This window comes from Notamacropus eugenii, chromosome 2 (genome assembly GCF_028372415.1).
Source record: "Notamacropus eugenii isolate mMacEug1 chromosome 2, mMacEug1.pri_v2, whole genome shotgun sequence".
Taxonomy (NCBI): Eukaryota; Metazoa; Chordata; class Mammalia; order Diprotodontia; family Macropodidae; genus Notamacropus; species Notamacropus eugenii.
In genome coordinates this window covers 86445104-86693133 of record NC_092873.1, presented here as the reverse complement: position 1 = coordinate 86693133, position 248030 = coordinate 86445104, and the positions used below count along the sequence as shown (strand labels likewise).

Below are 248030 nucleotides of genomic sequence, written 5' to 3'. Positions count from 1 at the left end.
ACCAGTCTGAGATCCAGGGATACTGTAAGTGGAGAGGAAGGTATGGCACAATCAGAGGGAACATTTGCTCCCATATTCTCTGGGTATCTTCCCTCTGGAAATTGTATTAGGTTGTCTGGTTCTGCTAGGATGTCTCCACTGGATAGATGCAGACACCACATCTTTTCCAGAATTACTTCCACTATATTTCTGAACATTTCCATCTGTCTAGTCCCTCTCATTGATAAAGGCAGGAATGCCTTGACTGTGATTTCACTAGTCTGTTTCAGAGTTTCAAAATCAGTGTGTATCTGTAAACCACGAAAATAAAGCAAATCTGTAGACACATAGTATGCCTATTCTGTGACAAGCACTTTACTAGGAAATGAAAGTATAAGGATTACACACACACACACACACACACACACACACACACACACAAACACATTCACACACACACATATTTTCATAAAGAAAGAGACATCACAACTGTAGGAGATGAATAAAATCACTCTTCAGATAAGTGGCCTTCTCCTGCATTTGAACCCTAGGGAAGGCTCTGGTTTGGGCAGGAAGTTCTCCTCCCTGCCTGAATCAGCTCCTTCTCCCTCAGGTCTCTAAGCCCCACCTCCTCAGGACTCCCATAAATCCCTCAGTGTTAATGGGTTATGTGTGGCCCAGACCTGAGCAGAAGATTCCTTCATCCTCTTTGTGTCTGCAGTCATGCTGACCCCAATGAAGTGAAGGGCACTCCCCTAGGTAGGATTCATTTCCAGAGCAGCTAAGCTCATCCAGCCAGATAGGCCCTGATCTTTTTCCAAAATGAGCAGAGACTGTGGCTTCAAGGGCCACTCCAGAGCACAGCTGCCTGCACAATACATGGGCATCACTCACATCCCAAGAATCATCACAGGGGATCCCCCAGATACCATTGTAATAGACTTCAACTCTTCCAGAGCAGGGACTTCTTTCATTCAATAGACAAAGTAGTCCATTTTCTACAGGGAGAAATTGAGATTAATTGCTTATTTTTCTAGGGAAAGAGAAGGGTTTCCTTAGATTGCCCAAATTTCTTTCTTATCCAGATATAGGACAGGTGCCTTTCCCTGGTCAGACTGTGAATTATTGAATGTGAGGGACTGTGTCCGGTTTCCTGCAAAAAGCACACATTGCTTAAATGTGAAGCTGGAAGTTTTAAGTAGGGAAGGAATGAGTAAAGTAAATATGTACTCTGAGGAAAGGCACTGGATGAGAGAAGGAGATGGTCAGCATATGGGAGAGAAGACAGATTGTGAGGGAGCGACAAAGGGATTTCCCAGTTTAAGAAGACAAGTCTTGGCTCCACCAAGTCAAACAGAATTGTTTTCATAGGCAGTTCTATTGTTCCCCTCCATATGCAAAGGGTCGTAAAAAGTCTGTGACCTTCCATGAAGAAGAGCTCCTGAAAGAAGGTTGCAGTGCTTGTAACTGATAATACTTCCTCAGACTTTGCTCCCCCATCTGCTAGGTCTAGCATCTATGAACTCTTTGGGGTAGCTTCCTCCTATCATATTTTTGCCACCATCCTATGTCAAAATAGAAGGACAGGAGTTTTTTACTTGAAGTACATGAATTTGTTTTAAAAAAAATTGATAAATATTGCTTAGGGTGGGGAGAATTGAGAGAGGAATGGAGAAAATTTGGAACTAAATTTTTTAAAATAAATGTTAAAAATTGCCTTTACATATAATTAACAAAAATATCATTAAAAATAAAATATATTTATAACTATATTTCAATATATCTTTTTCTTATTTGTGTAAGAAGAGCCCCACCTGTAGCAAGGACCTATATATAGTGAGACTTGTGTGTGATGAGCCCACCTGTACACAAAGGACTGTCCTTCCCACGTGTGACATGGGGGTGTCACTGTGTGACTCAAATGGAGGAAGAATAGACGTCTCTAGCACTCTTCTCCCCTTCTTGTTTTACTTCAGGCATTTCAGCAGTGTCCAGCTCTTCCTGATCCCATTTAGGATTTTCTTAACAAACATACTGGAGTGGTTTTTTAATTTGCTTCTCCAGATCATTTTACAGCTGTAAAAACTGAAACAAACAGGATTAAGTGACTTGCCTTGAGACATGTAGCTTGTAATTGTCTGCAGTCAAATTTGAACTGAGGTCTTCCTGATTGTTGGCCCTGCACTCTAGCCACTGTACCACCTGGCTGCTTCTCTACCTAGTTTCTCCACCTTCCTTTTTCCAAGGAAGACTTAAATTCCCACCAGGAGGGAAAGTTCAAGTTTGTGGCCAGAAGCTGCTCTGCTCTCCTCAGAGAGAAGCTTCACCAGACTAGAATTATTTTTATCTGCTCCCTTAAATATTGTTAATCTAGAAGGACCATAATCAGGTGCAATTTAATTCCTCATTTTTCTGACATCAATTGGAGGAGGAGATCAGTTAAAAGCATTCTCTGAAGTGGTCCCAAGGGTATCCTGAAAGAGGTCATGGCCCAGAGAAAGTCAAAAATCTCTGCTCAGTAGGGACAGGTCTCTCTCCTGGACTACCTAAATAGGAATTCCTTCTTTCCTCAGCTCAACAGAAAAAAAGGTTGAGGTTGTCAAAGAGTAGGCACCTATTAAGTGCTAGTAGATTGATTTTCCTAAGTAACTGAGGAAAAAGAAAACATAAAAGCAGAAACTTCACTTTTGCACATCATTGGAAATGACTTCTCATGGTGATGCTAATGCAACACAACTGAAAGGAGTTTCGCTAATTCTAACCTGTTTCTAAATTTCTCTCCTGTTCCCTGGGACTTTCCTACTGAGGATACTGGAGTAGCAAGTGGTAATGAGAATTCAGTTAACTACACTGACTCCATCTTGTGACTCAATACTAGAGCTAACTCGATGCTCTTTCCATTCACTTATGGATCTAGTCCAATTTCTATCTTGTGAGAAAACTTGATACAATGGTGGGAATTGGGAGAAAACATTATTGCATATTTTGAACCTAGTCCTGCATGCCTGGGAACTGGACAACTTTTACCTGATACCTGATTAAGGACCTATGTGATAGTGACTACAAACCCAGTCAAATCCAAAGATTGATGCAAGGAATTTTCTCACAAGCAATCCCAGTACTATTCAATCAGGTATTGTTTCTATGTTCTTTTGATTGAATATAGACACTCATAGGGAGAGAGGGCACTGGGAAACTTCTTCTTCTGATTTCAGGGAACTACACATAATTTTTCTCCCCTTCCCAACTTGGAAAGCCTCCAATCTTCCTTCCAATTAGGAAGCATATAACCCAATTTTGTATCCTTATGAACTGTTTTCTTTAATTCATTGTTCTCATTTGGTTAATGGTTTTCAACACATAAAAATCTGCCTCCCCTGTATTCCTAGGAGCAAAGCTGAGAAAGGACACTGGTCCTGATTTGTTAAGCAATAACCTTGTATTGCTTAATAATTGATAGGTTTGGGAATGTCAACCTTTGTTTGCTCAGTCATTTCATCATTCATACACCTCACTATCTGTTCCCTCAAGTTTTCTCCCCAGTTTCTGGGTGACCAGCAACGATCCAAAAGATACCCTCTTTTCCTTGAAGAATCCTGCTCCTCTGACCTGTGACTTCATGTTTTACTCTGGACCCTGAAGTATTTGTATGTCTGATGAAAAGGTTTTACCCTAATTCAAATCCTACTACCTCAAACAAATAAACAGAGAATATAAAACTGTGTAATCTTTGGCTCAAGGATCTACTTGCATAAGAATTTCTTCAGTGGAAACTGATTCCATAATTGATTTGATAATTGATTTCATGGTCTTCGGGCACAGGATCTTCTTATCATTCCAACTAGGATTTCCCTTTTCCCCAGCTTTCACCAACTGAAATCCTCATGAAATCAATTTCCAACAATAAGGAGATCTTTGGCAAATGTCCTTTGAGACAAACATTGCAATTTTCAAAGAACAAAGTCCTGTAATTTTATTCTAAGATGCTTGCAACATGGTCCACCCAATGTAGAATAGTATCCCAGTGTCTATGATGTTTCTCTAATCTATACTTTGTTTGCAGGGTGATCTTGCTCTGGGGAAATATCTAGTGCTTTCTGTTTAAGTTTGTTCATTGTTAGTCCTTCCTACAAATGTCCAAAGCCAGTATATCCCTGTTCATTCTTAGTACTACATATTATCATGAATTTATACTTTCCTCTAAAGTAGTTGATGGGTACATCTTCCCTACCTGGGAATTCCCAAAGAAAAGTCACGAATGAACAACTATGTATATATATATATATATATATATATTACTATATATATGTATATATACATAGTAAGTATGAACAAATGTCATACAAAATTCCCAACAACATATTTAGGACTCTTCATACTTCTATCAGAGAAAAGATGCCATGGCTCTCTTGTGTATACTGAAAAGGGTCATTTGACTGTTGATGGGTGTAGATATTTCTATCCTTTTGCTTTCTGAACACATCAATGCTTTCACTGGTCCATTATCTAGAGATATACTTTGAGTCTGAATTAGAGGTTTCCCTTCACAAATCTGAGTAGACCACAGAGGCAACTTTTCCTGTAGTCCCCAGAAAAATCACTACACAATTCCAAAAATGAGACTCAATCCCTGTGCAACAAAAGATATCCCCTGTGATCTGGACACTTCCTTTGCCAAAACTTGCATCTTCTGGAGGTTTCATGGCAACCCCATAGTGGAGCTGATGGCAGAGAACGTTGGCATCTGCCGTGTCCCAGTGGGAGCCACAGAGAGTCCTCCAGGTCCCCAAAACTTGGATCTCCACACTTCCTTCACATTGAGAGCTTCTATCCATCAGATGAAAATCTGTGTACCCTGGGGAGAAGACAGGGCTTTAGAAAAGTCATTATGACATTCTAATTTCAGGATCAAGTACAATGTGTGAGCAAGAGAAAGACATTGTACAATTTTTACTTCAACAAATGCCTCCAATATCCATACTGTGACTGCATTTTCCCTGTGGATGTTGTACCGTGGGGCACAATGACAGAAGTGGTTCACTTCCATTACATTGGAATTCTTTATCCCAGATATGTCCATTTCTTCTTCAAAACTGAGCTCCTTTCATAATGGAGATGGTAGTCCCACACTTTAACTCAGCACAGATGACTTTGGCAGTACAATTCCAATCACAGACAATGCTCCATTTTCTTCCAAAACTGAGCTCTACCCTCCCATTCCAGGGACTATCACCTCCAACCACCTTGACAAATCCGAAAGAACTCCAATGATTGGCCCTGAGTGCCAAGATTTTTCTGATGAGGAAAGAAACACAATTAATTATGTGAGACCCTGTATGGCATATTCCCAAGGCAGAAAAAGCAAAGGAATTTTCCTTAACTTAGCACATGACAACTAATACCTTAAAAGTGTGTTGACTATGATTAAACTTGAAATAATTCCTGGCACTCTTTGTGAAAGCAAGTCTGACAGATGTAGGGAAATGCAACCCTACTACACTTTTTGGGAGGGGAGAGGCATATGGGAAAAGCAAAGGGAACGGATACCTCTCACTCAAGGGGAATTAGACTCATATAATATCTCGCCATTAAAGAAGTAACCATCTCCTCTACCCCAAGAACCTGGTTACTCTTGGTAGATTTTCCTTTCTTTTTTTAATATTTTAATATTTAATATAAATATGTTAATATTTAAATATTAAAGTAAATTTAATATCTTAATATAAAATTAATTTCAAATTTATATTTTAAAATATTTAATATTTTCATATTTTCATATTAGCATAATTAATTTTTATTAATATATTTGAGTTTTCAACATTCACTGCCACAAGATTTTGAATTCCAAATTTTCTACCTGTCTCTCCTCTCTTCCTATCCCAAGACAGCATGCATTCTGATTAACCCTTACTCCAATCTACCCTCCCTTCTCTCACCACCCATTTCTCTTATCTCTTTCCCCTTCTATTTTAGATTTCTATACCCTACTGCTTGTATATCTTATTCCCCACTTCCATGTAAAAACAATTTTTAACATTCATGCTTAAAACTTTGAGTTCCAGATTGTCTCCCTTCTTCTTTCTGCATCAACCCTGAATAAGAAGGCAAGCAATTCAATTAGGTTATACATGTATAGCCTTGAAAAACACTTCCACAATATTCATGTTGTGAAAGACAAACTATACTTCCCTCTACCCTATCCCACCCAACCCCATTTATTCTATTCTGTCCTTTGACACTGTCTCTCCTCAAAAGTATTTGCTTTTGATTATCCCCTCTGCCATTCTGCCCTCCTTTCTATCATCCCCACTTCTCTTCTCCCCTTCCCCTCTACTTTTCTGTAGAATAAGATAGATTTCCATACCCAAGTGATTATGTTATTCCCTCCTTAAGTCAAATCCTATGAGAGTAAAGTTCACTCCTTCCCTCTCATGTTCCCCCTCTTCCTTTCCAATGTAAAAGGTTTTTCATGAATCTTTAGTGTGAAATAATTTATCCCATTCCACCTCTCCCTTTCTCTTTCTCTCAGTACATTCCTCTCTTACCCCTTTACTTTATATTTGACATATCATATAGATAGATTGTGTATGTATGTATATATGTATGTATGTATGTATGCAAATATACATGTACATCTGCATATACATATATATGAGTGTATATATACATATATGTATGTATACATATGTGTATGTGTATATACATACACACACATATTCTCTAACTACCTTAATACTGGGAAAGATCGCATGAGTTACAAATATCATCTTTCCATGTAGGAATTTAAACAATTCTACTTTAATAAATGCCTTACAGTAACTCTTTTCTATTTAACTTTTCATGCTTCTCTTGGGTCTTGTATCTGAAAGTCAAATTTTCTACTCACCTCTGATCTTTTCATCAAGAATATTTGAAAGATTGAATATCCGTTTTTCCTCTGAAGGACTTACTCAGTTTTGCTGGGTAGATGATTCTTGATTTTAATCCTACCTCCTTTGAGCTACAGAATATCATGTTCCAAGACTTCTATACCCTTAGTATAGAAGTTCTTGAATCTTGTATTATCCCAATTGTGCTTCCACAATATTTGAATTGTTACTATCTGACTGCTTGTAATTCTTTCTCCTTGACATAGGAACTCAGGAATTTGGCTAAAATATTTCTAGGAGTTTTTCTTTTCAGATCTATTTCAGGAGGTGGTTGGTTAATTCTTTCGATATCTATTTTTCCTTCCAGTTCTAGGATATTGGAGTAGTATTCCTTGATAATTTCTTGAAATATGATGTCTAGGCACTTTTTTGATTGTGTCTTTCATGTAGTCTAATAATTTTTAAATTATTTCTCCAGGATCCATTTTCTAGGTCAATAGTTTTTACAACTATATATTTCACATGGTCTTTTATTTTTCCATTCTTTTGGTTTTGCTTTATAATTTCTTGATCTCTCATAGATTTGTTAGCTTACATTTTCTCAATTCTAATTTTGAAGGAATTATTTTTTTTCAATTAGCTTTTGGACCACTTTTTCATTTGGCTAGCTCTTCTATTTAAGGCATTCTTTTCCTCGTTGGCTTTTTGGACCTCTTTTGCTGTTTGAGTTAGTGTATGTTCTACAGTATTTTTTTCTTCACCATTTTTTGTGTCTCCTTTAGCAAGCTGTTGAGTCATTTTTCATGATTTTTGTGAATCACTCGTATTTCTCTTCCCAATTTTTCCCCTACATTGATAACTTGATTTTTTTGAGCTTTTCCATGGACTAAGATGAATTCATACTTTACTTGGAGGCTTTGGATGTAGGGCCTTTGAATTTATTGTCTACTTCTGGTTGTGTGTTTTGATCTTATTTGTCACCAAAGTAAGATTCTATAGTCGGAGATTTTTTTCCCACTGTTTCTTCATTTTTCCAGACAATTACTTGATTTTTTAAATCTTTGTTAAGTTAAGGTCCTGCTTCAAGTGTGGAAGGTGTACTGTTCCAAACTTCACAGCTTTTGCACAGCTTTTTTCAAAGATTCTTATAGGGACCTGGAAATTTTCAGGTCTTCCAAAATGGTATGATCTAAGGAAAGGTGCTTATTCCTCTCCTGGCTGATGTTTTCCTCTGTAAATTGTTGCAAATATTCTTTTCTGCTTGGAACTGTGAGGAAGATTTTCTCTCCAATGCTTCCACAAGCTCTGTTGCACCAGTGCTCCTCCTCACTCCAGGACTGCCACACTGCACTTCAACCCAGATCCAAGAGCAGGCAAAGCAAGAGAATCCTGCTTTAGTGCCAGGAAAGAGATCACTGCAACCCCTGCAATGATCAGCAACTCAATCATCCCACTCTCTGTGGGCTGAGAGCTCCAAATGCAGTTGCCTCTGCCACTGCCACTAACCTGGGGATGGGGTTGGGTCCACAATTTACTCCTCTTTCACCCAGGCACAACAGACCTTTCTTATTGACCTGTGTTTAGTGTTTGTGGGCTGAGAAGTCTGTAAACCACCACAGCTGCCAGTGATTCAGTCCCCTGAGGTCTGCTCCCAGTTTGCTAGAGCCTAGTCCACTATACTGCACTGTTTTCCCAGGACAGTGTAATAGATCTTTCCTATTGAATTTTCATGTTGTCTTGGACTGGAAATTTGGTTCACTCTGTCATTTTTGTGGGTTATGCTCCTCTAGAATTTGTTTAAAGTCATTTTTCAGGTATTTAGAAAGGTTTGGGGGAGAACTTGAGCAAGTCCCTGCATTTGATCCACCATGTTGGCTATGCCCTCCAGGTATTCCTTTCTTTTTAATTTTCTTGGGCTTTATTGATCTTTTCTCTTCTTTTTTTTAGATAAGAGAAGCTTAAGGGAGCCTTATTTCAGCGACCTTTTTGAGACCTTTATAAACTGTTTATGAGATGTGGATGGTTTTTTCTATAATTTTGTGCTCCATATTTCAAGTACAGTTTCCATATTTTTCGTGGTTAATTTCCAGATAATTCTAGAACGTTCAAAAACTAGGACTCAGGTGTTAAGAAATAAGTGTATTTAACATACACTCTTTTAATATTGTGCTAAGCAAAGGGGGTCCACCACCACAAAGGGCAGCTAGGTGGTACAGTGAATAGAGCACCAATGCAGGAGTCAGGAGGACCTGGGTTCAAATCTCATCTCAGACGCTCAACACTCACTAGCTCTGTGACTTTGGGCAAGTCACTGAACCCCAGTTGCCTCATCCTGGGTCATCTCCAGTCATCCTGATGAATATCTGGTCACTGGATTCAGATGACTCTGGAGGAGAAGTGAAGCTGGTGACTTGCACAGCCCTCCCTCACTCAAAAAAAAAAAAAAAACAAAGTCAAGCTCAAGTCATGTCATTACTTCTCTGATGGCATGGTCTTCTTTGGCAACAAAGGAAGAACATACCACCACAATAAGAAATCAGGGAGGAAGAAGAAAAATAACTTGTTTATTTGAAATACAAATACTAGCATAATGAAGTCCAATGTACACTTATAGATTTGTAAATTGTGGGTTCAGGCCAGTATTATTCTGTCATACATACATACACACATACACACACAAATATATATGTAGAGAGATAGAGACAGAGAAAGACAGACACAGAGACATAGACAGAAAGGTAGAGAGAGAGCAAAGACATAGGCAGAAAGAGACAAGGAGAGATAGGAAGAGAGACAGAAAGAGACAGAGATAAAGACAAAGAAACAAGGAGACAGAGACAGAGAGAGAGGGAGAGGATAAGAGACAAAGAGAGAGGCAAATGGGTGGGGGAAGGTATTGGTTACCAGAAAATCATCTTTAGAGAACATCAGAAAACCTATTATTTTAATAATCAAAAAATAATATGCTTGCAGGAGCCCCAATATCAATCTCTCTGGGTCACACAATTAGAATGTAGTTGATGCAGGTTAGTTGCCATAGGCACCTTCACCCAGAGGAATACTGGCAACATAGGGATAGAAATATAGGTGAATGAAGCAACAACTCCAAATGATCTCTCCCAACATCTGTAGTTAGCCTTATTGCTATTACTCACAATTGCTATATTCCCACTTACTAGATTTGTTTGATTTAGAATGGATCCTCTATCTCTCTTTGTCTGTCTTTATCTTTTAGTATAAAACTATACAACTGAGGAGGTAGAGTCAAGATGACAGAATAACAGGAATTCGAATAAAGAGTTCTCCCCAAAAAAGCTTCTCCAGGCAGATATAAAAATATACCAGACCAAATCCTGATAAAGAAAATCTAAGAAAAAGTGAGGATAAGACATTTTTTCTAGTTCATGTCAAGAGAGTGAGAAAGATGGAGAAAACTCCACATAGTAGTCTGGCCAGGAATTTGTAAGGCATGGGAACCTCCAGAAAAGGGAGAGATTATCTGCAACAGATGCTCTATTCAAGTAGATAGGAAAGGTTCTCAAACCCCCTCCATACTCTCTTTCACCAGAGGGTTCTGCAGGGCAATCCCACAGAGAGGACTCCCTCCCTTTGCACTGCACAAGATTCAATGAGATAGGGCCAAATGCAGCCCCTACCAGAGCAGCCAGAGCAAAGCCACAGCCCAGCTGTTGACAAACATTAGCACCTGCTAAGACCCATGAGTCATCACATATTGTCCCCTAGGATCCATTGTGCCACATCTCTACTCATCCACAGCATTGAGTCTCCTCTCCCCTGAGTTGGAGTTTGTCCTTGTCTGGAAAAAAACAATATCTCCTGTCAAATTCTCAGGTTGGAAGTGAGGAACATCTGAAAGCCCCAGGTATAGAGAGGAAGGAACTGAGATATTTATGCAGGATGTGGGATATGAGGAGTCAATTTCCTTCTTGTATTTGTCAAAGCTGTTTTCACGTTATCTCCTCCATTAGACTTTGAGCTCTTGGAAGGCAGGGACTGCTTTCTTGTCTTACTTGGTATCACCAGGGTGCAGTACAGTGTTGGGCACATAGTAGTTGCTTGAAAAATGATTATTGACTTTGTACAAATAAATTATGTACAAGATGAATTGGTCACTTTTGAAAATGGAGAACCAGAATGGTAGATTAAAGGCAAAGACTCACCCAACCTCTCCCAAATACCCCTCCAAACACCTTTAAATAGCACCTCAAAATTAATTCTGTAGCAACAAAATCAAGTCAAGACCTGGGTAAAAGAATATTACAGCCCAGGTTGTCAGGAAAGTCCTCTCACAAGTGAAAGAGGGGAATGCAATCCAGTGTATGCCACACCTATAAGTGAGGCCCTAGGCTCTTGTACAAGACACAAAGTAACAGGCCACACCTGGTACCAACCAGCAGCAGTCCTTGGGGCAACTGGATTTGTGGCAGTGTCTTCCAGAGCTCTCAGCCCACAGATGATAAATGTGTCAGAAAATGGGTGAGAAGGAAACTACAAGGGACATTTTCTTGGCACTGGGGGTAGGACCCTGAAAAATTGTCCATACTCAATTCCAGATCACAGTCTTTGGGCAAAGATGATTACATACACATTAGAGATCCCAGCCACAGGGAAATAGAACTTTAGCCAGAATTCTAGGGCACAAAACTAATTGGGGTGACTTGCAGATCAGAGTACAGGCTAGGAGAGCAGTGATGTTTTAGTGACCTCTTCACCATAGGGGCAGAGACCAACATTAACATAGAGTTAAACATCAAGACAGAAGCTGGAAAATGAGCTTATGAATTATATGAACTTGATGAACTGTAAAAAAGAAGCAGATCCAGAGTGGATTAAAAACCAGAATTCTACAATATGTTCTTTACACAAAGACTTGAAGCAGAGAGTTGAATGAAGAGTAAAGGTAAAAGGCTAGAGCAGAATCTGTTATGTCTCAGCTGAAGTCAAAAAACAAAGTACATGTATCAGTCATGATCTCAGACAAAGCAAAAGCAAAAATAGATCTAATTAAATGAAATAATCAATGAAACTGCATCTTACTAAAAGGGACCATAAACAGTGAAGTCATAGCACTACTAAACACATATACACCAAATGGTACAGCATCCAAATTCTTCAAGGAACAGTTAAATGAGTTACAGAAAAAAAAATAGACAAAACTATACTAATGAGGGACCTCGAGTTTCCCCTCTTAAAATTAGATAAATCTAACCAAAAAATAAACAGGAAAGAAGTTATGGAGTAGAAAGAGGTGTTAGAAAAGTTAGATGTGATATATCTTTGTGTCAACAGTACATGACACAGACAAAAAAAAAAGTAACCATTTATTAAGGTACAAATGCTGAAAACCAGAAATATTAAAAGAATCTTTGTCAAATCATAATGCAATAAAAATTATATTCAGTGAAGGGATGTGGGAACATAGATTGAAAATTAATTTGAAATTAAACAATCTAATCCTAAAGGATGATTGGGTCAAAGAAAAACCATAAAAACAGTAAATAATTCTACTAAAAAGAATGACAATGAGAAAACATACCAAAATTTAAGGAATGCAGACAAAACAGTACTTAAGGAAAATTTTATATCTCTAAAAGCTTATATCAGCAAAAGAGAGAAAGAAGAAATCAATAAAGTGAAGATGCAACAAAAAAAACTAAATAGAAAAAAATTAAAATGCACAGTTAAACACCAAGTTGTAAATCATGGAAATCAAAGGAGAGATGAAAGAAACTTACAATAATAAAAACATGAAACGAATAAAAAAAATCAAGAGCTGGTTTTATCGGGGTAGGAGGGAAATACAATAGATAAAACCACTGGTTAATTTCATTTTTAAAAGTAAAAAGAATACGAGATTACCAATATCAAAAATTAAAAGGTTGAATTCACAATTGATGGAGAGAAAGTTAAAGCAATTATTAGAAGATATTTGCCTAATTATATGACAATAAATCAGGCAATCTAAGTTAAATGGATGAATATTTGCAAAAATATAAATTCCACAGATTAACAAAATACCAAGTAGAATACTTAAATAACCCTATTTAGGAAAAAGAAATTGAACCAGCCACCAATGAAGTCGTTTTTAAAAATCCCCCAGATAAACAAGAAGCCTTTCCATTAAGATTAGGGTGAAACAAGGATATCCATTATCACCACAGTTTTTCAATATGGTACTGGAAACTATAGCTTTAGCAATAAGAGAAGAAAAAGAAATTGAAGGAATTAGAATAGGCAAAGAAAAAACAAAGTTATCACTCTCTGCAGGTGACATGATGATATATTTGGAGAATCCTAAAGAATTAAGTGAGAAAAACTTGAAATAATAAACAACTCTAGCAAAATTTCAGGATATAAAACAAACCCACACAAATCATGAGCATTCTTATATATTACTAATAAAGCCCAAAGCAAAAGATAGAGAAATTCCACTTAAAGTTACTGTAGGTATTATAAGATATTTGAGAGTCTACCTGACAAAACAAACCCAAGAACCATATGAACACAATTACATAATAGTATTTACACAAATAAAGTCAAATCTAAATAATTGGAAAATCAGTAGTTGCTCATGGGTAGGCCAAGCTAATATAAAAATGACAATTCTAGCTAAATGAATTTAATTATTCAGTGCCATACCAGTTAAACTACTAAAAACTTATTTTATAGAGCTAGAGAAATTAAAAAATTCATCTGGAAGAACAAAAGTTTCAGAATATCAAAGGAACTAATGGAAAGAAAGACTAGGGAACATGGCCTAGACATACCAGTCCTTAAAATATATTTTATGGCAGAATCATCAAAACTGCTTGGTACTGACTGAGAAATAGAGTTGTGGATCAGCGGAACAGGTTAGATACATAAATCACAATAGCTAATGACTTTAGTAGTCTACTATTTGATAAGCTCAAAGACCCCAGCTTCTGGAATAAGAGCTCACTATTTAATAATAATTGCTTGAAAAATTGGAAAATACTCTGGCAAAAACTAGGCATGGAGCAATATCTTATACTGCTATACCAAAATGAAGTCCAAATAGGTACATAATTTGCATATAAAAGCTGAAACTATAAGCAAACTGGGAGTGCAAGGAATAGGTTACCTGTCAGATTTATGGAGAACAGAAGAATTTATGACCAAATAAGTGATAGAGAACATTGTGAAATGCAAAATGGATCATTTTGATTACATTAAATTGAAAAATTTTTGCATAAACAAAGCTAATGCAACCAAGATTAGGAGGGAAGCCAAAACTGGAAAAAAAAATTTTACAACTAATGTCTGTGATAAAGGCCTCATTTCTCAAATATATAAAGAACTGAGACAAATTTATAAGAGTAAAAGTCATTACTCAACTGCTAAAGGGTCAAAGGATATGAACAGGCAGTTTTCAGAGGAAGAAATTAAAGCCATGAAAAAAATATCTATGTCACTATTGCCTACAGAAGTGCAAATCAAAAATCTCTTAGTACCACATCACAGCTATCAGATTGGCTAATATGACAAAACAGAAAAATGATGAACACTGAAGAAGATGTGGGAAAATTGGAACGCTAATGCATTATTGGGGGAGTTGTGAACTGATGCAACTATTTTGGAGAGTAATTCGGAACTGTGGCCCAAAACTTCTAAAAATATGTATAGTGGTTGACCCAGCAATACCACTTCTAGGGTTATATCCCACAGACATCCAAAAAAGGACCCACATTTAGAAAAATATTTAGAGCAGTTCTTTTGGTGGTGTGGAAGAATTAGAAATTGAGAGTATGCCCATCAAATTGTGAAAATGACTGAACAAGATTTGGTATATTAATGTCATGGAACACTATTGTGCTATAAGAAATGATGAGCAGGCATACATCAGAAAAACCTGGTAAGACATATATAAACTGATGCTAAATGAGGTGAGCAGAATCAGAAGAAAATTGTACTCAGTTACAGCCCCATTGTGCAGTGACTAACTTTGATAGACTTAGATCTTCTCAGAAATGCAATGATTTCAGACAGCTTCAAAAGGTTCATGATGGAAAATGCTATCCACATTCAAAGAAAGAACTATAGAGTCTGAATCCAGAATGCAGATCAAAGCGTACTATTTGTTCCCTCTCTTTTGTTTGTTTTGTTTCTTATGTTTCTTTTTTCTCATGGTTCAACCCATTGGTTCTCATTCTTCTTTACAACATGACTATAAAATATGTTTAATATGAATGTATATGTAGAACCTATATCAGACTGCATGCCATCTTGGGTGGGGGAAGGGAGAGGAGAAAGGAGGGAGGTGGAGAAAATTTAAAACTCAAAAGCTTGTGGAACTGAATATTGAAAACTAAAAATAAATTGATTAATTTTTTAAAACGCCCCAGGACAAGATGGATTCACAAGTGAATATTACTAAGCAAAAATTAATTCCAGTGCTGTGTAAACTATTTGGGAAAAAATGACAAAATGGAATGCTATCAAATGTCTATTATGATACAAATATGGTGCAGATACATAAACCAGGAAGACGGAACACAGAGAAAAAAAACTGTAGTGCAATATCCCAAGTGAATATTGATGAAAAATTTAAATCTGATATGAGCAAAGAGATTATAACAATATATCATAAAGATATTTATACACTATGAGCATGTGGGATTTATATCAGGAATTCAGGAGTGGTTTAATATTGGGGAAAACTTCAGTATAATTGACTATATAAATATAAATAAATAAATATAAACAGCAAAAGAAATAAAAATCACATGATTATCTCAATAGATACAGAAAAAGGCTTTAACAACTGTGGAGAGAGGAGAACATGGGCCAGGGCAGTACAAGATCAGAAGCCAACCAGCCTCTACATTTCATAAGGCTAATCTTCTATTAATAATTTTTATATGTGATGGTTTGGAAATGCAATTAATGTAATATAAAACTTACTGTTGGTGTTGTTCTTGTGCTTCTAAATTGTAGTAAACCTCTCTAATATTGTAAAAAATGTAGTGACCACTGTGAGCCAGAAATAGTATTAGACAAAGCACTTTTTAATCTGAATTTTGTTGAAACTAAAAGATGTTGAAAAAATTATATAAAATCAGTTATGTTACTTTATCAGCCTTACTAACCCTGTCTTATAATGTTTTATAACTGTCATTTAAAAAACCAGGTGTTTTCAACTTTCCCATAGTTAAAAAGAGGTTACAGCTAAAACAATTTGTCTATCATTTATCAAAGCTGTAAGACTGTTGACTAAGTCATTTGGGGTTACAGTTTTAATGTTATAACAAAAAATTGTTAATTGATTACTGGGTATGGAAAGGAGAGAATTGGGTGAAAACTTTATTTAGATTGGTCCTGCTCATTCAGAATAGTTCTCCTGTATGCTGGTAGGCAGAGGCACTAGCATCAGCCCCCTCCCTGTGGTCTATGCCAATTGCTCTTATTTTCTAAAATTGCCAAGGCCCCTGGAAACCATCCACATGGGCAAGATCATCAGCCATAGGAAAGGAACTTGTTTGGGTTATGTGGTTTCTAAAGGTCTAATATGACTTGCTCAGAAGTTGTAATAGATAGAAAGAATCTTTAACATCAGAACAAGTTTTAAATTCAAGAAGGAAAATTTTAAATGGAATCCCTTATGTGTGTGAGTCCTGGTAAATCTTTATTGCTAATTGCAACTCCATGAGAGTGAAAATAACTGTATCTGACTCTAAGCTATGATTAGTGAAACTTGCTGTATAAGGTAAAAGGAATTTGGGACCATAACTAACTTTGTTTTGAGTTTGAATTTGGGTGTAGTTGTTTGCATTAAATCAGTTTCTGAGAGAAATGCCACTAGCTACTCAGAGGGAAAATGATCCTGTACTGGTAACAGGTTGAAAGTTGTATCTGGAAAGCAAAGGCCAAGGAGACAATTCTAACCTCAATCTAGCATGGGATCCTCCTTGCTCAGTTTCCCCATTGTGTTCCTTTAAAAGGAAATATTTCTCACTTGACTATTCCTGCATGTTACTACATGATGGAAGAATTTCACTCTTATCTGAATTCAAACAGAGTCAGGGATGTTTTAACTTGTCCTATTTGGCATGTCACATGTCCCTGTCTTTTTATTGTATAGCAAATTTCTATGATCAGAGCAAGTATTCAGTAAACATGTGAGCCCTTTTGTGTAATCTTCCAGGGAAATCTAAAGTTATTTTTTATCTAGAATTACAACAGGTGCAGAAATTTATCCCCTTAAGATATTCTCATTGTTTAAAAGAATTTTCAAAAGCAGTAGTATTTTCCTGTGATCAGTCTCTTACTGTAATCAATGTGACATTCTATTCCAACACTTTTTTGACTAAAGTATTTTGTGATATTTAGGAATTCTGCAATAACCAAGAATTTAGTTTGTTCTAATACTTTCAGAATGTATGTTACTTTAATGATATTTTTATACCAACTAAATTTTAATAAATTTTAATTTTAAAGGTTTACTTTGCTTTAGGGTGAAAAGAGAACTATCAGTTTTAAAGTTTTCAACTAATTTTTTATGAAAGTTGTGACTCTCTTAGCATCAGGATAAATTTTAAACTGTTTTAAAAGGAAATATTTTTAGAAGAAATGTTTTTATAAAATCTCTCTTCTAAGTGCTACTAAATTTTCATTTGTAAGATAATGCATTGATAAATTAATGTAATAATCTATAAAGCAGAAGAGATCTTACTGTTTTGATTTGAATTTGTAGCCTAAACAAGAGATAAAATTAGTATTTGAACTTATCATATGTAAAAAACAAAACTTAATTTCTGAAATTTCTCATCCAGAGTGAATACAATCAGAGAAGGATGAACAAGTCTGTGAAACAAGGATGTATATCCATTCAGTTTCAAGGTCCAAATCAGAAGCCTCTTTTGTTTAAGGCAATACAGTTAAGCTGGTGAAGAGTAATACCTTGTGAGCTATCTTGTCTATGGTAGAAATATAAAGGGAAGTAAAGGAGTCTGAGTAATGAGTTCAAAAGATTTGAAAAAATAAATAAAAGCTTGATCAAAAATATAGAAAGTAGAAAAGAAGTTTTGGGACACGTGGGGATCGCCCAAGTCCCTCTTTTCCCTGGATAGTTACTAAGTATGTTGAAAGGGTGAAGGATGCTTGACAGTATTCTAATACTCAATACACTATTCTAATACTCAATACACTTCTAGTAATTTTCTTTCTACTGCTTTTTGGTCCTTGTTTATTTAATCTCTTTTCCAGATTTATGTCTTCTTGGTTCAGGACCCTGAACTTGCAGATGACAGCTCAGACTAGGTACCAACCACTATCCAAGAACATGACCCATCACCCTCTGGACCTGAAATCAGCCAAGTTCCCAACTCTGACTACAGACCCAACTCCTTGATTGGCAGGACCCTGTAATACAGGGTCAGGTCTATGTCTTCTCTCAGCATGAAGCAGTTTCAGAAACTGAGACCTTGATCCCTTACTCCAAAAGATTTGGGGTCTCATCTGTTTAAAGGGGGATTGATGGGGTGCTTGAGTGAAGGTGCTTTGACCCCAATTCTAATATTACATCTCTCTTTGAAAATCACATTTCTCCTAGGCACTAACCCTGGCAGTTTCTCCCCAACCCAAGGACACAACCTGCCCCAGCAACTGTTACCTCCCTTCCTGCTACAGTAGCCAGCTGCACCTATAGAATTTATTAGTCTGTATCAGCTGTGTACTGACTGAACTGGCTGTGCACTGGATCATAAAGACATTTACTACTCACTGACCAATCATGTGTATCCTAGACTTATACATATGCTCCCTTACATTCATCTTGTCTAACAAAACATTAATTAATTATTCAGTCCTAACCACTAGCTGAATTGGTGACCTTTCAGGCCTAAAATCACACCTCCATGTAGCCTCACCCCAGGCTATTTCCCAATGAACTCTGGGTAAAATACCTGTGCAGTAGATGCCAAAAGTACATGTTCTTTTAAGAACTAACTACTCCTTAACCACTCTCTAATTCCACCCTGAATCACTCACTTAGCATAACTGGTGCAGACTTTACTGTGGAATATCCCATATAAAATTTACCTGTACTGCTCTAAAGTTGCAGGTTCCCTAAGAACTCTTGCCTGTTGAAAAGCGTTACAAATCTTTACCTTGACCTCAACAGCTCTTAAGCATGTAATTTCTTTGCCACACAGGGAACTCCAGTCTTAGAGTTCCTGTTACCTCCCCCTTCCAGCCCTCATCATCTCTTGTCCCAATAAAGTAGGTTACACAATATGTGGGAAATATAAATTCTGGATTACCCTACCCTTTAACATTTTTTCAAACGTAGAACAGGGAAGAAGAACAGCAATCCTGGAGTCCACCCCCACTAAGGGATGCTTAACAATAAAAATTCATTACATATATTTCTTGTTTTATGCTTGCAAAGTGCTTCAAATATATTATTTCATAAGTCCTTAATTTAATTATGTCTTTTCATTTAATCTTATTAATCTGTTTTATCAATGACAAAATCAAAGAGGGAAAGTAACTTGTGCTGTTTCTGTCTCTTTGTCTCTATTTTTTATGTGAAGTTTGGATTCAAACAAAGGGCCCCACATGAGGACCAAGAATGTGGCCTCAAGGCATCAGTTTCCCTACCCCTACAATATCTCTTTCTAAAAGTTAATCAAGTCTGGATAACTAATTGATAACAGTTATTAACTATAGGGAAGTGCAAGCACACTGGAAGGAGTAGTGAGATATACTATTAGATAATTAGGTAACTTGTTATGTGCCTACTAACCCGACCCTCCCACCAGGCATCAGAGGACCCTGAAATCTTCAGAGGACAAGTAAGCATCTGTCCTTTGAGACCTGCCAGTGTGAGTACAATGTGCCCCAGAGCACGCGCTACAAGCGAAAATGTATAATTTTGTTTACTATAATTTATGCAAACCCAGAGACCATAGTAAAATAGCCATACCACCACTCATTTAAACAAAACCTTATAGTTACACGAGTAGTTGTTTGTCCTTAGTTTCAAAGACGACCAATGACATCCTGGGGCAATGTGTTGACTTGTGTGTAAATTGTATTTCAATAACAAAGACACCAAAGGTATCCACTGCACACTGGGCCATTTGTCCCGACTTTTGTCTTGCCATGGGCTTTGGAGGACTCTGGAAAAAAAGAGTGAGGCTGATGACCTTATGCAAGTCTACATCACTTCAATCCAGTCCAATTTTCCCTCCTCTAGTCTTCTCCCTGATGGGTTTGTAAGAAAAGCTTGCACAGGGGCAGGGACAAAGGAATCACTAGAGACAAAGTCAAGGCTGACAGAGAGGAGGGGGAGCAGGTAAAGAAGAAGAAGAATATATGAAAGAGTGGTGTAGCCCATTGGGAGGGTAGGGGCCAGATAGAAGGAGGAACAAGGTCTCTCCTCAATAATAACTATTCTGAACAACTAATAGATATACATAATGCATACACTAGCATACCCCAACCCCGAAGAAGGTCCTGTTTGACTACCTGCAGATGCAAGGTTCTAATCCCTTGCATACATTGTAATGAGTATTCTTCTGTATCATTGACAGAGCAGGAATTGCATCTATGAGCAAAGAACAGGTGTTTTAGATGGGCTTATTGAAAGAATAATATGGATGGATGGAACATATCTCACAAAGCAATTAACAAAGTATAATGTGGAAATTGAGGTAGAAGGAATAGGACAAGGGTTGGAAGGGGAAGGGAACAGGAGGAATTACGGGATGAGTTAACTTCATAGAAATATTTTTCAGTTTCAGTTATTACCAGTGAGACATTTAAAAAATTCAAGAGACAGGGGGAGGAGCCAAGATGGCGGAGTAGAAAGATTCACATACGCTAGCTCCAAACTCACAGGCCATAAATTACCTGTAAAAAAGAACTCCCAACAAATTCTGGAGCAGCAGAAGCCACAGAACAACGGAGTGGAGGAGATTTCTGTTTCAGAGAGCCCTGAAAAACTGAGCAGATCCAAGCAGGCTTCAGGGACAGAATCTCCAGTGGCCACACAGGTCCCTCCACCTACAGGCACCAAAGATCAGTAAGAGAGTCTTTTCAGCTGGCCAGGAAGGGAGCGGGGTGTCTCCATAACTCAGGACCCCTTGGGAGGCAGCAGCTGAGGCAGCAGCAGACAGGGGCTCCCGAAGCAGGCAGGAGCTTGGATCCATTGTTGAAGGTCTCTGCATAAACCCCCTGAGGGAACTGAGCCCCATGTGGCAGCCCTGCCCCCACCTGAGCACCCGAACTTAATCTCACACTGAATAGCAGCCCCGCCCCTGCCCAAAACGCTGAGGATGGGAATTAGCATTTGAATCTCAGACCCCAAGCCCTGGCTGGGAGGATCTCAAGGCAAAGTGGGTGTGAAGAGAATACTCAGAATTCAAGTCACTGGCTGGGAAAATGCCCAGAAAAGGGAAAAAAAATAAGACTATAGAAGGTTACTTTCTTGGTGAACAGATATTTCCTCCCTTCCTTTCTGATGAGGAAGAACAATGCTTACCATCAGGGAAAGACATAGAAATCAAGGCTTCTGTATCCCAGCCCACTCAATGGGCTCAGGCCATGGAAGAGCTCAAAAAGGATTTTGAAAATCAAGTTAGAGAGGTGGAGGAAAAACTGGGAAGAGAAATGAGAGATGCAAGTAAAGCATGAAAAGCAGGTCAACACCTTGCTAAAGGAGACCCAAAACAATGCTGAAGAAAATAACACCTTGAAAAATAGGCTAACTCATTTGGCAAAAGAGGTTCAAAAAGCCAAGGAGGAGAAGAATGCTTTTAAAAGCAGAATTAGCCAAATGGAAAAGGAGTTTCAAAAGCTCACTGAAGAAAATAGGTCTTTCAAAATTAGAATGGAACAGATGGAGGCTAATGACTTTATGAGAAACCAAGAAATCACAAAACAAAACCAAAAGAATGAAAAAATGGAAGATAATGTGAAATATCTCATTGGAAAAACAACTGACCTGGAAAATTGATCCAGGAGAGACAATTTAAAAATTATGGGCCTACTTGAGAGCCATGATCAAAAAAAAGAGCCTAGACATCATCTTTCATGAAATTATCAAGGAAAACTGCCCTGAGATTCTAGAACCAGAGGGCAAAATTAGTATTCAAGGAATCCACAGATCACCACCTGAAAGAGATCCAAAAACAGAAACTCCTAGGAACATTGTGGCCAAATTCCAGAGTTCCCAGGTCAAGGAGAAAATATTGCAAGCAGCTAGAAAGAAACAATTCAAGTATTGTGGAAATACAATCAGGATAACACAAGATATAGCAGCCTCTACATTAAGGGATAGAAGGGCATGGAATAGGATATTCCAGAAGTCAAAGGAACTAGGACTAAAACCAAGAATCACCTACGCAGCAAAACTGAGTATAATACTTCAGGGGGAAAAATGGTCTTTCAATGAAATAGAGGACTTTCAAGCATTCTTGATGAAAAGATCAGAGCTGAAAAGAAAATTTGACTTTCAAATACAAGAATGAAGAGAACCATGAAAAGGTAAATAGCAAAGAGAAGTCATAAGGGACTTACTAAAGTTGAACTGTTTACATTCCTACATGGAAAGACAATATTTGTAACTCTTGAAACTTTTCAGGATCTGGGTAGTGGGTGGGATTACACACACACACACACACACACACACACACACACACACACACACACACACATGCACACACACAGAGAGACAGAGTGAATTGAAGAGGATGGGATCATATCTTAAAAAAATGAAATTAAGCAGAGAGAGAAATATATTGGGAGGAGAAAGGGAGAAATGGAATGGGGTAAATTATCTCTCATAAAAGAGGCAAACAAAAGACTTTTTAGTGGAGGGAAAAAGAGGGGAGGTGAGAGAAAAACATGAAATTTACTCTCATTACATTCCACTAAAGGAAGGAATAAAATGCACACTCATTTTGGTATGAAAACCTATCTTACAATACAGGAACGTGGGGGATAAGGGGATAAGCAGGGTGGGGGGGATGAGGGAAAGGAGGGCTTTGGGAAGAGGGAGCAATTTGAGGTCATCACTCATGGGGAGGGACAGGATCAAAAGAGAAAAGAGAAGCAATGGGGGGCAGGATAGGATGGAGGGAAATTTAGTTAGTCTTATACAACATGATTATTATGGAAGTCATTTGCAAAACTGCACAGCTATGGCCTATATTGAATTGCTTGCCTTCCAAAGGGAAGAGGTGGAGAGGGAGGGATGAAGAGAAGTTGGAACTCAAAGTTTTAGGAACAACTGTCGAGTACTGTTCTTGCTACTAGGAAATAAGAAATACCGGTAAAGGGGTATAGAAAGTTATTTGGATCTACAGGACAAAAGAGAAGATGGGGACAAGGGCAGAGAGGGATGATAGAAGAGAGGGCACACTGGTGATAGGGGCAATTAGAATGCTCGGTATTTTGGGGTGGGGGGGGAGAAATGGGGAGAAAATTTGGAACCCAAAATTTTGTGAAAATGAATGTTAAAAGTTAAATAAATTAATTTAAAAAAGAAGAAGAAAAAATTCAAGAGACAAAGTCACTGGGTTCTTAATCGTTTTAATAATAATGTTAGCAAATTATCAAGAAAAGAGGTCAGTGACATTCTAAATTCCAAGACTGTTTATTGACTCCACTCAATGCTTAGATGTACTTGGAAGAGAGGATGGCCCTGAGGTGACTACTCTAATGAAGGATGGAAGATATGGCTTGGTTCGTGTAATTTACTTTGAAATCACCCCCAGGCTTGGGCAATTTAATGAAAGAATGTATTCCCAATAAAACCTAAGCAGAACATAATGAACAGAAAATCAACTAGTTAAGATAATTTAGGTGGGGTAAATTTTTGGCAGAGGTAAATAATGTCCTTCAGAAGACTGGGCTTCAAAGAAGGAAGTAGGAGGCAGGAAAAACCAGGATCTCTCTCATAGTTGGTTATTAACAATCATTTCTCTCACCAGCTAGGTGAGGGGTATAATGTTGAAGCAAAACCCTGACTTATGATGTGAATTGGGCCATGGATTACTCCCTGAATCAAGGGAGGCTCTTATAGGAGATAGTAGAAGAGATGGAAAAGAATTGGAATCTTGTATTCAGACTTCTGTCTAGCTGAGAGTGAACATAAGATCTCCATTTCTACAGGAGTAGAGGACTACACTAGCCTATATAGTCTGGTAATTCAACAGTGACATTGTTTCTTGGAAGAGGTGTGTTTTCTGTACTCCAGACAATATGTCTGCACTCTTTATGAAGCATCTTTGCTTACACAGACATTTTCTGAGCAGTTGAGAAGGCTGATCATTCTATTTGATGAAGGGAAGAAAGACAAATGAATTCATGCTGTAGGTTAAGGAATGAAAGAAAAGGTAGAAAACAGGACGTTAGAGCAAAAGATATAGGTAAAGGAAAGTTTAGTGATGAGGACATAGGAAAAGGATAAAAGAGGGAAATTTCAGAATTCAGGGTCCTAACGAAGTACTTTCGGTAAAGGTAAATATCTCACTCTGGTGGGTATGTTCAGGATAGTGGAGAGGTGTTCACCACATGTGAAGAGGAAACCCTCAACATTGTCCTCTCAGGATAGAGTGTTTGAGGGCAGGTGAGTTCTTAAACTATTTCAGGTATCACAGGAAACAGATTCTACTCCATTTCAATTCAATAAACAGTTATTAAGAGACTTTTTGCAGCTGACAGTCTTAAAGTGACATCTGAGGGACACCAATCTCAGCTTCATCATATCCCAAGTCCTCAGAGGACATTGGTGGGGCATCTTCTCCCATCCTGGAGTCAGGGGATCCCCCAAAGAACTCAGGAGACACACCTAGAAACAGAAAATTGGAACTGAATTTGGACTTATGTCTGAAGAAAAGCAAGAAACCTTCAGTAGTGTCACAGGAGGGTGAAAAGAATGCCACCTTCAAGACTTGGGTGAAGAGACTTTTCTCAGCCTTGATACACCATTGATAGAAAAGGGAGCAGGAGTGGCCAGGACTGAGACAGGGCTAAGGAAAGGCTTCTCTTTACATTGAGGATGTGTTGGGGTCAAAGGGAATGTCAGTTGTAGAACCCCAGGGCCTTATCATTTTGTTGTTTAGTCACATTACTGTGGGTACAATTTTCCCAGGTATATTTCTGAAAGATGTCAATATGGAGAATTTTCAAAAACATAATGTTTTTCTCATATGTATATGTATGTATATATATATACATGTTGATATATACATATATACACATATATAGAGAAACATATACCTATACATTTGAATGTATGTAATCACATATGTATTGCACATATGTGTATGCATACATTTTAATAGACAAGCATATCTGTATATAGACGTGTACGTTTGCACATGTGTATGGAAAGGTAGTGCCACCACTTCATCTTTCAAAATAAGTTCACCCATAGATGGAAATCTCACTTGTCAAATCAATAATTCTGTGGGAACCACTCACCTGTGTTTGATTCCCTGTGATCATCCCACTCATCTGTAGATGCCAGAGCATCCCCCTCATTCATTTGTGGGACAGGGAGAATTTCAGGCCCAAAAAATTCTTCAGCATCATCATACCCATCACCTGGGGAATCATCAGGCCAATTTGAGATATCTGAGGAAGAGATGACAGTTTTGTTTTCAACTCAATTTTTCTGTAAGTGTGGGGGTGTCCTTGTGCACTTGAAAATAAATGTGTAATTTTATTTTATTTAACATAGAAGGGAATGTCTGGAGGCATTCAAAGCTGAATTCAGCCGAAGAAGAAGACTATTTAGGGTTAGAGTGAGAGACCTGAACTTGCACTATGAATCACCCCCATATAGGATAATGAATTCAGTCCCCTTGTGTTATTTTTCTCTTCATTTCTTTTAGCATCAAAATTCTCCTCATTTAATTTCTATTACCTCACTGCTTATCACTGTTCCCACTTTCAGGGAGGAAATCATTTAGCCCAGAACCTTCAACCCTGTCATAATTCAATTCACATTGCTCTCTTAATAATGACCTTAAGACTGGATACATCAGAAAGAATAAGCTGATTCCCTGAATTATCTTCCAGATTCTGATGCCTCTGACAGTTATTCTGACCCTTAAAAGAAGCGCTATGCCCATTTCAGGGTCCAAGTCACCCATCAAATTGAAGCTGACTCCCTTCCTCCCTTTGTCTGAATCATTTCCCTTGTTTCAGTTCAAAGTTCTATATCCCAAACATGTTTGGAGCCAAATACTGTCGAGCTGCCTTTGAGAGTTGTATTTTAGCTGATGCCTCACAGGTCAGAAAATGCCTTGGGAAGCATCAATCCTTCCCTTTAAGGCATGCCCTCTCCTGTTACTTGGCTTTTCCTTTCATTTTTCCCTGTATAATATGGAAGACTGTTTCTCACATTACCAACACTAGACTCTGAGGAGAAGAACATGGCAGAAGTAAACAGGAAAAGGAAGCTCATTTTCCCCCTTCATCCCTCAGGTTGGGTCAATTGACAGATTTCGGGACAATGTGCCAATGTATTCTGACACCAAGGGAGCTGCGTTTAAACAGGGGGCATTGACAGTCTTTGATGACAAAGATGAAGTCATTCTGAAAGGATTAATCAAAGGGTTCTAGATGATACTAAGGTATCTCTCAAATGTGACAAATTTTTATGATGCCTTCCTAGAAGGTTCCATATTTGGCTGGTGAAGAACTTGATTGACAAGGCATTAATAATGTAAAACAACTTATGTTATAAAAATTGAAGCATATCATCAGTGATGTTGTTCTAACAAAAGGTTGCTGATCTTCATGCAGAATAGGGGAGAAATGTGGAGAAATGAAAGTTTGGTAGTGAGTGAGGGTCCTAGGGCTGTCCAGGGGGAGATGGAGATGGTAGCTCTGTTCATAAGGATCAATACAATTCATGTGGTTTGGGAAATTCCTAAGGGTGTGGAAGGAGATTTCATAAACAGCTTCATATTATTAACTTTTAGGGAAATTCAACAAATCGTACTTCAATTCTGTTCTTACCAAGAAACTCCAAGATTTAGGGAGAATGGTATAATGGTTTTAATTAATAGTAATATTAACGAGTTGGTTATCCTCTTAGAGAAATGAAATCATTACATCTTTCAACTTGAAAAAATAAAGACCTAATCTGAACTTGTAGCCACTATAATCAAGGGAACCCAGATTGACAAAAGGACATCAGAACAAAACAAACACAAAGCTCTGGGTATTTTCCCCCTAGAGATGAAGCTCAGAACTAAGAATGGGCTGGTGGACCTGCCTGCCCTTGTAGAAAATAGGAAATGAAAACAAAAATGTTATGGGGTGGAGGAGAGCCAGAGCAGGCAGTTATAGGCAGAGATTTAAGAAGATGCCTAGACCACAGATTCTAATACTGACCAAAGCATATAATTCATGTCCAGAGTGTCCAAGGGAGGAGGTTGGGCAGAAGATACACATACCTGGGCTGTCAAGAAGCTCCTTTTTGTCTCCTGTCAGGTAGTAATCAATCTCTTGGTAGACAGCTTCATGAGGAGAATACTGATATCTGGACAAAGCTGGGACAAACGGCAATGGATCAGAAACTTGGCCTGAGACTATCACCTGACATATATTTGTCTTAGGGGCCCTCCTCAATATACTTTCTGTTCACACTCAGGCCTCTCCCAAGTTCTAATATGGATGCCTGCTCTGCCCAGCCCCACACTGTATGACCTTGACTGGAATCTCATACCTAACACAAGTTCTGTGCTCACAGTTTAGTCTCTCCTGGGCCAATGAGAGTCACAGCTATTTGGGGCTGGAAAAGCAGAGCAAAATATGTGGGTCACATCCAGTGCTAAGATCCTTTATTTGCCCTTGCCCAAAACCCCTAACCCTATCATTGTCTCCCTTCATTCACCCACACCCTTGCCTATGTTATTCAGCGCCCCCAGGTTGCTCACCTTGTTGCTGGATTCTCCCTCTGTGCATCTGAATCCCTAGCAGGATGAAGACCAGGAATAGAAGGGCCCCTAAAATGAGGCAGACAATCCCAAGAAGAGAGGAGATGCCAGCGTTCAATGAGGCTTTAGCTTCTTTGGAGAAGAAAAATCATAAAGCTCTAGATTATGGAAGAAGTTGTGAAAGCCCCCAGGACAAGTCAGTGAGGTGAATATGGAGACAGGAGGGAAATCTGAGGCTCAACTTCAACCTGAAGATCCCCCAACTGGGGAACACTCAGCCCTGATTACCATATACAGGGGCCTGGGATAGGCCTGGATGCCTAGAAAAGGACAGTGAAGGAAGCATTTTTCCTTATGGGGACTGAGCTCCAGGTCTCCAAACTGAAAATTGGCAGGAGGTGATATATTCTTGAAGAACATTCTATGGACTCTCCCAAACCTCTCCTCAACTCCCAAACCACTCCTCAACCCCCAATCCACAAGCCTCTCAGCAGCCTCTCAGGGTTCTTGGATAGCAGATCTCCTCAGAGATGAAAGAATTCCACAGGTCAGTCTTGGGCCTGAGAAGGTTGCTGCTGTCATATGAAACCTGAGTTGGTAGAAGGCAGAGTGAGCGAGCAGTATACCTGTTGTGGTAGATGGCACTGTTGTGATCTCAGCTGGAAAAAAATAGAAAAAGCACATGAAGAATGGGGAGAGATCAAATTGGGCATGGACTCTGGATCCTGCTCTACATTTCCCTATAATGTAAACATCCTCCCTTAGTACTCTATAGAAACAGCTTAGGAAGGCTTCTAGATTTCATCAATCCCTTCATCCAGCTCAGGCTTAAGAAGAGACTTAGAGATTGTAGGGACTGGAGTAAAAGGACCTGTGCTGAAGTCAAATCCCAAGCCCAGATGCCAAAATTGGAAATTTGTGGAAGGACCACATATTCTCTAAGATACTTCTGTAGGACCCTCAACTTCACCCCAACCTCTAACTCACAAGTTTCTCAACAGATACTCTGACCTAAAAGAGTTAATTCTCCAAGACATGAAAGATTCCCAAAGGGAATCCATGTCTCATATAACCTTCCTCCTGTCGCATAGATTTCTCAAACTCAATGTGTCCAAAAAAATACAGATTATCTCATATTGTTTCTCCTTCTTATACACTTCCCCCCTTCTAAACTTTTCTATTACTACTGAAGACACTACTACACTCCCAATCTCTCAGACTCATGATTTTGGTGCTATCCTAACAAGCTCACTCTCACTTTCCTCAAAGATCAAATTCTTTGGATAATCTTGTCGTTTCTATCTCCACATAGTCTTTCTCTCAACTAATAGAGCCAACACTAATTCAGGTCCCCACCATCTCCAGGACTTTTACAAAGCCTTCTGATTGGTCAATATATCTTCTTGTCAATATATCTTTTATTCACCTGCTAAAGTGATTCATCTACAGCAGAGGTGGGAAAAGTGTTGTCTCAAGGCCACATTTGGCATTCTAGGTCCTCAAGTGCAGTCTTTTGTCTAAATCCAAACTTCATAGAACAAATCCTTAATCAAAGGATTTGTTCTGTAAACCCTGAATTCAGTCAAAAGATCATAAGCAAGGATCTAGAAGGCCACATGTGGCTTCAAGACCACAAGTCCCTCCTGCTGCTCAAGAGGGCTTTTTTGGCCACATGATTTTTCTTGTTGCTAAATCGATATTCAGTCATGTCTGACTCTCTCTGATGCCATTTGGGGTTTTCTTGGCAGAAATGCTGGAGTAGTTTGTTATGTCTATCTCTACTCATTTTGCAATTGAAGAACTGAGGCAAACAGTGTTAAGTAACTTGTCCAGGATCAGACAGCTAGTAAGCATCCCAGGCCAGATGCAAACTTCAAGAAGTTCACCTGCCTGCCCACATCATGCCCATGTTCAATAAAATGCTGTAGTTCTCTGTTACCTCCAGTACCTAATAGAACTCCTCTGTTCTCCACAACTTGGTTGCATTGCACCTTTCCACAATTCTTATACATGCCTCCTCTCCACACACTCTAAGCTATACAGATCCACTCCCTGATCCTCACACGTGATGCTCCATCTCTACACCTGAATATTGGTTTTCTGGCTCTCTTTACATGAAATGATCACCCTTCTTACCTTCACCTCTAGTTGTGCTTAGTTTCCTTCAAGACTCATCTCATATACTTCCGTCTAAAGGAAGCTGCTTTGAGACATGCCAGATGCTTAAGTTTTCCTTTCTAGGTTACCTTCATTCTACTCTACATGCAGCTTCGATGTATCTAGCTATTTATATGTTTTTTTTCCTCCATTATTTGTAAAGTTGCTTGAAAGTGTAAAATGATTTTACCTTTCTTTCTATTGCCAGGCCTGGCACATAGAAAGCATTCATTAATCAATCCCTGTGGATTGATTGGTCTTGAGCCACTCTGACATGGCCTAGAGCTGAGGGGCAGGGTGGCTGAACATCATACTTATATGAAAACAAAGAGGTATCAGGTGTAGCAATGGATAAAGCACTGGGCCTAGAAGATAAGGAGGATATGAGTTCAAATATAAGCTCAGACAATACCTGTGGGACACTGGACAAGTCACTTAATCCTTATTTGCCTCAGTTCCTCACCTGTAAAATGAGAATACACTGGAAAGGGAAACAGCAATCTATTCCAGTATCATTCCCAAGAAAACTCCATGGAAATAGTCCATGGAGTCATGAAGAGTCAGATAAGACTGAAAAACTTGATATCATTGTCCTTTTGACTGGAAGAAAAAAACAATTGGAGGTATGAGTACAGACCAAGCTGGCCATATTGACTTTGAATTCTGCCTGAGTCCTCTGTCATTTGAAGATCTGCTCAAGATATGCTATTCAAATAGCTCAGGAAGGTTCCTAAATTCTCTATCTACCTTCCCCTAGCATAAGCTTAGGGAGAGAACTGGAGGATAGAAGAGGGATTTTAAATTAAGGAGTCACAGGACATATGTTCAAAAATGTCCCAGCAAGTTACACTTGTTAGTCTGTTGACCTTATGACAGTCACATGATGCCACTGAACTTCTTTTTCCTCCTAAGCAAAGAAAAGAGATAAGAATGATGACCATAGATTTTACCTTCTAAATTCTATGACCCTAGAATCAGATTATATGCTCCCATGGTAACAGAGGACAGACCTGTGGAAGCTCCATTCAAATGCATACTCCAGCCCACATCCTCCAACTCAGTATCTGTCATCAAAGCTCCCAGCCCCATCTATTGTCCTTTAACTCACCTGAGCACTTGACACCAGCATCTTCCTTATGCTTACAGTCATTCTGCCCCCAGGGCCTTGTAGGGCAATCCCACAGAGAGGACTCTTTCCCTCTGCATTGCACCTCATCCAACCAGATGGTCGCATTTCCTGGACTAAATGCAGGCTGTTCCAGAACAGTCAGAGCAGAGCCACAGCCCAGCTGCTGACAAACCACATTAGCATCTGCTAGGTCCCATGAGTTATCACATACTGTCCCCCAGGAGCCATTGTGCCAGATCTCCACTCGTCCAGAGCACGGAGTTCCTCCTCCAATGAGTCGGAGTTTATCTTTGTCTGGAAAGGAAGCAGAAGCCCCTGTTAGACTACCAGTTTGTGAGGACCTTCTGAGAGTTCCAGGTATAAAGACAGAAGAACTGAGGTACCTGTGCAAGGACCAGAGGTTGGGCAGTCAAAGACCTTCCTTTCTGTCAAAAGAAGACATTGGAAAGGGGTTGCATTAATGATAATCTTAAAATATTTGGGGGGCACTAGGTTTTCCTGTTTCAAGGCAGAATTCACAAAGATCATTTAATTTATTCCAAAATACAAAATAGCACCATCTTCATCTTTATCACATTCAATGATTTGTTGAATTCGTAGTATGAGCTATCATCTAAGTAAAAATATGTATATCAATATAAAATACTAGGTGCATGCCTTTAGCAAATTCAGAGTATAATGAGAGGGATATGTGCATGAAGTGGAGACTATAAGGAAACAGATCAAAGTAGTCAGTGGGGAGAATGAAGAAGTCTGAAGCAAAGTGAGGCTGCTTGATGAAGCAGTGCTGGACAAAAGATGCAGAAAGAGTGAATAGCCAGGGGAATGAATTTTGATGTCCTTCTTTTTGTAATAGGACAGAAAGAAGAAAAATGGGTTATATTGCCAAGAAATTTTGAAGGCTATAGGATGGAAGGGAAATGAATTTCAGTCAGATCTCATCAAACTGCTTAGAGAAGTAGGTGTCCAAGTTGTCTGCTTTAAATGAGCAGTTGAAGGTTTGAGTAGAGTAAAAATCAAGGTGAACAAGTCAATAGCCGTTTTTTAACCAATTACTCTGTGCAAGGCAATGAACAAAGCCCTGGTGATACAAAGAAAGGCAAAAAAGCAGCCCCTGCCCTCAACAAGCTCAAAGTCTAATTAGGGGGAAAAACATGAAAACAGCTTTGAACAAACATGATATATACAGGAGAAATTGGAGAAAATCAAGAGAGACAGTGCTAGCACTTAAGGGATGTGGTAGGTACAACATTAATTGGGACCTGAATGAAGCTATTAAGTGGTACAGGGGATGGAGTGCTGGGTCTGAAATCAGGAAAATCTCATCGTTCTGAGGTCAAATATGGCCTCAGACACCTACCAGCTATGTGACCCTGAGCAAGTCACTGAGTCCTATTTGCCTTAGTTTCCTCATCTGTAAAATGAGCTGGAGAAAGAAATGGCAATGACACTTTGAAAAGAAAACTCCAAAGAGTTTCATGAAGAATTGGACAGGACTGAACTGACTGAACAACAACAAGAAATGAAGCCAGGGAAGGCAAGAGAAAGAGATGAGGAAGGAGAGAATTGTAGATGTGGGGAGAAACAGTGAAAATGCAGTCAGGACATACAGTATATAGTACAAAGAATAGCAGAGATTGATGTCACTGAATTGAAGAGTATATAGAGGAAAGTAAAGTGTTATATGACTACAAAGGTAGGAAGGGACCAAGATAGAAAAGGTTTAGAATGAGATGATGTGATATTGGGATTCCAGACTAACAGGGAGCCATGAAAGTCATTGTTTGGGAATGAAGAGGTGACCCAGTCAGACGTGCTTCAGGAATATGAATGTAACAACTAAAATATCCTTCACAAAGGTTTTACCCACCAAAGGGAGGGAAAATATAAGGTGATACTTAGCTGGAATTCGTGGATTCAGTGAGAAGAAGACATAGTGCCAAAAAGTATCTTGGTGATATGGCATGTGGAGGTAAGAAAAGGCAGCTCTTGAGGAATGACTTGAATTTTTTCAGTGAAATGTGAGAGAAGGATGAGAGGGAAGGAGAGAGATTTGAGGAGGAATCAAAAAGTTTGGAAAAGTCACTATGGAATGAAAAGCAGATCAGCTCCCTGCTAAAGGAGACCCAAAAAAATGTTGAAGAAATTAACACCTTGAAAACTAGCCTAACTCAATTGGCAAAAGAGGCTCAAAAAGCCAATGAGGAGAAGAATGCTTTCAAAAGCAGAATTAGCCAAATGGAAAAGGAGATTCAAAAGCTCACTGAAGAAAATAGTTCTTTCAAAACTAGAATGGCACAGATGGAGGCTAAGGACTTTGCGAGAAAGCATGATATCACAGAACAAAGAGAGAAGAATGGAAAAATGGAAGATAATGTGAAATATCTCATTGGAAAAACAACTGACCCGGAAAATAGATTCAGGAGAGACAATTTTAAAAAAAGTCACTATGGAGAGGGAGTTAGTTAATCAATTAAGGAGGCATTAAAGTATTCACATGCTACAGTGAGGACTTGTTAAGATTATGTAACATTGCAATGAACTCAGTCAGCATGATTTCATGATTTTCTCCAGTTTCATTCAGGTTTCCCTGAGTAGGAGCAAAGGCAGTGGTTAGTGAGAATAATAAACTAGGACTAAGACTTGGAAGGGCAAGTTTGGATAAAGAAAACGGGACAAGAGACTCATTAAAAGAGGGTAGACTGACCTATGAATCAGAAATCAAGGAACCACCAAGAAAGCAAGGAGGAGAGTATAGCCAGGACAGTGATAATGACCTTGGAAACAGCTGAGGAGTAAAAGTCATGGTGAAGATGAAGAGTAGACTTAGGAGGTTGCAAAGCAATGAGAGAGTTGTAATGACCATCAATTATGATCATAAAAAGGAATTTCAGAGTTCACAAATATGTAAGTGGAAGACTTGTAGGTGATAGCAAGATCAAGGGTATGACCACTTTTTGAGTCCCCAAGACACATGGAGGTATTTGAAAATGAAAAAGGTGAAGAACTGGGAGGTCAATGTGTTTGGAGGACTATTTAATGTCCTGCTATGAGTACAGGAATTGTGGTGGAAAGGAAAATTGACCCAGAACTTGTTCATATCAAGGTTTTAGTTAGCTAAAATAAAAAATATGAGGTCTTTGTCATATAACTCCTACCAACTGAAGTCACTTCCACTGTTTACTTGGATGGATTAAAATGAATTTTGGTCAAAATCTTGTACACAGATTGAATTCACTTGGACTAAAAAATAATCCCATTAAAAAGGAGTCAAACAGAAGAGACAGATGGTAGTTACCTTCACATGTGATAAGGGCTTCTTCTCCCTGCTGGCAAGAATTCTGGTCCCAAGATTGAGAAGGACAATGCCAGAGGAAGGATTCTTGACCTTGACAGTTGATTTCATCTATCCACCGGGGAAGCAAACTTTTGGGGGGGCTCAACTGCACTTCAATACGTCCCTTTGCACCACAACTCAGGTGTCTGCAAATGACTGATACAGTATTGTCGTCCATGGAGTTGGAGCAAACACTACCCCATGTTCCATTGTAGAAAATCTCTAGCCACCCAGAGCACTTATCATCCCCATTCACCAACCTGAGATCCAGGGATTCTGTAAGTGGAGGGGAAAGTAAGGTACAATCAGAGGAGACATCTGTACTCATATTCTCTAGGTCTCTTCCCCTTGTAAATTGTATTCAGTTCTCTGGCTTTCCTGGGAAGTCTCCACTGGATAGACACACACTTCACATCTTTTTCCAGAATTACTTATGCTGTAGTTCTAAACATTTCTCAATGTCTTGTCTCCCAAATTGATAAAGACAAGAATGCCTTGACTTTGATTTCACTACCCTTTTTCAAAGTTTCAAAATCAGTGCACCATCAAGCAAAACAAATCTACAGACACATAGTATACACCTATTCTGTAAAAAGCACTCTAATAGGACATGAAAGTATAAGGAACACACACACACACACACACACACATACACACATACACACACACACACATTTTCATAAAGAGGAGATCCACCTATACAATTGTAGGAAATGAATAAAATCACCCTTCAGATAAGAGGCCTTGCCCTGAAATTGAACTCTAGGGAGAGCTCTGCTTGGAACAGGAATTCAAATTAATTGCCCATGCTCTGGCAGAGTTGAGCTGTGTGTGGCCCAGACCTGAGCAGAGGACTCCTGCATCCTCTTTGTGTCTGCAGTCATGCTGACCCCAGTGGAGGGAAGGGCACTCCCCTAGGTGGGATTCATTTCCAGAGCAGCTAAGCTCATCCAACCAGATGGGCCCTGATCCTTGTCCAAAGTGAGCAGAGACCATGACTTTGAGGGCCACTCCACAGCCCAGCTGCCTGCACACCACATGAGCATCACTCAGGTCCCAAGAATCATCACAGATGGTCCCCCAGGTCCCATTGTAATAGACTTCAACTCTTCCAGAGCAGGGACCTCTTCCATTCATCACACGAACCTGTCCATTTTCTACAAGGAGAAATTCAAATTAATTGCCCATTTTCCCAAGAAAAGAAAACAGTTTATTCAAATTGTTCAATTTTCTTTCTTACCTGAAAATAGGACAGGTGCATTTTTCTGGTCAGAAAGTGAATTGTTGAATGTGAAGGACTGTGTCTGGTTTCCTGCAAAAAAGCACACACAGCTTAAATCTGGAGCTGGAAGTTTTAAGCTGGGAGGGGATAAGTGAAGCAAATATGTACCAAAGGTAATTATATGAGAGAGGGAGAAGGTTAGCACTTTGGAGAAAAGACAGGTTGTGAGGAAGGAACAAAGTGATATCCCAGTCTAAGAAGCCATGTTTTGGCTCTACCAAGTCAAATAAAATTGTTCTCTTTGACAGTTTTATTGTTCCACTCCCCCAGTTCAAACCATACCCTCCATATACAAAGGGCCCTAAAAAGTTTGTGACCTTCCATGAGGAGGAGCTTCTGAGAGAAAGGTTGCAACACTTGTCACTGATCATTCCTCATCAGGCTTTGATCACCTTCTTCTAGGTCTAACATCTATGAACTGTTTAGGGCAACTTCCCCTACCATATTTCTGCCACCATCATATGTCTAAAAAGAAGAGCAGGGAATAGAACCAAGATGGCAGAGTAGAGGGATGGGCCTCCTATAACTCTCCCCCCATAGCCCACAAAATGCCTGTAAAAATGACTTTAAACAAATTCTACAGCAGCAGAAGCCACAAAGTAATAGAGTGAAACAGATTTCCAGCCCAAGAGAGGCTAGAAAGCCAACAAGAAAGGTCTATCACACTAGACTCAGAGAAGAATGCAGCTCAGTCTTGGTCGCACTGAATAGCATGGACCAGATGGGAGCAGGCTTCAGCACATGGAATCACGGGTAGTAACTGTGGCTCCCAAATTTCTCAACCCACAAATGCCAATGATAGCTTGGGAAATCAGTAAGAAAGATCTTTCACCTGGGTAAGAGGGGAGCATGATCCAGTCCCAGCCCCAGCTTCAGGGGGGCAGTAGCTACTGCAATATTTTCCATGGAGGAATCAAGCATTGAGCTGAGTCTCAGTCCTGAGTGGTGGTCCTGAGGTGAAGAAGAGTGCTGGCGTGGTGAAGCTAGAGGCAGTTTTGGAGAGGGAACTTTTCTCACAGTTCCAGGACAGAAAAGAGTGCCTTTGATTGCTTACAGACCAGAGCACAGGACAGAAGAGGATTAAATTCCTCTCCCTTGACTGTGCAACCTTGGAAGAACTGAGAACTTACAGGTCCCTAGAGATATCTCAGTGAACAGCTTCACAAAACCTCTGAAGTCTAGGGTAGTGTACCTGCCACTTGACAAGGGACTCAAAAGTCAAGTAACTGGATGGAAAAATGCCCAAAAAGGGTAAAAAATAAGACTATAGAAGGTTATTTGCTTGGTGAAAAGTTAATTTCTCTCATCCTTTTAGATGAGGAAGAGCAAAGCATAGCATCAGAGGAAGACAATAAGGTAAAGGCTTCTGCATCCAAAGCCTCCAAAAAAATATGCAATGGTCTCACACAATGGAAGAACTCAAAAAGGATTTTGGAAATAAAGTAAGACAGGTGGATGAAAAATTTGGAAAAGAAATGTGAGCAATGCAAGAAAATCATGAAAAGTGAGTCAACAGCTTGCTAAAGGAGACCCCAAAAATGCTGAAGAAAATAGCACCATTAAAAATAGACTAACCCAAATGGTAAAAGTGGTCCAAAAAACCAAAGAGGAAAAAATTACTATAAAAAGCAGAATTGGCCAAATGGAAAATGAGGTTCAAAAGCTCACTGAAGAAAATAGTTCTTTAAAAATTAGAAGGGGGGGGGGGGGGCGGAGCCAAGATGGCGGAGTAGAAAGATGCACATACACACAGCTCTGAACCCACAACCCATAGAACGGCTACAGGGAAGTAACTCACGACGAATTCTGCACCCAGAGGCCACGGAATATTGGAGCGAGGGAGATTTCTGTTCTGGAGAGACCTGCAAACCTCTCGCGGGGGGTCCTTCACGCTGCAGACTGGGCGCCGGGACTGGGAGCTGAGTGCAGCCCTGCCGCGGCCGTGGCACCAAGAGTAAAAGATCCAAGCGGGCTTCAGGGACGGGATCTCCAGCGGCCACGCGGGTCCCTCCACCCACAGAGGGACCTGCAAACCTCTCACAAAAGGTCCATCGCGCTGCAGATGCGGAGCCCAGCCCAGACCTGCTGCGGCCGGGGCCGTGAAACCGAGAGATACAGATCCCAGCAGGCTTCAGGGATGGGATCTGCAGCAGCCGCACAAGTCCCTCCACCCACAGGTGACGGGGGTCGGTGAGAGAGTCTCTTTGGCAGGTCGGGAGGGAAGTGGGGTGCCCCCATAATTCAGGCCCCCCCGGGAGGTAGAAGCTGAGAGGCGGCTGCAGACCAGGGCTCCCCAAGCGGGCGGGAGCATGGATCCATTGTGGAAGGTCTGTGCATAAACTCCCTGAGGGAGGTGGCCCTGCCCCCACCTGACCACCTGAACTTAATCTCACACTGAATAGCAGCCCTGCCCACGCCAAAAGCCCTAAGGCTGGAAGCAGCATTTGAATCTCAGACCCCAAACGCTGGCTGGGAGGATCAGGAAGCGTGGTGGGTGTGAGGAGAATATTCAGAGGTCAAGTAACTGGCTGGGAAAATGCCCAGAAAAGGGAAAAGAAATAAGACTATAGAAGGCTACTTTCTTGGAGAACAGGCATTTCCTCCCTTCCTTTCTGATGAGGAAGAACAATGCTTACCATCAGGCAAAGACACAGAAATCAAGGCTTCTGTGTCCCAGCCCACCCAATGGGCTCAGGCCATGGAAGAGCTCAAAAAGAATTTTGAAAACCAAGTTAGAGAGGTGGAGGAAAAACTGGGAAGAGAAATGAGAGAGATGAAAGAAAAGCATGAAAAGCAGATCAGCTCCCTGCTAAAGGAGACCCAAAAAAATGTTGAAGAAATTAACACCTTGAAAACTAGCCTAACTCAATTGGCAAAAGAGGTTCAAAAAGCCAAAGAGGAGAAGAATGCTTTCAAAAGCAGAATTAGCCAAATGGAAAAGGAGATTCAAAAGCTCACTGAAGAAAATAGTTCTTTCAAAATTAATATGGCACAGATGGAGGCTAATGACTTTTATAGGAAACCAAGAAATCACAAAACAAAACCAAAAGAATGAAAAAATGGAAGATAATGTGAAATATCTCATTGGAAAAACAACTGACATGGAAAATAGATCCAGGAGAGACAATTTAAAAATTATGGGACTACCTGAAAGCCATGATCAAAAAAAGAGTCTAGACATCATCTTTCATGAAATTATCAAGGAAAACTGCCCTGAGATTCTAGAACCAGAGGGCAAAATAAATATTCAAGGAATCCACAGAACACCGCCTGAAAGAGATCCAAAAAGAGAAACTCCTAGGAACATTGTGGCCAAATATCAGAGTTCCCAGGTCAAGGAGAAAATATTGCAAGCAGCTAGAAAGAAACAATTCAAGTATTGTGGAAATACAATCAGGATAACACAAGATCTAGCAGCCTCTACATTAAGGGATAGAAGGGCATGGAATAGGATATTCCAGAAGTCAAAGGAACTAGGACTAAAACCAAGAATCACCTATCCAGCAAAACTGAGTATAATACTTCAGGGGAAAAATTGGTCTTTCAATGAAATGGAGGATTTTTCAAATATTCTTGATGAAAAGACCAGAGCTGAAAAGAAAATTTGACTTTCAAACACAAGAATGAAGAGAACCATGAAAAGGTGAATAGCAAAGAGAAGTCATAAGGGACTTACTAAAGCTGAACTGTTTATATTCCTACATGGAAAGACAATATTTGTAACTCTTGAAACATTTCAGTATCTGGGTACTGGGTGGAAGTACACACACACACATGCACAGACGCACACATACATAGAGACAGAGTGCACAGAGTGAATTGAAGAGGATGGGATCATATCTTAAAAAAAAATGAAATCAAGCAGTGAGAGAGAAATATATTGGGAGGAGAAAGGGAGAAATTGAATGGGGCAAATTATCTCTCATAAAAGAGGCAAGCAAAAGACTCATTAGTGGAGGGATAAGGAGGGGAGGTGAGAGAAAAACATGAAGCCTACTCTCATCACATTCCACTAAAGGAAAGAATAAAATGCACACTCATTTTGGTAGGAAAACCTATCTCACAATACAGGAAAGTGGGGGATAAGGGGACAAGCAGGGTTGGGGGGATGATAGAAGGGAGGGCATGGGGAGGAGAGGCAATTCGAGGTCGACACTCATGGGGAGGGATAGGATCAAAAGAGAATACAAGTAATGGGGGACAGGATAGGATGGAGGGAAATATAGTTAGTCCTATACAACACAACTATTATGGAAGTCATTTGCAAAACTACACAGATTTGGCCTATATTGAATTGCTTGCCTTCCAAAGGGAAGGGGTGGAGAGGGAGGGAGGTAAAGAAGTTGGAACTCAAAGTGTTAGGATCAACTGTCGAGTAATGTTCTTGCCACTAGGAAATAAAAAGTACAGGTAAAGGGGTATAGAAAGCTATCTGGCCCTACAGGACAAAAGAGAAGACGGAGACAAGGGCAGAGAGGGGTGATAGAAGAGAGAGCAGATTGGTCATAGGGGTAATTAGAATGCTTGGTGTTTGGGGGGGGAGGGGATAAAAGGGGAGAAAATTTGTAACCCAAAATTTTGTGAAAATGAATGTTAAAAGTTAAATAAATAAATTTAATTGATTAAAAAAATAAAAATTAGAATGGAACAGATGGAAGTAATGGCTTTATGAGAAACGAAGAAATTTTAAAACAAAATCAAAAGAATGAAAAAATAGAAGACAATGTGAAGTAACTCATTAGAAAAACAACTGACCTGGAAAATACATCCAGGAGAGAGAATTAAAAAATTGTTGGTCTACCTCAAAACCATGATCAAAAAAAGAATCTAGACGCCATCTTCCAAGAAATTATCAAAGAAAACCACCTTGATATTCTAGAACCAGAGAGTAAAACAGAAATTGAAAGAATTCACTGATCACCTCCTGAAATAGATCCCAGAAAGAAACTACTGGGAATATTGTAACCAAATTCCAGAGTTCTCAATTCCAGGAGAGAATATTATAAGCAGCCAGAAAGAAACAATTCAAGTATTGTGGAAATACAATCAGGATAACACAGGATTTAGCAGTTTCTACAATAAGGGATCGAAAGGCTTTAAATATGATATTCCAGAGGTCAAAGGAAATAGGATTAAAACCAAGAATCACTTACCCAGCAAAACTGAGTATAATAGTTCAGGGGAATGGAATTTCAATGAAATAGAGAATTTCTAAGCATTCTTGTTGAAAAGATCAGAACTGAATAGAAAATTTGACTCTAAAATACAAGAATCAAGAGAAACATGAAAAGGTAAACAGGAAAGAGAAGCCTTAAGGAACATATTAAAGGTGAATTATTTACATTCCTTCATGAAAAGATGTTATTTGTAACTCATGAGACCTTTTCCAGTATTAAGGTAGTTAGAGGGAATATGTATGTGTGTGTATGCATACATGTGTACATAGATAGATAGATAGATAGATAGATAGATAGATAGATAGATAGATAGATAGATAGATAGATATACATATATATGTACATATGAATATGTGTGTGTAGGTATTTATGGGCATGCATGGGTATATGTTATAAATATGTAGGTTTATATGTGTACATGAGTGTGTGTTTGTATGTATGTAAATATACATAGTCAGAGGGTACAGAGTGAGTTGAATATGAAGGGAGGATACCCAAAAATATAAAATTTACTATTGAGTGGAATGTACTAGGAGCAAGCTAAAGGGAGAGGCAGAATGTAGCAAATCATCTCACATAAAAGAGGAGAAAAAATAGTTTTTACAATGGAGGGAAAGAGGGGGTAAATGAAAGAAAATAAGTGAGCCTTACTTTCATCGGATTTGTCTTAAGGAGGGAATAACACACACCCAATTGGGTACAGAAATCTATTTTGCTCTGCAGGAAGGCAAGGTAGAAGGGGATAAAAGAGGGAAGATAATAGAAGGGGCAGCAAATTGGGGAAATGGTCATCAAAAGCAAACAATATTGTAGGAGGACAGGTCAAGGAAGAGAATGAAATCAATGGAGGGCACGATAGCATAGAGGGAAATTTGGTTAGTCCTTTGCAATATAACTACTACAGAAGTGTTTTCCATTGTCACACGTATATGACCTATATTGAATGCTTGTTTTCTCATTGAGGGTGGGTGGAGAGGGTGGAAAGAAGAGAATATGGAGCTGAAAACTTTAATAATAAATGTTAAAAATTATTTTAGTATGCAACTGGAAAATAAGATATTCATGCAATGGGGTATAGAAATCTATTTTGTCCTACAGGAAAAATAGAGGAGAAGGGGATGGAAGAAGACGGGGTAATAGAAGCGAGGACAGATGTGGTACATGCTGTCATGGGGTAGGGGGTAGAGAGAAATAGGGAGAAAATTTTGAATTCAAATTCTTGAGGAAGTGAATGTTGAGAACTGAAAAATAAATGTATATTTTAAAAAAGAGAAGAGCAAGAGCTTTTTTTTTTTTTTTTTACTTGAAATACAGGAATTTGTTTTAAAATATATTGGTAAACATTGCTTAGGGTAGGGAGAATTGAGGCAGGGAGAAAATGTGGACCTAAAATTTTTTTTTAAATACATGTAAAAATTGCCTTTACATGTAATTAGAAAAAATATTGTTTTTTTAAATAAATGAAATATATTGATAACTATATTTAAATATAATTTGTTTCTTATTTGTGAAAGGAAAGCCCCACCTGCAGCAAGGACTGATATGTAGAGATGCCTGTGTGTGTTGAGACAATATGTGAACAAAGTTCTGTCCCTCCCTTATGTGGCATAGAGGTGTCATTATGTGCCTCAAAGTAAGGAGGAATAGACATCTCTAGCCCTCTTCTCTGCCTCTTATAGTTCAGGCATTTCTATAGTGTCCAAATCTTCGTGCCCCCATTTAGAGTTTTCTTGACAAAGACGCTAGAGTACTTTTCCACTTCCTTCTCCAGAACATTTTACAGATAACGAAACTGAATCAAACAGGGTTAAGTGACATGCCTAGGGACATGCAGCTAGTAAATGTCTGAGGTTAAATTTGAGCTCAGGCATTCCTGACTCCTGGCCCTGAACTCTATTCACTGTATCACCTAGCTGACTCTCTACCTAACTTGTCTCGCAGCCCTTCCCCAAGTGAGACTCTAATTCCCACAAAGAGGGAAAGCAGGAGTTTGGGGCCAGAGGCTGCTCTGCTCTCCTCAGAGAGAAAGGGTACCAGGCTAGAATTATTTTTATCTGCTCCCTTAAACTTTTTTAGTCTAGAAGGACCACAATCTGGTTCAATCTAACTTCTCATTGTTCTGACATCAATTGGAGGGGAAGATCAAGTAAAAAGAAGTAGTCCCGAGGATACCCCAAAGGAAGTAAAGATAAAGACCTAGATAAAGTCAAGAGTCTCTGCTCTAGAAGGATAAGTATCTGTGTTGGACTAGCTAGATATGAATTTCTTCTTTCCACAGATCAACAGAGAAAAGGTTAAGGTTTTAAGATAGTAGGCACCTAATAAGTGCTAGTAGATTGATTTTCCTAATTAACTGAGAAAAAAGTAAACAAAAATAGACACCATTCACTTTTGCACATCACTAGAAATGACTTCTCAAGATGATAGTAATGTAGCACAGCACAACTAAAACAAGCATCACCTAATTCTAAACTATTTCTAAATTTCTCTCCTGCTCCCTGGGACTTTCTTACTGAGGACATTGGAATAGTAAGTGGTATTAGGAATTGAGTGAACTGACTCCATCTTGTGGCTCAGTTCTAGAGTTAGCTCATTTCTCTTTCTATTCACTTATAGGTCTAGTCCAATTTCTATCCCGTGAGAAAATGTTATGCAATAGTGAGAATGGGAAGAAAACATTATTGCATATTTTGAACCTAGTCCTGCATACCTGAAAAGTGGACCATCTCTACATGATGTCTAACAAAGGATAGAGGTGATGCTGACTAGAAACCCAATCAGATCCAAAGACTGATGGAAGGAATTTTCTCACAAGCAACCTATAAGTTTTATCTGAAAACTGGCCCAGTACTGTTCAATCAGGAATTGTTTCTATGTTCTTTTGGTTGAATACAGACATTGGCAGGGATAAGAGGCAGTTGGAAACCTCTTTTTGTGATTTCAGGGAACTATAAATATTTTTTCTCCCCTTTGCAACTTCAAAAGCCTCCAATCTTTCCTCCAATTAGAAATCAGATAACCTAATAATTGATGGGTGTAGATGCTTCTATCCTTTTCCTTCCTGCACACATCAATCCTTTCACTGGTCCATCATCTAAAGATATGCCTTGAGTCTGAATTAGGGGTTTTCCTTCACTAACCTGAGCAGACCACAGAGGCAACTTTTCCTGTGGAACATGGAGAAGTGCCCAGGATAGTCACAGAACAATTCCATAAATGAGACTCAGTCCCTGTGCAATAAAATGTGTCCCCTATGATCTGGACATTTCCTCTACCAAAATGTACTTCTTCTGGAGGCTTCATGGCAACTCCACAGTGGAGTTGACGGCAGAGAACGTTGGCATCTGCCAGGTCCCAGTGGGAGTCACAAAGAGTCTTCCAGGTCCCCAAAACTTGGATCTCCACTCTTCCTTCACATTGGGAGCTTCCATCCATCAGTTGAAAGTCTGTGTACCCTGGAGAGAAGAAGACAGGGCTTCAGAAAAGTCCTTGTGACTTTCTAATCTCAGGATCAAGTGCAATGTGGGAACAAGATAAAAGCATTATGTAAGATTTACTTGAACAAATGACTTCAACATCCATACTGTGACTGCATTTTCCCTGTGGGAGTGGTACTGTGGGGCACAATGACAGAAGTGGTTCATTTCCATTACACTGGAATTCTTTATCCCAGATGTATTCATTTCCTCTTCCAAAATGAGCTCTTTTCATGATGGAGGCTGCAGTCCCACATTCTAACTCAGCACAGATGACTTGGGCAGTAGAAAGAGTAAAATTCCAATCACACACAGTTTTCCATTTTGTTTCAGAATAAACTTCTACCCTTCCTTTACAGGGGCTATCCCCTCCAACCAACTTGACAAATCCTGGAAAGACAAGAAAGAACTCCAGTGATTGACCCTGTACACCAAGATTTCCCTGATAAGGAAAGAAACACAATTAACTATGTGACTCTGTCACAAGCAGAAGAAGCAAAAGAATTTTTCTTAACTGAACATATGACAGCTAATACTTTAAAAGCATGTTGACTATGATTAAACCTGAAATAAACCTGAAGGTGCTTAATTCCTGGAACTCTTTGGGAAAGCATGTCTGAGAGATGTAGCAAAATACAGTCCTGCTACTCTTTCAGGCAGGGGAGAGTCAGATGGAAACAGCAGAAGGAATGGATGTGTCTCACTCAGAGAGAATTAGACTCATATGATATCCCACCATTAGAGAAGTAACCATCTCTTCTACCCCAAGAACCTGGGTAGTCTTAGCAGATTTTTTTCTTTTTTTCTTTTGCTTTCCTTTATATTTTTATTAATTTGTTTATTTTTAGTTTTCAACCTTCATTTCCACAAAATTTTGAGTTCTAAATTTTCTCCCCATCTCTCCCCTACCCCCATCCCAAGATGGCATTCATTCCAATTACCCTTTCACCCAATCACCCCTCACTTCAATTATCTGCTTCTCCTTCTATTTTAGATTTTTATATCCTACTTCCTGTGTATTTTATTTCCCAGTTGCATGCAAAAACAATTTTTAGCATTCATTTGTAAAACCTTGAGTTCAAGATTCTCTCCCATCTTCCCTCCCCACCAACCCTCAATGAGAAGGCAAGAAATTCAACTATGTTACACATGTGTAGTCTTGAAAAACACTTCCATAATAGTAATGCTTTGAAAGATTAACTATATTTCACTCCACCCTATTCCACCCACCCCCTCTTATTCTATTCTCTCCTTTAGTCCTGTCCTTCCTTAAAAGTATTTGCTTTTGATTATCACCTCCCCCAATTTGCCATCACTACTGTCATTCCCCTTCTCTTCTCCTCTTCCCTCATACTTTTCTATAGGGTGAGGTAGATTTCCATACCCAATTGAGTATGTCATTCTCTCCTTAAGCTAAATCCAATGACAGCAACATTCACTCATTCCCTCTCACCTCCCCCCTCTTCCCTTCCAATGTAAAAGCTTTTTTTTGCTTCTTTTATGTGAGTTTATCCCATTCTACCTTTCTCTTTCTCTTTCTCTCAATATATTCCTCTCTCACCCCTTCATTTTATATTTTAGATATAATCCCTTCATATTCAACTCACCCAAGTACCTATGTCAATATGTGTATATGTATGCATGTATATACACATATACATATATGTATTTTCCCACCAACTGCCATAATACTAGGAAAGGTCTATTGAGTTACAAATATCATCTTTCCATGTGGAAATTTAAACAGTTTAATTTAATAAATCTCTTATTATTTCTCTTTCCTATTTAACTTTTCATGCTTCTATTGAGTCTTGTATTTGAAAGGCAAATTTTCTACTCAGCTCTGGTCTTCTCATCAAGAATGCTTTAAGATACTCTATTTAATTGAACGTCCATTTTTCCTCTGAATGATTTGTTCATTTTTGCTGGGTAGTTTATTCTTGGTTTTAATCCTACCTCCTTTGACCTACAGAATGTCATATTCCAAGTCCTCTGTTCCCTTAATATAGAAGCTGCTAAATCTTGTGTTATCCCAATTGTGTTTCCACAGTATTTGAATTCTTTCTATCTGGCTCCATGTAATATTTTCTCCTGGACCTCAGAACTCAGGAATTTGGCTATATTTGTAGGAGTTTTTCTTTCAGAAGCTCTTTCAAGAAGTGACGGGTGGATTCTTTCAGTATCTATTTTGTCCTCTGGTCTAGGATATCAGGGCAGTTTTCCTTGATAATTTCCTGAAAAATGATATCTAGGCTCTTTTTTAAATCATGTAGCCTAATAATTTCAGGCAGCCTAATAATTTTTAAATTATCTTTCCCGTATCCATTTTCTAGGTCAATTGTTATTCCAAAGAAATGTTTCATGTTGTCTTCTATTTTTTCATTCTTTTGGTTTTGTTTTATAATTTCCTGATTTCTCATTGATTTATTAGCTTCCATTTGCTCTATCTTGATTTTGAAGGAATTACTTCCTTCAGTTAGCTCTTGAACTTCCTTTTACATTAGTCTCTTTCTGCTTTTTAAGGCATTCTTCTCCTCATTGACTTTTTGGACCTCTTTTGCCATTTGGGTTAGTGTATGTTCTAAGGTATTATTTTCTTCTCTATTTTTTGCATCTCCATTAGCAAGCTGTTGACTCATTTTTCATGATATTTGTTCATCATTCTCATTTCTCTTCCCAATTTTTCCTCTACATGTCATTTAATTTTCAAACTACTTTTTGAGCTCTTCCATGGACTGAGACCAATTCATACATTTTGTGGAGGCTTAGGATGTAGAAGCTTTGACTTTTTTGTCTACTTCTGGTTGTATGTTTTGATCTTCTTTGTCACCAAAGTAAGATTCTATATTCAGAAGGTCTTTTTTTGGTTTGCTTATTTTCCTAGCTACATACTTGACCTTTCTAACTCTTTGTAAAGGTGGGACTCTGCTTCAAGTGTGGAGGGTGTACTGATCCAAATTTCCCAGCTCTTGTACGGCTGTTTTCAGAGATTCTTGTAGGGACCTATAAATTTTCAGTTCTTCCAAGATGGCATAATCTAAATAAAGATGTTTACTTCTCTCCTGGCCAGTGTTCTGGTCTCTGAGTTACCACAAATACTCTTTTTTGCCTTGCAAATGTGAGAAAATTTTCTCTCCAATGCTGCTACAAGCTCTGCTGCACCAGTGCTACTCTGTCATTTTGTGGGTTCTGCTCCTCTAAAATTTGTTTGAAGTCATTTTTACAAGTATTTGGAAGGGTTTGGGGGAGAGCTCAAGCAATTCCCTGCAATTACTCTGCCATCTTGGCTCTGCCCTCCAGGTATTCTTTTCTTTTTAATTTTCAGCAGTTTTATTCATCTTTTCTCTTCCTTTATTTCAGATAAGGCATGTTTAGAGGATCCTTATTTCAGTTACTTTGAGATCTTTATAAACTGTTTATGAAATGCCCAAGGTTGTTTCTGGAATTTTGCACTTCATATTTCAAGTACAATTTCCATGTTTTTCCATGGTTAATTTCCAGCTACTTCTAGAATATTTGAGAACTATAACTCAGGTGCAAAGAAATAAGTGTATTTAACAAACATTCCTATAACTTTGTGCTAAGCCATGGGGGCCCACCACCAAAATAAGAAATAAGGGAAGAAGAAGAAAAAACAACTTGTTCATTTGAAATACAAATGCCAATATGAAGAAGTTCAATGTACATATATAGATTGGTGAATTGCAGGGCCAGGCCAGTATTATTCTGGCACACGCACACACACACACACACACACACACACACACACACACACACACACACATAGTCATATACATAGAGAGAGAAAGACAGAGAGAAACAGAGACATAGACAGAAGGACAGAGACTGAGCAGAGACATAGACAGAAAGAAAGAGACAGAGAGAGATATAAACAGAGAACGACAAAGGCAGAGACACAGAAACATAGATAAAGACAGAGAAGTAAAAAGACAGAGACAGAGTAGGAGAGAATGAGAGACAAAGAAAAGGATGAGAGAGAGACAGATCAACAAGTGCCATTTCTGCTGACTTGGAAGGGAAGTGATCACTTCTGTCAACGAGACTGTTTAATGAATTGGTAGTCCTATGTACGAACCATTCTCCTCAGTGTGTGAGTCTGGAACAAGCCCAGAATACTAGACCTGGGGAAGCTCCATTTAGATACACACTCTAGCCCTATGTCCTCCAGCTTAATATCTGTTCGCAGAGCTCCCAACCCCATCTTGTGTCCTTTACACTCACCTGAGCACACAACACCAGCATCCTCGGTATGATAACAGTTACTCTTACCCCAGGGATCTGCACGGCAATCCCACAGAAAGGACTCCCTCCCTGTGCACTTCACTTCATCCAACCAGATGGTTCCACTTCCTGGGCCAAATACAGCCTTTTCCAGGGCAGCCAAAGCAGATCCACAGCCCAGCTGCCGACAAACCACATTAGCATCTGCTAGGTCCCAGGAGTCATCACATACTGTCCCCCAAGAGCCTTTATGCCAGATCTCCACTCGTCCAGAGCATCGGGTCTCTCCTCCACTGAGTCGGATTTTGTCTTTATCTGGAAAAAAAAAAAACAACAACACCAGCTGTTAAAGTCCCAGATAGAAGTGAAGAACCTCTGATTGCCCTGGGTACAGATAAGGAGGAACTGAGATACCTGTGCAGTGACTGGAGGTTGGGGAGTCAATTTTCTTCTTTCTATATCATGTTCATACAAAGCTGTTTTCATTTTGCCTACCCCATTAGACTTTGAGCTCTTTGAAAGCAGGTATGGCTTTCCTGAATTTCTTGGTGTCACCAGGGCTTAGTATAGTGCCTGACACAAAGTACTTGCTTTAAAAATGGTCACTGACTTTGTATAAACAAGCTATACGCAAGACAGATTGGACACCTTTGAAAAGGCATAGTCAATATGGTGGAGTAAGGCAAGGACTCACCCAACCTCTCCCAAACTCCAAACAACTTTAACTAGTGCCTCAAAATAAACTCTGGTGTGGTAAAGCCAACAAAATCCCTGGGCAAAAGAATATTCCAGCCCAAGACAATTTTGAAAGGTTGCCAGGAACGTTCTGTCTCAAGGGAAAGAGGGGAATGCAGTGCAATGCATGCCACACCTGCAAGTGAGGCCCCAAGCCCTTGCACAAGGGAGCAAGTAATAGGCCACACCCCACACTAGCCAGCAACAGACCTTGGGGACAACTGAATTTGTGGCACTGTCTTACAGAGCTCTCAACTCACAGACAATAAGGTGTCAGACAAGTGGTGAGAAAGAGACTACAAGGGATACTTTCCTGGCACTGGGTGCAGGACACAATTACTTTGTCCGTACTCAGTTCCAGGTCACAGTATTAGGGCAAGAAAAAGCACTTGAACATTAGAGAGCCCAGCCACAGGGGGCCAGGACTTTAGTCAGAATTCGGGGGCAGAAAACAGTAATTGTGGTAATGTGCAGTCCACAGTACAGGTTAGGAGAGCAGTGATGTTTCAAACAGTGTCCCCTCTACCATGGGAGCAGAGACCAACATTAACATAGAGTTAAACATAAGGAAATAAGCTGAAAAATTATCAAGCATCTATTTAAAAAGCGCATATAGCAGAGTGGATTAAAAACCAGAATTCTACAATATGTTGTTTACACAAAACAGACTTGAAGAAGAGAGTTGTATGCAGAGTAAAGGTATAAGGCTGGAGCAGAATCTGTTATGTTTTAGCTGAAGTTTAAAAAAAAGCAAGTGTAGCAATCAAGATCTCAGACAAAGCAAAAGCAAAAATAGATCTAATTAAATGAGATAATCAAGGAAATTGCTTCTTGTTAAAAGGTATCAGAGACAATAAATTCATATCATTACGAAACATATCTTCACCAAATGGCATAGCATCCAAATTCTTCAAGGAAAAGTTAAATGAATTACAAGAAGAAATAGACAATAAAACTATACTAATGGGGTACCTCAAGTTTCCCTCTCAGAATTATTTAAATCTAACCAAAAAAACAAGCAAGAAAGAAGTTAAGACATTGAAAGGGATGTTAGAAAAGTTAGATGTGATATACATTTTTCTCAGCAGTACATGATATCAACAGAAAAGAATGATCATGTATTAGGCCATAAAACATCAGAACCAAATGCTGAAAACCACATATATTAAATGCATTATTTTCAAATCATAATGCAATAAAATCATATTCAATAAAGAGACATGGGAACATGGATTGAAAATTAATTGGAAACTAAATAACATAATCCAAAATCATGATTAGACACAGTAAATAATTCCATTAAAGAGAATGACAATGAGACAATATATCAAAATTAAAGGGATGCAGACAAATCAGTACTTAGGGAACAATTTGTATCTCTAAAGGCTTACATCAACAAAACAGAGAAAGAACAAATCAATGAAGGGGACAAATAACCAAAAAAAACTGGAAAGGAAGTCAAATTAAAATCAACAATAAAATACTTAGTTGTAAATCTTGAAAACCAAAGGACAGCTGAATAACGCTGATGACAAAAAAACCATTGAACTATTAAAAAAAAAAACCTAGGAGTTGGTTTTATGGGGTTGGGGGAAGTGAAACAGATAAAATCTTTGGTTGATTGGACTTTAAAATTAAGAATAAAATTCAATTACCATTATCAAAAATTAAAAGGTTGAATTCACCTCCAAAGGAAAGTTATAACAGTCATTAGGAGCTATTTTTCCCAATTATATCACAATGAGTCAGGTGAATCTAGGTGAAACTGATGAATATGCAGAAAAATCCCACAGATTAACAGAAGATGAAGTAGAATACTTAAATTATCCTATTTAGGAAAAAAGAAATTGAACACGTTATCACTGAGAGCCTTTAAAAAAAATTCCCAGGATAAACAAGAAGTCTTTCCAAAAAGACTGGGGCAAAACAAGGATGTCTGTTATTACCATAGCTATTCAATATGGAACTGGAAACTATAGATTCAACAATAAGAAAAGAAAAAGAAATTGAAGAAATGAGAATAAGCAAAGAAGGAACAAAGCTATCACTCTCTGCAGATGATATGATGGTATATTTAGAGAATCCTAAAGAATTAAGTAAGAAACAATGTGAAATTATAAACAACTGTGTCAAAGTTTCAGGTTATAAAATAAACCCACATAAATCATTAGCATTCCTATATCTTACCAAGAAAGCCCAAAAGCAAGAGATAGAAAGAGAAATTCCATTGAAAGTTATAGTAGATATTATAAGATATTTGGGAGTCTACCTGCCAAAACAAGCCCAAGAATTATATGAACACAATTACAAAATACACTTTTCACACAAATAAAGTTAGATCTTAATAATTTGGAAAATATTGGTTGCTCATGGGTAGGCCAAACTAATATTACAAAAATGGCAATTCTCCCTAGATTAATTTACTTATTCAGTGCCACACCAATGAAACTACCAAAAAATATTTTAGAGACCTGGAAAAAAAATTTTTTTTAAATCATCTGGAACAACAAAAGGTCCAAAATATCACAGGAATTAATGAAAAGAAAGGCTAGAGAACATGGCCTAGTCATACCAGTCTTTAAATTATATCATAAAGCAGAACCATCAAAACTACTTGGTATTGGCTAAGAAATGAGGTGTTGGATCAGTGGAATAGATTAGGTACACAAAACACAGTAGTCAATGACTTCAGTGGTATCCTGTTTGGTAAACTCAAAGACCTCAGCTTCTGGGATAAGGGCTCACTATTTGAGAAAATCTGCTGGGAAAACTGGAAAATTGCAAGCAGAAACAATATCTTACATTGTCATACCAAAATAAAGTCCAAATGGGTACCCAATTTAGATACAAAGGCTGATACTGCAAGCAAACTGAGAGAGGGAGGAACAACTTACCTGTCAGATTTATGGAGAAAGGAAGAATTTATGACCAGACAAGTGATAGAGAACATTATGAAATGCAAAATGGCTTATTTTGAATACATTACATTCAAAAATTTTTACACAAACATGTTAATGTAAGCAAGATTAGAAGGAAAGCAGAAAATTGGGAAAGAATTTTACAATTAATGTCTCTGATAAAGGCCTCATTTCTTAAATACACAGATAATTGAGACAAATTTATAAGAATACAAGTCATTCCCCAATTGGCAAATGGTCAAAAGATATGAAGCAGTGGTTTTCAAAGGAAGAAATTAAAGCTATCTATAGTCATATGAAAAATGCTCTAAATCATTATTGACTATAGAAATATAAATCAAAACGACTCTTAGGTACCATATCACACCTATGAGAATGGCTAACATGACAAAACAGAAAAATGATCAATGTTGGAGAAGATGTGGGAAAATTGGAACACTAATGCATTGTCAGAGGAGATATAAAGTGATCCATCCACTTTGGAGAGCAATTGGAAACTACGCACAAAGGACTATAAAAAAGTGCATACCATTTGACCCAGCAATATCACTTCTAGGGCTATATACTAAAGAGATCAAAAAAAAAAAAAAAAAAAAGCAAAATTACCCATATGAACAAAAATATTTACAGCAGTTCTTTTTGTGGTGGCAAATAGTTGGAAATTGATGGGAGGTCTATCAAACTTGGGAAATGGCTGAACAAGTTGTGATATATTAATGTAGTGGGACACTGTTTTGCTATAAGAAATGATAAGCAAGCACTCTTCAGAAAAACCTGGTAAGACATATAAGAACTGATGCTGAGTGAGGTGAGCAGAATCAGAAGAACATTGTACACAGTTACAGCCTCATTGTGCAATGACTGTCTTTAATAGATTTAGCTCTTCTCAGCAATGCAGTGATTTAAGACAACTTCAAAAGGCTCATGACGGAAACTGTTATCTACATCCAAACAACTATGGAGGCTAAATGCAGAATGCAGATCAAAGTATACTATTTTTCTGTCTTGTTTTTGTTTGTTTTGTTTCTTTTTTCTCATAGTTCAACCCATTGGTTCTAGTTCTTCTTTACAACATGAAGAATGGAAAAATATATTTGATAGGAATGTACACCGTAGAGCCTGTATCAGACTGCATGCCATCTTGAGTAGGGGAAGAGGAAGGAGAGAGAGAAAATTCAAAACTCAAAAGTTTGTGGAACTGAATGTAGAAAACTAAAAATAAGTAAATTATTTTTTTAAATCCCCAGAACTAGACAGATTCATAAGCGAATACTACCAAGCAACTATTAATTCTAATGCTGTGTAAACTATTTGGGAAAAAAAGACAAAATGGAATGCCACCAAATCCCTTTTATGATACAAATATGGAGCAGATACATAAACCAGGAAGAGGGAAAACAGATAAAGAAAACTACAGAGAAATTTCTCTAGTGAATATTGATGAAAAATTTAAACAAGATATTAGCAGGGAGATTATAGCAATATATCATCATGATATTCATATAGTATGAGTATTTGGGATCTATACCAGGAATTTAGGAGTGGTTCAATATTGGGGAAAACTTCAGTATAATGGACTATATAAATAACAAAACAAATAAAAATCACATGATTATCTCACTAGATGCAGAAAAAATTTTGGCAAAATACAACACTCATTCCTATTAAAAACTCAGGAAAGCATTAGAATAAATAGAGCTTCCTTTAAAATGATAAGCAGTGTTTATCTAAAACCAACAGGGAGTATTATCTCTCATGGGGAGAAGTTAGAAGCCTACGCAGTGAGATCGAGAATGAATCAAGGATGCCCACTTTGAGCACTAGAAATGCAATCTATAGCAGTAAGCAAAGGAAAAGAAATTGGAGGAATTAGAAGAGTAAATGAGGAAATACAACTATTACTCCTTGCAGATGATAAGATGATACACTTGGAGAATCCCAAAGAATCAATTAAAAATGTTAGTTGAAATGATGAACAATTTCAGCAAAGTTGCAGGATATAAAATAAATCCAAATAAACCATCAGTATTTCTATATATTTATTACCAACAAAATCCAGCAGCAAAAGATACATAGAGAACTCACACTTAAAATAATGACAGATAATATAAAACTACTTGGGAGTCTACTTGACAAGACAACCCTAAGAACAATATGAATAGAATTACAAAACACATTTCCCACGAAGAAAGTCAAATATGACTGCAAAAATATGACTTACTCATGGGTATGATAAGCCAATATAATAAAATGAAAATCCTTCCTAAATTAATTTATTTATTCAGTACCATACCAAACAAATGGCCAAAAATATTTTTAGAGCTGCAAAAAGTGATAAAATTCATCTGGAAAAAAGGTCAAGAATATCAATAGAATTCACAAAAAAAAAAAAGGTGTGAAGGAAGGTGACCTGGACATGCCAGATCTCAAACTGTATTACAAAGTAGTAATCATCAAAATAACCTGATACTGGTTAATAAATAGTGTAGCTTGTCAATGCAATAAATTAAATACACAATACACAGTAGTAGGTGACCATGCTAATTCTTATTTGTTAAATAATAAGATCTAGACTTTTGAAACAAGAACTCACTATTTGACAAAAACTGCAGGAAAACTGAAAAGTGGTTTGGCAGAAACAAATTAGAGACCAACACCTACTCTTATAGGAAGATAAGGTCAAAAGGGATATATTATGGGGATGGAGGAGTAGGGAACTGAGACTCAGAGGGGGAGAGGGCCACGAAATATTTAACATTTCAGAGCAGGAAAAACTCCTTTGAGAAAATTCATCTGAGCCCCTTTCTTTGACAGGATAAAATAATGAAGTTGAATGTAGTAAAGTGACTTTCTGAAATTCACATCACTACTGGCAGAACAAAGGTCTCTTGACTATCACCACTCCTCTTGCCACTATAGCTAAGAGCTTATTTTACAGAAGGAATAGGCATGTAAGTTGTTCAATATCTTCTCTTGGGAAAGTTAGCATAAATGAAACCAGTGCAATCATTCTTAGTGAGCATCTACTATGAACAGGGCTTGATATTTCTGGAAATATAGAAAAGTGTGTGAAATTCTAAGCAGTTGGAGAAAGTTTCTACTCAATAATTTTGAGGAGATAAAATTAGGAGCTAATTAGAGGAGTCCTGAGCCTCTGACCATATCCCAGCTCCTCTTCCCTCTGACCATATTGGTGATTCTGGGAAGAATGAAGTGATATTACCCATTCTCAGATACATCCTCTATAAAATGGGAATGGAATTGACTAGTCCCTTAAGTTCAGGGAGGACTAATTCCAGGGAGAGAAGTTCAAAATCGTCTTTGAAGCAAAATGTTTGCAAAATACTTTGGTTAAGGGAAGAGTGTAAGCCCTTGTGTTTAAACTGAGCAGTGTAGATCTTAAAAGCACAATCTCTAGATTGGGGTTCAGACCTAGGCTGCAGGTGCAAAGTTATTTAAGTTGTATAGTAGCTTATATCTGTATTTCTTCTCTCCAGTCACAGAGACCACATAAAATTTTCAGGTCATTTCATAAACTAACAATGGTCTCCCAGCTAGTCAACCAAGGCCAATACAGTATAGTCTCAACAAAGTTTCTTTTGGCTAATGGGTTAAGTGACTAGATTAGGGCACCTCTCTGCTTACTTCATGTAGGAAGCCTTCCTTCCATATAATCAGACACTGAATTTGACAGATGGCAAGGATTTTAAATTTCCTTTCGTCATTTAGAGGGATGGAATGACACTGAGATGATGCCCCATAGCAGGCCAAAGCAAGTCAATGAGACGAAACTATGCAGTCATGGGTCTTCTATTGGTTTCTTGACCTTCTGCCACACTAGAAGTCACATGAAACCTCAGATCATTCCTGGGACTTTACTGGACCTTACAATCTAATTTTGGGAATAAATACCATCCTTCCTGATGAATAATCCCCCTCCAAACCTAATTAAGAAGGTCTCCCAAAATTCAAACATTGTAATTACTTTGAATTCCCCCAAACAGATGGTAAATATCATATTATGGTTTTTTGACTGATAAGTTTTCCCCCCAAGTCCAGCAGCCCAGTCCTGCTCAGTCCAACTCCTGGTATCGCAGATCCTGGGGAAGAAGGAAAGCAAAATCTTACCAGAGTTGGTCACAAGAAAACTGCAAAAAAGGAGCATCAGCGTCTGGGCAGTAGGAAGTCTCTCTAAGACCATGCTGACATCACCAGTCCTATAGCTGTCTTGAAAGCACCAAATCGTCTTGAAAGACCCCAGAGCACTGAAAGAGGGGTGTACAGCAATAGGAGAGGAGTATATAGATTCAGCTCCTGACCACACCACCTGTGCTGAGATCCAATAGAAACTCCCTTTACCATTTCAGACAGTATCAGAGACTTGATCTGCCACATCTGAAATTCAGAAACCAATTAAATTCTTACCCCTACATATCTCCTTATATGAGAGAAGAGGTTTTGTGCTGAAAATTCTGTCTATGAAGATTGGAATGAGCTGTGCATCTCAGAAGGGGGTGTAAAAGCTATATCCGTATGACTCTAACTTCTTTGTGAGTCCATCTCATTTTACAAGGAACAAAATATGAATCCAGTCTCAGTCAATGATGTAATCAGTCACTCAGTGCAGTTCATGGACTGGAACCAGGGACAGCTTTCATGTAACTGGGTTTATTTGAACTTATATTAAGTGAACCACTTCTCATTAGATGAAACCCAAGGCAAAATCTGAAAGAGAAAAAGAAGTTAACTTCAACATACAATTGGGACCCTTAGAAAGACATAATTTTGGAATTGGAGAAAATTAACTTGAGCTAGGACTAGAAATAAAGAATGTAGACTTTGGAAGGAAGCGAACAAAAGGACCCTAGACAAATAGCACATTGGACTCAAGGACATTACATGGGAATCTCAGGGAAACTATGATTCAATGGCACAAATGTGTATTCAATGACAAATACGTATAAGGTCCTGTGCTGTGATTACTCCTAAGCTGAACACTCACCTCTGTACTGGGTCTTACTGAGCCTCGTGTGACTTGCTACCTTACAGAAATCCTCACACCTTGTACTGCTTTTGTTCTCAGGAAGTCTGACTTAAGATAACAACTAAAAAGATAACTTTCTACGAGGTTTTGGACATCATCATCTAGGAGACAGCCACCTTAGGGTCTTGGGTAGTGACGGGAAGGCAGAAACAAGTCTATCTAAGGCTGCGCTGTGAAAATATTGATGGTTTGTCTAATGAAGTGAAGTATGGGTAAATGTGTGTATGTTTGTGTATGTCTGTGTGTGAGTATGTATGAAAAAAATGTGATTAGCTCTTATACAGACTATTCTGCCTTCTCTATTTCTTATGGGCACTAGTGCAGATTATACTCTAGGCCTAGAACTTCCTCCCTCATATTTCTGTTTCTTGAATTCCTTCTCTTTCTTCCAGTCCCACTTCAGGTGCCCCTTTCAGGAAACTTTATCTCATTTCAAGTTTTTTCTATCACCTTATCTTTAGGCAGGGGGAAGGGGTCCCATGGTGTCTGAGTTACAGAGTACAATAGGCTCAAGGTTGAGGGAAGGGAAGGGAAGAGAAGGGAAGAATGGCTTGTTTGGCCTTTCCCTAATTGATTGGGATCCCTTTGACTTTCAATTATTAGCCATCATAAAAGGAGCTATTATAGGGGGTTGAGTCAAGATGGCAAAGTAGAACAATGGACCTGTAGAACCTCTCCTCACATAGCCAATAAAATACCTGTAAAAAATGACTCTAAACAAATTCTAGAGCAGCAGAAGCCAGAAAAGGACAGAGTGAAATAGATTTCCAGCCTGAGGCAGCCTGGAAAACCAACAGTAAAAGTCTATCACACCTGGCGCAGAGCTAAGTGCAGCCCTCAGAGTACAGCCCAGCCTTGACTGTGCATCACGGCAGGGACAGGACTGGAGCAGGCCTCAGGGAGCACAATCCCTGGCAGCAACTGCGGTTCCCAGATTCCTCAACCCAAAAACACCAAAGACAGCTTCAAAGGTCAGAGAGAAAGCTCTTTCATCTGAGTAAGAAGGGAACTTGGTCTGACCTCAGCCATGGTGGTGGCAATGTCCATTTTAGAGCACTCAACTGAAGACCCTGGGGGAATCAAGCTGCTGATCTGAGTCTCAATTCTGACAGGAGGTCCTGGGGTGAGGAGAAATTGGTGGAGGCTCTGCAGAGAGAACTCTACTCGCAGATTCTAGGCATGAAACCTTGTGGTTGCTCCCAGACCAGAGCACAGATCAGGAGAGGAGGAAGCTCCTTTCCCTTGTTTGTGCCATCTTGGAGGAAGTGAGAACTTACAGGTCCCTTGAGTATACCTTACACTTGATAAAGGGCTCAAAAGTCAAGTAACTGGCTGGGAAAATGCCCAAAATAGGTGGGGAAATAAGGCTATAGCAGGTTACTTTCTTGGTGAAAAGATATTTTCTTACTTTTTTAATGAGGGAGAACAATGCATACCATCAGAGGAAGACATAAAAGTCAAGGCTTCTGCATCCAAAATATCCAAAATAAATATGCAACGGTCTCAGGCCATGGAAGAACTCAAAATGGATTTTGAAAATCAAGTAATAGATGTGGAGGAAAAATTGGGAAGAGAATTGAGAGTGATGAAAGAAAATCATGAAAAAGAGGCAACAGCTTGCTAATTGAGACCCAAAAAATCCTGAAGAAAACAACACCTTTACAAGTAGACTAACCCAAATGGCAAAAGAGGTCTGAAAGGGCAATGGGGAGAAGAATGATTTAAAAAGCAGAATTAGTCATATGGAAAAGGAGGTTCAAAAACTCACTGAAGAAAATGTTCTTTAAAAAAATGGAATAGAGCAGATGGAAGCTAATGACTTTATAAGAAACCAAAAAATTTCAAAACAAAACCAAAAGAATGAAAAGCTAGAAGACAGTGTGAAATATCTCATTGGACAAACAACTGACCTGGAAAATAGAGCCAGGAGAGAAAATTTTAAAATTATGGGACTACTTGAAAGCCATGCTCAAAAACAGAGCCTAGGTATCATCTTTAATGAAATTGTCAAGGAAAACTGCCCTGATATTCTAGAACCAGAGGATAAAATAAATATTGAAAGAATTCACTGATCACCTCCTGAAAGAGACTGGAAAAGAAAAATTCTGAGGAATATTGTAGCCAAATTCCAGAGTCCCCAAGTCAAGGAAGAATATTGCAAGCAGTCAGAAAGAAACAACATGAGTATTGTGGAAATACAATCAGGATAATGCAAGCTCTAGCAGTTTCTACAATAAGAGATCGAAGGACTTGAAATATGATATTCAAAAAGTCAAAGGAACTAGGATTAAATCAAAAAGAGCTGCTCTAAATAGTTTTGTACAAATAGGTTCTTTCCCCCTTTTTTGGATGTGTCTGGGATATAGACTTAGCAGTGATATCGCTGGATCAAAGGGCATGCAAAGTTTTTATGCTCCTTTGGATGTAGTTCCAAATTGCTCTCTGGAATGGTTAGATCACTTCACAATTCCACCAGCAGTGCTTTAGTGTCCCAGTTTTCACACATACTTTCCAATATCCAACTTTTTGTCATATGACTCACTCTGATAGGTATGAGATAGTACCTCAGACACTTTTTAATTTGCATCAGTATTTATTTATACTATTTTTCATATAACTGTAGATAACTTTGATTTCATCTGAAAACTACCTGTTCATATTCTTTGACCACTTATCAATTAAGGAATGAGTTATATTTTTATAAATTTGACCCAGTTCTATTTATATATGAGAAATAAGACCTTTCTCAAACATAATTGTTGCAATTTTTTCCAATTTTCTGCTTCGAATATAATTTTGGTTGCATTGGTTTTGTTTGTGCAAAAACTTTTTATTGTTATATAGTCAAAATTATCTACTTTATATGTTGTATTTCTCTATACATCTTCTTTAGTGGCATATTCTTCCCTTATCCATAAATCTGACAGTATTCCATGCTCTCTTAATTTGCTTATGGTGTCACTCTTTATGTGTAAACAATGTACCCATTTTGACCTTCTCTTGATATACAGTAGGAGAATTTGGTATATAATTAGTTTCTGCTACACTGGTTTTTTTTTTTTAATTTATTTATTTAACTTTCAACATTCATTTTCACAAAATCCAGGGTTCCAAACTTTCTCCCCATATGTCCCCTCCCCCCACTCCAAAACACCGAGCATTCTGATTGCCCCCATCACCAATCTGCCCTCTCCCCTATCATCCCTCCCTTCCCTCGTCCCCATCCTCTCCTCTGTCCTGTAGGGCCAGATAACTTTCTATACCCCCTTACCTGTATTTCCCATTTCCTAGTAGCAAGAACAGTACTAGACAGTTGTTCCTAAAACTTGGAGTTCCAACCTCTCCTTATCCCTCCCTCCCCATCCATTCCCTTTGTGAAGGCAAGCAATTCAATAGAGGCCATATCTGTGTAGTTTTGCAAATGACCTCCACAACAGTCATGTTGTGTAAGACCAACTATATTTCCCTCCATCCTATCCTGCCCTGCATTGCTTCTACTCTCTCTTTTGATCCTGTCCCTCCCCAAGAGTACTGACCTCAAATTACTTCCTCCTCCCACTGCCCTCCCCTCCGTCATCCCCCCCACCCTGCTTATCCCCCCCACCCTGCTTATCCCCTTCTCCCCCACTTTCCTGTATTGTAAGATAGGTTTTCACACCAAAATGAGTCCCCATAACTCAGGCCCCCTCAGGAGGCAGCAGTGGAGGGGGCAGCGGAGAGGGGCTCCCAAAGCAGGCAGGACCTCAGATCCATTGTTAAAGGTCTCCGCGTAAAGCCTCTGAGGGAACTGAGCCCGTGTGGCGGCCCTGCCCCCACCGGAGCACCTCTCACACTGAATAGCAGCCCCACCCCTGCTGAGGCCCTTAGGCTGGGAAGCAGCATTTGAATCTCAGACCCCAAGCACTAGCTGGGCGGATCTGGAGGTGAGGTGGGTGTGGAGAGGAAACTCAGAAGTCTGGGAAAATGCCCAGAAAAGGGGGAAAAAAATAACACCATAGAAGATTACTTTCTTGGTGAACAGATATCTCCTCCCATCCTTTTCCTTCACTTTCCTGCATTCCTTCTCATTTTTAGCCTTGTTTGTGAAAAACCTTTGAATGTAATATAATCAAAAGTGTCCATTTTACTTCTTAGAATTCTCTCTGTCTTGGTTGGTCATAAACTCTTCCTCTTATCCAAAGATCTGAAAAATAATTTTGACATGCTCTTCCAATTTGCTTATGTCATCAACCTTTATGTCTAAATCATGCAAGTCTGTTGACTTTCTCTTGGTTGATGGTGTAAAAAGCTAATTTCTGCCTAGTTTTTACCAAACTGCTTTCCATTTCCCCAACGATTTCTTGTCAAATATTGACTTCTTGCACCACAAGCTTGGGACATTGGTTTACCAAATACTAAATTACTATGATCATTTACTACTAAATGTTGCGTACCGTATCTATTTCACTGATCCACCATTCTGTTTCTTAGCCAATTAGATTGTTTTGTTGATTACCACTTTGTAATGTCTTTTCAAATCTGGTAACACTAGGCTGTCTTCTTTCACATTTTTTTCTTCATTTATTCCCTTCATATTCTTGATTATTTTTTCTAGCCCTATAAAATAATCCTTTAGTAGTATGATAGGGCACTGAATAAGTAAATTAATTTAGGTAGAGTTATCATTTCTATTTTATTAATTTAGCCTACCCATGAGCAATTAGTATTTCTCCAACTGTTTAGATCTTTCTTTATGGGAAAACTGTTTTGTAATTGTATCCATATACCCCCTGGATGTTTCTTGGCAGGTAGACTCCCAAGTATTTTCTATTGTCTACTTTTATTTTCAATGGAATTTCTCTTTCTATCTCTCCCAGTTGGGTTTTGTTTGTCATATATAAAATGCTGATAATTTTTGTGGATATATTTAGTATCCTGAAAATTTGCTAAGGTTGTTAATTGTTTCAAGTAGTTATTAGTGGATTCTCATGGCTTCTCTAAGCGTACAGTCATATGATCTGCAAAGATGATAGCTTTGGCTACTTTTATTCCTTCAGTTTGTTTTACTTGTCTTATTAGTATAGCGAGCATTTCTAATACAACGTTGAGTAATAGTGGCAATAATGGACGTTGAAGAGGATCTATTTTCGAAATCAATCTTTTTTAACAAAACATATTTCATATTCTACTTTTTCAAACTTTTGACATTGTTTCATTGTTTATTGATTTCTCATTCTTATTAAGTCTTCACTTGCTAATTCTAATTTTTCAGGAATTATTTTTATGAGTAAAGTTTTATACCTCGTTTTGCATTTGGTCAGTCATGGTTTTTAAGTAGTCATTTTCATCAGTGAAATTTTATACCTCTTTTTTTACCATTTGCAAAATTTTGTTTTATAACAAGTTCTCTTCTTCAATGAGGCTTTGCACATCTTTTCTCATTTGACCAATATTGTTTTAATATGTAGTTTTCTTCTGTATTTTTGTGTCTTTTACCAAGCTGCTGTCTTTTGATAATTATGTGTTATAGTTCTAATTTCTTTTCTTCTACCATCCTTATTTAATTTTTAAAAGAAAGGTATTCTCTTTTTTCATCTCCTTCTTAAACTCTTTTGGGAATTCTTATCAAATTTCTATCATCTGCATTTCCATTTGATTCTTTGCTTGTAGATCTTCTCATATCATTGTTTTCTGCTGAGTTCATATCTATATTCCCTGTCACCACAGTAGCTTTTTGTGGTCAGATTCTTTTTATTAAAGTTGGACTTTGCTCATCTGGTGAGCAGGGTAGTGTCCCAAGCTTCAAGTGGCTTTTTTATGCCAATGTTCTCACAGCAAACTTTGGGGTTTTTTTAATTTTTGTATTTCCAAGATAGTGTGATCCATGCAGAGACACTGTCAATGTTCTCCTGGTCCACACTCTAGTTCTTCTTCAGGAAGGACCTTTGCTCCTTTGCAACTATGAGCACTAGTGTTCCTCTGTGCTTTGGAACTACATCCCATAAGTGATTAGTAGGCAATGGGGTTGCCCAGTCCTGTGTCCAGTGTCAACACAGAGGTCTTCTATAATCTCCTTCTGACAAGTTATCCAATCATTTTGCCATTCCTGGTTGGCAAGAGAACTGAAAAGTTTTTCTGATGCTGCTACTGCTGCTGACAGCTTTCAAGACCCACAGCGGATGGTGCTATCATACTGCACTCTTTGCCAGTCTCACAGAGTTCTCATTCCAGTCTCCTGAGTTCTCTTGAACTGGAAAACTGTCTCACCCTGAACTTTTGTGGATTACGCTAGCATATAATTTGATTTGACATGTTATTTTAAAGTTCATTGGAATCAGGGTTGGGAGAGTTTGACTTGAATCCTCACTCTACACTGCTACTTCCTTCTGCTGACTTTTCAAACTCAGTTTGAAGGCATATAAGTTTTGAGAGCTTCCAAAGTGGTATGATGTGGGGAAAGATATGTTCACTACCCTCCTGATCTGTGCACTGCAAGTTCCTGGCCCTTTATGAATCAATTGCCTTGTGTGTGATTCAGTTTCAATAAATTACTGCTGGATCCAGTTGCTGTTAGCCAACTGGGGGGTTGTAGAAGTTCAGAGAGAAATTAACTTATTGGCTTCCCCTCATTTTGGTCTCCTGAAGTGGTTTATTTCACTTCAGGCTCACGTGTAGGAATAAAGATTAAAACTGAGTCCTCACTCTGTCCTTGGGCTCTGAACCACCCAGCTATGTTTAAGGAATTTGCTCCATGGCCCTTACACAGGAAGGGCCCCCATTCCCTTGCACACTGTCACTTCTCTCCTCCCTGCAACTGTGACCGAGAACTGGAAAATGGGCGACAGAGCTTCCAGATGCCCCCATTTCTGCTCACAGCACTAGTATAAAGGTCATTTGAGATCTCTTTTCCCAAGTGTTGTCTCCTTGCCAACCCTGGGTACTGGTCTCTTCCCTACTGATGATGCTGTCATTACAACTTGCTGCCACTTCCACAATACTACTGTGTGACACTTCTGATCAACCCAAACCCCAGGTTCCACAGAGCCTTTCATCTAACATCCTAATCTTCCTAGGACTGGAAAATAGCTCACCATGAACTACTCTTCGCTTCCTGATCAGAATTAGGTCTGGTCATTGTGGAGGAGATTGTGATGGAATCCACCAACTACTCTCTCTCACTCTGTCATCTTGATTTTACCACCACCACCAGAACCTCTTCCAGAATATGCTGTATTACTGAGTAGTTACTTGCCAAGTATCTGAAAATAGGGGAGAGTCCCAGTGAATAGAAAAGTGTTGTCAAGATACTTGAGGAGATAGCTTCTGGTGCACAGGAAAGGACATTGAATTTGGACTCAGAGGAACTCCATTAAGCTCCTTGGGAGAAGTCAGTATACCTCTGAGGGAGGGCCTTAATTTCCTCATCTGTAAAATGTGGGGGGTGCTGCCTAAATGTCTTTTAGGAATCAATCTAGTTCTAAATCTATAATATGATGGACCATAAGGGACCAAGACTCTTGGTTACTGCTGAAGGCACCACAGTCCTCTTAGTCACCTATGCTAACAACGTTGATATCATCATCAACTCTTCCCTTATTCACTCCACATGTTATCTGTTGCCACACTTTGTCAAGTGACCAAAATAAAGAAAATAAGTGAGATAAATTCTCAATGAATAGAGAGGTAATAAAATGTTATGTATAAATATGTATCACAAAGAACGATAATTTCAAGTAAAAGGATAAACATCTCTAAAAACACAAAAAAAAATGCTCCAAATTAACAAACTGTCTGTATACAAATGCCCAAAGTTTTGGGAACAAACAAGATAACTCAAAGGTGCTAATGAAAGGAGGTAAATTAGACCTCAGAGTTTGCATTAAGAAATGATGTGATTAGATGCGTCTAATGAATGAAATATGGTTCAGGATTGATAGACTTTTTGAAAAGTATAATTAATAATAACAATAATCACATCTATATAGTAGCAATTTATGTATAGTAAGTAACGTAAGATTTTAAAAATCCTTTACAAATATCTTCTTATTTTATTCTCATAACAACCCTGGGATATAGGTACCATTATTATTGACATTTCACTGAAGGAAAATTAAGGAAGAAAGAAGTTAAGTGACTTGTCCACGGTCACAAAGCTAGTAAGTGACTGAGCCTAATTTTGAACTCAGGGTTTCTAGATTTCAGTCCCAACACACTGTTTGTTGTGCTCTTTCTGTCATCTAAGTGAGCAAATTAGTGTGGAGGAGTAGGGATTGGCATTCTATATTAAGAAGGGTCAGAGAAAGGAATTACAATTCCAACTCTGTCACTCCCCTGTCTGAGAGGCTCCAATATATCTAGAACAAAATGCAGTCTCCTTTCTTTGACTTTTAAAGCCTTTCACAGTCCGGCTTCAGCTACCCTTTCAAGGCTTGAGGTTAGTCTATCCTTCAAGTCTGCCTTCCCACATCTTATTTCCCACATAATTCTCAGATAATAGAAAAATAATAGTAATGATAATAATAAATGTTTCTATAGAGCTTCAAATTTGGTAAATTGTTTTGCTTTTTATTTCCTTTGAATAGTAGATGTGTGCCAATGTAACATATATTTATGGCATATTACATAATAAATTATATTTTACATCAATATATTTTCGCATTGTTGTTTGGTCGTGTCTGACTCTTCATGACTACATTTAGGGTTTTCTTGGCAAAGATAGTAGAGCGGTTTGCCACAATCTTCTGCTCATTTTGCAAATGAGAAACTGAGGGAAACAGGGTTAAGTGAGCAGCCCAGGGTCACACAGCTAGTAAATGTCTGAGGCTAGATTTGAACTCAGAAAGATGAGTCTTCCTGACTTCAGACACTGCACTCTATCCACCTCACCACCTAGCTGCCCCATATTAATATATATCTACACATAGATGTAGATGCAAATACACACATATACGTATATATATGTATATATGGCAGGTATCATCTCTCTCTTAGCCCTTTTTATTCTATCTTTTCCTTTGTTGTTGCTGCTGTTCAGTCATGTCTGACTCTTCATGACCTCATGCACCATATCTCTCCAGGTTCTTCTATCCTCCACTATCTCCCAAATTCTGTCTAAATCATTGCTTCCACTTCACTATTTGTCCATCTCATCCTTTGCCATCCCCTTTTCCTTTTGCCTTCAAACTTTCCCAACATCAGAGTCTTTCTCGATGAGTTTTCTTCCTTTCCTATCCATAGATTATTTGTTGTCAGAGAAAATGAAACAGAATAAAAGTCAAACAGCTCCCCACTATTATGATATCAAAGAAAATAAAACAAATCCCTCTTTCCTGCTTCTAGGCCCTCCTCCCTCCCACCTAAACTCCACATCAGTCACAATTAGCCTGATTCCCTAGATCTCTGCCAAGATTTCAAGTAAGGTAGAGAATTCTGGAGCACTCAGCTTATCTATCCACAGACAGCTGAGTCATCTCAAAACTCACAAGCAGCTGTGACAGAGTAAGCAGGATGCTAAGACCTGTATAATTTGCTCTGATTAAAAACCACGCAAAAGAAGCTCTGTGAGCCTGTCAAGTGTAGAAGCTTTGAAGAATCACAGAATTTTGTAATTTGAAGAACTATAAAGATCTCTCATTCAGCTACCATACTACTAGACATGTAGTATCTGAAGTACTTTCCTCTCACTCATATGACCTTCAAATTAACTACTCAGGGATTCCAGTATTTAAAATAATAAATAGATAATAAGCCCCATGACTATGGTTGCTGTTTTGCCAAATCAATCAAGGAATGTAATCAGTTCAAAACACAAAAGCATTTAAAGAACAATGATAGTAATGAAAGTATCAAAGAATATTTCCTCCATAAACCTGGGCTTAGTCTTCCACAAATGCAAATCTACACATGGGAAGTGCGGCCATGCACAGATATTGCACATGAAGGGACACGTAGCCAGAGCAGATGTTTACCAAAGCCTCTATCTACAGAGCATCTATAACCAGGGCACAGGCATGGAAAAGCAGCTCCTGACCCTGTCACTGCAGGGCTTCTCAGTTCCTCTAATGCCATAATTACTATGCCCCTTCTCCCTGCTGGAGGTTGCTCTATAGTGGAACTGTACCACCTTAGGCCACTTCAGGGGATGTTCTAATGATTTTCCACCCTATTCACGGTAACATTAGCTAACTTTTTCATCCAGGACCATTCAAACTATCACTGAATGAGGCAGAAATCCTGTCCTTTCACGAACTTACAACAAACCACATTTGATGAAGAGGTGCCAATGTTCGGAGTTATTCGAAAGAAATGGGACGTTGGGTGGAAGGTGGAGGAAGGAAAGGCTACGTGAGGTGTTCATGTCATAGAAATATTAAAAATATAATCATAGACTGGGAAATCACATAGAATTCATGTAAAGGAATCAACAATGTAAACAGTAATATTGAATGACATGTATGTTCTAATAATAATCATATATATACATATATAATGAACACAAGGGAAGGAGGGAATTACCAGTTTCAGGGGATCAGGACAAGCATTCAAGATCACTCAGTTAATAAATATTAATTAAGTACATACTGGGTGCCAAACAATATGCTAGGTAATAAGTATAAAATACAAAGAATGAAGCAATTCCTACACATATAAGGAGCAATAACATTTCATTTCCATCCCAACTCATTTGTTCAGAAAGGGTCTGATCCAGGATGACCTTGAAAAGAATCAAAAGGTACTTTATTGGATCCTGGAGGTAAAAAAAGAGTGTATTAAACCTTGAAATTTATTGAGTAGGGTGGATGATGTAGACAGAAGTAATTCTAGAGGAAGGAGCTTTAGAGGAAGAGAAATTATATAAAAGAAGGTCACTTAAGAAGGCAGAGGACAGATTTCAGAGGGCTTCAAATGCCTGGAAATGAACCTATTTTACATGTTCAGACCTTAGTAAAAAAAATATTTTGGGCAGAGGGTGGATTAGAGAGGAGAAACTTGAACTGATGTTTAATATTAAGTTCATAATAAATCATTTACAATGTAAAAATCATTTTTCATTTAAATTATGAAGGTGGTATAGTTACAGGTAATATTAATGTCTGAGTGATAACCATCTGACTGAGTTTGAAAGTAGGATATGGAAAGTGGGGAGTCTGATGACTCAGATATTTGGGATATTTGAAGAGACAGCAACATATACAGTGAAGTTATCAAGCACAAGACAAGGTTAAAGGACAAAAAGACTGTGACCCAAGTACTAAACTGGGAAGCGGGGCGAGTAGTGAAAAAGCTAGTGCCAAGCTTCTTGACTTTGGGTGCAAGAGGAAGATGAAGGAAAGGATGGATAACATTTATTATCTACCTCTGATATGTCCGGTACAATGTTAAGTGCTTTACAAACATTATGTCAGGTGATCCTCACAATAGCTCCAGGAGGTATGTGGTTCTAAGGAAAGTTAGGTGGTACAGTATACACAGCAACAACCCTGGAGTCAGGAGAACCTGAGTTCACATCTGGCCTCAGACACCTGATACTTACTAAGTGTGTGACTCTGGGCAAGTCACTTAACCCTAATTACCTCAGCCAAAAAAAAAAAACAATCCCATGTTACAGTTGTAGAAGTTGAAACAGACATACTGAGTGACTTGGCCAGGATCACACAGCTAGTTAGCATCCAAATCTAGATTTAAACTCAGATCCTCCCAATTCTAGGCCCATTGTTCTACCTACTGTGCCACCTAGCTGCCTCTCGTTATCATTATTCATCATTACAGCATTAACCTCATTATATAAGTGACTTCACCACAGTCACACAGCTAGTGCATGTGAGTCATAGTTTAAAACCCAGGCACAAAGACTCAGGATTATCTAGCATCAAGGTTAATTGTCTAAGCCTACAAAGACAATGTAATGAGAACAGTAACACACAAGTGGCTGACAATGTGAATACAACAAACACAAAACTTCAGCACCCACCACCCCCACTACAAGAGACAGATTTGTCCTCAGATCAGCAAGTAAAGGAATCTTTAATATTTACTTAAGCTCTTGATGCATCCTCCAACATACATGATGCAAACGCAATCTTCTGGCAGGTGAAAACCCACAAGACTGATTCTAACCCTGATCAGTCAGGACAGTGTTAGCAGGAGGATATTTATACGGTGATAATCAGTGTGGTGCTATTTGTAATTAAATCCACACCTGCTAGTTATGTGTGTGGCTTGCAGGTGTGTAACTGCTGAAGGTTATCACAGACAGCTCAAATGCCCTGCAAGTGTGAGATTTTCTGCTCTATTTCCTTAGTAGCTGGGTCCCAGAAAAGAAAGGAAGATACACCAGCTACTCCAAAGCACTAGTTTTAGCGTTATCGTGTCTCTCTGTTGATATGATAAAGTTTCTTCATTCCCTCTCTCTAACCTTCAGGCAGAGTGGTGGGAATCTTCCCATTTACAGAAATCTGATTTCTTTTCAATAAAGTTTCCTAAATATGCTGTCACTTCTCACCTCTCCTGTCCCAATTCAATAGGTTATTTAGTATTTGTCTAATGTAAACTCTGGGGTTACCACCCTTTTAATATTATTTCAAACATAGAACAGAGAAGAACAGTAGGCTTGGGGCCCACCCAACTTAAGGAAGCCTAGTAATAAAAACTGGTTACATCTATTTAGTGCTTTAGCTTGTAAAGTGTTTCAAATACATTATTTTGTGAGTTCTTCATTTAGTTATTTCTTTGCATTTCATCTTACTAATCAATTTTATCAATGACAGTTCAAAGAGAGAAAGTAACTTGCCTTTTCGTTGTCTTTGTCTCTGTCTCCCTGTCCTTATTTGTTCTGTGAAGTTTGGATTCGCTCAAAGGATCACACTGGAGGACTTAGAGTGCTACATGTGGCCTTGAGGCTTCAGGTGTCCCACCCCTGCAAAATCACTTTCTAAAAGATAGTCATCTGGCTTAATACTTGATAACTACTATTAATCATTGGGGCAGTGATTCACTTGGAAGAGTTCACTTGGAAGGACTAGTGAGTTACAATATTAAACAGGTAGCATTCATTAACTTATTATTGTATGCCTGATGACCCTCTGCACAAGCCCTTCAGAGTCCCCTAATACCCTCAGAAGACAAGTAAGCATCTGCCCTCTGAGGCCTGTCAGTGTGAGTAGAATGGGCCCCAAGGTATGTGCTGTAAAAGAAAACAAATACTTTTGTTTACTATAATTTATACAAACCCAGAGTCCATACTAAAGTAACCGCAGCATTCCTCATTTAAACAAAACTTTGAAATTACATAACCTGTTGTTTGTTGTTAGTGTCAAAGATGACCAATGACATCCAGGGACAGTGTGCGAATTGTGTTTAAGGAACAAAGGCACCAGAGTCATCCACTGCATCCTGGGCCAGTTGTCCCGATGTTCATCTTGCCACTGGCCTTGGATGACTCTGGAAAATGAAATTGCGCAAGCGTGCCTCACTTCAATCCAGTCCAATTTCTCTTCCCATAGTCTTCTCCCTGATGGGTTTGTAAGAAAAGCTTGCCCAGGGGCAAGGACAAAGGAATGGCTACAGAGAAAGCCAAGGCTGACAGTGAGGAGGCCAGGTAAAGAGGAAGAAGAACATGGGAAAGAGTGGTGTAGCCCATTGGGAAGGGGGGGCCAGAAAGAAGGGTGAACAAGGCCTCTCCTCACCAGCACAATAATGACTATTCTCAACAGCTACTAGACATGCATAACGCACACAATAGGATACCTCAACCCGGAAGAAAGTCTTCTTTGGCTGCCTATAAGTGCAAGGTTCTAATCACTTCCCATACACTATAATGAGTATTCTTCTGCATCATCGGCAGAGCAGGATTTAACATCTGTGAGCAAAGAATAGGTGCTTCAGATGAGCTTATTGAAATAATAATATGTATGAATGGTCCATATCTCACAAAGCAATTAATGAAGTACAATGTGGAAATGGGTGGAGAAAGAATAGGCAGGCATTGGAAGGGTAACAGGAGGAGCTGTGGGATGAGTTAACTTCATAGAAATATTTTCAGTTTCACTTATAACAAGTGAGATATTTAAAAAATTCAAGAGAAATTGTTACTAGATAATTAATCATTTCATTAAGAATGCTAGGATATTGTCAAGGAAAGAGAGGTCAGTGACAGCCTTTAATGCCCAAGACCGTTTATTGACCCCATTCAGTGCTTATATGAACTTGGAAGAGGGAATGTTCCTGAGGTGACTATTCTAATGAGGGATGGAGGATATGACTTTGATCTTCTCAGTTATTCTGAAATCACCTCCAGGCTTAGGCAATTTAATAAAAGAATTTACTCACAGCCAAACCTACATAAAACATAATGAGCAGGAATTCAACTAGTTAAGGTGGCCTAGGTGATGTAAATTTTTGGCAGAGGTCAGGACTGTCCTTCAGAGACTGGGCTTCAAATAAGGAAATAGGACAGAGGAAAATGGATCTCCCCCATAGTTGGTTATTAATAAGCATTTCCCTCAACAGCTAGATCAAGGGCATAATGTTGAAGAAAAGCCCGAAGTTATGATATAAATTGGGCCATGGACTGATCCCTGAATCAAGGGAGGCTCTTCTGGGAGATAGCAGGAGAGATTGGAAAGAACTGGAATCTTGGATTCAAAGTCTTCTATCCAGCTGAGACGGAAAATGAGATCTGGAGATCTTCATTTCTACAGGAGAAGGTACACTAGCCTACATAGTCTGGTAATTCAACAGGGAAGGTGCTTCTCTGAAGAGGTGTGTTCTCTATAGTCCAGACAATATAGCTCCACATTTCATGAACCATGTTACCTACATAGACATATTCTGAGCAGTTGAGAAGACTGATCATTTTATTGATGAAGGAAAGCAAAACAAATGAAACCATACTGTGGGTAAAGGACTGAAAGAAAAGGTACACAAGATGAGATTAAGCCAAAGATACAGGACAATCAAAGTTTAACAGCGAGGATATGGGGAAAGAAGGATAAAAGAGGGAAATGTCAGAACTAAAGGTCCTAAAGGAGAAGCACTTTTGATAGAGGTAAATATCTCACCCTGGTGAGCAAGTTCACCACATGTGAAGAAGAAACACTCAACATTATCCACTCAGGATAGAGTACTTGAGGGCAGGTGAATTCTTAAACTATTTCAGGAAACTGATTCCACTCCAATTCAATTCAATAAACATTTATTAAGAGACTGCTTGCAGTTGATAGTCTTCAAGTGACATCTGAGGGACACCAATCTCAGCGTCATCATACCCCAAGTCTTCAGAGGATATTGGTGGGGCATCTTCTCCCATCCTGGAGTCAGAGAATCCCCCCGAAAACTCAGGAGATACACCTAGAAACAGGAAATTGGACGTGAATTTGTACTTACATCTAAAAGAAAGCAAGAGGCCTTTGGTGGTGTTACAGATGGGTGAAAAGAATGCCACCCTGGAGATCTCAGTGAAGAGTCTTTTCTCAGTCATGATGCACCATTGTCAGAAAAGGGAGCAGGAGTGACCAAGACTGAGAGAGGGCTAAAGAAAGACTTCTTTTTCCATTGAGTGTATATTGAGGTCAAAGAGAATGGGAGCCTGGAGGAGGCACTTGTAGAACCTCAGGATCTGCTCATTTTATTGTTTAGTCACACCACTGTGGGTACAATTGTCCCAGGTATATTTCTGATAAATGTCAATACAGAGAATTCTCAATATACTGACAAAATATTTTTGTTATATATAAACATATATGTACATATACATATATTCATAAATGGATACTTATGTATGTGTTATATACACATATAGAGAGAAAAACTTATCAATGTACTTGCATGTATGTATGCATATATATATTGCACATATGGGTATGCATACATTTTAATAGACAAGCATATGCATATAGAGACATATGTGTGTGTTTGTGTGTGTGTGTGTGTAGGTAGGTAGTGCTTCCCTTTTATCTTCCAAAATAAATTCACCCACAGATGGAAATCTCACTTGTCAAGTCAATCAGTCTGTTGGAAAATACTCACGTGTGTTTGATTCCTTCTGCTCATCCCATTCATCAGTAGTCCCCAGAGCACTGCCCTCATTCATCTGAGATACAGGGGGAATTTCAGGTCCAGATAATTCTTCAGCGTCATCATACCCATCACCAGGGGAATCAACAGGCCAGCTTGAGATATCTGAGGAAGAGATTTTTCTGTAAGTGTAGGGATGTCCTTGTGTCTGTGAAAATAAATGTGTATTCATATTTTTTAAGACAGAAGGGAGTCTGGAGGTGTTCAAAGCTAAATTCAGCTGAAGACAAAGACTAATTAGGGTTAAAGTTGGAGACCTGAATTTTCACTAAGAATCACCAAATTCAGAAAGGGGACAAACACTCCCTCATATAGGATAATGATTTTAGTAGCCTTAGTGTTATTTTTCTCTTTATTTCTTTTAGCTTCAAAATTCCCCTCATTTAATTTCTATTACCTCACTGCTTATCACTGGCCCCAGCTTCAAGGTGGAAATCACTTAACCTTCAACCCTGTCATAATTCATGTTGCTCTGCTAAGAGTGACCCTAAGACAGAACACAATAGAAAAAATAATCTGATTCACAGAAGTATGCTCCAGATTCTGTCGCCCCTTTGATCATGATTCTGACCATGAGATGAAGCCTTATGCCCCTGTCAGGGGTCTGGCACCTAGCAAACCACACCTGACTCCATTCCTGCCCTTCTCTGAATCATTTCCTTGGTCTCAGTCCAAACCTCTATCTCCCAAGCACATGTTTGCAGTCAGAGAATATTTAGCTGCCATTAAGAGTACTTGGGAAAAGCTTGACCTGGGGAGTTATGGAATGTCTGGGATGGGGGGGAGCTGAAGACAACAGAGTAGCATTTTGGCTGATGCCTCCCAGGTCAGAAAACACCTTGGAAAACACCAGTCCTTGCCTTTAAGGTCTGGCACTTCCTGTTTCTTGGAGAAACTGCAGGTTGGATTTTCCCTTCATTTTCCCTTGTATACCATGGAAGCTTGTCTCTCATACCACCCAGAATAGACCCTGAGGAGAAAAACATGGCAGATGTAAATAGTAAAAGGAAATGTATTTTGCCCCTCCATTCCTCAGGTTGGGTCTATCCACAGACTTCAGAACAATGCAACAAATTTTTCTGACAGCAATGAGGCTAACCTTAAACAGGGAGTTCTGACAGTCTTTGGTGACAAGGACAAAAAAGTCACCCTATGAGACGAGTAATCTAAGTGGTCTGGGTGAGAGTAAGGTATCTCTCAAATGTGACAGAAATTTTTTATGCCACCTTCGTAGAAGAGTCTATATTTGGCTGAAGAACTTGATTGACAAGACATTAATGATGTGAAACAAGCTATGTTCTAAAAATTGAGACGTCATTGGTGATGTTGTCCTAACAGAAGATTGCTGTTCTTTATGCAGAGTACGGGGAAGGTGTGGACAAATGAAAGTTTGGTAGTGAGTGAGGCTCCTGGGGCTGGCCAGGGGGAGGTGGAGATGGTGGCTCTGCTATTAAGGATCAGTACAATTCATGTGGATGGAAAATCCCTAAGGGTGTGGAAGGAGGTTTCATCAACATCTTCATATTATTAATTTTAGGGACATTCAACGAGTTTTGCTCCAATTCTGTTCTTAGCAAGAAACCCCCAGATTTAGAGGGAAGAGGATAATGGCTTCAATTTATAACAATGTTAATGAGTTGGTTATCCTCTTAGAGAAATAAAATCATTGTATCTTGGGAAGTGAAAAAATAAGGACCTAACTTGAACTTGCAGCCAGTATAATCAAGGGGACCAAGACTGATAAAAGAACATCAGAATAGAAAGAACATGGAGCTCTGGGTATTTTCCCCTTGGAGATGAAACTCAGAACTCAGAATGGGGCAGTTGGACCCGTCTGCCCATGTGGAAAATTGGAAATGGAAAGCAAAATGTTATGGCAAGGGGGAGAGCCTCAGCAGGCAGTTATAGGCAGAGATTCAGAAGATACCAAGACCACGGATTCTGATACTGACTAAAGCATATAGTTCATGTCGAGAGTGTCCAAGGGAGGAGGATGGGCAGAAGATACACATACCTGGGCTGCTGAAAAGATCCTTCTTGTCCACTGTCAGGTAGTAATCAATTTCTTGGTAGACAGCTTCATTAAGAGAATCCTCATATCTGGACAAGGCTGGGACAAATATGGCCATGGATCAGAAACTTGGCCTGAGACCATCACCTGATATGTATTTGTCTTAGGGGCCCTCCTCATTTCTACTTTCTGTTCACACTCAGGCCGCTCCTGAGTTCTAATATGGTTGCCTGCCCTTCCCAGCTGCAATCTGTATGACCTTGGCTGGAATACCATACCTAACATAAGCACTGTGCTCACAGCTCAGCCTCTCCTGGGCCCATGACAGTCAGATCTATTTGGGGCTTGAAAACCAGAGTAAAACACTTGGGTCATATCCAGTCCTGAAGTACTTTATTTGTTCTTGTCCGTTGTCTCCCTTCACCCACCCACACCCTTACCCACATTATTCAGTGCCCCTCAGGTTGCCCACCTTGTTGCTGAATTCTCCCTCTGTGCACCTGAATTCCTAGAAGGATGAGGACCAGAAAGAGAAGGGCCCCTAAAATGAGGCAGACGATCCCAAGCAGAGAGCCGATGCCAGAAATCAAAGGGGCAGAAACCGTCGTAGTGATTGGTCCTTTGAAGAAGAAGAATGATAAGGCTCTGGATTATGGATGAAGTTGTCAAACTCCCCAGGACAGTTCACTAAAGTGAGTATGTAGAGAGGAGGGACATCTGAAGCTCCCTCTCAACCTGAAGATCCTCCAACTGGGGAACCTCCCCCACAATTGCTCTGCAGAGAGACCTGGATAGGCCTGGATGCCCAAATATGCACAGTGAAGGAACCATCCTTCCTTAAGGGGAATGAACTCCAGTTCTCCAAACTGGACATTGGCAGGAGGTGATATACTCTTGAAAAACATTCTGTGGACCCTTCCAAACCCCTCTTCAATCCCCAGTCCACAAGCTTCTCAGAAGCCTCTCAGGAGTCTGGGACAGTAGATCTCCCCAAAGATAAAAGAATCCCAAAAGGTTAGCCTTGGGCCTGGGAAGGTTTCTGTTGTCAAATGAACCCTGAGTTGATAGAAGGGGGAGTGACAGAGCAGTGTGTCTTTTGTGGTAGATGCCAATGTTTTCCTCTCAGCTGGAAGAAATTACATGAAGAATGAGGAGAGATCAAGTTGGGCATGCTCTCTGGATCCTGTTCTAATCCCCCGATGATTGAAACATCCTCCCATAATGCACCATCTAAACAGCTTAGAAAGACTCCTAGGTCTCCTCAATCCCCTGCATCCAGCTCAAGTTTAAGAAAAGACTTAGAGACCATATGGATTGAAGTCAGAGGACCTGTGTTGAAGTCAAATCCCAAATGCAGATGCCAAAATTGGAAATTTATGGAAGGACCACATATTTTCTAAGATAGTTCTATACGTCCCCACAACCCCACCTCAACCTCTAGATTACAAGTGTCTCAACAGATGCTCTGATCTAAAAGATTTGATTCGCCAAGGCATGAAAGAGTCACATACAGAATGTGTCTCATATAACCTTCCTCCTGTGCCATTGAAATCTCAAACACAATGTGTCCAAAGAAACACAGATAATCTCATGTTATTTCTCTTTCTCATACACCTTCCTCCTTTCTAAACTTTCCTATTACTACTGAAGACACTACTACCCTCCCAAGCACTCAGACTCATGATTTTGGTGCTGTTCTTAAAACTCACTCTCATTTTCCTCAAAGATTAAATTAGTTGGATATTCTTCTCATTTGCATCTCCACAAATTCTTTCCCTCCACTGATACAGCCAACACTCTAGTAAAGGTCTCCACCATCTGCAGGACTGTTATAAAGCCTTCTAATTGTTCCTCATCATAGCAATATATTTTTTATTCACCTGCAAAAGTGATCATTTTAGAGCAGAGGTGGAAAGCCTGTGGCCTCAGGCCACATTTGGCCATCTAGGTCTTTAAGTGCACCTTCCTGTCTAAATACATACTTCACAGAACAAATCCCTTAATGAAAGAATTTGTTCTGTAAAACCTGAACTCAGTCAAAAGGCCATAAGTAAGGACCTAGAAAATGTGGCCTCAAGACCATAGGTGCACCCCGATGAACGAGAAAGCATTTTGGGTCACGTGACTTTTGTTGCTGCTGAATCAATTTTTAGTCATCTCTGATTCTCTGTGATGCCATTTGCGTTTCTCTTGGCAGAGATGCTGAAGTAGTTTGTCATTTCTATCTCTACTCATGTGAGAGTTGAAGAACTGAGGCAAACATTGTTAAAGTGACTTGTCCAGGGTCACATAGCTAGTAAACTTCCCAGAACAGATACAAACTTCAAGAAGAGGAGTCCTCCTGATTCCAGACCTGTGCTACCTGGTTGCCAACATCATGCACATGTTCAATAAAATCTTGTAATTCCCTGTTACCTTCAGAATCCAAAAGAACTCTGTTCTTCACAGGTCTTCACAACTGGGACTCATTGTGCCTTTCCACAATTCTTATACATTCCTCTTCTCCACATACTCTACTAGTTGACAATACATGTTCACTCCCTGTTCTTTATATGTGATATTCTATCTCTGCACCTGCATATTGACTTTCTGGCTCTCCTTACATGGAGTGCTCACCCTTCTCATCTCCATCTCTTGATGTGCTTAGTTTCCTTCAAGACTCACCTCACTTATTTCCTATTAAAGGAAGCTTCCTTGAGATGTGCCAGATGCTTAAGCTTTCCTTTCTAGGTTACCTTCATTCTACTCTATATGCACCTTCTAGAGATTTATAAGGTTTTTCCTCCTTTATTGTGTAAAGCTGCTTGAAGGAAGGAAATATTTTGGCTATTCTATTGCTAGGGCTTAGGACAGGGTATGGCATAGTGTAAGCACTCACTAATAAATCCTTGTGGATTGATTGGTTTTGACCTACTCTGATGTGGCCTAGAGCTGAGGGTCAGGGTGCCTGAAAATCATCCTTTGAGGATACCAAAGAGTTACCAGGTGGAGCAATGGATAGAGCCCTGGGCCTAGAAGAAAAGGAGGATATGAGTTCATAGACAGGCTCAGACAATAGCTGTGTTACCCTGGGAAAGTCACTTATCTTTCATTTGCCTCAATTCCTCGTCTGTAAAATGAGCACACACGGGAAAAGAAAATGGCAAAATACTCCAGTAACTTTCCCAAGAAAACCCCATGGAAATAGTTCATGGACTCATGAAGAACTGGACACAAATGAATGACCTGGTAACATCATACAGTACTTTTTACTGGAAGGAAAAAAAACAATTGGAAATTTGAGTAGAGATCAAACTGGGAATGTTGGCTCTGAATTCTGCCTGAGTTCTCTGTCATTTGAATATCTGATCAAGATATGCTACTCAAACAGGCAGGAAGGTACCCAAATTCTCTACCTATATTCCCCCAAAATGAGCTTAGGGAGAGAGTTGGAGGACAGAAGAGGGATTGTAAATTAAGGAGTCACATGACATATGTTCAAAATTTTCCAGCAAATTATATTTCCTAGCCTGTGTGACCTTATGGCAATCACATGACTCCCACTGAACACCTATTTCCTCCTAAGCAAAGCAAAGAGGTGAGAAGGATATCTATTAATTATACTTTCTGTTCTAAATTCTATGACCCCAGGATCAAGTTACAGCCTCCCCTGGTACCAGAGACAAAACTGTGGAAGTTCCTTCTAGATGCACATTCTAGTCCCGTGTCCTCCAGCTCAGTATCTGTTCTCAGAGCTCCCAGATCCAACCAATATCCTTCACACTCACCTGAGCACATGACACCAGCGTCCTCCTCATGCTTACAGTCATTCTGCCCCCAGGGACTTGCAGGGCAATCCCACAGAGAGGACTCTATCCCTTTGCATTGCACGTCATCCAACCAGATGCTCCCACTTCCTGGACTAAATGAAGGCCATTCCAGGCCAGCCAGAGCAGAGCCACAGCCCAGCTGCTGACAAACCACATTAACATCTGCTAGGTCCCATGAGTCATCACATACTGTCCCCCAGGAGCCATTGTGCCAGATCTCCACTCGTCCAGAGCATGGGGTCTCTCCTCCAATGAGTCGGAGTTTGTCTTTGTCTGGAAAGGAAGCAGAATCCCCTGTTACACTTCCAATTTGGAAGTGAGGAGCATCTGAGAGTCCCAGGTACATAGAGAGAGAAAGTGAAATACCTGTGCAGGGACCAGAGGTTGGACAGTCAATGACCTTCCTTGCTGCAGAGAGAAGACATTGGGAAAGGGCTGCATTAATGATAACCATAAAATGTTATTTGGGAACTAGGTTTTCCTGTTTCAGGACAGGATTCCCAAAGATCGCTTAATTTACTTCTAAAATACAGAACAGCACCATCTTTACCATTATCATATTCAGTGATTTGTTGAATTCATACAATGAGATATCAACTGATTCAAAAAACATATATAAATAGAAAATAATAAGTTCCTGCCTTTAGGGAGTTCAGAATGTAATTAGACAAAAGGACATGAATGCAAAAAAAGAAACTCTATAAGGAAACAGATACAAGTAGCCCATAGAAAGACTGAAGAAGTCTGGGGCAACGCGAGGCAGCCTGTTAGACAAGGCAGAGACTGACAAAAGATACAGAAAGAAGGAGGAGCCATAGGGATTAAAAGGGACATGCTTCTTTTTATAATAGAAGGGAAGGGAAAAAATGGGTCAGGTTGCCAAGATATTTTGAAGACTATAGGATGAGAGGTAAATGAATTTTGGTCAGATCTAATCAAACTGCTTAGAGAAATAGGTGGTTCAGTTCTCTGGTCTAAATGAGTACTTCAGGGTTTGAGAAGAGCAAAATTCAAAGAAAACCAGTGAATAACCATTTTTTAAGTAACCACTCTGTGCCAGGCCCTGCTGACACAAAGAAAGGCATAAAAGCATTCCCTGACTTCAAGGATCTCAAAGTCTCTTTGGGGGAGAAAATGAGACAATATCTTTCTGTAAACATGATAAATACAGGAGAAATGGCAAATATCAATAGATGGACAGCACTAGCATTAAAGGGAGATAATAAAAGGTTTCTGTGTGGAAGGTAGTACTTTAACTGGGACCTGAATGAGGCAGCTAGATGTTACAAGGGACAAGGTTCTGGGTCTGGAATCATGAAAAACTTATCTTCCTGAGTTCAAATCTGGCTTCTGACACTTACCAACTATGTGACCCTATCCAGTCCGTAAACCCAGTTTGCCTCAGTTTCCTCATCTGTAAAATGAGCTGGAGAAAGAAATGGCAAAAACTCTTTGACAAGAAAACTCCAAAATTGGTCATGGAGACTTGGGTATGATTGAAATAACTGAACAACTACAGCAACCACAGCAACGAAGTCAAGGAAGGCAAGAGATAGAGTTGAGGAAGGAGAGAATAATAGACTTCGGGAGAAACAGTGAAACTGCACAATCAGGAGATAGAGTGTCTTGTACAAAGAACAGCAGAGATTAATGTCATTGAACTGACGGTGAGGGAAGTAAATTGTTATAAGACTAGAAAGGTAGGGGGGGTCTAGGATAAGAAGGTGTTTGAATGAGAGGATTCAATATTACATCCAGGGAACAAGGAGCAGCTAATTGTTTGGGAATGGGGAGGCAACACAGTCAGACTTGTGCTTTAGGAAGGTGAATGTAACAGTTGAGTGGAAGATGAACTGGAAGAGAGACAGAGCAACCAACCAGAAGGCTCTTCCAAATACCCAGAGTGGGCCTGGACCAATGTGGCAGCAGTGTCATAAAGAAAAAGGGGGTGTGGATGAGAGATGGTACAAAAAGAGCAACAACAGGATTTGGCAACCGATTGTATATGATAAGGTAAAAGAGAGAGAAGAGTTGAGGATGGCAGTTGGACTAGATGAGGCTGGAGGTTTCCTCCACAGTAATAGGGAAGTTACAAGGAAGAAAAGTTTAGGGAGAAATAAGTCCAGTTTGAGACATATAAAATTTAAGATGTCTGTAAAACATCTAGTTCAAGATGTTCAATAAGAAATGTGAGGCTGGAGGTCAGGACAAAGCATAGGGTTAGGGAAGTAGATCTGAGAATTATGCGCATAGAGGTTCTATTGTGTACAGTGGACCTGATGAGATCAACAAATGAGATGCTATTGAGTGTGAATAGAAGAGACCCGAGGACATATCTTTGGAAGAACAATACTGATTAGTGGGGGTGACCTGAGGAGATTGAGGAAGAGATGCCAGACAAGTGGGAGAAGAACCAGGAAATAGCAATATCATGAAATTCTAGAGAAAAGAGAATATCAAGGGGGAGGTAGCATTTGAGTGTCAGTGGTTACAGAGAGGGTGGAAAGTCCATTAGATTTGGTAATTAAGGGATGGTTGATTATGTTGGAAACAGCTGGTTCAGTTAAATGATGAAGCGTGCAGTCACACTGCACATTTAAAATGAGAGTCAGACAAAAGGAATTTGGCAGATAGCCTTCACAATGCTTTTAGCCACCACAGGGAGGGATAATTTAGAATGAAACCGAGGGTGGATTACATGAGAGATTTTTTTTTTTCAAATATTAGGGAGATGGGGATATTTGCATGAGGTAGGGAAGTAGTTAGCAGACAAGAATTGCCTTGGCAAGAAGGTGGGTCATTTCTTTAGGTGAGGCAGGAGTGAAGGAAGAGAAAGGGACAGGAAGAATCAGGATGATATGACAGGTGGAGGGATGAATAGGGAGTTCTTGAAGGAGGACTTCAATTTTTGTGGTGAAATATGAGACAAGGATGAGGGAGGAGGAAGTTTGAGGAGGGATGAAAAAGTCTGAAAAAGCCACTGTGGATAGGGGGCTAGGGAATCAATTGGGAAGGCATAAAAAGATTTACTTGCTGTAGTGAGAGCCCAGTTAATATTGTGTAACATATTGTGAAGAACTCAGCATGGTTTCGTGATTTTATCCAACTTGTTTCAGAATTCCCTGAGTAAGAGCAAAAGCAGTGGGTGGTGGTAATCAACTAGGACTGACTCTTGGAAGGGCAAGTTTAGAGATAGTTTTAGAGAATGAGGGACTAAACAGAAGAGGATGGAAAAGATAAATGAATTAGTTCACCAAGGAATCAAGGAAGAGAGGTTAACCAGTGCAGGTAGGATAACCTTGGTTACAACTGAGAAGTGGAAATCATGGTGAGGATGAAGAACAGAGTTTGGGGGTTGCAAGGAAGAGGGACAGGAGTAATGACCATCAATTATGATCAAATAAAGGAATCAGAGTTCACAAATATGTAAGTGGAACTCTTGTAGGTGACAGCAAGATCAAGAGTATGGCCAACTTTTTGTGTCTCTGAGGAGGATGGAGGCCCTTGGAAATGAATAGAGTGAAGAACTGAAAAGTTAGGGTGTTTGAGGGAATATTTAATTTCTAGTTATAAGGACAGGAATTGTGGAAGAAAGACTGACTCAGAACTTTTTCTCATTAATGTTTTAGTTAACTAAAATAAAAAATTTGAAGTCTTTGTCACATAACTCTTACCAACCTAGGTCTCTTCCACCATATACTTGGACAGATTAAATAAATTGGGGTCATGATGTTGTACACAAATTGAATTCACTTGGACTAAAAAAAATTCCATTAAAAAGGAGTCAAAAAAAAGAGACAGATGTAGTTACCTTCACATATAACATGGGTTTCTTCTTCCGGCTGGCAAGAATTTAGGTCCCAATATTGAGAAGGACAGTGCCAGAGAAAGGATTCTTGGCCTTGGCAGTTGATTTTATCTATCCACCGGGGCAACAAACTTTTTGTGGGGCTCAACAGTGTTTCAATATACCCCTTGGCACCACAACTCAAGTGTCTGCAAATCACTGATAGGGTATTGCCGTCCATGGAGTTGGAGCAAACACGACCCCATGTTCCATTGTAGAAAATCTCTAGCCATCCAGAGCACTTATACTCCTGACTCACTAGCCTGAGATCCAAGGATTCTGTAAATGGAGAGGAAGGTATGGCACAATTAAGAGGGGCATTTGTTCTCATAGTCTCTCGGTCTTGTCCCTTTGGAAATTGTATTAGATTCTCCGACTCTGCTGGGAACTCTCCACTAGACAGACACAGACCTTCTATTTCCAGAATTACTTCCACTACATTTCTATGCCTATCTCTCTGTCGTGTCTTCCACACTGATAAAGACAGGAATACTTCTACTGTGATTTCACTACTGAGTTTCACAGTTTCAAAATCTGTCTGTATCTTTGAACCACTAAAGTAAATCAAATCACTAGAAACATTTTGTATACCTGTTCTGTGAATAGCATTCTAGTAGAACATTAAAGTATAAGGAATACACACGTTTGTATCTAAATATATATGTATGTATGTATATGTATATATACATACATACACACACACACACACACACACACACACACACACACACACACACATCTTCCTAAAGGAGGAGACCTAACTGTAAAATTGTAGGAAATAAATAAAATCCCCCTTCAGAGAATAGGCCTTATCCTGAAACTGAACTCTAGGGAGAGCTCTGCTTGGGGCAGGAAGTCCTCCTCCCTGTCTGAATCAGTTCCTTCTCCCTCAGGTAACTAAGCCCCACAGCTTCAGGGCTCCATAAGACCCTCAGTGTTAGTGGGTTGTGTGTGATCCAAACCTGAGCAGAGGACTCCCACATCCTCTTTGTGTCTACAATCATGCTGACCCCAGTGGAGGGAAGGGCACTCCCCTAGATGGGATTCATTTCCAAAGCAGCTAAGCTCATCCAACCAGATGGGCCCTGATCCTTCTCCAAAATAAGCAGAGACCATGACTTCGAGGGCCACTCCACAGCCCAGCTGCCTGCACACCACATGGGCATCATTCAGGTCCCAAGAATCATCACAGATGGTTCCCCAGGTCCCATTGTAATGGACTTCAACTCTTCCAGAGCAGGGACCTCTTCCATTTAATAGACGAAGCTGTCCATTTTCTACAGGAAAAAATGAGATTAATTGTCTGTTTTTCCAAGGAAAGAGAAACATTTACTTACATTGTCCAAATGTCTTACCTGAAAATAGAACAGGTGCATTTTCCTGGTCAGACTGTGTATTCTTGAATGTGAGGGACTGCGTCTGGTTTCCTGCAAAAAGCAAACACAGCTCAAACCCAGGGGTGGACATTTTAAACCAGGAGGGGATAAGTAAAGTAAATATGTATCTTCAGGTAAGGCACTGAATGCGGGAAGGAAAGGGTCAGCAAATTGGAGAGAAGACAGGTTGTGAGGGAGGGACAAAGGGATTTTCCAGTTTAAGTAGGCATGTTTTGGCTCCACCTAATCAAACAGAATTGCTCTCATTGACAGTTCTACTGTTCCACTCCTAAAGTTGCAAACATACCCTCCATATACAAAGTTTCCTAAAAAGTCTGTGACCTTGGATGAAGAAGAGCTACCGACAGAAAAATTGCAGTACTTGTAGCTGAACATCCTTTCTCAGGCTTTGCTCACCCTATGCTAGGTCCAACACCTAGGAGCTACACAAGGTAACTTCCCCCTACCATACCACCATCCTATGTCTAAATACTAAATCAGGAGGTGTTTACTTGCAGTATATGAATTTGTTTTAAAACATAGTGATAAACATGGCTTAGGGTGAGGGGAATTGAGGGAGGAGAGAGGGAGAAAATTTGGCACTAAAACTTTTTTTAATTGAATGTTAAAAATTATCTTTACACATAAATATGAAAAAAGAAAGTATTATTTTCAATAATTTAGTTTATTCACTTACTTTTCAACATTCACTCCCATAAGGTTTAGAGTTCCAAATTTTCTTCACCTTTCTCCACTCCCCCCACTCCAAGACAGTGTATACTCTGATTACCCCTTCCTCCAATCTGCCCTCCTTTCTGCCACAGCCCCTTTCTCTTATCCCCTTCCCCTCTATTTTTTAAGGCAAGATAGATTTCTATATCTCATTGCCAGTATGTTTTATTTCCCAGTGGCATGTAAAATCATTTTTAACAACTGCTTTTAATACTTTGAGTGTCAACTTCTCTCCCTTCCTCCCTCCCCATCCACCCCTCATGAGAAGACAAGCTATTCAGTATAGGTCATATATATGCAGTCAGGCAATTCACCTTCACAACAATCATGCTGTGAAAGACTATATTTCCCTTCATCCTATTCTGCCTCCCATTTTTTCTATTCTCTCTTTTGACCCTGTCCCTCCTCAAAAGTGTTTGCTCCTAATTACCCCCTCCTCTCACTTACCCTCCTTTTGATCATGCCCCTTATCCCTTTTCCTCCTACTTTCCTGTAGGGTAAGATATTTGGATATTTTCATATCAAATTAAGCATGCATGTCATTCCCTCCTTAAGGCAAATCTGATGAGAGTAAGATTCAATCTTTCCCTCTCACCTCCTCCTCCCTCCACTGGAAAAGCTTTTTCTTGCCTTTTTTTGAGTGAGATAATTGGTCCCATTCTATTTCTCCCTTTCTCCTCCCAAAATATTCCTCTTTCACCCCTTACTTTTATATTTTAAGATATCATCCCTACCTATTCGACTCACACTGTGCCCTCTGTCTATATGCATATAATTCCTCCAATTATACTTATACTGAGAAAAGTCTCAAGGGTTACAAATATTATCTTTCCAGGCAGGAATGCAGACAGTTCATGCAAGTCCTTTGTGATTTCTCTTTCCTGTTTACCTTTCAATGCTTCTCTTGACTCTTGTATCGAAAAGTCAAATTTTCTATTCAGTTCTGGTTTCTTCATCAAGAATGATTGAAAGTCCTCTATTTCATTGGAATTTCATTTTTTCCCTGAAGTATGATACTCAGTTTTGCTGGATAGGGGATTCTTGGTTTTAATCCTAGCTCCTTTGATCTCTGGAATATCATATTCCAAGACCTCCAATCCTTTAGTGTAAAAGCTACTAAATCCTGTGTTATCCTGATCGTGTTTCCACAATACTTAAATTGTTTATTTTTGGCTGCTTGCAATATTTTCTCCTTGACCTGGGAACTCTGGAATTTGGCTACAATATTCCAAGGAGATTTCCTTTTGGGATCTCTTTCAGGAGGCAATCAGTGGATTCTTTCAATATCTATTTTATCTTCAGGTTCTAGAATATCAGAGCAGTTTTCCTTGATAATTTTTTGAAAGATGATGCCTAGAGTCTTTTTCTACTTTTGAATCCTTTGTCAAGAGGAGGGTATACTCTGGGGACATGTAAGTTCTCAGTTCCTCCAAGGTGGCACAATCAAGGGAGAGGAGTTTACTCCTCTCCTGGCCTGCACACTGGACTGGGAGCAACCAAAAACTTTTCTGCCCTGATTCTGTGAGTAGTAGAATTCTCTCTCTCTTCAGCCTCCAGCTCCACCAGACCAGTGCTCCTCGTCACTCCTGGGTTGAGCTACTGGCTGAGATTGAGATCAGCTGCTCAATTCCCCCAGGGGCTTTAGGCAGAGTATAGGGCCACCACTCAGGGCTGTGGTTCAGATCAGCTGTTCAGTTCCCCCAGGGGCTTTAGGTTGAGACCTCCACAAATGGACTTACTGCTGCCACCACCTCACCACTGCCACCTGGAATCAGGGCTAAGGGAGGACCCTGCTCCTTTGTCACCCAGGTGAAAAAGCTTTCTCACTGACCTTTGAAACTTTTGGCGTTTGTGGGTTGGGGGATCTGAGAGCCACTGTTCCTGCTGGGGATTCCACTCCAAGGCCTGTTCTGTTCCTCCCTGTGCCACCCAGCCAAGGCTGCTCTGGGCTCCATTCCTCACCTTCACAATAGACCTTTCCTGTCAGCCTTCCAGGCTACCTTGGGCTGGAAATCTCTTTCAGTCCATCGTTCTGTGGTTTCTGCTGTTCTATAATTTGCTGACAGTCATTTTTTACAGGTATTTTATGGGCTGTGGGGGAAGAACTAGAGTATGTGTATTTTTCTACGATGCCATCTTTGCTCTGCTACCCGATGTTCTTTTTTTGATCATGGATTTCAAGTAGTCCAAGAATTTCTAAATTGTCTCTCCTGGACCTATTTTCGAGGTCAATTGTTTTTCCAATGATATATACCCCATTGTCTTCTATTTTTTCATTCTTTTGGTTTTGTTTTATAATTTCTTGATTTTTCATAAAGTCATAAGCTTCCATCTATTCCACTGTAAATTTTGAAATAATTATTTTCTTCAGTGAACTTTTAGACCTACTGAAAAGTGGAAACACTTGGCCAATTTAGCTTTTTAAGGCATTCTTCTACTCATGAGTTTGTTTTATCTATTTTGCCATTTGGGTTGGTCTATTTAATTTAAAGGTGGTATTTTTTTCAGCATTTGGGGAGGGGTCTCCTTTAGCAATCTATTGACTCATTTTTCATGATTTTTACTCATCACTCTCATTTCTCTTCCCAATTTTTCCTCTACTTCTCTTACTTGATTTTCAAAATATTTTTGAACTCTTCCATGGCCTGAGATCAACTAGTATTTTTCTTGGAGACTTTGGAGGGAGGAACTTTGATTTTTGTTTTCTTCTGTTTGTATGTTTTCATCTTTCTTTTCACCAAAGTAACAGTCTAGAGTCTGATTTTTTTCCAGTTTTTGCTCATTTTCCCAGTCAATTATTTAACTTTTGAGCTCTTTGTCAAGGTAGTTCTCTGCTTCTAGGTGAAGTGGGGGGGCTACTGTAAGCTACTAGATCCCACCCCAATCTGCATGCTCAGAACCCCACAATGAGGTGGCTCTGCTTCTGCCACCACCACCACCTCTGCCACTGCCACTGCTGCTGCTGTGACTGCCTGCTGTAGCTACTTCTGGCTCCCCATCCCCGTCCATCACACAGGCCTTGGCTGGACCACACCACTCTCCCACACAGGTTTTCTCTGCTGACCTTCTTTTCCTCAGCATTTTGTGGTCTAGAAGTCTGGAAATCAACACAGCTTCCTGTGATTCAGTGCTCTGAGACCTGCTCAAGTCCAGCCTGTGCAGTCAGCATGACTCAAACTGGACTGTACTCTGCTCCCAGTCCAGCATGATTGATGCTTTCTGTTGACCTTCTGGGATGTGCTGAACTAGAAATTGTTTCAACACTATCATTCTGTGAGTTCTACTGCTCCAGAATTTTTATAGGTATTTGGGGGGTTTTGCAGGTGAGATCAAGGAAATCGTTGCCTTCACTCTACCATCTTTGCTCTGCCTCATAAAACATTATTTTTTAAAAAATATATTGATAACTATATTTCAAGATACTTGGTCTCTTATTTGAGCAAGGAGAACCCTACCTGTAGCAAGCACCTATGTGTAAAGAGGTGTGTATGTGGTGAGGCCTCATGTGCATGAAAGTTTGTCACTTTCATATGAAGCTTGGAGGTGTCATTCTGTGGCTCAGAGTGAGAAAGAATAGACATCTCAAGCTCTCCTGTCCTCCTCTTGTTGCAGTTCACTTATTTCAGTCACGGCCAACTCTTCCTGACCCCTTTGTGGGGTTTTGTTGGCAAAAATACTGGAGGGATTTGCCATTTCCTTGTCTAGATCATTTTACAGAGGAGGAAACTGAACCAAACAAGGTTAAATGACTTGGTCAGGGAGAAGTAACTAGTCTGAGGTCAAACTTTAACTCAGGTCTTCCTAACTCCTCACCCTCTACTCTCTCCACTTTCCAATGTAGCTGCCACTCTACCTAGCTTCTCCACCTCCCCTTCTGCAAGGGAGACTTTAATTCCCACCAGGATTGGAAGCTGGGGGTTGGGACCAGACTCTACTCTACTCTCCTCAGAGAGGAGGGGTACCATGCTACAATTATTTTTATCTGTTCCCCTAAATATTGTTAATCTATGGGTCATTACCAGATTCAGCTGAACTTCTGATTATTCTGACGTTATTTGAAGGGGGTGATCAGTTAAAAGCATTATTCTCAGAAATAGTTCCAAGGTTACACAAAAGGAGATGATAGCCCAAGGAAAGTCAAGAGTCTCTGCAATAGAGAGACAAATATCTCTCTTAGACTACCTTCTTCTCCTAGCTCAACAGAGAAATGGTTGAGCTTTTCAAATAATAGGCACCTAATAAGTGCTAGAAGATTGATTTTCCTAAGAAACTAAGGAAAAAGAAAACATAAAAGCAGAAACTCTGCTCTTTTACATGTCACTGGAAATTGTCAAGATGATGCTGATGTAGCACAAGTGATAGGAGTATGCTCTAACTCCAACCTGTTTCTAAATTTCTCACCTCCTCTATGTGACTTTCCTACTGAGGGTTTTAGAATAACAAGTGGTAGTGGAATTGAGTGAACTACACTGATTCTCACTTGTGATTCAGTTCTAGAACTAGCTAGATTCTCCTTCTATTCATTTATGAGTCTAGTCCAATTCCTAAGTTGTGAGAAAATTTTATTCAATGAAGGGAATTGGGAGAAAACTTCATTGCATCTTTTGAACCTCATCCATGGCTAGGACCTGGACCACCTCTACCTGATGCTTAACTAAGGACCGAGATTAGGCTGACTAAAAACCCAGTCAGATTCAGAGACTGGGGCAAAGAATTTTCTGACAAGCAACCTATATGTTTCTCTGGCACAGTACTATTCAATAATTACTGTTTACAAGTTCTTCAATTGAATGCAGACACGTTGGGAGAGGGAGGTAGGACACCTCTTTTTCTGATTTCAAGGGATTGAACCTATTTGTTCTCCCCTTCCCAACTTGGAAAGCCCCTAATCTCGCTTCCAATTAGAAATCAAATAACCAAATTCTGTATCCCTACTAACTGTTTCTTTTTAATTATTTAGTGTCATTTCATTGCTGTTAATGAATAAAACTCTGTCTCACCCATATTCTTACTGCCAAGATGAGAAAGATCTTGGGTCCTGATTTATTTAGCAATTGTCATGTATTGTTTAATCAATTGATAACCTTGGGAACTAGAACCTTTGCTTCCTCAGGTATTTCATCATTCATGCACTTCACTCTCTCTTCCCTCAAGTTTTCTCCACACTCTCTGGCTGACCTGCACTGATCCAATGGATACTTTCTTTTCCTTGCAGAGTTCTGCTCCTCTGAGTTCTGACTTGACACTTTACAAAGGGACCCTGACTTATTTGTACATCTGATGCAAAGTTTTTACCCTCATTCACTCCTACTAACTCTAACAAATATGCAGAGAGGTAAAATTGTGTGATCTTTGGCTCAAGTGTCTATTTTCATAAGAATGTCTTCATTGGTGCAAATTGATTTCATGAGATGAAATTAGTGAGACCTGGAAAGCAGAGAGACCTGAAAAGCAGAGAGACCCGAAACTTCTAGCTAAGGTTCTCTGTTACTTTCTGACTAAGATCTCTCTTTTCTCCAGGTTTCACCAAGTCTGACCTCACGAAATCAATTTCCACCACTGAAGACATCTTTTATAAATGGTCCTCTGAGGCAAGAGTGGCAATTTTCAAGGGAAAAATTTTATTTCATTTTATTTTATGGAATTTTATTCTTATATTATTATAACATAGTTCACCTAATATTGAGTAGTATCCCAGTATCTTTGATCTTCTCTAATCTATTCTTTCCTTGTAGGATGATTTTACAACCTGGGTAAACAAACTTCATGTGAATTTAGACATTTCCTAATCCTTCCTGTCTAAGATGGCTTGGTCTTGGTCTTTCCTACCAATGTCCAAAGCCAGATATCCCTGTTCACTACTAGTATTAGCATTAGTATAAGTCTACACTTTCCTGTAAAGTAGTTGATGGACCAGAATATAGCTTCCCTACCTGCAAATTCCCAAAGAAGAGTCCTGAATGAATGATAAGATATATAAAGCAAATACAAATTAGAGTTTTCCCTTCACTAACCTGAACAGAACACAGAAGAAACTTTTCCTGTGGAACATGGAGAAGTCCCCAGAATAGTCACAGAACAATTCCATAAATGAGACTCAGTTCCTGTGCAGTAAAATGTATCCCCTGTGATGGGGACGTTTTCTTGGTCAAAATTTGCATCTTCAGGAGGTTTCATGGCAACCCCACAGTGGAGCTGACGGCAGAGAACGTTGGCATCTGCCATGTCCCAGTGGGAGTCACAGAGAGTTCTCCAGGTCCCCAAAACTTGGATCTCCACTCTTCCTTCACATTGGGAGCTTCCATCCATCAGACGAAAGTCTGTGTACCCTGGGGAGAAGAAGACAGGGCTATAGACAAGCAACTGTGATTTTCTAATATCGGTATCCAGTACAGTATGGGAGCAGGATAAAAGCATTATGTAAATTTTTACTTGAACAAATGACTCCAACATCCATGTCATGGCTGCATTTTCCCTGTTGATGTGGTACTGTGGGACACAGGGACAGAAGCGGTTCACTTCCATTACAATGGAATTCTTTATCATAGATATGTCCATTTCCTCTTCCAAAATGAGCTCTTTTCATGATGGCGACTGCAGTCCCACACTTTAACTCAGCACAGATGACTTTGGCAGTGGAAAGAATAAAATTCCGATGACAGACTGTGCTCCATGTTCTTCCTGAATTGACTTCTACCCTCCCATTACAGGGGCCATCCCCTGCTTCCAGCTTGACAAATCCTGGAAAGATAAGAAAGACTTCCAATGGGCCACACTGAATGCCAATGATTTTCCTGATGAGGCAAGAAACACAATTAATTTTGGGAGACTCTTTCAGATATTTTCCTAAGGGAGAAGAAGCAGGGGAGCTTTCTTTAACTGAACACATAACAATATATTCCTTGGAAGCATGTTGACTTTGATTGAACCTGAAATAAAGACTAAGCTACTTCATTCCTGGTATTCTTTGGGAAAGTATATCTGACATATGAAGGGAAATGAAATGCTGCTACTCTTTTAGGCAGAGGAGAGCCATATGGAAGCATCAGAGACCATGAATGCATCTCACCCAAGGAGGAAAATTAGACTCATATCATGTCTCAGCAATGGAGAAGTAGCCATCTCCTCTGCCCCAAAAACCTCATTACTCTAAATAGGTTTGCTTATCTTTTTAATTATCTGGGGTTTTTCTCATCTGTTTTCTTCCTTTTTTCAGATAAGAGACATAGCCTATATTTGCAAAAGGACTGAATAGGCTACGTTTCATTTACCTTGAATTCTTGAAAAAAGGCTGATGGGATGTCCAAGATTGTTTGCATAATTCTGCATTCTTTATTTCTATATTTTTCCATGGTTAATTTCCTGATACTTTTGGAACATCTGAGAACTAGGACTCAGGCACTAAGAAATAAGGACATTTAACACATACTCCTTTAACACTGTGATGAGCCATGTGACCCCACCACCACAGTAAGAAATCAGAGAGGAAGACAAGAAAAGAACTTGAATATTTCAAATATAAATACCAGTACAATAGTCGAAATAATTAACAGTTTATATATATATAATATATAATATGATATATATAATATATAACTATATATATATATATATATTTGTGAATTGTGGTGCCAGGCCATTATTATTCTGTCAGATACACTCACACACACACACACACACACACACACACACACACGAAAAGAGTGAGAGATAAAGACAGTGAGAGAGATAGAGAAGGAGAGAGACAGAGTGGGAGGGAGAGAGAGAGAGAAGAGAGGTGCAAAGAGAGCAAGAGGAAGAAAGAGAGAAGAAAACAGGTGGCATTTCTGCTGACTTGGAAAGGAGGTAATCACTTCTGCTGATGAATATTTCTTTTAAGATTTGTTAGTCTTGCTCTTTACAAATCATTCTCCTTAATCTGTAAATCTGAAACAAGCCCACAATACTTTGATACTTGACTGTACCATCTGTTACATTTGCCACAGAGATTTTTTGTGGTTATGATGATGCACAGAAGCTTTGTGGATTTGGAGATGGACTATGGTAAGGACAAAGTAGGTATTATTTGTTGCCAGAGAACCATCTTTAGAGGGGAACAGAAAAGCTTCTAATTTTTAATGATAAGAAAATAATGAACTTAGAGCAGGAGCCCCAAATCAATCTCTCTGGACTACACTATGAGAATGTAATTGATGCAGATTACATGTGTTAGGCACCTTCACCTGGAAGAATAGTAGCAACATGAAGTTAGAAATATACAGAGGAAATGACTAACATCAGTGCATGAAGCACCAGTTCTCAATAATCTCTCCCAACCTCTGAAGTTAGCCTTATCTCTGCTGCTCACAATTTGTATACTCTCATTTGCTAGGGTTGTTTGCCTTAGAATAGAGATTCTATCTCCCTCTGTCTATATTTATTCTTATTATAAAACTGTACAACTGAGAAGGTGGAGTCAAGATGACAGAACAACAGGAATTAGCACATAAAATTCCCTAAAAAAAAAAAAAAAAAAACTCCAAAGAAATGTAAAAAGTGCACCAGACCAAATCTTTATAGAGTAAATCTAAGAAAAAGTGACAGTGAGACATTTAATTCCAGCTTAGGTCAGGAGAGGAAAAATGACAAAGAAGTCTCCAGATGCTAGTCTAGCCAGCAATTTTTAGAGCATTGACAGCTCCAGATGAGAGAGGTTATCTGTCCCAAATATTCTATTCAAGCAGATCGGAAAGGTTCCCAAATCCCTTACATATTCTCTCCCCAGTACAAGCCTGGAGAGAGTTCTGGAGGACAGAAGAGATATTTTAGTTCTGTCTTCAAAAATTTCCCAGAAAATTACACTTGACTGTCTGGTAACCTTGTGCCAGTCAGATAACCTCACTGGACTTCTCTTTACTCCTTTGCAAAGATAGATGATGACCATTATTTTTACTTGCAGTTCAAAATTTTATGACGCTAGGATCAGATTACAGCTTCACATGGTACCTGTGGAAACTCCATTTGTATGCACATTCTAGCGCCATGTTCTGCAGATCAGTATCTGTTCTCAGAACTACTGGCCGCGTATTATGTCCTTCACACTCACCTGAGCACGTGACACCAATATCCGCTGTATGAGTACAGTAACTCTCCCTCCTCTGTCTTGGACAATCCCACAGAGAAGACTCTCTTCCACTGCATTGTATTCCCCAGATGGTTCCTTTTCCTGGGCCAAATGCAGTCAGTTCCGCAGTAGAGCCACAGCCCAGGTGCTTACAAACCACATTAGCACCTGCTTGATTAAAATAACCATAGCATACTGTCCCCCAGGTGCCACTGTGCCAGATCTCCACTCGTCCAGAGCATCGGGTCTCTCCTCCACTGAGTCTGAGTTCTTCTGTGTCTAGAAAGGAAGCACAATCGACTGTTACGCTCCCACCTTACAAGTGGGGAATCTCTGAGAGCACAGGTACAGACAGAGATGACCTAAGATACCCGTGCAGGGCTTAACGGTTGAGCAGTCAATTTCTTTCTTGAATATATCATGTTTGTACAAAGCTTTTCTCATGTTGTCTCCCTCATTGGACTTTGAGCTCCTTGAAGGTGAAGACTGCTTTCTTGCCTTTCTTTGCATTGCCAGGGCTTACTACGATGTCTGGCACATAGTAGTTGATTTAAAAATGATTGTGTACAAACATGCAATACACAAGATGAATTGGTCACCTTAGGAAAGACAGAGCCAAGATGGTGGAGGAAAAGCAAGGATTCACCCAACTTCTCCCTCATTTCCCTCCAAACAACTGTAAAATAATGCGTCATAATAAATTCCAGAGCAGAAAACCAAAAAAAGCACTGGCTGAAACGATATCTTATTCCAAAACAACTTAAAATGTTGGCAGGAAAGTTCTGTCTCAGGGCAAGACAGGAATGCAGTTGTGTGCATGCCACACTTTCAAGTGAGGCTCAGACCCTTGCACAAGGCAGCAAGCATCAGGCCTTACACAGCGCAGCAGCTTTTGAAAGCAACTGATTTTATAAGGATCTCTCAGCACACAGATGATAAGTGGATTGAAAAACTGGTGAGAAAGAGACTACAAGACACTCTCTGCTGGCACTGGGTGCAGGACCCTGTTGCATTGCCCATACTCAATTCCAAATCACAGTCATAGGGCAAGGTGGAAGAGCACATTACAGTTCCCAGCCACAGGGGACCTAGACCTTAGTCAGAGTTCTAGGACAGTAATTGTGGTCACTCACTGATAAGAGTACAAGCCAGGAGAGGAGACATGTTTCAGATAGTGTCCCCTACACCCTTAGAGCAGAGGTCAACTTTAACATGGAGTTAAACATAAAGAAATAGGTTGGAAAATGAAAAAACACATAATAAAAAGAGGCACATCACAGAGTGGATTAAAAGTCAGAATCCTACAATGTGTTGTTTACACAAAACACACATGAAGCCGAGAGACACATGTTTTGTAAAGGTGAAAGCCTGGAGTATAATCTATTATGTTTCAGCTAAATTAAAATAAAACGTGGAGGTAGTAATCATGATGTCAGACAAAACAAAAGCAAAAGTAGATGAATTAAATGAGATAAGCAAGGAAAGTACATCTAGTTAAAAGGTACCATGGACATTGAAGTCATATCACTACTAAACATGTATGCACCAAATGGTATAGTATTAAAATTCTTAAAAGAAAAGTTAAATGAATTATTGAAAGAAAAAGACAATACTATGCTATTGGAGGACTTCAACTTTTTCCTCTCAGAATTAAATAAATCCAAACAAAAAAAACAATAAGCAAGAAAGATGTTAAGGAGTTGAATAGGCTCTTAGAAAAGTTAGATGTGGTACACCTTTTTTTTTTTGCTCAGCAATACATGACATAATAGAAACAGGAAATAATGTTATTAAACAAAGTGACAATGACACAACATATCAAAATTTAAAGGATGCAGTCAAAGCTTTATATACCTAAGGGCTTGCCTCAACAGAATGGAGACAGAAGAAATCAATGAAGTGGCCAAGCAAAAAAAAAAAAAAAACCCTAGAAAAAAATTAAAATCCACAATTAAACCCTAAATTGGAAATCATGAAAACCAAAAGAAAGATAAATTAAAATTGAAGGTCAGAAAACAATTAAACAAATAAATTGAAGAGCTTGTTTCATGGCGTTGGGAGGTTGGGGACAATAAAACAGATAAAATATTTGCTAATTTGATTTAAAAAAGAAAGAAGAAAACCAAATCACCAGTATCAGAAATGAAAAGGTTAAATTCACTGTCAATGAAGAGGAAATTAAAGCAATTTTAGGAGCTAATTTACCTAATTATGTGCCATTAAATCAGACAATCTAAGAGAAATAGATAAATAATTGCAAAAATATGAATTTCCCAGATTAACAGAAGAGGAAGCAGAATATTTCAATAACCTATTACACAAAAAAAAAAATTGAATGGCCATCAATGAATTCATTTTAAAAAAAATTCTGGGTAAAGAACTAGAAGTTGATGGTATCCCTCTCAGTTGGGAAATGACTGAACAAATTGTGGCACGTGATTATGATGGAATACTATTGTGCTGTAAAAAATTACGAGTGACATGCTCTCGCAAAAAAAAAATGGAAGAAACTTACATGAGCAGATGCAAAGTGAAATGTACTGTGTACAGAGTAACGGCAGTATTACAAAATGATCAACCCCAAATGGTGTAGCTTTTCTCAGGAATAAAATGATGCAGTACAACTCTAAAGAAACTTAAGATGAACAATGCTATACATCACCAAAGAAAGAATTGCTGCTTTTTGAACACTGATGGAAGGATATTTTTTTATTTTCATTATTTCTCTTGTCCATGTTTTCTTTTATCTCATGACTGTAATGAATATGTTTTACACGACCACACATGTGTAAGCTATATGGAATTACTTGACTTTCAATGAGGTGGTGGTGGGGAGAGGAGAAGGGAGAGAATTTGGAAACCAAAGTTTTAAAAATAAATGTTAAAAATTATTTTTACATGTAACTGGGGGAAAACAAAATACTAAATAAAAGAATTTAGAATGATTTTTTAAAATTCCCAGGACCAGGTGCATCCACAAGTGAATTCGATCAAACAACCAATTCCAATGATGGATAAACTATTTGAGAAAACAGACAAAAATAGGAATCCTACCAACTCCATTACATGACAGAAATATGCTACTTATACATAAACCACGAAGACTGAAAAGAGACAAAGAAATATGTAAATAAGTTTCCCTAGGGAAAATTTATGAAAAAAATTTAATAAAATACTACCAAAGAAATTACAGCAATATATCATAAAGATATTCATATATTATGAGCATGTGGGATTTATACGAGGAATGCAGGACTAATTCAACATTGGGAAAGAAACATCAGTATAATTGAATGTATAAATAACACAACTAATAAAATCCTATGGTCATCTCAACAGATACAGAATAAGTTTTTGACAAAATTCAAAACTCATTCATATTAAAAACTCTGGAAAACATAGAAATAAACAGAGCTTTCCTTAAAATGATAAGTAGTATTTATCTAAAACCAACAGTGAGTATTATCTGTAATGGGGAAAAGAAGCCCTCCCAGTGACATCAGGAATGGAGCAAGGATGCCCATTTTGAAAATGATATTATCCACATTGTAGTAGAAATACTAGCTATAGCAATATGAAAGACAAAAGAAATTGAGAGAACTGGAAGAGGCAGTGAGGACACACAACTATTACTCTTTGCAGATGATATGATGACATACTTGGAGAATACCCAAGAATCAACTAGAAAATACTAGTTGAAATAATTAAGAACTTTAGGGGGCAGAGCCAAGATGGCGGAGTAGAAAGAAGTACCTACTCTAGTTCTTTTCCCACAGTCCATAAAACTCCTGTAAAACATTAGTTTAAACAAATTCTAAGGCAGCAGAAGCCACAAAACAGAGTGAAAGAGATTTCCAGGCCAAGGCACCCTGAAAGGCTAACAGGAAAGGTCTATAGCACAGGGCACAGAGAGGAGGAGGATGACCCGTAAGACTAGGTGACTCTGGGAGGACAGTGGTGTCCTCCATGCTAATAGGAAAGTTACAAAGATGGGAAGACTTAGGGAGAAATAAGAAGTTCAATTTTGGAAATATTAAATTTAAGAGTCTACAGGACATCTGGTTCAAGATGTCCAATAGGAAACTGGAGATGTGAGAATTCAGGTTAGGACAGAGGGTATGCTTGAAAAGATAGATCTGAGAATCATCTGAAAAGAAATGATCGTGCAAAATAGTGGAACTGATGAGATCACCAACTGAAATAGTATAGACAGTGCAGAGAAGAGAGTCCAGCACATACCCTCTGTGAACATTAGTGATTAGTGGGGGTGACCTGAGAAGATTGAGGAGGGGATGTCAGACAGGTAGGAAGAAAACCAGGAAACAGAAGGGTCATGAAATCCTAGAGAAGAAGAGGATATCAAAGAGAAGACTGTGATTGACAGTGTCAGCGATTACAGAGATGTAAAATATGAGAACTGAAAATTTTAACTCGATTTGGCAATGGAGAGATCTTTGGAGAGATTCATTTCAATTGAATGAGAAAGCTGGAACTCAGATGGCAAAGTAAATGAGATGAAAGATAGTGGAGTCATCTATGGTGAATATATTTCACAAGGATTTCAGCCACCATAGCTCTGGGTTGGAGGGATTTCATCAGATGGATCAATTTCCCTGGAAACCTTTGAAAGGTACCATTTAGAACATCAGAACCTAGAAGGACAATGGACATTCAGAAGTGGTTTTATCAACTGTACTTTGAATATTAATCAAGCACATCAAAACTCAGGCTATTGTTACTCTTCCTTCCTACTACTCCTTCCTTCAAAACATCTTAGTACAATACGTTCCAAATTGGTCTCTATTCCTCCAGTCTTTCCCCTTCAATCCATCCTATAGAAGGCTATCAATGCTGACCTTGACACTAATTTGCTAATAATCTCAATTGTTTCCTCCATCTTACTTCTGGAATAAAACACAAATGCCTCTGCTTGGCATCGTAAGGTCTTTCCAGTCTAATTCTAATTTATCTTTCTAGAATGATTTCAGATGATTCTTCTTCTTTCAGTCTATGCTACAGTCCCTCTAGACTATTTGCTATTTCCCCTGTATGTTATGCTATCTCACATGCCATTCCTTTTACATTTCATGCCCCTACTGGGAATGGTCTCGTTATATACTAATGCCTCTTAGAGTTCCCAAATCCCTTCACATCTTACCTCAAATTTTATCATTTAAACCTCCGGATTTCCTAATCAACCCAATTCTTTCAACTCTTCTCCCTCTACAAACAGTAACTTTAGGTCAGCCCTGTAAACATTTGCCTTTTCTTGTCAGTGTGTATATTTCCCTTCCACCACTAGTGTCTTTATATCTCCTACATTTCCCTGGCACAAAGCAGCTGTTTAACAGATGTTTTCCTCCAAAAGATTCTTATTGGGAATCCACTCTGTCTTGTCTCCTGAATACATCTTAATCCATGCTTTGTACATCCCAAAGCTAAGGCATTATATATCTCCTCTCTCTCAGTGAGATAGGAATAGAGCAGGACAAGATCCAAAACAGAGATAGAGGAGGGCTGTGAAACATTTGACATTTCAGAACAGAAAAACTGCTTAGAGAAAATTCCTCCAAGACTCTCAGTTTGGACAGGACAGAACAATGAGGTTGAAAGTGATAAAGTAATTTTCTGTAATTCACATCACTAGTGGTAGATCCAAGGTCTATGCCCTAAAATCATTCTTGTTTCCACCATAGCTAAGAATTCATTTTATGAAAGGAATAGAGGTAAGTTGATCAATTTGTTCCCATGGAAAGTTTAGTGCAAATGAAACCAGTGAATTCAGACTTACTGAGTAACTACTATGAACAGAGATGGACTTTCCTGGGAATATAGAAAAGTATGTAAAAAACTAAACTCTCACAGGAAGATTGTAATCAAACACTTCGGGAATATGACATTAGGAACTAATGAGGAGAGTTCTGTGACACCTGAAGTCCTGGCTAATCACAGCTCCATGCTTCTCCAGCCATTTCAGTGATTCTGGGGAGACCTGAGGTGGCATTACTTATTCTATGGCTCATCATCTAGAAAATGGGAATGGGACAGACCAGTCCCTTAAATGCTGGGAGGAATAATTCCAGGGAGAGTTCAAATCTACCATTGGAGCAAAATATTTGTAAGACATTTTGGTTTAAGGAGGGGTATGAGCTCTGATATTTACACTGAGTGTTACAGGTCTTAAAAGCACAAGCCCTAGACTGGGGCTCAGGCTTAGGCAGCAGTTACAAAGTTATTTACAACTTGTGATCTTGATATTTTTCCTCTCCCAGTTAGAGAGACCATACCAAAACTTCAGATCATTTCAGAAACGAACAATTATCCCCAAGTTAGTCAGTCTAGGCCAAACCAGCATATTCTCAATACAGGCTCTTTTGGCTAATGAGCTGAGAGATTAGATTAGGGAATCTCTCTGCTTGCTTCATATATGAAGCCTTCCTTCCGTATATTCGTACATGGAATTTGACACATGGTAATGATTTGAAAATTCCTTTAGTCATTTACATGGAAGGCATGTCACTGACATAACAACCCAGAGCATGCAAGCGGCAGCAAATCACTGAGGCAAAATGATTCAGTCATGGGTCTTCTACGAGTTTCTTGACCATCTTCATATTAGAATTCATATGAAAGATTAGACCATTCCTGGGATAGTGGGGGACTTTACAATCTAATTCTAGGACCAAATACATTTCTTCAAATGAGTAATCCCCCTCCAAACCTAATTGAAAAGATCCTACAAAAGAGAAGAAAAGACATTGAGACACTGCAATTTCCTTCCTTTCCTCAAAATAGATGGTAAACATTGTATTATGACTTTCTGACTGAAAATTTTTTCCCAGGTGCAGCAGCTAACTCCTAATGGTGCAGACGATTTTGAAGTAGGAAAGTAGAATCTTACCAGAGTTGATCACTGGGAAACTGAAGAAAAGAAGCAATAGCGTCTGGACTGTAAGAAGACTTTCTAAGGACATCTTGACCTTCCTGGTCTTGCTGCTGTCTTGAAAGCACCAATTCTTCTTGAGAGACCCCAGAGCACCAAATGAGGGATGTACAGCAATAGAACAGGACTATATAGATTCAGTTCCTTACCATGCCACCTGTGCTAGGAGCCAATAGAAACTCCCTTTACCATTTCAGACACTATCAGAGACTTGATCTGCCACATCTGAAATTCAAAAACCAATTAAATTTTTACCTCTATATATCTCCTTATATGAGAGAAGAGGTCTTTATGAAGAAAATTCTGTGTCTAAGAGATCAAATGAGAAGCGTATCACAGAAGTGAGGTTAAAAGCTACATCTTAGTGACTCTGATTCCTCTGTGTGGTCCATGTCACTTTCACAATCAACAAAACATGAATCCAGTCATAATCAGTGATATGGTTAGTCACTCGCTGCACTGCATGGGGCATATTCAGGATAATCTTTTATTTAATTGGGTTTTTTGGTACATATATTAAGCGAACCACTTCCCATTAGATAACCAGGCAACACTTGAAAAAAGAAAAAAAGTTAATTTCAGTCTTCAGATGAGACCCATAAAAGATATAATTTTGAGTTTGAAGAAAATCAATGACCTCGGGATTGGGAGTGAAGAATGTAGAACTTTGAGGCATGCAGACAAAAGGAGCCTAGGCAAACAGCACTTTGAACTCAAGGATTTTACACAGGGATCTCAGGGAAACTGTGATTCAATGGCACAATCGAGTATGAAATAACAAATATGGAAAAGGCCCTCTGCTGGGTTAGCTCCTAAGCTGGATATCACTGATCTCTAGATTCACTCCTATTGAGTGCTGTGTGATTTGCTACCTTGCAGAAATCTTCACATCTTCTACTGTTTTTGGTCTCAAGAATTCTGACTTAAGAGAATATCTAAGCAGACAACTTTCTCTGAGAGTCTGAGCATTAGATGGGAAGGCAGAAACCTAAGGCTCTGCTGTATCAACATGGAGAATTCATGATTATTTAATGAAGTGAATTATTGGTAAATGTGTGTGTGCATATCTGTCTTTCTGCATGTATGTGCAATCATGTGTATGTGAGTAAAACATGATGAGCTGTTACACATCCTATTCTACCTTCCCAATTGCTTTTGGGCACTAGTACAGGTTATTCTCTAAACCTGGAACTTCCTCCCTGATATTTCTCTTTCTTGAATTCCAGTTCTTCCTTCTAGATCCACCTCAGGTGTCTGTTCCATGAACCTTTCCCTCTTTTCAAACTTTTTCTCTCACCTCACCTGGATTTTTGTTTTGTAACAATTGTTGTGACTCTGCTCAGCATCCCAGGGATTTCTGTCATGGAAATGCTTCTCCTTGGTCACCTCTCATGTACGTGTATTTCCTTTCCTTAGTAGAAGTGGAACTCTTATTTTTTGCACTTGTATCTCCTGAGATTAGCAAATATCTGGTACATATAAGGTGATTAATCAGTGACCATTCATTCACTCATTCTACAGTATAATGTAGTGGAGAAAATAGTGTATATTAGATGTGTGACCATGGTCAATATTACTGAATCTGACTTTAGTTATTTATATATGATCACTGTCCCTAAGTCCAGTGACTTGGGATTCTTTCATTATTGTTGGAGATAGAAGCCCTGCCCTACATGAGAGGTAGCACAGAATTAGAGGGAACAGGGAAGCTCCAGCCTTCTTCAGACTCTTAGGGATGCTTCAAACTTCAAGTCACTTTCAGTGTCTGGTTTCCAGCTTCAAGATGCAGAATGGAAGAGGTCACCCACACTTTGGGTAACAGAAGTAAAAGACTATAGAAAGACATGAGAAGAAAGGGTAGTCTCCACCATGTCCCTGTCCTCAGCCTGTTACAGTGCTTCCCCTTAGGTGACATCTAGAACTCACTTGGTCAAGCTGTGTTAATTTCTTTCCCAATGGAAAACTCTTACACTTTATATGCACTCTATATTTTCCTACGTATACCTTCTCGGATCTCTGTTTTGCTACAGATTTGGATAAATTTGTTTCTTTGTTGTGTGCTATATATATATGCATTTTGCAATCGTTATTTGGTGGGAAGGAACAAGACTTGGATATAAAACTTGGAAACCTCCTCTACCTTCACCAACAATAATGACAGTGATCAGAATTTAAATTTAATCTGATAATATTCTCTATACAAATAACGTTCTTCTGTAACATTTTTATTTAGGATTTTGAGTTTCATATTCTATCCCCTCCGCTCTCTTTTCCCTCTTCCTTCCCTGAAGCAGCATTCAATCAGATATACGTTGAACATTTAGAATTATCTGTAAGATTTCTATATTAGTCATTTGGTACAAGAAGATTCAAATAAGAAAAAATAAATTAGAGAAAGAAACTGAAAAAAGCATGCTTCAAGTCTGTGTTCAATCAATATCAGTTCTTTCTCTGGAGGTAGATAGTGGTGTACAGCATTGTATTTCCTCATCTGGGTCAGACCATTCCCAAACACTGAGACTGATGTGATGAAAATGATGGGGAATTCAGAAGCTCCTAAATGAAAAATGAGAACACCATAGGATTTACCAGCACTATAATTCATCCATCTCTAAGAAGGCAGCATTTAATTCCAGCAAAAGTAATGTACAAGCAAAGTGTAGAGAGATGTAATATTCCAGGCTCAGTAAAAAGGTAGCTGAAATTCATTTTTATGTTCATAGTAACTAGCCAAAGCACTTTTATGATGCCCTGAAGGCTATTTATAGGTCAAAGACCTATGGTGCATAAAATATACTAAGTATTGATGGATCTACATTGATTAATGATAAGGACATCATCCTAGAGAGATAGACTGAATGTGCATAGTGTTCTCAACAGGCCAATACCAATCAATGCTGAGGCCATTGACCATTTGTCTCAGGTTGAAGTCCATCATTCCCCAGCTGACCTTCCAACTGAAGAAGAGGATTTGAGTGCCATTAGGCTCCTTTCATGTGGCAAAGCATCTGGTGTTGATTTTATCCCACCTGAGATTTACAAGATAAGGGGAACATCACTCATACAAAAGCTGACTAAAATTTTCAAGGTTATATAGCAAGAGGAGATTATCCCCCAGGAGTTCAAGTATGTCTCCATTGTCCATCCCTACAAAGTTAAAGGAAATCGGTTGTTCTACAACACTTACAGGAGAGTCTTTCTCTTTGTCAATGCTGACAAGATTCTTGGAAGAATCTTCCTTAATAGGCTGATCCTTCACCTAGAAGATGGCCATTTACCTGAGAGCCAGCGTAGCTTCAGAAATGGCCAAGGAACAATCAATATGTTTGCTACTCAACAACTGCAGAAGTGCCAGGAGCAGAACAGAGGTTTGTACACAACGTATAAATCTGACCAAAGCCTTTGATGCTGTTAGTCATGAGGGCTTATGGAAAGTTATGTCAAAATTTGGCTGCCCAGAGTCATCAGTATTGTATGTCAATTTCATGATGGCATGTATGCCCGGGTTCTGAGTAGCAAACAATGCTCTAGTGCCGTCCCAGGAACCAATGGAGTGAAATAAGGCTGCGTGCTTGGTCCCATGCTTTTTAGCATGATGTTTTAAGCCATGTTGTCAAATACTTTCAATGGGGGTGAATGGGGCATGAAGGTCAACGTCCTTCTTGATGCTAAATTCTTCAATTTGAAAAGGCTACAAGTCAAAGTGGAGGGAGTGATAGTTCATCACTTTCTGTTTGCAGATGATTATGAACTCAGTGAAGCTTCTAAAGCTGAGATGCAACAAAGTATGGATCAGTTCTCTCCTGCTTGCATTACTTTTGGTCTAACAATTCACACCAAGAAATCACAGGTGCTCATCAGCCACCACACATCCATATGTTGAATCATCAGTTACAGAAAATGGAGAAGTTTTGAATGCTGTGGATAAGTTCATTTACTTTGCTGGTGTACTTTCCAGGGACATACACATTGATAATAATTGACCCACATATTGCCAGACCTCAGTGTCTGGGAGGCTCCAAAGGAAACTGTGGGAGAGAAGAGGTATTATACTGACTACCAAATTGAAGGTCTACAGAACCACTGTGCTGATTTTATCGTTGTATGCCTCTGATACCTGAATATTCTACTAGTACCATGCCAGGAAACTGAATCCCTTCCATTTAAACTGTCTTAGGAAGAATCTGAAGATCACCTAGCAGGATTAGGTACCAGACACTGAGTTCCTTACTCAAACTAAACTGACAAGCATTCAAACTCTGCTTCAGAGAGTGCAACTCCTATGGGCTGGGCATGTTTCAGTGCTAAGCATATGCTTGCCAAAATGATTATTTTATGGAGAACTCACACAGAGCAAGTGATCACATGGTGGTCAGAAGAAGCAATACAAGGATACTCTCAAGGTTTCTCTATTGCTAGTTTATCAATAAATATTACCCTGACATGAATAACAATGATCCTAAAGCAAAAGAAAAGTTCTCACAATTAACAGGAGGCTATGAGGTGCCAAGTGATGAAGAGAAGTGGAAACAGTATGATACTTGTGGTTCAAATGACTGATTCTGGAATGGGAAGTTCTGGACAGCTACTGGCAAAGTGGCCCTGCCGTCAATGCAGGGAAACTCTTTAGAAAAATCTTTGAGGAGTTTTCAGGATCTTCATTTGGAGACTTCCAAAGTGTATTTGATCAACATCAGGAGTCCATCATGGCATTGGCATTCGTTCAGGCTGCAGAGGGTTAAACAAAGAACTTACTCATGTGAGCCATACAGTGGCAAAGGAAATGAGCCTAGCACCAATGTTCAACAGTGCCAAAAGCATAGATACAGGTCCTTTTGTGGTGCGTTCGACATGGAGGCCATGTGTAGATTGTAGACCCATAATAATTACTCCTAGTGTAGTACGTGGGGGAATAGGACAAACCAAAGAGAAGAAGGTCATGTTCCGAGTACCTGCAAGAGCAGAGGATGGCCAATCTGTGAGAATGCCTATGGAGAAAAAAAAAGAAATTTTCATAACATTGAAGGTTCAGAGAAGTCCTGTGTTTAAGTGGGATAGAGCAGATATTCACTCAGACCTCTTTATTTCCTTAGCTCAAGCTGTCCTTGGTGGGACATGCAGAGCACAAGGGCTACAAGAGACAATCATTGTCATGATCCCACCTGGCATGCAGGTTGACCAAAAGAGTCAACTGATTGGGAAAGGAATCTTTTTATGACATTCAAAAGTAATAAATTTAAAAATAAAAATTTTGACTTTCAATTCTCTCCCTCTTCTGAGCCCCTCCTCTTACTTTTCTGTGCATGTGGGGTCATGCAAAATATGTTTCCATTTTAGCCATGTTGAGAGAAAAGGAAAGAAAAATAAAATGAAAAAAGTAATGCTTCAATCTACACTCAGATGTCAACAGCTCTCTCCCTACAATTGGACGTAATTTTTCATTATGAATTCTTTAGAATTATATTCCATGAAAGTACTGATTAGAGTCACTATGTCCTTCAAAGTTAATTATCAAACCAAAATTGCTGTCATCTGTGTAATGTGTACTGAAATATGTTCTGCTTACCTCACATTGCACCAGTTCATATGTCTTTCCAGTTTATATATTTTTTCTGAAATCATTTCTTATAGCACAGAATTATTCCATCACAATCATATACCACAGCTTGTTTAGTCATTCCCCAATTTGTTGGCATCCTTCTAATTTCCAGTTATTTGACACCCCAAAAATAAAGTTGCTACACATATTCTTGTACATGTCTTTTTCCTTTTTCTTTAGGTCAAAGAGTATGGACGTTTTTAAACCCTTTAGGCACAGTTCCAAATTGTTCTCCAGTTAATTAGCACTCCTATTTCTCCACATCCCCTCAGCACTAGTCTTCATCACTTTCTCTCATGTTAGCCAATATGATAGGTATAAGGTAGTAACTCAGAAATAATTTGGTTTGCATATCTTTTGACCACTTGACAACGGAGGAATGACTATTTTTATAAATTTGACTCCATTTCCTTTATATATGAAAAATGATAACTTTACCAGACAAATTTTTCTTCACTTTCCTGCATTCCTTCTTATTTTTAGCTTTGTTTGTGAAAAACCTTTGAATGTAATATAATCAAAAGTGTCCATTTTATTTCTTAGAAGACTCTCTATCTTGGTTAGTCATAAACTCTTCTCCTTATTGAAAGCTCTGAAAGATAATTTTTACATGCTCTTCCGATTTGCTTATGGCATCAACCTTTATGTCTAAATCATGCAAGCGTTTTGACCTTCTCTTCGCTGATGGTGTAAAAAGGAATCTCTGCCTAGTTTTTGCCAAACTGTTTTCCATTTTCCCAACCATTTTTGTCAATTATTGAGTTCTTGCACCACAACCTTAGGACATTGATTTATGAAATACTAAATCACTATGGTCACTTACTACTATGTAATATGTACCTTATCTATCTCAGTGATCCACTATTGTTATTTCTTAGCCAGTTGGATTGTTTTGTTGATTACCACTTTGTAATATATTTTGAAATCTGGTAACACTAGGCTATATTCTTTCACATTTTTTTCTTCATTTATTCCCTTCATATTCTTGAACTTTTTTTCTCTTCCAGATGAACTTGACTATTTTTTCTAGCCCTATGAAATAATCCTTTAGTAGTCTGATTGATATGGCACTGAGTAAGTAAATCAATTTAAGTAGAGTTAACATTTCTACTTTACTAGTTTAGCCTACCCATGAGCAATTAGTATTTCTCCAATTGTTTAGATCTTTCTTTATAGGAAAACTGTTTTGTAATTGTATCCATATACCTCCTGGATATTTCTTGGCAGGTAGACTCCCAAGTATTTTCTATTGTCTACAGTTATTTTCAATGGAATTTCTCTTTCTGTCTCTCCCAGTTGGGTTTTGTTTGTCATATATAAAAATGCTGATAATTTATGTGGATTTATTTTGTATCCTGAAAATTTGCTAAGGTTGTTAATTGTTTCAACTAGTTATTAGTGGATTCTCATGGCTTCTCCAAGCATACTGTCATATGAACTGCAAAGATGATAGCTTTGCCTGCTTTTATTTCTTCAGTTTGTTTTTCTTGTCTTATTAGTATAGCGAGCATTTCTAACACAATGTTGAGTAATAGTGGCAATAATGGACATTGAAAAGGATCGATCTTCGAAATCAATCATTTTTTTCCCACAAGATATTTCATATTCTACTTTTTCAAACTTTTATTTCATTGTTTATTGATTTCTCATTCTTATTAAGTTTTCACTTCCTAATTCTAATTTTTCAGGAATTATTTTTATGAGTAAAGTTTTATACCTCGTTTTGCATTTGGTCAGTCATGGTTATTAAGTAGTCATTTTCATCAGTGAAATTTTATACCTCTTTTTTACCATTTGCAAAATTTTGTTTTATAATGAGTTCCCTTCTTCAATGAGGTTTTGCACATCTTTTCCCATTTGACCAATACTGTTTTGATATGTAGTTTTCTTCAGTATTTTTGTGTCTTTTACCAAGCTGTTGTCTTTTCATAATTATTTGTTATAGTTCTAATTTCTTTTCTTCTGCCATCCTTATTTAATTTTTAAAAAAAAGGTATTCTCTTTTTTCATCTCCTTCTTAAACTCTTTTGGGAATTCTTATCAAATTTCTATCATCTGCGTTTCCGTTTGATTCTTTGCTTGTAGATCTTTTCATATCATTGTTTTCTGCTGAGTTCCTATCTATATTCCCTGTCACCACAGTAGCTTTTTGTGGTCAAATTCTTTTTATTAAAGTTGGACTCTGCTCATCTGGCGAGCAGGGTAGTGTCCCAAGCTTCAAGTGGCTTTTTTATGCTGATGTTCTCACAGCAAACTTTGGGAGTTTTTTAATTTTGTATTTCCAAGTTAGTGTGATCCATGCAGAGACACTGTCAATGTTCTCCTGGTCCACACTCTAGTTCTTCTTCAGGAAGGACCTTTGCTCCTTTGCAACCATAAGCACTAGTGTTCCTCTCTGCCTTGCAGCTACATCCCATAAGTGATTAGTAAGCAAGGGAGTTGCTTACTAATGGAGTCCGGCGTCCAGTGCCAACACAGAGGTCTTCTATAATCTCCTTCTGACAAGTTATCCAATCATTTTGCCATCCCTGGTTGGCGAGAGAACTCAAAAGTTTTTCTGATGCTGCTACTGCCGCTGAAAAGCCTTCAAGACCCACAGCAGATGGTCCTGTCATGCTGCTCTCTGGACCAGTCTCACAGAGTTCTCATTCCAGTCTCCTGAGTTCTCTTGAACTGGAAAAATGTCTCACTCTGAACTTTTGTTGATTAGGATAGCCCATCATTTGATTTGACATGTTATTTTAAAGTTCATTGGAAAAAGTGTTGGGAGAGTTGGACTTGAATCCTCTCCCTACACTGCTACTTCCTTCTGCTGAATTTCAAACTCAGTTTGAAGGCATATAAGTTTTGAGAGCTTCCAAAGTGGTATGATCTGGAGAAAGATATGTTAATTACCCTCCTGATCTGTGCACTGCAAGTTCCTGGCCCTTTATGAATCAATTGTCTTGTGTGTGACTGAGTTTCAGTAAATTACTACTGGATCCAGTTGCTGTTAGCCAACTGGGGGTTGTAGAAGTTCAGAGAGAAATGAACATATTGGCTCCCCCTTGTTTTGGTGTCCAGAAGTGCTTTATTTCACTTCAGGCTCATGTGTAGGAATAAAGATTAAAACTGAGTTCTCACTCTGCCCTTGGGCTCTAAACCACCCACCTATGTTTAAGGAACTTGCTCCATGGCCCTTAGACAGGTAGGGCCCCCATTCCCTCGCACACTGTCACTTCTCTCCTCCCTGTAATTGTGACCCAGAACTGGATAATGGGCAACAGAGCTTCCAGATGCCCCCATTCCTGCTCACAGTACTAGTACAAAGGTCCTTTGAGATCTCTCTTACTAACTGTTGTCTCCTTACCATCCCGGGGTACTGGTCTGTTCCCTGCTGCTGACACTGTCATTACAACTTGCTGCCACTTCCATAATGCTACTGTGTGACACTTCTGATCAACCTAAACCCCAGGTTCCACAGAGCCTTTCATCTAACATCCTAATCTTCTTAGGACTGAAAAATAGCTCACCATGAACTACTCTTGGCTTCCTGATCAGTTAGGTCTGGTCATTGTGGAGGAGATTGTGATGAAATCCACCAACTACTCTCTCTCACTCTATCATCTTGATTTTACCACCACCACCAGAACCCCTTCCAGAATATGCTGTATTACTGAGTAGTTACTCACAAAACTTCTGAAAATAGGGGAGAGAGTCTCAGTGAACAGAAAAGTGTTCTCAAGACACTTGAGGAGATAGCTTCTGGTACACAGGAAAGAACACTGAATTTGGACTCAGAGGAACTCCATTAAGCTCCTTGGTGCAAGTCAGTATATCTCTGAGGGAGGGCCTTAATTTCCTCATCTGTAAAACGCGGGGGTGGGGGGACTGCTTAGATGTCTTTTAAGAATCGATCTAGTTCTAAATCTCTAATGTGATGGACCATAACGGACCAAGACTCTTGGCTACTGCTGAAGGCACCACAGTCCTCTTACTCACCCAGGCTAACAAACTTGGTATCATCATCCACTCCTCTCATATTCACTCCACATATGTTATCTGTTGCCAGACCTTCTTAAGTGACCAAAATAAAGAAAAATAAGTGTGATAAATTCTCAACTAATACAGAGGTAATAAAATGCTATGTATAAATATATATGAGAAAGAACAATAATTTCAAGTAAATGGATAAACATCTCTAAAAACACAAAAAAAAATGCTCCAAATTAACAAACTGTCTGTATACAAATGCCCAAAGTTTTGGGAACAAACAAGATAACTCAAAGGTGCTAATGAAAGGAGGTAAATTAGACCTCAGAGTTCGCATTAAGAAATGATGTGATTAGATGTGTCCAATGAATGAAATATGGTTCAGGATTGATAGACTTTTTGAAAAGTATAATTAATAATAACAATAATCACATCTATATAATAGCAATTTATGTATAGTAAGTAACGTAAGATTTTAAAAATCCTTTACAAATATCTTCTTATTTTATTCTCATAACAACCCTGGGATATAGGTACCATTATTATTGACATTTCACTGAAGGAAAATTAAGGCAGAAAGAAGTCAAGTGACTTGTCCACGGTCACAAAGCTAGTAAGTGACTGAGCCTAATTTTGAACTCAGGGTTTCTAGATTTCAGTCCCAACACACTGTTTGTTGTACTCTTTCTGTCATCTAAGTGAGCAAATTAGTGTGGAGGAGTAGGGATTGGCATTCTATATTAAGAAGGGTCAGACGAAAGAATTACAATTCCAACTCTGTCACTCCCCTGTCTGAGAGGCTCCAATATATCTAGAACAAAATGCAATCTCCGTTCTTTGACTTTTAAGCCTTTCACAGTCTGGCTTCAATGACCGTTTCAAGGCTTGAGGTTAGTCTCCTTCAAGTCTGCCTTCCCACATCTTATTTCCCACAAAATTCTCAGATAATAGCAAAATAATAGTAATAATAACAATAAATGTTTCTATAGAGCTTCAAATTTGGTAAATTGTTTTGCTTATTATTTCCTTTGAATAGTGGATGTGTGCCAATGTAACATATATTTATGGCATATTACATAATAAACTATATTGTACATCAATATATTTTTATATTGTTGTTCGGTCGTGTCTGACTCTTCATGACTATATTTGGGGTTTTCTTGGCAAAGATAGCAGAGTGGTTTGCCACAATCTTCTGCTCATTTTACAAATGAGAAACTGAGGGAAACAGAGTTAAGTGAGAACCCCATGGTCACACAGCTAGTAAATGTCTGAGGCTAAATTTGAACTCAGAAAGATGAGTCTTCCTGACTTCAGACACTGCACTCTATCCACCTCACCACCTAGCTGCCCCAAATTAATATATATCCACATATAGATGTAGACGCAAATACACACATACATGTATATATGTATATATGGCGGGTATCATCTCTCTCTTAGCCCTTTTTATTCTATCTTTTCCTTTGTTGTTGCTGCTGTTCAGTCATGTCTGACTCTTCATGACCTCATGCACCATATCTCTCCAGGTTCTTCTATCCTCCACTATCTCCCAAATTCTGTCTAAATCATTGCTTCCACTTCACTATTTGTCCATCTCATCCTTTGCCATCCCCTTTTCCTTTTGCTTTCAATCTTTCCCAACATCACGGTCTTTTCCAACGAATTCTCTCTTCCTTTCCTATCCATAGATTATTTGTTGTCAGAAAAAATAGAAACAGAATACAAGTCAAACAGCTCTCCACTATTATTGACATGAAAGAAAATAAAACAAATCCCTCTTTCCTGCTTCTAGGCCCTCCTCTCTCCCACCGAAACTTCACATCAGTCACAATTAGCCTGGTTCCCTAGATCTCTGCCAAGATTTCAAGTAAGGCAGAGAATTCTAGAGCACTCAACTTATCTATCCACAGACAGCCAAGTCATCTCAAAACTCACAAGCAGCTGTGACAGAGTAGGCAGCATGCTAAGAGCTGTATAATTTGCTCTGATTAAAAACCACGCAAAAGAAGCTCTGTGAGCCTGTCAAGTGTAGAAGCTTTGAAGAGTCACATAATTTTATAATTGAAAGAACTACAAAGATCTCTCATTCAGCTACCATACTAGTAGACATGTAGTACCTGAAACACTTTCTTCTCACTCCTATGACCCTCAAATTAACTACTCAGGGATTGCGGTATTTAAAATAATAAATAGATAATAAGCCCCATGAATGTGGTTACTGTTTTTGCCAAATCAATCAAGGAATGTAATCAGTTCAAAACACAAAGGTATTTAAAGAATAATTACAGTAATGAAAGTATCAAAGAATATTTCCTCCATAAACCTGGGCTTAGTCTCCCACAAATGCAAATCTATACATGGGAATTGTGGCCATGCACAGATATTGCACATGAAGGGGCACATGTAGCCAGAGCAGATGTTTACCAAAGCGTCTATCCACAGAGCATCTATAACCAGGGCACAGGCATGGAAAAGCAGCTCCTGACCCTGTCACTGCAGGGCTTCTCAGTTCCTCTAATGCCATAATTACTATGCCCCTTCTCCCTGCTGGAGGTTGCTCTATAGTGGAACTGTACCACTGTCAGCCACTTCAGGGGATGTTCTAATGATTCTCCACCCTATTCACGGTAACAATAGCTAGCTTTTTCATCTAAGACCTTTCAAACTATCACTGAATGAGGTAGAAATGCTGTCCTTTCACGAACCTACAACAAACCACATTTGATGAAGAGATGCCAACTTTAGGAGATATTCCAAAGAAATGGGACATTGGGTGGAAGGTGGAAGAAGGAAAGGCTACGTGAGGTGTTAATGTCATAGAAATATTAAAAATATAAGTCATAGACTGAGAAATCACATAGAATTCATGTAAAGGAATCAACAATGTAAACAGTAATATTGAATGATAAGTATGTTCTAATAATCATATATATACATATATAATGAACACAAGGGAAGGCGGGCGTTGCCAGTTTCAGGGGATCAGGACAAGCGTTAAAGATCACTCAGTTAATAAATATTAATTAAGTACATACTGGTTGCCAAACAATATGCTAGGTAATACTTATACAAATACAAAGAATGAAACAATCCCTACACATATCAGGAGCAATAATATTTCATTTCGGTCCCATCTCACTTGGTCAGAAAGGGTCTGATCCAGGATGACCTTGGAAAGAATCATAAGGTACTTTATTGGATTCTAGAGGTAAAAAAAGGAGCATATCAAACCTTGAAATTTATTGAGTAGGGGGAATGATATAGACTGAAGTAATTCTAGAGGAGGGAGCTTTAGAGGAAGAGAAATTATATAAAAGAAAGTCACTTAAGAAAGCAGAGGACAGATTCCAGAGAGCTTCAAATGCCTGGAAATGAAACTATTTTACATGTTCAGACCTTAGCAAAAAATATTTTGGGCAGAGGGTAGATTAGAGAGGAGAAACTTGAGCTGATGTTTAACATAAAGTTCATAATAAATCATTTATAATGTAAAAATCATTTTTAATTTAAATTATGAAGGTGGTATTGTTACTGGTAATATTGATATCCAAGCTGTAACCATCTAACTGAATTAGAAGGTAGGATATGGAAATTGGGGAGTCTGATGACTCAGGGATTTGGGATATTTGAAGAGACAAGAACATACACAGTGAAGTTATCAAGCACAAGACAAGGTTGAAGGACAAAAAGACTGTGACCCAAGTACTAAACTGGGAAGCAGGGGGAGTAGTGAAAAAGCCAGTGCCAAGCTTCTTGACTTTGGGTGCAAGAGGAAGATGAAGGAAAGAATGGATAAACATTTATTATCTACCTACCATATGCCAGGTACAATGTTAGGTGCTTTACAAATATTATGTCAGATGATCCTCACAATAGCTCCAGGAGGTAGGTGGTGCTAAGGAAAGTTGGGTGGTGCAGTGAACACGGCAACAACCCTGGAGTCAGGAGAACCTGAGTTCACATCTGGCCTCAGACACCTAGTACTTACTAGCTGTGTGCCTCTTGGCAAGTCACTTAATTCTAATTACCTCAGCCAAAAAAAATAAAAAAGAAACCCATGTTACAGTTGCAGGAATTGAAGCAGACATATTGAGTGACTTGGCCAGGATCACACAGCCAGTAAGCAATCAAATCTAGATTTAAACTCAGATCCTCCTAATTCTAGGCCCAGTGTTTTACCTAGGTGCCTCTCATTATCATTATTCATCATTACAGCATTAATCTCATTATATAAATGAGGAAACAGATTCAAAGTGCCTAAGTGACTTGACCACAGTCACACAGCTAGAGCATGAGAGTCACAGTTTAAAACCCTGGCACAAAGACTCAGGATTATCTAGCCTCAAGGTTAACTGCCTAAGCCTACATAGACAATGTAATGAGAACAGTAACACTCACTAGTTATGTGTGTGACTTGCAGGTGTGTAACTGTTGAAGGTTATCACAGACAGCTCAAAGGCCACGGAAGTGTGAGATTTTCTGCTCTATTTGCTTAGTACCTGGGTCTCAGAAAAGAAAGGAGGATATACCAACTACTTCAAAGCACTAATTCTAGGGTAGTCATGTCTCTGTGTTGACATGATAATATTTCTTCATTCCCTCTCTCTAGCCTTCAGGCAGAGTGGTGGGAATCTTTCCATTTACAGAAATCTGATTCCTTTTCAATAAAGTTTCCTATATATGCTGTCACTTCTCACCTTTCCTGTCCCAATTAAGTAGGTCACTTAGTATTTGTCTAATGTAAACTCTGGGTCAACCTCTGCTTTAACGTTATTTCAAACATAGAACAGAGAAGAACAGTAGCCCTGGGGCCCACCCCACTTAAGGAAGCCTAGCAATAAAAATTAGTTACCTTTATTTAATGCTTTAGCTTGCAAAGTGTTTCAAATATATTATTTTGTAAGTCCTTAATTTAATTATTTCTTTTCATTCCATCTTATTAACCAATTTTATCAATGACAGTTCAAAGAGGGAAAGTAACTTGCTCTCTCACTGTCTCTGTCTCCTTCTCTGTCCATATTTGTTCTGTGAAGTTTGGATTCACTCAAAGGACCAGATTTGAGGACCTAGAGTGCTACATGTGGCTTTGAGGCCTCTGTTCCCCACCCCTGAAAAATCACTTGCTAAAAGCTAGTCATCTGGCTAAATAATTGATAACCACTATTAATCACTGGGACAGTGCAAGTTCACTTGGAAAGACTAGTGAGTTACAATATTAGACAGGTAGCATTCATTAAGTACTTATTATGTGCCTGATGACCTCCTTAATACCACAAGCCCCCTAATACCATCAGAGGACAAGTAAGCATCTGACCTCTGGGGCCTGTCAGTGTGAGTAGAATGTGCCCCAGAGCATGTGCTACAAAAGAAAACATATAATTTTATTTACTATGATTTATATACACCCAGAGTCAATAATAAGGTAACCATAACATTCCTCACTTAAACAAAACTGTGCAATTTACATGAGCAGTAGTTTGTCCTTAGTTTCAAAGATGACCAATGTCATCCCAGTGCAATGTGTTGACTTGTGTGTGAATTGTATTTAAGAAACAAAGGCACCAAAGTCATCCACTGTGTCCTGGGCCAATTGTCCTGATTTTCATCTTGCCTCTGACCTTGGATGACTCTGGAAAATGGCCTTACACAAATTCGCCTCACTCCAATCCGGTCCAATTTCCCTTCCCATAGTCTTATCCCTGATGGGTTTGTAAGAAAAGCTTGCCTAGGGGCAGGGACAAAGGAACAACTACAAAGAAAGCCAAAGCTGACAGTGAGGAGGTGGGATAAAGAAGAAAGAACATGGGAAAGAGTGGTATAGCCCATCGGTAAGGTGGGGGCCAGAAAGAAAGGTGAACAAGGTCTTTCCTCACCAGTGTAATAATAACTATTCTCAACAACTACTAGACATGCATAACGCACACCCTAGGATACCTCAACCCAGAAGAAAGTCTTCTTTGGCTGCCTATAAGTGCAAGGTTCCAATCACTTCCCATACACTATAATGAGTATTCTTCTGCATCACAGACAGAGCAGGAATTGCATCTGTGAGCAAAGAATAGGTGCTTTAGATGTGTTTATTGAAAGAATAATATGTATGAATGGACCATATCTCACAAAGCAGTTAATAAAATACAGTGTGAAAATTAGTCAAGAAAGAATAGACAGGGGTTGGAAGGGGCAGGTAATAGGAGGAGCTGTGGGATGAGTTAACTTCATAGAAATATTTTCAGTTTCAGTTATAACCAGTGAGACATTTAAAAAAATTCAAGAGACATTGTTACTAGGTAATAAATCATTTTATTAATAATGCTAGGATATTATCAAGAAAGAGAGGTCAGTGACTACCTTTAATGCCCAAGACCCTTTGTTGACCCCATTTAGTGTTTATATGAACTTGGAAGAGGGAATGTTCCTGAGGTGACTATTCTAATGAGGAATGGAGGATATGACTTTCATCTTGTCATTTACTTTGAAATCACCCCCAGGCTTAGGCAATTTAATGAAAGAATTTACTCCCAGCCAACCTACGGAAAACATAATAAGCAGGAATTCAACTAGTTAAGATCGTCTAGGTGATGGAAATTTTTGGCAGGGGTCAGTAATGTCCTTCAGAGTCTGGACTTCAAACAAGGAAATAGGACAGAGGAAAAGTGGATATCCCTCATAGTTGGTTATTAATAAACATTTCTCTCAACAACTAGGCTAGGGGCATAATGTTGAAGAAAAACCTTGAGGTATTATGAAAATTGGTCCATGGATTGACCCCTGAAGGTAGACAACATGAGACTGGAGCCAAAGATACAGGAAAATGAAAGTTTAGCAGTAGGACATGGGAAGCAAGGGATAAAAGAGGGAAATGTCAGAACTAAAGGTCCCAGAGGAGAAGCACTTTTGATAGAAGTAAATATCTCACCCTGGTGGGCAAGTTTACCACATGTGAAGAGGAAACCCTCAACATATCCACTCAGGATAGAGTGTTTGAGGGCAGGTGAATTCTTAAACTATTTCAGATGTTACAATTCCATTCAATAAACATTTATAAGAAACTGTTTGTAGCTGATGGTCTTAAAGTGACATCTGAGGGACACCAATCTCAGCTTCGTCATAACCTGGGTCCTCAGAGGACATTGGTGGGTCATCTTCTCTCATCCTGGAGTCAGAGGATCCCCCCAAAAAATCAGCAGACACACCTAGAAACAGGAAATTGGAGTTGAATCTGCACTCATGTCTACAGGAAAGCAAGGGGCCTTTGACTGTGTTACAGATGATGAAAAGAATGCCACCCTCGAGACCCTGTGAAGAGTCTTTTCTCAGTCATGATGCACCATTCACAGAAAAAGGAGCAGGAGTGGACAGGACTGAGAGAGGGCTAAATAAAGCCTTCTCTTTACATTGAGTATGTGTTGAGATCAAAGGGAATGGGAGCCTGAAGTTGTAGAACCCCAGCATCTGCTTGTTTTGTTGCTTAGTCACTTCATTGTGATAAATAATGTCCCAGGTATATTTCTGAAAAATGTCAATACACAGAATTCCCAATGTACAAACAAAATGTTTTCGTCATATACAAATATATATATAAATATGTATGTATATATATTCATAAATGGATATGTTTGCATGTACTATATATGCATATAGACTGAAAAATTTATCAATACATTTGAAAGTATGTAAGCACATATATATTGCACATATGGGTATGCATACATTTTAATAGACAAGCATATGCATATAGAGACATGTATGCTTACACATATATATACATGTTTATATATATGCATATATATATATACATATATATATATATATGTAGTGCCTCCCTTTCATGTTCCAAAATATGTTCACCCACAGATGGAGATCTCACTTGTCAAGTTAATAAGTCTGTCGGGAACCACTCACCTGTGTTTGATTCCCTCTGCTCATCCCATTCATTAGTAGACCTCAGAGCAACTCCCTCATTCATCTGCAGGACAGAGGGAATTTCAGGCCCAGATAATTCTTCAGCATCATCATACCCATCAGCTAGGGAATCATCAGGCCAACTTGAGATATCTGAGGAAAGGATTTTTCTGTAAGTGTGGGAATGTCCTTGTGCATGTGAAAATGAATGCATATTTATATTTTTCTTAAGATAGAAGCAAGAGCAGAGCCAAGATGGTGGAGGAGAAAGACACACATACTGAGGGTCTTCCCCAACAGCCCATAAAATAACTGTAGAAAGGGACTCTCAACAAATTTTGGAGCAGCAGAAGTGGGGAACAACAGAGTGGAGGAGATTTCCAGTCCAGGGTGATCTGAAAGACCCACGGGAAATGTCAGTGGCTCCAGACACGGAGTAAGCACAGAGAGCAGCCCAGCCTTGGCTGTGTGGCACGAAAAGACTCTGGGGGGAGGACACCTTGAGGGTATAATCTCCAGTCATAGAAGTAGCGGGTCCTCAGATCCCTCAAGCACAGGCACCAAAGGTCAGTTACAGTTTTTTTTTTCAGCTGGCCAGGAAGGGAGAAGGGCCTTCCCATAGCTCTGGCCTTAGGACAGAGGCCACATCAGGCAGGCAGCAGCAGTTCTCAGGGCAGCCCCTACATCAGTATGCATACGTTGTTGGATGGTAAAACCCCTGGGGGCACTGAGGAGTTGAGTCTTACCTCAGCCCTTTGTCAAGGCCCTGAGAGAGCTGGTCTTTGTCTCACACTGAATGGCAGCCCTGCCCACCCAGCTTATCTGAAAATCAGCCCCCAGCGCTGACTTGGAGGAACTGGAGGCCAGGCGACTGTGGAGAGGTAACTGCTAAGATTCTGGACTCAAAAATCTCCCTGCTTCCAGATCAGTGTACACACTGGATTGTGCCATCTTGGAGAAACTGAGATATTACAGATTCCCAGAGTATACCCTACTCTTGACAAAGGACCCAAAAGTCACACAACTGATTGAAAAAATGCCCAAAAAAGGGTAAAAAAAATAAGACTGTAGAAGGCTACTTTCTTGGGAACAGATATCTTCTCCCATCCTTTTGGGTGAGGAAGAACAATACTTACCATCAGGGAAAGACATAAAAGTCAAGGCTTCTGTATCCCAAACATCCAAAATAAATATTCAGTGGTCTCAGGCCATTGAAGAGCTCAAAAAGGATTTTGAAAATCAAGTTACAGAGGTGGAGGAAAAACTAGGAAGAGAAATGAGAGAGATGCAAGAAAAGCATGAAAAGCAGGTCAACACTTTGCTAAAGGAGACCCCAAAAATGCTGAAGAAAATGACACCTTTAAGAATAGGCTAACTCAATTGGTGAAAGAGGTTCAAAAAGCCAATGAGGAGAAGAATGCTTTAAAAAACAGGATTAGCCAAATGGAAAAGGAGGTTCAAAAGCTCACTGAAGAACATAGTTCTTTCAAAATTAGAATGGAACAGATGGAGCCTAATGACTTTATGAGAAATGAAGAAATTACAAAACAAAACCAAAAGAATGAAAAAATGGAAGATAATGTGAAATATCTTATTTGAAAAACAACTGACTTACAAAATAGATCCAGGAGAGACAATTTAAAAATTATGGGACTACCTGAAAGCCATGATCAAAAAAAGAGCCTAGACATCATCTTCCATGAAATTATCAAGGAAAACTGCCCTGAGATTCTAGAACCATGGAGCAAAATAAATATTGAAAGAATCCATCCATCACCTCCTGAAAGAGATCCAAAAAGAGAAATTCCTAGGAACATTGTGGCCAAATTCCAGAGTTCCCAGGTCAAGAAGAAAATATTCTAAGCAGATAGAAAGAAACAATTCAAGTACTGTGGAAATACAATCAGGATAACACAAGATCTGGCAGCTTCTATATTAAGGGATTGAAGGGCATGGAATAGGATATTCCAGAAGTCAAAGGAACTAGGACTAAAACCAAGAATCACCTACCCAGCAAAACTGAGTATAATACTTCAGGGAAAAAATTGGTCTTTCAATGAAATAGAGGACTTTCAAGCATTCTTGATGAAAAGACCAGAGCTGAAAAGAAAATTTGACTTTCAAACACAATCAAGAGAAGCATGAAAAGATAAACAGCAAAGAGAAATCATAAGGGACTTACTAAAGTTGAACTACTTACATTCCTACATGGAAAGACAATATTTGTAACTCTTGAAAACTTTTTTCAGTATCTGAAAACACATACACACACTCACACACATACATACACACACACGCACACACACACATAGGGAGAGAGACAGAGAGCACAGGGTGAATAGAATAGGATGGGATCATATCTTTAAAAAAATTAAGCGGTGAGAGAGAAATATATTGGGAGGAGAAAGGGAGAAATGAAAGGGGGCAAATTATCTTTCATAAAAGAGGCAAGTAAATGACTTTTCAGAGGAGGGACAATGTAGGGAGGTGAGAGAAAAAGCATAAAGCTCACTCTCATCACATTTAACTACAGGAAGGAATAAAATGCACACTCATTTTGGTATGAAAATTTATCTTACAATACAGGAAAGTGGGGGAGAAAGGGATAAGCGGGGGATTGGGTGATGGAAGGGAGGGCAATGGGAGGAGGGAACAATTAAAAGTTAACACTCTTGGGGAGAGATAGGATCAAAAGAGAGAATAGAATAAATGGGGAGCAGGACAGGATGGAGGGAAATATAGTTAGTCTTACACAACACAACTATGATGGAAGTCATTTGCAAAACTTCACAGATATGGCCTCTATTGAATTGTTTGCCTTCCCAAAGGTAATGGGTGGGGAAGGAGGGATGAAGAGAAGTTGGAACTCAAAGTTTTAGGAATAACTGTTGAGTATTATTCTTGCAACTAGGAAATAAGAAATGCAGGTAATGGGCTATAGAAATTTATCTTGCCCTACAGGACAAAAGAGAAGATGGGAATAAGGGAAGTGAAGGATGTTAGAAGGGAGGGCAGATTGGTGATGGGGGTAATTAGAATGCTCGGCATTTTGGGATGGGGGGGAGAAATGGGGAGAAAATTTGGAACCAAAAATTTTGTGGAAATGAATGTTGAAAACTTAAATAAGTAAATTTATTTAAAAAACCAAAATAAAATGAAAGATAGAAGGGAGAGTCTGGAGGTGTTCAAAGCTAAATTCAGCTGAACAAGAAGACTACTTAGGGTTAGAGTTGGAGACCTGAATTTTCACTAAGAGTAACCAAATTGGGAAAGGGGACAGAGGTTCCCTCATATAGATTAAGGATTTCAGTCCCCTTAGTGTTATTTTTCTCTCCATTGCTTTTAGCTTCAAAATTCTCCTCATTTAGTTTCTATTATCTCACTGCTTTTCACTGGCCCCAGCTTCACGGTGGAAATCACTTAGCCCAGAACCTTCAACCCTGTCATAATTCATGTTGCTCTGCTAATAATGACCCTAAGAGAGAATACACCAGAAAAAGTAAGCATATTCATTGAAGTATGCTCCGGATTCTGTTGCCTCTTTGATCATTATTCTGACCCCAAAAGGAAGCCCTGTGCCCCTCTCAGGGGCCTGGCACCTAACACACCAAACCTGGCTCCATCCCTCCCTGTCTTTGAATTGTTTTCTTTGTCTGTGTCCAAACTTTTATATCTGAAGCACGTATTTGGAGCCAGGGAATATGTAGCAGCCATTGAGAGTATTCAAAAATGCTTGACCTAAGAAGCTATGGGATGTCTGGGATGAGGAGAAACTGAGGACAACAGAGTAGTATTTTAGCTGATGCCTCCCAGGTCAGAAAACACCTTGGAAAACATCAGTCCTTGCCTTTAAGGCCTGCTATTTCCTGTTTCTTGGGGAAAGTGCTGGTTGGTTTTTCCTTTCATTTTCTCTTCTATACTATGGACACTTGTCTCTCACAACACTCAGAATAAACTCTGAGGAGAAAAACATGGCAGAAGTAAATAGGAAAAGGAAACTCATTTTCTGCCTCCATCCCTCAGGTTGGGTCTATCCACTGACTTCAGAACAATGTGACAAAGTATTCTAACAACAAGGAGACTGACCTCGAACAGGGGACACTGACACTCCTTGGTGACAAGGACAAAAAAGTCACCCTGTGAGATGATTAATCTAAGTGTTCTGGGTGAGACTAAGGTGTGTCTCAAGTGTGACAGAAATTTTTGTGCCATCTTTGTAGAAGGTTCCATATTTGGCTGGTGAAGAACTTAATTGACAAGACAATAATGTGAAAGAAGCTGTGTTCTAAAAATTGTGGCATGTCATCTATCATGTTGTCCTAATAGAAGGTTGCTGTTCTTTATGCACGGTAAGGGGAAAGGACGGAAAAATGAAAGTTTGGTAGTGAGTGAGGCTCCTGGAGCTGGTCAGGGGGAGATGGAGATGGCAGTTCTGCTCTTCAGGATCAGTACATTTCCTGTGGATGGAAAATCTCTAACGGTGTGGAATGAGGTTTCATCAACAGCTTCATATTTTTAACTTTTAGGGACATTCAACAAGTTTTGCTCCAATTCTATTCTTACCAAGGAACCCCTAGATATAGAGGGAAGGGGATAATAGTTTTAATTAATAATAATGTTAATGAGCTGGTTATCCTCTTAGAGAAATGAAATCATAGTATCTTTGGACATGAAAAAATGAGGACCTAACTTGAACTTGTAACCACTATAATCAAGGAGACCCACACTGACAAAAGAACATCAGAGAAAAAAGGACATGGACCTCTGGATATTTTTCCCTTAGAGATGAAACTCAGAACTCAGAATGGAGTTGTGGGACCTGGCTGCCAATGTGGAAAACTGGAAATGGAAAGTAAAATGCTATGGCATGGGAGAGAGCTACCACTGGCAGTTATAGACAGAGGTTTCAGAAGATACCAAGACCACAGATTCTGATACTGACCAAAGCATATAGTTCATGTCCAGAGTGTCCAAGGGAGGAAGATGGGCAGAGGATGCACATACCTGGGCTGCTGAGAAGGTCCTTCTTGTCTCCTGTCGGGTAGTAATCAATCTCTTGATAGACAGCTTCATAAAGAGAATCACGATATCTGGACAAGGCTGGGACAAATATGACCATGGATCAGAAACTTGCCCTGAGACAATCATCTGATATATATTTGTCTGAGAGGCCCTCCTCATTTCTACTTTCTGTTCACACTCAGGCCACTGCCAAGTTCTGATATGGATGCCTGCCCTTCACACTCACACACTGTATGACCTTGGGTAGATCCCATGCCTAACATAAGCTCTGTGCTCACAGATCAGCCTCCCCTGGACCAAAGACAGTCAGAACTACTTAGGGCTTGAAAACCAGAGCAAAACATGTGGGTCATATCCAGTCCTAAAGTACTTTATTTGATCTTGTCCATTGTCTCCCTTCACTCACCCACACTGTTTCCACATTATTCAGTGCCCCTCAGGTTGCCCACCTTGTTGCTGAATTCTCCCTCTGTACACCTGAATTCCTAGAATGACGAGGGCCAGGAAGAGAAGGGACCCTAAAATGAGGCAGATGATCCAAAGCAGAGAGGACATGCCAGAGATCAAAGGGGCAGAAACTGTTGTAGTGATTCGTCCTTTGGAGAAAAAGAAGCATAAGGCTCTGGATTATGGAAGAAGTTGTCAAACTCCCCAGGAGAGCTTGCTGAGCTTATTATGGAAAAAGGAGGGAATTCTGAGGCTAACCCTCAACCTGATGATCCTCTAATTGTGGAACCTCCCCCCATTTACCTTGCAGAGGGACTTGGGACAGACCTGGATGACCAAAAATGGACAATGAAGGAACTATCCTTCCTTCGGGGGAAGGCTCCAGGTCTCCAAACTGGAAATTGACAGGAGGTGATATATTCTTGAAGAACATTCTGTGGACCCTCCCAAATCCCTCCTCAATGCACAGCCCACAACCCTCCCAGTAGCCTCTCAGGATTCTAGGATAATAGCTCTCTCCAAAGATGAAAGAATTCAGCGACCTGCGAAGGTTTCTGCTGTCAAATGAACCCTGAGTTTGTAGGAGGGGAGTGAAAGAGCAGTGTACCTTTTGTGGTAGATGTCAACGTTGTGCTGTCAACTAGAAGAAAATAGGAAAAGCACATGAGGAATGAGGAGAGATTAAGATGGGCATAGACTCTGGATCTTCCTCTAAACCCCCTATGATATAAACATACTCCCATAATGCTCCATCCTAACAGCTTACTAAGTCTCCTAGATCTCATTGATCCCCTTCATCCATCCCAAGTTTAACAAGAGAATCAGAGATCGTATGGATTGGAGTCAGAGGCCCTGTGCTGAAGTCACACTCCAAATCCAAATGCCAAAATTTGAAATCTGTGGAATAACCACATATTCTCTAAGATAGCTCTGTAGGTCCCCACAACCCCACCCCAACCTCTTGCTCAGAAGTTTCTCAATGGATCCTCTGACCTAAAACAGTTAATTTGCCAAGACATGAATGATTCCCATAGAGAATATATGTCTCACATTACCTTCCTCCTGTCCCATAGAAATCTCAAACTCAGTGTCCAAAGAAATGCATATTGTCTCCTACTATTTCTCCTTCTCATACACACTTCCCTCTTCTAAACTTTCCTGTTACTATTGAAAATACTACCACGTTTCCTACCACTCAGACTCATGATTATGTTGTTATCCTTACAACCTCACTCTCATTTTCCTCAAAGATCAGATTAGTTGGATAATCTTCTCATTTGCATCTCCACAAATTCTCTCTCTCAACTAATACAGCCAACACTCTAATTCAGGTGTCCCTCCCCCAACTGCAAGACTTTTATAAAGCCTTCTGATTTTTCCTCCTCATGACAGTTTATTTTGTATTCACCAGCTAAAGTGATCTTTCTAGAACAGAGGTGGGAAGCCTGTGACCTCAAGGCCACATTTGGCCCTCTAGGTCCTTAAGTACAGTCCTTTGTCTAAATTCAAGTTTCACAGAACAAATCCCCTATTTAAAGGATTTGTTCTGTAAAACTTGAACTCAGTCAAAAGACCATAAGCAAGAACCTAAAAGGCCACATGTGGTCTCAAGACCATGGGTCAATCCTGCCACTCATGAGGGCATTTTGGCCACATAGTTTTTGTTGCAGCTTTATAAATTTTCAGTCATGTCTGATTCTCTGAAATGCCATTTGGGGTTTTCTTGGCAGAGATGCTGGAGTAGTTCCTCATTTCCATCTCTACTCATTTTGCAATAGAAGAACTGAGTTAAACAGTGTTAAAGTGGCTTGTCTAGGATCACACAGCTAGGAAACATCCCAGGCCAGATGCAAAATTCAGGAAGAAGAGTGCTCCTGACTCCAGGCCTGTGCCACCTGGCTGCCCACATCATGCCCATGTCCAATAAAATCCTGTAGTTCCGTTACCTCCAGGATCCAATAGAATTCTGCTCTTCACAGTTCTTCACTACTTAGTCTCATTGTACCTTTCCACAGTCCTTATACACTCCTCCTCTCCACATATTCTGCTAGGTGGCTATTCATAGGTCCACTTCTTGTTCTTCATACTTGATACTCTTTCTCTGCACCTGAATATTGGCTTTCTGGCTCCCTTACATGGAATGATCACCCTTCTTACCTCCACCTCTTAATATGCTTTAGTTTCTTTCAAGACTCAACTCACATACTGCCTTCTAAAGAAAGCTTTCTTGAGACATGCCAGATGCTTAAGCGTTCCTTTCTAGGCTATCTTCATTGTACTCTACATGTATCTTCCAGTGATTTCTCTAGTTTCTTCCCTGTTAGTTTGTGAAGCTACTTGAATGTTTTTGCCTTTCTTTCTATTACCAGGGCGTGGGACAGTGCCTGGCGTATAGTAAGCACTCATTAATCAATTGTTGTGAATTGATGGATTTTGAGTCACTCTGATGTGGCCTAGAACTGATGGGGAAGGTGGCTGAACATCACACTTTTTTGACAGCAAAGAAGTACTACTAGGTAGAGCAATGGATAGAACGCTGGGCCCAGAAGATTAGGAGGATCTGAGTTCAAAGACAGGCTCAGACAATAGCTGTGTGACCCTTGGCAAGTCACTTAAACCTTATTTCCCTCAGTTCCTCATCTGTAAAATAAGAACACACTGCAAAAGGAGATGGCAAACTACTCCAGTATCTTTCCCAAGAAAACCCCATGGAAATAGTCCATGGAGTCAGGAAGAGCCAGACGCAACTGAGTGACCCAATAACATTATACTGTCCTTTTTACTGGAAGAAAAAAACAATTGAAGGTATGAGTACAGACCAAGCTAGGCATATTGGCTCTGAATTATGCTTGAGTCCACTGTCATTTGAATATCTGCTCAATATATGCTATTCAAAAAGCTCAGGCATGTTCCAAAATTCTCTACCTACCTTCCCCCAGCATAAGGATAGGGAGAGAGCGGGAGAACAGAAAAGGAGCTGTAAATTAGGGAGTCACAGGACGTATGTTAAAAAAATTTCCCAACAAGTTACACTTGCTAGCCTGTGTGACCTTATGGCAGTCACATGAACCCGCTGAACTTTTTCCTTCCAAGCAAAGCAAAGAGATGAGAAGGATAACCATTGATTTTACGTTCTAAATTCTATGACTCCAGGATCAGATTATAGCCTCCTATGGTAACAGAGGACAGACCTGTGGAAGCTTCATTCAAATGCACACTCCAGCTCGTGTCCTTCAAGGTCAATATCTGTTCTCAGAGCTTCCAGCCCCACCTAAGGTCCTTCACACTCACCTGAGCACATGACACCAGCATCTTCCTCATGCTTACAGTCATTCTGCCCCCAGGGACTTGCAGGGCAATCCCACAGAGAAGACTCCTTCCCTATGCACTGCACATCATCCAACCAGATGGTCCCATTTCCTGGACTAAATGAAGGCCATTCCATGACAGCCAGAGCAGAGCCACAGCCCAGCTGCTGACAAACCACATTAACATCTGCTAGGTCCCATGAGTCATCACAGACTGTCCCCCAGGACCCATTGTGCCAGATCTCCACTCGTCCAGAGCATGGGGTCTCTCCTCCAATGAGTCGGAGTTTGTCTTTGCCTGGAAAGGAAGCAGAAGCCCCATTACACTCCCAGCTTGTAAGTGAGGAACCTCTGAGAGCCCCTGGTACATAGAGAGAGAAAGTGAAATACCTGTGCAGGGACCAGAGGTTGGGCAGTCAATGACATTCCTTCCTACAGAGAGAAGACATTGGGGAGGGGCTGCATTAATGATAACCATAAAATATTATTGGGGCACTAGGTTTTCCTCTTTCAGGGCAGGATTCCCAAAGATCTCTTAATTTACTTCCAAAATATAGAATAGGACTATCTTCAACATTATCACATTCAATGATTTGTTAAATTCATGTGATGACCCATCAACTGATTCAAAATACATATATAAATAAAAAATAATAACCCCGTGCTTTTAGGGAGTTTGAAATATAATTAGAAAAAAGGGACATAAACATAAAGTAGAGACACTATAAGCAAACAGGTCCAAGTAGCCCCGGGAAAGAATAAAGAAGTTTGAGGCAATGTGCCTGCTAGATGAGGCAGATGAGGCTAGATGAGGCAAAAGATGCAGAAAGAAGGAACAGCCATAGGGATAAACCTGGATGTGCTTCTTTTAAAAATAGAAGAGAAAGAAGAAAAATGGGTCATGCTACCAAGATATTTTGAAGACTATAGGATGGGAGGAAAATGAATTTTGTTCATATTTAATCAAACTGCTTAAAGCAGCAGGTGCCTCAGTTATCGGTTCTAAATATGCAGTTGAGGGTTTGAGGATAGCAAAATTTAAAGTCAACCATTTTTTAAAAAACTACCCTGTGCCAGACCCTGGTGACACAAAGAAAGACAAATAAGAAGTCCTTGAATATATATGAGAAATGGAGAAAATCAGTAAAGGGACAGAACCAGCATTAAAGGAGGATAATAAGGTTTCAATGTGGAAGGTAGGACTTTAACTGGGACCTGAATGAAGCAGCTAGGTGTTACAAGGGATATGGTGCTGAGTCCAGAATCAGGAAAAATTTATCTTCCTGAGTTCAAATCTGGCTTCAGACACTTACCAGCTGTGTGACCCTAGCCAGTCCCTGAATCCAGTTTGCCTCAGTTTCCTCATCTGTAAAATGAGCTGGAGAAAGCAATAGCAAGAACATTTCGACAAGAAAACTCCAAAACGGGTAATGGAGACTTGGGTATGACTGAAATGCCTGAACAACTACAACAACAACAAAGACAGCCAGGGAAGGCAAGAGAAAGAGATGAGGAAGGGGAGAATTATAGACTTGAGGAGAAGCAGTGAAACTACACAATCAGGAGACAGAGTGTCTTGTACAAAGAACAGTGGAGATTAATGTCATTGAAGTGACAATGAGGGAAGTAAATTGTTATTAGACTAGAAAGGTAGGAGGGGGCCTGGATAAGAAGGTAATTGAATGTGAAGATTTGATATTACATCCAGGGAACAGAGGGCACCTAATTGTTTGGGAATGGGGAGGTAACACAGTCAGACTTGAACTTTAGGAAGGTGAACGTAACAGTTGAGTGGAAGATGAACTGGAATGAAGAGAGACAGAGTGACCAACCAGGAAGCTTTTCTGAATACCCAGAGTAGGCCTCAACAACTGTGTCAGCAGAGTCAGAAAGAAGAAGGGGGTGTGGATGAGAGATGATACAAAAGGGGCATCAACAAGATTTGGCAACTGATTGCATATGGCAGGGCAAAAGAGAGAGAAGAGTTGAGAATGACACTTAGGATTAGATGAGGCTGGTGGTGTCCTTCACAGTAATGAGGAAGTTACAAGGGAAAAAGGTTTAGGGAGAAATAAGTCCGATATGGGACATATTAAATTTGAGATGTCCAGAGAACATCTAGTTCAAGAAACCCAAAAGAAAATGTGAGGCTGGAGGTCCGAAAAAAGCCTGGGGTTGGATAAGTGGATCTGAGAATCATGTGCATAGAGGTTCTATTTTAACACAGTGGAGCTGATGAGATCATCAAGTGAGATGATATTGAGTGTGGATAGAAGGGAGCCCAGGGCATACCCTTGGAGTAACAATAATGATTATGGGGAATAACTTTAGGAGAAGCTGCTAGACAAGTGGGAGAAGAACCAGGAAATAGAAATATCATGAAATCCTAGAGAAAAGAGAATATTAAGGAGGAGTTGGTGATTCAGTGTCAGTGACTTCAGAGGGGGTGGAAAGCATGAGAACTGGGAAAAGTCCATTAAATTAGGCAATTACAGATCAATTATTTTGGAAAGAGCTGGTTCAGTTAAATGATGAAGCATGAAGTCACATTGCACACTTAAGATAAGAGTCAAGAAAAAGGACTTGGAAGCAACTGTATCAGAGAGCCTTCACAATGCTTTTAGCCACCACAGGGAGGGAAAATGTAGAATGATAGCGAGGGTGGATTAAGTGAAAGGTTTTTTTCAGATATTGGGGAGATAGGGATGTTTGTATGAGGTAGGGCAGTAGTTAGTAGACAAGAATTGCCTTGGCAAGAAGAAGGGTCATTTCTTTATGTGAGGCAGAGGTGAAGGAGGACATAGGGACAATTAGAATCTGCATGATGTGATAGGTGGAGGGACAAATAGAGAGTTCTTCAAGGAGGACTTCAAATTTTGCGGTGAAATGTGAGACAAGGAGGAGGGGGGAAGGAGGTTTGAGGAGTAATGAAAAGGTTTGGAAAACCCACTATAGACAGGGGCCTAGAGAATTGATTAGGGAGGCATAAAAGGATTTACTTGCTACAGTGAGGGCCCAGTTAAGACTGTGTAACATATTGTGATAAATCCAGTTGGTATGCTTTCATGATTTTATCCAATTTGATTCAGAATTCCCTGAGTAGGAGAAAAAGCAGTGGATGGTGGGAATAAACTAGGACTGAATCTTGGAAGGGTAAGTTTGGAGACAGTATTTGGGGATAACAGACTAAATACAAGAGGAAGGAAAAATGAATTACCTCACCAAGGAATCAAGAAGAAGAGGTTACCCAGTGCAGAAATAATGACCTTGGTTACAGCTGAGGAGTGGAAGTCATGGTGAGGAAGAAGAATAGAGATTGGGGATTGCAAGGCAGAGGGAGAGGAGTAATGACTATCAATTATGATCAGATAAAGGAATCAGAGTTCACTAACTTGTAAGTGGAAATCTTGTAGGTGACAGCAAGATCAAGAAAATGACCATCTTTTGTGTCTCTGAGTTGGATAGAGGCCTTTGGAAATGAATACAGTAAAGAACAGAGAAGTTAGGGTGTTTGAGGGAATATTTAATTTTCTGTTATAAGGAGAGGAATTGTGGAGGAAATAATGAATCAGAAATTGTTCTCATTAAGGTTTTGGTTAACTAAAATAAAAAATTTGAAGTCTTTGTCACATAACTCCTTCCAACCTAGGTCTCTTCCACCGTATACTTGGACAAATTAAAAAAATTGGGTCACAATGTTGCACACAAATTGAATTCGCTTGGACTAAGAATATCCCATTAAAAAAGAGTTAAAAAGAAGAGACAGATATAGCTACCTTCACATGTTATAAGGGCTTCTTCTCCCTGCTGGCAAGAATTCTGGTCCCAAGATTGAGAAGGACAATGCCAGAGGAAGGATTCTTGGCCTTGGCAGTTGATTTGGTCTATCCACCGGGGCAGAAAACTTTTTGTGGTGCTCAATGGTGTTTCAATATTCCCCTTAATACCACAACTCAGGTGTCTGCAAATCACTGATACAGTATTGTCGTCCATGGAGTTGGAGCAAACATGACCCCATGTTCCATTGTAGAAAATCTCTACCCATCCAGAGCACTTATGATCCTCACTCACCAACCTGAGATCCAAGAATTCTGTAAATGGAGAGGAAGGAATGGCACAATAAGAGGAGATATTTCTTCCCATATATTCTGGGTCTCATCCCTCTGGAAATTGTATTAAATTCTCTGGCTCTTCTGGGGACTCTCCACTAGACAGATACAGACCTACTATTTTCAGAATGATTTCCTCTACATTTCTATTCATTTCTCTCTGTCTTGTCATCCCCATTGATGAACACAGGAATGCTTCTAGTGAGATTTGATGCAGAGTTCACAGTTTCACAATCTGTCAGTATGTTTGAATCACTAAGTAAAGAATCACCAGAAATATTTGGTATACCTATTCTGTAAATAGCATTCTACTAGGAAATTAAGGTACAAGAAATACATATAGACACACATACACACACAGAGACATGTATGCATTTGAATACAGACACACACACACACACACACACACACACATATATATATGTATGTATATATATATACATATATATATATATATACACACATACATATATCTTCATAATAGAGGAGACTCACCTGAAGAATTGCAGGAAATGAATATAATCACCCTTAGATAAGAGGCCTTATCTTGAAACTGAACTCTAGGAAGGACTCTGATTGGGGAAGGAAGTCCTCCTCCCTGTCTGAATGAGCTCCTTCTCCCTCAGGTCACAAAGCCCCATCACCTCAGGGCTCCCGTAAGACCCTCCGTGTTAGTGGACTGTGTGTGGCCCAAACCTGAGCAGAGGACTCCTGCATCCTCTTTGTGTCTGCAGTCATGCTGACCCCAGTGGAGGGAAGGGCACTCCCCTAGGTGGGATTCATTTCCAGAGCAGCTAAGCTCATCCAGCCAGATGGGCCCTGATCCTTGTCCAAAGTGAGCAGAAGCCATGGCTTCTAGGGCCACTCCACAGCCCAGCTGCCTGCACACCACGTGGGCGTCACTCAGGTCCCAAGAATCATCACAGATGGTCCCCCAGGTTCCATTGTAGTAGACTTCAACTCTTCCAGAGCAGGGACCCCTTCCGTTCAATAGACGAAGTGGTCCATTTTCTATAGGAAGAAAATGAGATTAATTACCCATTTTTCCAAGGAAAGAAAAGCATTTCCTTAGATTTTCCAAATTTCTTTCTTACCTGAAAAGAGGATAGGTACCTTTTCCTGGTCAGACTGTGAATTATTGAATGTGAGGGACTGTGTCTGGTTTCCTGCAAAAAGCAAATACAGCTCAAACCCAAGGCTGGAAGTTTTAAAATAGGAGGGGACAAGTAAAGCAAGTACGTACCTAGAGAAAAGGCATTTGATGAGGGAAAGAAAGGGTCAGCAAATTAGAGAGAAGACAGACTGTGAGGGAGGGACAAAGGGATTTCCCAGTTTAAAAAGGCATATCTTGGCTCTACTTAGTCAAACGGAATTGTTCTCACCAATAGGTCTATTGTTTCACTCCCAAAGCTCCAAACACACCTTCCATATACGGTGTCCTAAAAAGTTCGTGACTTTCCAAGAAAAAAAGCTACTGATAAAAAAGGTTGCAGCATATGTAGCTGATCATGCTTCCTCAGGCTTTACTCACCTTCTGCTAGGTCTTGCATGTATGAACTGTATATCATAACTTCCCACTAGCATATTTCTCCTACTAGCTTATGTCTAAGCACTAAATCAGGAGGTTTTTACAGCACATGAGTTTGTTTTAAAATATATTGATAAACAAAACTCAGGGTGTGAGGAATTGAGGGAGGGAGGGAGAAAATTTGGAACTAAAGCTTTTTTTTAAAAATGAACCTTAAAAATTATCTTTTCATGTAATTACAAAAAAGAAAGCATAATTTTTTAATAATTTAATGTATTGGAGCCAAAATGGCAGAATAGAAAGTCACATATACTCTAGTGCTTCCCTCACAGTCTACAAAATACCTGTACAAAATTGACAGTGTGAAAGAAGTTTCCAGCCAAAGGTAACCTGCAAGGCTGAAAGGAAAGGTCTATCTCATGGGGCACTGAGCTGAGCAGAGTCCAGCCCTGGCTGTGCGGTACTGGGAGGGACAGGACCTGAACAGACCTCCAGGGCAGAGTTCTCAGCAGGGAGGGTCCCAGATCCCTCAACCCACAAATAACAAAGAAAGCTCCAAAGGTCAGTGTGGGAGGGCTTTCCCACCTGAGCTAGAAGGGAACAGGGTTCCTCTAGCAATAGCCCCAGGGAGTAGCAGCAGCAGCAGGCTGCAAGTACCTATGAGGGTTGGGAAGCAACTTGGGTCCATTGTCCAGGCAGGTCAGATTAACACCTCTGGCACTAGGGAGCAGGTGATCCAAACCTCATCCCTGAGTGACAACCCCGAGCCCACCTAAAGCCCCTGTGGATTTGAGCAGCTGAGTCCAATCTCAGCCTTGAACATGGTCCTGGGGAGAGGAGGGACAATAGGACAAAGGATTCAGAAGTCAAGTAACTGGCTGGGAAAGTGCTTTAAAAAAGGGAAAAAAATAAGACCATAGAAGATTACTTTCTTCATGAATATGTGACTCCTCCCATCCTTTTGGATGAGGAAGAACAAGGCACACTATCACAGGAAGTCAAGGCCCCTGCCTCCAGTGCCTTCAAAGTGAACATAAAATGGGTTCAGGCAATACAAGATCTTGAAAAGGGAGTTAGTGGCTTACTAAAGGAGGATCAAAAAAAATGCTGAGGAAAATAAAACCTTTAAAAAGAGGCTAACTCAATTGGAAAAAGAGGTCCAAAAATCCAATGAGGAGAAGGAGGCTTTAAAAAGCAGAATTAGTCAAATGAAGAAGGAGGTTCAAAAGGTCACTGAATAAAATACTTCTTTGAAAGAGAGAATTGAGTCCAGAGAAGTTAATGACTATGACATAAACCAAGTAGTTAAAAAACAAAAGCAAAAATTTGAAAAAATACAAAATAATGTGAACCAACTCATTGGAAAAACAACTGACATGGAAAATAGATGCAGGAGAGACAATTTAAAAATTATGGGACTACCTGAAAGCCATGATCAAAAAAAAATGCCTAGACATTATCTTCCATGAAATTATCAAGAAAAACTGTCCTGATATTCTAGAACCAGAGGTTAAAATAAATATTGAAAGAATCCACCAATCACCTCCTGAAAGAGACCAAAAAAGAGAAACTCCTATGAATATTGTGACCAAATTCCAGAGTTCCCAGGTCAAGGAGAAAATACTGCAAGCAGCTAGAAAGAAATAATTCGAGTATTGTGGAAATACAATCAGGATAACACAGGATCTGGTAGCTTCAACATTAAGGGATCAAAGGGCTTGGAACAGGACACTCCAGAAGTCAAAGGAACTGTGATTAAAACCAAGGATCACCTAACCAGTAAAACTGAGTATAATACTTCAAGGGAATAAATGGTCATTCAGTGATATAGAGGACTTTCAAGCATTCATGATGAAAAGACCAGTACTGAAGAGAAAATTTGACTTTTGAACACAAGAATGAAGAGAAACATAAAAAGGTAAACAGGAAAGAAAAATCATAAAAGATTTTCTAAAGTTGAACTGTTTACATTCCTACATGGAAAGATAATATTTGTGACTCTCGAGACTTTTCTCAGAATTTGGGTAGTTGGAGGGATTGTACACACACACACACACACACACACACACACACACACATACGTGTATATATATATATATATATATATAGAGAGAGAGAGAGAGAGAGAGAGAGAGAAAGAGAGAGAGAGAGAGAGAGACAGACAGACAGACAGACAGAGAGTACAGGTTGAGTTAAATCAGAAGAGATGATATCCATAAAAAAAAAAAGTGAAAATTAAGGGGTGAGGGAACAAAATACTGGGAGGAGAATAGGAGAAAGGGAATGGGGCAGGCTATAACTCTTAAAAGAGATAAGAAAAATCTTGTTCAATGGAGGAGAAAAGGGAGAAAGGGAGAGAGGAAAAGTGAAGCTCACTTTTCATATATGGCTTATGGAGGGAATAATATGCTCATTAAATTTGGCGTGAAAATCTATCTTACACTACAGGAAAGTAGGGGAAGAGGCGACAAGTGGAGTGAGGGAAATGATAGAAGGGAGGGCAAATGGGAGAAGAGAGTAACTAGAAATAATCACTTTTGGGAGGGGACAAGTTCAAATGAGGGAATAAAAAAATAAAGGGAGATAGGGTAGGATAGAGGACAATATAGTTAGTTTTACACAACATTATTATTATGGAAGAATTTTGCAAAATGACACATATTTAGTCTGTATTGAATTGCTTGCCTTCTCAGTGGGGATGGATAGGGAAGGAGGGAGAGAGAGAGAAGTTGAAATTCAAAGTATTAGAAACGAATGTTGAGAATTATTATTGCATATAACCTGGAAATAAGAAACACAGGTAATGGGGTACAGAAATTTATCTTGCCCTACAAGAAAAGAGAGAAGATGGGGATGAGGGAAAGGTGGGCTGTGATAGAAGGGAGGGCACATTGAGGGAAGGGGTAATCAGAATGCAAGGTATTAGGGGATGGGGGGAGAGGAGGGATGGGGAGAAAAATTGGACATGTTACAAAGTGATGTAAAAACTATTAGTATTAAAACAATTGACTGAATTAATTAGTGAAACTAAATCGGAAACATCTTCAGTTTGGGGAAAGAATTTTAATCCAAGAGGCAGGTAACCTCAGGTAAAATTTGGCATTGATGGAATAGTTAAGGTTTTTATGGTAAATTTGATTTTATGATTGTTATTAAATCAGGAGCTAGAACATATATAGAAAGGCATGTAAGCCACTTAAGACTTGCCTCAAAAGATGTTCCTTAGCCAATGTGAAATTATAGTCATATCTGAAATCTGGTTATTGGAACTTGCTATTTTAAGATTCTGTGGGACTATTAACTGACTGTTCTTCTGAGCCTAACTCCAGGTATGGATACCAAGAAAGGTGTTATGAGCCTCCAATCCATGATGCAGTAAGCCTCCGAGATGCTTGTATGAACTGCAAAAGTTCTCATGGGAAGGGTGGGAGAGCGGCTGTTCAGCCTGGGCTGAGGTAGGATTGTTCTGACTCAATTTCCCCACTAACATTTGGCAGACTTTAAGCCTGACTGAATGCAAGTTGAGAATCTACTCCTGCCTGGAACTGACGTGAAACTGGGGAGATACTGTTTCCCTGCAATGTCCCTACTCTTAGTGGCAGTTTCCTATAGTCAAAAGGTTTCTAAGCTTAATACCATATCTATTAAATTATAGAGTGTTAGTAGGGGAACATCGAGGTCAAGTCTATAATTAAACTATTAGGCTTAGGACTCTATACCAAGGACAATAAGTTAGGGCCCTTTAATTCTTAATAATAGTGTGGAGACAATTAGGTCAAGGGCTTGTGAAGTTAGCATACATAGTTATTATTTGTGTCTCAGTTGGTTAACATTAAAAAAAAATTCGCTTGTGGTCTGTATTGCAAATTCTTTAAAGAAAGTTATCAACTGACTCAAAGTTGGAATTGTTTTATATGATAAGGACTGTGTTAAAAAATGAAAAATAAAAAATATTATAATTTAATGTATTTAGTTAGTTTCCAACATTCACTTCTACAAGACATAGAGTTTCAAATTTTCTCCCCATCTCTCCACTTCCCCCACACCAAGACAGTGTACACTCTGATTACTCCTTCAACCAATCTGCCCTCCCTTTTATCACACCCCCTTTTACTTATCCCCTTTCCAACTATTTTTTGTAGGGAAAGATAGATTTCTATATCCCATTTCTTGTGTGTCTTATTTCCCAGTTGCATGTAAAAACAATTTTTAACAAATGTTTTTAATACCTTGAGTTCCCACTTCTCTCCCTTCCTACCTCACCATCCACCTCCACTGAGAAGACAAGCAATTCAGTATAGGTAATACATTTGTAGTCATGCAATACAGTTTCTTAACAGTCATGTTGGGAAAGACTAACTCTGTTTCCTCCATCCTATTCTCCCCCCACCCCGTTTATTCTATTCTGTCTTTTGACCCTGTCTCTTCTCAAAAGTGTTTAATTCTAATTACCCTATCTTCTCCTTTGCCCTCCCTTTGATTATCCCCCACTTATCCCCTTTCCCCTTACTTTCCTATACAGTAACATAGAATTTGTACCCAATTGTATGTACATGTTATTCCCTTCTTAAGCCAAATCTGATGACAGTAAGGTTCATTCTTTCCCTCTCACCTCCCCCACCCTCTATTGTAAAAGCTATTTCTTGACTGTTTTATGTGAGATAATTTGCCCCATTCTATTTCTGCCTTTGTCCTCCCAATATATTCCTCTCTCACCCCTTAATTTTATTTTTTAGATATCATTCCTATCTATTCAACTCACCCCATGCCCTCTGTCTATATATATACAATCCCTCCAACTACCCTAATACTAAAAAAATTCTCAAGAGTTAAGAATAGTATCTTTTCATGTAGGAATGGAAACAGTTCAAGTAAGTCCTTCGTGATTTCTCTTTCCTGCTTACCTTTTAATGCTTCTCTTGATTCTTATATCTGAAAGTCAGATGTTCTATTCAGCTCTGGTTTTTTCAGCAAGAATACTTGAAAGTCCTCTATTTCATTGAAATTCCATTTTCCCCTGAAATATTATACTCAGTTTTGCTGGGTAGGTGATTCTTGGTATTAATCCCTGCTCCTTCCATTTCTGGAATATCAAATTCCCAGACCTCCAGTCCCTTAGTGGAGAAGCTACTAAGTCATGTGTTATCCTGATTATGTTTCTACAATACTAGAATTATTTCTTTCTGGTTACTTGCAATATTTTCTCCTTGACCATGGAACTCTGGAATTTGGCTACAATAGTTTAAAGAGCTTTCCTTTGGAGATCTCTTTCAGGAGGTGATTAGTGGACTCTTTCAATATATATTTTATGCCCAGATTCTAGAATATCATGGCAGGTTTCCTTGATAATTCCTTGAAAGATGATGTCTAAGCTCTTTTTGTGATCATGGCTGTCAGGTAGTTCAAGAATTTTTAAATTGTCTCTCCTGGATCTGTTATCAAGGTCAGTTGTTTCAATAAGATATTTTCCATCATCTTCTATTTGTTCATTCTTTTGGTTTTGTTTAATAATTTCATGATTTTTCATAAAGTCATTGGCTTCCATCTACTCCCTTCTAATATTGAAGGAATTGTTTTACTAAATGAGCTTTTGGACCTCCTTTTCCATTTGGTCAATTCTGCTTTTTAAGGCATTCTTCTACTTTTGGATCTCTTTTGCCATTTGTATTAGTCTATTTAATTTAAAGGTGTAATTTTCTTCAGCATTTTGGGGATCTCCTTTAGTAAGCTATTGACTCAGTTTTTATGATTTTCGTGCATCACTTTCATTTCTCTTCCCACTTTTTCCTCTACTTCTCTTACCTGATTTTCAGAATCCTTTTTGAGCTCCTCCATGGCCTGAGACAAATTCATATTTTCCTTGGAGGCTTTGGATGTAGGAGCTTTGATTTTGTTGTCTTCTGTTTGTATGTTTTGATCTTCCTTGTGACCAAAGTAACAGTCTATAATCTGATTTCTTTTTCCAGTTTTTGCTCAATTCCCCAGTCAATTATTTGACATTTGAGCTCTGTGTCAAGGTAGTTCTCTGCTTCTAGTGGGGGTGACAGGCTTATTGTAAGCTGTTAGATTTCCCCACAATCTGTGTCCTCAGAGCTCCAGAATGAGAGATGTCTCTGCTGCTGCCACAGCCCTTGCTGTTCTGCTGAGACTGCTGTAGCTACTATTGATTCCTCCTCCATGTCCACCACACAAGCCAGGGCTGGACCACACCACTCACTCACACAAGTTTTCTCCACAAAATTTCTTGTCCTCAGCCTTTTTTGCTCAAGAAGTCTCGAAATCGACATGGCTGCCAGTGATTCAGTGCCCTGAGATCTGCTCAGACCCAGCCTGTGATGGCAGCATGACTCAAACTGGACTGTACTCTGCTCTCAGTCCACCATGATTAATGTTTCCTGTTGACCTTTCAGGCTGCCCTGGGCTGGAAATTTTCCTCATGCTATCATTTTGTGGGTTCTGCTGCTCCAGAATTTGTTTAGAGTAATTTTTATAGGTATTTGGGGGGGGGGGGGTTGGAGGAGAGCTCAAGCAAATCCTTGCCTTCTCTCCTGCATCTTGGCTCTGCCTCAAAAAATATTAATTTTTTAAAAATATATTGATAACTATATTTCAATTTTTTGGTCTTCTATTTGTGTAAGGAAAACACTACCAGTAGCAAGTGCCTATGTGTAGAGAGGTGTGTGTATGATGAGGCCTCATGTGTACAAAGGATTGTCCCTCTCACACGGAGCATGGGGCTGTCATTGTGTGGCTCAAAGGGAGAATGAATAGACATCTCAAGCCCTCCTCTCCTCCTCTTGTTGTAGTTCAGTTATTTCAGTCATGTCCAACTCTTCCTGAGTTGGGTTTTGTTGTGGGCTTTGTGGGGCTTTGTTGGCAAAGATACTGGAGGAATTTGCCAATTCTTTCTCCAGATTGTTTTACAGAGGAGGAAAGTGAAGCAAATGGGGTTAAATGACTTGATCAGGGACAAGTAGCTAGTCTGAGGTCTAATTTGAACTCAGGTCATCCTGACTCATGGCACTCCACTCTCTCCACTGACCAACCTGGCTGCCACTCTACCTAATTTCTCCTCTTCTCCTTCTCCAAGGGATGCTCTAATCCCCACCAGGATTGGAAGTAGGAGGTTGAGGCTAGACCTCACTCTACTTTCCTCAGAGAGTAAGGGTACCAGGCTAGAATTATTTTTACCTGCCCCCTTAAAGATTATTAATTTATGTGTCATTATCAGGTTCAGTCAAACTTCTGATTGTTCTGACAGTATTGGGAAGAGTGATCAGTTAAAAGCATTATTCTCAGAAACAGTCCCAAGATTACACCAAAGGTGGCTATAACCCAAGGAAAGTCAAGAGTTTCTGCTCTAGAGGGACAAATATCTCTCTTGGATGAGGTAGATAGAAATTCCTTCTTCTCCTAGCTCAACAGAGAAACGATTGAGCTTTTCAAGTAGTAGGCACCTAACAAGTGCCAGAAGTTTGATTTTCCTAAGAAACTAAGGAAAAGGAAAACATAAAAGAAGAAACTCTGTACTTTTAAATGTCACTAAAAATTCACAAGATGAAAATAAAGTAGCACAACTGAAAGGAGTATCCTCTAACTCCACCTTGTTTCTAAATATCTCACCTGCTCTCTGAGACTATGCTACTGAGGAGATTAGAATAGTATGTGGTAGTGGAATTGAGTGAACTAAACTGATTCCAACTTGTGATTCAGTTCTGGAGATAGCTAGATTCTCTTTCCATTCACTCATGAGTTTAGTCCAATTTCTATCTTGTGAGAAAATTTTATCCAGTGATGGTAATTGGGAGAAAACTTTATTGCATCTTTTGAACCTCTTCCTGTATGGCTGGAACCTAGACCACCTCTACAGGATGATTAACTAAGGACCTAGGTTAGGCTGACTAGAAACCCAGTCAGATCCAAAGAGTGATGCAAGGAATTTTGTGGCAAGCAACCCATATGTTTTCTCTGGCACGTACTATTCAATAATTATTGGTTCCACATTCTTTTGATTGAATGAAGACACTTTGGGGACACTGGGACACCTCTTTTTCTGATTTCAGGGAATTGCACCTATTTGTTCTCCCCTTCCCAACTTGGAAGGCTCCGAATCTTTCTTTCAACTATAAATCAGATAACCAAATTTTGTATCCCTGTTAATTGTTTTCTTTTAATTATTTGGTTTCATTTCATCGTTTTTAAAGCATAAAAATCTGTCTCCCTCATATTTTAGTGCCAAACTGAGAAAGACCACTGGTCCTTATTTGTTTAGCAACTGTCATGTATTGCTTAATCAACTGATTAGCTTTCAAAGTAGAACCTTTGTTTCCTCAGGCATTTCATCATTCATACACCTCACAATCTCTTCCCTCAAGTTTTCTCCCCAGCGTCTGCTGACCTGCACTGATCCAAATGATACCTTCTTTTCCTGGCAGAATCCTGCTCCTCTGAGCCCTGACTTGACACTTTACTCTGGACCCTGACCTATTTGTACATCTGATGGTCTCATGCAAAGCTTTCACCCTCATTTACTTCTACTACCTCTAATAATTATATAGAGAGGATAAATTTGTGTAATCTTTGGCTCAAAGGTCTATTAGCAAAAGAATCTCCTCATTGGCACAAATTGATTTCATGAGATGAAATTAGTGAGAGCTGGGGAACAGAGAGACCTAGGTCTTCTGGTTAAGGTTCTCTCTTACTTTCTGACGAGGATCTCCCTTTTCTCCAAGTTTCGTCACCTCTGACCTTATGAAATCAATTTCCATCAATGAATAGATCTTTTGTAAATGGAGCTCTGAGGAAAGGGTTCCAATTTTCAGGAGGAAAAGTGCTGGAATTTTATTCTTAGATGGCTATAACATAGTTCACCTAATATTAAATGATATCCCAGTATCTTTGATCTTCTCTAATCTATTCTGTCCTTGTAGGTTGATCTTACCATCTTGCTTTGGGTAAACAAGCTGCATGTGAATTTAGACAATTCCTGGTCCTTCCTGTCTAAGTTTGTCTTTGCTACCAATGTCCAGAGCCAGTTTATCATTGTTCACTATTGGTACTATCATTAGCATAAGTCTACACTTTCCTCTAAAGTAGCTGATGGACCATAATATATCTTCCCTACCTGAGACTTCACAAAGAAAAATCATAAATGAATGATAAAATATATAAAACAAGTATGAAAAAAAGGCTATGCACAATTCCCAGCAATATGGTTAGGACTCTTCATACTTATTCTCAGAGACAAGATGCTGTGGCTCTCCTCTGGATATTGAAAAGGGTCACCTGAGTGGTTATGGGTGTAGACACATCTATCCTTTTCCTTTGTGCCCATAGCAATGCTTTCACTGTCCCACATGCTTTGTGCCCAAATTAGAGTTTTACCTTTACTCACCTGAGCAGACCACAGAGGCAACTTTTCCTTTGGAACATGGAGAAGTCCCAAGAATAGTCACAGAACAATTCCGTAAATGAGATTCAGTCCCTGTGCAGTAAAATGTATCCCCTATGATGGGAACACGTCCTCTGCCAAAATGTGCTTCTTCTGGAGGCTTCATGGCAATGCCACAGTGGAGCTGATGGCAGAGAACGTTGGCATCTGCTAGGTCCCAGTGGGAGGCACAGAGAGTCCTCCACGTCCCCAAAACTTGGATCTCCACTCTCCCTTCACATTGGGAGCTTCCATCCATCAGACGAAAGTCTGTGTACCCTGGGGGGAAGAAGACAGGACTTTAGAGAAGTGATTGTGACTTTCTAATTACAGGATCAAGTACAATGTGGGAACAGAATAATAGCATTGTGTAACATTTACTTGAGCAAATTACTCCAACGTCCATACTGTGACTACATTTTTCCTGTGAATGTAGTACTGTGGGGCACAATGACAGAAGCAATTCACTTCCATTACACTGGAATTCTTTATCCCAGATAGGTCCATTTCCTCTTCCAAAGTGAGCTCCTTTCATAATGGAGACTGCAGTCCCACACTTTAATTCAGCACAAATGATGTTGGCAGTAGGAAGAGTAAAATTCCAATCACAGACTGTGTTCCATTTTGTTCCTGAATTGACTTCTACCCTCCCATTACAGGGGCCATCCCCTGCCTCCAGCTTGACAAATCCTGGAAAGATAAGAAATAATAACAGTGAGTCACAATGAATGTCAAGATTTCCCTTATGAGGAAAGAGCTGCAATTAATTATGTGAGACTCTTTCTGGAATTTTCCCAAGGGAGAAGAAGCAGAGGAACTTTCCTTAACTGAGCACATGACATACCTTGGAAGCATGTGGACTATGATTGAACCTGAAATAAAGCTAAAGCTGCTTAATTCCTGGTACTCTTTGGGAGACCATGTCTGACATATGTAGGGAAGTGCAATGCTACTACTCTTTTAGGCATGGGAGAGGCAAATGGAAACAGCATCTCACCCAAGGAGGAAAATTAGACTTACATGATGTCTCAGTATTGGAAAAGTAGTCATCTCCTCTGCCTCAACAACCTCATTACTCTAAATAGGTTTTCTTATTTTTTTAATTTTCTGGGGCTTATTCATCTGTTTTCTTCCCTTTTTGCAGATAAGGGATATAACCTATAATTGGGATAGGATTGGAATAGCTTATATTTCAATTGCCTAGAATTCTTTATAAAGGGCTAATGAGATGTCCAAGATTGTTTGCACAATTCTTCATTCTTTATTTCAAGTACAGTTTCCATATTTTTTCCATGGATAATTTCCTGCTACTTCTTGAATATTTGAGAACTAGGACTCAGGTGCTAAGAAATAAGGACATTTAACACATACTCCTTTAACACTGTGATAAGCCGTGAGGCCCCACTACCACAGTAAGAAATCAGGGAGGAAGATAAGAAAGGAACTTGTATGTTTGAAATGCAACTACCAGTATTGAAATCATTAGCAACTTTAGCAAAGTTGTATATATAGAGATTTGTGAATTGTGGGCCCAGGCCATTATTATTCTGACAGATAGACATGCACATACACAGACACATACGTACGTACACACACACACATACACACACACACACACATAAAAAGAGAGAGAGAGTGATAGTGACAGAAATAAAGACAGGGAGACAGAGTGGGAGGGAGAGACAGAAAGAGAGAAGAGAGAGAGATCAAGAGAGATGCAAAGAGAGTAAGGAAGAGAAAGAGAGAGGAATACAGGTGACATTTATGCTGACTTGGAAAGTAAATAATCACTTCTTCCAATGAATCTTTTAAGGTTTGATAGTTCTGCTCTTTACAAACCTTTTTCCTCAATCTGTAAATCTGGAACAAGTCTGCAATACTTTGAAACTTGACTGTAGAATCTGTTACATTTGCTACAGAGATTTTTGTGGATATGATGGTGAACAGAAACTTTGTGAATTTGGCAAAGGACTATGGTAAGGACAAAGGAGATATTAGTTGCCAGAGAAACATTTTTAGAGGGAATCAGAAAAGCATCTAATTTTTAATGATCGGAAAATAATGAACTTAAAAAAGGAACCCAAAATCAATCTCTCTGGGCCACACTATGAGAATGTAATTGATGCAGCTTAATTTTATTAGGCCCTTTCACCCAGAGGAATGATAGCAAAATGGAGATAGAAATAACTGGAGGAAATGATTGATATCAGTACATAAACGACCAACTCTAAATGATCTCTCCCAAACTCTACAGCTAGCTTTATCACTTCTACTCACAAATTGGTATGCTCCCATTTGCTGTTTGTTTTCCTTAAAATGGAGATTCTATCTCCCTCTATCTGCATTTATACTTTATTATAAAACTATACACCTGAGGAGGTAGAATCAAGATGACAAAACAACAGGAATCAGCACACAGAGTTTCCTTCAAAAAACAAAAAATCTCCTCCAAGCAGATGTAAAAAATGTACCAGATCAAAGCCTCATAGAGAAAAATCTAAGAAAAAGTAAGGATGCGACATTTATTTCCCCTTTAGGTCAAGCGGCAGCTAGGTGGTGCAGTGGATAGAGCAGCAGTGCAGCAGTCAGGAGGACCTGAGTTCAAATCTCACCTCAGACACTTGACACTCACTAGTGGTGTATCTTTGGGCAAGTCACTTGACCCCAATTGCCTCATCCTGGGTCATCTCCAATCATCTTGATGAACATCTGGTCACTGGACTCAGATAGCTCTGGAGGAGAAGTCAGGCTGGTGACCTGCACAGCCCTCACTCACTCAAAACAAAGTCAAGTGCAAGTCATGTAATTATTTCTTTAATGGCATGGTCTTCTTCAGCAACGAAGGACGAACACACACACTTTAGGTCAGGAGAGGTAAAAAGACAAAGAAATCTCCAGATACTAGTCTGGCCAACAATTTGTAGGGCATGGTGAGCTCCAGATAAGGGAGAGGTTATCTGCCCCAAATATTCTATTAAAGCAGATCAGAAAGGTTCTCAAATCCCCTACATACTCTCTCCCCAATGCAAACCTGGAGAGAGTTCTGGAGGACAGAAGAGGTATTGGAGTTCTTTGTTCAAAAGTTTCCTAGCAAATTATACTTTCTGTCCATGTAACCTTGGGGTAGTCAGATAACCTCACTGGACTTGTATTTCTTCCTTTGTAAAAACAGATGACCACCAACAATTTTACTTTCAATTCTAAATTCTATGACCCCAGGTTCAGATTAGAACTTCCCATGGTATCTGTGGAAGCTCCATTTATATGCACCCTCTAGCCCCATGTTCTCCACATCAATATCTGTTCTCAGAACTCTCACCTCCAACTTATGTCCTTCACACTTACCTGAGCAAATCACACCAGCATCTGCTTCATGAAGACAGTCATTCTCATCCCTCCATCTATCACAATCCCACAGAGAAGGCTCATTTCCGCTACACCATACCGCCCAGATGATCCCTTTCCCTGGGCCAAATGAAGTCGAACTCAGAGCAGAGCCACAGCTCAGCTGCTGACAAACCACATTAGCACCTGCTAGGTTCTCTGAGAAATCACATATTGTCCCCCATGCACCATCGTCCCAGAACTCCACTCGTCCAGAGCATGGGGTCTCTCCTCCGCTCAGTCGGAGTTTGTTTGTGTCTAGAAAGGAAGCAGAATCCTCCGTTACACTCCCAGCTTAGAAGTAAGGAACTTCTGAGAGCTCCAGGTAGAGAGAGAGAAGAACTGAGATACCTGTGCTGGGCCTAGAGGTTGGGGAGTCAATTTCCTTCTTGTTGGTCATGTTTATACAAAGTTGTTCTCATGTGTTTCCCCCATTAGACTTTGAACTCCTTAAAGGCAAGGATTGCTTTCTTGTCTTTCTTTGTATCACCAATGCCTGGCACATAGTAGTTGCTTTAAAAATTATTAATGATTTTGTACAAACAAGCTATATACAAGATGAATTGGACACCTTTGGAAAGGCAGAGCCAAGATGGTGGAGGTAAGGTAAGGACTCACCCAACCTCTCCAAAATTCCTTTCCAAAGAACTGAAAAATAATGCCTCAAAATAAATTCTGGAGCAGCAAAATCAATAAAAGCACTGGATGAAACAATATCTCATTCCAAAACAGCTTAAAATGTTGACAGGAAACTTCTGTCTCAAGGCCAAGATGGGAATGGAGTCCTGTGCATGCCACGCCTGCAAGTGAGGCCCTTGCACAAGGCAAAAGTACCAGGCCATACCCAGCACAGCAGGCTGTGAAGGCATCTGATCTTGTAATAGTGTCTTCTAGATCTCTCAGCCCACAGCTTATAAGTGGGTTGGACAACTGGTGAGAAAGAGATTACAAGAGACTCTTTGCTGGCATTGGGTGCAAGACCCTGTTACATTACTCATACTTACTTCCAGATCACAATTGTAGGGCAAGGTGGAGCAGCATATTAAAGTTCCCAGCCAAAGGGTACCAAGACCTTAGTCAGAATTCCAGGACAGTGATTGTGATCATGCACAGACCAGAATATAGGCCAGGAGAGGAGAGATGTTTCAGATAGTGTTACCCCCACCCAGGGAGCAGAGACCAATTTTAAAATGAAGCTAAACATCAAAAAATAGGCTTGAAAATGAGCAATCACTCTTTAAAAAAAGCAGATAGCAGAGTGCATTAAAAACCAAAATCCTACAATATGTTGCTTGCACAAAATGCACCGAAGCAGAGAGATACGTGCTAAGTAAAGGTAAAAGGTTGCAGCATAATCTATTTTGTTTCAACTGGAATAAAAAAAGTAGAAGTAGCAATCATGATGTCAGAGCAAAACAAAAATAGATGAATTAAATGAGATAAGTAAGGAAATTATATCTTGTTAAAAGGTAATATGGACAATGAATTCATATCACTACTAAACATATATACACCAAATGGTATGGCATCGAAAATCTTAAAGGAAAAGTTAAATGAATTACTGGAAGAAATAGACAATATTATGTTACTGGGGGGACCTCAACTTTTCCCTCTCAAAATTAGAAAAATCTAACCAAAAAACAAGTAAGAAAGAAGGTAAGGAGTTGAATAGGCTCTTAGAAGAGTTATGTATAATAGAACTTTTTTTCCCCCACAAGTAGATGACATCATAGAAACAGTAAATAATTTTATTAAAGAGAATGACATTGAGACAACATTCATAATTTAAGGGATGCAATCAAAGCTTTATATACCTAAGGGCTTACATAAACAAAATAGAGAAAGAAGAAATCAATGAAGTTGACATGCAACTAAAAATAAACTAGAAAGAAAACAAATTAAAACCACAACTAAACCCTAAATTGGAAATCATGAAAACCAAAAGAAAGACAAACAAAATTGAAAGTCAGACCATTAAACTAATAAATATATTTAGGAGTTGATTTCATGGCGTTGGGAGTCAAGGAACAATAAAACAGATACACCAAAAGCTAATTTGATTTTAAAAGACAGAAGAAAACCAAATCACCAGTCTCAAAAATGAAAAGATTAAATTCACCACCAATGAAGAGAAAATTAAAGCAATTTTAGGATCTAATTTACCTAAATATATGCCTTTAAATCAGACAATCTAAGGGAAATAGATGAATAATTACAAAAATATTAATTTCCCAGATTAGCAGAAGAGGAAGTAGAATACTTAAACAGACCTATTTTATAAAAAGAAATTTAATGGCCTATCAGTGTGTTCCTTTAAAAATTCCCAGGTAAAGAATTAGAAGTTGAGGGTATGCCTGTCAATTGGGGAATGACTGAACAAATTGTGGTATGTCGTTATGATGGAATACTATTGCGCAGTAAAAAATGGTGAGTGAGATACTCTCAGAAAAATCTGGTAAAACTTGCATAACCAGATGCAAAGTGAAATGGACTATGTAACAAAAATATTGTAAAACGATCAGCCCTGAATGGCCTAGCAACTCTCAGAAATACAATGATACAAGGCAACACTGAAGGACTTATGATGGAAAAAGCTATACATCCCCCAAGAAAGAACAGCTTGTTTCTGAACACTGATTGAAGCATATTATTTCTTATTATTTTTTTTACTTTTCTTGAAGTTTTTTATTGTCTAGGTTTTCTTTTACTACTTGACTATAATGAATGTTTTACATTACATTTACATTTTACCCATGTGTAAGCTACATGGAATTGCTTGCCTTTTCAATGAGGTCGGGGTGGGGATGGAGGAAGGGAGATAATTTGGAAGCCAAAGTTTTAAGAATGAATGTTAAAAATTGTTTTGCATGTAACTGGGGAAAAATAAGATACTAAATAAAAGATTTTTGAATGAATTTTAAAAACTCCCAGGACCAGATGGATTCCACCAAACAAGTACTTCCAATAGTGGATAAACTACTTGAGAAAACAGGCAAAAAAGGGAATCCTACCAACTCCACTGCACGACACAAATAGGGCACAGATACATAAACCAGGAGAAGTGAAAAGAAAAAAAAGTCTGTAAATAAATTTCTCAAATGAAAATTGATGAAAAATATTTTAATAAAATACTGTCAAGGAAATTACAGCAATATGTAATACTAAAACAGCATTATCTGTAATGGGGATAAGTTAGAAGCCTTTCCAGTGAGATCAGGAATGAAGTAAAAATGCCAATTTTGAGAACAATATTATTCAACATTGTACTAGAAGTGTTAGCTACAGCAATAAGAAAAGAAAAAAAATTGAAGGAATTGGATGAGGCAATGAGGACACACCATTATCACTCTTTGCAGATGATATGATGATATACTTGGAGATTTCCAAGAATCAACTAAAAAATGCCAGTTGAAATAATTAACAACTTTAGCAAAATTGCAAAAAATAATATAAACACATGTAAATCAACAGTTTTTCTATATATTACAAACAAAGTCTAGTGGGAAAAAATAAAAAGCGAAATTATATGTAAAATAATTGCAAGCAATATGAAATACTTGGGAGTCAACTTACTTTTGAAACAGGAACTCGCTATTTAACAAAAGCTGTTGTGGATACTGAAAAGCAGTTAGGCAGAAAATAGGTATAGACCAGCACCTGACACTAAATAGCAACATGAAATCAAAGGGGATATATTATTTAGATATAAAGAGTGATATCACAAGCATATTAGGGGACCATGTTTAACTGTCAGATCTGTGGTGAAGGGAAGAATTCATAATGGGTAATTTTGATCATATTTAATTTTAAAAGTTTTTGCTCAAACAAAACCAATGCAGTCAAGATTAGAAGGAAGACAGAAAACAGGAAACAATTGTATAACCAGATTCTCTGATAAAGCTTCTCAAATACATAGAGAATTGAGTAAAATGTATACGAACACAATCATTCCCAAATTGATATGAACAGGAAGTTTTCAGATGAAGAAATAACAGCTATGTTTACTCGCATGAAGAAGTACTTTAAACCACTATTGATCAGAGAAATTCAAATTAAAACAACTCTGAGGTACCATGCCACACCTATCAGATTGGTTAATATGACAAAAATGGAAAAAGATAAATGTTGGAAGGGATAAGAGAAAACTGGTACACTAATGTCCTGTTGGTGGACTCATGAACTGATCCAACCATTCTGAATAACAATTTAGAATTATGACCAAAGGGCTAAAAAACTGGGCATATCTTTTGATCCAGCAATCACTGATAGATCTGTATCTAAAATAAATCAAAGAAAAAAGAAAAAGGACTTGTCTGTATAAAAAAGAAATGTTGATAACAGCTATATTCTTGGCGGCAAAAAATTGGAAACTGAATGAATGTACAACAATTGTGTAATGACTGAACAAGTTGCAGTATATGAGTATTAGTGAATATTGTTATAACATAAGAGATAATGAGCAGGATGCTTTCAGAAAACCTTGGAGATACTTACATGGACTAATGCTAAGTGAATTATACACAGTAACAATAATACTTTATGATAATCAACTGTGAATGACTTCTCTATTCTGAGCAATATAAAAAGATGATAATTCTGAAGTACCTATGAGAAAAAGTACCATCTACCTCCAGAGAAAGAACAGACGGAATCTGAAAGCAAAGCATCCTACTATTTTACTTTATTTTTCTTGGGTTTTTTGTCTGTTTTCTCTTGTAAAAATGACTAAACTGAAAACATGTTTTCACAACTGCAAATGTATAATCTTTATCAAATTACTTGTCTTTTCAATGATGGGGGAAGAAAGGGAAAGTGGGAAAGAATTTGGAACTCAAAATTGTACAAAATGAGAGTTAAAATTTTTACATATAATTGGAAAAAATAGAATATTAATTTAAAAAGATAAATTGAAGATAATCAACACAGGAACACCACTATTATTAAAGGTGTAGATAATAAGAGTTTCTATGTGGGACTTCAGCTAGGACCTGAGTGAAACCAGTTAAGGCAAGAGATAGAAATGAGGAGACAGAGAACTGTAACCATAGGGAGAACCAGCAAAAATGCACAGTCAGGCTCTCAGTGCTCTGCGGCCTGGGACTGGTATCCTTCTCAGCTCGCTGGAGCCGCTGCCCCGTGAGCCCCCTCCATTATCTCCCCCCCAGGCCCCTCTCCTCTCCTTTATATAATTCCCGCGTCGTCCGGGACGTTTGGACTAATTTTTCAGGATGAGGAGAGGACAGGCCCCGGCGGGGAGGCCTGCTACTGAGGAAGAGCTGCTGCGAGGAGCTCAAGATGATAGAGGCACTGGTAAGAACTGAAGCTCAGAAACTGCTGCACCAGCTGAATGTTCTGTTGGAACAGGAAGTCCAGATGTCAGCCAAAGGTCTGTGGCTTGAGACTAACTGAATCTGCTCATGATAATGGCCTTCGGATGACAGCAAGACTGAGGGACTTCGAAGTGAAAGACCTCCTTAGCCTAACTCAGTTCTTTGGCTTTGACACAGAGACTTTTTCTCTAGCTGTGAATTTACTGGATAGATTTCTATCCAAAATGAAGGTACAGCCCAAACATCTTGGATGTGTGGGATTAAGTTGTTTCTATCTGGCTGTGAAATCGACAGAGGAAGAGAGAAACGTCCCATCAGCCACTGATTTGATACGAATAAGTCAATACAAATTCACAGTTTCTGATCTGATGAGAATGGAAAAGATTGTGTTAGAGAAGGTGTGTTGGAAAGTCAAAGCTACTACTGCCTTTCAGTTTCTACAGCTCTATTATTCACTTATTCATGAAAACTTATCATTTGAAAGGAGAAAGAACTTGAGTTTTGAAAGACTGGAAGCGCAGCTTAAGGCATGCCACTGTAGAATTATGTTTTCTAAAGCAAAGCCTTCTGTATTGGCATTGTCTATAATTGCACTGGAGATTCAAGCACAGAAATTTATAGAATTGACAGAAGGAGTAGAATGTCTTCAGAAACATTCCAAGATAAATTGCAGAGATCTGACCTTCTGGCAGGAACTTGTAGCAAAGTGCCTAACTGAATACTCATCAAACAAGTGTTCCAAACCAAATGTTCAGAAGTTGAAGTGGATTGTGTCTGGGCGTACTGCACGTCAGTTGAAGCATAGTTATTACAAAATCGCTCATCTTCCAACAGTCTCTGAAACTGGGTCTTAACAGGATCATTATGGTGAAGAAATTAAAGTATTTTGAAGACTTATTTCACATCAGAATTGTGAACTCCAATATCAGAATGGATTTAAGCTGTGAAGCCTGAAACATAGCAATTAGGTTAGCATTGATATTTTCAGACTTGAGGGGAAAACAGGCTATAGTTGGAAATTAGTTATGTGTGCTGCAGTTGGAAATGTGTTCAAGACTAAATTATGATCTTTTTTGGAAGCATGTTTATAAAAACTAAAACTCAAATGTGAAACGCTAATATAGAATAAGGATGGGAGACTTATACTGTGAATTGACAGTTAATATTGATCCAATCTAGTAGTATCTGGATCAATATACTGATTATAAGTAGTATTGATGGCAAGGTGTGATTGATTTTAATTGATGTTATTTGAATTGTGAAGCAAGTTCATATCAAAACAGATCAACTTAGGAAAAATGGTATGATGCGCTTTAGTATAGTCAGGGTTACTAGTCTTTGAGGCAGATTAAACAACCTTGTTAAAGCCTTATACAACTAGATAATCCAATAATTCTAAAGACTTATTTTTTTTGGCATATTTTTTTCATTTAAATTTGATTATAAAATTCTATTTAAGTTGTAGACAGATGTTAAATTTAAGTGATCTTCAACATTATCCTAGGGAACAAGTGATACGGTATGCAAAGTTTTATACAGAATGATTTTTATCTCAATATCTAGCCCCTTAGAAGGAAGTTAATTTCTCTTATTCAAGCAACTGTTATAGTCTATCAATCTGAAACCTTAGCTGTGCCCTTCTAGCATAATATATGCTAATGCTAACACTCTAGAGCTTTTAAATAAGGATTATGGTTGGACCCTTAGTATTGAGCTTTGTATTTAAAGCAGTACATATAGGGTAGGATATTGTCACAAGGCTCCTGTAACAAGTCAGTTTAGATTATGGTGACTTGTCTATCCAGATTCAAGTATGCAGCAGTTTAATTGAATTAATTATGTAGTAGGAGGAGCACTTGAGGCTGGTTGTAGGTTAATGAATCTAAATTGACATATTAGGGTTGGGAAAGCATATAGTTAATCAGTGCAGTATATAGCTTAACTTCCACAATAGCTATAACTAGTTCAAATTTCCCTTTGACGACATCATGTTGCGGGGAGAAAACTTCCCTTTTAAAGATAAATAAGCCAAAGAACCACAGTATGTCTCATATGTCTTATGCTTCATTTTGTAAAGCATTTTGCAGATGCGCTCTTCAGTTACTCCTAAACACCTGATTCATTGAAGAATTTCCTTTCTAATTCATCAATGCAAACTTAAGTTGGCTGAAGTAACCTAAACAAAGTACCATTATGTTGGGGTATTAAGAAAGTGACCTTTCAATAAAATTATTGAAATGTAAAAATAAAAAAATGCAGTCGGAAGATATGGTGTATTGCGCAAAGAACAGCACAGATTCGTGTGTCTGGACTAAAAAGCATGAGGTGGGAAGTAACATATTAGAAAGATAAAAAGGTAGGAAAGTTCTGGTACATGAAGAGACTAGAATCGTAGAAACTGAATATGTGAACCTAGACATAACAGGGAATCACTACAGTTTGGGGGTGAGAAGGTAACATGGTCTGATATCTGCTTTAGGAAGATAAATGTAATATGTGAGTGGAGAATGGATTGGAATGGAGACTTGAGACAAATTACTCAACCAGAAGGCTCTTGCAATGATTCAGTCATAAGGAATTGTGGGTCTGCACCAAGGTTTTAGCTGTGTCACAGAAAGGAAAGGGGTATGAATGAGAGATGTTACAAAAGTAGCATTAAAAGAATTTGGCAACTGATTACGTATGGCACAGCAAAAGAGAGTGAGATTTGAGGATGACCCTTAAGACTAGGTGACTGTGGGAGGATAGTGGTGTCCTCCATGCTAATTGGAAAGTTACAAAGATGGGAGGATTTAGGGAGAAATAATAAGTTCAATTTTTCACATAATAAATTTAAGAGTCTGCAGTACATCTGGTTCAAGATATCCAATAGAAAACTGGAGATGTAAGAATGCAAGTCAGGACAGAGGTTAGGCTTGAATAGATAGATCTGAGAATCATCTGAATAGAAATGATCGTGCAACACAGTGGAGCTGATGAGATCATAAACTGAAATAGTATAGACAGAGCAGAGAAGAAAGCCCAGCACATATCCTTGGTGAACGTCAATGATTACTGGGGGTGACCCAAGGAGTTTGAGGAGGAGATATCAGACAGGTAGGAGGAGAACCAGGAAACAGAAGTGTCATGAAATCGTAAAGAGAAAAGAATACCAAGGAGAAGATGGTGATTGGCAGTGTAAGTGGTTACAGAGGCAATGTAAAATATGAAAACTGAAAAAAGTTAGATTTAGAAATGAAGATCTTTGGAGACACCCATTTTAGTTGAATTGGAAAGCTGGAAGTCAGATAGCAAAGTAAATAAGATGAAAAATAGTAGAGTCACCTATGGTGGATATACTTCACAAGGATTTCAGCCACCACAGCTCTGGGCTGGGAGGAATTTCATCAGTTCGATCACCTCTCTGAAAACCTTCATTGAAGGGTACCATTTGAACCATTGGAAACTAGATGGACAATGTACCTTAGGAAATAGTTTTATCAACTAATACTTTGAATATTAATCAAGCACATCCAAATTCAGGCTATTGCTACTCTTTCTTCAAAACAACTTACTACAGTATCTTCCAAACTGGTCTCTATGCCTCCAATCTTTTCCCTTCAATCCATCCTCTAGACAACTGCCATGCTGACCTTTACACTACTCTGCTAAAAATCTCAATTGTTTCCCCTTTTTAATTTCTTGAATAATATGCAAATGCCTCTGCTTGACATCTGAAGGCCTTTCCTATCTAGTTCTAATTTATCATTCTAGAATGATTTCAGATTATTCTTTCTCTTTCAGTGAAACTGTAGTCACACTAAACTATATGCTATTTCCCATAGATGGTATTCTATCCCCCATGCCATTCCTTTTGCATTTCATCCCCCATACTGGGAATGGTCTCTGTATGTACTAATGCCTCTTAGAATTCCCAAATCCCTTCACATCTTACCTCAAATTTTATCATCTAAGCCTCCTGATTTCCTAATCACCCCAATTCTTGCAATTTTTCTCCCTCTACAAACAGTTATGTTAGGTCTACCCTGTATACATTTCCCTGTCCTTGTCAGTGTGCATGTTTGCCTTCCACTACTAGTGTCTTTATATCTCCTACATTTCCCTGGCACAAAGCATGAATTTAACAGAAGCTTTAATGTAAAGATTCTTATTGAGAATCCACCCTGTCTTGTTTCCTGAATATATCTAATCCCTGTTTGTACATCTCAAAGCTAAAGGAGAATGTATATCCTTTCTCTCAGTGAAATATGAATGGAGCAGTAGGGAGCCAAGACAGAGAGGGAGAGGGCTGTGAAATATTTTAACGTTTCAGAGCAGGAAAACTACTCAGAGAAAATTCACCCAAGACCCTCATTTTGAGCAGGAGAGAATAATGAGTTTGAAAGTGGTAAAGTAACTTTCTATAATTCACATCACTAGTGGTAGATCCAAAGACACCTAAATACAGCCATTCTTGTTTCCACTATAGCTAAGAATTCATTTTATGAAAGGAATAGAGGTGTGTAAGTTGCTCAGTTTCTTCCCATGGGAAGTTTAGCACAAACGAAACCAGTGAATTCAGGCTTACTGAGCAGCTACTATGAACAGGGCTTGACATTTCTAGGAATATAGGAAAGTATGTTAAAAGCTAAGATCGCAAAGGAAGATATAATCAATCCCTTTGGGATCATGAAATTAGGAACTAATTAGAGGAGTTGAGGAGTTTAGGCACTGAGCCTCTAGGCAGATCCCAGCTCCACTCCTCTCTGGCCATTTCAGTAATTCTGGGAAGACTTCAGGTGGCATTATTCATTCTATGATACATTATCTATAAAATGGGGATGGAATTGACCAGTCCCTTAAATGCCAGAAAGAGTAATTCCAGAGAGAGTTCAAAGCTACTATTGGAGCAAAATATCTGTAAAACACTTTGATTTAGGGAGGAGTGCTAGATTTAATATTTACCCTGAGTATTACAGGTCTTAAAAGCACAAGTCCTAGATTGGGGCTCAAACCTAGACAGCAGGTACAAAGTTATTAAATCTTGTAGTAGCTGATCTCAGTATTTTTTCCTCTGCCAGTCAGAGAGACCATATAAAACCTTCAGGTCATTTCTCAGACTAACAATTATCTCCCAGCTGCTCAACCCAGGCCGTACCAGTACACTCTCAACCAAGGCTGTTTTGGCTAACGAGCTGAATGACTACAGCAGGGCATCTCTCTGCTTGCTTCATGTATGAAGCCTTCCTTCCATATACTTATACACTGAATTTGACATATGGTAATGATCTGATGTTTCCTTTAGTCATTTAGAAGGATGGAATGTCACTGACATGACACCCCAGAGCATGCCAACGGCACCAGATCAATGAGCGACAATGATTCAACCTTGAGTCTTCTACTTGTTTCTTGACCATCTCCCATGTTAGAAGTCACATAAAAGTTTAGACCATTCCTGGGATAGTAGGAGGCCTTACAATCTAATTCTGGCACCAAATACATCTCCTGAGATGAATAATTGCCCTCCAAACCTAATTGAAAAGGCTATACAAATAAGAAGATAAGACTTTGGGACACTGTAATTTCCTTCCTTTCCCCCAAAAAAGATGGCAAATTTTGCATTATGACCTTCTAACTGATCATTTTTTTCCAAATTCCAGCAGCCAGTTCTAGATCAGTTCAATTCATAATAGTGCAGACCCTTGGGGAGAAAGAAAGTGAAATCTTACCAGAGTAGGTCACTAGGAAATTGAAGAAAAGAAGCACTGTCTTGGCAGTAAGAAGACTCACTAAGGACATCCTGACATTATCAGTCCTGCTATAGTCTTGAAAGCACCAACTCTTCTTGAGAGACCCCAGAGCACCAAATGAGGGATGTACAGTAGTAGGAGGGGACTACATAGATTCAGCTCCTTACCATGCCACCTGTGCTAGGAGCCAATAGAAACTCCCTTTACCATTTCACACACTATCAGAGACTTGATCTGCCACATCTGAAATTCAAAAACCAATTAAACTCTTACCTCTACATATCTCCTTATATGAGAAAAGAGGTCTTGGTGAAGAAAATTCTCTCTCTGAAGGATCGAATGACACGTGCATCTCATGAGTGAGGTTAAAAAGCTACATCTGGGTGACTCTAACTCCTTTGTGTGGTCCATCTCACTTTCACAATCAACAAAAGATGAATCCAGTTATAATCAGTGATATGGTCAGTCACTCACTGCGCTGCATGGGGCAGATTCCGGATCATCTTTCAGTTAAATAGATTTTTTTGTTACATATATTAAGTGAACCACTTCTCATAAGATAGCCAGGCAACATTTGGAAAAAGAAAAAAAAGTTAATTTCAGTCTTCAATTGGGACCCATAAAAAGATACAATTTTGGGTTTGGAGAAAACCAATAAACTCAGCTAGGACTGGGAGTGAAGAATGTAGACTTCTGAGGCATGCAAACAAAAGGAACCTAGAAAAATAGTGCATTGAACTCAAGAAGACATCTCAGGGAAACTACGATTCAGTGGCACAAATGTGTATTAAATGACAAATACAGACAAGGCCCTCTGCTTGGTTTGCTCCTAAGCTGGACATTATTCGCCTCTAGATTGAGTCTTATTGAGTGCTATGCGACTTGCTACCTTACAGAAACCCTCACACCTTGTACTGTTTTTGATCTCAAGAAGTCTGACTTAAGAGAACAGCTAAGAAGATAATTTTCTATGAGGGTTTGGGCAACATTAGGTGGGAAGGCAGAAACCTATGGCTGTGCTGTACAAATATGGAGAGTTGGCAATTATCTAATGAAATGAATTACCGGTAAATGTGTGTGCATGTGTGTATGTGTACATGTGTGTATGTGTGTAAAAACTTGATTAGCTGTTACACATCCTATTCTACCTTCCCAATTCCTTATAGCCACTACTACAGGTTATTCTCTAGGCCTGGAACTTCCTCCCTCATATTTCTGTTTCTTGAATTCCTGCTCTTCCTTCCAGAAAGACCTCAGGTGTCTCTTCCATGAACCTCTCTCTCTTTTCAAAACTTTTCTCACCCCTTGTCTAGAATTTTGTTTTGGACCCATTGTTGTGACTCTGCTCAACATTCCTGTGAATTCTTTCACAAAAATACCCCTCCTTGATCACCACTCCTACACAGGTGTTCCCTTTTCTTAGTAGAAGTGGAACTCTTATTTTTTGCATTTCTATCTCCTGAGATTAATAAATGTCTGGTACATATAAAGTGATTAATCAATGACCGTTCATTCACTCATTCTACAGTATAATGTAGTGAAGTGAGCAGTACCACTGCTCAATGGTAAATCTGGGGTTCAGCGTATACTAGGTGTGTGACCATGGTCAGTATTACTGAATCTCGCTTTAGTTATTTATATGTAATTCTTATCCTTAAGCCCAGTGGCTTGGGATCCTTCCCTCATTAGTGAAGGTAGAGACTCTGCTCTATGTGAGGGGTAGGACAGAATTGGGGGAACAGGAGAGCTCCAGCCTTCTTCAATCTCTTCTTCAAGCTTCAAGTCACTTTGGGTATCTTTGGTTTTCAGCTTCAAGGGGAAAGATGGAAGAGGTCAATCACACTTCAGGTTACTGAAGTAAAAGAATCTAGAAAACCATGAGAAGCGCTGACAGTCTCCATCATGTCCCTGTCCTCAGCTTGCTACCATGGAATCTTCAGGAAGTGCTCCCTTAGGTGAGATCTCAGACTCTCTTTCCCAGTGGAAAACTCTTTCACTTTATATGCACTTTATATTCTCCTATGTATACTTTCTCTTGTCTCTGTTTTGCTACTGATTTGTATAAATGTCTTTCTTTGCTCTGCCCTATGCATTTCATTGTGCAATTGTTATATGGTGGGAAGGGGAGCAAGCTTTGTATATGAAACTTGGGATCCTCCCCAACACTATTGACATATGATCAGAATTTAAATTGAATTGGATCATATTCTCTTTACATATATGTTTTTCTTTAACATTTTTATTTAAGATTTTGAGTTTCATATTCTATCTCTCCCTCCCTCTTTCCCCTCTTCCTTCCCTGAAGCATCATGCAATCAGATATAGGTTACACATGTAGAATTTTCTGCAACATTATTAGTTATTATTATTATAATTATAACAATATTAACCATTTTGGCAAGAAGATTCAAATAAAAGAAAAATAAATAAGAGAAAGTGAAAAAAGCATGTTTCAGTCCGTATTCAATCAATAGAAGTTCTTTCTCTAGGAGCAGACAGTGATGGACACCACTGCATTTCCTCATCTGGGTCAGACCACTCCCAAACAACAAGACTGGTTTCATGAAAATGATGGGGAATTCAGAAGTTGTTAAATGAAAAATGAGAACTCCACAAGACTTAGCCGTATAGTTCATCCATCTCTGAGAAGGCAACATTTAATTCCATCAGAAGTAAAGTATAAGCAAAGCTCAAAGAGATGCACCCTTCTAGGCTCAGAAAGAAGGAAGATGAAATTCATTTTCATACTGATAGTAACAATTCAAAGCTCTTTTATGGTGCCCTGAAAGTTATTTATGGGCTAAAGATCTATGGTGCATCACAGCTGCTTAATATTGATAGAGCCACGTTAATTAACCATAAGGACAATATTCTAGACAAATGGACAGAATGTCCATACTGTTCTCAACAGACTATCATCAATCAGTGCTGACGCCATTGACCATTTGCCTCAGGTTGAAGTCAATCCCTCCCTATCTGAAACTCCAACTGCAAAAGAGGATTTGGATGCTTTAGGCTCCTTTCATGTGACAAAGCACCTGCTGAATTTTTTCCAGCTCAGATTAACAAGGTAGAGGGACCACTGCTGATATAAAAGCAGATTGAAATTTTCAGAGTCATATGGCAAGACAAGATTATTTATCCCCCCAGGAGTCCAAGGATGCCTTCATTGTTCAACTCTACAAAGTAAAAGAAAATAGATTGTCCTGTAACGATTACAGGGAATTCTTTCTCTTCGTCATTGCTCGCAAGATTGTTGCAAGAGGCCTCCTTAACAGACTGGTTCTTCACTTGGAAGATGATCATTTACTCGAGAATCAGTGTGGCTTCAGAAATAGCTGAGGAATAGTCAATACGCTGTTTTCTACCTGACAACTGCAGGAGAAATGCCAGGAGCATAACTGAGGTCTGTATCCTACGTTTAGAGCTGACCAAAGCCTTTGATACTGTTAGTTAGGAGGGCTTATGAAAAATTATATCAAAATTTGGTTGCCCAGAGAAGTTCTTCAGCATGGTATGTCAATTTCATGACAATATGCTTGCCCAGGTTCTAGATAATGGACAATGCTCTTGTGCCTTCCCAGACACCAATGCAGTGAAACAAGGCTGTGTGCTTGCTCTCAGACCTTTTAACATGATGTTTTCAGCCACCTTCTCAAATGCTTTCAATGAGGATGAACATGGCATCAAGGTCAGCTACCACAGTGATGGTAAATTCTTCAGTTTGAAAAGGGTACAAGCCAAGACCAAAGTGAAGAAAGTGTTGGTGCCTGATTTTCTGTTTTCAGATGATTGTGCACTCATTGTAGCCTCTGAAGCTGAGATAAAACAAAATGTGAATCAATTCTTTCCTGCTTGTGCTAATTTTGGTCTAAAAATTAACACCAAGAAAACACAGGTGCTCCATCAGCCACCACCACAATATCCATAAGTGAAACCATCAGTTACAAAAAATGGAGATGTTTTGAATGCTGTCGATAAGTTTACTTACCTTGGTAGTGTACTTTCCAGGGACATACATATTGATAATGATTGACCCACGCATTGCCTGAACTCAGTGTGTGGAAGGCTCCAAAGGAAACTATGAGAGATAAGAAGTATTATACTGACTACCAAACTGAAGGTCTACAGAACCGTTGTGCTGACCTCATGGTTGTATGCCTGCAAAACCTGGACAATCTACTAGTTCCATGCCAGGAAACTGAATTGCTTCCATTTGAACTGTCTTAGGAAGATTTCAAAGATCACTTGACAGGATAAGGTACCAGACACTGAGTTCCTTACTTGAACTAAACTGCCAAGCATTCAAATTCTGCTTCAGAGAGCACAACTCTGATGGGATGGCCATGTTGTTTGAATGCCAAACGTATTCTTGCCAAAAAGACTATTTTATGGAGAACCCACACAGAGCAAGTGATCACATGTGGTCAGAAAAAGGAATATAAGGACACTGTCAAGGTCTCTGTCAAGAGCTTTGGAATTGATTGTCTGACGTGGGAGACATTGGCACAGGACCACTCAGCATGGCGTACCCACATCAGAAAAGGTGTTGTGCTCTATGAGCAGAGCATAATTTAAACAGCTAAAAAGAAATGCAGGATGCTGAAATTTAGGGTATCCACCACAAATGTTCATGTGAACTATTTGTACCCGACCTGTAAGAGAACATTCCAAACTTGTATTGGTCTGATCAGCCACAGTAAGGCACTATGAAACTTGTCTTTAGGATAGTGATGCCATTTTGGTCCTCTTTGACAACATAAGACAACAACCAATCAAAGAGATATTCCCCAATTGATGGAATCCCTATGAATTCCATTTCTTAACCACCACAAAAAGAGCTTCTATGAATACTTTTGCACAAGTAGTTTCTTTCACCTTATTTTGGATGTCTTTGAGATATAGACCTACGATATTCCTGAGAAAAAAAATTGTATCACAATTGTATAGTCCTTTGGACATACTTCCAAAATCCTCTCCAGAATGGTTGCATCAGTTCACAATTGCACCAGCAGTGCATTAATGTCCTAATTCCCCACTTGCCCTCCAATATCCAACATTTTCCTTTTTTGTTGTATTAGCCATTCTGATACATTTGAGTTGTTACCTCAGAGTTTTTTTTACTTACATTTATCTGATCCTTATTGATTTAGAACATTTATTCATACGCCTATCAATAGCTTTGCTTTTTTGTCTATAAACTGCTCATATCCTCACACCATTAGTCAAAAGGGAATGACTTGTATTTTTATAAATATGTCTCAGTTCCCAGTATATCTCAGAAATGAGACCTTTATCAAAGATGCTCGTTACAAAAATGTTTTCCCAGTTTTCTTCTTTCATTATAATTTTGGTTGCATCAGTTTTATTTCTGAAAAAACTTTTTTAATTTTATATAATCAAAATCTATCTGTTTTACATTTTGTAATGCTCTCTATATCTTCTTTGGTTCTACATTCTTGCCTTATTCATAAATCTGACAGATAGGCTATTCCATGCTCTCTTACTTTGCTTATGTTATCACCTTTTGTATGTAGATCATGTATCCATTTTGATCTTTTCTTGGTACATGTTGGGAAATGTTGGTGTATACCTAGATTCTGTCATACTGTTTTCCAGTTTTCCCAGTAGTTTTTGTCAAATAATGAGTTTTGATTCCAAAAGCTTGAATATTTATATTTCTCACAAACTAGATTATTATAGTCATTTACTAAATTGTAATTTGTATCTAATCTATTGCACTCATCCACCGCTTTATGTCTTATCCAATATGACTTATAATGCGTTTGAGATCTAGTACAGCTAGACCACCATCATTTGTACTTTTTGCATTGATTCCCTTGTTATCCTTGAGCTTTTCTTCTTCCAGATAAGTTATGTTGTTATAATTTTGGCTCCACAAAATAATTTTAATGGTTTGATTCACATGCCACTAAATAAATATGTTATTTTATGGAGAATTGTCATTTTATTACAGTGACTCAGCCTACCCTTGAACAATTGGTCTTTTTCCAATTGTTTGGATCTGACATTATTTGTGTGAAAGATGTTTTATAGTTGCAGTAACATAGTTCCTGGATTTGTCTGGACAAATAGACTCCCTAGTATTCTGAATTATCTACAGTCACACAAGTACATCCCCCTACATGGGGTTTTACTACATATATTATGGGGATAGTAACACTAGTTTTAACATAGGCATGACCACAGGCAACCTTTCTGAGTCTCTGTTTAGTTTTTTTGTGAAATGGTAATAGTAATTTGTCCTATACATCTCAAGAGGTTGTGGTGAAGAAAGTGCTTTGGAAACTTCAAGGCATCACTTTACAGATGAAGAAACTGGGATCCCCTAGGTCAAGTATCATTTCCAAGTTCACACTGAGTGAATGGTCATGTCAAGTAAACCAAAGTCTTTTTATTTCATCACACTAGACAATGCTATTATCACCCCAAACCTCCTGAGTAACAAATAGGTTTTTTAAATCTTCAGAATTTTCTAAGTCACATGGATTTTACTCTTTCAAAATGTCTGACAATTCTGAAAGGAACATGATGTCAATCAATCTCTGTACTCCCTATAAAACAAAAGATTTTCTAAGGAAAGGCAGAGAATGAGTATACTTAACAACGTCTTGATTTAAAAAAAAATAGATAGAGATCCCCAAGCCAAGATGGTGACCAGGGGCTTCACATATTAGTTTTCACTGGCTGTACTCCCACACTTCCATCTGCTGACTGCAGCAGGGAAAGGAACTTAGGCATCCCAGAAAGGCACCTAGTGATCTCTGAAGGGTATAAGCTAAACGATACACGTAAAGGAAGGTTGAGGAGTGAAGATATAGGAAAAGGACAAAAGAGGGACATTTCAGAATTTAAGGTCCTAAAGGTAAAGCACTTTTTAAAATATTTTTAAATGTTCACTTATTTATTTTTATTTTTTAAACATTCACTTATTTATTTTTAGTTTTCAGCATTCATTTCTATAAAATTTTGAGTACCAAATTTTCTCCCTATCCCTCTTCTCTCCCACTGCAAAATGCCCTGCATTCTGATTACTCCTTCTCCCAATCTGCCCTCTCTTCTAACACCCTCCCTTCCCTTATCCCCATCTTCTCTCTTGTCTTGCAGGGAAAGATAAATTTCTATGCCCCATTACGTGTATTTCTTATTTCCCAATTGCAAGCAAAAACAATTCTCAACATTTGATCCTAAAACTTTGAGTTCCAACTTCTCTTTTTTCTCCCTCCCCACCTATCCCCACTGAGAAGGCAAGCAATTCAATATAGGCTATATATGTGCAGTTTTGTAAATGATTTCCATAATAGTAATGTTGTGTAAGGCTAACTATATTCCCTCCATCCTATCCTACCCCCCACTTATTCTATTGTCTCTTTTGACCTTGTCCCTCTCCAAAAGTGTTTACTTCTAATTGCTCCCTCCTCCCATTTGCCCTCCCTTTCATCACTGCCCCACCCTGCTTAACCCCTTCTCCCCTAACTTCTTGTAGTGAAAGACAGATTTTCATACCAAATTGAGTGAGCATGTTATTCCTTCCTTAAGCCAAATGTGATGAGAGTAAGTTTCACTTTTTCTTTTTTACCTCCCCCCTTTTCCCCTCCATTGAAAAAACTTTTTCTTGCCTCTTTTATGAAAGATAATTTGCCCCAGTACATTTCTCCCTTTCTCCTCCCAATATGTTCCTCTCTCATTCTTTAACTTTAGTTTTGTAGATATGATCCCTTCCTATTCAATGCACCCTGTGCTCTCTGCCTATGTATATATATATATATATATATATATATATATATATATCTGTGTGTGTGCGTGTGCATGTGTGTGTGTGTGTGTGTGTGTGTGTGTGTGTGTGTGTAATCCCTCCAACTACCCAAATACAGAGAAAAGTTTTAAAGGTTGAAAATATTATCTTTCCATGTAGGAATGTAAACAGTCCAACTTTAGTAAGTCCCTTATGATTTCTCTTTCTTGTTTACTTTTTCATGCTTCTCTTGATTCTTGTGTTTGAAAGTCAAATTTTCTAATCATCTCTGGTCTTTTCATCAAGAATGCTTGAAAGTCCTCTATTTCACTGAATGATCATTTTTCCCCTGAAGTGTTATACTCAGTTTTTCTGGGTAAGTGATTCTTGATTTGAATCCTAGTTCCTTTGACTTCTAGAATATCATAATCCAACCCCTTTGAACCCTTAATGTAGAAGCTACTAGATCTTGTGTTATCCTGATTGTGTTTCCACTATATGTGAATTGTTTCTTTCTAGCTGCTTGCAATATTTTCCCCTTGACCTGGGAACTCTGGAATTTGGCTACAATATTCCTAGGAGTTTCTATTTTCTGATCTCTTTCAGGAAGTGATCAGTGGATTCTCTCAATATTTATCTTGCCCTCTCGTTCTGAAATATCTGGGCAGTTTTCCTTGATAATTTCATGAAAGATGGCATCTAAGCTCTTTTTTTAATCATGGCTTTCAGGTAGTCCCATAATTTTGAAATTGTCCTTCCTGGATCTATTTTCCAGCTCAGTTGTTTTTCCAGTGAGATGTTTCACAATACCTTCTATTTTTTCATTCTTTGGGTTTTGTTTTGTAATTTCTTGGTTTCTCACAAAGTCATTAGCTTCAATCTGCTCCCTTCTAATTTTTAAAGAAATATTTTTTCCAAGTAAGATTTATGTCAGGAATGCAGGCTTGTTCAATATTAGGAAAACTATTAGCATTATTGATCACATCAACAACAAACCTGACAGAAACCACATGATGATCTCAACAGATGCTGAAAAAGTTTTGCCAAAAAAAACACCCATTCCTATGAAAAACCTTGGAGAGCATAGGAATAAAGGGAACTTTCTATAAAATAATAAGCAGTATCTACCTAAAACTTTCAACAAGTATTATGTGCCACGGAGATAAGCTAGATTCATTTCCAGTAAGGTCAGGGGTGAAACAAGGATGTCCATTATGACCACTATTATTCAATTTGGTACTAGAAATGTTAGCTGTAGCAATAAGAGAAGAAAAAATTGAAGGAATTAGAATAGGCAAAGAAGAAATTAAGATATCACTCTTTGCATTTGATATGGTGGTATACTCAGAGAATCCCAGAGATTCAACTAAAAAACTAGTTGAAATAATAAACAACTTCGGCAAAGTTACAGGTTACCAAATAAATCCACACAAATCTTCTGCATTTGTATACATTACCAACAAAGCCCAACACTAAGAGATAAAAAGAGAAATCCTATTTAAAGTTAGGATAGACACTGTAAAATATTTGGGAGTCTACATGTCAAAACAAATCCAGGGACTATATAAACACAACTACAAGATACTTTTCACACAAATAAAGTCAGATCTAAGTAAATGGAAAGATGGCTACTCCTGAGTAGTCTGAGCCAATACAATGAAAAATGACAATTCTGCGTAAACTAATTTACTTATTTAGTGCCATACTAATCAAACCATCAGATAATCATTTTCTAGAGTTGGAAAAAATAATATCAAAATTCATCTGGAAGAACAAAAGTCCAGAATATCAAAGGAACTAATGAAAAGAAATGCTAGGGAAGGTGGCCGAGCTCTACTATATCTCAAATTGTACTACAAAGCAGCAATTATCAACACTACTTGGTACTAAGTAAGAAACAGAAGGGTGGACCAGTGGAATAATCTAGGTACTCAAAACTCTGTAGTCAATGAATATAGCAATCTACTATTTGATAAACCCAAGGACCCCAGATTCTCGGATAAGAATTCACTGTTCAACAAACATTGCTGAAAAAACTGGATAACAGGGTGGCAGAAACTAGGCATAGAGTAATGCCTGACACCATACACAAGAATAAAGTCCACATGGGTACATGATCTAGGTATAAAGATTTATACTATAAACAAATTAGTGGAGCACGGATTAGTGTATTTATCAGATTTATGGAGAAGGGAAGAATTTTTTACTAAACAAGAGATAGAATGCATTATGAAGTGCAAAATAGATAATTTTGATTACATTAAACTGAAAAGGTTTTGCACATGCAAATCTAAAGCAACCAAGATTAGGAGGGAAGGAGAAAATTGGGAAAGAATTTTTGCAACTAGTGTCTATGATAAAGACTTCATTTCTATAATATATACTGAACTGAGTAAATGCTGTAAATTACTATTGATTAGAGAGATGCAAATCAAAACACCTCTGAGATACCACATAACACCTATCAGACTGACTGACATTACAGAACAGAAAGATGATAAATGTTGGAGAAGATGTGGGAGAGTTGGAATACTAATTCATTGTTGGTGGAGCTGTAAGCTGATCCAATCATTCTGGAGAGCAATTTGGAACTATGCCCAAAGGGCTACAAAAATGTGCATACCCTTTGACCCAGCAATACTGCTTCTAGGACTGTATCCCCAAGAGATCATAAAAATGGGAAAGGGTCCCACATGTACAATATTTACAGCAGCACTCTTTGTAGTGGTTAAAAACTGGAAATCAAGGGGATACTCATCAACTGGGGAATGTAAATGTTGAATGTAATGGAACTGTAATGGGATTTTAAGCAGAGGGCTCCAAAAATGGATGCTGCTGCTGCTGTTGATGCCACCATCATCATTTGGGGCCGGGGCTAGGGGAAGACACTGATCCCTTCTCATCCAGATGAAAAAGCTTTCTCACTGACCTTTGAAGCTGTCTTTGGCATTTATGGGTTGAGGAATCTGAGAACCTCTGCTGTTGCTGGGGATTCCACCCCTGGGGCCTGTTCTAGTCCTGTTCCTGCCAGTGCCACATGACCAAGGCTGGGCTGGGTTCCGTGGGCTGGACTCCACTCTACACTCTGTGGGATAGACCTTTCCCATTAGCCTTCCAGGCTATGTTGGGCTGGAAATCTCTTTCACTCTGTCGTTTTGTGACTTCTGCTGCTCTAGAATTTGTTTAGAGTCATTTTTACAGGTATTTTATGTGCTGTGGGGGAAGAGCTAGAGTATCGGCATCTTTCTTCTCCAACATCTTGACTCCACCCCCAGAAAAAGTACTTTTAATAAAGGTAAACATATCAACCTGGTGGGAACATTCAGGATAGTTCACCACATGTGAAGAGGAAACCTTTAATATTGTCCTTCCAGGATAGAGAGTTTGAGTGCAGGTGAATTCTAAAACTATTTCAGGTATCACAGGAAACTTATTTCACTCCAATTCAGTTCAGTAAACATTTATTAAGAGACTGCTTGTAGTTGATGGACTTAAAGTGACATCTGAGTTACATCAATCTCAGCTTCATCATACCCCAGGTCCTGAGAGGACATTGGTGGGGCATCTTTTCTCATCCTGGAGTCAGGGGATCCCCCAAAAGAACTCAGGAATCTGACCTAGAAGCAAGAAAATGGAACTGAATTTGTAGGTGTGTCGAAAGAAAAACAACGAACTTTTGGTGGTGGTACAGGTAGGTGAAAAAAATTTCACCTTCAAGACCTGAGTGAAGAATCTTTTCTCAGTCATGATGCACCATGGACAGAAATTGGAGCAGGAGTGGTCAGGACTGAGAGAGGGCTATGGAAAGGCTTGTCTTTACATTGAAGGTGAGTTGGAGTCAAAGAGAATGGGAGCCTAGAGGAATCAGCTTCAGAAACCCAGGGCTTACTCAATTTGCTGTTTTAGTAATATCATTGTGGGTACAATTGTCCCAGGTATCTTTCTGGAAAATGTCAGTACAGAGAATTCTCAATGTAATGACAAAACATTTTTGTCATACATGTGTACATAAATGAATATTTATGTTTACATGTACACATATACATAGAGAGAAACATATATCTATATACTTGAATGTATGCAACCACATATGTTTATGTGCACGTGTAAGTATGCATACATTTTAATAGACAGGTCTCTCACTATATGGTCATTTGTAGGTAGTGCCACCTCCTCATATTCCAAAGTAAGTTCAACCACAGCTGGAAATCTCACTTGTAAGGTCAGTAAATCTGTTGGGAATGACTCACCTTTTTGTGATTCCCCGTACTCATCCCATGCATCATCAGACATCATAGTACTCTGCTCATTCATCTGGGTGACAGGGAGAATTTCAGGCCCAGATAATTCTTCAGCATCATCATAACCATCACATGGGGGATTTTATTTTCTTTTAAGATAGAAGGTGTGTCAGGAGCTGTTCAAAGCTAAATTCAGTTGAAGAAGAAGACTACTTAGGGTTAAGGTTAGGGTTAGGACCTGATCTTGAACTAAAAATCAAAAAATGCTCCCTCACTTAAGACAATTATCTCAGTCCCCTTAGTATTATTTTCCCTTTCATTTCTTTTAGCTTCAAAATTGTCCCCTTTGATGGAGGAGAGAGCAGAGTGGTGATGGGGGCAATTGGAATGCTCGGTGTTTTGCGGTGGGGGGAGGGGACAAGAGGGGAGAAAAATTGGAGCCCAAAAATTCTGTGAAAATGAATGTTAAAAGTGAAATAAGTAAATTAATTAATAAAAAAAAATTGTCCCCTTTTAATTTCTAGTACTTCAAGGCTTATCACTGACCTGATTCAAGGAGAAAATAACTTGGACCAGAACCTTCAACCCTGTCATAATTCAATTCATGTTGCTTTCATGATAGTGAACCTGAGATAGTATACACCAGAGATGGTAAGCTGATTCACTGAATTATGTTCCAGATTCTGATGCCACTTTGATCATTATTTGACCCTGAAATCAAGCCCTACCCCCCTCTCAGGGGCCTAACCACCTATCAAACCAAATCTGGCTCTCTTTTTCCCACTCCAAACTTGTATCTCCTAAGCATATATTCAAGTCAGAGAGGATCAAGCTGCCATTGAGGATATTCTTAAAAGCTTGACATTGGTATTTCTGGAAGAGCAGAAACTGAGGATAGCAGAAGAACATTTTAACTGATGCCATCCAGAGCAGAAAAGTCCTAGGGAAACATCAGTCCTTGCCTCTAAGGTCTGACCTTTCCTGTTACTTGGGGAAAGTGAAGAAGGTTGGCTTTTCCTTTCATTTTTGCTTGCATAGGATGGAAATTTTTCTCTCACATTACCCACAAGAGAAAGAACATGACAGAATCAAATAGCAAAAAGAAACCCATATCCCCCACCCATTCCACAAGTTGGGTCTATCCACAGACTTAAAACAATGTAACAATGTGTTCTGACATCAGGGAGTCCAGTCTTAAACAGGGGGCACTCTCAGCCTTTTATGATGAGGATAAAAAAGTCACTCTATGAGAGGATTAATCAAAGTGTTCTGGGTGAGCCTAAGGGATCTCCCAAATGTGACAGAAATTCTCCTATCACCTCCCTGAAAGTCTCCATATTTGGCCAGTGAAAAAAATTGATTGGCAAGATATTAGAAAAGTAAAATAAGCTATGTTCTAAAAATTACAGTATGTCATACATCTTGTTGTCCTAACAGAAGGGCATTGTTCCTCATGCAGAAGAGATGGAAAAGTGTGGAAAACTGAAAGTTTGTTAGTGAGTTAGAGTCTCAGGTGGAGTGGTGGCTCTGCCCATAAGAATCAATGCAATTCATGTGGATGGAAAAGCCCTAATGGTATAGAAAGGGATTTCATCCACAGTTTCACGTTATTAACCTCTTGGTTTATTCAAATCTTTTGGTTCCAATTCTTCTTTCACCAAAAAAACTCCAGACGTAGAGGGAGTGATGTTAATAATGTCTTCTGAGTTGGCTATCCTGTTCGAGAAATGAAATCATTGTATCTTTGGACCAGAACTTATGAAGGCACAATCCAAAACTTATCAGGACTATAATCGGTGGAACTCAGACTAAAAAAAAAACATCAGAACCAAAAGAACATGGGTATTTTCCTACTAGACATGAAGCTCAGAATCCAGAATTGGACCTTCCTGCCCATGTAGAGAATGGGAAATGGAAACAAAAATGTTATGGGGTAGTGGTAGCCAGAGCAGGCAGATAGAGATAGAGATTTCTGAAGATGACAAGGTCATAGATTCTGATAGTGACCAAAGCATGTATTTCATGTCCAGAGTGTCCAAGGGAGGAGGATGGGCAGAAGACACACATACCTGGGCTGTTCAGGAGGTTCTTCTTGCCACCAGTCATGTAGTAAGTAATCAATCTCTAGATACATGGTTCCATAAAGAGAATCCCTATATTGAATCAAAGCTGGGACAAATGGTAATGAATCAGAAATTCTGGGACTGAGACTGCCACCTGACATATATTTGTCTTAGGGGCCCTTCTCAAGATACTCTCTGTTCACATTCAGGCTAATCCCTAGTTCTAATATGGATGTCTGCTCTGCCCAGCCCCACACTTTATGACCTTGGTTGAAATTCCATACCTAGTACAAACTCTGTATTCACAGCTTAGCCTCTCCTGGGCCAAGGACAGTTGAAGCTATTTGGGTCTTAAAAACCAGAGCAAACTTGTGGGTCATATCCAGGCCTGAAGCACTTTATTTGGACTTGTCCAAAAGCCCTATCCTTATCATTGCCTCCCTTCACTCACCCACACACTTTCCCATTTTATCCAGTGCCCAACAGGTTGCCCACCCTGTTGTTGGATTCTTCCTCTGTGCATCTCAATCCTTAGGATGATGAGGACCTAGAAAAGAAAGGTTCCTAAAATGAGGCAGATGATCGCAAGCCGAGAGCATTTGCCATTGTTCAATGAGAAAGAAACTCTTCTATTTGGTCCCTTGGAGAAGAAGAATTATAAGGGTCTGGATTATGGAAGAACTTTACAAACGCCTCAGGATAGCTCACGTAGGTTAATATGAAGAGAGGAGGAAAATCTGAGCCTCACCTTGAAACTAAAGATCCTCTAACTGGGGAACCCCCCCCCCCCAATTGCACTGTAGAGGGTCCTGGGATAGCCCTGGAAATCCAAGAAAGGACACTGAAGGAATCATCCTTTCTTGAGGGACTGAGTTCCAGATCTCCAAACTGGAACTCAGCAGGAGGATGACATATTCTTGAAGAACATTCTGCGGACCCCACCACCACCAAATCCTGCCTCAATCTCCAGCCCACAAGTTTCTCTGCAGCTTCTCAGGATTCTGGTACGGTAGATCTTCTCAGAGATGAAAGAATCCTGAAAAGTCAGCCTTGGGCCTTGGAAGGTTTTTGCTGTCAGATAAACCCAAAGGCCATAGGTGGGGAGTAAGGGAGTGTCAGAGCAATGTACCTTTTGTGGTAGATGGCAATATTGTCCTCTCTACTGGAAGAAAATAAGAGAAAAAACCATCTGCAGAATAGGCGGAGATTCGATTGGACATGACCTCTGTATCCTGTTTTGAACCCCCTATGATATGAACATCCTCCCATAATGCTCCATCCAAACAACTTAGAAAGGCTCCTAGATCTTCTTGATCCCCTTCATCCAACTCAAGCTTAAAGAAAAGACTTAGAGACCATGTGGACTGGAGTCAGAGGACCTGTGCTGAGTCAAATCCCAAATCCAGATGCAAAAATTGGAAATTAGTGGAGGGGCCACATGTTCTATAAGAAAATTCTGTAGATCCTCCCAACCACCATTCCAATCTCTAGCTCACCAGTTGCTCAGAAGATTCTCTGACTCAACAGAATTAATTCTCCAAGACATGAAAGATTCCCAGGGGGAATGCTTGTCTTCTATAACCTTTTTTCTGTCCCACAGACATCTTAAACTCAATGTGTCTAAAACAGCACTGGTTATCCCCTGTTTTTCCTCACGCAACTTACCCCCTTCCAAACTTCCCTGTTACTACTGAAGACCCTACCACCCTCTATCCTTAAACTCTCACTCTCACTTTCCCCACAGATCTTGTCATTTCCATCTCCATGCATTCCTTTCTTTGCACTAATATAGACACCACTCTCATTCAGGTCTCATTAGGGCATAAAAATGGGCCATGTTGCCAAGAAATTTTGAAGACTATGAGATGGGAGGGAAATGATCTCATCAAACTTCTTGGAAAAGCAGGTAACACAGTTGTCTGCTCTAAATGTGCCGTTGAGGGTTGGAGGAGAGTAAAAGTCAACGTGAATAAGGCAATGACCATTTCTAAGCAACTACTACCTGCCAGACATTGGGCTAAGCCCTGTTGGTACAAAAAAAAAAGGCAAGAAAGCAGTTCCTGCTCTAAAGGAGCTCAAAGTTTAATTCAGGGACACATTGTGACAGCAGCTTTGTGCAAACATGATGTATACAGGAAAAACTGGAGAAAATCAATAGAGGGACAGCACTAGTATTAAAGGGGTAGTAAGAGGCTTCTTTGTGGAAGGTAGGACTATAGCTCAGACTGAATGAAGCATCTAGGTACTACAAGAGATAGAATGCTGGGCCTGAAATCAGGAAAATCTCATCTTCCAGAGTTCAAATCTTGCCTCAGATACTTACTAGCTGTGTGACTCTTGGAAAATCACTTAACTCTGCTTCCCTCAGTTTCCTCATCTGTAAAATGAGCTGGAGAAAGAAATGGCAAAAACACTTTGAGAAGAAAACTCTCAATGAAGGCATGAAGAGTTAGATGTGACTGAAAAGGCCGAACAACAACAAAACAGCAAGTGAAGCCAGGGAAGGCAATGTACGGAGATGAGGAAGGAGAGAATTATAGACATGGGGGGAACGAGTGAAAATGCAGTCAGGAGACAGCAGTGATTGATGTCTCTGGCCTGAAGGGTAAATGTAAGGAAATAAAGTGCTATAAGACTAGAAAGATAGGAAGGGGCCAGTACAGGAAGGGCTTTGAATGAGAGGATTTGATATTGGATCCCAGAGGTAACTGGGAACCACTGAAGGTATTGTTTGGGAATACTCAGACTTGTGCTTTAGGAAGATGAATGCAATAGCTGAGTGGAGGATGGACTGGAATGAAGAGAGACAAGACAGAGTGACCTAGAAGAAGGCTCTGCCAAGCAAGCAGAAAGGGCCTAGACCAGTGTGTCAGAAGTATCAGCAAGAAGAAGGATGTGTGCATGACAAATGGTACCAGAGAAGCATCAATAGGACTTGCCAACTGATTGCATATGACAGGACAAAAGAGAGAGAAGAGTTGAGGATGGCACTTAGGACTAGGTGAGGATGGTAACACCCTCCACAGTAATTGGGAAGTTACAAAGAAGAAAGGTTTAGGGAGAAATGAGGCCAGTTGGGGACATATTAAATTGAAGATGTCTACAGGAGATGCCCAATAGGAGATGCGACACTGGAGGTTACAACACCACATAGGGATAGAAAGATAGTTCTGCAGAAAGGTGATAATTTAACCCAGTGGAGTTAATAAGATATGTCAAGTGCGATTATGTCAAGTGAGGTAATATTGAGTGTGAAGAGAAAGAACCCAGGACATACTCAGACAGATGCAGTTACGTTCATATGTGATAATGGCTTCTTCTTCTTCGTGGCAAGAATAGAGGTCCCAAGATTGAGAATGACAATGCCAGAGGAAGGATTCTTGACCTTGGCAGTTGATTTTGCAATTTTTTTCGGGTGCTAAATAGTATTTCAATATGCCCCTTAGCACCACAATTCTGTTGTCTGCAAATCACTTATACAGTAAGGTCAGCCATGGATTGGGGGCAAAAACTACCCCGTGTTGCATTGTAGAAAACCTGTAATGCCCAGAATACTTCTGGTGCTCACTCACCAGTCTGAGATTCAGGGATTCTGCAAACGGAGAAGAAGATATGGCACAATCAGCAGAGGCATTTTTTTCCCGTAGTCGCTGGGTCTCTTCCCTCTGGATATTGCTGGCTCTGCTAGGGAGTCTCCACTGAATAGACACAGACCTCAGATGTTCTTTTTCCAGAATTACTTCCTCTATATTTCTGTGAATTTCTATCTTTTCTCCTCCACTGATAAAAATGGGAATGCCTTTACTATGATTTCATTACTCAGTTTCAGTGTTTCAAAATCAGTGTGTATCTGTGAACCATCAAAGTAAAGGAGATCTACAGACACATATTGTATACCTAGTTTGTGAATACCGTTATGTTAGAAAATGAAGATATATGGAAAACACAAACACACATATATGCATGTATGAATGTGTATATACTCATACATATGTATATATGTGCATATATATACATGTATAAATACATAACTGTCATAACATTGGAGACCCACCTATAAAATTGTAAGAGACTAATAAAATCAACTTTCAGATAAGAGACTTTGTACTGTGTCCGAACTCTAGGGGCTGGGGCAGGAAGTCCTCCTCCCTGTCTGAATCAAGTCCTTCTCCCTCAGGTCTCTAAGCCCCACTGCTTCAGTGCTCCCTTAAGACCCCCAGTGTAGTGGGTTGTGTGTGACCCAAAACTGAGCAGAGGACTTCCACATCCTCTTTGTGTCTGCAGTCATGCTGACGCCACTGGAGGGAAGGACACTCCCCTAGGTGAGATTCATTTCCAGAGCAGTTAACCTCATCCAGCCAAATGGGCCCTGATCCTTGTCCAAAGTGAGCAGAGATCATGACTTGGAGCGTCACTCCACAACCCAGCTACCTGCATACCACGTGGTCATCACTCAGGTCCCAAGAATCATCACAGATGGTCCCCCAGGTTCCATTGTGATAGACTTCAACTCTTTCAGAGCAGGGCCCTCTTCCATTCAACGTACAAAGCTGTCCATTTTATACAAGAAGATATTCAGATTAATCTTCCCCAGTAAAGAGAAGAGTTTACTCAGATTCTCCAACTTTCTTACCTGAAAATAGGACAGGTATCTTTTCCTGGTCAGATGGTGAATTATTGAAAGTGAGGGACTGTGTTCAGTTTCAGGCAAAAAGCAAACACAGCTCAAACCCAGGGCTAGAAGTTTTAAGCCAAGAGGGGATACATAAGGTAAATATGTACCTTTAGTAAAGGCACTGGATAAGAGAAGGAGAGGGTCGGCAAATTGGAGAGAAAACAGGTTGTGAGAGAGGGACAAATGGATTTCCCGTGTTTAGCTCTCCCTAGTCAAATAGAATTGTTATCATTGACATTTCTCTTGCTCTACTCCCATCATTTCCTCCATATATAGAGTGACCTAAAAAGTCCATAACATTCTATAAGAAAGAGCTACTGAGAGAAAGGTTGCAGCACCTGTAGCTGATCATCCTTCCTCAAGCTTTGCTCACCATCTGCAAGATCTAGCACCTATGAACTGTAACAGAATGACTTCTCCCTTCCATATTTCTTCCACCAGTCTATGTCAAAATTCTAGATCAGGAGATTTTTACTTGGAGTACATGAATTTGTTTTTAAAAAAAAAGTTGATGAAATTGCTTTAGGGTGGTAGGAATTGAGGGAGGGAGGGAAAAATTTGAAACTAAATTTTTTTAAATGAATGTTAAAAATTGTCTTTATATGTAATTAGAAAAAAATAAATGTCTGAAAAATTTATGTTGAATTTACTTTTTTCTTTTTATCAATTTATTTAGTTTTAATTTTTAACATTCACTTCCATAAGCTTTAAATTTTTCTCCCCCTCCCTCATCTTTCCCTCCCCAAGACAGTCTGATACGGGCTCTACACGTGCATTCTTACTGAACACATTTTCACATTACTCATGTTGCATAGGAAAATTATGACAAATGGGAGAAACTATGAGAAAGAGAAAAACAAAATAAAACAATAAAGAAAATAGGAGGGAGATAAAAGGAAATAACTGAGCCTCATACTCATGGGATTTGGTTTAAGGAGGGAATAACATACACTCAATTGGATATGGAAATCTATTTTACCCTTCAGGAAAGCAAGGGGGAAGGAGATAGGAGAGGGAAGATAATAGAAAGGACAGCAAATTGGGGAAAGGAATAATCAGAAGCAAACACTATTGCGGGAGGACAAGTCAAGGCAGAGAATAGAGTAAATGAAGGGCAGAGGGAAATGTGGTTAGTATTTTACAACATAAATATTATGGAAGAGTATTGCATTGTTATACATGTACAACCTATGGTGAATTGCTTGTTTTCTCAGTGAAGGTGGGGCGGGGGGAGGGAGGCAATAGGAAACCCAAAGCTTTAAGAATGAATGCTAAAAATTGTTTTAGAATGCAACTGGACACTAAGCTATACAGGCAATGGAGTATAAAAATCTGTTTTGCCCTACAGGGGAAGGGGATGGGAAAAGAGTGAGTGTATGGGTACATTCTGACTTGGGGTGGGGGTGGGGAGAGATGGGGAAAAAATTTTGAATTCAAACTCTTGTGGAAGTGAATGTTAAGAACTGAAAAATAAATAAATTATAAAAAAATTTGAACTCGAGTCTTCCTGACTCCTAGTTCTGCACTCTATCTACTACACGACCTAGCTGCCTCTCTACCTAGCTTCTCTCCCTCCCCTTCTCCATGGGAGTTTTTAATACCCACCAGGAGGTGAAGTAGGAGGTTGGGGTCAGACCATTCTGATTTCCTCAGAGAGAAGGCCTACTAGGCTAGAATTATTTTTATCTGCTTTCTTAAATATTGTTGGTCTGAAGAGGTCATCATCAGGTTCAATCTAACTTTTTATTGCTCTGAAATTAATTGGATCACTTAAAAACATTATTCTTAGAAGCACTCCCTAAGAAAAACCAAAGGAGACCATGGCCCAAAGAAAGTCAACAATTTCTCCTCTAGAGGGACAGGTATCTCTCTTGGATTAGCTAGATTTAAGTTAATTCTTCCCCTAACTCAACAGAGAAAAGTTTAAGGTTTTCAAATAGTAGGCACCTATTAAGTCCTAGTAAATTGATTTTCATAAGTAACTGAGGAAAATGAAAACATAAAAGCAGAAACTTTCCACTTTTACACATCACTAGAAATGACTTCTCAAGAGAATGCTAAAGTAGCTCAAGAGGTTGTTAATGTAACACAACTGAAAGTGGCATCCTCTAATTCTAACCTGTTTCTAAATTTCTCACCTGCTCTGAGCTGATTAGAATAGCAAGTGGTAGAGGTATTGAGTGAACCACACTGATTCCATCTTGTGATTCAATTCTAGAGCTACTTCAGTTCTGTCTATCCACTACCGGTTCCAGTCCAATTGCTACCTTGTGAGAAAATGTTGTGCAATAGTGGGAAGTAGGAGAAAATATTATTGCATCTTTTGAACCTAGTCCTGCATGTCTGGGAAATGGACCATATCTACCTGATGCTTAATTAAGGACCTAGGTTACGCTGACTAGAAAGCAAATCAGATTCAAAGATGGATTTAAGGAATTTTTTCACAAGCAACCCACATGTTTTATCTGAAACTGGCCCAATACCATAGTTGTTGTTTCCATGTTATTTTGATTTAAATAGAGACAGTTGGAGGGGGGTAGTGGGAAACTTCTTTCTCTGATTTCAGGAAATTGTACCAATTTGTTTTCTCCTTCCCAACTTGAAAAGCCCCTAATCCTTTCTCCAATGAGAAATCAGGTAACCTAATTTTGTATCCTTGCTAATTTGATTAACTGTTTTTAATGTATAAAAATTGGTCTCCCCTGTATTCTTAGTGCCAAAGTTGAGAAAGGTCCCTGGTCCTGCTTTGATAAGCAATTGGCAGGTATTGCTTAATAAATTGATAAGCTTCAGAGCTCAAAACCTTGTTTCCTCAGTCATTACATCATTCATATACCTCACTATCTCTTACCTCAAATTTTCTCCCCACTCTGTGGCTGACCTGCACTGATCCAAAAGATACACTCCTTTCTTTGCAGAATGCTGCTCCTCTGACCCCTGATTTGATGTTTTACTCTGGACCCTGACCTATTTGTATGTCTGATGAAAAGGTTTTACCTTAATTCAAATCCCACTTCCTCTAACAAATATACAGAGAAAATACACTTTTGTAATTTTTGGCTCAAGGGTGTATTTACATAAGAATCTCTTCATTGGTGTAAACTGATTCCATAAGATGGTTATTGAGAGCTAGAGAGGAGGGAGATCCTGCTCTTCTGGCTTAAGAGCTCTCTTTCTGACCAGAACATTCCTTATTTCCAACTTTCACCAACTCTGACCCTTATCAAAACAATTTCCCCAAATGGCACTTTAAGACAAGGGCTGCAATTTTCAAGGAACAAAGTCCTGGAATTTTATTCCAATATGGATGGTATTCAGGGCCACTCACTGGAGTTCTTTTTCTTTCTAGGTTTTGCCAAGCTGATTATGGGTGATGAGCCCTGTAATGGGAGGGTAGAAGTCAATTCTGGAACAAAACAAAGCACAATCTGTGATTGAGACTTTACTCTTTCTACAGCCAAAGTCATGTGTGCTGAGTTAGAGTGTGGGATTGCAGCCTCCATCATGAAACGGGCTCGACAGCAAAGAGTATCCCAGTATCTATGATATTCTTTGATCTATTCTGTTCTTGCAGGGTGATCTTACCATTTTACCCTGGGGAAACACCATTCATGTTAATTTAGACAATTCCCAGTCCTTCCTAAGTTTGTTCATTCTTGGACCTTCCTATCAATGTCCAGAGCCAGTGAATCTCTGTTCACTATTTCCACTACACATTAGTATAAGTGTACTGTTTCCCCTAAAGTAATTGATGTATCACAACACATCTTCCCTGTCTGCGTATTACCAAAGAAAATTTATGAATTAACAATGGCATATAAAGATAAATATGTACAAATGCCACACATGATTCCCAAGAACATGGATAGGACTCTTCATACTTGCACTCAGAGAAAAGATGCCTTGGCCTACTTCTGAATATCTAAAAAGGTTACCTGACTGTTAATGAGTGTAGACACTTCTATCCTTTTCATTTCTGCACATATCAGTGTTTTCACTGACCCATCACCTAGAGATAGGCTTCGAGTTCAAATTAGAGGTTTCCCTTCACTAACCTGAGCAGACCACGAAGGCAATTTTTACTTTGGAACATGGAGAATAGTCACAGAACAATTCTATAAATGAGCCTCAGTCCCTGTGCAATAAAATGTATCCCCTATAACCTGGACACTTCCTTTGGCAAAATGGGCATCTTCTGGAGGCTTCATGGCAACCCCACAGTGAAGCTGATGACAGAGAATACTGGCATCTGCCAGGTCCCAGTGGGAGTCACAGAGAGTCCTCCAGGTCCCCAAATCTTGGATCTCCACTCTCCATTCACATTTAGAGTTTCCATTCATCAGACAAAAGTCGGTGTCCTCTGGGGAGAAGAAGACAAGGCTTTAGAAAAGTGATTGTGATTTTCTAATCACGGTGTCAAATACAATGTGGGAGCAGGATAAAAGCATTGTGTTAGTTTTACTTGAGAAAATGACTCCAACATCCATGCTGTGACTGCATTTTCCTTGTGAAAGTAGTACTGTGGGGCTCTGTGACAGAAATAGTTCACTTCCATTACACTGCAATTCTTTATCCCAGATGGGTTTATTTCCTTCTCAAAAGTGAGCCCTTTTCATGATGGAGGCTGCAGTCCCACACTCTAACTCACCATAGATGACTTTGGCTGTAGAAAGAGTAAAGTCTCAATCACAGATTGTGCTTTGTTTTGTTCCAGAATTGACTTCTACCCTCCCATTACAGGGCCCGTCGCCCACAACCAGCTTGGCAAAACCTAGAAAGACAAAGAACTCCAGTGAGTGGCCCTGAACACCAAGATTTTTCTGATGAGGAAAGAAACACAATTAATTATGTGAGACTCTGTCTGGCGTATTTCCAAGGAAGATAAGCAGAGGAACTTTCCTTAACTGGGCAGAAGACAATGAATACCTTGAAAGCCTGATTGTCTGTGATTGACCCTGAAAAAAACTGAAAGTGCTTCATTTGTGGTATTCTGAGAGAGATTAGGTCTGACATATGTATGGAAGAGCAATCCTGCTACTCCTAGGTATGAAGAGACATATGAAAACAGCAGAAAGAATGGATGCCTCCCACTCAAGGAGAGTTACTCCTGTATGATATCTCATTGGTAGAGAAGTAACTGTCTCCTCTGCCCCAAAACCTGGATGCTCTAAGTAGGTTTTCTTTTCTTTTTAATTTTCTGGGGCTTTGTTCATCTCTTTTCTTCCCTTCTTCAGATAAGAGATCTTTAGAATAGCCTATATTTCAGGTGCCTTGAGGTCTTTATAAAGGGTTTATGAGATATCCAAGTTTGTATAATTCTGCACCCCATATTTTCAGGACAGTTTCCATATTTTCCCATGGATAATTTCCTTCTACTTCTGGAATGTTTGAGAACTAGGACTCAGGTGCTAAGACATAAGGACATTTGACTCCCTCAACACTGTGATAAACCATGAGACTCCAATACTGCAGTGAGAAATCAGGGAGGAAGAAGAGGAAAGAACTTATTTGTTTGAAATTAAACTGCCAGTACAATGAAGTTCAATGCCCATATATAGATTTGTGAATTGTGGGGCCTGCCTAGTATTATTCTAGAAGAAACATAGAAAGAGACAAAGAGAGAGACAGAGAGAGAGAGGAGAGGGAGAGACACAGAGAGGGAGAAGAGAGAGATAAAGAGACACATAGAGACTGAGAGAGAGAGGAAAACAGGTGACATTTCTGCTGTCTTGTAAAGGAAGTAATCACTTCTGTCAATTAATCTTTTATATGATTTCATAGTCCTACTCGACACAAACCATTTTTCTCAATCTTTGAATCTGAAACAAGCCCACAATACTTTGACACTTGACTGTAAAATCTGTTACATTTTCTACAGAGGACAGAGTAGATGTTGGTTGCCAGAAAACAGTTTTTAGAGGATATCAGAAAAGCTTCTGGGTTTTTTTTAATAATCAGATAACAATTTACTTAGAAGAGGAATCCCAAGATAAATCTATCTGGGCTACACTATGAGCAGGTTAGTAGTATTAGATCCCTTCACCCAGAGAAACAGTAGCAACATCGAGATATCAATAACTAAAGGGAATAATTAATTTCAGTGCATGAAACATAAGCTCCAAATAATCTCTCCCAACTCCTGCAGTTAGATTTATCACTGCTACTCACAATTGATGTACTCCCATTTGCTAGGTTTGTTTGCTTGAAAATGGAGCCTCTATCTCCCTTTGTCTACTTTTATGCGTTAGTATAAAACTATACAACTGAGGAGGTAGAGTTAAGATGACAGAACAACAGGAACTAGCACAGAGAGCTCCCCACCAAAACAAAAAAACAAAAAACTCCTCCAAGCAGATGTAAAAAATGCACTAGACCAAATCCTGAGAGAAAATCTATGAAGAAGTGAAGATGAGATATTTATTTCCAGCTTAGATCAGTACAGCGAGAAAGACAGAGAAATCTCCAGATAGTAGTCTGACCAGGAATTTGTAGGACATGGAGAACTCCAGAAAAGGGAGAGGCTATCTGCCCTAAAAATTCTTTCCAAGTAAATAAGAAAGGTTCCCAAATTCCCTACATACTCTCTCCCCAGAACAAACCAAGAGAGAGCTCTGGAGGAGAGAAGAGATATTGTAATTCTGGGAGTCACACGACCTGTATTCAAAAATTTCACATCATATTATACTTGTTATTCTGTGTAACCCTGTAGCAGTCAGATAACCTCACTAGACTAATATTTCATCTTTTGAAAAGTAATGAAATTGGGATGATGACCATCAATTTTACTACTAGTTGTAAATTCTATGACCCCAGGATCAGATTAAAGCTTCTCCTGGTAGCAGAGGACAGACTTGTGGAAGCTTCTTTTAAATGTACACTCTAGTCCCATGTCCTCCAGTTCAGTATCCATTCTCAGCACTCCCAGTCCCATCTTATGCACATCACACTCACCTGAACACATGACACCAGCATCCTCCTCATGAACACAGTCATTCTCACCCCAGGGCCTTGCAGGGCAATCCCACAGAAGGGACTCATTCTCTGTGCCCTCTTCCTCATACAACCAGATGGTCCCAGTTCCCCGTACTAAATACAGCCCCTCACACAGCAGCCAGAGCACAGCCACAGTCCAGTTGCTGACAAGCCACATTAGCATCTGCTAGGTCCCATGAGTCATCACATACTGTCCCACAGAAGCCATCGTGCCAGATCTCCACTCTTCCAGAGCACGGGATCTCTCCTCCTCTGAGTCAGAGCTTGTCTTTTTTTTTTTTTTAATTTATTTACTTATTTATTTCACTTTTAACATTCATTTTCACAGAATTTTTGGGCTCCAAATTTTCTCCCCCCTTGTCTCCTCCCCCCACCCCAAAACACCGAGCATTCCAATTGCCTCCATCACCACTCCGCTCTCTCCTCCATCATTCCTCTCTGCCCTTGTCTCCATCCTCTCCTCTGTCCTGTTGTGCCAAATAACTTTCTATACCCCTTTACCTGTATTTCTTATTTCCTAGTGGCAAGAACAGTATTTGACAGTTATTCCTAAAACTTTGAGTTCCAACTTCTTTTCCTCCCTTTCTCCCCTCCCCTTCCCTTTGGAAGGCAAGCAATTCAATATAGGCCAAGTCTGTGTAGTTTTGCAAATGACTTCCATAATAGTTGTGTTGTATAAGACTAACTATATTTCCCTCCATCCTATCCTGTTTCCAATTACTTCTATTTTCCCTTTTGATCCTGTCCTTCCCTATGAGTGTCGACTTCAAATTGTACCCTCCTCCTCATGCCCTCCCTTCCATCGTCCCCCCCACCCTGTTTATCCCCTTGCCCCCCACCTTCCTGTATTGTAAGATAGGTTTTCATACCAAAATGAGTGTGCATTTTATTCCTTCCTTTAGTGGAATGTGATGAGAGTAAACTTCATGTTTTTCTCTCACCTTCCCTCTTTTTCCCCAAACTAAAAAAATCTTTTGCTTGCCTCTTTTATGAGAGATAATTTGCCCCAATCCGTTTCTCCCTTTCTCCTCCTATATGTTTCTCTCTCACTGCTTGATTTCATTTTCTTTTAAGATATGATCCCATCCTCTTCAATTCACTCTGCGCACTCTGTCTCTATGAGTGTGTGCGTGTGCATGTATGTGTGTGTAATCCCACCAAGTACCCAGATACTGAATAGTTTCAAGAGTTACTAATATTATCTTTCCATGTAGGGATGTAAACAGTTCAACTTTTATAAGTCCCTTATGACTTCTCTTTGCTGTTTACTTTTTCATGCTTCTCTTCATTCTTGTGTTTGAAAGTCAAATTTTCTTTTTAGCTCTGGTCTTTTCATCAAGAATGCTTGAAAATCCTCTATTTCATTGAAAGACCAATTTTTCCCTTGAAGTATTATACTCAGTTTTGCTGGGTAGGTGATTCTTGGTTTTAGTCCTAGTTCCTTTGACTTCTGGAATATCCTATTCCATGCCCTTTGCTCCCTTAAGGTAGAAGCTGCTAGATCTTGTGTTATCCTGATTGTATTTCCACAATACTTGAATTGTTTCTTTCTAGCTGCTTGCAATATTTTCTCCTTGACCTGGGAATTCTGGAATTTGGCCACAATATTCCTAGGAGTTTCTCTTTTTGGATCTTTTTCAGGTGGTGATCGGTGGATTCTTTCAATATTTATTTTGCCCTCTGGTTCTAGAATATTAGGGCAGTTTTCCTTGATAATTTCATGAAAGATGATGTCTAGGCTCTTTTTTTGATCATGGCTTTCAGGTAGGATCATAATTTTTAAATTGTCTCTCCTGGATCAATTTTCCAGGTCAGTTGTTTTTCCAATGAGATATTTCACATTATCTTCCATTTTTTCATTCTTTTGGTTTGTTTTGTGATTTCTTGGTTTCTCATAAAGTCATTAGCCTCTATCTGTTCCATTCTAATTTTGAAAGAACTATTTTCTTCAGTGAGCTTTTGAATCTCCTTTTCCATTTGGCTAATTCTGCTTTTGAAAGCATTCTTCTCCTCGTTGGCTTCTTGAACCTCCTTTGCCAACTGAGTTAGCCTATTTTTCAGGGTATTATTTTCTTCAGCATTTTTTTGGGTCTCCTTTAGCAGGGAGCTGATCTGTTGTTCATACTTTGCTTGCAAGTCTTTTATTGCTCTTCCCAGTTTTTCCTCCACCTCTCTAACATAATTTTGAAAATTTTTTGAGCTCTTTATGGCCTTTTCCCAGAACTGATCCCATTGAGTGGGCTGGGATGTAGAAGCACTGACTTCCATGTCTTCTCCTGATGGTGAGCACCTCTCTTCCTCATCAGAAGGGAGGGGAGGAGAAACCTGCTCACCAAGAAAGTAACCCTCAATAGTCTTGGTTTTTTCCCTTTTCTGGGCATTTTCCCAGCCAGTGACTTGAGCTCTGAATATTCTCCTCACACCCACCTCGCCTCTGGATCCTCCCAGCCAGCACTTGGGGTCTGAGGCTCAAATGCTGCTTCCCAGCCTCAGGGCTTTGGGCAGGGGCAGGGCTGCTATTAGTGTGAGATTATGTTCAGGTGCTCAGGTGGGGGCAGGGCCGCCTCATGGGCTCAGTTCCCTCAGGGGGTTTATGTGGAGACCTTCAACAATGGATCCAGGCTCCTGCCTGCTTGGGGAGCCTCGGTCTGCTTCTGCCTCCTCTGTTGCCTCCCGAGGGGGCCTGAGTATGGGGGCACCCCACTCCCCTCTCGACCCACCAAAGAGACCTTCTCAAGGCCCCCCGTCACCTGTGAGTGGAGGGACCCGCGCGGCTGCTGGAGATCCCATCCCTGAAGTCTGCTCGGATCTTCTCCTTTCGGTGCTGGGGCCGGGGCAGGGCTGGGCTGGGCTTCGCGTCTGCAGCGTGATGGACTTTTTGCAAGAGGTTTGCAGGTCCCTCTGGAACAGAAATCTTATCCACTCTGCTGTTATGTGGCTTCTCCTGTTCTCGAATTTATTGGCAGCTCTTTACTACAGATATTTCATGGGCTGTGGGTTCGAAGCTAGCGTATTTGTGTGTTTCTACTCCGCCATCTTGGCTCTGCCCCCAAATGAATCCAGAGCTTGTCTTTGTCTGGAAAAGAAATAGCATCTCCCGTTATAGTCCCAGCTTGGAATTGCAGAATCTCTGAGAACCCCAGGCACAGAGGGGAAGGGAGATACCTGTGCACAGACCAAAGGTTGGGTAGTGAATTTCAATCTTGTATATATCGCGTTTATACAAAGCTGCTTTCATGCTGTCTCACCCATTAGACTTTAATCTCTTTGAAGGCAAGACTGCTTTCTTGGTATCACCAGGGCTTAGTACAGTGTCAGGCACATGGTAGTTGCCTTAAAAAAGAATACTGACTTTGTACAAGCAAGCCATATACAGGATGATTTGGTCAGTTTTGGAAAGGGAGAGTCAAGATGATGAAGTAAAGGCAAAGAGTCACCCAAACTCTCCCAAATTTCCCTCCAAACAACTTTAAATATTGCCTCAAAATAAACTCTGGAGCCACAAAACCAACAAAATCCCTGGGTGAAAGCATGTTCCAGCCCAAGACAACTTAAAAGATTGGCAGAAACGTTCTCCCTAAAGGAAAGAGGGGAAAGCAGTTCAGTGTATGCCATACCTGAAACTGAGGTGCCACACCCTTGCACAAGGCAATATGAAGCAGGTCACACCCAGCACTAGCCAGCAACAGTCCTTGAGGCAGCTGTATTTGTGGCAGTGTCTTCCAGAGCTCTCAGTCCACAGAAGACAATGTTTCAGAAAACTTGTGAGAAGGAGACTATAGGGGATACTTTCCTGGCACTAGGTGTAGGAATCTATTACATTGCCCATACTCAGTTCCAGGTCACTGTGTTAGGGCAAGAAGGAGCACTCGCACATTAGAGACACCAGGCACAGAGAACCGGGACCTGAGTCAGAATTCAAGGGCAGAAAACAATAATTGTGGTGACTTGCAGAGTACAGTCCAGGATAGCACTGATGTTTCAAAGAGCGTCCCCTCCATCATGGGGGCAGAGATCAACATTAACATAGAGTTAAACATCAAGAAACAAGATGGAAAATGAACAAGCATCTATAAAAAGGAAGCAGAGCATTGAATGAGGGATGCATAGCAATAGGAAGGGAGTATATAGATTCAACTCCACACCACATCACCTGTGCTGGGAGCCAATAGACACTCCCTTTACCATTTCAAACAGTAACAGAGACTTGATATGTCACAGTCTGAAATTCAAAAACCAATTAATTTATTTCCCCTACATATCTACTTATATGGGAGAAGAGGTCTTTGTCAAGAAAATTCTATATCTGAGGATTAGAATGAGACATGAATCTCAAAAGGGGGTAAAAAAGATACTTTTGTATGACTCTAACTCCTCTGTGTGATCCATCTTATTTCATAACCAACAAAATGTGAATCTAGACAGAATCAATGATGTGATCAGTTACTTGCTGCGGTTCATGGGCCAGACCCAGGGACAGCTTTTATACAACTAGGTTTATTTGAGCACATATTAAGTGAACCACTGCTCATTAGATATATCCCAAGGCAAAATTTGAAAGAAAAAAAGAAGTTAACTTGAATATACAATTGGGACCCATAAAAAGACATGATTTTGGAATTGGAGAAAATCAACAATTTAAGGTAGGAGTAGTAGTGAAGAATGTAGATTTTGGAGGAATGAAGACAAAAGAACCCTAGACAAATAGCACACTGGACTCAAGAATTTTATAAGGGAATCTCAGGGAATCTATGATTCAGTGACACAAATGTGTCTTAAATTCCAAATATGTACAACTCCCTATGCTGGGTTTGCTCCTAAGGTGGAATTCACTGGGCTATGGACTGGGTCTTAATAAGCACTTTGTGACTTGCTACCTTACATAAACCCTCACACCTAGTACTATTTTTGATCTCAAGAAGTCTGATTTAAGAGAACAACTAAGAAGACAAATTTTTATGAGGATTTGGGCAACACCATCCAGGAGACAACCACCATAGATCCTTGGGTAGTAGTGGAAAGGCAGAAACAAGCCCACACAAGGCTATGTTGTGCAAACATTGAAAGTTGGTGATTATATAATAAAGAGATTTTTTTGGTGTATGTGTGTGTGAGAGAGAGAGAGTGTGTGTGTGTTTATATATGTGTGTGTATGAAAAAATGTGATTAGCTGTTACATAGACTATTTTACCTCCTCCATTTCTTAGGGGCACTAGCACAAGTTATTCTCTTGGTCCAGAACTTTCTCATATTTCTATTTCTTAAATTTCTGCTCTTTCTTCCAGATCCACCTCAGGTGCCTCTTCCAAGAAACTTTTCTTCATTTCAAGCTTTTTTTATAATCACCTTGCTCTTTTGTACCACCTGTTGTGACTTTGCTCATAATTCCAGTGATTCTTTCAAGAATGTTTTATGACCTCCTTAGTCAACACTCCTATACCTCTGTTCTCTATTCTTAGTAGAAATGGAACCCTTTTATTTTCTAGTTTTCAAGGTGTTGATTTCTTCAACATTTTTTGGGGTCTCCTTTAGCAGGGAGCTAATTTGCTGTTCATGCTTTGACTTCATGTTTCTCATTTCTCTTCCCAGCTTTTCCTCTACCTCTCTAACTTGATTTTCAAAATTCTTTTTGATCTCTTCCATGGCCTGAGCCCATTGGGTGGGCTGGGACACAGAAGCCTTGATTTCTGTGTCTTTGCCTGATGGTAAGCATTGTTCTTCCTCATCAGAAAGGAAGGGAGGAAATGTCTGTTCTCCAAGAAAGTAACCTTCTATAGTCTTATTTCTTTTCCCTTTTCTGGGCATTTTCCCAGCCAGTGACTTGACCTCTAAATATTCTCCTCACACCCACCTCGCCTCCTGGTCCTCCCAGCCAGCGTTTGGGGTCTAAGATTCAAATGCTGCTTCCAGCCTTAGGGCTTTTGGCAGGGGCAGGGCTGCTATTCAGTATGAGATTATGTTCAGGTCCTGAGGTCGGGGCAGGGCCGCCTCTCAGGCTCAGTTCCCTCAGGGGGTTTATGCACAGACCTTCCACAATGGATTCAGGCTCCCACCCGCTTGGGGAGCCCTGGTCTGCAGCCGCCTCTCAGCTTCTACCTCCCGGGGGGGCCTGAATTATGGGGGCACCCCACTCCCCTCTCGACCCACCAAAGAGACTCTCTCACCGACCCCCGTCACCTGTGGGTGGAGGTACTTGTGTGACCGCTGGAGATCCCGTCCCTGAAGCCTGCTCGGATCTATTTCTCTCGGTGCTGCGGCCACGGCTGCAGCAGGTCTGGGCTGGGCTCCGCGTCTGCAGCACGACGTACCTTTTGCGAGAGGTTTGCAGGTCCCTCTGTGGGTGGAGGGACCCGCGTGGCCGCTGGAGATCCCCTCCCTGAAGCCCACTCAGATCTTTTCCTCTCGGTGCCATGGCCGTGGCAGGGCTGCACTCAGCTCCCAGTCCCGGCGCCCAGTCTGCAGCGCAAAGGACCCCCCGTGAGAGGTTTGCAGGTCTCTCCGGAACAGAAATCTCCCTCGCTCCAATGTTCCGTGGCCTCTAGGTGCAGAATTCGCCATGAGTTACTTCCTTGTAGCCATTCTATGTGTTGTGGGTTCGGAGCTATGTGTATGTGCGTCTTTCTACTCCGCCTCTCCGGACCCTTTTATTTTCGCATTTGTATCTCCTGTATCTTGTACTGGTAAAGTGATTAATCAATGGCCATTCATTCATTCTACAGTATAAGGCAGAGGAGAGAGCAGTTGCAACTCTGGATGAGGTTCAGTGTATATTAATATGTGGCCATGGGCAATTATTTCTGAATCTCAGTTTAGTTACTTATATGTAATTCCTGTTCCCAAGCTCACTGGCTTGGTACTCTTTCCTTATTGATGAAGATGAAGGTCCTACACTACATGAGAGGTAGGAAAGAATTGGGGAGAACAAGAGAGATCCAGACTTCTTCAGTCTCCTGGGGATTCTTCAAGTTTCAAGTCACTTTTGGTTTACAACTTTAAGGGGCAAGACGGAAGAGCTCAATCACACTTCAAGTTCTTGAGGGAAAAGACTCTAGAAAGACATGAGAAGAGCTGGTAGTCTCCAACATGTCCCTGTCCTCAGATGACTACAATGGAATCTTCAAGGAGCTTCCCCTTCGGTGAAATCTAGAATTCTTTTGGTGGAGCTGAGTTAATCTCTCTCCCACTGGAAAAATAATTTCACTCTATACACACTTTATATTCTCCTATGCATACTTTCTCTGATTGCTGTTTTGAAACAGATTTGGATAAATGTGTTTCTTTGCTGTGTGCTATGTATTTTCATTGTGGAATTAGTATTTGGTGGGAAAAGGATCATACCTTGTATATAAAATTTGGGATCCTCCTCCCCCTTTCCCAACAATAATGACAGTGATCAGAACTTGGATTGAATCTCATCATATTCCCTAGGCAAGTAATACTTTTCTTTAACATTTTTATTTCAGATTTTAAGTTCTAAATTCTACCCCTCCTCTCATTCTTGCTTAAAACAGAAAGCAATCAAATATAGGTTACATATGTACAATTATGTAAAACAATTCCATGATAGTCATTTTGTACAAGAGTACTCAAATAAAAGATAAAACAAATAAAAGAAAGTGAAAATAGCATGCCTCAATCTGTATCAAATCAATATCAGTGCTTTCTCTGTAGGCAGATACTATGCTTCCTCATTAGTCTTCTAGGATTGTCGTGGTTCATTGTATTGCTGAGAACAGATATCGCTGTTACTGTGTATGATGTTCTCCAAATTTTGTTCACTTCACTATGTATCAGTTTCTGTAAGTCTTTCAGGGTTTTCTGAAATCATCCTGTTTGTCATTTCTTTTAGCACAATAATATTCCATTGCAACATATACCCTAGCTTGTTTGGCCATTCCCCAAATGGTGGGCATCTTTTTGATTTCCAATTTCTTAGCCATGACAAAAAGAGCTGTTATAAATATTTTTGTATGAATAGGTCCTTTTCTGCTTTTGGATGTCTGGAATATAGAGGTGGTTGCTGGATCAAAGGCATGAAAAATTTTTATAGTCCTTTCCATATATTCCAAATTGTTCCCCAGAATGGTTAGATCAGTTCATACTTCCACCAGCAGTGCATTAGTGTCCCAGTTTTTCCACATCTCCGCCAACATCTAGCATTTTACTTTTCCTTCACAGAAGCCACGCTGATAGGTGTGAGGGAGTATCTCAGAGATTTTTTAATTTGCATTTCTGTGATCAATAGTGATTTACAGCATTTATCTATGATTATAGATAGCTTTGATTTCTTTGTCTGAAAACTGCCTGGTCATATACTTTGACCTTTTATCAATGAAGGAATGACTTGTATTTTTATAAATTTCACTAAGTTATCTGTATAACTAAACACTGAGGCCTTTATCAGAGATACATGTTGCAAAAGTTTTTTTTTCCAGGTTTCTGCTTTCATGATAATTTTGGCTGCATTGGTTTTGTTTGTCCAAAAACTTTTTAACTTTATATAATCAAAATTACCTTTTATATTTTGTAATGCTCTCTACATTTTATTTGTTCTCATATTCTTCTGTTATCCATAAATATGATATAAAATATTCCATACTCTCTTAATTTTGCTCATAGTATCATCTTTTATCTGTAAATAATGTACCCATTTTAACCTTATCTTGGTATATAGTAGGAGATCTTGGTATATACCTAGTTTCTGCCACACAAGTTTGCCCAGCAATTTTTCTCAAATAATGACTTTTTCTTCCAAAAGCTTGGATGTTTAATTTTATCACATACAAGATCATTATGGTCACTTATACAACATAATTTTTATCTAACGTATTCCACTGATCCACCGCTCTATTTCTTAGCCGGTACCAAATTGTTCAGATAATTACAACTTTATAATACAGTTTGAGATCTGGCAAGGCTAGACCACATTCTTTTGCATATTTTTCATTGATTCCCTTGGTGTCCTTGGGTTTTTGTTCTTCAAGATGAATTTTGTTATCATTTTTTCTAGATCTACAAAATAATTTTTGATAGTTTGATTAATATGGCACTGAATAAGTTAATTTGGTTAGAGTTATCATTTCTATTTTATTGAGTTAGTCAACCCATGAGCAATCAGCATTTCTCTAATTGTTTAGATCTTTCTTTGTGTGACAGGTGTTTGGTAATTGTATCCATATACCCTCTGCATATGTCTTGGCAGGTAGTAATTTCTGCTGTCTATCGTTATTTTCAATGGAATTTCTCTTTCTATCTCTCCTAGTTGAGTTTTATTGGTCATACATAAAAGTGCTGATGGTTTATGTGGATTTATTTTATATTCTGAAAATTTACTAAAGTTGTTAATTGTTTCAACTTGTTGTTAGTGGATTCTCTACATTTCTGTAAGTATACCATCGTATCTTCAAAGAGTGTCAGTTTTGCTTGTTTTTATTCCTTCAATTTGTTTTTCTTGTCTTATCAGTATAGCGAGCATTTCTAGTACAATGTTGAATAATAGTGGCAATAATGAACATTGAAGGGGATCCATTTTACAGTTCAATTATTTTAGCAACAAGATATTTCATGTTTTCTTCTACCTTCTCATTGTCTTGGCTTTGTTTTATTGTTTCTTGATTTCTCATGGGGTCATTAAGTCTTCACTTGCTCATTTCTAGTTTTTAAGGAATTATTTTCAGGAGTAAAGTTTTGTATCTCTTTTTTTAATTTGATCAATCATGCTTCCTTAAGGAGTTATTTTTATCAGAGAATTGGTGTACCCCATTTTTCAACCATTTACAAATTTTGTTTTATAAGGATTACTCTTCTTCAGTGAGGTTTTGTACCTCTTTTACCATTTGGCCAACACTGTTTTTAAGATGTAGTTTTCTTTAATATTTTTGTTTCTTTTATAAAGCTGTTAATTATCTTTTCATAATTTATTCTATTGCTCTAATTTCTTTTCCCAATCTTTCCTCTGCCATCCTTATTTGATTTTTAAAATGTTTTTTTCTCTTCTTTTATCTCTTTCTTCAATTCTTTAGAGAATTCTTGTCAAACTTCTATACAATCTGAATTTTCTTTTGATTCTTTCCTTTTAGATCTTTTCACATCATTGTCTTCTTCTGAGTTTATTTATATCTACAGTCCCTGTCACCACAATAACTTTTTATGGTAAGATTAAATTTTTCTTGCTCTCTCATTTTTCCAGCTAATTTCTTGACTTTGAACTTTTTGTTGAAGTTGGGCTCTGCTCATCTGGGGAGCAGGGCACTGTCCCAAACTTGAGGTGTATTTTTGTGCTGATATTTTCACAGCAAACATTGGAGGGTTTTAAGTTTCTTGTGCTTCCAAGATGTTGTGATCCATGTAAAGATACAGTTGATATTCTCATGGTCCATACTCTAGTTCTTCAGGAAGGTCCTTTGCTCCTTTGCAACCACAGTCACTAATGTTCCTCACTGCATTAGAACTACATCCCAGATATGATTAGTGAGCAGTGGAGTTGCCCAGTCCTGTGTCCAGTGCCTGCACAGAGATCTTCCATAACCTCCTTCTGATACGTTGTCCAATCACTTAGCCATGCCTGGTTGGTGAGACAACTGAGAAGTGTTTCTGATGCTGCTACTGTCACTGACAGCCTCCAAGACTCACAGCTGATGATATTGTCACGAAGCACTTTTTGCCAGCTTTCACCCCAGTCTCACAGACTTCTCATTCCAGGCTCATAAGTCTTCTTGAACTAGAAAAATGTTACCCTGAACTTTTGTTAATTATGCTACCCCAGAATTTAATCTGACACATTATTTTAAAGTTCCTTGGGAATGGTGTTGGGAGAGTTTGACTTGAATCGTCTCTCTACACTGCTACCTCCTTCTGATGACTTTTACAACTCTGAGGGAGGGCCTTAATTTCCTCATCTGTAAAATGAGGGGCTACTTAGATAATTTTTAAGAATCAATCTAGTTCTATAATGGACCATAAGGGACCAAGACTCCTGGCTACTGTTGAAGGCACCATAATCCTCTTAGTCACCTAAGTTAGCAACCTTGATATCATCATCAACGCCTCTCTTATTGACTCCACATATGTTATCTATTGCCATACCTTGTCAAGTGACCAAAATAAAGAAAAATAAGCCTGACAAATTCTCAATGAGTAGAGAAGCAATAAAATACTATGTATAGATATACATCAGAAAGAATAATAATTTCAAGTAAATGGATAAACATATCCAAAAATACAAAAAAAAAATGCTTCAAATTAACAACTGTCTATATACAAATACCCAAAGTTTTGGGAACAATCAAGATGAACTAAAGGTGCTAATGAAAGGAGACAAATTTGACCTCAGAGTTAGCAATAAGAAATGATTTGATTAAGATGTGTACAATGAATGAAATATGGTTCAGGATTGGTAGACTTTTTGAAAAGTGGAATTAATGATAAAATAATAACATCTATATAATCACAATTATGTATAATAACATAAGATTTTTAAAATCCCTTACAAATACCTTATTTTATCCTCATAACAATTCTGGGAGACAGTAAACTAAAGCAGAAAGAAGTTAAATGACTTTCCCATGGTCACATATGTTGGGGGTGTAAGCTCAGTTTTCACGTGGACAGTCTCGGGCAGGTAAAGGTGAGGACCTCTAAACCTCAGAGTTCTCATGAGGCCCCCCAGGGAACAGCTGGGAGTTGAGGCGTGAAACACGGGCTATCTCCTGCATTTCCACCTCTTCTCAGTGGGGAAACTTGCTGGGGAGAGCATCCCACCCTTGAGACTGGCCCGTGGTCTGAGCACATCTGTTGTTGATTAGCTAGGAGCTGAGAGCACGCACGGTATTCACGTGCAAACTATGAGGGCGGGAGAGCTTAAGTAGGGACAGGAAAGCCTGAAGGCCCTCTTCTGGATGCGGAGTCCACTCCGGGGGCTCTTTGCAATGAGGGGCCCTTAGAGGGCAGAGGGTCCCTCCCCTCCTCCACTCCCATCCTCTTGTGGTATGATCCTTGTCCCTTGGGAGGAGGAGGATTCCTCTCTCCTGAGGAAGAATTCACCCTGCACATGTAACCAAGACCCTGAATAAAGCCTAACCCTTGTTCGACTCTGGAAAGTCTCTTCTCTCAATACGTTTATCCGGTTGGCCACCAAAGACCTGCAAAGGTGAAAGGTAAGACTCGGGTAGCCCATCGGCCTCTAGGCCAAACACACATGGCTAGTAAGTGATTGAGCCTAATTTTGAACTCAGGTTTTCTCAATTTCAGTCCCAGCACCCTCTTTATTGTACTCTTTCTGTCATCTAGGTGAACAAATGAGTATGGAATAGTAGAATTGTCATTGTATATTAAGAAGACTCAGAGAAAGGAATTACAATTCCAACCCCATCATTCCCCTGTCTGAGAGGCTCCAGTACATCTAGAAAAAAAATGCAGTTTCCTCTCTTTGGCTTTTAAAGCCTTTCACAATCTGGCTCCAACCACCCTTTCAAGGCATAAGGTTAGTCTTCTTCGGCTCTCCATTCCTAAATCTTATTTCCCACATGATTCTCACATAATGGTAACAATAATAATAAAATATTTCTATAGTACTTCAAATTTTGTAAATCGTTTTGCTTATTATATCCTTTGATGCCTAAAGTAGATGTGTGCTGATGTTATATATATATATTTATGACATATTACATAATAAAATATATTGCATATTAATATGTTTTGATATTGGTGTTCAGTCATGTCTGACTCTTCATGACTACATTTGGAGTTTTCTTGGCAAAGATACTACAGTGGTTTGCTGTAGTTCTGCTCATTTTACAGGTGAGGAAATGAGGTAAACAGGGTTAAGTGAGCAGCCCAGGGTCACATAGCTAGTAAGTATCTGAGGCTAGATTTGAAGTCAAAAAGATGAGTCTTCCTGGCGTCAGTCACTGCACTCTATCCATTTCACCACCTAGCTGCCCCATGTTAATATACATCTACATATAGATATAGATGCAAATACACATACAAACACACACACAAGTATGTATGTATGTATGTATGTATGTATGTATGTATGTATGTATGTCGGGTATCATCTGTCTCTTGGCTGTTTTTATTCTGTCTTTTCCCTTGATGTTGTTGTTCAGTCATGTCTGACTCTTCTTGATCTCATTGACCATATCACTCTAATTTTTTCTATTGTCCACTACATTCCAAACTCTATCCAAGCTCAATTTTATTGCTTCCATGATACTGTCTGTCCATCTTGTCCTTTACCATTCCCTTTTCCTTCACCTTCAATCTTTCCCAACATCAAGGTCTTTTCCAATGAGTTCTTTCTTCTTTTCCTATTCATAAATTATTGTTTGACAGAGAAAAGAGAAAGAGAATAAAACTCAAATAGTTCTCCATTATTATCAATAACAAAAGAAAATAAAACAAATCCATCTTTCCTACTTCTATGCCCTTCTCCCTCCCCCCTAAACTCCACACTGGTCAGAAGTAGCCTTGTTCCCTAGATCATTGCCAAGGTTTCACGAAAGGTAAAGAATTCTGAAACACTCAGCTGATCTATCCACAGACATCCAAGTCGTCGCATAAGTGACAAGTAGCTGTGACAATGTAACCAGGATGCTAAGACCTACATAATTTGCTGTGATTAAAAAAACCCAATAGCAGCTCTGTGAGCCTGTCAAGTGTAGAAGTTTTGAAGAATCACAGAATTTTGCAAGTGGAAGAAATTTCAAAGATCTCTCATTCAACTGCCATACTAGCAGACATGTAGCACCTGGAACACCTCCTTCTCACTCCTATGACCTTCAAATTAACTACTCAAAGATTATGGTATTTAAAATGATAGATAAGCCCTCATGAATGTTTTTACTGATTTCCCCAATCAATCAAGGGATGTAAACAGTTCAAAATTCAAAAGCATTTAATGAATAATCATAGTAAAAAAGGTAGCAAAGAGCATTTCCTCTATAAACCTGGGGCTTAGTCTCCCACAAACGCAAAAATTATACATAGGAAGTGTGGTCATGCACAAATATTATACATGAGTGAACACATGTTGCCAGAGCAGATGTTTACAAGGGTCACTATGTAAAGAGCATCCATGACCAGGGCACAGGCATGGAAAAGTACCTCCTGATGGTGTCACTGATGCCATAGTTGCTATACCCTTTCTCCCTGCTGGAGGTTGCTCTATAGTGGGACTGTATCACCTTCAGCCACTTCAGGGGATGTTCTAAGGGCTCTCCACCCTACTTATGGTAACATTATTTAGCTTTTTCATGTAGGAGTATTCAAACTATTATTGAATGAGGCAGGAATTCTGTCCTTTCACCAACCTACAAGAGGTGCTTTATATATGTTTGATGAAAGGATAGTATGAATGGACCAAATAACAGACCTGTCAAGCTTAGGAAATACTCCAGAGAAATGGGATTTGGGGTGGAAAGTGGAGAAAGGAAAGGCTACGTTATGTGTTGATGTCATAGAAATATTAAAAACGTAAGTCATAGATTGAGAAATAACATTGAACATATATAAATAAATCAGTAATATTGAATGATATGTGATGTTCTAATATTAGCAATTTATATATACATTTACATATATGTGTGTCTGTGTGTATACATATATACACATATTTATATATCTGTATATATGTGTGTGTGTATATGTATATGTATAGATATAGAGATATATATAATGAACACAAAGGAAGGAGGGCATTACCAGTTTCAGAGGATCAGGACAAGCATTAAAGATCAATCAATTAACAAACATTAATTAAGTGCATGCTGTGTGCCAAACACCATGCTAGGTTATAAGTATATGAATACAAAGAATGAAACAATTCCTACACATATCAGGGGTGATTATATTTCATTCCAAATCCAGTTCATTTGCTCAGAAAGGATTTAATCATGTGTGAGCTTGAAATGAAAAATAAGGTACTTTATTGGATTCTGGACGTGAAAAAGGAGTGTATTAAACCTTGGAATTTGTTGAGAAGGAGTAACGATATAGTCAGAAGTAATCCTGGAGGAGGGAGTCATAGAGGAAGGAAAATTATATAAAAGGAGGCCACTTAAGTAGGTAGAGGACTGATTTCAGAGGGCTTCAAGTGCCTGAAAATGAAACTGTTTCACATGTTCAGACCTTAGTAAAAATATTTTGAGCAGTGGGTGGATTAGAAAGGAGAGACTTGAACTGATGTTTAGTATTAGGTTCTAGCCTTTTTTAACTGTAAAATTCATTTTTCATTTAAATTATGAAGGTGGTACAATGACAGGTAATGTTGATATCCAAGCTATAACCATCTGACTGAGGTAGAAAATAGTATATGAATACTGGGGAGGCTAACATGAAAAGGACACATGAAAAGACAGCAACATATACAATGAAGTTCTCAAGCACAAAACAAGGCTAAAGGACAAAAAGACAGTGATGCAAGTACTAAACCAGGAAAGGGGGTGAATAGCCAGAAAGCTAGAGAATTATAACAAACTTCTTTACTCTTGGTATTAGAGAAAGATGAAGGGAAGAAAGGAAAACCATTTTTACCTACCTGCAATATACCAGGTACTATGCTTAGTGCTTTACAAATATTATCTCAGGTGATCCTCACAACAACTCCATGAATTAGGTGCTATTAAGGTGAATTGGGTGGTACAGTGAAGAGAGCACCAACCTTGGAGTCAGGAGGACCTGAGTTCCAATCTGGCCTCAATCACTTGATATTTACTAGCTGTGTGACCCTGGGCAAGTCACTTAACCCCACATAGCCTCAGAAAAAAAAAAAAACCTTTTACCTTTGCAGAAATTGACGCAGACAGATTAAGTGCGTTAGCCGGACTCCCATAGCTAGTAAGCATCGAGGTCTACATCTGAACTCAGATCCTCCTAATTCTAGGCCCAGTGTTTTACCTACTCTGCCACCTAGCTGCTTCCCATTATTATTCATCATTACAATATTAATCTCATTATATAAATGAGAAAACAGATTCAGGTGCTTAAGTGACTTGACCATAGTCACACAACTAGTGCATGATAGAATTATAGTTTAAAACCCAGGCACGAAGACTCAGGATTATCTAGCATTAAGGCTAACTGTCTAAGCCTACATAGACAATGTAATGAGAACAGTAATACACAAGTGGTTGACAATATAAATGCAAAAACACACAAATTCAGCAGCCATCATCAGCAGTACCAGAGACAGATTTTTCCTCAGATCAGCAAGTAGAGGAATCTTTAAAGTTTTCTCAAGCTCTTGATGCATCCTTAGACATACATAGTTCAAACACAATCTCCTGGCAGGTGGAAACCCACAAGACTTTGGCTCTAACCCTCATCAGTCAGGACAGTGTCAGCAGGAGGATATTTATATGATGATAATCAACTTAGTGATATTTGTGATTAAATACACACTTACTAATTATGTGTGTGACTTGCAGGTGTGTAACTGCTGAAGGTTATCACAGACAGCTCAAAGGCCATGGGGGTGTGAGATTTTCTCCTCTTTTTGCTTGGTAGCTGGGTCGTAGAAAAGAAAGAAAGATTTACCAGCTACTTCAATGCACCAGTTCTAGTGTAGTCATTTCCCTGTGTTGATGTGATAAAGTTTCTTCATTCCCCCTCTCTAGACTTCAGGCTGAGTATTGGGAATCTTCCCATGTACGGAAATCTGATTTCTTTTCAATAAAGCTTCCTGTATATGCTGTCACTTCACACCTCTCCTGTCCCAATTCGGTAGGTCACTTAGTATTTGTCTAATGCAAACTCTGGGTCAACCTCCCCTTTACCATTATTTCAAACATAGAACAGAGAAGAACAGTAGCCCTGGGGACCACGCCACTTAAGGAAGCCTAGCAATAAAAATTAGTTACATTTATTTAATGCTTTAGCTTGTAAAGTGTTTCAAATATATTACTTTGTAAGCCCTTAATTTAATTATTTCTTTTCATTTAATCTTATTAGTCAACTTTATCAATGACAGTTCAAAGAGGGAAAGTAACTTGCTCTCTCGCTGTCTCTGTCTCCTTCTCTGTCCACATTTGTTCTGTGAAGTTTGGATTCACTCAAAGAGCCACATTTGAGGACCTAGAGTGCTACATGTGGCTGTGAGGCCTCCGGTTGCCCATGCCTGAAAAATCACTTTCTAAAAACTAATCATCTGGCTAAATAATTAATAACCACTATGAATAATTGGGGCAGTGCAAGCTCACTTGGAAGGACTAGTGAGTTACAATATTAGACAGGTAGCATTCATTAAGTATTTATTATGTGTCTGATGACCTCCTTAATACTACAAACCGCCTAATACCCTCAGAGGACAAGTAAGCATCTGCCCTCTGCGGCATGTCAGTGTGAGTAGAATGTGTCTGAGAGCATGTACTACAAAAGAAAACATATAATTTTATTTACTATAATTTAAACAAACACAGAGTCCATAGTAAGGTAACCATACCATTTCTCATTTAAATAAAACTTTACAATTACAGGAGCAGTTGTTTGTTCTTAGTGTCAAAGATGACCAATGACACCCCTGGGCAATGTGTTGACTTGTGTAAATTGTATTTAAGGAACAAAGGCACCCAAGTCATCCACTGCATCCTGGGCCAATTGTCTTGATTTTTGTCTTGCCACTGGCCTTGGATGACACTGGAAAATGACTTGTGCAAGTCTGCCTCACTTCAATCCAGTGCAATTTCCCTTCCCACAGTCTTATCAATGATGTGTTTGCAAGAAAAGCTTGCCCAGGGGCAGGGACAAAGGAATGATTGGAGAGAAAGCCAAAGCTGACAGTGAGATGGGGGGATAAAGAAGAGAGAACATGGGAAAGAGTGGTGTAGCCCATTGGTAGGGTGGGGACCAGAAAAAACAGTGAACAAGACCTCTCCTCACCAGTACAATAATAACTATTCTTAACAACTACTAGACATACATAACGTACACACTAGGATACCTCAACAGAGAAGAGAGTCTTCTTTGGCTGCCTATAGGTGTAAAGTTCTAATCACTTCCCATACACTATAATGAGTATTGTTCTGGATCATTGACAGAGCAGGAATTGCATCTGTGAGCAAAGAATAGGTGCTTTAGATGTTATTATTGAAAGAAAAAAATATGTATGAATGGTCCATATCTCACAAAGCAATTAATAAAGTACAGCATGGAAATTGGTGGGGAAAGAATAGGCGAGGGTTGGAAGGGGCAAGTAACAGGAGCAGCTGTGGTTTGGGTTAACTTCATAGAAATATTTTCAGTTTCAGTTATAACCAGTGAGACATTTAAAAAATTCAAGAGACATGGGTACTAGGTAATTAATTATTTTATTAATAGTGCTAGGATATTATCAAGAAAGGAGAGGTCAGTCACTATCTTTAATGCCCAAGACCCTTTGTTAACCCCATTCAATGCTTATATGAACTTGGAAGAGTGAATGTTCCTGAAGTGACTATTCTAATGAGGGATGGAAGATATGATTTTGATCATGTCATTTACTTTGAAATAACACCCAGGTTTAGGCAATTTAATGAAAGAATTTACTCCCAGCCAAAGCTACGTAAAATATAATGAGCAAGAATTCAACCAGTAAAGATGGTCTAGGAGATGTAAATTTTTGGCCGAGGTCAGTAATGTCCTTCAGAGACTGGACTTCAAACAAGGAAATAGGACAGAGGAAAAGTGGACCTCCCCCATTGTTGGTTATTAATAAATATTTTTCTCAACAGCCTGATCAGGAGCATAATGTTGAAGTAAAACCGTGAGTTATGATAAAAATTGAGTCATGGATTGATCCCTGAATCAAGGGAGGCTCTTCTGGGAAATAGCAGAAGAGACTGAAAAAAACTGGAATCTTAGATTCAAGTCTTTTGTCCAGCTGAGTGAAGATGAGATCTCTATCTCTACAGGAAAAGAGGACTGCATTAGCCTATACAGGCTAGTAATTCAACAGGGAAGGTGCTTCTCTGAAGAGGTGTGTTCTCTATAGTCCAGAGGATATGGCTCCACTCTTCATGAAGTATTTTTGCTTACATAGACATTTTGTGAGCAGTTGAGAAGACTGATCATTTTATTGATGAAGGAAAGCAAAACAAATGAAATCATACTGTAAGTAAAGGAGTAAAAGAAAAGGTAGACAACATGAGATTAGAGCCAACGATACAGGACAATGAAGGTTTAGCATTGGGGACATAGGAAACAAAGGATAAAAGAGGGAAATTGCAGAATTAAAGTCTTAAAGGGGAAGCACTTTTGATAAAGGTAAATATCTCACCCTGGTGGGCAAGTTCAACACATGTGAAGAGGAAACCCTCAACATTATCCACTCAGGATAGATTATTTGAGAGCAGGTGAATTCTTAAACTATTTCAGGTATCACAGGAAGCTGATTCCACTTGAATTCAATTCAATAAACATTTATTAAGAGACTGTTGTACCTGACAGTCTTATAGTGACATCTGAGGGACACCAATCTCAGCTTCATCATAGTCCTCAGAGGACACTGGTGGAGCATCATCTCCCATCCTGGAGTCAGAGTATTCCCCAAAAAACTCAGGAGACACACCTAGAAATAAGAAATTGGAGTTGAACTTGTACTTCTATCTAAAGGAAAGCAAGAGGCTTTTGGTGGTGTCACAGGTGGGTGAAAAGAATGCCACCCTCAAGACCTGAGTGAATAGTCTTTCTCAGTCATGATGCAACATTGACAGAAAAGGGAGCAGGAGTGACCAAGACTGAGAGAGGGCTTCTCTTTACATTGAGAACATGTTCAGGTCAAAGGAAATGGGAGCCTGCAGGAGGCAGTTTTAAAATCCCAGGTTCTGCTCATTTTGTTGCTTAGTCACATCACTGCGGATACAATTATCCCAGGTACATTTCTGATAAATGTCAATACAGAGAATTCTCAATGTACTAACAAAATGTTTTTGTCATATATAAATATATATACATATATTTATTATATATATTATACATATATAATATACATATTATACATATATGTATGTATATATATTCATGAATGAATATATATGCATGTATTATATACACATATAGACAGAAAACTTATCAATACACTTGAATGTGTATAAGCGCACATATATTGCACATATAGGTATGCATACATTTTAATAGAAAAGCACATGTGTGTAGAGACATATGTGTGTTTGTGTATAGGTAGTGCCTCTCTTTCATCTTCCAAAATAAGTTCACCCACAGATGGAAATCTCACTTGTGAAGTCAATAAGTTTGTTGGGAACCACTCACCTGTGTTTGATTCCCTCTGTTCATCCCAATCATTGGTAGTCCCTAGAGCATCTCCCTCATTCATTTGAGGTACAGGGGGAATTTCAGGCCCAGATAATTCTTCAGCATCATCATACCCATCAGCTGGGAAATCATTAGGCCAATTTGAGATATCTGAGGAAGAGATTTTTCTGTAAGTGTAGGGATGTCCTTGTACGTGTGAAAATAAATGTGCAATTACATTTTTTTATGATAGAATGGAGGGCATGGAGGTGTTCAAAGCTAAATTAACTGAAGAAGAAGACTACTTAGGGTTAGAGTTGGAGACCTGAATTTTCACTTAGAATCACCAAATTGGGAAAGGGGACAAACACTCCCTCAGATAGGATAATGATTTCAGTCCCTTAAGTGTTATTTTTCTCTCCATTTCTTTTAGCTTCAAAATTCTCCTCATTTAATTTCAATTGCCTCACTGCTTATCACTGGCCCTAGCTTCCAGGTGACAATCACTTAGCCCAGAACCTTCAACCCTGTCATAATTCATGTTGCTCTGCTAATAGAGACCCTTAGACAGAATGCACCAGAAAAAGTAAGCATATTCATGCAAGTATGCTCCAGATTCTGTTGCCTCTTTGATCATTATTCTGACAACAAAAAGAAACCCTATGCCCCTCTCAGGTACCTGTCACCTAGCAAACCAAACCTGGCTCCCTTCTTCCCTCTCTTTGAATTGTTTCCTTTATCTCAGTCCAAACCTCTATCTCCCAAGCACATGTAAGGAGCCAGAGAATATCTAGCTGCCATTGAGAGTACTCATAAAAGCTTGACCTAAGGAGCTATGGGATGTCTGGGATGAGGAGGAGCTGAGGACAGCAGAGTAGTATTTTAGGTAATGCCTCTCAGGTCAGAAAACACCTTGGGAAACATAAGTCCTTGCCTTTAAGGCCTGCCATTTCCTGTTTCTTGGGGAAAGTGCAGGTTGGTTTTTCCCTTCATTTTCCCTTGTATACTATGGAAGCTTGCCTCTCACACCACCCAGAATAGACTGAGGAAAAAAACATGGCAGAAGCAAATAGGAAAAGGAAACTTATTTTTCCTATCCATCCCTCAGGTTGGGTCTATCCACAGACTTCAGAACAATGTGACAAAGTGTTCTGACAACAAGGAGGCTGACCTTGAACAGGGGACAGTGACAGTCTTTGGTGAGAAGGACAAAATGTCACCCTATAAGATGATTAATCTAAGTGTTGTGAGTGAAACTAAAGTATCTCTCAAATGTGACAGAAATTTTTATGTCACCTTCCTAGAAGGTTCCATATTTGGCTGGTGAAGAACTTGATTGACAAGACATTAGTAATGTGAAACAAACTATGTTCTAAAAATTGTAGCATGTCATTGGTGATGTTGTCCTAACAGAAGGTTGCTGTTATTTATGCAGAGTAGGGGGAAAGTGTGGAAAAATGAAAATTTGGTAATGAGTGAGGCTCCTGGAACTGGCCAGGGGGGAGATGGAGATGGTGGCTCTGCTCTTAAGGATCAGTACAATTCATGTGGATGGAAAATCCCTAAGGGTGTGGAAGGAGGTTTCATCAACAGCTGCATACTATTAACTTTAAGGGACATTCAACAAGTTTTGCTCCAATTCTGTTCTTACCAAGAAATCCCCAGATTTAGAGGGAATGGGATAATGGTTTTAATTAATCGTAATGCTAATGCGTTGGATATCCTCTTAGAGAAATGAAATCATTTTATCTTTGAATGTGAAAAAATGAGGACCTAATTTGAACTTGTAACCACTATAATCAAGGGGACCAAGGCTTACAAAAGAACATTCTAGTAAAAAGAACACAGAGCTCTGGGTATTTTCCCCTTAGAGATGAAGATCAGAACTCAGAATGGGGCTATTGGACGTGCCTGCCCATGGGGAAAACTGGAAATGGAAAGTAAAATGCTATGGCATGGGAGAGAGCTACCACAGGCAGTTATAGACAGAGGTTTCAGAAGATACCAAGATCACAGATTCTGATACTGACCAAAGCATATAGTTCATGTCCAGAGTGTCCAAGGGAGGAAGATGGGCAGAGGATGCACATACCTGGGCTGCTGAGAAGGTCCTTCTTGTCTCCTGTCGGGTAGTAATCAATCTCTTGATAGACAGCTTCATAAAGAGAATCACGATATCTGGACAAGGCTGGGACAAATATGACCATGGATCAGAAACTTGCCCTGAGACAATCATCTGATATATATGTGTCTCAGAGCTCTCCTCATTTCTACTTTCTGTTCACACTCAGGCCACTCCTGAGTTCTGATATGGATGCCTGCCTTTCCCAGTTGCATACTCTATGACCTTGGGTAGAATCCCATGCCTAACATAACCTCTGTGCTCACAAATCAGCCTCTTCTAGGTCAAAGACAGTCAAAACTATTTGGGGCTTGAAAACCAGAGCAAAACATATTGGTTATATCCAGTCCTAAAGTACTTTATTTGGTCTTGTCCATTGTCTCCCTTCACATACCCACATCCTTGCCCCTCGGTGCCCCTCAGGTTGCCTACCTTGTTGCTGGACTCTCCCTCTGTGCACCTGAATTACTAGAAGGATGAGGACAAGGAAGAGAAGGGCCCCTAAAATGAGACAGATGATCCCAAGCAGAGAGGAAATGCCAGAAATCAAAGGGGCAGAAACTGTTGTAGTGATTCGTCCTTTGGAGAAAAAGAAGCATAAGGCTCTGGATTATGGAAGAAGTTGTCATACTCCCCAGGAGAGCTTGTTGAGCTTAATATGAAGAAAGAAGGGAATTCTGATGCTAACCCTCAGCCTGAAGATCTCTAACTGGTGACCTCCCCTCCAATTGCCATGGACCTTCCCAAAACTCTCCTCAATCCCCAACCCACAAACTTCTCAGCAGCCTTTCAGGAGTCTGGGATAACAGATCTCCCCAAAGATGAAAGAATCCCAAAAAGTCAGCCTTTGCCCTGGGAAGATTCCTGCTATCAAATGAACCCTGAGTTGGTAGGAGGGTGGGTGACAGAGCAGTGTACCTTTTGTGGTAGATGCCAATGTTTTCCTCTCAGCTGGAAGAAAATAGAAAGCACATGTGAAGAATGGGGAGAGATCAGGTTGGTCACGGCCTCTGGATTTTGCTCTAAACTCCCAGTGATACAAACATCCTCCCATAATGCTCTATCCAAACAGCTTAATAAGGATCCTAGATCTCATCACCCCCTGCATCCAGCTCAAGCTTAAGAAGAGACTTAGAGATCATGTGAATTGAAGTCAGAGGACCTATGCTAAAGTCAAATCACAAATTCAGATGTCAAAATTTGAAATTTATGGAAGGACCACATATTCTCGAAGATAGCTCTGTAGGTCCCCACAACTCCACCCCAACCTCTAGCTCACAAGTTTCTCAACAGATGCTCAGACCTAAAAGAGTTAATTCGCCAAGACATGAAGGATTCCCACAGGGAATATATGTCTCACATAACCTTCCTCCTGTACCAAAGAAATCTCAAAATCAATGTGTACAAACACAGATAATCTCATGCTGTTTCTCCTTCTCATATACCTTCCCCTTTCTAAACTTTCCTGTTACTATTTAAGACACTACCACCCTTCCAATCACTCACACTCACAATGTTGGTGCTATCCTTACAACCTGACTCTCACTTTCTAAAGATCAAATTAGTTGGATATTCTTGCCATTCGCATTTCCACAAATTCTTTGTCTCCACTAATGCAGCCAACATTCTAATTAAGTTCCCTACCATCTCCAGGACTCTTGTAAAGCCTTCTGATTGTTCCTCGTCATGCCAATATATATTTTTATTCACCTGCTAAAGTGATGCTTCTAGAGCAGAGGTGGAAAGTCTGTTGTCCCAAAGCCACATTTGGCCCTTTGATGGTTAGGTGCAGCCTTTTGTCTAACATAAACTTCATAGAACAAATCCCTTAATGAAAGAATTTGTTCTGTAAACCTGAACTCAGTCAAAAGACCATAAGCATGGATCTAGGAGGTCATATGTGGCCTCAAGACCATGGTCCCCCTCTCACTGTTCAAGAGGGCATTTTTGACCACATGGTTTTTGCTGTTGCTAAATCTGTTTTCAGTCATGTCTGATTCTCTGCAATGTCATTGGGGTTTTCTTAGCAGAGATGCTGGAGTAGTTTGTCATTTTCATCTCTACTCATTTTACAGATGAAGAACTGAGGCAAACAGTGTTAAAGTGATTTGTCCAGCATCACACAGCTAAAATGCTTCCCAGAACAGATAGAAACTTCAGGAAGAGGAGTCTTCCTGACTCTAGGCCTGTGCCACCCGGCTGCCCACATCATGCCCATGTTCATTAAAATCCCGCAGTTCCCTGTTATCTTCAGATAGAACTCTGTTCTTCACAGGTCTTCACAACTTGGTCTCATTGTATCTTTCCACAATTCTCATAAATTCCTCCTCTCCACATACTCTCCTAGTTGGCTATTCAGGCTTACTATCTGTTCTTCATACCTGATATTCTATCTCTACACCTGAATATTGGCTTTTTAGCTCTCCTTACATGGAATGATCACCCTTCTCACCTCCATCTCTTGATATGCTTGGTTGCTTCAAGGCTCAGCTCACATACTGCCTTCTAAACGAAGTTTCCTTGAGACATACCAGAGGCTTGAGCTTTCCTTTCTAGGTTACCTTCATTCTACTCTACATGCATCTTCCAAGGATTTGTATGGTTTTACCTCCATTATTTTGTAAAGCTGCTTGAAAGCAGAAAATATTTTTGCCTTTCTATTGCCAGGGCTTAGGACAGTGCCTCGCATGTAGTAAGCACTCATTAATCAATCCTTGTGGATTGATTGGTATGGAGCCACTCTGATATGGCCTGGAGCTGGGGAGCAGGGTGGCTGAACATCATACTTTCATGATAGCAAGGAGGTACCAGGAAGAGCAATGGATAGAGCCCTGGGTCTAGAGAAAAAGGAGGATCTGAGTTCATAGATAGCCTCAGACAATAGCTGTGTGACCCTGGGGAAGTCACTTAACCCTTATTTGCCTCAGTATGGGGCAGCTAGGTGGTGCAGTGGATAGAGCACCAGTGCAGGAGTCAGGAGGACCTGAGTTCCAATCTCACCTCAGACACTTGACACTCACTAGCTGTGTGACCTTGGGCAAGTCACTTAAGTCCAATTGCCTCATCCTGGGTCATCTCCAGTCATCCTGATGAATATCTGGTCTCTGGATTCAGATGCCTCTGGAGGAGAAGTGAGGCTGGTGACTTGCACAGCCCTCCCTCACTCAAAACAACGTCAAGTACAAGTCATGTCATTATTTCTGCAATAGCTTGGTCTTCTTTGGCAACAAAGGATGAACACACACACACACACACACACACACTTGCCTCAGTTCCTAATCTGTAAAATGAGAATACACTGGCGAAGGAAATGGCAAACTTCTCCAGTATGTTTCCCAAGGAAACCCCATGGAAATATTCCATGGACTCAAGAAAAGCTGGACAACAAATGAATGATCTGATAACATTATACTGTATGTTTTACTTGAAGAAAAAATCAATTGAAAGTATGTGGAGAGACCAAGCTGGCCATATTGGCTCTGAAGTCTGCCTAACTTCTCTGTCATTTGAATATCTGCCCAAGATATGATATTCCAACAGATCAGGAAGGTTCCCAAATTCTCTACCTACCTTCTCCCAGAATTAGCTTAGGGAGAGAGTTGGAGAACAGAAGAGGGACTGTATTTAGGGAGTCACAGGACGTATGTTCAAAATTTTGCCAGCAAGTTGTACTTCCTAGCCTCAGTGACATTATGGCTGTCCCATGATCCCACTGAATTTCTATTTCCTCCTAAGCAAAGCAAAGAGATGAGAATGATGACCATTAATTTTACTTTCTCTTCTAAATTCTATGATGCCAGGATCAAATTACAGGGTTCCCTGGTAGCAGAGAACAAATCTGTGGAAATTTCATTTAGATACACATTCTAGTCCCATGTCCTCTAGCTCAATATCTGTTCTCAGAGCTCCCAGGCCCAACCAATATCCTTCACACTCACCTGAGCACATGGCCCCAGCATCCTCCTCATGCTTACAGTCATTCTGCCCCCAGGGCCTTGCAGGGCAATCCCACAAAGAAGACTCCCTCCCTCTGCACTGTACATCATCCAACCAGATGGTCCCATTTCCAGGACTAATTAAAGGCCATTCTAGGACAGCCAGAGCAGAGCCACAGCCCAGCTGCTGACAAACCACATTAGCATCTGCTAGGTCCCATGAGTCATCGCAGACTGTCCCCCAAGAGCCATTATGCCAGACTTCCACTCGTCCAGAGCATGAGGTCTCTCCTCCAATGAGTCGGAGTTTATCTCTCTCTGGAAAGGAAGCAGAAGTCCCATTACACTGCCAACTTGTAAGTGAGGAACCTCTGAGAGAGCAAGATATATATAGAGAGAAAGTGAAATACCTGTGCAGGGACCAGAGGATGGGCAGTCAATGACCTTCCTTCCTATAGAGAGAAGAAATTGGGAAATGACTGTATAAACGATAACCATAAAATATTATTTGGATATTAGGTGTTCCTGTTTCAAGGCAGGATTCCCAAAGATCCCCTAATTTACTTCCAAAATACAGACTAGCTCCATCTTCAACATTATCACATTCAGTGATTTGCTGAATTTATACAATGTGCTGTCAACTGATTCAAAATACATATATAAATATAAAATAATAAGTCCCTGCCTTTAGGGAGCTTGCAATGTAGTTAGGCAAAAGTGACATGAACATAAAGTGGAGACACCATAAGGACACAGATCCAAGTAGCCCATGGAGAGAGTGAAGAAGTCTGAGGCAACGTGAGGCTCCCTACCATATGAGGCAGTGCCTGACAAAAGACGCAGAAAGAAAAATCAGCCATAGGGATAAATAGGGATGTGCTTCTTTTTGTAATAGAAGAGAAAGAAGGAAAAATGAGTCATACTGTCAAGTTATTTTGAAGACTATAGGATGGGAGGAAAATGAATTTTGGTCAGATCTAATCAAACTGCTTAGAGAAGTAGGTGGCTCAATTCTCTACTCTAAATGTGCACTTGTGGGTTTGAGGAGAGCAAAAGTCAAAGTGAACGAGTCAATAACCATTTTTTTAAAAACTGCTTTGTTCCAGGCCCTGTTGATGCAAAGAAAGGCATAAAAGTATTCCCTGACTTCAAGGAGCTCCAAGTCTAATTGGGGGAGGCAATGTAAAAATAGCTTTGTGCAAACGTGATATATATAGAAGAAATGGAGAAAATCAATGGAGATACAACACTAGCATTAAAGGGGGTTAAAAAGAGGTTTCTGTGTGCAGTGTAGAACTTTAACTGGGACCTGAATGAAGCAGCTAGGTGTTGCAAGGGATAGAGTGCTGAGTCTGGAATCAGGAAAAATTTGTCTTCCTGAGTTCAAGTCTGGCTCAGCTGTGTGACCCTAGCCAGTCCCTGAACTCAGTTTGCCTCAGTTTCCTCATCTGTAAAATGAGCTGGAGGTAGAAATGGCAAAAACAATTTGACAAGAAAACTACAAAATGGGTCATGGAGACTTGGGTATGATTGAAATAACTGAACAACAACAGCAAATAAAGCCAAGGAAGGCAAGAGATAGAGATGAAGAAGGAGAGAGTTATAGACAGAGAGAAGCAGTGAAACTACAAAATCAGGAGACAGAGTATCTTGTACAAAGAACAGCAGAGATTGATGTCATTGAACTGACAGTGAGGGAAGTAAATTTTTATAAGACTAGAAAGGTAGGAGGGGGCCTGGATAGGAAGGTATTTGAATGAGAGGATTAGATATTACATCCAGGGAACAAGGAGCACCTAAATGTTTGGAAATGGGGAGGTAACACAGTCAGACTTGTGCTTTAGTAAGATAAATGTAAGTTGAGTGGAAGACGGACTGGAATGAAGAGAGACAGAGTGACCAACCAGAAGGCTTTTCCAAATACCCAGAGTGGGCTTAGACCAGCGTGGCAGCAGTGTCAGAAAGGAGGAGGCATGAATGAGCGATGGTACAAAAGGAGCATCGGCAGGACTTGGCAACTAATTGCATATGGCAGGGCAAAAGAGATAAAAGACTTGTGGATGACACTTAGGACTAGGTAAGACTGGTGGTGTACTCTACAGTAATAGGGAAGTTACAAGGAACAAAGGTTTAGAGAGAAATAAGTCCGGTTTGGGATATATTAAATTTAAGACATCTGCAGAACATCTAGTTCAAGATATACAATAGGAGATGTGAGGCTGGAGGTCAAGACAAAGCATAGGGTTAGAGAAGTAGATCTGAGAATCATGAGCACAGAGGTTGTACTTTAACTGTGGAGCTGATAACATAGTCTAGTGAGATAATATTGAGTGTGAATAGAAGAGAAATCAGGACACACCCTTGGAGGAATAATAATGATTAGTGGGGGAGACCTGAGGAGATTCAGTAAGAGATGCTAGACATGTGAAAGAGCCAGAAAATAGCAATATCATGAAACCCTAGAGAAAAGAGAATATCAAAGGGGAGGTCATGATTTAGTGTCAATGTCTGTAGACCAGGTGGAAAGTAGGAGGATTCAGAAAAGTTCTTTAGATTTGGCAATTAAGGGACAGTTGAATATTTTGGAAAGAGCTGGTTGAGTAAAATGATGAAGCTTGAAATCAAATTACACACTTCAGATGAGAGTCAACAATAGGAAGCAACAATAGCAGATAACCTTCACAATGCTTTTAGCCACCACAGGGAGGCAAACTCTAGAATGATAGTGAGGGTGGGTTAAGTGAGAGGTTTTTTACAAATACTGTGGATATGAGGATGTTTGTATGAGGTAGGGGAGTAGTTAGTAGACAAGAATTGCCTTGGCAAGAAGAAGGGTCATCTCTTTACGTGAGGCAGGGATGAAGGAAGAGACAGGGACAGAAAGAATCTGGGTGATGTGACAGGTGGAGGGACAAATAGGGAGATCTTGTAGGAGGACTTCAATATTTGCAATGAAATATGGGACAAGGATGAGGGATGGGGGAGTTTTGAGGAGGGATGAAAAAGTTTGGAAAAGCCACTATGGAGAGGGGGCTAGAGAATCAAATAGGGAGGCATAAAAGGATTTACTTGCTACAGTGAGGGCCTAGTTAAGATTGTGTAACATATTGTTATGAACACAGTCAGCGTGGTTTCATGATTTTATCCAACTTGATCCAGGATTTCCTGAGTAGGAGCAAAAGCAGTGAATCGGGGGAATAAACTAGGACTGAATCTTGGAAGGGTAAGTTTGGAGATAGTATTAGGGGATAAGAGACTAAACAGAAGAGGATAGAGAAGAGAAATGAGTTAGTTCACCAAGGAATTAAGGAGGAGAGGATAGCCAGGGCAGGAATCATGTTCTTGATTACAGCTGAGGAGTGGAAGTTCTGGGGAGGAGGAAGAACAGAGTTAGGGGGTTGCAAGGCAGAGGGAGAAGAATAATGACTGTCAATTATGATCAGGTAAAGGAATCTAAGTTCACAAAGGTGTAAGTGGAACTTTTGTACGTGGTAGTAAGATCAAGAGTATGACCATCTTTTTGTGTTTCTGAGTTGGACGGGGGCCTTTGGAAATGAATACAGTAAAGAAGAGAGAAGTTAGAGTGTTTGATGGAATATTTAATCCCCTGTTATAAAGAGAGGAATTGTGGAGGAAAGACTAAATCAGAACTTGTTTTCATTAAGGTTTTAGTTAACAAAAACAAAAACTTTGAAGTCTTTGTCACATAACTCTTACCAACCTAGGTCTCTTCCACTGTATACTTCGATGGTCTAAAAAAGTTGGGGTCACACTATTGTACATAAATTGAATTCACTTGAACCAAAAAAAAATCCTATTAAAAAGGAATCAAAAACAAGAGACAGGTGTAGTTACCTTCGCATTTGATAAAGACTTCTTCTTCCTGCTGGCAAGAATTCTGGTCCCAAGATTGAGAAGGACAATGCCATAGGAAGGATTCTTGGCCTTGACAGTTGATTTGGTCTATCCACCGGGGCAGCAAACTTTTTGGGCGGCTCAACACTGATTCAATATTCCCCTTGGCACCACAACTCAGGTGTCTGCAAATCACTGATAGAGTATTGTCACCCATGGGGTTGGAGCAAACTCTACCCCATGTTCCATTGTACAAAATCTCTAGCCATCCAGAGCACTTATACTCTTCACTTACCAACCTGAGATCCAGGAATTCTGTAAATGGAGAGGAAGGTATGGTACAATCAGAGGAGACATTTGTTACCATATTCTCTGAGTCTCATCCATCTGGAAATTGTATTAGGTTCTCTAGCTCTGCTGGGGACTCTCCACTAGATAGACACAGACCTTCTATTTCCAGAATTATTTCCTCTACATTTCTATGCATTTCCCTCTGTCTTGTCTTCAACGAAGACAGGAATGCCTCTACTGTGATTTCACTACTGAGTTTCACAGTTTCAAAATCTGTCTGTATCTCTGAACTACCAAAGTAAAGCAAATCACCAGAAATATTTTGTATACCTATTCTGTGAATACCATTCTACTAGGAAATTAAGGTATAAAGAATACACAGGCACACACACACATACACACACACACACACACACCCATCTATGTATTTGAATACATATATATATATACATACATACATACATACTTCTACACATATCTTCATAAAGGAGGAGACCCACCTGTACAATTATAGGAAATGAATAATATCACCCTTCAGATAAGAGTTCTTATCTTGAAACTGAACTCTAAGGAGGGCTTTGATTGGGGCAGGAAGGCCTCCTCCCTGTCTTAATCAGGTCCTTCCCCTCAGGTCTCTAAGCCCCACCTCCTCAGGGCTCTTATAGGACCCTCAGGGTTAGTGGTTTGTGAGTGATCCAAACCTGAGCAGACGACTCCCACATCCTCTTTGTGTCTGCAGTCATGCCGACCCCAGTGGAGGGAAGGGCACTCCCCTAGATGGGATTCATTTCCAGAGCAGCTAAGTTCATCCAGCCAGATGGGCCCTGATCCTTGTCCAAAGTGCGCAGAGTCCATGGTTTGGAGGGCCACCCCACAGCCCAGCTGCCTGCACACCACATGGGCATCTCTCAAGTCCCAAGAATCATCACAGATGGTCCCCCAGGTACTATTGTAATAGACTTCAACTCTTCCAGAGCAGGGGCCTCTTCCATTCAACAGACGAAGAGATCCATTTTCTACAGGAAGAAATTGAGATTAATTGCCCATTTTTCCAAGGAAAGAGAAGAATTTCCTTAGATTTTCCAAATTTCTTTCTTACCTGCAAAGAGGAAAGGTGTCTTTTCCTGGTCAGACTGTGAATTATTGAATGTGAGGGACTGTGTCTGGTTTCCTGCAAAAAGCAAACACAGCTCAAACCCAGGGTTGGACGTTTTAAACTAGGAATAAGGAATATGTAAGGGATAAGTAAAGTAAATATGTAACTTAAGGAAAAACATTGGATGGAGGAAGCAAATTGGAGAGCCAGGTTGTGAGGGAGGGACAAAGGGATTTCCCAGTTTAAAAAGGCATGTCTTGTCTCTACCTAGTCAAACAGAACTGTTCTCATTGACAGCTCTCTTGTTCCACTCCCAAAGCTCCAAACATAACCTCCACATACAGAGTGCCCTAAAACGTCTGTGACCTTCCATGAAGAAGAGCTACTGACAGAAATGTTGCAGCACTTGTAGCTAAACATCCGTCCTCAGGCTTGCTCACCCTCTTCTAGGTCTAGCATCTATGAACTCTATAAGGTAAATTCCCCTGCCACGTTTCTACCACCAGCCTACGTCTAAACACTAAATCAGAAGGTTTTTACTTGGAGTACATGAATTTATTGTAAAAGGTAACATGGCTTATGGTGAGGGAAATTGAGGGAGTGAGAGAGGGAGAAAAATTGGAACCAAAACATTTTTTAAATGAATGTTAAAATTATCTTTACATGTAATGATGAAAATAAAGTATTTTTAATAATTTAATCTATTTAGTTAGTTTTTAACATTCACTTCCCCAAGATTTACAGTTCCAAATTTTCTCCCCATCCCTCCATTCCCCACACTGCAAGACAGTGTACACTCTGTTTACCCCTTTCTCCAATCTGCCCTCCTTTCCATTACATCCCCTTTCTCTTATCCTGTTCCCTTCTAATTTTTAAGGCAGGAGCAGCTAGGTCGTGCAGTGAATAAAGCACCAGTGCAGGAATCAGGAGGACCTGGGTTCAAATCTCACCTCAAACACTTGACACTCACTAGCTGTGTGACCTTGAGCAAGTCACTTAATCCCAATTGCCTCATCCTAGGTCATCTCAAGTCATCCTGGTGAATATCTGGTCTCTGGGTTCAGATGACTTTGGAGGAGGAGTAAGGCTGGTGACCTGCACAGCCCTCCCTCACTCAAAAAACAAAAGTCAAGTGTGAGTCATGTCATCATTCTCTGATGCCATGGTCCTCTTCGACAATGAAGGACAGACACACATTTTGTAGGGCAAGACAGATTTTTATATCCCATTGCCTGTACGTCTTATTTCCCAGTGGCATGTAAAATCAACTTTTAAACAAATGTTTTTAATACTTTAAGTTCCAATTTCTGTCATGTCCTCCCAACCCATCCATCTCAATTGAGAAGGCAAGCAATTCAGTATATGTTAAACATATGTAGTCATGCAATACTCTTTCTTAACAGTTATGTTGTGAAAGACTGTCATTTCCTCCCCCCCCCCATTTATTCTACTCTTCTTTTGAGCCTGTCCCTCCTCAAAAGTGTTTACTTTTAATTATCCCCTCCTCCCCTTTACCCTCCCTTCAATCATCCCCCCCTCATCCCATTTCCCCCTACTTTGCTGTAGGGTAAGATAGATTTTCATACTCAATTACATGTTCATGTTATTCCCTCCTTAAGCCAAGTCTGATTACAGTAAGGCTCATTCTTTCCCACTCACAACCCCCACCCTCCATTGTAAAAGCTTTTTCTTGACTCTTTTATGTGAGTCCTTTCTCCTCCCTTTCTCCTCACAATATATTCCTTTCACACCCCTAAATTTAATTTTTAAAGATATCATCCCTACCTGTTCAACTCACCCTGTGCCCTCTGTCTATATTTATATAATCCCTCTAACTACCCTAATACTGAGAAAAGTCTCAAGGGTTACAAATATTATCTTTCCATGTAGGAAGGTAAACAGTTCAAGTAAGTCCTTTGTGATTTCTATTTCCTGTTTACCTTTTCATGCTTCTCTTGATTCTTGTATCTGAAAGTCAGATTTTTTATTCAGCTCTGGCCTCTTGATCAAGAATGTTTGAAAGTCCTCTATTTCATCAAAATTCCATTTTTCCTCTGAAATATTATACTCAATTTTGCTGGATAGGTGATTCCTGGTTTTAATCCTGGCTCCTTTGATCTCTAGAATATGATATTCCAAGACCTCCAATACCTTAGTGTAAACGCTACTAAGTCCTGTATTATCCTGATTGTGTTTCCACAATACTTAAATTGTTTTCTTTCTGGCTGCTTGCAATATTTTCTCCTTGAGTAGGGAACTCTACAATATTCCAAAGTTTCCTTTTGGCATCTCTTTCAGGACATAGTCAGTGGATTCTTTCAATATCTATTTTATTGTCAGGTTCTAGAATATCCAGGAAGCTTTCCTTGATAATTTCTTGAAAGATGATGTCTAGGCTCATTTTTCATCATGGTTTTCAGGTAGTCCAAGAATTTTTAAATTGTCTCTACTGGATCTATCTTCAAGGTCAGTTGTAATTCTAATGAGCTATTTCATATTGTCTTCTATTTTTTCATTCTTTTGGTTTTGTTTTATTGTTTCTTAATTTTTCATAAAGTCATTAGCTTCCATCTACTCCATTCTAATTTTGAAGGAATTATTTTCCTCAGTGAGATTCAGGATCTCCTTTCCAATTGGCCAATTCTGCTTTTTAAGGCATTCTTCTGCTCGTTAGCTTTTTCATGTCTTTTGCCATTTGGGTTAGTCTATTTAATTTAAAAGTCTTATTTTCTTCAACATTTTTTGGGGTCTCCTTTAGCAACCTATTGACTTGTTTTTCATTATTGTCATGCATCACTTTCATTTCTCTTCCCAAATTTTCCTCTACTTCTTTTATTTGATTTTCAAAATGCTTTTCAAGCTCTTCCATGGCCACAGACAAATTCATATTTTTCTTGGAGGCTTTGAATGGAGGAGCTTTGATTTTGTTGTCTTCTGTTCTTATGCTTTGATCTTCCTTGTCACCAAAGTAACAGTCTATAGTCTGATTTTTTCCAGTTTTTGCTCATTTACCCAGCAAATTATTTGACTTTTGGGCTCCTTGTCAAGGGGGTTCTCTGCTTCTAGTGGAGAAGAGGGGAATACTGTAAGCCATTAGACCTCCCCAAAATCTGCATGCTCAGAGCTCCAGAATGAGATGCCTCTGCTGCTGCCACCACTGCTGCTGTGGCTGCCACTGTTGCAACAACTTCAGCTACTGCTGGATCCTCTTCCCCCTCCACCACCTAGGCCAAGGCTGTACCATACCACTCTCCAACACATGATTTCCCCACTGACCTTCTTGTCCTCAGCATTTTGTGGTCAAGAAGTCTTGAAATCAACACAACTGTCAGTGATTCAGTGCCTTGAGACCTGATCAGGCCCAGCTTATGCTGGCAGCATGACACAAACTGGACAGTACTCTGCTCCCAGTCCAGCATGATAGATTCTTCCTGTCAACTTTCCAGGCTGTCCTGGGCTGGAAATTGTTCTCACACTATCATTCTTTGAGTTCTACTGCTCCAGAATTTGTTTAGAGTCATTTTATAGATATTTATAGGATTTTAAAGGACAGTTCAAGCAAATCCTTGCCTTCACTCCTCCATCTTGGCTCTGCCCCAAAAATATTATTTTTGGGGGGGCGGAGCCAAGATGGCGGAGTAGAAAGACGCACATACACATAGCTCCGAACCCACAACCCACAGAACGGCTACAGGGGAGTAACTCACTGCGAATTCTGCACCCAGAGGCCACGGAATATCGGAGCGAGGGAGATTTCTGTTCCGGAGAGACCTGCAAACCTCTCGCGGGGGGTCCTTCGCGCTGTGGACTGGGCGCCGGGACTGGGAGCTGAGTACAGCCCTGCAGCGGCCGTGACACCATGAGGAAAAGATCTGAGCGGGCTACGGGACGGGACCTCCAGCGGCAACGCGGGTCCCTCCACCCACAGAGGGACCTGCAAAACTCTCGCAAAAGGTCTGTCGCGCTGCAGACGCAGAGCCCAGCCCAGACCTGCAGCGGCCACGGCTCCTAGAGGTACAGATCCGAGTAGGCTTTAGGGACGGGATCTCCAGTGGCGGCACAAGCCCCCCCACCCACAGGTGACGAGGGTCAGTGAGAGAGTCTCTTGGGCAGGTCGAGAGGGGAGTGAGGTGCCCCCATGGCTCAGGCCCCCCCGGGAGATAGAAGCTGAGAAGCGGCTGCAGACAGGGGCTCCCCAAGCGGGCGGGAGCCTGGATCCATTGTGGAAGGTCTGTGCATAAACCCCCTGAGGGAACTGAGCCTGAGAGGTGGCCCTGCCCCGACCTCAGGACCTGAACATAATCTCATACTGAATAGCAGCCCTGCCCCCGCCAAAAGCCCTAAGGTGGGAAGCAGCATTTGAATCTCAGTCCCCAAACTCTGGCTGGGAGGACCAGGAGACGAGGTGGGTGTGAGGAGAATATTCAGAGGTCAAGCCACTGGCTGGGGAGAATGCCCAGAAAAGGGAAAAGAAATAAAACTATTGAAGGGTACTTTCTCAGAGAAAAGACACTTCCTCAGTTCCTTTCTGACGAGGAAGAACAATGCTTACCATCAGGCAAAGACACAGAAATCAAGGATTCTGTGTCCCAGCCCACCCAATGGGCTCAGGCCATGGAAGAGCTCAAAAAGAATTTTGAAAATCAAGTTAGAGAGGTGGAGGAAAAACTGGGAAGAGAAATGAGAGAGATGAAAGGGAAGCATGAAAAGCAGATCAGCTCCATGCTAAAGGAGAACCAAAAAAATGTTGAAAAAATTAACACCCTGAAAACTAGACTAACTCACTTGGCAAAAGAGGTTCAAAAGGCCAATGAGGAGAAGAATGCTTTCAAAAGCAGAATTAGCCAAATGGAAAAGGAGATTCAAAAGCTCACTGAAGAAAGTAAATCTTTCAAAACTGGAATGGTACAGATGGACGCTAGAGACTTTATGAGAAAGACAGATATCACAGAACATAGCGAGAAGATTTGAAAAATGGAAGATAATGTGAAATATCTTATTGGAAAAACTGACCTGGAAAATAGAATCAGGAGAGACAATGTAAAAATTCTGGGACTACCTGAAAACCATGATCAAAAGAAGAGCCTAGACATCATCTTCCATGAAATTATCAAGGAAAACTGCCCTGAGATTCTAGAACCAGAGGGCAAAATAAATATTCAAGGAATCCGCAGAACACCACATGAAAGAGATCCAAAAAGAGAAACTCCTAGGAACATTGTGGCCAAATTCCAGAACTCCCAGGTGAAAGAGAAAATATTGCAAGCAGCTAGAAAGAAACAATTCAAGTATTGTGGAAATACAATCAGGATAATACAAGATCTAGCACCCTCTACATTAAGGGATCGAAGGGAATGGAATAGGATATTCCAGAAGTCAAAGGAACTAGGACTAAAACCAAGAATCACCTACCCAGCAAAACTGAGTATAATACTTCAGGAGAAAAAATGGTCTTTCAATGAAATAGAGGATTTTCAAATTTTCTTGTTGAAAAGACCAGAGCTGAAAAGAAAATTTGACTTTCTAACACAAGAATGAAGAGTACCATGAAAAGGTGAACAGCAAAGAGAAGTCATAAGGGACTTACTAAAGTTGAACTGTTTACATTCCTACATGGAAAGACAATATCTGTAACTCTTGAAACATGTCAGTATCTGGGTACTGGGTGGGAGTACACACACACACACATGCACACATGCACACATACATAGAGACAGAGTGCACAGAGTGAATTGAAGAAGATGGGATCATATCTTAAAAAAAAATGAAATCAAGCAGTGAGAGAGAAATATTGGGAGGAGAAAGGGAGAAGTTGAATGGGGCAAATTATCTCTCATAAAAGAGGCAAGCAAAAGACTTATTAGTGGTGGGATAAAGAGGGTAGGCAAGAGAAAAACATGAGGTCTACCCTCATCACATTCCACTAAAGGAAAGAATAAAATGCACACTCATTTTGATAGGAAAACCTATCTCATAATACAGGAGAGTGGGGGACAGGGACACAAGCAGGGTGGGGGGGAGGATGGAGGGGAGGGTATGGGGAGGAGAATGCAATCCGAGGCCAACACTCATGGGGAGGGAAAGGATCACAAGAGAATAGAAGTAATAGGGGACAGGAAAGGATGGAGGGAAATATAATTAGTCCTATACAACACAACTAGTATGGAAATCATTTGAAAACTACACAGATTTGGCCTATATTGAATTGCTTGTCTTCCAAGGGGAAGGGGTGGAGAGGGAGGGAGCTAAAGAAGTTGGAACTCAAAGCGTTCGGAACAAATGTAACGTTCTTACCACTGGGAAATAAGAAATACAGGTTAAGGGGTCAAGAAAGCTATCTGGCCCTAAGACAGAGACAAGGGCAGGGAGGGAGGATAGAGGAGAGAGCAGATTGGTCACAGGGGCAATTAGAATGCTTGAGTTTGGGGGGGGGGATAAAAGGGGAGAAAATTTGTAACCCAAAATTTTGTGAAAATAAATGTTAAAAGTTAAATTAAAAAAAATAAATAAAATGAGCAAGTTGAACTAAAAAAATAAATTAAATAAATAAATAAATAAATTGACTCCCAACTGAATGAAAAAAAAATATTATTTTTTAAAAATATATTGAGAACTATATTTCAATATACTTGATCTCTTATTTGTGTAAAGAGGCTCCTACATGTAGCAAGTGCCAATGTGTAGAGAGGTATGTGTGTGGTGAGGCCTCATGTATACAAAGGGTTTCCCCTCATACATGAAACATGAGGGTGTCATTGTGTGATTCAAATGTGTGGAGGAAGAACAGATATCTCAAGCCCTCCTCTCCTCCTCTTGTAGTTCAATCATTTCAGTGGTGTCCAACTCTTCCTGACCCCTTTGTGTGTTTTTGTTGGCAAAAAATACTGGAGGGATTTGCCAATTCCTTCTCTAGATCATTTTACAGAGGAGGAAACTGAAGCAAACAGGATTAAGTGACTTGGTCAGGGACAAGTATCAAGTCTGAGGTCAAATTTGAACTCAAGTCTTCCTGACTCCTGACCCTCCACTCTTTCCACTGACCAGCCTAGCTCCCACTCTACCTAGCTTCTTCCCTTTCCCTTCTCCAAGGGAGACTTTAATCTCCACCAGAACTGGAGCAGGAGATTGGGTTAGATCCCACCCTACTCTCCTGAGAGAGCAGAGGTACCAGGCTAGAATTATTTTTATCTGCTCCCTTAAAGATTGTTAAACTATGCATCATTATCAGGTTCAGTCAAATTTCTGATTGTTCTGACTTTATTAGGAGGGGGTGATCAGTTAAAAGCATTATTCTCAGAAACAGTACCAAGGTTACACCAAAGGTGGCTATGGCCCAAGAAAAGTCGAGTCTCTGCTCCAGAGGGACAAATATCTCTCTTGGACTAGGTAGGTAGGAATTCCTTCTTCATCTAGCTCAACAGTGAAACAATTGAGCTTTTCAAATAGTAGGTACCTAATAAGTGGTAGAAGTTTGATTTTCCTAAGAAACTAAGGAAAAGGAAAACATAAAAGGAGAAGTTCTGCATTTTTACATTACTAGAAATTCTCAAGATAATGTTAATGTAGCACAACTGAAAGGAGTATCCACTAACTCCAACCGGTTTCTAAATTTCTCACCTGGTCTCTGGGACTTTCCTAGTGAGGGGATTAGAATAGCACATGGTAATTGAATTGAGTGAACTACTCTGACTCCAACTTGTGATTCAATTCTGGAGCTATCTAGATTATCTTTCTATTCACTTATGAATCTAGTCCAATTTCTGTCTTATGAGAAAATTTTATTCAATGATGGGAATTGTGAGAAAACTTTATTGCATCTTTTGAATCTCATCCTGCATGGCTGGGACCTGGACCACTGCTACCTGAAGATTAACTAAGGACCTAGGTTAGGCTGACTACAAACCCAGTCAAATCCAAAGATTGAGGCAAGGAATTTTCTGACAAGCAATTCTTATGTTTTCTCTAGCATATTACTATTCAATAATTATTGCTTCCATGTTCTTTTGATTGAATGCAGACACTATGGGGGCAGTGGGACCAGTGTTTTTCTGATTTCAGGGAATTGCCCCTATTTGTTCTCCCCTGCCCAACTTGGAAAGCTCCTAATATTTCTTCCAATCAGAAATCAGACAACCAAATTTTGTATTCCTGTTAATTGCTTTCTTTTAATTACTCAGTTTCATTTCATTGTTTTTAAAGCATAGAATTCTGTGTCCCCGATATTCTTAGTGCCAAGCTGAGAAAGACCACTGGTCTTGATTTGTTTAGCAATTGTCATGTATTGCCTAACCAATTGATAAGCTTTTGAGCTAGAATCTTTGCTTCCTCAGGCATTTCATCATTCATACAACTCACTATCTCTTCCCTCAAGTTTTCCCTCACTCTCTGGCTGACCTGTATGGATCCAGTAGATACCTTCTTTCTCTTGTACAATCTTGCTTTGCTGAGCCCTGACTTGACGCTTTACCCTGACCTATTTGTACGTCTACTGTGAAGCTTTTACCCTCATTCCCTCGTACTACCTCTAACAAACATACAGAGAAGATAAAATAGTGTAATCTTTGGCTGAACGTCTATTTGCATAAGAATCTATTCATTGGTGCAAATTGATTTCATGAGATGAAATTATTGAGAGCTGGAGTGCAGAGAGATCCAAGTCTTTTGGCTAAGGTTCTCTCTTACTTTCTGACCAGGATCTCTCTTTTCTACAGGTATCACCAACTCTGACCTCATGAAATCAATTTCCACTAATGAAGAGATCTTTTGCACATGGGCCTCTGAGGCAAGGGTTGCAATTTTCAAAGAAAAAAGTCCTGGAATTGTACTCTTATATGGCTATATCATAGTACACCTAATATTGAATAGTGTCCCAGTATCATTGATCTTCTGTAATCTATTCTGTCCTGGTAGGTTGATCTTACCATCTTGCTACCAGTAAACAAGCTTCATGTGAATTTAGACAATTCCTAATACTTCCTAAGTTTGTTTGTTCTTGTTCTTTCCTAACAATGTCCATGGCCAGTATATCCCTGTTCGCTATTAGTACTACCATTAGCATAAGTCTACACTTTCCTCTAAAGTAGTTGATGGACCATAATACATCTTCCCCACCTGAGAATTCCCAAAGAGAAGTTATGAATGAATGATAAGATATATAAAGCAAGTATGAAAAAATTCTATACATAATTCCAAACAATATGGGTAGGACTTTTCACACTTGCTGTCAGAGAAAAGATGCCATGGCTCCCCTCTGGATACACTTCTATACTTTTCCTTGCTGCCATTAGCAATGCCATCACCATCCCATCACCTACAAATATACTTTTAACCCAAATTAGAGTTTCACCTTCACTCACCTGAGCAGACCACAGAGGCAACTTTTCCTTTGGAACATTGAGAAGTCCCCAGAACAGTCACAGAACAATTCCATAAATGAGACTCAGTCCCTGTGCAATAAAATGTATCTCCTGTCATCTGGACACTTCCTGTGCCAAAATCAACATATTCTGGAGGCTTCATGGCAATACCACAGTGGAGCTGATGGCAGAGAACGTTGGCATCTGCCAGATCCCAGTGGGAGTCACAGAGAGTCCTCCAGGTCCCCAAAACTTGGATCTCCACTCTTCCTTCACATTGGGAGCTTCCATCCATCAGACGAAAGTCTGTGTACCCTGGGGAGAAGAAGACAGGGCTTTAGGAAAGTGATTGTGCTTTTCTAATATCAGTATCCAGTAAAATGTGGGAGCAGGATAAAACCACTATGTAAATTTTACTTGAACAAATGACGCCAGCATCCATGCTGTGACTGCATTTTCTCTGTGGAAGTGATACTGTGGGGCACAATGAGAGAAGCGGTTCACTTCCATTACATTGGAATTGTTTATCCCAGATCTGTCCATTTCCTCTTCCAAAGTGAGCTCTTTTCATGATGGAGACTGCAGTCCCACACTTTAACTCAGCACAGATGACTTTGGCAGTAGAAAGCATAAAATTCCAATCACAGATTGTGCTCCATTTTTCTCTTGAATAGACTTCTACCCTCCCATTACAGGGACCATCCCCTGCTTCCAGCTTGACAAATCCTGGAAAGATAAGAAAGAACTCCAGTACATCACAATGAAAGCCAAGATTTCTTAAATGAGGAAAGAGATACAATTAATCATGCGAGACTCTTTCTGGCATTTTCCCAAGGGAGAAGAAGCAGAAGAACTTTCCTTAAATGAGCACATGACAGTTAACACCTTGGAAGCATGTTCACTATGATTGAACCTGAAATAAAGCTAAATCTGCTGAATTCCTGACAGTCTTTGGGAGACCATATCTAACATATGTAGGGAAATATAATGCTGATACTCTTTTAGGGAGGGGAGAGGCATGTGGAAATAGGGGAGGGTGTGGGATGCATCTCATGCAAGGAGAAAAACTAGACTCATATATCTCAATATTGGAGAAGTAGCCATCTCCTCTTCCCCAAGAACCTCATTGCTCTAAATAAGTTTTCTTATATTTTTAATTTTCTGGGGCTTTACTCATCTGATTTTTTCCTTTATTTTCAGATAACTGATATAGCCTATATTTGGAATGGAATTGGAATAGCCTATATTTCAATTACCTTGAGTTTTTTTTATAAAGGGCTAATGAGATGTCCAAGATTGTTTGCATAATTCCACATTCTTTATTTCAAGTTCAGTTTCCATATTTTTCTATGGTTAATTTCCTGCTACTTCTCTATTATTTGAGAACTAGGACTCAGGCACTAAGAAATAAGGACATTTGACACATACTCCTTTAACACTGTGGTAAGCCATGAAGTCCCACTACCACAGTAAGAAATCAGGGTGAATACAAGAAAGGAATTTGTATGTTTGAAATAAAACTACCAGTATAAAAATAATTAACAACTTTAGCAAAGTTTCATATATAGAGATTTGTGAATTGTGGGGTCAGACCACTATTATTCTGGCAGATAGACATTCACAGACACACACACACACACACACACAGAGGCAGAGACAGAGGCAGTGAGAGAGATAGAGACAGAGACAGTGGGAGGGAGAAAAAGACAGAGAGAAGAGAGAGATAAAAAGAGATGCAAAGAAAGTGAAAGAGAGAAAGAGAGAGGAAAATAGTTGACATTTGTGCTGACTTGGAAAGGAAATAATCATTTCTGCCAATGAAACTTTATATTAAGATTTGATAATCCTGCTCTTTACAAACCATTCTCCTCAATCTGTAAATCTGGAACAAGTCCACAATACTTGGACACTTGACTAAGTTAAATCTCTGACATTTGCTACAGAGATTTTTGTGGATATGATGATGAAGAGAAACTTTGTGAATTGGGCAAAGGAAAATGGTGTGAACGGAGGAGATATTGGTTACCAGAGAAATATTTTTAGAGGGGATCAGAAAACCTTCCAATTTTTAATGATCAGAGAAAAATGAACTTACAGGAGGAGCCCCAAATCAATCTCTAATGGGCTACACCATGAAAACGTAGTTGGTGCAGGTTAATTTTATTAGGCCCCCTCACCCAGAGGAATGGTAGCAAACTGGAGGTAGAGATAACTGGAGGAGATGATTAATATCAGTTCATGAAGAACCAACTCTAAATGATCTCTCCCAAAATATACAGTTAACCTTGTCACAGCTACTCACAATTGATACACTCCCATTTGCTAGGTTTATTTGCCTTAGAATGGAGACTCTATCTCCCTCTATCTACATTTATGCCTTATTATAAATCTGTACAACTGAGGAGGTAGAGTCAAGATGACAGAACAACAAGAATCAGCAGATAGAGTTTCCCTCAAAAAAAAAAAAAACTCCTCTAAGAAGATGTAAAAAATGAACTATACCAAATCCTCATAGAAAAAATCTAATAAAAAGTGAGGATGAGACATTTATTTTCAGTTTAGGTCAGGAGAGGGAAAGAGACAAAGAAATCTTCAGACACTTTTCTAGCCAGCAATTTGTAAGGCATAGAGCACTCCAGAGAAGAGAGAGGTTATTTGCCCCAATATTCTATTAAAACAGATCAGAAAGGTTCCCAAATCCCCTACATATTCTCTCCACAGTACAAGCCTGGCGAGAGTTCTGGAGGACAGAAGCAATATTGTAATTCTGTGTTCAAAAATTTTCTAGCAAATTATACTTGCTTGTCCATGTAACTTTGTGGCAGTCAGATAACCTCACTGAATTTATACCTCCTCCTTTTTAAAGAGAGATGATGACCATCCATTTTACTTTCAGTTCTAAATTCTATGACCTCAGGATCAGATTAGAATTTCACATTGTACCTGTGGAAGCTACATTTCTATGCACACTCTAGCCCTATATTCTCCAGATCAATATCTGTTCTCAGAACTCCCAACTCCATCTATGTCCTTCACACTCACCTGAACAAATCACACCAGCATCCTCCTCATGAATACATCTATCCTCAGCACTTGTTCTTTTGCATTTCCCCAGAGAAGATTCCTTTCCTGTACACTTTACCATCCAGATGATACCTTTTCCTGGGCCAAATGTAGCCAATTCGAGAGTAGAACCACAGCCCAGCTGCTGACAAACCACATTACCACCTGCTACATTCCAACTGTCATCACACACTGTCCCCCAGTCACCATTTTGCCACATTTCCACTCGTCCAGAGCATTGAGTCTCTCCTCCGCTGAGTCGGACATTTTCTGCATCTGGAAAGGAAGCAGAATACCCCATTACACTCCCAGCTTAGAAGAAAGGAACCTCTGAGAGCTCCAGGTACAGAGAGGGAAGAACTGAGATACCTATGCAGGGCCTAGAGGTTGGGGAATCAATTTTCTTCTTGCACATTGTGTTTGTACAAAACTGTTCTCATGCTGTCTCCTCCATTAGACTTTGAGCTCCTTCAAGGCAAGGACTACTTTTTTGTCTTTCTTTGTATCACCAGGGCTTAGTATAGTTCCTGGCACATAGTAGTTGCTTCAAATATGATTTTTGATTTTGTATAAACAAGCTGTATATAAGATGAAGTGGATACCTTTGGAAAGGCAGAGCCAAGGTGGTGGAAGTAAGGCAGGGATTCATCCAACCTCTACCAAATTCCCCTCCAAAGAACTGTAAAATAAGGCCTCAAAACAAATTCTGGAGTAATAAAACCAACAAAAGCACTGGGTGAAGAAATATCTCATTACAAAAACAACTTAAAATGTTGGCAGGAAAGTTCTGTCTCAAGGGCAAGATGGGAGTGCATTCCTCTGTATGCCATACTAACAAATGAGGGTCTGAGACTTTGCATAAGGCAGTAAGTACCAGGCCATACCCAGTACAGTGGGCTTTGAAGGCAACTGATTTTTAATAGTGTCTTCTGGATCTCTCAGCCCATAGATGATAAGTAGGTCGGACAACTGGTGAGAAAGACATTACAAGAGACTCTTTTCTGGCACTGGGTGTAGGACCCTGTTGCATTGTCCATACTCAGTTCCAGGTCATGGTTGTAGGGCATGGAGGAGCAGTACATTGCAGGTCCAGCCACAGGGCACCTGGAACTTAGTCAGAATTCCAGGGCAGTAACTGTGGTCATTCACAGACCAGAGTACAGGCCAGGAGAGGAGAAATGTTTCAGAAAGTGTTCCCTCCATGCTGGGAGCAGAGACCAACTATAACATAGAGTTAAACATCAAGAAATAGACTGGAAAATAAATAATCACCTATAAAAAAAGAAGAAGAAGATAGCAGAGTGGATTAAAAACCAGAATCCTACAATATGTTGTTTACGCAAAATACACGTGAAGCAGAGAGACATATGCTGAGTAAAGGTTAAAGACTGGAGCATAATTGATTTTGTTTCAGCTAAAGTAAAAAATGTAGAGGTAGCAGTCATGATGTCATAGCAGAAGCAAAAATAGATTAATTAAATGAGATAAGCAAGGGAATTACATCTTGTTAAAAGGTACTATGGACAATGAATTCATATCACTACTAAATATATATGCACCAAATGGTATGGCATTGAAAATCTTAAAGGAAAAGTTAAATGAATTATAGGAAGAAATAAATAATACTATTCTACTGGGGGACCTCAACTTTTTCCTCTCAAAATTAGATAAATCCAACCAAAAAAAAATAAGCAAGAATGAAGTTAAGAAGTTGAATAGGTTCTTAGAAAAGTATTGTGACAGATTTTTTTTCCCTCAGCAGTACATGACATGATAGAAAGAGTAAACAATTTCATTTAAGAGAATGACGTTGAGACAACGTATCAAAATTTAAGGAATGCACTCAAAGCTTTATATGCCGAAGGGATTACATAAGCAAAATAGAGAAAGAAAAAATCAGTGAAGTGAACATGGAACTAAAAAAAGACTATAAAGAAAACAAACTAAAATCCACAATTAAATCCTAAATTGGAAATCGTGAAAACCAAAACAAATATCAATTAAACTGAAGGTCAGAAAACCATTAAAAAAATAAATAAATTTAGGAACTGAATTCGCGGTGTTTGGAGTAGAGGGACAATAAAACAGATAAACCATTGACTAATTTGATTTTAAAAAGACAGAAGAAAACCAAATCACCAGTCTCAAAAATGAAAAGATTAAATTCACAGATGAAGAAGAACAATGCATACCATTAGAGGAAGACTGAAAAGATAAGACTTCTGCATCCAAAACCTCCAAAATAAGTATGGAAATGTCTCAGGTCATAGAAGACCTCAAAAAGGATTTTGAAAATCAAGTAGGAGAGGTGGAGGAAAAATTAGGAAGAGAAATGAGAGCGATACAAGAAAATTGTGAAAAGCGAGTCAACAGCTTGCTAAAGGACACCCAAAAAATGCTGAAGAAAATATCACCATTAAAAAAATAGACTAACTCAAATAACAAAAGGGGTCCAAAAAGCCAGTGAAGAGAAGATAGCTTTACAAAGCAGAATTAGACAAATGGAAAATAAGGTTCAAAAGCTCACTGAAGAAAATAGATCCTTAAAAATTAGAATGGAGCAGATGAAAGCTAATGACTTTATAAGAAACCAAGAAATTACAAAATAAATCCAAAAGAATGAAAAAAATAGAAGACAATGTGAAATATCTCATTGAAAAAGTAACTGACCCGGAAATATATAGACAGAGGGAATGGAATGAGTTGAACAGGAAAGGATGATATCTAAAAAAATAAAATTAAAGGGTGAGAGAGGGATATATTGAGAGGAGAAAGGGAGAAATGAAATGGGGTAAATGATCTCTCATAAAAGAGGCAAGAAAAAGCTTTTTCAATGGAGGGGAAAAGGCGGGAGGTGAGAGGGAAAAAGGTGGGAGGTGAGAGGGAAAAAGTGAAGTTTATTCTCATCACATTTGTCTTAAGGAGGGAATGACATACACACTCAATTTGGTATGAAAATCTACCTTACACTATAGGAAAGTAGAGGAGAAGGGGATAAGTGGGTTGGGGGGATGATAAAAGGGAGGGCAAATGGGAGGAGAGAGTAATTGGAAGCTAACACTTTTGGAGAGGGACACAGTCAAAAGAGAGAATAGAATAAATGGGGGTCAGGATAAGATGGAAAGAAATATAGGTAGTCTTACACAACATGACTATTATGAAAGTCTTATGCAAAGTTAGACAAAAATAGTCTATATGAAACCATTGCCTTCTCAGTGGGGATAGGTGGGAAGGGAGGAAGATACAGAAGATGGAACTCAAAGTTTTAGGAACAAATGTTGAGAATTCTTTTTGCATGCAGCTGGGAAATAAGGAATACAGGGAATGGGGTATAGAAATTCTATCTTGCCCTACAAGAAAAGAGAGAAGATGGGGCATAAGGGAAGGGAGGGGTGTGATAGAAGGAAGGGCAGATTGGGGGAAGGGATAATCAGAATCCATGGTGTTGGAAAGAGTTGGGGAGAAAATTTGAAACTCAAAATTTTGTGGAAATGAATACTGAAAACTAAAAATAAATAAACATTTTAAAAAAGACTAGGTGACTGTGGGAGGATAGTGGTGTCCTCCATGCTAATAGGAAAGTTACAAAGTTGGGAAGACTTAGGGAGAAATAATAAGTTCAATTTTGGACATATTAAATTTAAGAGTCTACAGGACAACTGGTTCAAGATGTTCAATAGGAAACTGGAGATATGAGAATGCAGGTAAGGACAAAGGGTAGGCTTAAAAATAGATAGACCTGAAAATAAACTGAATAGAAATGATCATGCAACACAGTGGAGTTGATGAGGTCATCAACTGAAATACTATAGACAATGTAGAGAAGAGAGCCCAGCACATACCCTTGGTGTGGGGGTGACCTGAGGAGATAGAGGAGGGGATATCAGACATACAGGAAGAAAACAGGAAGCAGCAGGCTCATGGAATCCTAGAGAGAAAAGAATACCAAGGAGAAGGTGGTGTCTATGGTTACAGAGATGTTTTAAAATATGAGAAATGAAAAAAGTTTATTAGATTTGGCTATGAAGAGACCTTTGGAGAGACCCCTTTCAGTTGAATGAGGAAGCTGCAAGTTAGATTGTAAAGTAAATGAGATGAAAGATAGGAGAGTCACCTTTAGTGGATATAATTCACAAGGATTCCATCCACCATAGCTCTGGGCTGGAGGGAAATTTGGATCAGGTTCCGAGGAAGCCTTCTTTGAAAAGTATCAACTGAACCATCAGAAAATAGATGGACAAGGGACCTTAGGAAATGGTTTGATCAACTGTACTTTGAATATTAATCAAGCACATCAAAATTCAGGCTATTGCTACTCTTCCTTCAAAACAACTTACTACAACATCTTCCAAATTGATCTCTGTTCCACCAGTCTTTACCCTTCAATCCATCCTCTAGGCAGTTGCTATGCTGACCATGACTCCACCTTGCTCAAAAATCTCAACTGTTTCCTGTTTTTACTTCTGGAATAAAACACAAATGCTTCTGCATGACATCTGAAGGCCTTTCCAATCTAGTTCTAGTTTATCTTTATAGAGTGATTTCAGATTATTCTTTCTCTTTCAGTCTATGTTGTAGTGACACTAGACTACATGCTATTTCCCCTAGATGGTATTCAATCTCACATATCCTTGCTTTTGTATTTCATCCCCCATCCCCTCTTTATTTACTGGTGTCTCTTAGAATTCCTAGATTCCTTCACATTTTACCTCAAACTTCATCATCCTGATTTCCTAATCAACCCAATTCTTACAACTTTTCTACCTCTACAAACAGCTGCTTTAGGTCTACTCTGTATACATTTGCCTTTCCTTGTCAGTGTGTATGTTTCCCTTCCACCACTAGTTCTTTATATCTCCTACATTTCCCTGGCACAAAGCAGGGGCTTAACAGAAGTTTTAATGTAAAGATTATTGGTGGGAATCCGCCCTGTCTTGTCTCCTGAATACATCTAATCTTTGCTTTTTACAAATGCAAAGCTAAAGTAGTATGTGCATCCTTTCTATCAATGAAATAGGAATGGAGCAGTAGGGAGCCAAGACAGATACTGGGAGAGGGCCATGAAGTATTTAACATTTCAGAGCAGGAAGACTTCTTATAAAAATTCATCCAAGATCCTTGTTTTAGACAGGACAGAATAACTAGGTTGAAAGTGGTAAAGTAACTTTCTGTAATTCACATCACTAGTGATAGATCCAAACACCTCTCAATACAGTCATTCTTATTTCCACTATACCTAAGAATTCATTTTATGAAGGGTGTAAGTTACTAAATTCCTTACCATGGGAAGTTTAGCACAAATGAAACCAGTGAATTCAGGCTTACTGAGCAGCTACTATGAACAGGGCTTCACATTTCTGGGAATATAAGAATGTATGTTAAATACTAAGCTCACAAAGGAAGATTATAATCAATCCCTTTGGGATCATGAAATTAAGAAATAATTAGAGGAATTTAGGGACACCTGAGCCTCTAGCCAGATCCCAGCTCCACTCTTCTCCAGTTATTTCAGTGATTCTGGGTATACTTCAGGTGGCATTATTTGTTCTCTGATTCATTACCTATAAAATAGGGATGGGATTGACCAGTTCCTTAAATGCTGGGAGGAGTAATTCCAGAGAGAGTTCAAAGCTGCCATTGGAGCAAATTATCTGTAAAACACTTTGGCTTAGGGAGGAGTGTAAGATCTCATATTTACACTGAGTATTACAGGTCTTAAAAGCACAAGCCCTAGATTGGGGCTCAGATGTAGGCAGCAGGTGCAAAGCTATTTAGAACTTGTAGTAGCTGATCTCAGTATTTTTCCTCTCCCAGTCAGAGAGGCCATACAAAACCTTCACGTTATTTCACATACTAGCAATTATCTCTCAACTAGTCGACTCAGTCCAAACCAGCGCAGACTAGACACAAGCTCTTTTGTCTAATAAACCAAGTGACTAGATAAGGACATCTCTAAGCTTGCTTCATATTTGAAGTCTTCCTTTCATATACTCACACATGGAATTTGAGACATGGTAATGATTTGAAATTTCCTTTAGTCATTTAGAAGGGTGGCATGTCAATGAGATGACACCCCAGAGCATGCCAACAGCAGCAGATCAATGAGCGAAAATGATTCAGCCATGGGTTTTCTACTGTTTTCTTGACTGTCTCCCATATTAGAAGTCAAGTGAAAGATTAGACCATTCCTGGGACAGTAGGCGACCTTACAACATAATTCTAAGACAAATATATCTCTTTAAATGAATAGTCCACCTCCAAATCTAATTGAAAAGGCCCTACAGAAGAGAGGAAAAGACTTTGGGACATTGTAATTTCCTTCCTTTCCTCAAAACAGATGGTAAGTTTTGTATTATGATCTTCTGACTGATGATTTTTTCCCAAGTACAGCAGCCCAGTCCAGCTCAGTGAAATTCCTAACAGTGCAGATCATTTGGAAATAGAAAAGTAGAATCTTACCAGAGTTGATCACTAGGAAACTGAAGAGAAGAAGCAATAGCATCTGGACTGTAAGAAGACTTTGTAAGGACATCCTGATATTCCTGGTCCTGCTGCTGTCTTGAAAGCACCAACTCTTCTTGAGAGACCTCAGAGCACCAAATGAGGGATGTACAGCAATAGGAGGGGACTATATAGATTCAGTTCCTTACCATGCCACCTGTGCTAGGAGCCAATAGAAACTCTCTTTACCATTTCAGACACTATCAGACTTGATCTGCCACATCTAAAATTCAAAACCCAATCAAATTCTTACCTCTACATAACTCCTTTGATGAAAACAGAAATCTTTGTGAAGAAAATTCTCTCTCTGAGCGATTGGATGAGACGTGCATTTCAGAAGTGAGGATAAAAAGCTACATCTGGGTGACTCTAACACCTCTGTGTGGTCCATGTCGCTTTCACAATCAACAAAACATGATTCCAGTTATAATCAGTGATATGGTCAGTCACTCACTGCACTGCATGGGCCAGATTCAGGATCATTTTCATTCAATTGGATTTTTGGTACATATATTAAGTGAATCACTTCTTATTAGATAGCCAGGAAATATTTTAAAAAGAAAAAAAAGTTAATTTGAGTCTTCAGTTGGGACCCATAAAAAGGCATAATTTTGAGGTTGGAGAAAACCAATAACTTCAGCTAGGACTGGGAGTGAAGAATGTAGACTTCTGAGGAATGCAGACAAAAGAAACCTAGACAAATAGCACATTGAACTCAAGACCTTTACACAGGGATCTCAAGAAAACTATGATTCAATGGCACAAAAATGTATTAAATGACAAATATGTACAAGGCCCTCTACTGGATTTGCTCCTAAGCTGGACATCACTGACCTCTAGATTGGGTCTTATGAATACTATGTGACTTGCTACCTTACAGAAATACTCACATCTTGTACTGTTTTGGATCTCAAGAAGTCTGACTTAAGAGAACATATAAACAGACAACTTTATACGAAGGTTTGGACAATATTAGGTGGGAAGGCAGAAACCTAAGGCTATGCTGTACAAGCATGAAGAGTTGGTGATTAACTAATGAAGTGAATTACTGGTAAATGTGTGTGTGCATGTGTGCATGTGCACATGTCTATGTGTGTAAAAACTTGATTACACATACTATTCTACCTTTCCAGTTCCTTATGGGTACTAGCACACATTATTCTCTAGGCCTGGAACTTCCTCCTTCATATTTCTGTTTCTTGAATTCCTGCTCTTCCTTTCAGACCTATCTCAGGTGTCTCTTCCATGAACCTTTCCCCCTTTTCAAAATTTTTATGGCACCTTGTCTAGATTGTCGTTTTGTAAAAATTGTTGTGATGCTGCTCAACATCCCTGTGACTTCTTTGATGAAAACATCCCTCCTTGGTCAACACTCCTAGAAAGGTGTTCCCTTTTCTTAGTAGAAGTGGAGCTCTTATTTTTTGTATTTGTATCTCCTAAGATTAGTAAATGTCTGGTCCGTTCACTCATTGTACAATATAATGTAGTGTAGAGATCAGTGGTAAATTTGGGGTTCAGTGTAAACAAGATGTGTGACCATGGTCAGTATTATTGAATCTCACTTTAGTTATTTGTATGTAATTCTTATCCTTAAGCTCAGTGACTTGGGATCTTTTCCTTTTTGGTGGAGATAGAGCCCCTGATCTACATGAGAGCTAGGACAGCATTGGGGGAACAGGAGAGCTCCAGCCTTCTTTAGTCTCTTCTTCAAGCTTCAAGTTCCTTGGAGTATCTTTGATTTTCAGCTTCAAGGGGAAAGATGGAAGAGGTCAATCACACTTCAGGTTACTGAAGTAAAAGAATCTAGAAAGACATGAGAAGGGCTGGAAGTCTCCACCATGTCCCTGTCCTCACCTTGCTACTGTGGAATCTTCAGGAAGTTACTCTTAGGTGAAATCTCAAACTCTCTCCTTTGAACTGAGCTAATCTCTTTCCCAACGGAAAACCCTTTCACTTTATATGCACTCTATATTTTCTATGCATACCTTCTCTGTTCTCTGCTTTGCTACTGATTTCTATAAATGTGTTTCTTCACTGTTATATGCCAGGAAGGGGAGCAAGTCTTGGATATAAAACTTGGAATCCTCCTCAACTTTCACCAACAATAATGACATGGTGATCAGATTTTAAATTGAATCTGATCATATTATTTTCACAAATATGTTGTTCTTTAACGTTTTTATTTAAGATTTTGAGTTCTGTATTCCTTCCCTCTTTCCCCTCTTCCTTCCCTGAAGCAGCATACAATCAGATATAGGTTACACATGTAGAATTATCTGCAATCTTATTAGTTATTATGATTATAATTATAACAATATTAATCATTTTGTACAAGAAGATTCAAGTAAGAGAAAAAATAAGCAAGAGAAAGTGAAAAAACCATGCTTCAGTCTGTATTCAATTAATATCAGTTCTTTCTCTGGAGGCAGATAGTGGTGAAGAGCACTGCATTTCCTCATGTAGGTCAGACCACTCCCAAACACCAAGACTGGTTTCAGAAAGTGATGGGGAATTCTGAAGCTGCTAAATGAAAAATGAGAACTCTATGGGATTTAGCAGTATAGTTCATGCATCTCTGAGAAGGCAAGATTTAATTCCATCAAAAGTAAAGGATAAGCAAAGTTTAAAGAGATGCATCATTCTAGGCTAAGTAAGAAGGCAGATGAAATTTATTTTCATACTGATAGTAACAATCCAAAATTGTCTTATGGTGCCCTAAAAGTTATTAATGGGTCAAAGACCTATGGTGCATCACAACTACTCAATGTTGATAGAGCCACATTAATTAATGATAAGGACAATATCCCCGAGAGACAGGCAGAATGTCCATACTGTGCTCAACAGACCATCATCAATCAGTGCTGAACCCACTGACCATTTAATTCAGGTTGAAGTCCTCCCTCCTTAGCTGAAGTTCCAACTGAAAAAAAGAGGTTTTGAATACCATTGGGCTTCCTTTATGTGGGAAAGCAAATGGTGCTGATTTTTTTCAAGCAGAGATTAACAAGGTAGGGGGACCATTGCTGATACAAAAGCAGACTGAAATTTTCAAAGTTATATGGCAAGACGAAGTTATTTATCCCCCAGGAGTACAAGGATGCCTTCATTGTCCAACTCTATAAAGTTAAAGGAAATAGATTGTCCTGCAACAATTACAGGGGGGTCTTTATGTCATTGCTGGCAAGATTCTTGCAAGAGACCTCCTTAACAAACTGATCCTGCACTTGGAATACGGTCATTTACTCGAGAGCAAGTGTGGCTTCAGAAATGACCAAGGACTAGTCAGTATGGTGTTTGCTACCCAACAACTGCAGGAGAAATGCCAGGAGCATCACTAAGGTCTGTATACTATGTTTAGATCTGACCAAAGTCTTTGATACTGCTAGTCTTATGGAAAATTATCTCAAAACTTGCTTGTCCAGAGAAGTTCATCAGCATTGTATGTCAATTTCATGACGACATGCTTGCCTAGGTTCTAGATAATGGACAATGCTCTCGTGCCTTCCCAGGCACCAATGGAGTAAAACAAGGCTGTGTGCTTGCTCCCATGCGTTTTAACATGATGTTTTCAACCATGTTGTCAAATGCTTTGAATGAGGATGAACATGGCATCAAGTTCAGCTACCACACTGACGGCAAATTCTTCAGTTTGAAAAGGGTACAATCCAAGAACAAACTGGAGGGAGTGTTGGTGCCTGATTTTCTGTTTGCAGATGATTGTGCACATATTGAAGCCTCTGAAGCTGAGATGAAACAAAGTATGGATCAATTCTCTCCTGCTTGTGCTAGTTTTGGTGTAACAATTAACACCAAGAAAACACAGGTGCTCCATCAGCCACCACCACACTATCCATACGTGAAATCATCAGTTATACCAAATGGAGGAGTTTTGAATGCTGTGGTTAAGTTTACTTACCTTGGTAGGGTACTTTCCAAGGACATACATATTGACAGTGATTGACCCACACGTTTCCTGAACTCACTGTCTGGGAGGCTCCAAAGGAAACCGTGAGACATAAGAGGCATTATACTGACTACCAAACTGAAGGTCTACAGAACCATTATGCTGATCTCATGGTTCTATGCCTCTGAAACCTGAACAATCTACTAGTTTCACACCAGGAAACTGAATCGCTTCCATTTGAACTATCTTAGGAAGATTCCGGTGATCACTTGGCACAATAAGGTACCAGACACTTAGTTCCTTACTTGAACTAAACTGCCAAGCATTCAAATTCTGCTTCAGAGAGTACAATTCTGATGGACTGGCCATGTTGTTTGAATGCCAAACATATGCTCACCAAAAAGACTATATTTTGGAGAACTCAAACAGAGCAAGCGATCACATGTGGTCAGAAGAAGAAATACAAGGACACTCTCAAGGTCTCTCTCAAGAACTTTGGAATTGATTGCATGACATGGGAGACATTGGCACAGGACCACTCAGCATGGCATGCCCACATCATAAAAGGTGCTATGCTCTATGAGCAGAGCATAATTGAAACAGCTAAAAGGAAATGTAGGATGCTGAAATTTAGAGTATCCACCACAAATGTTCATGTGAACTATTTGTGCCCTACCTGTAGGAGAGCATTCCAAACTCATATTGGTCTGATCAGCCACAGTAAGATGCTATAAAACTTGACTTCAGAATAGTTATGTCATTTTGGTTTTCATTGAGAACATAAGTCAACAACCAATCAAAGAGCCATTCCCCAGCTGATGGAATCCCTATGAATTCCATTTCTTGACCACCACAAAAAGAGCTGCTATGAATATTTTTGTACAAGTAGTCTCTTTCACCCAATTTTGGATGTCTTTAGGATTTAGAACTAGGAGTGGTATTGCTGAGAAAAGAAAAAATTGTATCACAATTGTATAGTCCTTTGAACATACTTCCAAATTGCTCTCCAGAATGGTTGAACAAGTTCACAGATGCACGATAGTGTCCTAGTTTTCCCACACCCCCTGCAACATCCAATATTCTCCTTTTGTCATTTTCACCACTCTCATAGATTTCCATTGTTACCTCAGAGTTTTTTTTTTGTTTACATTTATCTGTTCAATATTGGTTTAGAACATACATTCATATGACTATCAATAGCTTTGATTTATTTTGTCTAAATACTGCTCATATCCTTACACCATTTATCAATTGAGGAATGACTTGCATTTTTATAAATATGTCTCAGTTCCCAATATGTCTGAGAAATGAGACCTTTATCAGAGATACTTGTTACAAAAAGGTTTTCCCAGTTTTCTGCTTTCATTATAATTTTGATTGCATTGGTTTTATTTGTGCAAAAACTTTTTAATTTTATGTAATCAAAATCTATCTTTTTTACATTTTGTAATGCTCTCTGTATCTTCTTTGGTTCCACATTCTTGCTTTATTCATAAATTTGACAGATAAGCTATTTCATGTTCTCTTAATTTGCTTATGTTATCACCCTTTATGTGTAGATCATCTACCCATTTTGACCTTTTCTTGGTATATGTTCGAAAATGTTGGTGTATACCTAGATTCTGTCATACTGGTTTCCAGTTTTCCCTGTAGTTTTTGTCAAATAATAAGTTTTAATTCCAAAAGCTTGAATATTTGGGTTTCTCATAAACTAGATTATTAGGGTCTTTTACTATAATGTAATTTATATCTAATCTATTCCACTGATCTACCACTCTATTTCTTATCCAGTACCACTTATAATGCGTTTGAAATCTGGTACAGCTAGACGACCATCTTTGGACTTTTTTCATTGATTCCCTTGGTATCCTTGAGCTTTTCTTCTTCCAAATAAGTTATGTTATTATATTTCTGACTCTATAAAATAATTTTTATAGCTTGATTCACATGCCAATAAATAAATGTGCTAATTTATGTAGAATTGTCATTTTATTATATTGGCTCAGCCTACTCTTGAACAATTGGTATTTTCCCAATTGTTTAGACCTGACATTATTTGTGTAAAAGGTGTTTTACAGTAGCAGCAACATAGATCCTCGATTTGTCTGAACAAATAGACTCCCTAATATTTTGTATTATCTACAGTCATACAAGTACATCCCCCTCCACAGGCCTCTTTCTACATATGAAATTTTATTACATATTTTATGGAAACAGTAACACTAGTTTTAACATGGACATGACGACAGGCAATCTTTCTGAGTCTCTGTTTAGTTTTTTGTGAAATGGTAATAGTAATTTGTCCTATACATCTCAAGAGGTTCTGGTGAAGAAAGTGCTTTGGAAACTTCAAGGCATCATTTGAGACCTTTGAAACCATGTAGTACAACTCTATCACTTTACAAATGTTGAAACTGGGTTTCCCTAGATCAAGTATCATGTCCAAGTTCACACTGAGTGAATAGTCATGTCAAGTAAACCAAAATCTGGTTATTTCATCCCACTAGACCATACTACTATCACCCCAAACCTCATGAATATCAAATAGGTTTTTAAAATATTCAGAATTTTCTCAGTCACATACATTCTACTCTTTCAAAATGTCTAACATTTCAGAAAGGAATATGATGTCAGTTGACCTTTGTACTCCCTATAGAACAAAAGATTTTCTAAGGAAAGACAAAGAATGAGTACTCTTAACATGACCTAGATTTATAAAAAATAGATAGAGGTCCTCAAGCCAAGATGGTGGCCAGGGGCTCCACATAATGGTTTTCACTAGCTGTGCCTGGACACCTCCACCTGCCAACTACAACAAGGAAAGGGAATTGGACGCCCCAGAAAGCCACCTACTGGTCTCTGCAGGGCATAGGCTAAGGTATATATATGTAAAGCAAGGTTGAGGAGTAAACACATGGGAAAAGAAGGACAAAAGAGAAACATTGAAGAATTAAAGGTCCTAAAGGAAAAACACTTTTGATAAAGGTAAACATGACCCTGGTGGGAAAGTTCAAGATAGTGGAGAGGTGTTCACCACATGTGAGAAGGAAATCCTTAACATTGTCCTCTCTGGATACAGTGTTTGAGGGCAGGTGAATTCTTAAACAATTTCAGGTATCACAGGAAACTGATTCCACTCCAATTCAATTCAATAAACATTTATTAAGAGACTGCTCATAACTGACGACCTTAAAGTGACATTTGAGGGACACCAGTTTCAGCTTTATCATACCCCAGGTCCTCAGGGAACATTGGTGGGGCATCTTTTCCCATGTTCGAATCAGGGGATCCCCAAAGAACTCAGGAGGTTGATGTAGAAGCAAGAAAATGGAGCTGAATTTGTAGCTGTGTCTAAAGAAAAGCAAGAAACTTTTGGTGGTGGTACAGGTGGGTGAAAATAATATCACCAAGACCTGAGTGAAAAGTCTTTTCTCAGTCATGATACATCATGCATAGTAAAGGGAGCAGGAGTGACCAGGACTGAGAGAGGGCTATGGAAAGGCTTCTCTTTACATTGAGGATGAGTTGGAGTCAAAGAGAATGGGAGCCTGGAGGAAGCAGCTTCAGAACCCCAGGGCCTACTCATATTCTTGCTTTAGAAACATTATGGGTACAATTGTCCCAGGTATCTTTCTAGAAAATGTCAATACAGAGAATACTCATTGTAGCAACAAAATATATTTGTCATATATGTATACGTATACACATATGCATGTTTACATGTATGTATATACACGTATATAAACATCTATCTATATACTTGAATGAATACAACCACATATGTTTATGTGCAAGTACAAGTATACATACATTTTAATAGACAGGCTTATCACTATATAGACATTTGTAGGTAGTGCCACCTCCTCACCTTCCAAAATAAGTTCACCCATAGTTGGAAATCTCACTTGTCGGGTCAATAAATCTGTTGGCAATGACTCACTTTTATGTGATTTCCTGTACTCATCCCATGCATCATCAGGCCCCATAGTATTCTGCTCATTCATCTGGGTGACAGGGAGAATGTCAGGCCCAGATAATTCTTCAGCATCATCACACCCATCACCTGGGAGATCATCAGGCCCACTTAAGATATCTGAGGGAAAGATGACAGTTTTGTTTTCACCACAATTTTTCTGTAACTGATGGGGTGAACTTCTGCATGTGAAAACAAATGTGTAATTTCATTTTCTTTTAAGATAGAAGGGAGTGTCAGGAGTTGTTAAAAGCTAGATTCAGTTGAAGAAGAAGACTACTTAGGGTTAGGGTTAGTGACCTGACCTTGCACTAAAAATCACTAAGGTGGGAAAGGGGACAAATACTCCCTCATTTAAGTCAATTATTTCAGTCCCCTTAGTATTATTTTCCCCTTTATTTTTTTTAGCTTCAAAATTCTCACCTCTTAATTTCAATCCCCTCAGTGATTATCACTGGCCCCAGATTCAAGGAGGAAATCATTTGAACCAGAACCTTCAACTCTGTCATAATTCAATTCATGATGTTATCATGATAATGAACCTGACATAGAATACACCAGAGAGGGTAAGCTGATTCACTGTATTATGTTCCAGATTCTGAAGCCACTTTGATCATTATTTTCACCCTGAAATCAAACCCTATCCCCCTCTCAAGGGCCTAACCACCTATCAAACCAAGCCTGGCTCCCTTCCTGCCACTCCAAACCTCTGTCTCCCAAGCACATATTCCAAGCCAGAGAGGAATGAGCAGCCATTGAGTATATTCTTAAAAGCTTGGCATAGGGAGGTATGGTATTTCTGGAAGAGCAGAAACTGAGGACAGCACAGGAGTGTTTTAGCTGATGCCATCCAGGACAGGACATCAGTCCTTGCCTCTAAGGCCTGCCCTGTCCTGTTACTTGGGGAAAGTGCAGGTTGGCTTTTCCCTTCATTTTCGCCTGCATATGCTGGAAGCTTATCTTTCATATTACCCAGAAGAGGCCCTGATGAGAAGAACCTGACAGAATGAAATAGCAAAAAGAAACCCATTTCCCCCACCCATTCCACAGGTTGGGTCTATCCACAGACTTAAGACAATGTAAAAATGTGTTCTGACATCAGGGAGCCCAGTCTTAAACAGGGGGCACTCTCAGCCTTTTGTGACAAGGATAAAAATGTCACTCTATGAGAGGATTAATGAAAGTGTTCTGGATGAGCCTAAGGGACCTCCCAAATGTGACAGCTCTCATGCCACCTCCCTGAAAGTCTCCATGTTTGGGCAATGAAAAAAATTAATTGGCAAGATAATAGTAAAGCAAAGCAAGCCATGCTCTAAAAGTTAGAGCTTCTCATATGTCATGTTGTCCTAACAGCAGGGTGTTGTTCCTCATACAGAATAGATGGAAAAGTGTGGAAGACTGAAAGTTTGTTAGTGATTGAGGTTCTCAGGTGGAGTGGTGGTTCTGCTCATAAAGATCAATACAATTCATGTGGATGGAAAAGCCCTAATGATATGGAAAGGGGTTTCTTCCATAGTTTCATGTCATTAGCTTCTAGGAACATTCAAATCTTTTTCTTCCAATTCTGCTCTTACCATGAAAGCTCCAGATTTAAAGGGAATGGTATAAATATGTTAATCATTTCTACTGAGCTGGCTATCCTGTTGGGGAAATGAAATCACTGAATCTTTGGACTAGAACTTATGATGGCCCAATCCAGAACTTGTCAGAACTATAATCAGTGGGACTCAGACAGAAAAAAGAACATCAGAACCAAAAGAGCATGGGCATTTTCCCACTGTACACAAAGCTCAGAATTCACATCTGGGCTGTTGGACCTTCTTGCCCATGTACAGATTGGGAAACAGAAACTAAAATGTTATGGGGTGAAGGGAGTCACAGCAGGCAGATATACACAGATTCCTGAAGATGGCAAGGCCATAGATTCTGATAGTGACCAAAGCATGTAGTTCATGTGCAGTATCCAAGGGAGGAGGATAGGCAGAAGATACACATACCTGGGCTGCTCAGAAGGTCCTCCTTGTCCTCTGTCAGGTAATAATCAATCTCTTGGTACATGGCTTCATAAAGAGAATCCATATATCTAGACAAAGCCGGGACTTTGAGTCATAAACTCTGGGACTGAGACCACCACATGACCCTCCTCAATTTACTCTCTGTTCACTCTAAGGCTAATCCCTAGTTCTAATATGGATGTCTGCTCTGCCCAGTCCCATACTTTATGACCTTGGTTGAAATCCCACACCTAACACAAACTCTGTGTTCACAGCTTAGTCTCTCCTGGGCCAAGGACAGTTGAAGCTATTTGGGTCTTGAAGACCAGAGCAATCTTGTGGGTCATATCCAGGCCTGAAGCACTTTATTTGGACTTGTCCAAAAGCCCTATCCTTATCATTGCCTCCCTTCACTCACCCACACACTTTCCCATTTTATCCAGTGCCCAACAGGTTGCCCACCTTGTTTCTGTATTCTTCCTCTGAGTATTTGAATCCCTAGGATGATGAGGACCAAAAAAAGAAGGGTCCCTAAAATAGGCAGAAGATGCCAAGCTGAGAACATATGACATAGTTTGATGAGGAAGAAACTCCTTTAATTGGTCCTTTGGAGAGGAAGAATCATAAGGCTCAGGATTTTGGAAAAACTTGTAAAAACTCCCCAGGACAGTGCACTGAGGTTAGTATGGAGAGAGGAGGCAAATCTGAGATTGAACCTCAACCTAAAGATGCTCCAACTGCACTGTAGAGGGTCCTGGGATAGGCCTGGAGGCCAAGAAAGAACACTGAAAGAATCATCCTTCCTTAGGGGACTGAGCTCCGGATCTCCAAACTGGAAATCAGTAGGAGGATGATATATTATTGAAGAACATTCTGCAGACTCCACCACCACCAAACCCTACCTCAACATCCAGCCCACAGGCTTCTCCACAGCTTCTCAAGATTCTGGTACACTTGATCTCCTCAGAGATGAGAGAAACTCAAAAGGTCAGCCTGGGGCTTTAGAAGGTTTCTACTGTCAAATGAACCCAAAGGTGATAGGAGGGGAGAAAGGGAGTGGCAAAGCAATGTACCTTTTGTGGTAGGGCAGCGTTGTCCTCTCAACTGGAAGAAAATAGGAGAAAAAAAAATCTGAAGAATGGACAGAGGTCAGGTTGAGCATGACCTCTGGATCCTGCTCTGAAACACTGATGATGTGAACATTCTCCCATAACGCTCCATCCAAACGGCTTAGAAAGGCTCCTAGACCTCCTCGATTCCCTTCATCCAGCTCAAGCTTAAGAAAAGATTTAGAGACCATGTAGACTGGAGTCAGAGGACCTGTGCTGAGTCAAACCCCAAATCCAGATGCCAAAATTGGAAATTTGTGGAAGGGTCACATGTTCTATAAGAAAATTCTGTAGGTCCTCCCAACCACCACCCCTACCTTTAGTTTCTCAGCAGATTCTCTGACCCAACAGAGTTAATTCCCCAAGAAATGAAAGACGCCCAGTGGGAACGCTTGTCTCCTATAACCTTCCTCCTGTCCCATAGATATTTCAAACTCAATGTGTCCAAAACAGCACTCATTATCTCCTATCATTTCTCCTCCTCACAAAACATACCCCCTTCCAAACTTTGCTATTACTACTGAAAAAACTATCGCCCTCCCAATCACTTGGACTCATTATGGTTCTTTCACTAAACCCTCACTCTTACTTTCCCCACAGATGCAAGAAGTTGGAAAATCTTATCATTTCTGTCTACATATTTTCCTTTCTTTCCACTAATACAGACACCACTATAATTCAAGTCCATACCACCTGCAGGACTGTAGCAAAGCCTTCTGATTGGTCCTCCCATGCCAATTTATCCTTTAATCAGCTGCCAAAGTAATCATCCTCAAGCAGGGGTGAGGAACTCGCAGCTTCAAGGACAGATGTGGCCCTCTACATCCTCAAATGTGGCCCTTTGACTGAATGGAATCTTCACAAAACAAATCCTCTTAATAAAAATATTATTCTGTAAAACTTAAACTCAATCAAAAGGCCACATTTGAGGACCTAGATCCACTCCTATTCTAGAGCGTAATTTTGGCCAAACAATTTTTGTTGCTATTAAATGATTTTTCAATCATGTCTGACTCTCTGTGACCCCATTTAGATTTTTTTTGGCAGAGATTCTGGAGTGGCTTGTCATTCCTTTCTCTAGCTCATTTTACAGTTGAAGAACTGAGAGAAACAGAGTTAAGTGACTTGACCACATTCAGACAGGTAGTGTCTGAGGCTAGATGTAAACTTCAGGGAAGATAAGTCTTCCTGATTACAAGCCCATGCCACCTATCTGCCCACATCATGTCCATGTTCATTAAAATCCTGTAGTTCCCTGTTACCTCCAGGATCCAATAAAACTCCTCTGTTCCTCACAACTTGGTTTCATTGTACCTTTCCACAATACTTATACTCTTCCTCTCCACACACTCTACTCCTCAGCCATACAGACCCACTCCCTGTTCTTAACACACGATGCTCCATCTCTGCCCCTGAATATTGGTATTCTGGCTCACCCTTCTTACCCCGCCTCTTGCACGCTGATTTTCCTTCAAGACTCAGCTCAAATTCTGCCTTCTAAAGGAAGCTTTCTGGAGACACACTAGATGCATAAGCTTTCATTACCTCATTCCACTCTTCATGTATCTTCTATGTTTCTAGTTATTTATATGTTGTTCCCCCCATTATATTGCAAAGTTGCTTGAAATCATGGTATGTGTTTGCCCTTCTTTCTGTTGCAAGGGCTTAGTTCATTCCCTAGCACATAGTAAGCATTTATTAGTAAATTCTTGGGGATTGATTGCTTTTGAGCCGCTCTGATATGGGTTAGAGCTGAGGGGGAGGGTAGCTGAATATGGTACCTTTTTTGATAACAAAGAACTACTAAATGGTGCAGTAAATACAGCATTGGGCTTAGAAGTAAAGGAAGATTAGTGTTCAGACACGAATTCAGACACTAGTTGTGTGACCCTGTGTAACATTATCTTATACTATCCTATAGCAGTGGAAAAGAAAAAAAATTGGAGGTATAAAAAGAGATCAAGCCGGGCCTGTTGAATCTAACTTCTGCCTGAAAGCTCTGTCATTTAAATATTTGCAAAAGACACACTATTCAAAGAGCTCAGGAAGGTTCCCCAATCTTCTACATACCTTTCCCCATAGCACAAGCTTGGCAAGAGGGTTAGAGGACAGAAGAGGGAATATAAGTTTGGGAGTCACAGGACCTATTTTCAAAAATTTACCAAGACACTGTACTTGCTAGTCTGTGTGACTATACAACAATCACATGACCCCAGTGGACTTCTATTTCCTTCTCTGCAAAGCAAAGAGATTAAAATGTTGACCATGAATTTTCCTTTCTTTTCTGAATTCTATGACCCCATGATAAAATTGCCACCTCCCATGGCACCAGACAACAGACTTGTGGAAGCTCCATTTAGATGCACACTCCAGCCCCATGTCCTCCAGTTCAGTATCTGTTCTCAGAGCTTCCAGGTCCAAGCAGCGTCCTTCACACTCACCTAAGGACATGACACCAGCATCTTTCTCATGCTTACAGTCATTCTGACCCCAGGGCCTTGCAGGACAATCCAACAGAGAGGACTCCCTCCATCTGCACTGCACATCATCCAACCAGATGATCCCATTTACAGAATCAAATGCAGGCCATTGCAGGACAGCCAGAGCAGAGCCACAGCCCAGCTGCTAACAAACCACATTAGCATGTTCTAGGTCCGATGAGTCATCACGGATTGTCCACCAAGAGCCATTGTGCCAGATCTCCACTCTTCTAGAGCATCTCTACTCCAATGAGTCAGAGTTCGTCTTTGTCTTGAAGGAACCAGAAGCCCCTGTTACACTCCCAGCTTGCAAGTGAGGAACCTCTGAGAGCCCCAGGTATATATAGAGAGAAAGTGAAATACCTGTGCAGGGACCAGAGTTTGGGCACTCAATGAGCTTCCTTCCTGCAGAAAGAAGACATTAAGGAAGCACTGAGTTAATGATGCTCCTAAAATGTTATTTGGATACTAGGTTTTGCTGTTTCAGGACATAATTTCCAAAGATCCCTTAATTTACTCCCAAAATACAGACTAGCACCATCTTCATCTTTAGACATTCAATGCTTTGTTGAATTCATACTATGACCTATCCATCGAGTAAAAATAAATATTTAAATAGAAAATGGAAAGAGCTTCCTTTTAAGGAGTTCAGAGTGTAATTATAGAGAAGGGACATGTATGTAAAGAGGAGACTGTGGAAGGAAACAGATCAAAGTAGCCAATGGAAAGAGTAAAGAAGTCTGAGGCAACATGAGACTGCCTGCTAGCTGAGCCAGTGCCTGACAAAAGAAGCAGAGAGAGTGAACAGGAGGATGAATAGGGATATCCTTCTTTTTGTACCCAGAGTAAAAGTAGAAAAAGAGATCATGTTGCCAAGAAACTGTGAAGACTATACAATGGGAGAGAAATTAATTTCAGTCAGCTCTCATCAAACTTCTTAGAGCAGCAGGTGCCACAGTTGTCTGCTGTAAATGTGCAGTTGAGGGTTTGAGGAGAGTAAAAGTCAAAGACAAAAAGACAATGACCATTTCTAAGCAACTACAATTTGCCAGGAAATACTAAGTCCTGGTGATACAAAGAAAGGCAAGAAAGCAGTCTGCTCTCAAGGAGCTCAAAGTTTAATTCAGGGAGACAATGTGACAGCAGTTTTGTGCAAACATGACGTATACAGGAGAAACTGCAGAAAATCAATACAGGGACAGCACTAGTATTAAAGGGGCGATAAGAGGCTTCTGTGTGGAAGGTAGGACTATCGCTCTGATTGAATGAAGCATGTAGGTGGTTCAGGGAAAGAGTGTTGGGCCTGAAATTATGAAAAACTCATCTTCCTAATTTCAAATCTTGCCTCAGATGCTAACTAGCTGTGTGACTCCTGGCAAATCGCTTAATCCTGTTTCCCTCAGTTTCCTCATCTGTAAAATGAGCTGGAGAAAGAAATGGAGACTGAAATGACTGAACAACAAGAAAACAACAAGT

At 39.4% G+C, this 248030-nt stretch overlaps 5 protein-coding genes, 1 long non-coding RNA gene and 1 pseudogene across 7 annotated transcripts; 1 reads left to right on the top strand and 6 right to left on the bottom strand.

Annotated features, from left to right (window-relative positions):
- Positions 1-23407: 23407 nt before the first annotated feature.
- Positions 23408-28132, bottom strand: LOC140525885 (antigen WC1.1-like). Of its 2 annotated transcripts, none has more exons than XR_011974143.1 (4): positions 27577-27644; positions 27305-27400; positions 25320-25472; positions 23408-24684 (listed from the first exon to the last, which is right to left on the bottom strand). XR_011974143.1 is itself a non-coding variant. In XM_072641654.1 (4 exons), the coding sequence occupies exons 1-4, from the start codon at positions 27813-27815 to the stop codon at positions 24560-24562; spliced, it is 402 nt and encodes a 133-aa protein (XP_072497755.1). In that variant the 5' UTR covers positions 27816-28132; the 3' UTR covers positions 23408-24559. The 2 variants fall into 2 exon arrangements, 1 of the variants encoding a protein (XP_072497755.1); XM_072641654.1 differs by lacking the exon at positions 27577-27644 and adding an exon at positions 27788-28132.
- A 123-nt stretch (positions 28133-28255) lies between these two features.
- Positions 28256-44719, bottom strand: LOC140525875 (antigen WC1.1-like). The gene is made up of 8 exons (XM_072641649.1): positions 44427-44719; positions 44010-44324; positions 35651-35722; positions 35253-35567; positions 34372-34686; positions 31457-31498; positions 31053-31367; positions 28256-28446 (listed from the first exon to the last, which is right to left on the bottom strand). The coding sequence occupies exons 1-8, from the start codon at positions 44578-44580 to the stop codon at positions 28286-28288; spliced, it is 1689 nt and encodes a 562-aa protein (XP_072497750.1). The 5' UTR covers positions 44581-44719; the 3' UTR covers positions 28256-28285.
- A 2556-nt stretch (positions 44720-47275) lies between these two features.
- Positions 47276-146262, bottom strand: LOC140522730 (antigen WC1.1-like). Its single transcript, XM_072638030.1, has 25 exons — positions 146214-146262; positions 145824-146120; positions 142860-143168; positions 142443-142757; positions 132615-132686; positions 132165-132531; positions 131483-131502; positions 127802-127843; positions 127395-127709; positions 124711-124743; positions 94198-94494; positions 91545-91853; positions 91127-91441; positions 84360-84431; positions 83967-84281; positions 82969-83283; positions 79116-79430; positions 75821-75967; positions 75352-75447; positions 73290-73442; positions 72530-72611; positions 56369-56505; positions 48588-48902; positions 48270-48347; positions 47276-47382 (listed from the first exon to the last, which is right to left on the bottom strand). Exons 1-25 carry the CDS (start codon positions 146260-146262, stop codon positions 47276-47278), a joined length of 4872 nt encoding a protein of 1623 aa, XP_072494131.1.
- LOC140525883 (antigen WC1.1-like) lies at positions 117022-124606 on the bottom strand. Its single transcript, XM_072641652.1, has 4 exons — positions 124106-124606; positions 123639-123734; positions 118635-118787; positions 117022-117925 (listed from the first exon to the last, which is right to left on the bottom strand). Exons 1-4 carry the CDS (start codon positions 124209-124211, stop codon positions 117801-117803), a joined length of 480 nt encoding a protein of 159 aa, XP_072497753.1. The 5' UTR covers positions 124212-124606; the 3' UTR covers positions 117022-117800.
- A 4774-nt stretch (positions 146263-151036) lies between the features above and the next one.
- On the top strand, positions 151037-152201 carry LOC140525877 (cyclin-G1 pseudogene; annotated as a pseudogene).
- Positions 152202-167620: 15419 nt separating this feature from the next.
- LOC140525888 (uncharacterized) lies at positions 167621-172629 on the bottom strand. Its single transcript, XR_011974152.1, has 3 exons — positions 170988-172629; positions 168928-170634; positions 167621-168294 (listed from the first exon to the last, which is right to left on the bottom strand). It is a non-coding gene; the product is annotated as an uncharacterized lncRNA (long non-coding RNA).
- A 29393-nt stretch (positions 172630-202022) lies between these two features.
- On the bottom strand, positions 202023-243029 carry LOC140522729 (antigen WC1.1-like). The gene is made up of 15 exons (XM_072638029.1): positions 242969-243029; positions 240867-241091; positions 226573-226869; positions 223948-224256; positions 223531-223845; positions 214178-214249; positions 213780-214094; positions 212788-213102; positions 209343-209384; positions 208936-209250; positions 205916-205948; positions 205430-205576; positions 204968-205063; positions 202894-203046; positions 202023-202192 (listed from the first exon to the last, which is right to left on the bottom strand). Exons 1-15 carry the CDS (start codon positions 243027-243029, stop codon positions 202074-202076), a joined length of 2814 nt encoding a protein of 937 aa, XP_072494130.1. The 3' UTR covers positions 202023-202073.
- Between the last annotated feature and the right edge of the window lie 5001 nt (positions 243030-248030).

Coding starts and splice junctions, on each gene's coding strand:
- LOC140525875 (XM_072641649.1), bottom strand. CDS start 44,580: ATGAAAAGAGCTCATTTTGGAAGAGGAAATGAATACATCTGGGATAAA. Junction 31,368..31,456: donor AACCTCTGGTCCTTGCACAG/GTACCTCAGTTC, acceptor CTTCCTTTCCAG/ACAAAGATAAACTCCGACTC. Junction 28,447..31,052: donor TGCTGGTGTCAAGTGCTCAG/GTGAGTTAAAGG, acceptor ATTTTTTTCCAG/CTGAGATCACAACAGTGCCA.
- LOC140522730 (XM_072638030.1), bottom strand. CDS start 146,262: ATGACCAACAAGAAGGAAATTGACTCCCCAACCTCTAGGCCCAGCACA. Junction 72,612..73,289: donor GCAGAAGGAATCAAACACAC/GTGAGTATTTTC, acceptor TCCTGTTTCTAG/GTGTATCTCCTGAGTTTTCG. Junction 48,348..48,587: donor TGCTGGTGTTGTGTGCTCAG/GTGAGTGTAAAG, acceptor CTTGTTGATCTG/TCTCTCTCTCATCCTTTTCT.
- LOC140522729 (XM_072638029.1), bottom strand. CDS start 243,029: ATGTACCAAGAGATTGATTATTACCTGACAGAGGACAAGGAGGACCTT. Junction 214,250..223,530: donor TGCCTCTGTGGTCTGCTCAG/GTGAGTGAAGGT, acceptor TGCTTTTTGCAG/GAAACCAGACACAGTCCCTC. Junction 213,103..213,779: donor TGTGGGAGTCGTCTGCTCAG/GTTTGGATCACT, acceptor CTCCATTTACAG/AATTCCTGGATCTCAGGTTG.
- LOC140525885 (XM_072641654.1), bottom strand. CDS start 27,815: ATGCACAGAGGGAGAATCCAGCAACAAG. Junction 27,401..27,787: donor AGGGAGAATCCAGCAACAAG/GTGAGCAACCTG, acceptor CGTTTGTCCCAG/CTTTGTCCAGATATCAGTAT. Junction 25,473..27,304: donor GGAGCTTCTTGACAGCCCAG/GTATGTGTATCT, acceptor TCTCTTCCTCAG/ATATCTCAAATTGGCCTGAT.
- LOC140525883 (XM_072641652.1), bottom strand. CDS start 124,211: ATGTCCTCTCTGCTTTGGATCATCTGCCTCATTTTAGGGTCCCTTCTC. Junction 123,735..124,105: donor AGGGAGAATTCAGCAACAAG/GTGGGCAACCTG, acceptor TATTTGTCCCAG/CCTTGTCCAGATATCGTGAT. Junction 117,926..118,634: donor GCAGAGGGAATCAAACACAG/GTGAGTGGTTCC, acceptor TCCTGTTTCTAG/GTGTGTCTGCTGATTTTTTG.